Source organism: Amblyomma maculatum, chromosome 7, assembly GCF_055883805.1.
Source record: "Amblyomma maculatum isolate TAMU_Amacu chromosome 7, ASM5588380v1, whole genome shotgun sequence".
NCBI classification, from domain to species: Eukaryota; Metazoa; Arthropoda; class Arachnida; order Ixodida; family Ixodidae; genus Amblyomma; species Amblyomma maculatum.
In genome coordinates, this window is record NC_139350.1 from 34,550,111 (window position 1) to 34,798,425 (window position 248,315).

The 248,315-nt window shown below is 45.3% G+C and overlaps 1 protein-coding gene, 2 long non-coding RNA genes and 1 pseudogene across 3 annotated transcripts; 1 reads left to right on the forward strand and 3 right to left on the reverse strand.

The window, feature by feature from the left end:
* Positions 1 to 20,414: 20,414 nt before the first annotated feature.
* LOC146182955 (condensin-2 complex subunit G2-like) lies at positions 20,415 to 165,979 on the reverse strand. Its single transcript, XM_084608985.1, has 21 exons — positions 165,702 to 165,979; positions 163,942 to 164,076; positions 161,980 to 162,079; positions 156,703 to 156,857; positions 146,355 to 146,516; positions 138,430 to 138,524; positions 134,277 to 134,352; positions 122,921 to 123,004; positions 115,016 to 115,108; positions 107,801 to 107,923; positions 101,395 to 101,490; positions 101,224 to 101,307; positions 90,945 to 91,317; positions 82,356 to 82,594; positions 77,099 to 77,173; positions 69,747 to 69,989; positions 58,162 to 58,344; positions 44,472 to 44,591; positions 36,972 to 37,103; positions 28,565 to 28,664; positions 20,415 to 25,445 (listed from the first exon to the last, which is right to left on the reverse strand). Exons 1-21 carry the CDS (start codon positions 165,750 to 165,752, stop codon positions 24,628 to 24,630), a joined length of 3,537 nt encoding a protein of 1,178 aa, XP_084465111.1. The 5' UTR covers positions 165,753 to 165,979; the 3' UTR covers positions 20,415 to 24,627.
* On the forward strand, positions 128,584 to 130,594 carry LOC146182956 (uncharacterized; annotated as a pseudogene).
* A 43,622-nt stretch (positions 165,980 to 209,601) lies between the features above and the next one.
* Positions 209,602 to 211,525, reverse strand: LOC146182957 (uncharacterized). Its single transcript, XR_014708698.1, has 2 exons — positions 210,313 to 211,525; positions 209,602 to 210,162 (listed from the first exon to the last, which is right to left on the reverse strand). It is a non-coding gene; the product is annotated as an uncharacterized LOC146182957 (long non-coding RNA).
* A 16,001-nt stretch (positions 211,526 to 227,526) lies between these two features.
* LOC146182958 (uncharacterized) lies at positions 227,527 to 229,450 on the reverse strand. Its single transcript, XR_014708699.1, has 2 exons — positions 228,238 to 229,450; positions 227,527 to 228,087 (listed from the first exon to the last, which is right to left on the reverse strand). It is a non-coding gene; the product is annotated as an uncharacterized LOC146182958 (long non-coding RNA).
* Between the last annotated feature and the right edge of the window lie 18,865 nt (positions 229,451 to 248,315).

Sequence of the window (248,315 nt, forward strand, 5' to 3'; positions counted from 1 at the left end):
ACTCGCCACCCCCTTCCTCCCGCAGCAACCTCCATGGTCGATGCTCAGTGCTCGGATCCCATCACCACCCACGAGCTTCTTCGGGCCCTCAACCGGTCCAAGAAAAAGACGGCTCCAGGTGCAGATGGGATCACCCTCCAAATGCTGCGCAACCTAGACACACCAGAAAAGGCCCGCCTCCTGCAGGTGTTCAACGGGATCTGGGAAAGCGGCATCCTTCCCGAGAGTTGGACTATGGCCATCGTGGTCCCCATCCTCAAGGGGAAGAAGCCCCCCCCAGCAGCTCTCGTCCTACCGCCCCGTGTCCCTGACATCTGCAGCCTGCAAGGCCATGGAGTCCATGGTCCTGGAGCGCCTCTCTTGGATCGCACGGGTGAAGAACTTTCTCCCTGAAAGCCAGTCCGGGTTCCGGAGACACAGGTGCACAGCGGACTCTATCGCGGACGTGGTGTCCACCCTGGAAGAGGCACAGTACATGGGCGACGTCGCCTTTCTTGCCCTTCTGGACGTTGAGTCTGCCTTTGACCACCTACCACACCAGGCCATCCAACAGGCTCTGGATGACCTGGGAGTCACAGGTAACCTGCGGCGTTTCATCACAGCCTTTCTTTCCAATCGTATCCTGCAGGTCCGGGTTGGACAGACCCTGAGCTCGCCTCGCCCCATCAACGCCGGAGTGCCCCAGGGGTCTGTTCTCAGCCCCTTCCTGTTCAACCTGGTTCTGGCCGGTCTCCCGAGCGCCATCAAACATGGTCGGGACCACAGAGTGCTGACCTCGATCTACGCTGACGACGTGGCGCTCTGGGTCCGGGCCCCAAGGAGGAGGATGATCTCTGCTAGGAAAGCCCTTCAACGAGCCCTCGACTCCGTGCAGCAGTTCCTTCGCGACAGGGGGCTCAAGCTCTCTGCCGCAAAGTCGGAGGCCCTCATGGTGCACCCTTTGGGAGCACGAGCGGCAGCCCATGCAACCACCCTGATGATCGACGGCACCAGCCTGCCCTGGAGACGCCAGGTCAAGTACCTGGGGCTGGTGATCGATCACCGCCTCACATGGATCCCTGCAGACAAGGCCTACCTGGGTCATCTGAACCGGGTTGGCCGAGCAGCCCAACGTCTTCTTGCAGGGGGCAACGGCTGCTCCACATCATGGGCAATCCGGCTGTTTGAGGCGGCCGCCACCTCTTCCATACTTTATGCCCTCCCTTTTGTTTCCCTCAGGCCCACCAGAGTAAACATCCTGGACGGAGCGCGCAGGAAATGGATCCGACGCCTGCTGGGAGCAACACAGTGCTCTAGGATTGCGGCAACACTGGCGGAAGCCGGTGTCTACCCCCTGACCCTGCAGCTCCTCCAGAGAGGCCTCACTCACGTGGACCGCCTTCACCATGCCCCTGATGGAGCTTCCCTCCTGGCACGGCTGTGCAGCGCCCCCCATTCACGGATGGGACAACTGACGGCTGTATACAAGGACTTCATCGGAGATGCCCCAGGGTATTGCATCCTCCCTCCTCCACCAACACGTCCTCCTTTACAGGTCACCCTTGACCTGGAGGGGGTAAGCAAGCACCGCTCCCCAGTTGCTGCCCTGGGCCAGGCTGCCGCAGCCCTGATAGAAGAGTGCAAAGGGAGCACCCTCCTCTTCACAGACGGCTCGGTCCTGCCTTCCACGGGCCAGGCTGCAGCGGCTATGACGGCCCCACAGGTGGGGGTGTCCAGCTCTGGCAGGCTCTCCTTTCCAGGTAGCTCTACTGCAGCCGAGCTGGCGGGCCTCCACCTTGCAGCGGAGTTCCTGGAGACTGGTCAGCCCCCAGGCTTCTACACCATCCTGTGCGACTCGAGGCCGGCACTGCAGCTCCTGCGCAAGCCGTCCTGCTTCCAGCTATCGGCTTGCCATCTACGAGCGCGCCTCCAGGCCCTGGAGGATGCCGGCTTCGTCATCTTGCTGCACTGGATCCCGGGCCATGCGGGCATCCAGGGCAACGATGAGGCCGATGCACTTGCCAAAGCGGCCCACACCGACCAGGTAAGTATGACTAATCATGTATCTGCCTTTGACTTTTCCAGGCTCCCCCTCATGAAGGCCTTGAGGGCCCTGCACCCCGATCGGCGGATCGCCGAGGGGAGGACATTCCACCGCCTGTCCGACAAGCTCGCCCGCAGGGAGCCAGCTCTCCTCCTACGCCTCCGCACCGGAGGTTCCTGGACGCCCACGGAGCTGTATGTCCGTGGCCGGGCCCCCTCCCCAGCATGCCCCTCCTGCGGTGATGCAGTAACGCTGGGGCACCTCCTCTGTGTGTGCCCGGCACACGCCCACCACCGTCGCAAGATGGAGGCAGGCTACCGGGCCCTCGGACTTTCTGCTGCCACCGAGGACCACCTGCTCTTCCCGGCCAGGAGCCCCCTGGCAGCCCACCGGCTCCTGCTGGCCTTCCTGGAGGAGTCCGGCCTGGCTGCACGACTGTAGTCCACCACCGGGCCTGCTGACCTGCTGGCCACAGCGCTGGCGACGGAGCCGATGACAAGGACGACGACGAGAGCGACTCCACGATGATGATCCCCCCCTCCCCTCCCAACATCCCATCTCCCCTTCCCCCCGGACACCAAGAGTGCCGCCGCGCATTAAGGCCGGCATAACCCGTGTCCGGTATCCTCCCCCCCCCCCCCCCCGAGAATAACCCAGACCCCAACCAACCAACCCTTCAGAGGCGAGCAGGCCTGGCGGCACGGCCGGTCTCGGGGGAGAGCGCGCGCTAGAGAAGCGCTCTCTCCCTCGAGACCGGCCGTGGCTCGGGCACGCCGATTTTCATTGACGCCGCCAGATGGCGCCACTGCAACATCTACTAGTCGACTTTTCAATGCTTTCTTGCAATAGTGCGATATCGTACCGATGCTTTTGTGCGCCTATTCAGTAAAGGTAGTGATTTTTTCCCTCTGCCGACGTATGTGGACCTCCACCCATGATAGAAGGCGTTTCATTCGACATTATTCGGGTTTTCGCCGTTGCACTAGGGTGAAAGCGCTCTTATTTCGCTGGCGTCTGCTACAGCTCATGCGGGACGAGTTATCGCGCACTGTAAATCGTTATGGTACATTCATTTGTACGGGACGGGTATTTTTCTGAGCCCTGCAGAGCCCGCTTTATTACAGAGCCAACTCAACTGTCAGCAGCAGACTGGTAGCAGAGTGGCCAGGCATCGTGCGCACGTACGGGTTCTTGCATCTCTCCAACCACGCCGCAGTAACTCTCCTTTAGCCAATAATAATGATTATATTACACTGCGCTATTCGGTATCCACTGGTAACCAGGAATGCTCATTTTAGCTTGATATCTGCTTAGCGTTAGGAAATTTGCCAACTGGTAAAGTGAGGAGCAGCTTCAGGCTGTTACATTTTTTTTTTTTTTTTTGACAAAGTGGTCATGAAATAAAAAAGAAATCTTACGCTTTGAAACGACTCATCCAGCGATATTCTGTGGCGTCACCATTATTCTCTGTTCACAGCAACAATATCTGTTATAAATCATCGCTGTAAGCCAGGTGCTAATTAAAATCCTTTCATCATCTCATATGCATAACATATATGCCAAAAATACATACATGAGGAGGGCAGAGCAGTTTTGTTTAGGTACTTCACTAGGCTTCTCCACTGCTGTTTTATTTTATTTGAGTGCATGGGAGAAAAGCCATCAACAATGAGTTGTTTTGTGAAATTATTGACTACACAAACAGTCCTAACAATAAGTTGTTTTGTGAAATAATTGACTACACAAACAGTCCTAAGAGCATCAATCTGCTCATCTTCAGGTGCTTTGAAGCTTGACATTGCGCTGGTAATGCATTTTGTGAAAAAGTGCATGCGGATACTTAAGCAGTGATTTCAGCTGCACCAATTTGATTGGTGATAAGAGCACCCAAGTTAGCAGGTTTGCTTGGCCAGTAGCATATACTGAGTACAAGCTGCCTGCTTCAATTTTGACTGAAGCAGGTTGTGAACACATTCTCAAGGTCAGCCACAAACTGGTATCACTTGAAGGGTACAAAAGGCCTCTGTTGTCCTTAAAATTAGTAAAATTAGCCAAGTTTAATACATGTTACATCGTTTTCTTTTCAGAAAAAGATTAAAGCCTTTCTCACAGTTAGTTTGAGGTAGGATTCGAGGTAGGATAGAGAGACCACAATTGTATACAGCTGCCAGCCAACTGGCTTACCCCAGGCAATGTTTTATTTTGAAGTTAAGTAATTAGTGATTATTTTTTTAATTGACTAACTATTGCCTTTAGACAATAACTGGGTTTGCAGAATTTGAGAGCGCCTTCTAAAACCTCCATTCCATTTATTTCCGATAAAGAAAGCCTCATCGTTTTTCCAAGCTCTAAAGAAAGCCCGCGAAATACAAAAATTATCAGCCTGTATAGCGCTGAGACTGGGCTGTTGAGTCATTGAGTCACGGCCGCAGCTAATTTCTGTCCCTCAAACCATGCACGGTTGAGAGCACCACAATATTGCAGCGCATGAATGCGTCAGTCACGTGATTTTTTTTTATTTCGCGGGCTTTCTATAGAGGTGGGAAAAACTATGCACGTGAGGTTTTCTTTATCGGGAATAAATGAAATGGGGGTTTCAGAAGGTCCTCCCCAACTTTGCAAATCACACTTATTTGAACGCAATACTTAGTAAATTAGAATTGCAAAATGAAAAATTGCCTGCACCGTTTTTTTTTTTTTTTTTATCGATATTTATTGTCTTAGGGCATCAGTAGGGTATGATATGAAGGATGAATAAATGAGTAAATAAATGTGCTAGCTAGAGATCCAAGAATATACCATGACTACGCGGAATTGAATTTAATTTAATCTGAGCTATCTGTTTCATTGAGCCAGTGGTAGTATTCGAGATATCAGGCAAACAGTCGAAGCTTTCTTCCCCCGAAGTCTTCCTTTTGTTCAGACCTGGTGCGCCAGGTGGCTTTCAGCAAGTGGTTGCTCTGGCTTATCTTAAATGGTTTATTTTTAACCCTTGGCTGAAGTTAGCTTGGACACGCGGTATAAAATATGTCGGCTATCGTTTGGTGCCACAGGCTTAATAGCAAGAATTTGCACTGAGCACAACTCTCTGCAACATCAATATTGCCCACATCCAGCCTTGGCTTCACGGGTTTGACGGTAATATATGCCGGACAACCCGGCAAGAGTGTATAGGCACCGCATCAGGTGCCAGAGATGGCTTTTCACGCGGTATATCCTCACTTCTGCCGTTGATCATATATATGCGTAGTCACGCAGCAGAATGAGATGCGGCTTGAAATGATGCTCACACACTGCCAATGTTTCTGTGAGAGGCTTTTCCTGCCTTCAGAAGCTTCGTTTCCACTTTGTGCGATGTTTGTTGTCCCTCGGAGCAGCAAACAAAGGTGGCTGGAGCATCCGGATAGCCGCGCTTCGGCATCTCGGAGCAAAACAGTGCGAGTTGGTCTTTTTCCTGGCCATTTCGAACATCGCATGGTGCTTTTGAAGAGCTGAGATGTCTTAGTTGCTGTGATGGAAGGCAGAACTGAAAGTTCGAGGGCAAAATCGCAAGAATGTGCTGACTGCACGGCGCGCCAAGCCTTGACTTCCCTTTGCGGACGCGCACGCGGTCCTAGTAAACTAGGGTGCCTCGATGTAGCGCGCCGCCGTACAGAGTGGAGACACCGCCGTCGACGGCGCCATGTTGGGGCAAGCGTAGACACGGCGGGCTATGGAGCGTCGGCCCGATTTCTTGTTCAGCACGCTCTTGCGCTAGCAGGCTCAGCTGGTTAACGTTTTTACACACATACTCGCAATCCTGAGCGCTTTCTTGCTCGAAAAAAAGAAATGTGAAAGCAACTGCTGCTTGCTAGCATGCGACGTAGTTTTAAGAGGAAATGATCAAATTGCAGATGGTAACCTTTACTCGTTCGCCGTCTCGAATGCTCAAATGCGGTTATTTTGAAGACTGGACGGTTTTATAAAGCAATGCACTTTGTTCTGCCGGACATGAATGAGTTTATGAGGTGCATAGCATTCAGTTGCGTCTATTGCTATAGATAAACAACCATGTCTACGTTTCAGTCAGCCGTATATCGAAAATTATTTGTATTGCAGAAACCGTAGAAAGACACGGCAAAAAACGATGCGTAAATCAACCTTTGACACGCGTCGCACGCTGATGCACACGGCATTTTATTCCAAAACAATCCTCATCAAGACTTCGAAGCTGATTTTGGATGCACGCCTAGGAGACATCTTTTAATCAAGGTTGGCGCCAGCTACAGTTTTGCTGCCGTACCCATCATTTGATTTTTCTGGCTGACTTAGCCAACTCAAGTAAATGTGCAAGCGCATCGTCCCAAACCGCTCTAACAGTCTGCTGATCAGCTTTGGGTGTTCCGCGCCTTCAACCACTGGAATCGGAACGGTTTGTTCGATAAGGCATTTAACGGATTTTACTAGACTCTTCAAATTGCAGATGCCGTTTTATTCAGATAATTTTTTACACGCAATCCAACGATGTCGAGACAGCCGTTGACTTGAGGAGCCGCCGTCCATACACTGTGTTTGCCCTCGAACTGGCGCTGAAATGAGATAGGTGACGAAACAGTCATTTTGCGTATTTTGTAGTGTGCACGCAAATGAATGAAATAATAAAAACATTATGGAAGCAATGCGATATTTACATGTGCGATAGCACAATTTTTCTATGGATGCCAAGCAAGAGACAGCACCAATTCGGGTGACAAGCGGTCAAATTTAGCTTCACCTAAATTTGGCTTAACCTCAGACGAGTACTTGCCGGGACAACAGGGTGTGTACATCGCCTTGCGATGCGTAATTAATTACACAGGGAAGGAAAAGCTGCTTTCGGGATGAACTTTTGTACTGCGCAAGCACCTTGCTTCCTCACGACCGCTTTCACAAGATGCCGCTACACCTTCCAGCTCACGAGATCAGTTTCTTTGTGACTTGTCGAGCTGCCAATCATATACTTAAAACGACCTAATTTTCATGAGAACCCAACCTTTTATATTATTGCGAATCTCACAAACATCGCGAAAAACTGCTCCTGTCTATAATAATAAAAAAAAGCAGCTTCAGAGGACCTGTTATCTCTGTTTCACGAAATGTTGTACTAGCGATAAGCCCACTTGCCAAATTCCAGCGGGCCCACTCACGGGAAGTTTCTTTTTTTTTGCGACCAAAGTAATTGTTACAAACTGCGTTTCGCTTCTTACTCTGTCGCGAGGTGACATGCCATCCGTTGCTCTCCATTGTATTATTTCCCGAGAAGGGGAGAGTGAATGTAATATCTACCTTGTGTAATCTGTGTGAATCTGAAGCCTCGGTGGTTGACGTTAGCTTTCAAGATCAAGTGTAAAGGGGAGCGATCGAAAGGGCACAATGGTGCATTCCTTTGACAAATACCTGGCTCGACCTTCTCCGCATATTCTTGGTGCGGCTATGAACACAGAAAGGGAGATCCTCAACAACAGATATTATTGTGTGACACTACGCGAATGATACTAAGGTCGAGTGTCACTCACTGAAAATTACACTAAATTTTCCCGAGTGACTACAGCATAGCAGACGCAATTGTCCATATATTTAGCTTATAAGCCATCACGTACGCTGAAAATTCAAAATTTAGACTTAAAAAACACACCGCGCTACTCCAGATGCCAGGCAATGCGATGCTTCGACCTGCTTCAACGTTGAAGAAGGCAGACCAAAATCTGTTGCGCACAATGCTAGATTGGGAAGCCAAAAACAGCACTAAGCTCGTGCTTACAGCAGATGGGTGAAGCGGCGTGAGATAATGTCATTCCAAACAGGAGTGGGTAACTGCATTAGAAAAGTACAAAAATTACTTGTAAAACGCTTTCGTATAAACAGATACAGACCGCAAGAAAGACGACACGCGCACATACGCAGGCGCTTGTGTGTTTGTCATCTTTCTAGTGGTCTGTGTCTGCGCTAGACCTTTGTTACAAAATCGAAATGCACCTATTCGCTCAAGAGAAATTTTATGGATGCATAAAAGCAGCACAGGTATTGTTGCTTACCTCGCAGATCTTCGCGTTGCCATTCGCCGTCCAGTCTTCACGCTTCACTTTCGCTTCCCATACATTTCTCCGTCTCTTATCTCGTGGAAAACAAAATCGTCTGGCTCCTTTTTTTTTTTTTTTTTTGCTGAGCCAGCACAGAATGGAACCCAACAACCTGGCATGCTAGTTTGCATGGCTGAACACAGTACAATCGCCCAGCGCAGAACACAACCACTTCGAACACTCTGCAGCAACTGCACGAAGCGACTTGCCCCAAGATGGCGAGCGCGGAGAGTGCGGCGGCGCGGGGCATGCCAAAGGGTGTCACCACCCTGTACGGCGGCGCTGGTATCGAGGCACCCTATAGTAAACGTAACTGCAGCTCCACCAGCGGCGGTCAGTGGCGTGATTTATTTATAGGAAGGGAAAGGCGCGGTAACTGTCTCACTTGTTTTTTGTGGACACCGCAACCGCGCCGTAAGGGAAGGGAGGAAGGTGGGAGTGAAAGTGGAAATAGAGAAAGAGGAGCCGTAGTGGAGGGCTACGGAGTAATTTCGACCACCTGGGGATCTTTAACGTGCGCTGACATCGCACAGCACACGGACGCCACTTCGTTTCGCCTCCATCGAAGCGCAGCCGCCGAGGTCGGGTTCGAACCCGGATTCTCCGGCACAGTAGTCGGGCGTCTTACCACTGCACCACCCCGGCGGGGCTATGGTCAGTGGCGTCCGGCGTGCAAGAGCATGGCCGGTCTCGAGGGAGAGCGCGTTTCTCTCCTCTCTTACGGCCTCTCCAATGGGGTCTGTTTCCACCGCCCGCCGCGCCTCGGTGGGGTCGCCACCGCCCCACTGCTGCTAAAACCCCTCAATAGACTAAAAGTAGCGCCAACATGTGAAGTTTGTCGCCCGCCTCCTCTCCTGCGCTCTCCTTCGTCGTTCGACCCTCTCATTGGCCGAGCGCCGTCACGTGCGTGCGCGCGCTTTTTTTTTTGCTGGGCGTGCAGCTTCCTCCTTTCCAGCGGGGCGGGCGGCGCGCGCACGGCACATATCGCCGTGTGTTTTGCTGCCTCGCGGACTGCTACTAAATCGTTCCCGCTGGCTATTTATTTATTTTTTTTTTCAAGCATGTTGCGCTCTTCGGCCGGCGGCTGATAGAAGCACGGTGGTGAAGGCGAGGAGTTCAACCAACGCAGACATCGCGTACAAATGGTGTCACGCACTGACAGTTGAAAACGGAACCGTTTCAGCGCAAAATATAAAAAAAAGCTGCTACCACGCTTCTCAAGTTTCACGGTAGCTTACAATTCAGTCCAACCTGCAAAGAAACCACACAGACTGCAGCTTCCGCAGCCTAGTTAATTTTTTTTCAAGCATGTTGCGCACTTTTGTCAACGGCTGACGGACTCAAGGAGGTGAAGGCGAGTTAAATCGACGCCAAAATCGTGTACGTATGGTGACACACCATGGCAGCTGAACACGGCACCGTCTCAACGCCAAATATAAAAAAAAAATAACTGCTACCTCCCTCCCCAAGTTTACCGGTAGCTCACAAGTCAATCAAAGCTGCAAAGACTCCACACAGACTGCAGCTTCCGCCGCCTATAGTTAATTTGATCTACAGCTGAAGTTGAAAATACATGGAAGACAGCTGCTGCCACACTTCTAAAGTTTACCGGCAGCTCGCAGTCCAGTCAACGCTGCGAAGAAACCATACACAGACTGTTCCAAAATTGTTCCTGTCCGCCGCCTAGTTACAAATTTTACATGCCGCTGAGTGGCCAAATGTGACGAACTACGGACACACGGAGATGACGGCGAGTTGAACCAACGCCGAAATCGCGTATATGTGGTGTATGACACTCACAGCTGAAACTATTCTGGCGGGAAATCCTTGTCAACATTCGGTAATTATGTTTCAGCAGTGAGTAATATTTTAACCTGAACACATTGCGACAAAATGCAAAGCCCTGGTGAGACCCGGCGCACGGCCGCCTCGATCGGCGCGCGCGCGGCGCTGATCGAGACGGCTGTGAAGGGCGCCTGCTCCGGAGCGTGGCCTCCGCGATCGGCTCCGTTGCTCCGGCCGTCCCATTCGCACGGAAAGAGCGTAATGCGGTGTGACTGCTGCTCTCGCCGCGCGTGGCGCGCGCTCCCCATGGCTCGCATCCCCTGATGCGGACGGGCGCAGACGACGAAAACGCACTTATCGCAGGCTGTGTGCGACGCGCAAGAGAAAATTACCGCCCAGGAGTGCTGGTGAAAAACAAAGTAGCTTGCTGGTGCAATTAGGCAATTGCTTCTTGAATTCTGATGCTGACTTATAACTGGGGAAAGGCAAATCGTCATGAGAGCGTGCCTTTTGCAACATGCAGGCAATTTTCTTTGTGTAGCTGTTCAGGGTTTCAAAACACGAAATATTTTGCAGTTGAACAGAGCGGTTTATTTTAATTCTTAAATTCTTGTGCATATTAGCTTAGAACGAGAAATTACTTGCACTCGTATTCGGTTTAGACCCCTTGCATCGAACTGCTTGCGTAGAAGAAGGTCATCGGTAGTTTGCGTTGCGCAATCACTAGGCTGCTGCTTCTCATATCGTGCACCGTTAGGACTTGCTTCATCTCCTTCCAAGGATGAATGAATCAGGCTGCCTTCATGTACTAGAGAAAATGAGCAGGCAGAAGTTGATGAACGGCTTGTGCTTTCTTCGCGACCATAGGCTGACTCTGAATCTTCATCGCGGCTGCTCTATAAACTTGATGCCCTTTCTTGGTTTGGTGCGGAATTCTGCGACAATCGCTCTATCTTACGTCTTTTTTGTGGCTGTTGCGGCTGCATGTAGCTCGGGTAACCCGCGAACACGTTCGGAACAGCATCCCGTTTCAGACGGCGCACCTTTGTGGACCCCAAATTATAATCCGAGTCTAAAAAGTGATGGCTGCAGACGACACTGCTAGCAGACTTGTCATTTGGCCCAAAATCTTTTCTTGATATGGCTTTTAGCCATGCTTGCCTACGCTCATCATTTGAAGGAAATTCATGGAAACTTATTCCGTGGTTCTTTTTTCTATCGGAGCGACAGAAAGGGACACAGCAATACATTTATCTGAAAAATAAAGAAAGAGATAGGATTGCCGTGTGAAGCGGATGACAGAGAATCGATGCAGCTTTCGTCACACCGCAAATAATTTAATAGCGGGATCACATTAGCTGCGCGAAACCACTTTCACCTAGAGGGAGCACATGCAACATAGCAAAACAAAGGCCACGAAAGTATTTTCGCTCAAACTACTCTACTCAAGTACAAAAAACAGAAGTCAGAACTTGTGACTAGCGTAGTGGCGTATAGCAATGCACGAGCGCTTATCGTAATTATATGTTCGAGCCAGAGAGAGCATAAATAAACGTCGCCTGAAAGGCACAAAAAGGCATGCGTAAGTTGTGTCATATAGCGTGGGAACTTTTGCAGCACACACACATATACACAAAAAAAATTCAGCACAATAGCATGCACACCGGACGACATTCTGCACGGTAAAAGCCTCGGTTGCCTCAATCACATTTTAAACGGCCACAAAAACTGCACGCAAAGGCGATCCTAAGTAGAAGTCGAAAGAAATTGACAACGCATTCACGGCTGTTCCGCGTGGAAACGTGCCAAAAAAACTGACGACGTGACTGAAATCGCAGGCAGTGCCGGCCACGCGCGCGCCGCTCGAGCCATGGGCTAAGGTCGCCACCTCGCGGCGTGTTACGGAGCTAGCGAAATTACAATTTTCCGCTGGGGCGCGCGCCGAATGGGACGGCCGGAGCAACGGCGCTGCGACGGAGCCGATCGCGGAGGCCACGTCCGGAGAGCGCGCGCGCGCACCCCGTAGGTAGAGCCACGGTCGAAATGCGAGAGGAGGAGCGGCGCCGCCAGAGGAGGAGAGAGGAGATGGCGCTACTTTTAGTTTATTGAGGGGTTTTAACTGCTGCTCCTCCGCTACAGCCGTTCACGCGCAAGGGAAACGCGCGCTAGTCGCGCACCCCGTAGGTAGAGCCACGGTCGAAATGCGAGAGGAGGAGCGGCGCCGCCGGAGGAGGAGAGAGGAGATGGCGCTACTTTTAGTTTATTGAGGGGTTTTAACTGCTGCTCCTCCGCTACAGCCGTTCACGCGCAAGGGAAACGCGCGCTCGCTCTTCGCTCCGCCCGCATCGGTTGCAACCGGCAGGTTCTGATATTTCACCCCTTATGGCTTATAGGAAGAAGCCGTAATCAGCGTCTGATTTATCGTGTATGAGCAATAAAATAGTCAATAATGCGAGAGCGCGCGCGCCTTTATCAGTGCTGTCGCGCACGGTCGAATGAGGTTTCGGGTGCACTTACATCAACACTTTTTGCTCCTAAATTTTTCACAAAACTATATGTACCATTTTATGCAGTGTGCCTTTGAAAGCTGTAAGCTGGTATAACGCGACCTGACGCTAGTGCATGGCAAACTGTTCGGTGGATATTCTGTCAACCGCTGCCGTTTTCGTTTAGAGCAAAAGAGGCACTGACGAAAATTCATAGCACGTCTCAGATTCAGAGTAAGGATCAAACATTTACGCATACAGTTAAAATTTCAGTTGTCTAGTGAAGTGGGCTGTTCTAGCTTCGTTTAAAACAAATCAGTGGGTTGAAAGACAGCAGATGTATACGTAGTCTCGCGAATGACGCACACGTAGACAGTCATAGTTTAATACAGTGATAAAAAAACGACATTTAATCAAGGAAATGGGCGTAAGCAGATATGCATAATTGAAAATTGCAGCAAGCAATAAAAAAAATGTCCTTCAAAGTTAACTCATTGCACTCATTCATCAAAACGGTACATGCGGCTAGAAAATTAAAGTCTCAAAATCTTTCTGGACAGTTTGTGCACATAAGGAGCTGGCCTTTCGTTCTTGTCTGTCACCTTCTTAGCATAATTGACAAGAAGTATTCTGAGAAATTTCTCACATATTAAAGAAGCGGACCTTATAGCATGGCTATTTTCAATGCCTTCCGGACAACTCAGCCAAGGTGAGTCCTCAAGTGCTGGCTGGATTAAGATTTGTAGGACTTCAAGGACATTTGTGTATGGTAGGTGCACGACAGCTTTTTCAAAAAGAGACACAACCTTGTCCAAGAGGGCTACAAACTCTGGTTTTGGATAATGCGGTCCTCTAGAATCTTGTCCTCGCAGAATAGTGTACATGGGGCTGCTTCTTTCGCTGGTTTCAAGAAGGATAGCACAAGCGTCACACCCGAAGTCACTGATTAACTTCACAATGTATCCAGCGACGTAAGCTAAACCAGAATACGTGACAGTGGGTATTGGGATGACAGGAGATACCATCACTTCTTTCAGTTCCTCGGTTACTGATTGCGGCAGAGCTGAAATGATTTCGTCGGTGTCGACACTAGGTGCCTAGGCGCGCAATACAGCGCGACATACAACTCCTATAGTCACATCTGAATAAATAGCACAGAGAAAAGCTTTTATATCCATTATTGAGGAGTGTCCCTTGAGTAACAGTGGCGCATGTGTAATAAGCAAAGCATTCTACCAAAATAATGGGGCAGCGATTGCTCTCTAAGGCAGGCATTACTGCACAGATAGTTACAAGGAACTATTAGTTCAAAAACATAGTAGAAAAAGAATGAAAATATTGCTAGGAATTAGTGCTTGAAATAGATTTCATGTTGTTTTCATGAAATAATCATGATATCATGTAAACATTTCGTTAAACCAACGTTTATTTGCAAAATTAAAATAATGTTTATAATACAACATAAAACATTTGCTGGTCTATAAATTATAGCAAAATTGAAAACAAAACTTAAAAGCGTTTACTCTGACGTTATACTAATGATTTATGTCATGTAAGCATTGTACCTTACATTACATTTTTATAAAATTATTTTCATCTTCGGTGTTACCTCGATGGCTTCTCATCTAGCGCTGAAAGACGGTTTTGCCATTGTTGCTGTTATGTTTGCCTTGAAGAAGCTTCGATGTGATCACTGCTCATTCACTTTTTTATTCATCTTCTTGTACAAGCTTGGGAAAAAATTAAGATTAAAATGAACAAAATTAGATACCATGCCGCAATACATGTCATATGCTTGTCGAGCGTTTGCTGAGCGACAGTGTTTTTTAATATAAAGACTCCATTCACGTGCGTAGCACGCTGACAAGATGCCGCTGCAGCATCTACCTTCTGTAATTTTTCATTTAGGGGCTGCACTCACCACGAAACCCGCGGGCGACAGCGCGAAACCAGGCAAAAGCCACCCGCCGCCACTGAAGCAGATGCGGAGCGAACAGTGAGCAGGTGGCGCCCCTTGCGGCGGCGGAGAGCATGACTCAAGGAGAAAAGTTCCCATTGTTCACGCGGCGATTAAGAAGGCCGTAAGAAAGAGCGCGCGCTCTCTCCCTCGAGAGCGGCCCTGGCAAGAGGCGCCCATTTTCCTTCCGTTCGCGCTAGTTCGCGCCACTAGAAAGCGCTCGGTTTCCAGCGGAGCGGAGAGGAACTACAAAACCTACGCGCATCCGCGCCCGCGCTGCGCGCGGCTGTCTGCGGAGTCTGCGCAGCCCGCTCGCTCGGGAGCGCGTGCTACAGGCAGCCGCACGTGCACGCGGAGCGGGAGAAGGAGAGTGAGGACGAGGGGGGATGGTCGTGCGTCTGTGAACGCAAAGCCGGCGCTCTTTGCCAGTGGTGTTCCTTATTTTTGCTTTTTTCTGTGCCCCGGCTGACATAGAGGCTGGCTGGAGGCACGCTTTTTATCGGTGCTTTCGAAAGTGAGAAATTATAACTAATTGATCGCTGCGGATATTGTTTTCAAAAAGCGCTTGTTGGCAGGCTCAGACAAAAAAAAACATGATCGCGAATTTAGTACTAGAAGGCAGAGGCAAGCGACAGGTATTTTGAAGGACTTGAGGCGGCACCTCTTGATGTCTCTTCCATGCTGTTCAGAGAATGAAGGGTCCAGCCTTCTTGTTGAGTATTGATACGCGTATACACAGCGACGAGTGCTCCGGGCGCTGGTTGGGGAGCTTCCTTTCCATCTGTGACTGCTGACTTGAAAGGGGCCCATTCAACTCTTTGGGGACAGACGTTTTAGGCGATGCTGCCGGCGCCGTAGTGCCTGTTTTCGGCGCGTTTAGGACGCGTTCCCTACGAAGGCACAAAGCATGCCGCCTTACGCTTTGGTTCCTGCTGACAGCAGTCAGGGGAAGTTCGCTGCTGTGGCGCTGCCATCCGAAATCAATGACTTACCTACCTTTAACGATGAGAGGTTTCTTAACGACCTGGATCACTGACGAGAAGCCGAGGCATGCCATTTTTTCGGCAGTTTCCTCTCTCCGCGAGACGCAGAGCTAGGAAATGCCTGACGACCTTTCATGCAGACGGGGACATCTCTTCAAGTAAACCTTTGTCATCTTAATTCCACAGCTCCGCTGTGCAATTCCTAGTTCAGTTATCTCCTCTAGCGAATGCGCAGTTTTGAGCTCCCGAAGCAGGATCGCGTATGAGGATAGAACGATTGACGTATGTGTTTTCCCTTTATAAGCGCCGAGTGATGGCATTAATGACATATATCTGTTTCTTGAGGCCGACTTAGTTCCGCGATGGCTGCTGCGGCACCGCCAGTTACAAACAGAGGTGCGAGATACCTAAAAAAGAAACTGACAACCATCGTTTAAACACGAAAGAGAGAAGAGAGAAAAACACTTTCACGAGTCACTTTTTCATTCTTTTTTTTTTCTTGCCCCCTTTGTTAGAGCGCGACGGCGGCCAGCCAGAATGCGACCGGAGGAGGAGAGAAACAACCGAGCGCGCGCGCGCAAACACGTGCTGGAAAGCAGCGCGGAGCAGACGACAGCATGCTTTTCTATGCGGCGGGGAGCAGACGACGCGGCCGCACTGCGCGGAGGTTTTGACGGGATCTCCATGGAGGGCGCTGACGCACAGAGCGGCGCAACGCCCCCTGGCCCAGGTTTTCTCCCCTATGCGGCGGGGAGCAGACGACGCGGCCGCTCTGCGCGGAGGTTTTGACGGGGTCTCCATGGAGGGCGCTGACGCACAGAGCGGCGCAGCGCCCCCTGGCCCAGGTTTTCTCCCCTATAGCAAAAAAAAAAAAAAAATAGTGAATGAGCAGTGATCACATCGAAGCTTCTTCAAGGCTAACATTACAGCAAATTGTCTGCAACAGCAAAACAGTCTCAGTGTTAGATTCGTAACCATCTATATATAGCACCGAAGATGAAACGAATTTCATAAAAATGTAATATAAGTTGCATAATGCTTACATGATATAAAGTTTTAATATAACAGTCAAGGCAAAGACTGTAAGATTGGGTTTTCAATGTTATTATCATTTATATATTAGCAAATGTGTTGTATTTAAACATTATTTTATTTTGCAAATAAATGCTGTTTTAATGAAATTTTACATGATATTATGCTTATTATGAAAGCATCTTGGAACAAAATCAGGGCAGTTTTCGTCGATGCCGAAGAAATCATTTCTGGCCGGCCACAATCAGTAACCGAGGAAAAGAAGGAATTGTCGTGGCATCTCATGTCATCTCATCACTGTCACATATTCTTGTTTAGCTTACGCCGATGGATACATTGATAAGTTAATCAGTGATCTCGGCTGTGACGCTGCGCTCTTTCTTGAAACTAGCGAAAAAAGCAGCCCCATGTGCACTCTTCTACGAGGACAAGAATTTTAGTGGACTGCATTATCCGAAACCAGAGTTTGTTGCCCTATTGGCCAAGGTTTCATTAAAAAAAAGAGAAAAAAAACTCGTCTCTACCACACACAAATGCTCTCGAAGTACTTCAAATCTTAATTCAAGCAGCGCAGTTGAGAATTCGCCATTGCTGAGTTGTCCTGAAGGAATTAACAACAGCCAATAAGGTCCGCTTCTTTGATATCTCAAAAATTTATCAGAATCCTTCTTGTCAGTTATGCCAAGAAAGTGACCGACAGGAATTGCAGGCCACCTCCCTATATGAACAAACCAGCCAGGAAGATTGAGACTGAATTTTTTAGCCGCAGGTCACGTTTTGATGAATATGTAGTACAATGCATAATTTTGAAGGACATTTTTTTATTGCGTGCCGCTCTTTTCAATTAGGCATAACCGTTCACGCCCATTTCCTTGATTAAAAGTAGTCGCAAGACTACATATACATATTCTGTCTTTCAACCGACTGATTTGTTTTGAACGAAGCTAGAACAGCTCACTCCACTAGACAACTGCAATTTTAACTATATGCGTAAATTTTGTTCCTTACTCTGAATCTGAGACACGCCATGAATTTTCGCCGGTGCCTCTTTTGCTCTAAACTAAAACAGAAGCGGTTGACAGAATCTCCAGCCAACAGTTTGCCATGCACTCACGTCACGTCACGCTACACTTGCTTACAGCTTTCGAAAGAGCACTGCATAGCCTGATAATTTATTTCTGTACGAAAGTTGGGGGCAAAAAATGTTGAAGTGTACCAGCTTCATTCGACCGCGCTCGGCCGAATTGACGAAGGCGCGCGCGCGCGTGAGCGGTGTTGACTATTTTATTCCTCGTACACGATAAATCTTAGACGGTGATTACGGCGTCTTTGTACAAACCATAAGGGGTGAAATGTCAGGACCTGCCGGTTACAACTGAGGCGGGCGGAACGAAGAGCGAGCGCGCGTTTCCCTTGCGCGTGAACGGCGGTAGTAGAGGCGCAGCAGTGGGGCGGTGGCGACCCCACCGAGGCGCGGCGGGTGGTGGAAACAGGCCCCATTGGAGAGGCTGTAAGAGAATAGAAGCGCGCTCTCCCTCGAGACCGGCCGTGGTTCGGCAATGGGTACAGAGGTACAGTCGACATTAGAAATAAATCGGGGCCATTGGACGATTAGCACTAGGTACCCACGGCAAAACTGGAAAAACCACAAATGAGGCGGTACAGGGAGATATGGGCTGGGCATCTTTGGAAGTACGGGAAGCTCAGAGTAAAATATTATATGAGGAACGCCTGAGGAAATTGGACAGTAACAGATGGGCAGCTAAAGCGTTGACTCACAATGGAGGAAAAGAACTAGGAAACTAACTAGTAAGTATGCTAGTCACAAGGACGGAAAAATAAAGAGCGTTAAGCAACAGGTGAAAAACACAGAAGGTAAAAATTGGATAAATTCGATGGAAAAGAGTGTGGAATAATAGCGAAAGCGGAAAAGGCAGATCAGGAAGGAAGCTTTTTGTTAACTCAAGAGGCAGTGCCCTAGTTTTTGAAGCTAGATCAGGGTGCCTTAGAACACGCAGCTACAAAAAGAAATTTAACAATGAAGATGACGCATGTGCTGTATGTGGTACCTCCAGTGAAACAATTGACCCTATTATACTCGAATGTAATGGTATCCATCCGGAAGTTGATGCAGGCGCAGTCACTGTTCCTGAAGCTCTGGGGTTTAGAGATGCCAGTGGCCGGGTGAATAAACCGGCGGTGGAAGCTAGCAAAAAGCGACTGGAAGATTGGTGGCTCAAAAGCAGAAAAGTGACATAATGTAATATAAAAAGAAAAATTCAGTGAATAGAATGATGGTTTAGTTAACCAATCTAAAGCAATAAGATACAGGGAGAAAAATGAGCATGATAGCTACTGCTACCACTCCATTTCAAAGGAGGCACTCCTATATTCCATGCATCCGTCCGGGAAGAGGGGAAGGGGGGCAATTTCGACTACCTGGGGTTATGTTACGTCGCACTACACACCACATGGCCGTGCAGAGTTTCGCTTCCATCAAAACGTGTCCAGTAATGAATCCGAGTCTCTGGGTTCAGTAGCCGAGCAACCTAACCAGTGACCCACTGCAGCAGGGCACATCACAAAATTCACACGCACTACGCTGGTGCACCGACAATTCATTCCTACCAATGAAAGCAGAGCAAGCGCTATATTTCACGTGAAGAGCGCTGAGAGGACAGCGGACAAGAAACGGGCCCGACTGCGACAAACCCAGAGCGCTTGTGCGCTGGCGTTAACCATGAACCATCACATGAAAAATCGAGGCAAACAAAATTACGGCTAAGCGGTGGGCGGATCCTGGTAAACAGGTATTCTTCCCGCCCCGCCGGGGTGGCGCAGTGGTTACGGCGCTCGACTACTTTGCCCAAGGAAGCGGGATCGAATCCCGGCCTCGGCGGCTGCGTTTCGTTGGAGGCGAAACGGAGTGGCGTCCGTGTGCTGTGTGATGTCAGTGCACGTTAAAGACCCCCAGGTGGTTGAAATTTCCGGAGTCCTTCACCACGGCGTCCCGAGTCGCTTTGGGACGTTAAACACCACAAACCAACCTACGATTCTTCCCAATTTGCTACCAGCACGTCTACGAGTAGAGTAGTAACGTCCACTGAGAAATATATGTTTAGAGAGCACATTATTGCAAACTAGCGCCAAGAGTTCTGCTGCGCTATTTTGGCAAGACTATCCGTGCAGTTCTAAGAGGAATTTTAAAGAAACTGAAAGCATTGACGAACAGTGAACTGACCCATCTCATCGACTGCCCAATGCAAACAACCCTTACGGTCAGAAGGATAATTTTTTTTTTATTATAACTCAAATAATAAACCTCGTTCTTAGTTCCTTAATTGGGTTACGTTTTTATTTACAGGCAGCAGTTTGACTCGTTGCACTGTGATCATCCCATTTTTACCTTCGTGTCTTCTTCAAAAAGCTTCAATGGAGAACTGTACAGCCTCACACATGGAGACAGTTTGAGACTGCGGTAGCCTTTGATCGTGCAGTAATACGCCCTCAATGTTCCTGACAGGGAACTAACACCTCAAAGCCTCAAAGCAACCGCCACATGCTAGTGGTGCATCCGTTTGGCCAAGCTGTGCCCTTTTTTTTTTTTGTCTTAACTTTGGTAATGAGCAGTTAGTGTTTTATGCCACTAGGCCCTTAACTGGACAAACGAGTGCACCACTAGCACTTACAAAGTTGGACACAACTTTCTGGTACTAAAGGTGACCCAAAAAGCACAAGTCATGCAGTGCCAGAAAAGCACAGCCAGTGCGCAGGAGCGCCTTCAAGCTTTTTTATTTAGTTGCTAGATGGCGCGACCACTTTTGTGAAACTACGCTGCAGGGTGCATATAAGCTTTAGATCCCTTCTTTGGGAAAAGATGAATAGAGCCCCCACACTTTTCAAAGCACCCAGTTCTCCGTACATTTCCCCTTCACACGGTCTGCTATGAGAATGCCCATGAAAGGAATGCGCCTTGAAGACATACCATACATATTTGGTCGAATCCACTCGCTCTAGTAGAGCTGCCCAAACTTTGACCAGAAACACCAATTGTTTTGAACACTGCAGAATAACATCATTTTATTAAAATTATTGGCGATAACAATATGATCAGCAATTTGTGCAGTACATACCTTGCACACACACAGCAAAAACAAAATGCTGGATTCAAACATTAGCAAAGAATGAAATTACTGAGAGGAAAACGTAATCAGAACTTAGTAGCAAAGGTCCTCTCCACATACGGTAAAAACTAAACAGTGAATATGAAAAAACGCACACAATTACTTCTTAGGCACATGTGTAATAACATCCTGCAGATGGATGGGAAGACTGATGAGGCGGAGAAGAGAATCAACTTGAGGAAACTTTTAACTTGACAATTTGCAAAAGATCACTCACATCATAACACATGTGTAATAACATTCTGAAGATGATGGATGGCTAAGTTGACAGCGCAGAGAAGAGATATTTAACTTTAGGAAGCACTGCTGGCAGTGCAAGTCGCAAGTCTTTTCCTAAGAACTCCTACGGGGGTGTACGAGCAGGGCTTGGGGATGCTGATGGAAAAGGTGTGCTCCCACCAGTGGCCAAGTCCAGTTTAAAAGTGGGGCTTGAACTAATGCTGAATTCCCCAACGAAGAGCAGGAACTTTGGTTTGTCTTCCACATCATCTGCTACAGAATGCAGATGCAAGGAATGCACCCCGAGGATAATACACCACTCAAATTAGTCGAAGCTGCTTACTCTAGCGGAGCAGTCCGAATTCTGACCAGAGTATTTAAAACCACACTTTGAACACAAAAGAACAAAAACACCAAGTTAATTAAAATTACTGGTGACAAAAACATGGATCAGCGATTTGTGCAGCATACATCCTGTCCACACACACAGCAAAAATAAAAAGCTGACTTCCAAATTCGCAAACAAAATTATTGAGAGGAAAACGTGGTCAGAAATGAGTGGAAAACGTCCTCTGAGCACACACAGAGCAAAAATAAAACAGTGAACACAAAAACTAACACAAAATTACATCTTAGGCACATGTGTAATATCCTGTAGATGGTGGATGGGAAAACTGATGAGGCAGGGAAGAAAATAAACTCAAGGAAATGAACTTGACAATTTGCAAAAAATCACTCATATCATAGGTAAATGCGTAATGACATTCTGCTGATGGATGGTGTTGGCAGTGCAGAAAAGAGAGATATTTACCTTTAGCAAGCAGTGCTGGCAGTGCAAATTGCAAGTCTTTTTCGAAACACTCCTACTAGGTGTATGAGCAGGGCTCAGGCACGCTGATGCAGGAGGTGTGTTCCCACCAGTGGATGCTTCTGATTTAAATGTGGGGCTTGAACTAATACCGAATTCCCAAAAAGGGAGCAGGAACTTTGGTGTATCTTCCACATCATCAGCTACAGAATGTAGATGGAAGGAATGCGCCCCAAAGGTAATACACCACCCAAATTAGTCGAATCTACTCACTCTAGCGGAGCAGTCCAAGCTTCTACCTGAATTTCTAAAACCACGTTTTGAACACTACAAAATAAAAAAACACCATGTTAATTAAAATTAATGGCGATAAAGCACGACCAGTGTTTCGTGCGGCCTATATCCTGTTCACACACAGAGCAAAAATAAAAGGCTGACTATAAAAATTCGCGAACAAAATTATTGAGAGGAAAATTATTGGTGACATGATCAGCATCTGTGCAGCATATATCCTCTCCACATACACAGCAAAAATAAAAAGCTAGCTTCAAAAATTCGCAAACAAAATTGAGAGGAAAATTATAGCCAATAAAAACATAATCAGCTATTTGTGCAGCATATATCCTGTCCACACACACAGCAAAAATAAAAAGCTGACTAAAAAAATTTGCAAACAATAAAATTATTAAGAAGAAAATTGTTGGCAATAAAAACTGAGCGTTTTGTGCAGCATATGCCCTGTCCACACACATAGCTAAAATAAAAAGCTGACTTCAAAAACTCGCAAAAAAAGTTGAGAGCAAAATTATTCGATAAAAACATCAGAGATTTGTGCAGCATATATCCTGTCTACACACATAGCACAAATAAAAAGCTGACTTCAAACATTTGCAAACAATAAAATTAAGAGGAAAATTGTTGGCGATAAAAACATGAGCGTTTTGTGCAGCATATGTCCTGTCCACACATAGCTAAAATAAAAGGCTGACTTCAAAAACTCGCAAAAAAAAAATTGAGAGCAAAATTTTTCGAGATAAAAATATCAGCGATTTGTGCAGCATATATCCTGTCCACACACATAGCAAAAATAAAAAGCTGACTTCAAACATTTGCAAACAATAAAGTTAAGAGGAAAATTGTTGGCGATAAAAACACGAGCGTTTTGTGCAGCATATGTCCTGTCCACACATAGCTAAAATAAAAGGCTGACTTCAAAAACTCGCAAAAAAAAAATTGAGAGCAAAATTTTTCGAGATAAAAATATCAGCGATTTGTGCAGCATATATCCTGTCCACACACATAGCAAAAATAAAAAGCTGACTTCAAACATTTGCAAACAATAAAGTTAAGAGGAAAATTGTTGGCGATAAAAACACGAGCGTTTTGTGCAGCATATGTCCTGTCCACACATAGCTAAAATAAAAGGCTGACTTCAAAAACTCGCAAAAAAAAAATTGAGAGCAAAATTTTTCGAGATAAAAATATCAGCGATTTGTGCAGCATATATCCTGTCCACACACATAGCAAAAATAAAAAGCTGACTTCAAACATTTGCAAACAATAAAGTTAAGAGGAAAATTGTTGGCGATAAAAACACGAGCGTTTTGTGCAGCATATGTCCTGTCCACACATAGCTAAAATAAAAGGCTGACTTCAAAAACTCGCAAAAAAAAAATTGAGAGCAAAATTTTTCGAGATAAAAATATCAGCGATTTGTGCAGCATATATCCTGTCCACACACATAGCAAAAATAAAAAGCTGACTTCAAACATTTGCAAACAATAAAGTTAAGAGGAAAATTGTTGGCGATAAAAACACGAGCGTTTTGTGCAGCATATGTCCTGTCCACACATAGCTAAAATAAAAGGCTGACTTCAAAAACTCGCAAAAAAAAATTGAGAGCAAAATTTTTCGAGATAAAAATATCAGCGATTTGTGCAGCATATATCCTGTCCACACACATAGCAAAAATAAAAAGCTGACTTCAAACATTTGCAAACAATAAAGTTAAGAGGAAAATTGTTGGCGATAAAAACACGAGCGTTTTGTGCAGCATATGTCCTGTCCACACATAGCTAAAATAAAAGGCTGACTTCAAAAACTCGCAAAAAAAAAATTGAGAGCAAAATTTTTCGAGATAAAAATATCAGCGATTTGTGCAGCATATATCCTGTCCACACACATAGCAAAAATAAAAAGCTGACTTCAAACATTTGCAAACAATAAAGTTAAGAGGAAAATTGTTGGCGATAAAAACACGAGCGTTTTGTGCAGCATATGTCCTGTCCACACATAGCTAAAATAAAAGGCTGACTTCAAAAACTCGCAAAAAAAAAAATTGAGAGCAAAATTTTTCGAGATAAAAATATCAGCGATTTGTGCAGCATATATCCTGTCCACACACATAGCAAAAATAAAAAGCTGACTTCAAACATTTGCAAACAATAAAGTTAAGAGGAAAATTGTTGGCGATAAAAACACGAGCGTTTTGTGCAGCATATGCCCTGTCCACACATAGCTAAAATAAAAGGCTGACTTCAAAAACTCGCAAAAAGAAACAGAGCAAAATTTTTCGAGATAAATATCTGCGATTTGTGCAGCATATATCCTGTCCAAACACATAGCAAAAAAAAATAGCCGACTTCAAACATTTGCAAACAATAAAATTAATAGGAAAATTGTTGGCGATAAAAACATGATGAGCTTTTGGGCAGCTTATGCCCTGTCCACACACAGCAAAAAAAAAAAAAAACTGACCTCCAAAATTGCCAGACAAAATTATTGACAGGAAAATGTGATCAGAAATGAGCAGCAAATGTCCTCTGTACACACACAGAGTAAAAACGAAACTGTGATCATGAAAATTCACACATAATTACTGACATCTTAGGCATCTTCATCGTATATGGGAAAACTGATGGGGCAGGGAAGAAAATCAACTCGAGGCAACGTTTAACTTGACAATTTGCAAAACATCACTCACATCATGGGTAAATGTGTAACAACATTCTGCAGATGGTGGATGGCAAAGTTGACAGGGCAGAGAAGAGATTTAACCTGAGGATGCACTGCTCGACGGAAGTTGCAAGTCTTTTTTTGAAGCACTCCTACGAGGTGTACGAGCAGGGCTTGGGGATGCTGATGCAACATGTGTGCTCCCCCATGCGGCCGAGTAGAGTTTAAACGTGGGGCTTGAACCAACGCTGGACTGACTAACAGGCAGCAGGAACTTTGGTGCATCTTCCACGTCATCATCGGTTAGATGAAGTCTGGAAGTGTCTGTTGAACAAATGCTGGATTCACTACCAAGGTGCAGGCGGGATGATGCATCTGCTGTGTCACCAGCGGTTGTGCCCAGATTAGAAGCGCCCCTTGGCTTGCGGCGAAGGCGCGGGACCTTTGACGCCCGAGTAGAAGCACGCTTTGCACGAATGAGGGATGCCCGTTCAGGACGCAGGTGGTACTTCAATGCAATTTCTGCTTCGTCAGGAGTAGCTGTGCCTATCTTAGAGAGGCGCGTTGAAGGAATAGGTGATGCTTGGTCAGGACTCATGAGGCACTTAGATGCAGCTCTGACCAATATAGAAGCGCGCTTTGAAGGAATGGGGGATTCCTGATCATGACACAGAGGGCGCTTGGATCCAGATGCAACTGCTCTGTCCTCAGCAGTGGCTGCATCCACTCTGCGAGTGTCAGTAGAAGCAACGCCTGATCTACGACCAGAGCGCTTGGTATTAGGCACTGCAAAGATGACCTTGTTAAGTAGAGCAGTAATGATGGAAGCTTGCTTCTCATTCCTGGCGAAGATCGGCATGAATTTCGTCACAACGGGAGGTATGCCATCAACAGCTGTCTTCAATTGGCCCTCTTCTGCAGTGCCAAAAAAAGAAAACTAGCATTAAGTACTAGCAAATCTGCATGCATTTGTTACCTCACACAACTTGTAACACACAGCCCTAAGCCACCACATTATGTGACAGGCCACCTGACATTACACAAAGGCCCAAATTAATCAAGCCATGCCTGCGTGGCCTAGGAGCAGCGTGGCAGCCCCTGCCAGTTATGTTATCTCATGACCTCATAGAATATGCCAATCAATCAGTGCCAAGCCATATCACCCGAGTACTACCATGCTCGCGGTTTTTCCCTCACAAAGCTAACAGCGCAGATTTTTCTGCAGAATGGCGCCTTTATTAGCACCGTTTTCAAATGAAGAAAATTTATTTGAAAAACCCCAATGCTATTAGGTGTTGATTTTACCATTGTGTACCCCAAGGAGCACTGAAGAGAAAATACAGCTCACTTGTATCAACGGAATACACGCTCCTCAGCACAAAAACACAGCAGAATCTCTGCAATATAAATCTCTTGGGGTCACAAAAAGTTTGCGTCAGCAAAAAATTCATCAAAATTAACAAAAATTAGTATACAAATAAATGCATGAGAAAGGCATTCATGCAGATGTGTTTACTGCTGAGATTCATTTACAAGCACACAGTCACAGCTCGCAGAGTGCACAACACGACAATGGGGACATCGCCTATGAACTGATGTTTACTGTTATCAGGGCACAATCCAACAGTTTTGTGATAGCAAAGGATCCTGGCCAACTGAGAGAGATCAAGCAGACATGCTCAACACCCATCCTTAAGAACTCGCAGGTTGCAAGTGCGTAATGTGTATGTCTAAGGGTTAGCTGCGGTGTGAGAGGAGCTAGGCATTTTTCATCTTAAGCTCACCAAACTGCTGTCGACCTGAAGGTCCCGCTTTCTCCATAGCACTTCAGTGTAAAGTATGTTTTACAGTGTTCTGGTTCAAGCTACTACAATCCTTTCTGATGCTCAAGAGCACAGCAAGCACGCCATTGGCACCAGCGTTCCTGTTAAAAGGACTATGAAATGCCTAAAATGAGGCAAAGCAATTGACAAAGTTAATCCTTCGAACAGCTACACAGTAGAGGGGAGTCGGCAAGGCTCTCCTGACAGGGAAAGACGAAGACATTATAACTGTAGCCACAGACTCAGTGGAGTACATTCGAAAAACACATGCCGAATTATAAAATACTTTCTTGAAAGCAGTCCACAACGAACCCTAATTTTTGCCTACCGAATGGGGCAAATCGAATCATTTTGTGAATTTAATGCGATAAAACCTGAATTTCCAAGTGTTCACAAAAAACCCAATTTCTCCCCTATTATCAAGTCGAAAAATAACGCCAAATTTTTTATCCCCGGATTTGAAAAAATATAAAGCCCAAAACGAATTACCCTATTTATAAAGCCTGTTTGTCAGTGTGGAGAAAAGATGTTTACAGCAGCTGAACTGTGCAGATGGTTCTCGGTTCCTAAGAAAGGCCTTTTCCTCAACTTGCCTCTTGGAAATCAAGGTATATATGTCACAAGTACAGCAATTATAATAGCGAATGTATGTCACTGCAAGCCATAACAGCCACACATCCAATAGTTGCAAAAGCCATCTGTTCATGTTGCCACGCGACCCCTTTGGGTGCGTGCAAGCAAAGCCAATGTCGTTGCGCACATGGTTCTGATTCACCAATTTCGCATCTTTCTGCTGGTGGCTATTGCCTTTCAAGCCCAGTGTCTGTTATTGTAGACATCGCAGATGCATCCTGTGCTTGGGTGTGGGCTTCTTCCCGAACTGCACATTTGCCAAACAGATGAGACAGCCAGAAATTGGCCAACAAAACGTCAACCGATGACGTGCCCATGGTGCCCATGGGATGGCACGGTCCCTGACCCCTTTCCTTAATATTTTTCTGCTGGCTTGAAACGTATCAGTTGAGGAGAGAGAGGAAGAGCATCTCTAATTGCCAAAACCTCTGATGCTAATGAAGTTAGCTCAAAAAATTTTGCGGCAGAGTGAGTATCATTAATTACAAGCTGTCACACTAGCTGCAAGAAAATGTGCAGCCTCTGTGCTAAGCATTCACATGCGCATTCTTGCAACATCTCTAATTGCCGATACCTCTGATGCTAATGAAGTTAGCTCAAAAAATTTTGCGGCGGAGTGAGTATCATTAATTACAAGCTGTCACACTAGCTGCAAGAAAATGTGCAGCCTCTGTGCTAAGCATTCACATGCGCATTCTTGCAACATCTCTAATTGCCGATACCTCTGATGCTAATGAAGTTAGCTCAAAAAATTTTGCGGCAGAGTGAGTATCATTAATTACAAGCTGTCACACTAGCTGCAAGAAAATGTGCAGCCTCTGTGCTAAGCATTCACATGCGCATTCTTGCAACATCTCTAATTGCCGATACCTCTGATGCTAATGAAGTTAGCTCAAAAAATTTTGCGGCGGAGTGAGTATCATTAATTACAAGCTGTCACACTAGCTGCAAGAAAATGTGCAGCCTCTGTGCTAAGCATTCACATGCGCATTCTTGCAACATCTCTAATTGCCGATACCTCTGATGCTAATGAAGTTAGCTCAAAACATTTTGCGGCGGAGTGAGTATCATTAATTACAAGCTGTCACACTAGCTGCAAGAAAATGTGCAGCCTCTGTGCTAAGCATTCACATGCGCATTCTTGCAACATCTCTAATTGCCGATACCTCTGATGCTAATGAAGTTAGCTCAAAAAATTTTGCGGCAGAGTGAGTATCATTAATTACAAGCTGTCACACTAGCTGCAAGAAAATGTGCAGCCTCTGTGCTAAGCATTCACATGCGCATTCTTGCAGCATCTCTAATTGCCGATACCTCTGATGCTAATGAAGTTAGCTCAAAAAATTTTGCGGCAGAGTGAGTATCATTAATTACAAGCTGTCACACTAGCTGCAAGAAAATGTGCAGCCTCTGTGCTAAGCATTCACATGTGTGAACATTATTACCCTGCTTCCCCGCTCACTTTTGTTTCTTTTCTGCTTTGGAAACAAAAAATCTACCGTATTGTACTTTCAGTCACACCAAAACGAAAACATATTACTAATGAAGAAAAAGGTTCAAGAAAAAACAAGCCCTTACTTGTCTGTTTGCACAGGACCAAGAAGTTCAGGAGCTTTTCCACAAACTTGAAGCCGGCCCATGTCGTCATCACCACACCACGAGCCACCTTCAGGTACATCTGGAAGATGAAGGCAGCAAGCCGATTGAAGACACGTGGGGATAAGACAGTTTAAGGCAAAAGCCTTTACTAGCTCATCAGTGGCGTGCATCCGATGAGACAGATCCAAATCCAAACCAATACAATCCACAAGACTAGTCAGAGCAAAATCCAGTTCATAACCAAACAGTCGACAATCCAATCTGGAAGCCAATCCAGCATAGTCAAATTCAAGAAAATTCAGGAAATTCATTAACTTTTAAATTAACCTTTAAGAAAAAAATGGCCTTCCACTGGGTATCTAATTCCTACCCGTCCTAGCACCAGCCGAGCTACTAACTACACCACGCCGAGCAAGAGAGAAACGCATCTCTTCTCCTTATCTAGCTTTCCTGTAGTCTCTATGACAACAGCTTGACACCCTTCTCCAGGAGGGAACATGGCCGGCTGCAGCCGTGTGTCAAACACCGCCACACGTCATCTGCTGGCAGCTCTGAAGACGAAGTGGCACAACACGCACACACCATTGACACTGAGTGGAGGTTTTGACCTCGAATCCACACAGAGGAAGCCACTCTCCTGCCGCGTTGGGTTCTGTCAAATAAACGCTACAGTAGAACTAGCGCAAAGATTTTCACCTTTCCACTCTTGAGGAGTCGTTCTATCTACAATTTTCTGATCGATATTTATATTTTACTGACTTATTTTCTTATCTCTGCTAACTGTTCCTAGCTTGTTTCTTTTGCTGTTACAGTAAAAGCTCACTAATCCGAACTTCATGGGACCGGGAAAAGAGTGAATTATCCGACGTCGGAATTATCGAATGGCCTCGAAAAAACTGACAACCATTGGCATTACAGTAAATTTACCTATTTACTAACATGACAAACCCACTCACATAATGAACCCACCTACCCCCAATTTTGTCTAAGAATTCAGGGGGGGGGGGGGGGGGGGGGGGGGAACAGGAGGCGCCAGCCCTTACGCATCCCTCCGTTTTGCGCCATCACGGTCCACATCATACTTCTTAGCAGTGCGCCAAGATGCGGCGCAGCGATAACATCATAGTGTGTTAACTTTTTCATGCTAGCTCAAGCAAGTGGGGGAAGCGAACTTGGCACAGTGCCAGAGCTTGTCCGGCTGTGCAAGCCTCGTTTTCAGTATGTTCGCTTTATATTGCCGCGGGCGAGTGGGGCGTGCGCTGTCTACTGCCACTCAATCACGGCCGCCCTTTCATAGGTGTTTGCTGGGACCACACAGAGAGTACTTATCTGCATTTTCAAAGTAACAGGGCTCGAACTAATGAGTATTTAGTTGCAAGTTTTGGAGGTTCCACAGAAGAAAGAGCAGGCAGCCACCGCCGTGGCCGTCGGCCACTGCGACTGTCATGGTGCCATTTAGACTCTACCCACTCTACCGTGGCTTTACCTGGTTTCATCTGTCCTAATTTGGACGTGCGCAGCCTTTAACTATACCGCTCTTTCATGGAGGTGTGTTTTTGGCCACTAGCTGTGTACCAAGCCACCTAGACGCGGCAGCGCATAGTTCGAATGATCCGTAGCGGAACCGATTCACGCTCGAATTAATGGGCTTTTTTGTCAAAGATCTCAATGAAGCTTGGCTGGATTAAGTATTGTAGTTCGAATTATCCGAACATTCAAATTACCGAGGTACGAATTAATAAGCTTTCACTGTATGTCACAGCTCCTGGCCCATGCGGGACAAAATTTTCCCAAGCCTGAAACTGCATTAGAGCATAACGGTCTAACGGACACCAAGCAGATGAAAGGGAAGGTGGCTCGGTGGCTCCTACCGTCAGTGACATCCAGACAAATTGGTGCATAAAAGACCCACGCACAATACACACACCAATTTCACACCAAACTAAGATGAACTGTTTTCAGAAAGTCCACTGTCACAGAAATCTTCCCACAGAAGCCCTCCTTCAAAACTGCGTGGCGCATTAGGCCTCCTACAAATTCAATAAATGGGCTGCGCCGAGACTTCTGGCCCATGTGTAGTAGTAGTGTAGTGTCTGCAATCCAATTGCAGAACATAGCTGAAAACCACCTTTCCAGATGCCTAGGTGCAGGCACTGCAGACTCATCCAAAAAAAAATGCAGCAGTGTTCGACACTGTGCCGATGCTTTTAGCGGCTACAATTATCTTTCTATTAAGAGCAACCTAATACCACTTTCACATTCTCAACATTGTACTTCACAATGAACAGTCTTTGCGAAAATAGCATAATGAATTGGCTAGACAGAGCCCCCTATCGCTGGAAGCTTGATAGCGGTGATACAGGAAGCGGTGATACAGTGTAGTCCCCCCCCCAGTTATAACAATATAACTATATATCACTTACAATGATCAAATTCTTGGTATTTATCAGCTTTTCCATTGTCACCATGTAAAAATAAACCATATATAACGATTGATTATTGGCGAAATATTGTTACAACGATACTTTTCTGGGCACCCGGAAGATGTTTACCACGGTAATTTGTCGTAATTTTTGATAAACAATAAAATATGAAGAGAATGTCACAAAAACGTCATTAGTGCCGCAAGCGGACCAGCGTGGCTAAATCTGCCAGGGTGTATTGCATGCGGTTAAGAACTGAGCACTATCGTCATCACAATTGATGCCTATACCATAGCGTATTGCCATTACCTGATTGTGGGTCCGTGGCTGATGGCACCGATCAATAGGACGATGGCTTTCGAGGTGAAGCAGATTCATCAGAATTTCTGGCAGGGTTTCAAGGTTTACACTATGATTTTAACATTGGGGCTGGAGACATCCTGCAGTTATTCCAGTTGCTGATTGGTTTTGTGCCCGCAAAAGAACTGCCGCCAGCAATGCTCGTAGCGACTATCAAGTTTCAGCTGCCACTCAAGCGAGAGACAATTTAAGATTTTTTAAGCACACTTACGTCATATCATGCTTATTTATGTACCCTGTAATAAAGTATTCAGTGCTCTTTACGATGATTCGTGTTTTTCAATCTGATTCACTGATCACTGGTAACTAGGCAAGCCATCATGCATAGCAATATGTGGACGCGCTCACTGTTAGCTGAAATCCGCGCAAAAACAACGTTTTTTTCCAAGGCGCGTAGGTCGTTTTCTACACACGCGATCGCAGCCATCTTGGTCTCATTGGAAAGGGCGGCTTTTCTTTTCACATTTCCCACCACAAGTACCTCCGCCGGCTTACTGGTGACTTTGAAATCAGAGCATAAAAAAAGTCCTAACGCGCGGTTCTGTTCGTCGAGCTAGCACACGCGATTGAAAAGCACGCTGTGATTGGCCGTGCAAAGTTCCCGTCGTCTGCTCCTCCGCAGGCGACGCGTCTCTCCTTCTTCAGTCGTAGGGTTGTGACGAGTGCGGCATGATGTCAGAAGCAATGCCAAAGTTTGCCACGAGTCACAAGTTTGGCAAAAAGAAGAAACGATCGGCCTACACTTCAAGAAGCGCTCAGCTCCTTCGGACGACGTCGAGAATAGTCCGCCACCACCACAAGTGATGCCAAGGCCGTGGACAGTACCGAAGTGGACTTAGGCCTAACCGGATCGCCGACGAGTGAATGCATTCTGGACAGAAGCCGCATTCGGCGCAACACCGAAATATTGCAGCATACGGAGTTGTTACAGAAAGAAATGGAAACCCAAGAAAAGCTACAAGTTCTTTCGTCAACACCGGCCACCAAGCGAAAGATGGATTTTTTCACTCACGCTGACGATGTTGCAGCCGCGCCATCGGACATCGAGACGGGCTTCGTTGTCAGTTTGAACTCAATGAACGCGTTGATGTCGTTTGTGAAGTGCAAGGTATACGGCGGTAGGGAAAGGTGAACGTGAATATGGCCTCGCCATAAAGATTATCGAGTGCGCGTGCTGCGGTGATGTTGCGTCGGCGTGAAGCTCGCCCCGTGTGAACGGAAAAGAGAAGTGCAACCCGTTCGTTGTGAACGGGCCTTGCTGCGCGCGCGATGCAAGCCACCGGGAATCGACAAATGGCTCTCAATGACGTTTTTGCGACCATGAACATTTCGCACCGTGGCCTCCACAACAAAACTTGGCAAAGGTACGTGAAGAAGCTGGCGCCCGCGGCAGCTCTTGCTGCCGAGAAGCAAACATCTCTGTGCAGGCAATCGGTCAGGGATCTATATGACAAGTTGCAGGTTGCGAATCCCGGAAACATTGCTGTGTCATATGACAATTCCTGGATGACGAGTGGCCACTCGTCCCATATCGGCATCGGCACGGTCATCGAACTGTTTACAGGACTGGTTCTCGATTACGTGGTCCTGAGTAATTTTTGCGCTGGTTGCGAGTGTGCCCCAAGCGAAGATGACCTGGCATACAAGGCTTGGAAGGAGACCCATGCATGCCAGAAAAACACCACCAAGAAGGCTGGTGAAATGGAAGCTGAAGCTGCTCTCACCCTCTTCCAGAGATCACTGCAACGGCACAACCTAAGATACACCACCCTACTCTCAGATGGTGACAGCCGCACTTTCTTGCACTGCAGGATGCCCAGGTGTATGGGTACATTTCAGTTGAGAAAGATGGCTGTATCAACCATTTACAGAAACGGATGGGCACAAGCTTGTGAAACCTCATCACAAAACATAAGGGCCCTGGTTTGGACAGCCTTGGTGGTAAAAGCAAATTGTCCATAGACCTAGTGGCAAAGTTGACAAGCTACTATGGCTGGGCCCAGAAGAGTGATGTGCAAGGAATGAAGAGGGCATTGATGGCCACTTATCGCCACATAACATCAAATGACTTAGTGTCAGACCACGGCTATTGACCGCCAGGACCGAACTCATGGTGCAGGCAAAATGCAGCAAGAGCTACATTTTGCCCCCTAAACACCGCCACAGTAGAATCTCGATGATACGATTACGGCTGGTACGAATTTCGGGATGATACGAATTTTAAGAATGCTTTGAACGGACTACATTGTATAGAATTCGGGATGATACGAAGAGTTTCTGAACCCGCCGCGGTTGATACGAACGTGCAAACCAGTCGCGCATGCGAGCGGGCCGGCGTGGCTGGCCTCAAGAGGGTAACATAACCAACGCGGCCGCCGCTAACTCCTCTCCACCCCCCCCGCTGCGAATGATATGAACGAATGTTGTACAAACGCACAAAGCCACCGAGCAGCTCAGCGCAAGAGCTCACAGGGGGAGAGGGTATCCACCACGGCCGCTCCAACCCCCCTCACCCCACTAGCCACCCTATCCCCACCTCCCTTTCGTAGCAAACCGACGAGCACTAGACAAGGACGGCCAAGGCGAGGCACGTGCCCAGTCGTGTGAGTCACTCATTCGCTGGCAGCTCATTGGTCTATCAAGAAGTTGTCTCTCTGGCTGTTCCCAGGAGGCCTGTGATGCTGGCTGCCGCTGCAGTAGTTCTCCGTTTCTTTCTGTCGTTCACTGTGACGTGAACTGTCCAAACGTTAGAAAGACGCAAGTGTTCGCTGCTGCCGAAATGTCGCGGAAGCATAAAGCCCTTTCTTTTAAGGAAAAGCTTGAAGTACTGAAGAGGGTTGACGAAAACCCTAAGAAGAAGCGTATCGACTTAGCAAAAGAGCTAGGGTTGGCACCGTCGACACTCTGCACCATTGTTGGGCAGAGAGATGTCATCTTGAAGAATGTGCAGCACTTCGGTGCGAATGTGAAGCAGGCTAAAACAGCGACCCATGTCAAGCTGGAAGAGGTTTTGCTGACTTGGTTCCGCGAAGTGACAGCGGCCAGCGTCAACGTGGACGGCAAGGTGCTACGTGAAAAAGCCGACACCGTCGCGCTTTCGCTTGGAATTGAAAATTTCCAAGCGTCTGGGGGATGGCTGCACCGGTTTAAGGAGTGGAAGGCAAGAAAGTGGACCAGTCAGCTGTAGATGAGTGGCTGAACACGCTGCCGGCGCTGATTTTGGAGTACGCCCCACGCGACATATTTAATGCCGACGAGGCGGGCCTCTTTTTCAACCTTCAACCGGAAAAAAGCTTGTGCGTAAAAGGCCAGGCAAGCCAGGGCGGCCAGAAAAGCAAGGAGAGAGTAACAGTACTCTTTTGCTGCAACTCGGATGGATCCGAGAAACTCCAGCTTACCGTCATCGGTAAGTCGAAGAAACCGAGGTGTTTCCATCGGCGGAGCGTTTGCCTGTCTTCTACAAAGGTAACCGAAAGGTGTGGATGAGTGGAGATTTTTTCCATGAGTTCTTGACAAGCCTTGATCGGAAAATGCCATCAAGAAACCGGAAAAGTTTGCTTTTCGTGGACCAGTGCTCTGCACACCCAAAGGAAATGACATTCACTAACGTGAAAGTCAGGTTCCTGCCGGCGAACACTATCAGCCATCTTCAGCCACTGGACGCTGGGATAATTAGAAATGTGAAACATCATTTCAAAGGACTTCTAGTGAGGCGTCCGCTGGCGAAAATTGACCATAAAGAAGCAAACTTGCGGATCAGTCTCTTAGATGCTTTGCACTTTCTAGCCATGTCGTGGGATAGTGTAACTTCAGGCACAATCTCGAACTGTTTCAGAAAGTGCGGATTTGCCATCGGACTTGATGCGGCTTCGGCAGGAGATTGTCAAGAGCCAGATGAAGACCTCACGATTGATGGCTGGGACAATCTGGAAACTGAAGCTTCGGCTCAGGACTTCGTTACCGTGGACGACAACGCCGCAACTCGTGGGCTGAGTGAGGTCTATTGAAGACTTGGTCAACGAAGTGAATGATTGCGAAAGTGAGCCTGACAGCGATGGTGACGCTGACGACGAGTGTGAACAGCCGCCGTCAACGGCAGATACTCTTCACGCTTTGGACGTTCTACGCCGCACCGTAAGTGCCGGCAGCGTGAGCGACGAAACCGCGGCACGGTTTTATGCCTTTCAGGCGGAGCTTGTCCGCGACATCAACAGCAAAAAAGTGCAGACAAGCATTACGGACTTTTTCGGCCGCAAGTAGCTCGCCATAATAAAGTTTAATTCATTTTCAATTCATTCCCATGTGGAAGTTGACTTGTTTTGGATCATACGAATTCGGGATTATACGAATATTTTGCGTGCTCCCTTGGAATTCGTATCATCGAGATTCCACTACAATCTGCCTCAGCGCGTATGTGAGGCCTTGTTGCCCATTTAGGAGCGCCTGTCTGATGAAAGGCTTCTTGAGCGGTGCCAACGGGGCAGCACTCAAAACACCAATGAATGTCTCCACTCCCTGATATGGTCACTGGAACGAAAAGAACAGCATGCCTCACTGTTCACGGTGCAAGCTGCTGTGGCTGAGGCTGTTATGAGATTTAATGCTGGTTGTCAAAACTCCTCTGCAGCAATATTGAAAGAGCTGCACCTCAACCATGGGACACCAAGCATGAAGCGCATGGCAGAGAAAGACCACTGCCGAGCAGTGGCATCTGCAAACAAGTGCAAGACCACTGCGGACATGCAGCACACTTTCAAAAAACGCCATTTGGGTGGCCATAGTCAGTGACTACATCCCTGGTGCCTTCTAGTCACTTACATCGGAAAATATTAAAACATTTTCTCTACATTTTTGATTAAAAGAGAGCCAATCTCTTTTTTCTCAAAACACCGATTCTTGACTTCTTGCTTATGTCAAGAAGCGATATCTCTGCCTTCAATGGAGGTAGAACCATAATTTTTGTTGTGGCATGTAGCTAAAAGTGCAAAGTATACAATGTTAGGAGTAGATTTTGCAATTTACGTTTAAAAAATTTTTTCATTTTGCTCTAGGTCAGACAGTAGGGCACCCACATTTGAATGATGGACTTTGAAATGCTATAACATTGTTAATATTTGTTTTATCAAAAAAGTGCTCCTAACATTGTATACACTATGCTTTCTAGTACCTAGCAAGGTGTCAATATGAATTTTTTTTAGTGTGGTTACTTTCTCATTGTTTGTGCAAATTGTGAACAATTATTTTCATCTATCTTTTGAACTAATTGGCCAATTGGAAAAATAGTTAGATATTTGAAATCAGTACAAGAAACTGAATCAGAATACCGGGTTTTATCAAATTTGGTCAACAATTGAAAAAGTAACTTTAAGAGCCATGTCCCCCCTTAAGCAGTACTATGACCCTCTTTATCATTCAGAATAAATACATGAGATGGGTAAAGCTGAGATATGTCAGTTGGGGCTCATCATAAGGAAATGTTTCTCCAACCATGAATACACACCGACACGGAGTCCTCAAGGCAATGGCAATCCATGCACAAGGTAAAAAATGCCATAAATCAGTAAAAAAAAATGTTCTCCTTAGAAACAATCAAATGGGCCTACCTTCACAATTTCGATGTAGATATCTCGACAGTTCTTTTCCCTTTTATTCTGCAGCTTTGGCAACAGGTTGTCTTGAATCCACTGCATCTGGCATTCGATTGTTGCTGTTGCCACAAACTTCTCCTTTGTCACCTACACATGGTTGGGGTAAACAGCATTACAGAAACAGCATACAAACCAGGCAAGAGAGTTATTTAACAATGCCAAGTAGGTGCTAACGGCAATACCATGACTAACTACACCTGTCAATGCTCTTAACCAAAAGAGGTTCAAATTTCAGGGCAAAACTCTGATGCCCCCACTTATCTGTAAAAGGTACCTCAGGCCCCACAACGGCAATTAGAACACTTGACTTTTGAACCAAGGATACGGCAGCCAAAGGCACCCATATACTGTGTGGTGTCAGTGCAGATTGAAAAACCCCAGACAGCAGAAATCCTCACAGCCCTACAGTAAGGCATCCCTCAAAGCCCGAGTCACTTCGGGACATTAAACCTTCCAGGACTGAACCAATTCAAAAGGTACCTTGGATACAAGCCCACAAATAAATAGGCTCATGCAAATATTTGATAAATTCAGAAAAATTAGTCAAATACAGTAGCATCATGTTCAATCAATATGAATTTCGGGACGATACAAATTCATGAATTCCCCGGCTAGAGTGCACGGTGTGCAATACGCAGAATGGACCATTTGCAGAAATCTGTAGGTCACCTTCTCTGAAAGGCTCGTTTTCCTACGAAAAGGTCTCGTTCCAGAGACTCCACTCTCGCATTCTTTTTGAAACTAAAAGAGGCAGACGTCTTTCAATGGTGCATTCATGCTGGCGATTCGTGTAAGTGAGACAGGGAGGGAGCCTGATGAATGGGCCGAAACCAGTCACGCTGGAGCAGCAAGGCGCTGGACAAGTCCACCCACTTCATCCTCTTTTTACATAAGAAGGGGTGGTTTCAACCACTGTACTCTTTCGATGTGTCTTCCCGAGTCATCTTGAAGTCAGCTGCACATTACAGAGTTTACTTAGAAAAGGAAATTTGCCTCTGTTCGCTTCTTCAAATAATGCGAGTGTGGCGTCTGGGAACGAGACCGTTTGGTTGAAAAACAAGCCTTGCAGAGAAGATGACTTACAGATTTCTGCCAATGGTCTACTTTGGATGTCCTGCATACTCTCCCATAGCACTATGGATGATACAAACACGCCACTAACCCATAACCTTGAGCACTACCCATAGGGACCGGACAGCTGAACGGGTAGCGCCGCCTCTCGGCGCATCGCTCAATCGCTGGCATGCGCCGGCCCGGTGTATTGCCAGCGCATTGGAGCGTGCTGTGTCGTTGGTTTGTGTGGAAATTGGAAATCCTAAGGTTTAGATGATGTTGCACGTGAATATATCCTCAAGAGAGCAGAAAGTTGGGCTAGTTGTGTGAATATGTCCACTGAAACGAAGTCTGGCCAAACAAGGCTGGCAAAACGTGGTGCGTTGTTGGCTGCACTGGCGGCTATGCAAACTCGTCAGATTTTTTTAAGTAGATTCATTACTACGGGTTTCCACACGAGCATGAGTGGCGGGTGACCTAAGCATGGTTCTTTGAAAAGCAGAGGCACGTATCTACGTATTTGGTTACTGTGTAGTCATAGAAAATTCCGAATTTTTAAAATCCCGGTTGCTATCTGATGCTTTGTGCCTTCTGTTCCCCAGGAGTGATGGCACGAGAGTCTCGGATCAAAGCCGCACTCCATCTGTAGCCACTTTATTGACAACTGGAAATCGAAGTAACCTAACAGCGCATGTTGCAACGCTAGCATTTCCCCGCTGTGTACAAAAAACCCCAACACAGAAAACGAAAAGGCAGCTCCACCATCGTCGTTCGGGCTGCGTTACGATCTTCAGTGATGGGCAGAGACAATGTTTGTACAGCTACTTTCGCTGACATAGTTATAGACAATTTACTTCTTTCTCTTAACAGGAAGAGCAGATAGGAGACATGAACAATTCCTATTACCGTGACCTTGTCCTTTTTCCTCTCTTCGTTTGTCAACCAATGAAAATGTGCTAAGAGCGCTGCGTTGATACTCTTCGAATTTGTTAACATTTGTTTGTGGCATGTCCATTTCACCTAATAAAATCACATTTCACAGCTCAATCAATACCGCATGGTCAGAAAATCTGCTATCGGCTTCATATAAAAGTCGAACAAGAAAAAAATACAATTTAATTTGTGAAACAAGCATAAACGTAGCATTTTTTTTTTTTTAATTTCGAAGGCCGTACAGCAATTTATTTTTTTTCGCATTCACGTTGCACCTGACACGGGTTTACGTATTTTCTGGCCGGCCTAAATACACGTGTTTCTCATTGGCGCTTTAGTGAACATGAGATTTCCTGATTGTGGCGTAGTAAGACGACCGTTCTACCTCTCTCACAAATTGCTTCTACGGCCAATGTAAACAGATTCAGCGGCTGTCCGGCAAGCTGCAGTGACAAAGTTGTAAAAGGAATGGCTTTCAGTTATCCGGAATCCTTTACGTGCAAATAGAAAACTACATGCATGGTTGTGTCCCCTCACACTCATCAGGTATCGAGGTCAGGTATCAGCCCCGCAAGTTCATGGTACGCTGAGAAAGTAGAACACCTTAGCGAACGAGCAATCAGAGAGATTCCTTTAACAATAGAACACCCTCTTAGTCATCAGTGGCTTACCTTACAGCACATCACTGCGTTTTTTGTTCTTTTTTCGATTGTATTTAACATTTTGACAGTATTGGACTATTGCCTTCAAATGCTCAAGGCAGCTGCTGCGGTCAATCGCATTGAACTTCCTGCGCTGAGAGAACGCCTAAATGAGCAAAAGCCAAATACTACAAGATCTCTCTATCATAGCAGGCGTCCGAAAAAATAGGGTCGCTGATAGCAGGAAATTTAATTTTTTTTTCTTTTCACAACCTCCGCAGCATGTCGAGAGAAAGGTATTTATAGTATAATATTCTCTAAGTCAATTATATGTAGCAGCTAATACATGATTAAATTAAATAAAAACGCATTAAGTATAAAAAATAAGGATCGTTTACGCTCTTCAACTTCCGGGCCGATGGCTAGCGCATGCAGGAAGGAGGAGGACAATGTCATGAACTAATAGAAAAATCATTTGAACCTTTTGAAGGGCTTACACAGTGAAAGCTTGTAAATTCGATCCCCGTTAATTTGGCACATTGGTTAATTCCACGTGCACGCGAGGTCCCTCCAATTATACATAGGAGTCTATGGGGCAAAGATCTCGTTAATTCGACCAATTTTGCCGTGCGTCGGTTAATTCGACGTAGCCCCGTAGCCCGCCATTTCGCATTTCACTGTGGAAGGGGTAAAAAAAAAAACAGAAAAACAGCCAAGAGCGGCGCTAGCGCGACGCTGAACAAAAAATAAAAATAGAAAGGCAGCATACGCCATCCATACTGTTACTGTCATCAGCAGAGCGATGCAAGGGGAGCGAGGTCAGCCGAAAGTTCGTTCTTTCCTAGCCCTATCTTCGCGCAGTGGAGTCGTTGCGTTTAGCCTCAGCGTGTGTCGTCGCCACGTGCTTTTTGCATCCATGGTCACGCTTAGCCTACGTGTTTACTGTGCTGCGTGTGTGTACAGCGTGCTGTGCCTGCGCATCTTGACGCTACCTTCGCGCAGTGGAGTCGTCGAGTTTTGTCATGCAGAGAAATTGCCATGTGAGACAGCCGACGCAAAAGCAGAGGACGACAGCTGTTTTGACAATGTCTTGCCTTCTGTGTGGCGTGCTGATTACATCGCCATCGATGATGGCGTCGCAGTCGCCGGACAGCTGACTGAGGACGACATAATTCAGGAAGTAACAAGTGCCGGCAACGACAATTCATCAGAAGATGATTGTGAACAGCTGCCCCAGCCGCCGAAGCGCACGATTAAAGAAGCCGCAGATGCGCTGTCCGTGCTGGAGGACTTCTGCGAACGGACTGCCGATGGTGCGCGTGCCACGAAACATCCGGCAGCGATTAGCGCTATTTTCGCCGGTCAAATTCGTCCGAAAAAAAAAAAATGGTGATAACTAACTTCTTTACGAAATAAAGGTATGTTATCCAGTGGCTCATTTAGTCTTTTTTTTTTTTTGTCCATTCAATAAGTCGACAGCCGGATAATTCGACAATTCGACGATAGAGAACGTAAAAAATTGCCAGCAATTTAATTCATACAGTTTCTTCAAATAAGAAGAGCTTGACCGTATTTTTTTTTTAACTTTGCAGAGTGCGCTGTCAACTTGTTTTATTCTGCTTGATTAACAGATGCTTGAGGCACCAAGCAGTCAAGGTCATTCACAGCTAATGCATGCATGAAGGTCCACAAGAATACCCATTTTGTTATTCTGTATTTATAAAAGAGGTATACAAGTGAAAATGCCAACTCCGTGTGCCATAAATGCCATTCTTATTTTGATTGATCAATATGTGTGGTACATTTTGTGCGTTTAGGTTATGTACGACTAGTTCCATACGAAAATTCAAATATTCTGGAAAATGACATTGCATGACTTTGTAGGGATTCTAACGCCGTTTACTCGCTTTCTACAGCCTGTTGCGAGATTCATTTTTAAGCTCGGGTTAAGCTCGTTAACATCGCATTTAGCAGCTCGGTGTGACCGCTCAAGGTGACTGACTGCAGCGTTTGTGTCCTTTATGCACGAACAGATGCTAGGGCAGTACGCATTCTGACAACAGCTTCTCCACATTAGACTTAAGCTAGATCCCACACACCACCACACGAAATATTATATATATTCCGTGCTTAAATTTTATTGAGAACACAAGACTTGCACGAGCAGCAGCCGTTTGTTCTTGCGCTATTCGTCACGCAGCCGAACAGCAACCACCAGTATCAACGGCCACAAACGAACTGATGAAGTTTCAATGGAGAAGTGCGCAGCGCACGCATGCTGCAAAGGTCCGTCGGCACAGGTCTACCTGTCGCACTCCACGCACGTTGCTCTTCCATCATTTCTCTCCGGCCAGAAGAACAGTTCCATATTTTTTTCTCATGCCTCGCGGAGCATATAACTGCGCCACAGCTGAATATCGTGAACTGTGCTCGAAAACACAGCAACCGCCGCACATACAATGCTGACGGCCCGCACTTTTGCCTACACCCCGGAAGTCACTGCTGTCGCCAGCGCCGCAGCATCTCCACTGACGTCACGGGCGTGTCTATACTACGAGCCCATGGCACTGTCCCAGTCTTTCAGAACAACGCAAGCTCCGCATGAGATAGCTAATGACCACTGTCTATGTACAGTGGCTGTTTGGCCATCTGTCATGGAGCATCCAAGGATGCCAAGCAGCACGCCCACTTCTTATGCTCAGCCAGCATCCATGTGGCCTGCGCCCTACACTTCAGTCCGAGGCTCTAGAATGAGCAAATACCATTCTGGCCCAGGGAGCACCTTGAGTCCCAGAGAAAGAGCGTTTTAAGGGGAGATGCTACTCGAAAACATTTTTTTCTTAATATTGATGCTAGGTGAATGAAAATTGCACATACGTATAGAGATTGATCTCCTCTTTCTAAATATGCTTTTAGTTTTAAAATAGCTTAATGCCTTCATATTCTAAATGCCATGCATAAGTGAAAAACAATGCATGTTAGTGCAGCTGCTTTAAACAGCAGCAAGCATGGTAGGGCAGAGCCAACTAGCTCTTTTTTGTCCCCAACACTCCACTGAGTGCAAATAAGCAACATAGCAACCTTCCCTTGGCATGCAATGTCTTGAGACAATTTTATATCTGGTGCCTTGTTTTTAGTGGCTAGAACCAGATAATTTTTTTAATTTGCAAAAATACTGCTGATTGCATTTAAACCTAGATACTTGCATTCTACACATCCTAAAGATCATGCAAGCCAAATTTGGTGTTTATTGAACTAAAATAACGACATAAAATATTGTGCACAAAATACATATTCGGCCAAAAAAAAGAATTTGAGAAAAATGCGATTTAAAGATACAAAAGCTGTTTATTGCTGTTGTAGCAGCACTGTCTGCATGAAAATTGCGCACAATGCAGGCCAGGGTATCATGATACAGTGCACAGTTTTAGAATTCACCAGCATCATATGTTGCTCCCACAGTGACATTGTGAGCAGCATTCTCAAGACGTGCTTTCTTCGCTAGTTAGCAATGCTAAGACCTTGCTTCTGTCAGCCACTGCTTTGTAACCACAAGGTGCACTTTTTTTGTTATGGCATTAAACTCCTTATGGTGCACTTGTTTCGGCAAACCAAGAATCACACAAAATCGGGCAAGTTGATTGTATCCAGCACCAATAACGCGCGCCGCAACCACTGCATTGACGTTCACGGAGAAAATCTCCTTCGAGCTGGCTGAAGGGCGTCATCCACCGGAGCTGCACACCGCGACGAGCACGACTACGACACAACGGACGTGGCACACGCTACACTGCTACAACGCAGCTATAGAAACGACGAGAGTCCTTTTCGCTTCTTGGCCAGCTCGCGAACGGAAAGTTAGCACCGTCCGCGCTCCTGACAAGCTAGCTGCTCCGCTCGCCAGTGCGTTCGCGGCACCGATCTCGCCGATAAAGGCACTCGCTGTACTAGGTCTCCTCAACGCTCGAAGTTCTCGAAGATCCTTATCTTCTTATCCAATGCACTGACGAAATCGCCTAAGCTGTCGCTGACACTTCAGTGCCTAGCCGGCTCCGAGCCGTCAAAAGCGTTGCCTCCGCCGAGGTTAGGCCTAGCTGCCGCGGACGTCTCCACTGCACGCTGTTTCACGTTGCCGGTGACTTCCCTTGAACGCGTGGTTTGACCGGTACTCTCGACACCGAAAATCACGTTTTTCTCGGCTTCTATCGCAACGAAGAGCACGAAGATGCGCGAAATTTTGAAAACACGCCGAGAAAAAACTAGCGGGCAAGCGTGACAGCGAGCTGCGCGTCACATGAAGAGCAGACGAGCTATGGCCGCTTCCCACGCTGGCAGCCAATGGCGTGGTCGAAATCTCACCACGTGATTTAAATGGCCAGTGAAAATGCTAGGTTTGGGCTGGCAACTTTTTTTTTTTATTACTTGCTGGGGGTTTGTGAAGCGGCAAAGCCAGCTTTAGGGAGAAAAAGCGTGGGCCTGCAGCCTTGCAAAATTCCAGTGGCATGCGACGCAGCGATTTGACGCGTCACGCGCTTGAACATGGGTCATATCTGCCCCTTCTCTAGCCACCTTGAGTGATTTAACAGACTTTTTAAATAATTTCGAAGGGTCAGTGTTGCTATAACAGTTAAAATCACAAAAGTGACTTTTTTTACTGAAAATCGCCGTTTTTCGACCCGCGTCTCCCCTTAAGCGCAGGATACTGACATCATCATAAGCTTCAAGTGAGGGCTTTTTTCAAAATGCTGCGCTTTAAAGCTCGAGCATGCTTTATATTTATGCACTAAGTGGAGAAGCTGGAAGCTTAGAAAGGTTTGAAACAACGTACCGGATGCTTCTGGCCGTGCAGGACGTAGGTAAGCAGGAGGAACAGGTCATAGGCTGCCATCATCGTTCCTTCAATCTGCACATGGCCTTTCGAGGTGAGGAGCAAGTCTCGCAGAGTGTCCTAGAAAAGCACAGCATTGAAACAGAAGTCATTAGAGTAGTATGCCAACACAGTGTCTTTTTCAAGACATGAACAACTTTTGGTACACCCTAACATGCAGACTTCAGGCTTCTACCCATCAAAAGGCACTAGTGAATACGCTCGAGGATGGTTTGCACGCAAGGTAAACACTTAAGACAGTAAAAGACTCAACAGTTGTCAGCGTAGCTGAATGGGTACAAAACCGGATGCGAAATAATTCAGAGATAGACTGTCCGGATCCCACCGGCAACATGCGTTTTTCTTTTTTCTTTCTAATAAATTATATCTATGATTACAACATTATTTTACATTGATCCCCCCAGAAAAACCCTCTGCTTCCCTCGGTGTCGGTACTTGTTAGCTCCCTTCACAAGCACTTCATAACGAGTGCCCCACTTTTCCTTTGTTTGACGATTATTCCTCATAATAAGCAGTGTAACAGAGCTGACAATGGCCCATAATGAAGCACGGCTGCCATGTTTCTAGCCTGTGTTTTGTTTTGATCAGGAAAGAGTATCTGAGCAAGTATGTTACCTCAAAATGGAGAAATGGAGTACAGGATAAAATTTGGTATTACACAGTGCTGCAATGGGCCATGTAGTGCAATAACGTGGAGGATATACTATCAGGGTGTCTAGCAAAACACTATTTTCAAAATCCCGGACTTTTCCAGGTTTTCCCTGATTATTTCGGGTCGAATTCCCCGAAGAGTGCAGAGGCTAAAAATGTAGCTGCTGATGATAATGACCATAGGCGAATAATTCCCAACAGAAAGCTATTTAGTTATTAATCGTATTCTACAGTTTACATTAGTAAAAGGCTGTTATTAGTTAATGGCGGGTGAAAACATCGCAAATTTACTAAAAATTAAAAGCGCACTGATGCGCGCCAGCAGAGCCTTTTGAGTTGCGAAATTTCCTATAGGCCCCATGTATAAAAAATGGCGGTTTTGATTGGCCAAAATTGGGGTGTGTATAAGAGAGGAGAGGAACCCTAGGTCGCGGCAGGTATCGGGGAATATCTTAGCGAAAATTCTTAAAGATAACTTAAGCCGTAGAGTTAATTAAGGGAACACGCGAGTCTTAAAATCGTCGAAAATGATCAAACATCGCTTATGAGAAAAACTTACTTTCAGAACATTTATCCTTTCAAGCATCTGCACTCTAATTATTAATGCTGAATTCAGTCAGGAAATGCGACAAACCGTGCTTTCAAAACGCCACGGCAGCCACAAAATGCCGCGCCATTTCGGCTTCCAATGCCTTCCAACATGGCTTTGCTCTCGTCCCAGGCGAAGCATTGCGCAGTCGCAAACGCTTTCGTTCCGCACCCACCGTTTTGTGTTTGGGGAATCCGCCTTCCTGCGCTTATCCAAACCGCTTGGTGCGGAATCACTGGGCTGCTTGGGAGCCATCCGACTCATTCACTCGATAGCAACGACACGTCACAGCGCGTACTCGCTCCGCCTGCTGGTGCAGGTGACATCACTGATGCTGTGCAAAGCTGCACATGCGCTTCGACGACGCCACCCGTTGCTGAGGAGCTAGGAGGGTGTGCGGGGGAGGGTCACAGCTGGCACTGTTCCAGCCTTTGGATGTAACAGACGGTCACCGCGAGTATGAGCGCTTAAAGGCTTTAGTCTTAAGAAGAAAAAATAGTGTCACCAAGCTGTGAAAGTGTAGCCCAGCAAGCTTTTACTGCAAGTATGACATGCACCGGCCAGCCTAGTTGCTATTTGTGACAAGAACTGAGCTTGCTACACAGGCGGTCAGAAGTAAGCGGTTATTGAATCTCGGCAACACAGGGCTTCTATGTGCGAGGAGTGGTGCATAGAGCAGGTGCGTAGTGTAGTGCCTTTGGGACCTTCCAGAGACCTCTGAGCTTTTGGATGAGCTTTCCTTGCTGTCAGAAGGTACTGCTTCGTGCAGAACCCAGCATATTTTCCACCCCGCCAGCAATTAGTCTCCGTTAGCTTTACAAGTAGTGAGTGAGAGAACATGAAGGCACGCACCAGACCTTCGGATGCTACTCATCAAACTGTTTAGCGCGAACTCCATAAACGAAATCTCGCTTTCTAAAATGCTCACAACACATATGAGAAGAACTGCAGGAATCTGACTATTTCCTTCTTAATTTACTAAGCTTTCCAGAGCTTATTTTTTTACAAGGGAGCTTACATCATGTTCTGTCACTCACGTCTGGCATTGATGTACAGAATAGTAAAGGAATGACAGCTTGACGGCATTGCTGTACAGAATGACGGAATGACATGGGTCTTGGAGCTATTTTTGTTATTTTTTGGCAAATTGCAATACAAATTCACACACTTCCTAAATTATGAAATAATGGGTCATTAAAAACTTCAAATTACAGCATGGTTAGATAGCCAGAAGAGCAAAGAATGAAATGTTTGGAGCAGTTTCCAGATATGTTAATTAGCACTCATTTTGCAGCCTTATTAATTTCAGTATACAAAGCGTGTGTACAAAGTGGGATAAACTCATCAAAATAATTTTAATTTTCAAAAACAAAACATCTGCTTCCAACGTTTCACACAGCATATATTCAGCTTCCCACTGCAAAAAGAATTTCAACTCTACGTGCATTGGGTGCAGAGATATTGAGGCCGCAAAACTGCAATGGTCGACGATGCATGTTTTGAGGAAAGGGGAAAAAAATTATTAATTAGAGATTTCCTGGTGCAATGCACACATTTACAATTTACAATGGCTAGAAACCTTCAGGGATGTAGTCTCTTTGCTTTCCAACGTCCAAGTGTTGCGTCTGTCATTTTAATTTGCAGTTGTAGCATGTTCAGTTGTCACTTTTTCGGCTGCGCCAGTTGCATGCAGGCAGAAACGATGTCCTTTCCTCAATGACTGTTTTGACAAAGTGTAATTTATTGTTTGTTTCATTGTTCTATGAAGCCTGCCATTTTTCTGTTTTTCCTTAATGAGTTTCATGACATCTCTATGTGGTATGTTTGAGAGTTTTGTTTCAACGTTACGGGCTGCTGCAGCACATGTGTCAGCTCTCTCGTTACCGCGGATTCCAACATGGCTTGGCACCCAGCAAAATTTTATTGACTGCCCCTTTGTTTCTGCATCACTGTGTACAATGTCTCCAATTAAAGGTTCCGTAGCAGTTCTATGATGCAGTGCTGTGATTACGCTCAAGAAATCTGTATAAATGATGCTTTTGCCAATGCGTTTCTTTAAGGAGGGACACTGCTTTCTGCAGCCGAGATTCTGTCTAAATGTCCGATTTTTTTTTTTTCTTAATTTTCGCGGTCCTGAGACGTTTCCGCAACTATCTCCAAATTTTGGTTGAAAAATACCACCTATTTTGCACATCACAGCATTACAAAGTTGCGAATCTGAACACTTAACTCCTTAAATTGAGGTCAAAACACGCCGAGTTTTGATCGGCAGCAGATAGAAAAATACGCTCTCCACCATCATCATTTTGGTCATTAGAAATACCGTGATTCAGGCTATTCCCATGTCACGATTGGCATCTGTGAGCGGACACCCAAAGTGGAAAACGAAGGGACAAAATTGCGCGCTACTATTGGGCTCCGAAAGCATGCGACCCAAATGGCCACTTTTGGTTGGCTGCCGAGGTCTACTGCTTGCGGCCTGGTGCCATTTTAAAAGGTCGCATAGTTAGGGCTAGCTAGTTTAAACGTTAAAGTAAGAGCGTTTAAATAACTTACCATATATACTCGCATAATAGGCGCACTTTTTTTTTTTTTTTTCAGAAAAATCGGCTCAAAGTTAGGGGTGCGCCTATTAAGCGGGGTAAAATTTCCGCACATTTTTCGACTCGCATTCTCGCACTTTAAATTTAGCATATGTCAAGAACATGGCTACTCTCACATAAATGCCGATAAACCTAGCATAAAAATGAAAAAGAAAGCTACTTACGTTTCAATAAACAGACGAGAGACGTCGAGTGCACGCACACGAAAAATTTATTTACATGCATGCACTAATGCTCCACTCATCAGATTCGGATTCCGATTCGGAGTCCAAGAGCACACACTCATCACTGAACGGGGTACTCGCTTTCTTTGTCCGAATTCCACAGCATCTCATCTTCGCTCGCATCTAGTGCGTTGGAGATCCCCGTCTTCTTGAAGCTTTTTCTGATGACATCATCAGAGATCTCTCTCCAGGCTTCCACTATCTAATCGCACATTTCCACAGGTGGCCTCTTAATTTTGCCACCTGGAGTTAGCTGATGCTGCCCTCCAGCCATCCAGTTAGTGTACAGCCTTCGAACGTTGTCCTTAAAAGGTTTATTTAAGGACACGTCCAAAGGCTGCAGTACAGATGTGAGGCCGCCCGGAATCACGACAATATCCGTGCGCAGCTCTTTCAGCTTCGCTTTAACACTTTCCACGAGGTGTCCGCGAAAACTGTCCAGAACGAGCATGGCCGGATACAACAGGCCACCTGGCCGCCGGCCCCATACAGTCTTTATCCAGTCTAGCATCAAATTTTCATTCATCCAGCCTTTCTCCTGGACCCTAATGTGTATATCTCGATGGAGAGTTCCCTTAGGAAGCGTCTTCCTTTTAAAAATGACGTACGGCGGCAATTTGTGCCCATCCGCTGTCACCGCTAGCATAACAGTACATCTTTGCTTCTCCGCGCCAGATGTTCTAATGAGCACACTTCGTGCACCTTTGTCCTCCACTGTGGTGTTTCTTGGCATGTCGAAACAAAGGGGCGTCTGATCTGCATTCCCGATCTGCGACAAAATAGTTTTTTGCTGTCTGAGCCGGATCACAAAACGGTGAAAATCCACCACCTTGTCCTCGTATGCCGAGGGCAAGCGCTGGCACAATGTTGTCCTCCTCCTCAGGGTTAGCCCATGGCGTCGCATGAAGCACATTGTCCACTCGGAACTTGCCTTAGTCTTTAGCTTCGATGCCCTGCGCTCGGGCAATTCTACGCACCTCCGTCTGCACTATTTCGAGGGACACAGCACAACAGTCTTGTCGGAGACGCCGTATGTGCTGAACCAATTCCTCCTCCACTTGCGGATACTTTTCGGACTTCGCACCGCAGAAGGCCCGTCAAGACTTGTTGGTAGCTTTAAGTTTTTCCTGTTGACTTCTATAGTAGCGAACGCTGGTTTCTCCGACACTGAAATGTCTGCTTGCAGCACAGTTTCAGTGCTCCACTGCGTACTGCACAGCTTTCAGTTTGAATCCAGCCGTGTAGCCCCTGTACTTCCCCATTGTAGCACACACAACAAGCCTAACCGCACGCTGCTTGCAAAATGGCGAAACGTGGCCCCTTAGAAGAATGGATAGATGGTAATGGGTCTACCCTTTGTGTCAGATGGCAGCTTGCGCCACCTAGCACCTTGCCTAAAATGCGCATCGATGGCGATGACGATGCCGCTTGTGTCGCGTCGCCTCTGACCAATGTCACTCGTAGCATTGCGTCCGATTTTCCCCGAGAAAAACAAATGGACAAGACATTTCTCCTCCTCCTCCTCTCCTGGAATTCATTTCCCCGAGTCTCCCAGCTTTCAGAGCTGCCACAGAGAAGGTAGCATAAAGCGTAAATTCTCCGTGTGGCAGCTAGGGGGGTATCGGTAGTTGACAAAAGCACGTTTTTCGCGCTTGGCCGTCACAACCGATACTACCGTGCATGGAGCAAACAAAAAACTTTGTTTCCTTCCTCCAAGCTGTCGTACTTCGCCGTCATCGTCATGAGTGTTCCTTGCCTAAACTTCCGGGCTCATTCACAGTAGGTTTCAGATGCGGCATCTCGCGCTGTGGAATGTAATTGCGGTTTTTTTTTTCACCTTAGTTTAAGGTAGGCGCGTCGGCTTTCAATCGTGTAAATACGGCATTCATCTCAGTGCCAAGTTCGGGGTGCGCCTATTATGCGCGGAAATAAAAAATTGATATTTCACACCCAAACTGGGGGAGCGCCTATTATGCGAGTGAGCCTATTATGCGAGTAAATACAGTAAAATACCAAGAAAGGTAGAGATAAGATGTGCGCCGGTGACGCGGCATCCTGTTATCTGCAATCAGTGACGAAGCACCGATGCTTCGCGATGGGCCGATTAGGACATAGCCAGTGGCGCTCTGTAGGACAGATAGGAGTGAGAGCCTATTCCTGTCATGTACAAGCATCGCAATTGTGGCAATGCAGAAGAAAAAGTGATACCTGAGCGGTGTTCATGGCCGCGAAAGATCGAGCACTCTGAAAAGTTAGTGGCGCGGCGGCAGCGGCAATTGCGAACCATCGTCACGCGCGGCACTCGGAATCGCAAACGTTGTCGGAATAAATTTCCTTCAGAGTTGCAGGGGCAATTATCTCGACAGGAAATGGTGCATGCACACCAAAAACCAGTTAAAACTCATTTTATCGAGTTGCTGTTAGCCTCGGTAATCCAAAAATATGTCAAAAACATTTTTCACCGATTTCTCAAGATTGAATTTTGGACACAGCCACCAGTTTGGAGGAGCGATATCTCGGCTTCTATAGCAGCTACCACTCTAATTCCTTTTTTTTTTTTGCCACGAAGATAAAATCGCAAGTTCTCCAGTAATACTGCTTTTTAACCATTGTTTGTTTGCCAAAATTATCAAAATAAATTATCTGTCCCAGTTACCAAAATGAGCTGTTTGTTTTTGCAAGTTTGACAAGCCACAACTTTCTTCCAAATCATCCTAGAATGCTCATTTATGCCTTACTGCAGTCCTTCGTGATTCCACATTATTTAAGGATCAAACTCTTCTCCTCAAGACCTGATGTTTACTAACCATGCTTCCTCCAAACAAAAGATCAATCTTCTCTAATATATTTAAATCCACCTGTATTTGGTAAAAACAGTTTACAGTTTTGGAATGAGCATGAGAAAATGCACAAGTGGTGTAGATATGGTGCAAATTCGGCCATAAATAAGAACAAAATGGTTCTAAGAGGGTTGTCCCCCCTTAATATTTCTTCTACAGCCATGAAAATGCCATGGCATTATTCAGCTGTGAAAACCGATGAATACTTGGGCAACCGTACTATTTTCTCCCATTTCTCTTTCATTACAGCACATCCAGTGTAAAGTGCTGTCTTTGAACCATCTGTATAGAATACTGTGAAATCTTGTATCTTTCATTCAGTGCGAAGAACTCTTGTACTGTGTGTTTATGCGGTGTTTGTTTCTTATGAAAGTGGGTTAATGTGAAGTCGCACATAGAGGGGAAATGGTACCAGGGTAGCAGTGGGCTTGGTCTCTGGGCAATATTTGGAAGTGAATCCACTATATTTAATTCCTGGCATGCCTGTTCAAAACGGAGGATTAGTGGTCTGATTGCTCGGGGTTTGTTAAAGAGAGTTCTAGAGGGGCAGCTTGTGACTATTGAGTAACATCAATGTTTCGGTAGGGACCTTATATTCAGTACATATGCGCATGCAAGCATTGTTCTCCTGTCTGCGAGGGGCGGCTCATTTGTTTCAATATAAAGGCTATTTATCGGAGATGTTCAATACGCACCAGTAGAGAGGCTTAATTCTATGTTGTGTACTGGATCTAAACGCTTCCGATACAAGGGTCTCGCTGAACCGTAGACTATGCTTCCATAATCTAAGGTAGAGCATACCACAGACCAATAGGTATGTAAAAGGCATGTCCTGTCGGGCCCCCAGTGTTTTTTTGACAGTACTTTCAGTATGTTTAAGAGGGGACACTGGTCTTTCGGACCAAAAAATCGCGAAAAAATCACTTTTCAGAAAATGTGATTTGTGAAATCAATAGCTCTTTATCTACCTATCTGCCAAAGTTTTTCATCTCTAGGGTCGGTATTTTAGTCACAATGCCAATTTATACAATCGATGTCGCCCAAATTTGGTCCGAAAACGATCCCTGAAACAACCATTTTCCACGAGGTGTAGCTTCCATTTTGTGCGCGGCACCATAGGCATCTTGGTCTCATTCAAAAGAGCCGCCTTTCGTCTTCAAATTGCCGCCTCTGCTGTTTACATTCGCCCATTGGTCGCATAAAAAATTGCAAAAAAAAAATGTGGCATTTGCAATCCCATTAGCTTTCGGGGTGCACGTGACGATAAGGCGTCACCGCATTGGTGGAGCTGGCTGACAGCGTCTGCTCGGCGCGCCCGAGCCGCAGGGAGACGGCGGAAATGTGAAGCCGGCCGTGCTTGGTTCTGAACCGTGAGGTGCGTTCACAGCAAGAATTCATGAAAAAAGTGAAAAAAATAGTTGATTAATCATCTCAAGTGATCCTGCCCCGGCCGTGCGCGCTCAGGCCGACGAAAGTCGTGCGCCGAACGATCGTGTGTACGAGCTTGAAGTAGGCCTAGTGCGTTCCCCAGCACGGGAGACTGCTACTGCCCACCGCGACAGTGATATCACAGGCCGCAGATGAGCAGAAAGATAAGCTCAAAACAGAAAAAGCTTGAACTCGTGCCAACTCCAGCAACGAAGCGATAGACGGATTGTTTTTGTGATGATGACGGCAGCCCGGCGGACAGTCCGCTTGGCGAGGCAGAGTTCATAATAGTCAGATCTAAACAGTTTGCAGAGATTGGCAAAGCGTAAAACATACAGCGGCGATATTGGCATTTAAAAATGTGAACGGGGATAAGAAATTGCCATTATTCTCCAATGCGTAAACTGCAGGACCCGTCGTCTTCGTAGAGCTCGCCGCGCGTTTGCGCCGATCAGACCTTGTTCATAGTCCTTAGTGAATGCACTTGCGTCCAAGTGCAATGCAGAGCACTGGGAAGCAGCAAACAGCTCCAAATTATATTTCTTTTCCGAAATAAACATTCCTCACCGCGGTCTTGATGTGAGGACGTAGCAAAACGACGTAAGTAAAAAAAGAAAAAAAAAAAGTCGCTGCCTGCATGTGACTCGCGCAGCCGAAAAAGTGTCAACTGAATGTGCTGCAACTGCAAATCAAAATGGAAGAGCCAACATTTGGACGTTGGAAAGCAAAGAGACTACATTCCTGGAGGTGTACAGTTGAATCCCGCTATAACGAAATTCACGGTGCACGAAAAAAAATTCGTTCTCGCGGAACTTCGTTATCGCAAAAATTTGACGTGAAACGCAGAAAGAATTGCCCAAGCAGCAGCAAAGGCGTTTAATGCCAAAAATCTGTAAGCTTGGTTTGCTTACGCTTCACGGCGAGCAACGCCGTCACGCGATTTTCGCACTCGGTCAGCAAACCCATTGCAACATCGTCGTCTCGGACAGCAACGAAATTCCTGATGACATCAAAAGCGTCCATCACCTGTACGGCGGTTGCCGCAGCCGGCGCTTCCTGTACGTCGTCGTCTTCTTCATCGGAAGAGTCCTTATCATTCCGGGCAGCTTTTATGATCTGCTCATCACTCACATCTTTGTGAACAACAACACAAGCGTCAGCGCCGATGTATTCGTCGAGCTCGAGATTAGGCGGCACGGTTCCTATTTCTCCCAGCGTTTTCCAGGCGGCCGCGATCCCCGGAGCCGGTGACGCCTCTTCGTCGTCGTCTGTAACGCCTGGTGTTAGGCCAGCAGAGTGTACGGGTCGACCTTCGGCAAATCCGGCGTGCCTGAAACAGTTCACAATTACTGAGCGCCCCAGTGTGCTCCAGGCAGCAGACGTAATCTGCAGTGCCACGTACAAGTCCACCTTCGTGTCTCGGCCGGTTTCAGTGTTAAAAAGCAGCTGCTGAATTAACCTCCCGCGGTAAGCGCGCTGCAGGCTAAGAATCACGCCCTGATCGAGAGGCTGTAAGACAGACGTGCAATTGGGAGGGAAAAACCTCAGCTCCGTGTTAGTGAGCTTGACTTCGTCGGAGTGATGCGCTGAACAATTGTCCAAAAGCAAGCAAACTTTACCGCCCTGCCGCTTCATGTCACGGTCGAATGCCATCATCCACTCGGTGAAAATAGCGCGGGTCATCCATGACTTGTTGTTCGCCTTGTACTGCACAGGTAGGCTACGAGTTCCCTTAAAACAGCGCGGCTTGGCACTTTTGCCTATGACTAACGGCGGACGCTTGTCCGAGCCATCCATGTTCGTGCAAAGCAGCACTGTGATGCGTTTTTTGCTGTGTTTGCCGCCGTGACAGCGCTGCCCCTTGAAGTCGAGCGTCCTAGCCGGCAACATCTCGTAGAATAGCCCGGTCTCGTCGGCGTTGTAAATGTCTGCAGGCGCGAAGTTGCTTAAAATTCCGGCCATGTTACTCGCCTTCCAAGCAGCTGCTCCGTCCGCGTCTGCTGACATTGACTCGCCGCACAACACTTTTCCAACGATGTTATGGCGGGCCTTGAAACGGTTTAGCCAGCCAATGCTGGCTTTAAAATCATCAATGCCAAGTAGGCATGCATAGTTCAAGGCTTTCTGCTGGACGATGCTTCCGGACAGGGGGACGTTGCTGGCTCGTGCTTCCACAAACCACGCATGCACTGCTTTGTCCAACTCTTCATGGAGGGGCCGCGTCACCTTTTTGTGCTTCGAGGATGTGCCTGAAGCAAGTGCCATTCTCACGCTGTCCTTATTGCCTAGAATCGTTGACAGCGAACTTGCAGGAATTCCGAAGTCTTCAGCAATTGCCGCTTTCTTCCTTCCGCTTTCTGCTTGGGCGATTATTTGAGCTTTTTGCTCAAGGGAAAGAGTTTTGCGTTTTTTCACTTGCGTTGCCATCGTGTCCTGCGGATGAAAACTCGTCGTTGTCGAAGAGAAAGGCAGCGAGTGAACAACGCGACCACGACACAAAGCCAAAATGGCGGAACTGCAATCACGTGATTTCATGCTTAATGTGGCTTTGGATTTGACTTGGACTTCTCGCCAATAAAACTAGTTTCGGTTTCGATTTTGAACGCGAAAATTTCGTTGAAGCGGAAACGCTCTGCAAAAATGGTTCGTTGTGCAGAGAAATTTAGGCCATTAATTCTTATAGGATACTCGCGGGGAATAAAAATTATTCGTTGTCGCGGAAATTTCGTTGTGGCGGTATTCGTTGTGGCGGGATTCAACTGTATAGCCATTTTAAAATGTAAATGTGTGCATTGCACCAGTGAATGTCTGTTAAATATACCTCTGCTTCTTTTTTGCTCTTTTCTCAAAACATGCATTGTCGACCCCTGCACTACTGCAGATAGAGTAATAATTTCTTTTTCAGCATGAAGCCAAATATGTGGAGCACACAATGTTGCAAGTAGATTTTTTAATTTCTTGTTCAAAATTTTTAAAATGGCTTTTTTTTTTGTGATCATTATATGCAATATTTTGAACTTTGAACATTGTTATGCAATAAAACAAGAAATAATTGCTCAATCAGAAAACTGCTTGCAACATTGTGTTCCTTCTTTCTAGTGTCCAGCAATGTGTTCATCTGAAGTTTCTCTTCAGACGTCATTTTGCAATTGTTCTTGTAAGAATTAGACTAATTGGTGTAATTATCTCCTGAAATAATTGGATCACAAAATGAAAATAATTACAGTTTTGAAATCTGCACAAAAAACTGCACAAAGAACTACACAAACCCACCAAGTGCATCAATTTTGATTGGTAAATAAGGAAAATAGTTTTAAGACCAGTGTCCCCCCATTAAAAACTGAGATGCTTTTTTTTTTAGGGTGTTTATGTGGGGTAAAAATGTTAACTTTTTATCAAAGGTAATGCCCAAAATGTATGTTTATTTTTTACAGGAAGTAGGGTTTTCAAGTGTAGGTTTGGGGCAGTAGGCAAGCCTCGTTTGAGCGAGAACAGGACAGCTACTGATTTTTGTGGAGAGAACTGGAAACCATTTTTATGGCACATGATGTATGTACAATCAGCGATGCAGCCATACGCTCGGCCTTCTCAAGCAATCGACCACTCAGGTCGCCAGGATGATCACGCGTGTGTCGCAGAAGAGGAGCGGTATGCGAGAGGGGGATACCCTGCGCCTGGTTCAGTTCCTGGTACTCAGTCGCGTAGGCTACGCCCTCCCGTATTTCAACCTCAACAAAGGAGAAGTGGAAAGTGCAGATATCATCATCCGCAAAGCTTACAAGACAGCCCTGCACCTACCAATGAACACCTCTAACGCAAAACTACTAGCTCTTGGCGTTCACAACACCTTCGAAGAGATCAAAGAAGCCCAACTGGTCACGCAGATAGCCAGGCTCCAGCAGACTCCTACGGGGCGCTCGCTTCTTAGGTGACTGGGGCTAGGTGCAACTGCGGAAATCGAGAATCATACTGCGAGCATACCGGACGCAATTCGTCAGACGCTAAAGGTTAGCTCCCCTCCCCAGAACATGGACCCCAATTTGCACGTGGCCCGTAGAGCAGCCCGGGGGAAGTATGTACAACTAAATTTAGCTACAAGATCCACAACGGTATACACGGACGCGGCTCCGTATACAGGAAGCTCACATAATAGTGCAGTGGCGGTAGCTATTGATTCCAACCTAAAGGAACTAGCTAGCGCCTCAGTTAGGGAATGCACGGTAACCGAAAGGGAGGAGCTGGCCGTTGCTCTTGCGGTGGTAGCCGGGTATCGAAGCAATACGTCCCTTACCATTCTTACAGATTCTAGAGAAGCGTGCCGTAACTACATGAATGGCCGCATAGGTCGCGCCGCGCTCAGGCTCCTCCAGAGCGCGACCCCATCAAAAGTCAAACACAACATCTACAGGGTGCCAGGACACACCGACATAGCAGGGAACGAACGCGCCGATCAGGTAGCTCGAGGGTACACGAGCCGAGCTTCCTCCCAATCGGACGATCTACCCGAGCGAGTCGGCCCTACGTACTCAGACATTCTGAACTACTATAAGGGGGTACGGATCCGCTATCTGCCGCCTCATCGGGATCTAAAACAACAAGAGGCCGTGTACTGGCGAAGACTGCAGACAGGAACATTCCCTAACCTGCATACCTTAAGCAAACTTTACCCGTCACAATATCGAGACACCTGCCCATGGTGTGGTAGCAAACCTTCGCTATACCACATCACGTAGCAATGTAAAAATAACGACAGCTTTCGCAAAGACCCGAGTGCGGAACAGTGGGAGAGCCGGCTCTCCAGCGGCGATTTGGATTGCCAACTAGTTCTAATCCAGCACGCCCAGCGAGCAGCGAAGCTCAGTGGAGCCCTGGAATAGGGGCACCGACCCTGTGAGAAGACTGAAGATGGAACTCTTCTGCTACTAGCACAAGACCCTCCTAGAGAAACTAACATATTTCCTATCCTATCCAGTCTTTAGGCATCCCCAAGTCTAAGGTCACAAGCCTGCAGAACTGTAACCTGTATGCTCTCAAGTCTCAACTATTTCTGAGCACTTCAAATTGTGAAACTTGTCGTGCACTACTGAATGAATACAAAGTTGTAACTCTGCTATGAGCACATGTCAGGTCAGCCTAGCAAATTGTCTAACATGCATGCCAATGCATGGAACAACATCCGCAGAATGGCACAGATAAATACAGGGTGCACATCATAGAGGTAGTCCCACTCAGTCTGGGAAATGCAGTGAAACTGAGGAGCGAACCAAACGTGGAGAGAGAGAGTAGACCACTTGCCGCAATGGACAGGAGTGCACTCCATGTGTTGAAAAGGGGAACCAGGTGACCGTTGAGCACTATCATCTGCAGCTGTGGAGACTCGAGCAGGAACCGCAACACCTGCAGCGCCAGCTCTGTATTGCAGGTGTTCGGCTGAACACAGAAGCGCACCCGTCGGCCCTTGACTGGAGTCTGTGTCCTCTGCAGAGTGGCACAACCCACACGCACACATGAGCAAGTGGTGCGTCAACTCTTTCCTTACCGCAGGAAAAACAGGCCACTTCAGGGTGCAGTGCATAACATTTTTTTTCTTTATCACAGCCCAGCATAAAGTAGCCAATCCTCTTTGTACCGACAAAAAACAGCAATTCCTAAAGGAAAAAAAATCCTATATTTGCCAACCCTGCAAACCTCACACAAAAATTCACAAAAATATTAGACACAACAGTCAAAAACTAGAATAAAGAAAACTATACAAGTTTTGTGTGTTCCTATGCCACACACTAGCACAAAAAAAGTTGCAGAACCTTTTCTGCTGAACCTTTTGATGAGTAAACAAAATATCAGTTTCTCGCGTGCACAGCTTTGGCTTACTCAATAGTGCATTGCCACGGTATACCATCATGCAGAAAACTGCCCTCTACACTGCAAGTGGCACGGAATTGTGCACAAAACGCTCTGTAGTACTTTCAAAGTGGCTTGGAATAGCAGAAACGAAAGCTACCAAATCTACAGATGGCCACCTTTTGACAGTTCAGGCTGAGCGCAGCAATCATCTCTGTTAGCAGTAAAATGAGATGAATGGATGCCTTTTATCACAAAGCATCACACACGCCCACAGGGTCCAGTGTTTAACTTGCGAAATATCGAGAACACTACTATTGCTGAGCAAGGTCACAGCAAGACGAGGACACTGCCTTGGGCATAGCTCACGTTTTCAATTCATCTGTGTAGAAAGGGTCCGTGCAAAGTCAAAAAAACACTATGTGGGTGACAAAAAAAGAATCAATTCTTAAACTGACATACAACTCTTTCGCAGCATACTTGATGGCATCACTTGTACAGAACGCAGGCATTCCGTGCCATCATTCAAATGCAACGATTTGAACAGGCGTGGTAAGAATTAAGCTGACATCATTCAGCCTGTGAATTGCTGCACTCACTATCCAGAGGCCCTCACCCACCAAGAGCACACAGTGACCACTGATGTGCATAGCAGCATGCTTTGAGAAATGAGGGTCACCAAGTGAGTGCGATGTCTGCTCAATAAAACCTGGACCAGCACAAATTTCACTGTACTATGGCATAATCACCCTCCAATCACCCCACCCAACTCTTCCCTTTACCAGTAGCAGGCCAGGGTCTCTGCTGCCAGCCACCCTCCACTTTCATCAAAGCACTTGCTATCTCTGGTGTGACCTGGTGTTCAACAAGTTTGCTTTATTTGAAACAGGCCGGCGCCATCCACAAACCCAAAAAAATCCAATGACACCATGATAACAACAAACACCCTTTGAAGCAAATATTGCTATAACCCGCTAACACAATCTTGGCTGACCACATGGTTTTGTTAATGGATGGATGATATGAAGTTTCTACTCTCGCAAAAAACATCATGATACTTTTTTTCACATAATGGAGGGCTTCCTCCTTTTCACTTTGGAGGAGGGCTTCCTCCAAAGTGATGTCAGCTCTTCTTGAAGAAAGCAGGTTCGTTACGCGATAGATAGATAGATTTATTGAAAGAAAAAGGCAGAGAGGTTGGCCCGAATAATTCAAATCTGGCCTGCTACTCTGCACTGGGGAAGGGGAAGGAGAGAAGAAAGAAGGTCATGATGGGTGACGATGTGAAAGAAGGCATATGAAATATATATACAGACACAGCAGCTTGCTTTACAAGCGCGAATCAAGTCCGCTGGCGCTCAAATAACGGCAAAGAGCACGCACTGCCTGGACGCCCTTCCCCTTGTCCTGCCAAGCGCCCAGCAGCAGTTCCTCCGACAGAGGTCTCTTGTCCAAATGCTTCAAGGAAGCAGCTAGCACATTTCTTTCGTTCACATACGCTGGGCACACCAATAATACATGGTCCACAGTCTCTGGGATGCCACAAGTTGAACATTCCGGTGAGTCCATCTGTCCAATTAAATGTAAGTACTTGCACGTGAAAGCCACGTTTAAACGAAGTCTATGTATCAAGCATGCCTGATGACGCGGAATATCACGCGGAACATTAAATTTAAATGTTCGATCGAGCTGTCTTAGACGGATGTGTCGGGCGTCTGGTTGTGCCCAGTAAGCTGCTGTAGCAATATTCATACAACTCTTTAGAAGACACGTCGTATCCGCTCTTGAAAAAGGCAAAGCTGTTTGGAAGCCAATGATGAGTGCGCTTTTCGCTTCAACATCGGCCTGCTCATTCCCATGGAGGCCGCAGTGGGCAGGGATCCATTGAAACATTATCATGTGGCCTTGCAGCTGGGCAGATGTGATGAGCTCCATAATGTTTAGTGCCAGGGACTGATAGGCAGTGTGGCGTAAGAAGTTTTCCAAAATTTGTAATGCAGTCTTCGAGTCCGTGAATATACACCATTTTTGAGGTGGTTCCCCACATATGTAGCGAATAGATTCCCGAATAGCTATAAGTTCAGCAGCGGTTGATGTAGAGGTATGTCCCAAAGGAAATGCAGAGTCGTTTTCTGAGCTGGTATGACTACAGCTGCAGCGGATGCCTGTGCTGACACAGATCCATCGGTGTATACGTGAATATAATTGGGATATTCTGACCAGATGTGTGCCAGAGTAAGTTGTTTGAGTCCACTAATTGGTACCATTGATTTCTTTAGTATTCCGGGAACACGATATGGGAGGGCATATCCTGTAGGTATTTACGACTGATGGCAGCGGAGTGCACTTGTAAAACTGCAGTCCGGCCTCTCATTCAGAATCTTGCTGAGTGGGTGAAAACGGTGTCTTGTAAGTGCTCGTAAATATACACGAAGTGGTTCGTGTGACAAGTATATGGACATTGGGCGAGCATGTGCCTCTTCAACTGTGCCTTTGTTAGAGGTGCATCTGGGCAGTCCAAGGCATATTTTCAGTGCCTGCGCTTGCACGCTCTCTAAAGTCCGCAAGCAGGAAATGCTCATACTAGAGAGTACTGGGAGACTGTACCGGATGTAGCCAACAAACAGAGCCTCGTAAAGCCGTATTAAGGAGCGCTCAGTTAGACCCCATTTAATGTCAGCTATGTAACGAAGTACATGGCAAAAATTAATTAGCATTTTCTTCACCATAGCAATATGTTTCGACCAATATAGTCTGTGGTCAATAATTACTCTCAAGAACCTTTGCCTGGAGACTTATGGTATTACGACTCCATGAAGGGTAATCGGGTAGCAGCTGACACATTTTCCCGTAAACGCGATCACTGCACACTTTTCTGCCGCTAAAAATAAACCTTGACGCCGTAAGTACATCAATGCTGATGACACAGCTCGTTGCAGTCTTGCACGTAGTTGTGGGCGCGTCGAACCAGAGGCCCAGATGCAGATGTCATCAGCATATGCACTTATGTGGATGTTAGTTGGCAGTTCACTCACCAGGCCAATTAGCGCAACGTTAAATAAAGTTGGGCTGAGAACTCCTCCCTGTGGAACTCCACGACTGATCTGAAAGCGGGTAGTATCTCCTTCAGGCGTAGCCATGTAAACAGAGCGGCCGCTGAGATAGCTTACAATCCACAAGTACAGCCGGCCACCAACTCCCACGTCGTCAAGTCCATCAAGAATAGCTTCATGGAGGACGTTGTCGTAAGAGTAAACACAGTAACCAAGCCAGTGAGAAAGGAAACGCGAGATCAAGTGAAATTAGACAACACCCTGGGTAATGGTCGTAGAGCTTGGCCTGCAATAAACATTATCAATGCATTCTCTTTGTAAGCCACATTCAGTGACGCTACCATGCCACTATACAAGGTCACCGAGCATAAGCCCCAGAAACAAAAGGCAGGGCATGCCTTTTCGTCAAGTGGAAACAATGAGGCACAAAAACTGCCACACCCAAGCAAAGCTGTACCTTGAATGCTTAGAATCCCAGGTGGGACCCCTTCTATGATGGCAAAGAATGGCAGCACTCATTTGCAAGTAATGCAGAAGAATAAAATTTTCATCCTTGGCAGAATTCCAAATACAGGTCATTAAAGGGAAGCTGCACCGGTTTTAGAATTTGATGCGCTTCAGAGCGTCGAATCTGCAGGGTTTGTATGTGAAGTACACAAATTATTTTGGCTTCAGCTTTTGAAATAATGACGTAATCATCGATTAAAGTTGCTACCGCGTTCAGGCTTCTCCGCAGTGCACAGCGCTGGAGGGGGGATGTCAGTAGCAGACGACAGGAGTACGACAGGCGGTAGTGACGTCAAGGACGGCGTCTACCTCTCTTCCGCTTCTATTGCCCGAGCAGGCCATGCATCACCTGTCGCTTGCAGGCTACGCAGTGCACCTTTTTCTTGTCTCACGCTTGTTTTTTTAAATTACCGCAAGCTTTTTCAGTGCATCTTGCACCGTTCTTCACGAAAAGAACGACCATGCCCTGGTTCTACGCCGCCTATGGCTGCATGAACACTGGCGGCCGAGAGGATGTCGCGTTTCATAAATTCCCAAAGGAGCGCAACCTATCGGCGCAGTGGGTTGCCGCGGTCAAGAGGAAGGATTTCAAGCCTACAAAATCGTTGGTGATCTGCTCAGATCATTTTCGCGACAGTGGCTATCACCAAAGCTTGTCGTTGATGCGATCTTTTGGGATACCGATCAAATCTGCGCGATTGAAAACCGGTGCTGTGCCTTCTGTCTTTGCACACAAGAGCACCTCTCCGCCGCCAAGAGCTGCTTTTGCAAAAAGAAGAAAACTCGAAGAGGCCCAATACATCATATTGCTCTTCTGTTCTGTTTACGTTTTTGTTCTTTGGGGCGGATGGGTGGCCGGGCAGATGAAGGCACAGGTGAAAGTAAAACTATTCAGTATTGGCGCCCGCTGACGCGGCTGGAAAACTGTGAGAAGTAATGTCAGAGAGTGGGACTTTTTTTTTTTTTTTTTAAGAGCAGGGAGTGGGTAATTAGTGGAATGTGAGGAGTGCCATACCTTCTCCACGCGCTCATGCATAGCCAGGAACCCCAACGCCGCACCCAGTGCACAAAGTGCGCGCCGTGCTTTGTAACTTGAACCGGGAGAACGCGAACGACCGCGCTAGCCACGCGCGTCGGACTGGGGCGCGTTATATATTTCTGTCAGTGGAACAAGGACACACGCTGGACTTGCAACTGAATTTTTCTCCGAAGAGGATGCGTTTATGCATTTTTTATCTTCCTTGGTTGCACCTGGATAAAGATAAAAAAATGCGTATAAACTCGTTCTTTCCGGAGTAAAATTCAGTCGCAAGTCTAGTGTGTGTCTTGTCCCCCTGCCTTCTGTGTTCATCTTTCTTTTGAGCTACCCACTGTCAGACTCATTTCAACAACTATTCCAATTAAGAAAAGAAATCGGGGCAGCTTGATGTCTGTGGTCGAAGTCGCGATGTTAAGCGCAGCTAAATGAAATGCGCTAAATTCGCGACATGGCAGCGCGTGACTGCCGATAGCTGTCCTAGCGTTTCGGTATTTTTACAGGTGTTCTAAATGGGATTACGCGCGCGCAGCAAGGCAGCGGCCTGGCTTCTCGTCGATACCGCGCTCTCGCGTTAATTTGCTAAATCCCGCCAGAATAAAATTATGCGTACTCGAGGTTGCGGGAGCTGAGAGTATGACTTTTGCTGCTCTTGCTGACATATAAATGACTAAATTCACGCAACAAAACTGGGGCGACGGCTCGTCTGGATGAGTTCATTTGTTTACAATCGGCACATCAAGCGCATTGATGTGACACTGCTGCGTTCGAGTCAGGCAGGATATTTAGGGCACGAGTAACTGAGATATGTTCAATTGAGAGCGGATCACAGGCTCATACAGGAGTGCAGCACAGCGGTACGTACCAGTGTGAATTTCCTATGCGGGAAAAGGTTAGCGCTGTCTCCTCACTCGTCATGTCGCCGCTGCCACCAGTGTCACCTTGTTCCAAAGCCGCCGCTGGTTCGAACAAGTACGGCTCAATATCATATTCCCCTGAGCAGCGTGATCGTTGCATGTTCAGCGGCATACATCCACAGAAAAGCACGTACGTGCATGTACAATCGCTTGGACCGCCGCTACCACTCAATGGCACGCCGTCATTGACGTCATGGCGCGCTTGACCAATCAGAGGCAAGAGCGCCACTTTCAAAACGCTCCACGGCGTTGGTGCACGTTTTTCTGATTAAAAAGTAGTTTGCGGCCACTTATGACAAAATTTAACTTCGTATTCGTGTTCAGGGGGTCGTAAACTATATATCTGTATTCCGAACTCTTTTTTTGTTAAAAGTGATGCAGCTGCCCTTTAATATGGCCACATCCCTACGAGGTGCACTACAGCTCCTCAAAGTCTGAAATACCATTCAAGTCTGAAAACCTGGCTGGCAACTGCAGGAATAAAACTGTCAGTTTTCTCAATCTTGAACAAACAAGCTGAGAATGTATCGACAAGACTACGCATACGCATGGACAACTTTCAGCACTGCACTTATCGAGTGCTGTGGGAATTGACCCTCCCTGTGCCCCCTCGCTGCAGACCTCGCTGCCCTTGCTCTCCTAGCCAACCTCAAAGCAGTGGCAGAGAAGCAGCTGCCATCTACGACACCACAAGAGCAACCCTCCTTTCCACCTTTGAGGAAAATCTTCCACTTCTTTCTCTCAAGACTACAAAGGCGCTGCTTTTGACCTCAACTATAATTTTTTTTTTTTTTTTAAATAATAGGTTCACAGGAAGGGAAAGGCGCAGTAAAATGAACCCCCACAAAACGGAACCTATTGTGGGGTTCCTCTGGAAGTCTACTTGAAAAGGCTAGCTCACGAAGAATAACACGATATCCTACCACAGACGCAGTGCTGCGAGGTCCGTGGAAGTCCACACAGAAAGTGGCTAGCAAGCAAACTACCCACTGAGGGATCCTGGTTAGTATGCAGAGCCAAGCCAGGTAGCAGAGGCCGTTCCGATACAGCTCAAGCAGTCATGGGCAGTATCGAAGACACATGTATGTTCGGCATAATTTTTGTGTATCGGTATTAGGTATTGCATACTGAAAATTGTGCTGAATACATACATGTATCGAAGACATGTATGTTCGGCTTAATTTTTGTGTATCGGTATTAGGTATTGCGTGCTGAAAATTAAAGTACCGGAGTATCTGCCCTGACAACCCATTTTTACTGTACCCTGCATTTTAAGGGGAGATGCTCCTCGAAAACATTTTTTTCTTAATATTGATGCTAGGTGAATGAAAATTGCACCACTTATAGAGATTGATCTCCTCTTTCTAAATATGCTTTTAGTTTTAAAATAGCTTAATGTTTTCATATTCTAAATGCCATGCATAAGTGAAAAACAATGCATGTTTGTGCAGCTGCTGTACACAGCAGCAAGCATGGTAGGGCAGAGCCAACTAGTTCTTCTTGTCCCCAACACTCCACTGAGTGCAAATAAGCAACATAGCAACATTCCCTTGGCATGCAATGTTTTGAGACAATTTTATATCTGGTGCCTTGTTTTTAGTGGCTAGCACCAGATAATTTTTTAAATTTGCATGCCCAAAAATACTGCTGATTGCATTTAAACCTAGATACTTGCATTCTACACATCCCAAAGATTATGCATGCCAAATTTGGTGTTGATTGAACTAAAATAACGACATAAAATATTGTGCACAAAACTCATATTCGGCCCAAAATACGAATTCGAGAAAAATGCGATTTAAAGATACAAAAGCTGTTTATTGCTGTTGTAGCAGCACTATCTGCATGAAAATTGCACACAATGCAGGCCAAGGTATTATGATACAGTGCACAGTTTTAGAATTCACCAGCATCATATGTTGCTCCCACAGTGACATTGTGAGCAGCATTCTCAAGGCGTGTTTTCTTGGCTATTTAGTGATGCTGAGAACTTGCTTCTGTCAGCCACTGCTTTGTAACCACAAGGTGCACATTTTTTGTTATGGCATTAAACTCCTTATGGTGCACTTGTTTCGGCAAACCAAGAACCACACAAAATCGGGAAAGTTGATTGTATCCAGCACCAATAACGAGCGCCGCAACCCCTGCATTGACGTTCACGGCAAAAATCTCCCTCGGGCTGGCTGAAGGGCGTCGTCCACCGGAGCTGCACACCGCGCACGACTACGACACAACGGACGTGGCACACGCTACACTGCTGCAACGCAGCTCTAGAAACGACGAGAGTCCTTTTCACTTCTTGGCCAACTCGCGAACGAAAAGTTAGCAGCGTCCGCGCTCCCGACATGCTGCTCGCTCGCCAGTGCGTTCGCGGCACCGATCTCGCCGATAAAGGCACTCGCCGTACTAGGTCTCCTCAACGCTCGAAGATCCTTATCTTCTTATCCAATGCACTGGCGAAATCGTCTAAGCTGTCACTGAAACTTCAGTGCCCAGCCGGCTTCGAGCTGTCAAAAGTGTCGCCTCCGCCGAGGTTAGGCCTAGCTTCCGCGGACGTCTCCACTGCTGCACGCCGTTTCACTTTGCCGGTGACTTCCCTTGAACGCGTGGTTTGATCGGTACTTTCGACACCGAAGGTCACGTTTCTTCTCGGATTCTATCGCAGCGACGAGCACGAAGATGCATGAAATTTGAAAACACGCCGAAAGAAAACTAGCGGGCAAGCGTGACAGCGAGCTACGCGTCGCATGAAGAGCAGACGAGCTATGGCCGCTTCCCACACTGACAGCCAATGGCGTGGTCGAAATCGCACCACGTGATTTAAATGGCCAGTGAAAATGTTAGGTTTGGGCGGCGAAACTTTTTTTTTTTTATTACTTGCTGGGGGTTTGTGAAGCGGCAAAGCCAGCTTTAGGGAGAAAAAGCGTAGGCCTGCCGCCTTGCAAAATTTCAGTGGCGTGCGACGCCGCAATTTGACGCGTCACGCGCTTGAACATGGGTCGTATCTGCCCCTTCTTTAGCCACCTTGCGTGCTTTAACAGACTTTTTAAATGATTTCGCGACTGTTTTCGGCTCTGATTTTTTTATATATTAAAGAGGAAGGATCAGTGTTGCTGAAACAGTCAAAATCACAAAAGTGACTTTTTTACTGAAAATCGCCGTTTTTCGACCCGCGTCTCCCCTTAACGATACAGCTGAGTCCTGCCACAACGAATACCGCGACAACGAAGAATTTTTTATTCCCAGTCAGTATCCCATAGGAATTAATGCTCTAAATTTTTCTGAATGAACCATTTTTGCGGCGCATTTCCGCTTTAACAAAATTTTCGCAAGCAAAATAGAAACCAAAGCAACTTTTACTGGCTAGACTGAAGTCCAAGTCAAACCTAAAGCCACAGTTTTTTTTTTTTTTTTTTTTTTTTATGTCTATACGCTCTTGACTTACGTACGTCCGTAAGATCAGTGCAGATTGATATGATCGCAAGAGCAGGAAAGAACCGTGCTCAGCGGCTGCCGCTGTGGCGAACTAAACAAAAAAGAAAATGGCACTTGTCGTGGTGACCAATGGGACGTGCGAAACGCGGGGCGACAAAAGTGATGCACCGAAAACTAATGTAATTTCACCCGTCAGACAGTAATTAGAAGTTGTTTAGTACACAATAGCCTCAAGTTTAGTTTCTACACCCAAGGGGTGTATGGCACAGTAACGTAAGCATCATTGACAGAAGTTTTAGTGAGCCATCCAACCGCTTCATCAAAAATATTCAAAACTGTGGCGCCACCTAGTGACAAACGCTAAAAGAATATCATAGGTGATGCGAAAGGAGGCTGGTTTTTGCTGATGTGGAGAGAGTGCAGATTATAATACAGTCAAATCTCGATATAATGAATTCCGCGGGACCGCGAAAAATCATTCGCTATTTTGAAATATTGTTGTAATGAAAAATCTGCGATTATAAGCCAGTGGTCAAACCTAGGTATGAAAATGACGTACCTTGGCAGTAGGCACGTGTGTAGACAAGCAAAACCTCAAGTGAAAAGGTTGCACTAACTCCAAAGCTGATTTATTTGAAGAAATTCATTATTTTCTTCTGCCGCGTGCAGCAAACACGACCGCGCACTAAATTACACCACTACAGCACATACACCTTCCGCTTTTCGGAACACCTCATCGCGTGCGTGATTGCACCGAGCGATGAAAGTACAGACTTTGTCCATGTGCAAAAAAGAAATAAAAAACACATCGGAGTTTTTTATGACTCCATCTTCAATGCTCCCTGAACTTTGAAAATCTTGTCTCGGTCTTTTATAATGATCGCGGCAGTCGACGGGGCAATGCTAGCTGTCTGTAGAGGCCGAATCGCTTTTTCCCTGCGTTAATTTCTTGCAGTGAAAGCAGCTGCGTTCATATCTTCTTGGCACTTCGCTGGCTAATATCATCGCCAATCTCGCACAAACTTTGCAATAAGATAATCAGCGGCAAAAAAAAAAATAAATAAATAAAATACCATCCCGCACGCGCGAACGCACGAACGACCGAGTCGCGTACGGCACACAACACAGGAAGAAAAAAAACGCAGGCAGCTAGGCCTGCTGGCTACTGTGTAATAAACCATAGCTTCATGGTGGCGCTAGGAGCTGGTCCTAGATGTCCTGATGATGATAGCTACAGCCCACGGACCAAACACACAGAAACGGCGGTTTCTGTTTCGTTTCACGCGAGAGTTGCAAGCTGCGGTGCTGTTAATTTTAGCCAAATTCGTAATACTGATGTTCCAAAATTATCGAACAAGAAATAAAATACGTTCGTTATTCTGAAATATATGCTATTTTGAAATTTGCAATTCTGAAATAGTTTTACATTGAAAACATGGCAAATCTGCCGGGGATTCTTAAAAAATTCGTTAATTTGAAAAGTTCGTTAATGTGGTGTTCGTAGTAACGAGATTTCACTGTAAAACAATGCGAGCACTGTTCAAAGTATAGAGGACAGACACTGCGAACTTACGAAAACCAGTGACATTTTCCTAAGATGTGGTCACGTGGGTTACTACAGCAAAAATTGCAGCTTTGCTGCAAGAGGTGACACCAGTCGTTTTCATGCACTTTCAGTGCCAAATTAAAATTATAAACGTTTCTTTCTTGGATATTGCAGCACTGGATCTATAGCATACGAGGCAAGATTTTTTTCCTTTCCACCATAATCCAGCTACATATTTTGGTCAGTGTTCTGTCCCTTTATTACAAGAACTTTTGTTTTAAACCAGTGTCTCCACTTAATTCTCAGCCATATATATCCTGCCTGCCTTGCGTGAGGTCAAATTGCAAAAGTACACCTTTTCTTAGCGACTAAACTGCCACTCGCAGAAAGACGTCTCTTGCTTCATTTGATCTGAGAGTGATTGTCTTAATCATTCATTAAATGACATACTGCGACAGACGTGAAAAGGGCAAATCGGGAGGGTTGGCAGACATAGCAGTAATTCGGTGATAACTAGTGCAAGTTTCCTAAAGTGTTCCACTCGCCTTTAGCCTCTCCACAGACTCTGACACCATTCCGAGAACGTCAGCTGCACGATTCATGTTGCACAAAAAGAGTGTGCAGGCCTTGCCCTCCATGCCTAGTTCTCGAGGATTGTTGCCGAGCTCTCCTGGCCCATCAGCCAGGATATCTCGCAAGATCGAAAGGCAGCGCATTGCCAGGTTGACGACCTCGTCTGGAGGCAGCAAGCACGCTGCACTCAGCACAGAAATCCGTATGCCCAGGTTCTGCACAAGGGAAGAGAAACAACAAGTCTCTTTTCACTAAATCCACACAAGGTGCACACTGAAATCGAGATGCAATGTCTCAAGAAAATGAAATGATATTGGCATTGTGCCACAGGCGCTTCTTCCTCAACAGCCCCATACTACATTAAGAGAGTTAACTGCTGAGCTAGTTGGTAGATACAATAACAGGATATTTAGCGCAGCACACACAGACACACACAAGAAAGAGAACACCCCGGCCGCCTACTACAACCGTTTATTCAGAGGAAAGCAGCCGACATTTACAGCCTTCTCGGCCAACACACGTACATGCAAGAGGAAAACAGCGAGAAAGAGTGCTTTCCCAAGAATGAACAGTTGTAAGCACCCACGGTCTCCTCCTTCTGTGTGGTCTGTGTCATGCTAAATATTCTGTTATGCCTACACTACATATTCGTCAAAACAAAACTAAAACTGAAATGTCTCCGGCACAAGCGTTATTTCCAGACACCCTGCCCACATGGCAAGCCATGGCTGAAGCTGGAAAATGCGACAGCAGCTGTGAGCCCACTTTCCACAAAGCTTGATGATGATGATGATGATGATGAACTGATTTTTTTCTGGCGCAAGGGCATCTATGGCCAAAGAGCGCCAAACACAAGGTGAAATGCCATCTCCGGTTGATGTGATAGCTTTGGCGATTATGATGATGATGTGCTAAAAGCTATGGTGTATAGGGCCTAAAAGTTCGTTTGCAGTGTATGATCTCTAAAAACAGTGGTGTATAGAGCCTAAAACGTTCCGAGATGTATAGTGGTCTGAGTAAAATATTAAAAGAAGAAATGTAAATGTTAAAACGCTAGTTATCTAAGTAAGAGGGACGGGTTGAAGCCCACGTCGATAAAAAATTTGACATATAAAAAGCCTACCTTTGAAAAATATTTAAGAACTCTTTCGGGTGAGAACATTGGGTCATCGCCGAGAAATATGCACGGATGTTTTGGTACATGTTTTCTGTGTATTTCGGGAAAATGATGTCGCCTTTGTTTTACTTTCCACAAAGCTTGTCAACAAAATCCAGAGCGTGAAAAAAAGAATAAAGAAGTAGGAAGGAGAAAAAAGAAGAAAAAGTTTTGCGCATCTCGAAAGCCAGTGCTATCCAGCAGGTATTCCAGCACTTTCCCACCTGGTGCTGATACAGACTGCCTCAACGCTTCATGCGCGCACCCCCCAAAATGAGCTGCTGCTGAAGATTAAGTTCCCATCGCCAGTTATGAAGTACATACACAGCCAAAGAGTTCCAGCACCTTGAAACCACACTCAAGTTCCGAGATATCTTGCACAATGTACTTACTTCTAAGGAAAAATCAAACAATTCATGTGCTAACTTGGTTTACAAAGGCACACTACCGTTAAGTTCCAGACTCGCTTCAGCCAAAATGGTTCTAGAACCCAAACATGAGATGGTTATAAACCAACCACGTCTTGTTTCCCCTGCACTATCCTGCAGTTTCTTTGAGTGGCCGCTAGCTGCGTTTGTCTGATGCTGCCGTCGTGCTCACATCCAGATGAAAGAGAAAATAGACAATGGATACTTATGAAATAGTGACCTTAAATTATGTCCCATAATTACATCAGCAAAAGTTGCTTTCATTAACAATTATATAGCCCATTTGTGGCCGCAAGATTTGCATACAAGAAACCACTGCTTTTCTCATGACCACACTTCTATTTATTATCTGCAGCAAAAGCTTACGAGATGAGTGTTTTGAAAAAAAAATATATATATATATATATATATATATATATATATATATATATATATATATATATATATATATATATATATATAAGGCGCTGTTTCACTAGATAATAAGTTCGCAACCAATTTATTAGGCACAGTTGTCTTCAAATGAGGCATGTTCTTTCGTACTTTCATATTCCTCAGGTGACTGCATTAAAATATTTTTTTTTTTCCAAGGCGGCATCTCATAAATTTTTGGTGCAAGGAATATAGTCTCCTTGGTGCCCAAAGACTGTCGTTGTTGCACTGGTATTAAAGGTCCACAGAAACGGGCACCAAGAAGCCACTGATAAATGTGTTCAGTGTGTAAAACGAATCCTTTTGAGCATTAACCCAAAGTATAACGCCTTGGAACAAAGCCAGCGATTTATTATTGATTTTAAAAAACAGCGTATTTTGAAATTCGCGGGCAGAGAGGTTGTCGCTTGGCGGTGTCGCATGGAACTATTTTCTTAAACCGTGACGTCACGGGTGAGTTGACTGGCAAGGCTTGCTAGAAGCTGCCATTCGCTGCGGCCCACTGCAGCCATGACGTCACGGAGACACTTCCGGTAGCTGCAAAAGTCGTCTGCTCGTGCGCTGCGCGAGCTTTTCAGGCGCTCAAGCACCGCACAATGGCAGCACCTCCTCGACCGCCGTAAACACTGCCGCTGTGGCCCCTCCTCCCGCATACCGTACGCGAACGACACAGCGGATCGTTAGCACCGATGTCAGAAATAAAGCGTGCTAAAATTTGTTGGCATTTGGAATACTGAGCTGAATATCAAGTATGAAGCCCTCGTGAGGATCGCTGACCAGCAGCAAATTGCTGGTAAGAGCGATAGCCGTGATACAAGCAAGTTTCCGCTCCAGCCAGCTGCCGCTGGTGCATTTCGGCTTATCCGATCTGCTCGTACTAGCTCTGCGATTAATGCTTCGTCAGAGTTAATCCTATGATTATTTTACTATGGCAGGATAGAATTCACAATAAGGCAGTTTCATAAGTAGACAATTTACGACAGAGTTGATCAGTTCCAAAGTGCCGACCGCCGCAGCTTCGAAGCGAAACGATTTGGGCCTAGTGACAACTAGGAACGGTCACGCACGACGCCGTCGTTCGCTGCGCTCGAGCGCCCCACCCCAGCAGATGAAGTGTCACGTACCTCAGCCTGCTTGCGGCGTCCCGTGCTGCAAGCGTTGCAAACTCGTGTACTTTCATTACAGTGAAGGCCGCGCATTTGTTGACGTTCTGCTCCGCAACAAGCCATTCAAACGATACTGCAGGCAGGACAAGGCTTCAGTACGCAGTCGCTGCGCTGTCGGACGTAATCGAAGACGTCGGGCGGCACAGTAGACATCGCATATTCTATACATCGATCTTTGAACATGATACAGTGGGCAAATGAATAACTTTGTGAAGCAGACCCACTCGTACGTTTCGCGCATTCGGGCGCCGACGAGCAGCCTCCGTCAACAGAAGCCGCTATAACCTCGGCTAACGACGCAAACCGAGGTCGCCAAGCTCAGTTTGCAATAACCGCGGTTAGTGGTGTAACCATGGTTTGGTCCGCCGTGTAACATGGGCTAACCACGGTTCCGTGTAACCGCGGTTACGCTGCGCGAACTGGCAAACTCCTCAGTGTGCGAGCGAGGACGGGTTGACACCAGAGACCAGAGTACACCAGCGAGCGAGCGCGCTGCAACCGGAAGTTTGTCGAAGTGACGTATTTCTGGGCGGAGCTTTGAACTTGCTTGTATTCCTAATATTTTTATGACTCCCTTCGGCGTACGAGTTGAGAGGGAAACTTGGAAGGGTCATTTTTAATCGCCGATATATCTGGTGTTGCAGAAGCTAGATCGAAAATTTTTGTGGGAGAATGATGGGTGGTTCAATATCTATAAGTGTTATAGCATTGTTTACCCTTCTTGGTGACCCATTTCTGTGGACCTTTAATTTTCTTCACTCAAGTTCCGAGATGTCTTGCGCAATGTACTTACTTCCAAGGAAAAATCTAACAATTCATGTGTTACCTTGGTTTACAAAGGCACACTACCTTTAAGAGTTCCAGACTCGCTTCAGTCAAAATGGTTCTAGAACCCAAACATGAGCTGGGGCCGTATTACGGACCGCTCTATAATTGAGAGCGCTCTAAAACGCCCGCTCCTATTGGTCGCCGTCGCCATCTTGAAAAGTTGCGTCACGGGATGCTGCGATTGCGTCGCGGAGGCGAAAAAACAGATGACGTCGCGCACCTAATTATGCCCGTAGTTTTAGACTATTTTTGTAGAGCGCGATGAGACGGTCTAAAACGTTTTAGAGCGAGTTATAGAGCGAAAATGGCGGCGGCGTCCGCGGTGGAGTGGTGTGAGTGGTGGCTGCGGCGCTGAAGCGGCAACGCCGGCGCGAGCAACGACGAAGGGCTGTGTGTGAGAATGCGTTCTACTTGTTCGGCGAGTTGTTCCGATGCCTATTTCGACTTGAAAATGTGAAAGCGGAATGGTGGTGCGACGAATGCGCCGATGAACTGTGATGAAGCTTGCAGTCGACCGCTCTGACGGTGCGGCTGTCATGCGTGCTTCGATCTTTTTTTTTTTTTTTTGCCTCCGGAGGATTTCGTCTCCACAGGTAGTCGGCCTCTCATAACTGACGGTGAGCAAGTGCGTGCGTCAAATGGCTGAACTCAACTACTGCAAAGTTGGCGCTGAAGGGTGGTTGGGCTCCGCAGTGCGCCCAAAGCAAAAGGCGGAGGCGAAGGTGACATACAGTGCAAAACGAATGAAAACGAGCGAGGTTGGTAGTGTACGCTTGCTTTTCCCCGTGCTCGTTCTAACTGAAGCATTTGTGTGTGAGACGTTCGTGTGGACATAAAAGTTTATTTTGCCTGTGCTCCGCGATCGATCTTTCTTTTGTTTCTGTTTCCTAAAGAAAAATAAAGCCCCGATTACACTGCTTTCGATATGATTTCTCCGCGCATTTAGGACCATCACACTACCTTGACATCAGACGATGCGCAAAAGCCGGCACTAGCCGTGGAATCAGCTGTTTTACTGAAAATCGCCATTTTTACGGTTTGTTTACCTCTGCCAGCGCGACCTCGCGGCAAAAGAAGCTACCCACGAGAGCGTTTAATTGCAAAACTGTAGCTGCTTTTTGATTTGTTTGATGAAATTGAACTTTAAATGCGGCTTCTTGAAAATATAAAACTTTAGTTAATTTATTCACACGCTATATCTATAAAAAAGTTAGCAAACGGCTCCTTGACGTGCGAATAAACCTGTTGCCGTGAAAATAAGCGGCCCGGGGCGGCACCCTGGCGATCATTGGTTGATTCCGATTTTCGTCACGCGTCGTCATTTTGACGTCACGCTCTATAACTTTAGAGCGAGAACCGTAATTCGGCCCCTGGTTATAAACCAACCACGTCTAGTTTCCCCTGCACTATCCTGCAGTTTCTTTGAGTGGCCGCTAGCTGCGTTTGTCTGATGCTGCCGTCATGCTCACATCCAGTTGAAAGAGAAAATGGACAATTGATAATTATGAAATAGTGACCTTAAATTATGTCCCATAATTACATCAGCAAAAGTTGCATTCATTAACAATTATATAGCCCATTTGTCACCGCAAGATTTGCTTACTTCAAGAAATCACTGCTTTTCTCATGACCATATTTCTATTTATTATCGGCAGCACAAGCTTACGAGATGCATGTTTTGAAAAAAATATACATAAAGCGCTGTTTCACTAGATAATAAGTTGGCAGCCAATTTATTAGGCATCGTTGTCTTCAAGTGGGGCATGTTCTTTCATACTTTCATACTTCTCCAGGTGACTGCATCGAAATATGTTTGTTTTTTTCCAAGGCGGCATCTCTTAAATTTTTGGTGCAAGTAATGTCATCTCCTTGGTGCCAAAAGACTGCCGTTGTTGCACTGGTATTAAGTTTTTCTTGTCTCTTCTCTATAAACACAAAGTTCAATCTCACATTAAAGGCTGCAAAGGTGAAACACTTTCGGTCGGGGCTTGAAATTCAGAGGCTGCTCATCTTCGCCCAATTGAAAAAGTTGCAATTAGAACAGCGTACAGCAACACGCGTGCCTATCACCGCATCTTTTATCTTCTGTTATTTATCTCCTTTTGGTTGTTATTTTATTTTGAATTCGAACAGAAGTAAAAAAAAAAAAAAGACTTGCTAGCTGTGGAACCTCTCAGCAAATAAACTCCAGCCGGCAGAAAATGAAAACATCAGGGAAAGGAATGAAAAAAGGGGGGCGAAAAGAAGGAAGAACAGAAATTGGTTACTTAAAAAGTGTAGAAAATATAAATAAAGCTGTAGAGGTAGCGCATCGCTACCATCACCTAACCAGCATAGACAGTTTGCTCCTAATTCAAGACACTTTGTGTGCATAAGACTATGTAATGCGTGCGCTTTTTTTTCGTATAATGCCCAGTCGTCACCAGGCTTTCAAAGCATCCCCACATACCAGAGAGGAGGAGCGGCGCTGTGCGCTCCGGTTCGAGGCTATTTTCCTCCTCACCACGAAACCGGTCTATAAGCAAACTAACAGTGACGGCGACCAGGCATAGTTGATGGGTTTCTTGCAATCTACCACGGCTATGACTCTCGTGGCAATGATGACAAGCTCGAGATCACACGTGCACAACATGGCATAGAACATGCCATTCTGCATCATCGAAAATGGCTCACTTTAATAGAAACTGTTTTACAAATCAGCTTTCCATGCTGAAGATTTGAAGTAACATGTTTAAAAAACAGGCGGACATTGATGACATTGTTACAGTGAGTGCGACTGGGCTATCACCTGAACAACGCCCTGATCTTTTTTCACGGACTTACACTGGGCATGTAGGACGTGTGGCGATGCTGTGAAAAGGCCCGAAGAATTTAGCAGGACAACAATATTGCACCACTTGGGCCTCCTGAAAGCGATTCGTTTCTTGCAAACATTTGCCCCTTTTTTGAGAGAGCGCTGGGAGCAGTGCGAAGCAGATTTACAAAATGCACACATTACATACTGCAAAGCTGGAAAGCGAAATGGAATGGGGCTGGATTTAGTCTGTCATCTTCGTCACTCATTGGGAAAACCAACCTGAACTGCGTGCCTGGACGTCATCTAAGCCTCTTTGCATGCGCCGCGGATGTTGATTACTGGAATCTTTTTTTAACGGCTTGGCCCAATTTCATTAAAGGACGCGAATTTGTAGTAGAATGTTGCAGGCTTAATGCAATGGCGCAATTGGCACAGCATTCCCACCATTACATTTGGACTACACTTTCAGCAAGGCTGTTGATTTCCCGCAGAGAAATGAAAAAAAGCAAACACTCACATCATTCATCTGGAACAGCTCAGTCATGGTCTTCTTCATGACAAGCACAAGCATTTTCCAGTCAGTCTTCAGCTCCTTCAAACAACAAGCAAAAAGGAGGAGGGGAGGAAGAGAGTAAATGCAAACCATCAAATCGTCAGACAGCAAAGGCAAGACGCTTTCTGTGGCCATCAACATAAAGCTTCCCTTCAAGGTATACTGAACAAATATCCAATAATATTGAGAAAGCACCACAATTGCATTCTTAAGACACGATTACATTAGTACAGACACACAATTCAGGTTAGTTTTGAGCAGATGACTATATTTTTTTACATTTTCTGAACGGCGGCCAGGTCAGAGGTGGCGTGCACCCGAATGTGAGCCACCAGATGTGACGGCACATTTACCCTCAGCGACATAATGGCCCCGCGGGCCCGCCACCGCCGCCCTAGCACCAGAGTTGGTTGTCCGGCTACGCGCAGTGTCTGTTCCCTCACTTTGCGCCGTGCACAATGTTGCGGAGTGTGGAATGCAGTAAACGAGAGAGGTCGAGGGGGACACGTACGGAGGGCACATATTGCAGGAGGGAAGGATGAGTTGTGTGTAGCGTGGTTTAAAGCTGCGCGCCAAGTCTGCTGTACCGTAGGAACACAAGCAGCAGTTTTAGGGAGTGTTGCACTTAATTAAAGAAAAAAAAAACATCCGTCTGTACGTAGGCTTCGCGAGTGCCACGGAGGAATGGAAAAATGAGCGGGTGCAATCGCTTGCAATGGGGGTGGATAGGGATGCATGAGGGAGGCAGGTAAAAGGGACGTGATATCCGGTTTTGCCAGAGCTTTCACAGGAGGCCGCTAGGTGGGGCAATTTGAGAAATATTCATTAAAATACTTGCTTTTTCACTCATTTCTGTTCGTAAAGTGTGTTGTTTTGATCACTCTCAATGCAACAGCTACCATCTGCACTAGAAATCTCTGCAGTAATTTTTTTGTTCACTATTCCCATTGGCCAATCTGATGATCAAAAATTTCAAGTTTTTTTTTTTTTTTTTTATACAACCGTATTTACTCGCATAACGCTCTCACTCTCATCTCGCACCCCCAACATTGGGCGTCAAAACTTGGAACTTTTTTCCCTCTCACAATAATCACACCACTAATATTACCACCGCGAGAGTAGTCTGATCACAAACGCCATCTTTGGAGTGCTACTGAACTTAGCTGGCCTCGTTGTGCACACCCGCTACCAGGCGATGATAGCGTGCTCGGGTAGATCATCATCATCGGTTATGCTCGTCTTTTTTTTTTTTACCTCCATGACGCTCGTAGTAGTTGCCATTTTGCAAGGTGTCTCCGCGTCTCGTCATTGTTCCTTCGTTCCGTCCGTGTTGCTTGCTTTGTTCCACCATCTACAGTGTTCTTGATGTCGCATCGCGGCGGGGCGGTACGCAAGTTATACAGCTGCTTTTAAATTGAAAGCTTTGGAGTACGGGCTACAGCGTGGCAACCGCATTGCCAGCATGCACTTCGACGTCAACGAGTTCTGATAGTCCACTACTGGAGAACGCGATTGCAGTGTCGACACAAACTCTGATCAAGTCTCTGATCAAGTGTCTGATCAAGAGTAGAACTGTATGGTCTGCTGTGAGCATTATACCACGGAACGCGGGGAAGTGCATTAGCAACTTGTGCTTTTGGCGACCCTGTACATTTAAAACAAGGGTAAGTTCTGCTTGAAAGTAATGTTTTGGTTATATTTACAATAACTGACTTAAAAATCCCGATTTGCACCTATTTAAATTTGCTTTTAGCGCTCCAGAATATTCGCTCAAAAATTTTCCCCGAATAATTATCGCACCCCCAACATAGCATTCCACGAAAAAAAGTGCGAGCATTATGAGAGTAAATACGGTACTTGTGCCAGACGGGGGGAGGGCATGGCAGTATTGATATAGTTCTAATCTAAACATCCTAAAAGTACACACAAGCAACGGCAGGCATAAACTGAAGGTGGCATAGCCACGACAAGGCTCTTTTCAGGCCTTCTGTTATGCCGAGGCAAACTGTACCCAATAGCTTTGAATAAGGAATGAAGAAAGGAAGACATTTTTTTTCCCCCTAGTTTGGTCAAGTGCTTCTCTTTGCACACACTGCCGGAAAGGCTCTCCCCTTCACAAAAGACAACGTCCCTTTTCACAAAACACCCTGTCGAGTTTTGAAGATGAGTCATCGTGGTCAAGCAATGCGCTGAAACTGCGTCAAATTCAAATATTTACGGTGTACTATTCTAAAATTCCAAATACAATCTAACCCGGATATATAACGAACTCGAGGGGGATCACAAAATTGTTTGATACAAAGAAATCGTCTTAAGACGTCGCTTATGGTCGTGAAAAATGATGCCGTATTTGTCGCATAATCAACCCCCTTGCATAATGAACCCACCCTCCACTTTTTTCTCTAAGAATATAAGAAAAAAAATGTATTAAAGCAGGTTCACATGCAAGCGATTGAAAGAACTCGGCGAAGAGCAGCAGTGATAGAGCGAAAAATTTCCCTCTCGTTCCTTCACCCACATGGCTTGCAAATGTCCCGTTCCTGGTGCGCGGCAAATGATCCCCGCAGATGCGCGCGTCTTTGGGGAAAGGGCTCAACGCTCCTCTAGACCAGTCGTCACCATTCCCTCTCATTCCTTTCGAGCATGGCTTGAAAACATCACGCGGCAAACAGCCGAGGGTGATGCAATCATTTTTGGGGAAGGTACATCTAAGCACATAGTATCTGTCTCACTTCTTGGTGGACACTGGCGCAAGCAATGGCAGACAATTGAGGGCACATTATGTCGTTGGTTCAAATCCCCATCACAAACTAGACTTCAATTTGAAATGAACGCTGCACAAAATATGGGTGCGTGATAAACTTCATACAAAATCATGTGCATACTTTTTCTGGCACATTTGGAACAATGCCACGTTTTTCCCAGATAATTATGGGGTATGGCAAGGGCTCTTCGGCACAATGCGCCCAGTACGCCCTCACGCAACGAGTATGATCAGTAGCTATGCTCATTTGGTAGCTGGCACACTGCCCTTTGCAACTTGTCACAGAAAACCAGCCAACTTGAGTTGGCGTAGTGGCATACGCTACCTGCCAAATGTGCCAGCATGGTACACCCAGAAATCATTCAAGGAGTCAACAGACCCCGGAAACAAATTACCATCTGACATTCATGAAAAACAAACAACACTACTGCTTACTTTTACTACAGGAGCCAGATAAACAGTTCAAAAATGGAAGTAGTTTATCGTAGGAAAAATACTGCACTGCAAAAGGGATTCTCGCAATTAACCTTTACTCTAACTCCATACAATTATTGAAGGAAAGAAGCCAACAGTCGGCGAGGCCAAGGAAAGCGTTGTGGATGGTACTTTGTCTTTCTTTTTTTTAATATTTACTTGGATAATCACAGAAATTAGTAATGTAATCTGTTTAGGGGAAAGATAATTGAACACAAAGTAGAAGAAAAAACAATGTGCCGATGGTGGGAACCGAACCCACGACCTCCGAATATCGCGTCCGGTGCTCTTCCAACTGAGCTACATCGGCCGCTGTCCCCCCTGCTACTTGCTTGGGTATTTATGTTGTCTGTATACGAACCTTGAGAGTGTTCACCAGCACAGCCCTCAACCATAGCGGCGGACGTGGAACGCCCTTTGTTACCGCCAGCGTCACGTACAACGTGATCAAGAGCGAGGGAGAAAGCTGTGCTAGAACCCTCTTACGCTACCTATAGCTTTAAGACTGCCAGAACAGAGACCCCCCGTAAGCTACAAGCAGATCAATTAAGGAGAAATGAGGATGCTCGTTATAATACATGAAGGAAAGAAGCCAACAGTCTGCAAGCCAAGGGAAGCGTTGGGGATGGTACTTCGTCTTTTTTTTTTTTTTAGGCTGAGGGCAGCGCTGGTGAACACTCTCAAGGTTCGTACACAGACAACATAAATACCCAAGCAAGTAGCAGGGGGGGACAGCGGCCGATGTAGCTCAGTTGGAAGAGCACCGGACGCGATATTCGGAGGTTGTGGGTTCGGTTCCAACCATCGGCATGTTGTTTTTCTTCTACTTTGTGTTTGATTATCTTTCACCTAAACAGATTACATTACTAATTTCTGATTATCCAAGTAAACATTAAAAAAAAAAAAGACAAAGTACCATCCCCAACGCTTTCCTTGGCCTCGCCGACTGTTGACTTCTTTCCTTCATGTATTATAACGAGCCCCCTCATTTCCCCGTAATTGATCTGCTTCCATACAATTATTGTTATCTGTAAAAAAATTTCTGAATACTTTGCTTGTCCAGCTCCAACAAGTGCATTTATAGGTGAAGAAGAAATGCTAAACATTTTGTGGAATACTGCACTACTTGATATACAGAGACAAATGGAAGACGACGTCCATTTGTCTCTGTATATCAAGTAGCGCAGTATTCCACAGAATGATCAACCAACTGGCCCCCGTGTTTGCATTATTGGCTAAACATTTCCCTCCTTTATAGGCTGCGGCAGCTCTGCATCTAGACAAAATGAGCACTGACGAGACGGAAGTGTCGGCTGTAAGCGAAACTACTGGTGCAGCCGCTGACATACCGAGACACAATCACAAGTGACAATTGAATACAGTTATGCACTGGTGTTTTTAATAGCAGCACGGGGACAAACGAACAATGCATTGCAGCAAAAATAAAAAAATAAAAAAACAGAATAAGTTTTGCACAATTCCTCCAGTTTCTTTCCCTAAATCAAACTCTGCCCTTTCTTCAGCGTTGCCATGGATGTTTACACCTTAAAATTACTCATTCGAAAGTCGCTTCACAGCACGGTAGGTGCATGTGAAGCTAAAGCAAGTGTTACGCTTCAAATTGATGCACCAGATCCGTGTAGCAACAATTGTATACACACCGAGATGCCAATGCAATAGCGAACATGAAAGTTAGAATATTCTGAGATACTTTTGTAAACTCTGATGCTTATTAAAGATGCGGGACATTGGTGACCACCTAACAGCCACCCAAAAGATTAAATACACTTAAAGGGCAATACTTTATTGTCGATGGCCCCCCCTTTATTTATTATTCATATTATTCATCAAAGAATCAAGGGTAGAAAGAGAGAAAGAAGATGGTTACATAGTATGAAAGAGCACTGAATAAGACACCTAGACATCAAGCTAGCTAAGGTCACTGTAGTTTGATGCTGAGTGATGCTGGCTTGCGAAACTTACGTCAGAAGTCAGCTCCTTTCGTAGTGAGAGCGAGTTGTACGTGATGGCCACCATTTCTATCAGTACGTGCATCGAGTGCTGATCCATGATGGTTCTGGTCCTGGGCATTTCTATGCCATCCAGTTCGCAGCTGCTGCTGCTCTCGTCTGGAGCCATATTCTCCTTGGTGGGCGCACCACGCTTTCGAAGGAGGTAGCAGTTCTGGCGCATCCCATGGCAGACAAACACCAAGAACTTAACTGAAAGAGAGCGCAATGCAAACAGTAAATTTCTCACGCCGCTAAGTTGAGGCCCATGCTAATAAAAATAATATGCCTACCCACTTAAAAAATATTCAGGTGCCAAGGAAATATCACTGTTATAACTGGATTGGGCCAGAAAAAGAAAAACACGATAAACTGCAGCGCATTTAACGACAGGAAAGTGGCTAAGAGGGATGTGGGTCTTGAAATAATTTTCTTTATTATTTCTCCAATCTGAATAAAACCTTCAAGTCTCGATCAGTTTTTCATGCTGACTTGAAATCTGTACTTGGATTTTTGATAGCTACATTAGTTCCAAGGACTGCAGTAGATTTAAAAATAATCAAAGGGTACTTCTTACGAGGATTTTGGCAATTTCGCCTTGCCAAACATAAAACATAGATGCATAGACTAAATGCCAAACACATGCTCTAGGGGGTAATGCTATTTTATGAATTTGAAAGCAACTTATACAGTTGAATCCCGCCACAACGAATACCGCCACAACGAAATTTCCGCGACAACGAATAATTTTTTATTCCCCGCGAGTATCCTATAAGAATTAATGGCCTAAATTTCTCTGCACAACGAACCATTTTTGCAGAGCGTTTCCGCTTCAACGAAATTTTCGCGTTCAAAATCGAAACCGAAACTAGTTTTATTGGCGAGAAGTCCAAGTCAAATCCAAAGCCACATTAAGCATGAAATCACGTGATTGCAGTTCCGCCATTTTGGCTTTGTGTCGTGGTCGCGTTGTTCACTCGCTGCCTTTCTCTTCGACAACGACGAATTTTCATCCGCAGGACACGATGGCAACGCAAGTGAAAAAACGCAAAACTCTTTCCCTTGAGCAAAAAGCTCAAATAATCGCCCAAGCAGAAAGCGGAAGGAAGAAAGCGGCAATTGCTGAAGACTTCGGAATTCCTGCAAGTTCGCTGTCAACGATTCTAGGCAATAAGGACAGCGTGAGAATGGCACTTGCTTCAGGCACATCCTCGAAGCACAAAAAGGTGACGCGGCCCCTCCATGAAGAGTTGGACAAAGCAGTGCATGCGTGGTTTGTGGAAGCACGAGCCAGCAACGTCCCCCTGTCCGGAAGCATCGTCCAGCAGAAAGCCTTGAACTATGCATGCCTACTTGGCATTGATGATTTTAAAGCCAGCATTGGCTGGCTAAACCGTTTCAAGGCCCGCCATAACATCGTTGGAAAAGTGTTGTGCGGCGAGTCAATGTCAGCAGACGTGGACGGAGCAGCTGCTTGGAAGGCGAGTAACATGGCCGGAATTTTAAGCAACTACGCGCCTGCAGACATTTACAACGCCGACGAGACCGGGCTATTCTACGAGATGTTGCCGGCTAGGACGCTCGACTTCAAGGGGCAGCGCTGTCACGGCGGCAAACACAGCAAAAAACGCATCACAGTGCTGCTTTGCACAAACATGGATGGCTCGGACAAGCGTCCGCCGTTAGTCATAGGCAAAAGTGCCAAGCCGCGCTGTTTTAAGGGAACTCGTAGCCTACCTGTGCAGTACAAGGCGAACAACAAGTCATGGATGACCCGCGCTATTTTCACCGAGTGGATGATGGCATTCGACCGCGACATGAAGCGGCAGGGCCGTAAAGTTTGCTTGCTTTTGGACAATTGTTCAGCGCATCACTCCGACGAAGTCAAGCTCACTAACACGGAGCTGAGGTTTTTCCCTCCCAATTGCACGTCTGTCTTACAGCCTCTCGATCAGGGCGTGATTCTTAGCCTGAAGCGCGCTTACCGCGGGAGGTTAATTCAGCGGCTGCTTTTTAACACTGAAACCGGCCGAGACACGAAGGTGGACTTGTACGTGGCACTGCAGATTATGTCTGCTGCCTGGAGCACACTGGGGCGCTCAGTAATTGTGAACTGTTTCAGGCACGCCGGATTTGCCGAAGGTCGACCCGTACACTCTGCTGGCCTAACACAAGGCGTTACAGACGACGACGAAGAGGCGTCACCAGCTCCGGGGATCGCGGCCGCCTGGAAAACGCTGGGAGAAATAGGAACCGTGCCGCCTAATCTCGAGCTCGACGAATACATCGGCGCTGACGCTTGTGTTGTTGTTCACGAAGATGTGAGTGATGAGCAGATCATAAAAGCTGCCCGGAATAAGGACTCTTCCGATGAAGAAGACGACGACGTACAGGAAGCGCCGGCTGCGGCAACCGCCGTACAGGTGATGGACGCTTTTGATGTCATCAGGAATTTCGTTGCTGTCCGAGACGACGATGTTGCAATGAGTTTGCTGACCGAGTGCAAAAATCGCGTGACGGCGTTGCTCGCCGTGAAGCGTAAGCAAACCAAGCTTACAGATTTTTGGCATTAAACGCCTTTGCTGCTGCTTGGGCAATTCTTTCTGCGTTTCACGTCAAATTTTTGCGATAACGAAGTTCCGCGAGAACGAATTTTTTTTCGTGCACCGTGAATTTCGTTATAGCGGGATTCAACTGTATAAGGCAATGGAAATGGACGAACTCTTACTACATACACTTTTCTCTAATTAGCTCTCATTACCATGCTGATTTGCAAATAGTACAATTGCATCAGTGCAATATGAATAGCATCACCCCCTAGATCTTTTTGGTACGATTACAATGATACCTAATTTGTCAGTGTCCCTTAGACAACAGAAAAAAGCCCCGCAAGGCTGAGTGCAGTGCCCAAAAACACCGAAATGAGAAAAACACATTTGAAGTTTCAGACAACTAACTTTTTCTAGAATACAGCTACAGCAATGTGAATGACATCAGTGCGTATCTTCAAGAGATGTGTGACAGTGCCATCCCTCAAAATTGCAAAAGCTTGTCATAAAGCTAGGTACTACACCTAGAATCAGCGTGAGAAAATACATTTATTCCTTCACATGCCTGTTCCAGTGCTCTGCAAGGCAAATAAATACTTATATTTATGCAATAACATGGTATCACCACATTAATAAACTTTCACAAGGTTTACGGCCAAAACACAGTGGCATATATTTCTCAAATTGACCTAATAAAATGGTGACTGTCCCAAAATGAAACTTCGCTGTGCAGCAGACGCAGAGGCGCACGCAGAGTCCTTTGCTGGAGCAATAACTTCTATTTGCACTCTATTGCGTATTGCTACGCGAAATTTCTTGTTCGCCACACTTATCATGCACTCTGCGAAAAAAACAAAAACAAAAAAAGAACGAGATTGTTAAGTCTCAGCTGAGGAACACTGACAACGGCGCGCTGTCAGGAGTCCTTGTCAGAAGTGATGCGATCAAAAGCCTGCGAATGGCGGCGGCGATGGAGTTCATCAGTATCAACTGAACAGTTCAGTACAACATATTCATACTGTCCTGAAAGTGTGTGGAAGCGCTCTGTGACCATTCAATGCCGCTGTACACGCCGCATTGGACGCAGCATGCCACCCTGGCAGTGTGCCGTCGTCGGCTCCCATGGCGCTTTAAAAGTCAGTTTTATTGTATTTCTCGATCAAATTCAGCGTCAATATTTTTAGGAAAGGTGCTTGAAGGTACAAACATTCCAAAAATGCGTTTTTCTCAAAATTAATTTTTTGTCCATTTTTTACTATTCTAAGACCCGCGCATCCCCCCTCAGGTTGACTTTCTTTAGCAAGAAAATTTTGTTCAAATCTCTTGGCAGAGAATGTGCACACATCTGATCGAACGAACCTATAGCAAAATAAAGTCCCAGCGGACACTATCACAAGCCTGTTGGAGCGAATGAAATGGTACGAGTGTGTTGCCATCTGCGCCAGTGACAGCTGCAATGATGCAATGATTGCCTTGCCACGGAGACCATTTTTCACGACTGCATCGTTGAGGTGCAAGAATTCAAATCCTGACATGATGCCATTACAGTGAAAGCTCATTGATTTGAACCTCGATAATTCGAACTAGACTACTTGGTCCGGTCAAGCTCTATAGAGATCTGTGTATAAAAGAGCCTGTTAATTTGAACGCGAGTCGGTTCCGCTATGGATAATTCGAACTACGCGCCGCCGCGTTGAAGCGGCTTGGCGTGCAGCACGCGAAAGAAAAAAAAACTCTGCAAAAGAGCGACATAGCATGTCCAAAACAGGGACAAGATGAAACCAGGTAAAACAATGCAAGAGTGGATAAAGCCTAAATGACGCCATAACCTGCGCGGCAGCCGGTGGTGCTGGAGGATAGGGTTTGGTGGCCTCGACAACGGTTGCCTGCTCTCTCTTCAGCGCAACCTCAGAGACTCGCAATACTTGTTAATTCGAGCCCTGTTAAGGGGGGAGGCAGCTCTTTCGGACGAAAAAATTGCGAAAAAATCGATTTTTCAGAAATAAAATTTTCGAAATCTGCAACTGTTTTACTACCAGTCTGTGAATTTTCTAACCTCTAGAGTCAATATTTACACTGTAAAATGAGTAGAAAAACATATATCCGCGCTCGCTTTGAGGAAATTTTCGCGCAAGGACAGTTCTTTTTCCGCGGCACGCTATCGTCGTCTACTGAAGCGATCGGCGCCATCTTGGTCTCATTTGAAAGAGCTGCTTTTCGTTTCAATTTCGCGCCATTGCTGTTCTTTTGCGCGTATTGGATGAGGGAGAAATTGCCGGCAAAGACCAGCCGAAACACGCGACGCTATTCGCTAGGCAGTGCACGTGACTGAAGCCCGCTATCCTATTGGTTGACGCGCCCCGCGTCGTCTGCTGGGAGCGTCAGCGACGCACAAGCGGTAGCCATCTTGCCAAAGTGCGTTCGTCGGAGTGGAGCGGCGTGCAACGATGTCGACGTCGGCTCCGAAATTCCGTGTTTCTCACAAGTACGGGAACAAGCGAAAAAAATCGCTGATTAGCAACATGAAGAGAGCCGTGGACACCCCGAGAGCTGTGGAAACCTCGACCGCCCTGGATATGCCTCCGCCAGCGGATCGGGAAGTGCCGACCCGGATAGGCCTTACGGCAGCGCCGACTGCGGAAACCTCTTCGGACAGCGGTCGCGTTCGTCGCGATACTCCGATGCTAGAAACTTGTGACATAAAAGAAAGGGACAGGAAGGCCCAAGAGAAGATTCAACAGATGGCAGCAGCTGCAGCAACGGAGCGCAAGACTGAGATCATCGACAGAATTGACGCCACGATCGCCCCTCTTAGCGACACAACCTTCACGATTGTAAGCTTGAAGTTAGTGAACGAAATGCTGGCGTCTGTGAAGTGCAAAGTGTGCGACGGCGACGTAAACATCGACAAATCCGAAAGGGAATACGGCCTTGCCGCCAAACTGAATCTGGTGTGCACGAACTGTGGAGACATTTCATCGCGATGGAGCTCGCCGCGCGTGAAGACCGACCAGACAGTGAGTCCGTTCGTGGTTAACATTCTCGCCGCGCGTGCGATGCAGTCGACCGGAAATCAACGTGCGGCGCTGAATGATATATTTTCGACAATGAATATATCGCACCGCGGTCTGCACGCAAGAACTTGGCAAAAGTATGTCAAGACGAAGTTGACGCCAGCAGTGGATCGCGCAGCCCATAAGTTGACTTCCGACTGTGCGCGAGCAGTTCAGGAAGTTTACGCAGAGCTAAATATTGGGCATCCACGCAACATCGCGGTCTCATTCGACGGTTCCTGGATGACACGTGGACACTCCTCGCACGTTGGCATCGGAACTGTCATTGAACTGTTCACGGGACTTGTTCTCGACTTCGTTGTGCTGAGCAACTTCTGCGCCGCGTGTGAACGGGGCCCGAAAGAAGACGACCCCACATACCCAGCCTGGAAGCAGAGCCATATCTGCCAAAAAAATACGAGCAAAAAGGCTGGTGAAATGGAGGTTGAGGCTGCCCTGATCCTATTCCAGCGGTCACTACAGCAGCATAACCTCCGTTATACCACAATGCTCTCGGACGGGGACAGCCGCACGTTCCCTGCTTTGAAAGAAGCGGAAGTGTACGGTTACATTGATATTCAGAAAGAAGATTGCGTAAATCACGTGCAAAAACGCATGGGCACTGCGCTGCGCAATCTGGTCACCAGGCAGAAGGGTCCTGCTGGAGAATCATTTGGTGGAAGAGGCAAACTCACCCAAGATTTGATCACCAGAATGAGCTCCTATTATTCATGGGCGCTCAAATCACACATAGGTGATGTGGAGGCCACTCACAAAGCTGTGATGGCTACCTACCATCATGTGACATCGAACGACTCTACTTACAACCACAGCCTATGTCCAACAGGGCCTGATTCTTGGTGCCGGCAAAATGCGGCAGAGGCTAGAGGTGAAGCTATGCCACATCACCGATACAATTTGCCATCCTATGTCTGCAGTGCCTTACTGCCTATATACGAAAGGCTTTCAGACAGGAGGCTGCTGGAACGCTGCCAACGAGGCAAGACTCAAAACAACAATGAGAGTTTGCATGCAATGATATGGGCACTTGCCCGAAAGGAACGGCATGCTTCTCTCTTCACCGTTCAGGCTGCTGTGGCTGAAGCTGTGATGAAATTCAATGCCGGTAGTGAAAGGACTGCTGCTCGTATACTGCAAGAGCTCAGCCTAATGCCTAGCCCCCAGACACGCAAGCGGATGCACGAGAAAGATGATCAACGGAAAACTGCATCTATACAGAAGCGCAAGTCGGCGGAAACTCTGAGCGCACACTGAGAAAGCGCCATTTCAATGACTGTAGTCAGACTGACTATATCCCAGGGGGGTATTAAGCACCCGGCAATACCAATATGTGAATAAATTTGATGCATTTTTCCATAAACAGCACTTTCTTTGTTTTTGTTGTTTTTCTCAAAATGAAAATTTTGGACACTCAGCAGATCCCAAACTAGCATATCTCGACATCTATGGCAGATAGAACCATAATTCTTTTTTTAGCACGTAGCTAGTTGTGTAGGCTATGCAATGTTGGAAGCATAATTTTTAATTATGTTTCAGAATTTTTTTTAAATGCTCTAGTTCTTGATTGCATGTTAGGCACGATTTGTACCTTGAGTTTCAGTGTCTTTTAAAATCTCTTATAATAATAAAAGGAAAAAACTGCTTCCAACATTGCATCCCTCTTTCTTTCTAGAATCTAACCATGTGCCATTTGTAACCCTTTATAAGGTCCTTTTTCCCCCATTGTTCATGGTAATTATAAGGAGCTAATTAAGTGTATCCTGAGAACTAGTTAACATATCTTAAAAGCAATCACATTTTTGAAATCGGCTCGAAAAAATAGTAAAGGGTGTGCATTTTGATTAAGTTTGGTGCAGAAACAAAAAAAATTTCTCTAAGAGTAGCCTCCCCCCTTAATTCGGAAATACCGATAAGCACTGCCGGTGTGGTTACAGAAAACACCCATGATTTCGGGCGGGTGCTACGAGTTAAAGAAAAATTTTTTCTCTTTTTTTTTTTTTCTGCAAGAGTCGTCCATTTTTCCACCCATCGGTTGTCAACGAAAGTATGAAAGCACGCGGGTCAACCCAGATTACGACGCCGGCTTTCAGCATCGTTTGCTTTAAACAGACTTTCTCAGATATCTAGCGTGGCAATAGACAGCCCCCGCCCCCAATCACCTGTGGCATGATAGCTGGCACTCTGCCGAGCTTGCCCCCCCCCCCCTGCAAGAGCCAACATCAAAAGGTAAACACATTAAGATGTTATCACTGCGCAGTGTCTTGGCGCACTGCCAAGAAATACAATGTCCAAATTCTTAAAGAGGTAGAGACACCATATTACAAGATTGTGCAAAGCTTGTCACATACTTCCTTTGTGTTTGAAAACCATCACAGTCAAGTGCTAGACTCAAGGGAAGCGCAGAAAATATTTTAATTCCTTTTTAAAGTTTGCGGAAATGCTCGCTCTTGCATTCCAGACCTATCGCTAGCGCATTGACTATGACGTACGCTTACTGAAAAAACGTAATCAAGTATTTGTGACGTCACTGCACAGTTTTCTGACATAAGAGACGATGCTGCTGGTCAGCTTGTTTCGGCTGTTCTTTAGCACCCGTAGCGTTCTAACAGTTCACTAAGTTTTCTTCGAACACCTGTGTATATAAGGGGTGCATCTTATACAAGGATACGTCCTCTACACCGGAACGTATGGTAATGCACTTTATAAATCCACAATGCTGAAAATGCAGGTGCCAGAGTACTGGAAGCAATTGTTAGCAATGAACTACCATTCTGGACCACTGACCTTGGCAGTGACCTTTTGCTTTGCCTGCAAACTTGGTCTAATGAAAACCATACTCATTGCGTTCCTTCCACACCAGTAGATATTTACAGGGCAACTGTATTAACCTATAAGATTTGTAGAGTCAGAGGGAAAAAAAGCAGTAAAGACAGTGCTCACCAATGGGCAGCAGAGGCGTAATGTCTGTCAGGCAGCTGTAGAAAGTATGGAAAGCTGCAGGGTTGATCGAGTACAGCAGCAAGCAGCGTTGCACGTTCTGCTGATGCGGAGCCTCAGGGTTGAAGTAGCTGTTTCGCAACACTGTGGCCACTTTCTGGGACAGCTCCGGCTTGTCTAGAGCCATCAGTGGCAACAATTCGTGCGGGTCTGCCACATCCCAGAACTTGAAGCCTCGAATCTGACGTGCGCTCAACAGGAGGGAGGCATAGGCCACTTGAACAAGGTAGGTGTCCTTCAAGGAATCTTTATTCCTTATAATGAGAGCCTTCAGCAGGTTGTGAGTTACTGGATTGCGGACCATGTATTCAAGACCCTGGAAGAGAGGAGCATTTATATCAATCTATCAGTCACATGCACACATGTGGACAATCGTCGGTGTAAAACTCAAGAGCCATAGTGCTCACAAGGCAAGCAAAAAAGCATTGCCAAGTCAACCCTTGAAGGATCAGTGAACTATTCCTGAAGAATTCTGATATTAAAAAATTTAAATCTATGATGGCAAAATGTAGAACTTTTTTTTTTCCACTAGCATTTAAAATGGTGAGAAATTGCCAATTAAGGGGACATGGGTCTTAGAACTATTCTTGTTATTTTTGGCAAATTGTAATAAACATTTACAGTCTTACTGAATTTTTCATGCTGATTTCAAGTATGCAATCCTTTTTCCTGTAGCCCAATTAGTCTGCAAGATAATTAATAATACACTTCCTTTGTTTAAGGCCTAAATTCTGAAATAATGGGTTGTTAAAACCTTGGAATTGCAGCATGTTTAGGTACCCAGAAGAGTAAAGAATGAAATGTTGGGAGCAGTTTCCAGATATGTTAATTAGCACTCATTTTGCAGCCTTATTTATTTCAGTATACAAAGCGTGTGTACCAAATAGGAATAAACTCATCAAAATATAATTAATTTTAACTTTCAAAAACAAAAAATCTGCTTCCAACATTTCACACAGCATACATTCAGCTTCCCATTGCAAAAAGAATTTCAGCTCTACGTGCATTGGGTGCCGAGATATTGAGGCCACAAAACTGCCAGTGGTCGACAATGCATGTTTTGAGAAAAGAGAAAAAAAAGAAACTGGGGATTATTGAACAGACATTTCCTGGTGCAATGCACACATTTACAATTTAAAATGGCTAGAAACCTTCAGGGATGTACAGTCGAAACCCGCGATAGCGAAATCTCGAAGATACGAAATTCTCGCCGCAACGAAATATTTCCGAGATCCCGGCAAATGCCCATAGGGGCCAATGTATTTCGTATCTCTCGGTAACGAAACATTTTTGTACCGCAATCCCACGATAACGAAATTTGCTGCAGCGTCGGTCCGCATACTGTCTCCCATATTATGAATAACAGCGTCAAAAAAGCACTCAAATTGAGCAAACTCCAACATTTCACACAGCATACATTCAGCTTCCCATTGCAAAAAGAATTTCAGCTCTACGTGCATTGGGTGCCGAGATATTGAGGCCACAAAACTGCCAGTGGTCGACAATGCATGTTTTGAGAAAAGAGAAAAAAAAGAAACTGGGGATTATTGAACAGACATTTCCTGGTGCAATGCACACATTTACAATTTAAAATGGCTAGAAACCTTCAGGGATGTACAGTCGAAACCCGCGATAGCGAAATCTCGAAAATACGAAATTCTCGCCGCAACGAAATATTTCCGAGATCCCGGCAAATGCCCATAGGGGCCAATGTACTTCGTATCTCTCGGTAACGAAACATTTTTGTACCGCAATCCCACGATAACGAAATTTGCTGCAGCGTCGGTCCGCATACTGTCTCCCATATTATGAATAACAGCGTCAAAAAAGCACTCAAATTGAGCAAACTGCAATAGCGCGCTTGCGTGGCTACAGCGAGAGCATTGGCGCCTGGCAACCTTGCAGCCGGAACAACTTTAAAAACTTTAGCCACCTTGAGCCGGTGCTAGCCACCATACCGGCGCAGCGCGTGTCCTCTGTGATCGGTTCCGCGTGGTTGTTTATCTCGGAGGCTATGTTCAGGGAAGGCAGCCTCGCAGCGACACCATCAGGGGGCGACACTAGATCATCAGCGCTGCACTTTTAGGCCTGCGAGCGGTGCACATGTGTTCGTTGTGTGTGGTGGCGGTGTGTATGAGCAGCAGTCCGCACGTTTGCGTTTGAGATGTCTCCGCCAGCCAAAAAACGAAGATTTTTGTCTCTGCAAGAGAAGGCTGCCATCATTGCTCAAGCAGAAAAAGGCAGGAAAAAAATGGATATCGCCGACGAGTACGGGATTGCGTGCAGCTCACTGTCGACAATTTTGAAAAGCAAGGCAGCCATTCTCGGTGCGCTTGAGAATGGTGCTCGAGCACAGCATAAAACAGTGACGGCTGCGGTGCTCCCGGACGTTGACAAGGCGGTTTTTGCCTGGTTCTGTGAACAGCGCGCAAACAAAGTGCCTCTGTCTGGCAAACTGCTGCAACAGAAGGCTCTGGACTTTGCCTGCATGCTCGGGCATGACCAATTCAGAGCAAGCGCTGGCTGGCTGGGCCGCTTTAAAGCCCGTCACGATATTGTGGCCAAGGTGATTTCGGGCGAAGCAGCAGGAGTGGACCCGGTGGCAACATCGTCGTCGGTGGCAAACTAAGCTGACTGACTTTTGGCAATGAATTTTCTTTTTGCGGGCTGTTTTCTATCTTTTCTGTCTCATTTTCGCGGCAACGAAATTCTCGCGAAAGCGAATTTTTTTGCTGTCCCCGGCGATTTCGTTATTGCGGGTTTCGACTGTAGTTTTTGCTTTCCAATGTCCAAGTGTCACCCTATTTTGATTTGCAGTTGCAGCACGTTCAGTTGTCACTTTTTCGGCTGCACGAATCACAGGCAGGCCGCAACTTTTTTTTTCACGTAAGTTGTTTTGCCACGTTCTCGCATCAAGACCGCAGTGAGGAACATTCATTGCTGGAAAAAAAATGACATTTGGAGCTGTTTGCTGCTTCCCAGTATTCTGCATTGCACGGGAAGCAAGCACATTCACTAAAGACTATAAACGCTCAGCGAACTCTACGACGGAGACGTTTCCCCGCAGTTTACGCACTGGAGAATAAGTTTGACGATTTCTTACTCACAATTTCCTTTTTCAACGCAAATTCTTTACACTTCGTCAGTAAAAAACTATTCAAGGAAATGCAAATGCTAAAGTGAAAACAAAATTTGAAGCTGTTTGGCTTTATTTGGGGGGTTTTAACGTGCCAAAGCGACTCTCGCTACGAGAGACACCACAGAGAAGGCCTCTGGAAATATCGACACCTAGGGTTCTTGTAACGTACACTGACATTGCACAGGATATAGGTGCCTTGCTTTTCCCTTCCTTCGAAAAGTGGCCAGGACTGGATACTGCATCCTTGAACAGTCGAGCTCCCTAACCACTGCACCACCAAGGCAGGGCAGCTTCAAGCTGTGACTTATGAAGCACTTGCTGTTTCTCCCACCTTTTTCACCCTTCGACACATTATGCACGCAACTGAGTGCAAACCAAATTTGCAGCTTTCTTCTGGAAGTACTATAAGGAACCTTAGATCCTCATGCGGCTAGGTCTTACTGCACCAATGTGACCTCTGGAGCTCATTATTTTGGCAAGGTGACATCACACACTGCCTTCAAACCCCTGATGTAGACAGTGCTCACCGTTCCCATTAAAGGAAAGCCCTTCCTTTAACTTGCCAGAAGATGTGCCATCGAGATTCTCTTTGCCCTTTTGCCAGTGACTACTGACTACACTAAAAGTGCATAAGGTGCTACCACCCAAGGAGGCGGACCACTGGCACTGCAGAAGCAATAAACAACTTGCCTCGCAAGCCTAAAATTCCCCCAGAAGCTTCAGACAGCATGTGGGTTACTCTTGTGATAAGGCTCCAAAGGGGGGTAGATGCGAAAGTCATCTTCTAGCCCCAGCATGCCAGCCTTAACGGTCAGAGATGTGACGCCCAACCAACGATGCGAGAAGTCGCCACTGCGGCGAGTTCGGGCCAGAGGGAACAAACACGAGCCGTGCACTCCAAGCAGGCATTACTCTGCCCGAGTACACGGCAAAACAGCACTCGAGAAACAACCGCCATAGCAAGCGACGATTCAGGTGACGGCAGCGGTCTTCTCGGCAGATAGTTTGAACAGTGCGTGTGCACAATCAACCCCCTGAAAGACCCGAGACAGAATCATGGGAGGTGCGCTCATCTCTGACTGTTGAGAGGAAAGAGGGAAAGCCACGTGAATAATCAAGAGGGTTCTGGGCGGCGTTGGGGGAAACTGACCCTGGCAACGTTTAATGCTAGAACCCTAGCTAGTGAAGCTAGTTTAGCAGTGCAGTTAGAGGAACTAGAGGGCATGAAATGGGATGTCATAGGGCTTAGTGAGGCTAGGAGGCCGAATGAGGCATATACTGTACTGAAGGATGGGCATGTACTGTGTTACCGAGGCTTAACAGAGAGGCGACAACTAGGAGTAGGTTTCCTTGTCAATAAGTATATGCGGGTAATATAAATGAATTCTATAGTATTAATGAGAGGGTGGCAGTCATCGTAATTAGGCTTAATAAGCGGTATAAACTGAAGGTGTACAGGCCTATGCACCTACATGTAGTTATGGTGACCAGGCAGCTGAAAGCTTCTACGAAGATGTAATTCGGCGATGCGAAAAGTAAAGACGCAGTATACTGTACTAATGGGCGACTTCAATGCCAAGGTAGGGAAAAAACAGGCAGGAGACAAGGCAGTAGGTGACTATGGCATTGGTTCTAGGAATAGCAGGGGGGAGTTACTAGTTGAGTTTGCAGAGCGCAATAACTTACGAATCATGAATACCTTCTTCAGCAAACGGAAGAACCGGAAATGGACATGGAAAAGTCCTAACGGAGAGACTAAAAATGAAATAGACTTCATAATGTGTTCAACCCCCGCCATTATGCAAGATGTAGAGGTAATCGGGAAAGTGCGATGCAGTGACCACAGGATGGTGAGGTCCCGAATTAGCCTAAATCTGAAGAAGGAACGCAACAGATTAGTAAGAAAGAAATCCATCAACGAATTAGCGGTGAGGGCGAGGGCAGAAGAGTTCAGGATCTCGCTACAGAATAGGTATTCAGGTCTAACTGAGGATGGCGACATTACCCTAGAGGCAAGGAACAATAATTTCAGAGATATCATTACTGAGTGCGCGGTAGAAGTAGGCGGTCGGATAGTTAGAGAGGATACCGGTAAACTGTCTAAGGAGACGAAAGATTTGCTTAAGAAACGCCAGAGTATGAAAGCTTCCAATCCAACAGACCAGATCGAATTGGCCGAGATATCACAGCTAATCAATAAGCGCAAGGTGGCCGATATAAGGAAGTATAACATGGAGAAAATTGAGCATGCTGTAAAGAACGGGGGAAGCCTTAAAGCGGTAAAGAAAAAATTCGGCATAGGCAAAAAGCAGATGTATGCGATAAGGGACAAGGCGGGCAACGTCACCACTAATATGGAAAAGATAGTCAAAGTAGCCGAGGAATTCTATACAGATCTCTACAGTAGCCAAAGTAGTCAGGACCGTAATGAGATTGGCGGCAGGGAAAAACAGTCAGACATTCCACCAGTGACGAAGGACGAGGTCAAGAAAGCACTAGAAACTATGAAAAGGGGGAAATCAGCTGGAGAGGATCAGACAACTACAGATTTGCTGAAGGACGGGGGGGATATCGTGCTAGAAAAACTGGCCACCCTGTATACGCAGTGCCTGGTGTCATCGACGGTACCGGAACCATGGAAGAATGCAAACATTATCCTCATTCACAAGGAAGGGGACTCTAAGGACCTTAAAAATTACAGACCAATCAGCTTACTGTCTATAATGTATAAGGTATTTACCAAGGTAATCGCTAATAGAATCAGGACAACCTTAGACTGCAATCAAGCAAAGGATCAAGCAAGGTTTCGGAAACGGTACTCTACCATCGATCATATCCATACCATCAATCAGGTGATAGAAAAATGCTCGGAATATAACCAGCCCTTATACATAGCATTCATTGATTACGAAAAAGCATTTGACTCAGTTGAAACCTCGGCGGTGATGCAGGCATTGCGAAATCAGGGGGTAGACGAGCCGTACGTGAAAGTGCTGGAAGATATATATAGTGGCTGCACAGCAACCATAGTTCTGCATAAAGAAAGTAACAAAATTCCCATAAAGAAAGGTGTTAGGCAAGGAGACAAAATCTCCCCAGTACTATTCACAGCTTGTTTAGAGGAAGTATTCAGATACTTGGAATGGGAGCAGTTAAATCTGTAGATAGGTGTTTCCCTAGGAATCTGAGAAGCCACAGAGACCACCACCTGAGGCCAAAGGGTTCCTCAGTTAATTATGCCACATTAAGGATTGTAGCAACCTGTACTGAATGCACTCTGCACTTGAAGCTATGAGCTGTGCTAGAATGAACTGCAATTGTGCTTTCTGCATAGGGTTATGGGCCAAAAGAAGAGTTACACAAGCTTAAATCTGTAGATGGATGTTTCCCTAGGAATCTGAGAAGCCACAGAGACCACACCTGAGGCCAAAGGGTTCCTCAGTTAATTATGCCACATTAAGGATTGTAGCAACCTGCACTGAATGCACTCTGCACTTGAAGCTATGAGCTGTGCTAGAATGAACTGCAATTGTGCTTTCTGCATAGGGTTATGGGCCAAAAAAAGAGCTACACAAGTTAAGCTTAAATCTTTTGAATAATGCCACCAAGCACAGAAACCGTACTCGAGGGTAAGTTTGCTTTATTTAGAAGGTGAGTCGTACTCGAAGAATGTGGCTCTTATAAAGCGGGTTGGTAGAAATTTTGCAGTGATATGAATTCCCTGGCCAGAGTGCACTGTGTGTACTACTGTGCGTATGCACAGAACTCAACGTTTCCAATGCTCCCGCATGCCACAGCGGATAATAAGACTCAAGACCCAACCACAGCCTCAAGCCCAATGTGCTGGCTGCATACTGCCAACTCTGCCATCGCTAGTTGTACTGTACACACCACAAGTAGTGAGCAGCAGCCGCGTGCCCTTAAAGACATCTCCTCAGCTGTAAACAGATCAGTTAAAATGCATTTCCCCTGCTTCTGCTAACCAAATTTTGGACTGATAAAAGTTTAAATGGCAAATTTTTGTGGCCCCGTGTGATTCGTACTGCCTAGACCCCGCTGTATTCCATCAGCTTTCTCTCTGACCTGTTTGCGCCCCTTCAGATTCATTCCCTCATATTTCACCCGGCATGAAGATCGCACAACCTAAATTTTATGGAATTTTACAAAAAAAAAAAAAAAGAAACAAGTACACGCACTCCCAGCACCGCTCTTAAGAGAAGCCAAAACAGGTGGCATTGCAAAAATGTGCCAACCAAAGCCAGAGCTAGGGGGCCAACAGTGACTCCTACTTAGTGTGCAACAAACTCACTACAAAGGCCCACCTCCCATCAGTGAAATTGGTTACATTGCACACACTGCAAGCATTGCTGTATAACTAGGGCTGTGCAAACAACTAAATATGTCTCATTCAATTTGTATATATTCGAAAACTGTCGAATTCACCGCAGTTTCACCGCACTGCCAGGGTGTCTAGCAAACCACTATTTTCCAAATCCTCGACTCTTCCAGGTTTTCCCTGATTATTTCAGATTGAATTCCCTGACGAATGAAGAGGCTAATGTAGCTGCTGATGATAATGAGCATAGGCAAATAATTCCCAACAGAAAGCTATTTAATTATTATCACATTCTGCAGTTTACAATAGTAAAAGGCTGTTATGGCGGGTAAAACGTCGCAAGTTTACTGAAAATTAAAAGTGCACTGATGCGAGCCTCATGAGCACAAGTTAAGCAAGAGTTAATTTGAACGTGATTTCTGGTCCCTTGAAGGTCAAATTAACTTTACTGTACTCAGCAGCGATACGACAGCTACACACCCAGTTTCATGCAGGTTCACCGTGTACAATAAACCAGTGCACGGAACCCTGTATAAAATTCATACCAATTTTTTCAGTACAGTATACACTTCTTTGCAGTGCATTCTCAGCTATGATATGTGTGAAATAATATGTGCATTCTCAACTCAGGGGTGGAAGCAGGATTGAGCATTTTGGAGCAGCTCAGCATGTAAAGATATATAACACAGGCCGACCGTAGCAAAATTTGGAAAAGACTAGCAGAGCAAACTTATGCTTGCTGGCGCACTTCACAACTGAACATGCAGTCTGACCTAAAGCGTTTACCTATTTTGACTTGACAGATTCGAATGTCGAGTCTACCACTTCAATGCGCGCTCAAGCAGTACCACTAATTTAGAGATGACATTTCTGCTCCCTATCTTGTCCATATCTACTTTATTTCCCTTATTTAGAATACACCTCAAAGCCCCCAGAGATATGGGGTATCACATGATCCCTTTCGATTCTATGCCTGGGCTGATAAAATTCCCGAGCACATGAATATTTCGCCTGCAAAAAAGGCGCCTTCAGACCACAATAATGCGCCTAGACAAGATTGGCGCCAATGACGGTCCTTTGCTTTTTGCCAACTGTGGGATCAGAGACGACTGCAGCACAACCTCGATCGTCTTGTCCATTTGTAAATATGGTGGAGGTCTGCAGGAGTGAAAGCAGGCTCGGACATTTTGGAGCAGCTTTGGGATACAGAGAGATGGCTTTGAGGTGTAGCCATTCCATTCTACAGCTTTTTTATTTCACTGCCTCCTGCCAATAGTTCATCATTCTTTGCTAGAGCAATACTGGGCCTCATGTTTAATATTTTGGCGATAACTTTCGTATGCCTTTCCAACAATCTTGAGAAGCCGCCTAGTGATTCACAGCTTTAATGTACCAACCCATAACGCTTCAAGTATGGTTTTGTCTGCCATAGGCCTGGCAAGCTTGTCACTGCAAAGAGGCTCGATGGTGAAGCACCTGATTGTTTTCACGGCAGAACCATTAGAATAACTCGCGCAGTTTTTGCAGTCGGGACAAGTTTTCTTCCTAATAGCTCACAGTAGTTTGAGCTACCTGCTTCACTTGCTGATCTCCCTTCTCTCCGCCGGTGATTCAATGGCTGAGAGGGGGGATGCTACGTCACATGCACAGTGCATTTTTTTTCCCCCGCAATTATCGCCAATCGCCAGCGGCTCATACTAAATTTACTTGCAAACAAATATTTATTACGCTCTAAGCTTCCTTCCTTTGCAAAAATTTCATTTGTATTAAGCCCAGTGCAAGATGTGATATCTTTGCCACTGGTGCAATGACAATGTTCCCATATTCTGCTAAATTTGATGGCAGAACATCAAAACAGCCAATTTGGAGCAGTTTTGGAGCAATATTGCATTTTGGAGCAGGATGGAACAGGGAAAGCAGTTAGGAGCAGAATGGAGCAATTGGAGCAGTACTTTCACCCCTGTCAACTATGAGACGAGCAATGTTTGCTATTCCTTATTTTCCTTTTTTGTTTTTCTTTTTTCAGTGATCAGTTATTTGATGTTCAATTTTCAAATGCATTTTTTCCCCATGTTCATATTCACGATTTTCAATATTCACACATGCCTAAGTATAACGAATAAATAATGTGTCGCAATGAAGTTCAAGAAAAACTGGCTTGATTTCAATGCATTCTGAAAGAAAAGCCAAGCACCTAGAAAACAAACATTAAAAAGCAGCTAGAACCATTTGTCATGCAACCAGAATAAACTTTGAAAGAGTCAAACACAGCACTCTCTGAGCAGCACATTAGGCTTTAACAAGTAAAAACAAAAATTACTTCCAGTACCCTTTAAAATAGTAAAGGACAATTATTTAGCCCAACTGTACCCACACACCTCCACACTCCGAAGTGGAAGGCAACATTAGCAAAAAAAATTTCATCGCCACTTTTCGAGGCATCCTAAGTAGCGATCTTGCAATTTTCCCAGTGCAGTATTAGATCTAAAACAATATGCCTTGGATATGAATTTTTCTTTTTGCGAGTAACCTTGCATGATTTCGACAGCAGGTGCACATTAAACGCAAGTACAGCATTTTTATCAATGGCAAATCTTTATCTAGAACCTCACAAATTCCGACTCGTATAATTTAAGAGTTGTGGTTTAATTGAACTCGCACATTTCATGCCTGTCTGCACAGCACGTTAAGAATAGTGACAAACTGCACACAAGTGGAACAAATCATAAGCCTCTTTAAGTCCTCACTTTGTTGACTTGAACTCTTGACTGGAGAGAATTCATGTCCTCGGCATTCTTGGAGATCAGAGTGTACGCAAGCTGCCTTCGGTGCTATGAAAGGATAAAACACCACACTGAGGATTACGAGGCACACTGAGGCACACTGCAGCAACAATGACCAAACAAGGCACTACTTACGTAGAGAGGAAAGAGCTCAAAGAAATCAGTCATCCCCCTGAGCACACCCTTCACTGCCAGCACTCTCACCTCGGGGCAGGGATCCTGCAGAAGGTTCTGCACCAGAACAAGGACACACTTCAACCAGTTGCAAAACAAAAGCGCACTGCAAAAACGGCCAGTGTGGTGGCCAGGGAAAGTCTAGCACACTGAAGCTGGACTACATATAATGGCAGCTCTCTTAAAACAAGGGCAGCGTTTCGGTTTCTGACCTATACATTCCCAAGGCAGTCTCAGACAAGCTGAATCCCCCCCCTCATCGCCTGGGCAACCGCGTTAAGAGGCCCACTCCATGGAGAACACAGCTCCGTTCTTGCGCATGTCAAAAGACTTGGGTTGGTCACGAGCATCGCACGGAATAAAACTGATTACTGTAGCACTGTAACATGACTTAAAGTCATTTGACATGCAAGAACAAATTGTAGCACTGAAAAAAAGAAATACAACTGGGCTCAATGGCTGGAAATCAAACCTGTCACCCTTGCCTGGGCCACAGGTATGATTGAAAAAGAAAGGCCTTGGGCATCGTGTTGTAAATAAATATGAAAGAAAAAAAAAAAAGTTTCCATGTCTGCAAAGTGAGAAGCAAGGGACCCACGGCCACTAGACTCCGTATTTCTACCATGCCATACCCTTCAAAGAGCATTCAGGAAAATTTCATTTTCACTTCAATTTTGTTTGGAGAGTTTCCATGAGCAAATACATTGTCAGACGACAACACAATTACAAAGTAAACTCACAGGAATGAAAACGTGTTTACTGTTCGCTTTTTAGAGACTCAACCTCATCACATTACACTGGCCTAAGGAAACACAGTAGACTCCTGCTAAGATGAACTAAGTTAAGATGAATTCTCCAGAGTCAGAGCATCTGTTGGTATCCCAGAGCTCAATGATTAAGAAACCAAAGTGTCTACCAGCACTTTGGTTAAGAGGTGAATGTGAGGATCAGAGCCAACTTTTTTATTTTCCAACTTACAGCGACGAAAGTTGGCGCTGTGGCTGAAACAGCATCAAACAATAGACCTTTTTCCAGTAGCGCACCCCTCTTGCAGCCGCCAGGCAAAGTAAATTTGACGAGACGGGTTACTGAGAATTTGTGCAGAAATTCGTTCCTAGTACCAGGGTGGGCATATTTTTCATGCAGAAGTTGAGTGCACGGCTGGTCATGCATAGTCTGTGCAGAAACGCTCGAGTCATCTGTGAACATACCTTGATACACTAACCCCCCTCCCCCAACCCATGTTAAACCATGACAATGACAACAGGAAGCTGGCGAACCTGGCCCTGTCTTCCCTGTTGAGGCAATCTGGGGGAGGTTGGGACATTATAATGCGTCCATTCCGAAGGCCTAGAAGATGCTAGCACTGCACGCAATTATTGTGCAGCAGTTCATCCCGTCGATGAAGCGAGGGGTATCATTTCCTGGAAAAGCACGTGCAACGAAGTCCTCCTCCTATTTCCACGTGGCATCAAGGCGAAAATGGCTTCGCTCATGCGCAGTAGTGCTACTGGAGAAAGGTCCACTGGACAAAGTTTCACAATGATAGCTTCAGCAGTTCTTCTATCATTGCTTACATGTTTACACGCTGCTTGCTTGCGGAAAGCCTAGCATGAGAACAAAACAGGCTGCGGGTCTGTAAATGCTTTTAAAGGTCCACAGAAACGGTCACCAAGAAGCCACTGATAAACGTGTTCAGTGTGTAGAATGAATCCTTTTGAGCATTAACCCAAAGTATAACGCCTTGGAACAAAGCCAGCGATTTATTATTATTTTTAAAAACAGCGTTTTTTGAAATTCATGGGCAGAGAGCTTGTCACTTGGCGGTGCCGCATGGAACTATTTCCTTAAACCATGGGTGAGTCACGGATGAGTTGACTGGCAAGCCTGGCAAGGCTTGCTAGACAGCTGCCATTCGCTACGGCCCACTGCAGCCATGACATCATGGACACACTTCCGGTAGCTGTGAAAGTCGTCTGCTCGTGGGCTGCTCGAACTCTGTGCAGGCTGTTGTTACACAGCTCGCCGCCCTAATCGGTTAGGCGGCCAATGCCCATGAAGTAAAACAGCCGAAGCGACGCAGTGATAGGCGAAACGAAGCTGCACTTACAAATATCTTATTTATATAACGTGGTTTCAGGAGTACCAGAGTGTCGTCCGACGAGGGGTCAACAGCACGGTCAAGCACCACATGATGGCAGCACCTCCTCGACCGCCGTAAACACCGCCGCTGTGGCCCCTCCTCCCGCATACCGTACGCGAACGACACGGCGGATCGTCAGCACCGATGTCCGAAATAAAGAGTGCTAAAGTTTGTTGGCATTTGAAATACTGAGCTGAATATCAAGTATGAAGCCCTTGTGAGGATCGCTGACCAGCAGCAAATCGCTGGTAAGAGCGATAGCCGTGATACAAGCAAGTTTCCGCTCCAGCCAGCTGCCGCTGGTGCATTTCGGCTCATCCGATCTGCTCGTACTAGCTCTACGATTAAAGCGTCGCCAGAGTTAATCCTATGTTACTATTGCAGGATAGGATTCACAATAAGGCAGTTTCATATGTAGACGATTTACGACAGCGTTATCAGTTCAGAAGCGCCAACCGTCTCGGCTTCCAAGCGAAACAATTTAGGCCTACGACGACTAGGGAAGATCATGCACAACGCCGTCGTTCGCCGCACTCGCACGCCCCACCCCTGCGGTAAAGTGTAACATACCTCAGCCTGCTCGCAGCATCCCATGATGCAAATGTTGCAAACTCGTGTACTTTCATAGCTAAGGCAGCGCATTTTTTGACGTTCTGCAACAAGCCGTTCAAACGATACTGCAGGCAAGACAAGGCTTCAGTACGCAGTCTCTGCGCTGTTGGCCGTAATCAGACTTCGGGCGGCGGCATATTCTATACATCGATCTTTAAACGTGATACAATGGGCAAATATATTCTACAGTCGAACCCAGATATATCGAATTCGAAGGGGATCGCGAAATAGTTCGATATATCAATAATTCGATATACAAAAATCTGCTTGTGACGGCACTTACGATGCCAAAAAACGATACCGCATGTGTCGCGTAATCAATCCACTCGCATAACGAACCCACCCTCCACTTTTTCACCCGAGAATTTGAAAAAAAAAAAATAAAAATATGCATTAAGACCAGCTCGCTCACATGCAAGCGATTGAGCGATCTCAGCGACGAGCGGCAGCGACAGAGCGAAAAATTTCAAACTTGTTGGAACTGCGTCCCCCTTGCCTCTCGAGCCACCACGACAGCTCAATAAAAGGTTTCTGTGTTGCTGCGGCAGAAATCGCGAGCGTTTTCGCTTGCATGTGGATGGCGCGCGTCACTCCCGTTTCGGTCGTCGCATCCACAGCTCATTTCTTGGCAGCGTGCCGCGGCAGGGCGCGTTTATCTTTTTATAGCTTCTCCGGTGGGGGGCAGCGACTTGGCAGAGTGCCCGTGATGGCTTGATTGCACAAGCCTGGTTCGATTTATCACGCCGCGCTTGGGGCGGGCGTCATGATCGCAGCAGCAGACCGCGTGCTTCCGTTGATTCATACATGCAAAGATAAATGGCTCCCGCCAAAAAAAAAAAAAGCCTGCCGCTTCTTACCATCCGCAGCCGCCATATCTTACGCTACGTCGCACGTACAGCACAACGATAAGAAAGGATAACTCTCGCAAAAAAAAAGAAAGAAAAATGGAGAGCTGCCGCTTCTTAACGTCCGCAGGCGCCATAGCCATGTCAGCCGCCGCGCGCAGAGGGTTCGCAACACATGCTGGAGAAAGCGTCCGACGTCTGTCTGAAAACGGGCTGAGCTGGCTTGGCGCATGCGTAGCACGTGCTGAAGGAGAGAGATAGCTCGGCAAAAGAATGGGCACACCCACGCACATGGCTTGCAAACGTCATGTGTTGGCGCGCGGGAAACAATACCTGCAGATGCGCGCGCCTTTGGGGAATGGGAGCGGCGCTGTCCAGAACTGTCCCCTCTCATTCCTTCCGCGCGTGGCTTGAAAACATCACGCGGCAAACGGCCAAGCGTGATGCGATCGTCTTTGGGGAAGGCACACTTTCCAGTGCGTGGTGCGGAGTTCGATATATCGAACGACCGGTGAAATTGAGTTCGATATATGACGCGGATTTTCTATACTTTTACATGGGATTTTCAAGGGGATATTCTGCGAGTTCGACATAATCAAAATTCGATATATCCGGGTTCAATATAACCGGGTTCGACTTATACATCGAACTTTAAACGTGATACAGCGGGCAAATGAATAACTTTGTGAAGCAGACCCACTCGTACGTTTCGCGCACTCTGGCGCCGACAGGTAGCCTCCGTCAACAGACGCAGCCATAACCTCGATTAACAACGAAAACCACGGTTAGTGGTGTAACCATGGTTTGGTCAGCTGTGTAATATGGGCTAACCACAGGTTCGCGTAACCGCGGTTACACTAACCGTCGCTGCACTAACTGGCGAACTCCTCAGGCACCTCAAGCGTGTGCGAGCGAGGACGGGCTGACGCGAGTACGCCAGTGAGTGAGCGCGCGGCAACCAGAAGTTCGTCGAAGTGACGTATTTCCGGGCAGAGCTTTGAACTTTCTTGTATTCTTTATTTTTCATGACTCCCTTCGGTGTACGAGTTGAGAAGGAAAATTGGAAGGGTCATTTTTAATCGCCGATATCACTGGTGTTGCAGAAGCTAGATCGAAAATTTTTGCGGGAGAATGATGGGTGGTTCAATATCTATCAGTGTTATGGCGTTGTTTACCCTTCTTGGTGACCCATTTATGTGGACCTTTAATATTTACTGAGAAGCAGCGTCTAAATGATGAATATTGATGATGCTCTTAATTTTGTAAATTTTTTTTTTGTTTTTAGAGGGCACAGTATACGCTTTCTAATGTCTGGGCAGCATCATAGTCTAATAGTGGCAAAAATGCAGGCCAAATATAAATGTGGGAATCTCGATACAAAGCACTTACCAACAATCACAACAAGTCTAATCCATGCACCCATCGCTACGCTATGCTTTCCATGAGCAAGGCAATAAGCTCAACTTCTGAGACAACATGCTCAAAAGTTCTAAGCTAACATGACACACTCCATTTACTGATTTTGAGCACTTACAATTTGTTTTTGTGCGAAATATTTCAGTATGACATAGAGAGCCGGACAGTCAAACAAGGATATTGCAAATTTTTCAGAAAAGTCAGTGCAAAAAAAGAAAAAGACGAGACGACAATGGCAGGCGCTGACACTGTCGCCCGTCCTTGTCTAGTCTTTGTCCTCGGCTATTTTGTGCTGCTTTGTCTGAAAAATATACCAACACGCCCAACTCGCCGCATTAATCATACTGCGAATTATTGGCTGCACCAACTACTCTTTAATGTGTTCAGCAAACTCATGTAATTTTAACTTTATTCATAGAATGTTTTGAACGTTGTGGTGAAGTGGATATAGCACACTGCCAGTGCTAAGCGACAATCAGTCAGATCACAAGTGGAAGGCTTGTCTGCAGTACGCAAATGACTTGTGGCAGCGCGTTGAGCATTTGCACAAAGGTTAGTGCCTTTTGCAGTGGCCATATCTCGCATTCCCCAACGGCGCCACACAGCAGCATGAGTGATTGTCAGCAGTCAGCACGAGTCGGCGCCCTTGGAACACTTCTACAGCACAAAGGAAGCTGTGGCGTGGATGGTTGCAGCCATGTAGTCATGCATTCATGCCCCCCCCCCCCCCCCCCCTTCCCGGAGGAAGTGGAAACTGGGATAGCTTTCGCCGTGATGTGTGCCGCTGTCTCCACCACACGCCTGCAATATGAAAAAGCCACCGGCACTGGCACTTGGCTTCCTGTCCGACAAAGTAGCTGCGGGTTAGCAGTGCTGACAGGGCCCTCTGGCCCTTCTTATTGCGGTCTCTGAAATCTCTACCAGCATCATCTGAAATGTCGACAGAACTTCGGGAAAGCTCTTCCTATCTAAATTGCGCTGCTTTTGCATGCGCTTCTTACGAAATTTCATGTTATGAACTCTGGCTACATCGAAGTATTTTATGATTTTGAAAAAATTTGTTTCCTATTAGGATGTTTGACTACAGACTCTGGAAAAGCTTAGTTCTTCCAAAATCACCTTTTCCGATGATTCTTTGATCTCCCTTCGCCGTCAAGAGGAACGTTCGCAGCAACCGCAAATCATGGCGCACGCAACACAGTCAGGGAAAAAAAAGATACGCGACATGCTCTTGCACAAGGAAGGACAAGATCTCTTCCACAAGGTGGCTTGCACGCATCGCGGCACAGAAAACAGCATGAAAGCCACCTTTCGGGGGGACGCGCCCCCTGCTTCTTTTCAAGAAACTCACGTTCATCAACTCGAAGTGAGTCACCAATTCGTCCCGCTGCAGGGCAGGACGACTGCTCTCCACTAGAGGGAATGCGTCAAAAAATACTCTGGTCGCATTCCGGCGTACGAAGACATTTGGAGCCTGCATCAAGAAAATAAAAGAAAAAAACGAACTGAATGCAGAAAAAAGGCAAAAAATGAAGTATGTGCAAACCCTCGAAAGGTGGTGCACAAGGTGTAGCCGTAAGTTGCCAAAAATGCCACCTTAAACACGTGAGAGGCATGCGCAATGCAATTTGCCACTTTCAATTTCCCCACTCTGTTCAGACGTTCCCTGACAGGGTGTCTAGCAAATCACTATTTTCAAAACCCCCGACTTTTCCAGGTTTTCCCTGATTATTTCAGGTCGAATTCCCCGACGAGTGAAGAGGCTAAAAAATGTAGCTGCTGATGATAATGAGCATAGACAAATAATTCCCAGCAAAAAGCTATTTATTATTCATATTCTGCAGTTTACAATACTGAAAGGTTGTTATTAGTGTTAATGGCGGGTAAAAACGTTGCAAGTTTACTGAAAATTAAAAGCACACTGATGTCAGCTTCAGCAAAGCTCTTTGATACTACCAGTTGTGAAATTTCCTATAGGCCCCATGTATTTAAAAAAATATATATAAAAAAAACAGCGGTTATGATTGGCCAAAATTCGAGTGTATATAGGGTGCCTCGAAGACAGGCACCCTAGGTCACGGCCGGCCGTGCCTAGGTGTATAATAGTACCGTTGAAAGTCTAGCTAGTTGGTCAGACGACATGATGCACCACGCAGCAGAGTAGGCAACAACACACAGGAGAGAGACAATACACAGGAGTGGCACACAATACACACATACACATAAGCAAGGACAATGCTGCATTGTCCTTGTTTATGTGTATATGTGTATTGTGTGCCTCTCCTGTGTGTCGCCGCCCACTCTGCTGCGTGGTGCATCATGTATAATAGTGGAGGCGCCTGCGGCCATTAAAGGAAAGTGCGTCTAATTTGCGAACTTTCAGATTGCTGATAAATGCCCAATCAGATGGAAATTGAAATTAGCTGAAAACTTGCAGTAGCGAAAATTCTCAAAGATAACAGCCATAGAGTTAACGGGAGACAAAAATGTTCAAAAATCAATTCTGAGACAAACTCATTTTCGGAACTTTTATCATTTCGAGCACCTGCACTCAAATTATTAACGCTGAATTCGGTCTGGAAATGTGATACAACCTGCAAAGTGCCCAAAAACACCGAAATGAGAAACGCATTTGGAGTTTCAGACAACTGTAATTTGTCTAGAACGCAGCTACAACAATGTGAATGGCATCAGTGTGTAGCTCTGCTCTTCAAAAGAAAGTCCATACTAAATATGTGACAGCACCATCGCGCCAATATTGGAAAAGCTTGTCAAAAGCCATGTACTACCCCTAAAACCAGCGTGAGAAAGGTTTGGCTTGCGGCGTTCAACGTCCTAAAGGGACTCAGGCTATGAGAGACACCGTAGTGAAGAACTCCGAAAATTTGACCACCTGGCGACATCGCACAGGAGCCTAGCTTTTCGCCCCCACCGAAAAGCGACCGCCGAGGCAGGAATTCATTCCCGCATCCTTGGGAACAGTAGGCGAGCACCATAACCACTGCGCCACACCAGCAGGTAAGGAGTAAGAAACATTTTTCCCTTCCCATATCTGTTCCAGTGCCCTACGAGGTAAAGGATTACTTAAAATCGTGCAATAACATAGTATCATCACATTAATGAACTTTCACAAGGACCAACACACATTGGCATATAGTTCTCAAATTGACCTAATAAATTGGTCACTGTCCTAAATTTTGCTGTGCAGCAGATGCAGTCATTTTCTGGCGAAAAAGCTTTATTCGCTCTACATTGTGTTCTGCGGTGCGAAATTTCTCTTTCGCCGCACTTATTACACACCCTGCGGGGGAAAAAAAAAAAAAAAACTTGATCGCGAAATTTGTGGTTGAGGAACTCTGACAATTTCGCGCTGTCCATATCACTTGTCAGAAGTGTGATGCAATGAAAAAGCTGCAAACGGCAGCATCGATGGAGTTGATCAGTATCAACTGAGCAGTACAACATATTCATGCTGGCTTGAATGTGTCTCGAAGCGCTCGGTGACTATTCTGTGCTGCCGGACATGCCACATCGGACACAACATGCGACCCTGACAGTGCACCGTTGTTCTTCAGCGGCGTATTCCCAGGACGCTCTCTCTCTTTTTTTTATATGCTCTTGACTCTCGTACGTCCAAAAGATAGTGCCGACTGCGAGAGCGCCTGATATGATCGCAAGAGCACGAAAGAAACGTGCACAGCGGCTGCCGCAGTGCCAAACTAAACAAAAAAGAATATGGCGCCAATCATAGTGACCAATCGGAAGAGCGAGACGCAGAGCTCTCCTCGCGAGTGTGCGCGCCAGCCAATCAGCAGCTGAGAACGGCTTTCGGAAAACCTATGATGTTTCTTTTCCTTCATGGGCAATCATTCTGCTTGAGTGGTGCCATTTTGACATGCCGCTAAATGTGCACAAAGAAACAAGCTTCAAAACAAGCTCAAGGTGGCGGTGATCGGCCAGCAGCTGTGCCCGCAATGCGCGCGGGAATTTTGAATTTTGCTCCTTCTGGGCCATTTCGTGGCTCCAATCGAGTTTTAAAAGCAAGTTTTATTGCAGTTCTTGATCAAATTCTGCGTTTTAAAGACCAGTGCTTGAAGGTACAAACATTCTGAAAATGTGTCTCCAAATCAATTTTTTTGTCCATTTTTTTACTATTCTAAGACTCTCATCCCCCTTTAATGAAACACTTTTTCTGTACCAGTTACATGGCATAAACAAAATATTCCCACCTCAACCTCAGATAAGCACAGATAATGCATTATCTGGTTGCTATCAGTGCCATTTCTGCGCTCTTTGCTACCATAGGCCCAGTTAAAGAAATGAAAGGAAAAAAAAAAACACTAAGTTGGTCTCATTTGTGCTAGTTAGAAAAAAGCAGTCAAAAATCAGCAATCTCCTCCCTTATCCTATACAACCATCTTTCTCAGTGCCACTTTTGCCAAAAGAAGTGAAAAAATTACAATATATTTAAAATTATAATTCCAAAATGAGACACTCACTAGCTCATCCCAACAAGAACAATTTCTCTCACACTAAATATGCAAAAATATGACACTGGTTTGGCGTCGTATATGAGGTTTAACATATCAAAGTAACTCAGGCGATACGTATATGATTTAATGTCCCAAAGTACTCGGGATATGAGGGACAGCACTGACCACCTGAGGTTCTCCAACGTGCACCGACATCGCACAGCACAAGAGCGCTTTTACTTTTTGCCTCCATCGAAAAGCGGCCACCGCAACCAGCATCAGATCTGCGTTCTTGGGTTTAGCAGTCCAGTGTCCTAACCACTGAACCTCGGGTGTAAGGGAAAAAAACGACATTGAAATCTCGGTTGTTTTAATGGCATGAGCATAAAGCAAACAAGTCATCAAGATCAGCAGAGTGGTTTAAAAGTTACCCTACCTAGCCCTACCCCCCCCCCCCCCCCCCACCTCTTAATTTCCTCAACACGGTTATTCCCATCGAAAGACTGCTGATGGTAAAATAAATTCTAATTTTCCCCCTTTCAAAGTCCTCCTGAACAATCTAGAGCCACCCAGTCAGTAGCAGAGAGACTAATATCTCAGATCTGCTTCTTTTCTGCTTCACCTTTGTACCGCGCAATTGAATTTCTCCCCATCCCCTCCCCTCCTCGCAGCTGGGTCAAGTGACATGCGTGCATTGTTTACATCATGATGGCAAAACAGTGTGCAGCTGCTCCGTGTAACACTGTTTCTTCCAAGTCTAATATGTCTAAGGATAAGTTTTCGGGCGAAGATAGGAGCAGTGACAGGGAATATAACTTCAGTTCATCATGTTTCAGCCAGGACAGCGAAGCAGCATCAAACGAAACCCAGGACAACCAACAGAATCTGCTAACAAGTTTTGCTTTCTTCTCCAAAAGATTTCGTAACTGCCACGCGCCGACCTAAAAATATCCTATGTGTTATAAAGGTCACCCAGTTCTCGGGAAGTATCGTCTTAGGGTGCCACCTTTCAGGAGCTGTCACTTGCCAATGGTCGCACAGATGTGCTTTGCGCCACGCTACCACCGGATGCCAACCTCTGCATTGCTTTGCCTGCTAGCACAATCTTCATTATCTCAAAATCTCAAAAACATTTTTGCAGCTTTTTCATGAAAAAAAATGTTTCCCAGCTTCATGAGCAAATATGTTGGGTGAGACTAGTACATTAGGAAGAAAATTTCCTACTCTAAATTTTAATATTAGACACTTTAGTATGAAGCATGTTCTGGCAACTGCAAAAAAAGATGCACCACACAAAAACTACCAGTGTTAATGGCACATGGGTAGGTTTCTCTACAAAAGCGAGCCTTGAAATTCAGTTTTATAAACCTAATGCAAAATTACTGCCATATATCGGACCTTCAGCAAACCATGCCTCATGAAGCCATGCTAAAGGGTTGAGTGAGTCGACCAGGATGCTGCGGCTGCTGCTCGTTACACTAGCAGCGTCTTTTGTGCTGTCGTTTTCGTGCTGTATGCTCGCATTCAGTCATCCAGAGCAAGAAAAAAAAAAGGATGGACTTGTAGACGCTGCCTACATTACAGTTTTACTTTGTAAAGCAGTTCTGCATGCTGCTTTAACTTCTTGCGAACAGGAACGGCAGTGTAGTTACAGAGGACAAAATTCTCGTTGCTGCTTCTAATTTCCCTCTATGCTCCAGCGAATTCCTTAATACACTGCTCAAATATGCATCCATGAATGAGTTTGATATTGCTTCCGGGCGTAAAACACGTCTGCGATGTGAATACACTGTGTCGGCCGCCGTTGGAGGCTTTCGAGTCCAACGCGGGCCAGTTTCAACACGTTACTGCGCCTTGCCGCTCTGCTTCGATCGCTCGCATTCCGTGGAACACGTACGCTAAGAAGCTTTATTTTTGTTTTCTTAAATAAATTTTGCACAGACTGTCTCCGGTACCAGATCGAAACAGTGGGCTCCTTTGCTTAAAAGGTCCTTTCCCTGGACCAGGGTCCCCCCTTTAAGGGGGGACCCTGGTCTTAAGACAATATTTTTTATTTACTGGTAGATTTTAATGAAAGTTACACCATTTATGCAGCTTTTCGTGCTTATTTCAAATATGCACAATAATTTTATGTAAGCCATTTAGTTCTGAAGATATTGAGCACTTTATGCTCTTTGTTTGGAGGTGAGCTGTCAGTCAAACTACAGGAGTTATGAAAATTGACGTATCAAACAAATCAATTTAGAACACACAGAGAATGCAAAAATAAAGTTTGAATGTTATGGTTCCATTTTAACCAAAGGTACAGCTTGTCAAAGTTCAGAGACCAAAAAGCCACTTTGACACTCCAAAAAACATGTAATTTTTTAAAACTTTCCTCATTAAATACCACAAATTCATTTATATTTTTGCACTGTACATTAGTTTACCTTTCTGGTGCAAAAGGAATTATAGCAATATCATAAGTAGAACCAGAGATATCGCACCTCCAAACATGTACAGTCCTAAATATATTGATTTTGAGGAATTGATGAAAAACGTGAAAAAACGTCTCGGCACTGTCTCACAGGGCGATCTATCCTGGCGTTGAAAGCTGCACTCTCTCATCTGCACCATCACGATTCCTTACGCGACAGGTCATGTCGCTTCTCGCTGTCGCACTGAGCATGACCGGCTTTGCTACACCGTTATCAGGCCATCGCGGACTCGTCGCCGACGCTCTTCGTCATTGATTCCAGATAACCAGATGCGGCGATGCAGCGTCCCCGGCGCGTTTACCTTCTCTCACTACTTTTTTTTTAGGCTAATAATGAAGCGTGAATATTAATATTGCGCATTTCGCGTTGTGGTTACGATGAGGGAATGGCGCTAGGCCGACTAGGCCTAAAGGAGAGACCTTTTCAAAATGGCGCCAGAACGCGAGCAGTCGATGCCGCCAGCCAACCAAAGCTCGCCATTTTGCTCACGTGCGGTGGGATTCCAACAGCGAGGCGTGTTTCACGCGATTTTGCTCTTTTGTTTTTCGCTTCGGTGGGCTCGCTCATGGTCACCAACAGAGATATAAAAATGGCCTGAATCGCGATCTTCCGAACGACACCAAGATTATGCCCGCGGATCGCATATTTCTTGTACTGCGGGAGATCGAAATTCGGCACAATTTGACCTCAGTTTGAAGGGCCACACGCGCAGATTCTCGTCTTTGGAACGCTGTAACGCTTTGGAACGCTGTGTAAAGATCTCACAATCATGAAAACGAGAAGATTGAAGATCCAATTTTCTGACAGATTTTCGGCTGCTGAGACCCGGGTCCCCCCTTAACTTGCGCCGACATCGCACAGCACACATCCCCAGGTGGTCGAAATTACTCCATAGCCCTCCAATACGACCCCCTTTTCTCTCAACTTTCTTTACCAAGCATCCACAGTTTTTATGCACGAAAGCATAGCGCCGTGCTAGCCGTAAACATGGCACTGAAATAACAGTAGACACGAAACGTCTTTAACATGCCACCGATACATACTACCGATACAGAAATGCTACTACGGGAGTTGGCTGAAAAGGAGCGAAGAAATGAAAGGCTGAAAGCTCAACGAGCGTCCGAGACACCCGAACAACGAGAAGAACGCCTCGCTAAATGGCGCAGCAAAACAGTCTGAAACGCCTGAAGCATAGCCATAAGTTAAACCATTAGCATGTCCATAAGTTAAACCATAAGCATAACCATAGCCTAAATCATAAAGCATAACCATAGGCTAAATCATAAAGCATAACCATAAGCTAAACCATAAGCATCACCCAAGCTTTTCGCTTGGAGATGTTCAGGCTTAACCTTAGCTAAGCCCCAGCCAATTTTTTTTCCAAAGGCCTAGCTCACTGCGTTCGAAAGCAGAAGAAATCATTTGCAACAAGCGTTACCTGCTCCAGCAGGAAGCGGCTATTTTCTCTTTTTTTTTCACTTCAAGCTAAGGGGGTTTGGCTTGACCTATATACGGTTTATACAGTAGTGTTCACTCTCCTAACCCCAACATACCCAACGGTTGTACACCTCAAGTTCCACCAAACTACTGTCATCCTCGTGTAGGAAGGTTTCTCACCTTGAGGGACCGCCACAAAATGGGCAAGTAGCATCTGCAGAGCATGACAGCAATGCCTCTCTCCTTCCTTGCGGCGTGCAGCACTTTTAGGAACTGCAAACAAAAAAATAATTTCTGGCCAAAAAGAATGTATACAGAAGCTCACATAGACTCCCACAGAATCACCAGAAATCCAAGGATGGATACAAGGGGCAAGAATGACACTGTATCGACACATATCGTCGAGTGACATTCTATCTCCCATGAACTGAATGAGTTCGTCGGCCTTCGTGCTGTATATTACACTAGATGCCCTTTGTCGCATTTCATTCAGTGTTACACAGAAGAAACCACCAGGTGTTAATATTACAGCGGAAACTCGTCATTTCGAACCTTGACAATTTGAATTAACAGATATTCAAACTGCACTATCTGGTCTGGCCATGCTCCAGAGAAGTATTTATGTAAAAAGGCCGGCGAACGCAAGTCAGTTCCACAACAATAATTTGAATAATGTGCTGCTATGTCAGGGTGTTCTGGCACCGGTCACATGCTCAAAGAAACGCCTCCATGTTAGGTTGGCATAGTTAAGGGGGGACGAGGTCTTAAAACTAACTGTTATTTATGGGTAGAACCTCGTGAAGCTTTGCATACATATGTGTTTTTACCTCCCGATTCCAAAAATGTCATCATAATTGAGCTGGTGGTTTTAGATCAAAAGTTATTCTACTAAGTCTACAGTGCAATTAGATAATTTCTTACGCACCATTAATGAACTTTCTCATTCCATTTTGTTGCTTTTACTTACATGAAGTGACAGCCAGAGAGCTCCCATACCCAATGGCATTCTTCGTTTTTATTTCTAAAGACATGTCATCCTGATATACTGTTGAGAGTAAAAGGTTGCAGTATATGACACTGAAATTTGTTAAGCTAATTGCAAATTGCTATTTATGCACGATCTAAACAAAAAAAGTAAGAATGTCATCGGTACCTCATTCCTTTCCGAAGAAAATGGTAACAATGTTAATTTTGTGAACCAAAAAGAAATTATCAAAACCCTGTGTAAGGCTGAGGAAACTGACCAAAAATATGAAATTGAGAAAACTGCATTTGAAGTTTTACCACATAAGATACAGCAGACACCTGAAATGTGATATTTGCCACCAAAAATCGCATTCTTCCCATTTCTGAAACTTTCTTTGGATTCTGAATACATCAACTAAAACTGAAGATATCGAGGACAATCCAATTCCAAGACAGCATATGCCACTGGGAATTCGATATTGTAACGAAATTCGGCATCTATATGTATTTCTTCCTGCTCTTTTCAAAAAATTAATTTGTTTCACTATATCTCAGTTCTCATAATATGGTAACAAAACTGATGCCTAATTAAGTAATTTCTTATGAACCATTAAGACACTTTCCCTCAATATTATTTGTTTCAGATTAAAATTTAGCTGTAGCCAAAGATCTGCCATGTAGAGCTATGCTATTTATATTGTCACTGAGGTACGTCATCATATAAAAATGTCCAATTATACCGATGCCCCATAATTTTAAAATATAATTAGCTGACATTACTGTCCCCAGAATTGGATATATTCAATTTAGCAAGATAAAAATAGCATAGCTCCACAGTTCAATTCTTCCTAAATTCAACGGTATAATACTTATTAAAATTGTGCCACAAGAACATAAGGAGAAGTCCCATAAGGCTATTCATGTTGGCATAAAATATGAAGTTGAGAAAACTGCATTTCAAGTTTTGCAGAAAATTTTGGGAGGAATCTTCAACTACAGATTTTATTTCAGTGTTCCCTATCTGTCCCCCTGCAAAACAAAATAAAAAGTGTCTTGTTCCACCAAAGGAAACATTTTTTTAAAAATGTTGAAAATGTGTACATGATGAAATTACCAAAAAGTTTCAGTAAGTTATGGGCGGACTTTTTTTTAGCCAAAGAGAGCACAGGGCTAGGGTGTCCAACTCAAAAGACAGTATTGTGAACCCTGAAAACGGTTGCTTGGGGGGGAACTAGCGGTCTGGAGCCAAGGAGGCCCGAGCCCCATCATAGGTGGCGTCCGTTGCGACGCTGGAGCATTTGACCGCTCGCGTCTTCGCGATCTCGCCACAGGTTGTTTAACCAACTCTGTACCAGCGGCATCAACATGAGGTGCAACGTGATACGGGATGCAATTCGCGCGGCAATTTGTACCCGCGGTGTCGACATCGGGGAGCGTGGTTGATGTTCGTTGCAACAGGTCTGGCACTAACGCATGTCCCGATGGCATGTGGCCGGCCCCTTCTGGTTTTTGTTCAATGCCTGTTTCCTATGGCTTCCAAAGGCTCGTTGCGCACACGGTTACAATGACTGTTTTCCAGCATCTCAATCACAAGAAAAAATTTGGCACAGAGCGGTGCGTCGAGAAACACTAGCGCAAACACAGACATGCATGAAGCAACTAAATGCTCATTAATTCAACTTTTGCACGAATAATTATATGCCAACTCTTACTGATAATACAGGTAATTAAGTCTTACAGTCGGAACGGTCCCAGCCAACACCCATGTAAAGCTGGGGTGTCAAATGGGCGCTAAGAATCTTGTGGCGGTAAGGCCGCAGACAACTGGCACCGTAAGCGATCACCAAAACAGCCCTCCTCAAGCCTGCACTGCATGCTGCGGAGTGGACTGTGCCCCTCTGACATGCGCACAATGACAAGCTGGACAAAACATGAATGGCCTCATCTCCGGTAATAGGCCAACTACTTAGTTTCAACTTCGCTTTCCCGAGCTTTGCGTGCCAGCCTGCGGAGACTGCAGCTGTCAGCCAGCTAGCCGACTGCGCGTTTTCCAAGCTTCCATCCCCATGATTTTTCCACTGTTCTCAGAATGTGCTCTCCTCTCATCAAGTGACTTTTAGTGCATCGTGCGGTAAAGCTCGAACACAGCTTGCTCATTAGGGGCCTCCGCACTAAACATGTCACACCGTGAAGGATGCCAGGGAGGCCCTCACCACTTTTTAGCAGTTCTGCTTCGACGCTCCCAGCAGTGTGCACGCAACAGAGCACTGATGGGAATGCAAAAAACAGTCACTGCTGCACTGTTCTCTTTTTGCCTTGGTTAACGTTTGGCCGAAAATGTCAGTCGATATCACATCAGCGCCACAAAATGCATTGAACAGGTGGAAAACGTGGGACTTAAAATATAGCACCATCTCGAAGATAGGATCATAGTTGATACATACTCCTGATATATGAATTTGTAAAATCCTTTCGCCCGAATGCACTGTGCATAAAGTGCAGAATTTTGGAAGGTCTGGTGCCTTGCATCACCGCGGATTGCATGAATGTCCAAGTGCTGCATCTGGACCCCCCAAACACCGGCACTAGCCCTAGGCACATGCAATTATCAGTGATTGGGTATGCACTGCGAGCAGTGAGCAGTGGTGGTGCGTGGCCATATCTGAATTGCCTCAGCCACAAACAGATCCATGCTATCTACACATGCTTCTGCATATGGACCATGTTCATTTTGGAATAACGGGTGACACGAATGTTTTTCGTGACACCACGAGATATTTTTTTTGTTCCAAACGTGGTGGAGGCAGAGACCAGGAAAGCTGCATTGCAATGCCATCTACCAACAGCTACCCAAGATCAACACAATCTTGGCGGTACTTCATTAAATCGACATAAACGTGTCACTCTCCCTGACGATGTCGCTAGACGGAGTTCCACCAGAGCTCTACCACCAGCTGCGTATTGTATACCACCTTTGCTCCCGACTGAACCTTAATTTGAACAAATCGGGAGAGCAGCTTGGCTGCTCTGCTCTGTAAAATTCGGGAGCCTGTTCAAGCGGTTATGAAGCTTTTTAATTGTTGAGATACTACAGTAAAACACTCAATTTGGCCAAATGCTACAGCGAAGCCTCATCAATATGTACCTGCTTACCAAGTAATTGCGGTTAAAAAGTAGTTGTGAAGATTCCCCTGCTCAGCCGCTATTGAAACCCATGTATTGGTTGACCGCTTAAGGGGGGACCCGGGTCTTTGCAGCCGAAAATCGGTCAGAAAATCGGATTTTCAATCTTCCCGTTTTTGCAATTCTGAGATCTTTCCGCAGCTATCTCCGAAGCTTCGCTGAAAAATATAGCCTAATTTGTGCGTTACAGCGTTCCAAAGACCAGAATCGCGCCGAATTTCGATCTCCCGCAGTTCGAGAAATACGCGATCCGCTGGCATAATCTTGGTGTCATTTGAAAGATCGCGATTCAGGCCATTCCTATATCTCGGTTGGTGACCATGAGCGAGCCCACCGAAGCGGAAAACAAAGGAACAAAGTCACGTGAAACACGCCCCGCTATTGGACTCCCCCCGCACGTGAGCAAAATGGCGAGCTTTGGTTGGCTGGCAGCGTCGACTGCTCGCGTTCCAGCGCCATTTTGAAAAGGTCTCTCCTTTAGGCCTAGTCGGCCTAGCACCGTTTCCTCCTCGTAACCATAACGCGAAATGCGCAATATTAAGATTCACGCTTCGTTATTAGCCTAAAAAAGAAGTAGCGAGAGGAGATAAACGCGCCGGGGACGCTGCATCGCTGCAGCTGGTTATCTGCAATCAATGACGAAGCGCCGACAACCAGTCCGCGATGGCCTGATAACGGCGTAGCATAGTCGGTCGTGCTCAGTGCGACAGCGAAAAGCGGCACGATCTGCCGCGTATGGAATCGTGATGGTGCAGACAAGCAAGTGCAGCTTTTAACGCCGGGATATATCGCCCTGTGAGGCAGTGCCGCGACCAGCCACCGTGGCAGTCGCGAAGCAGCGTCCCGCGACACGTGGAACATAGAGAAGATTGCGCGGAATCCCAAATCTTGTCGAAATAAACTTTCTTCTGAATGCTACGCGGTGCAAGACGAGCAACAGTCGCTTATCATTAGTTGCAGGCCGACTGCGTTTACAGCATCAACGTGAGAATGGCGATCGCGCGCCAGAACTTGGCACCAACTTTTGAGGAGGTCACGATGCAAACGCACTCGTCTTGGTGGCGGCCTCCGGACCGTGCGTTCCGTTCGCCGGAAATTTCATTCTTTGAGGCCGAATTATATCGATGGTAAATGATGCATTGACATCATAAGCTAGTCAGAACCCACTTTAATGAGTTACTGTTAGCTTTGGTGCTTCAAAAATTTGTCAACACGTTTGTCATCAATTTCTCAAAATCAAATATTGAGGATGGTACATGTTTGGAGGTACGATATCTCTGGTTCTACTTATGGTATTGCTATAATTCCTTTTGCACCAGAAAGGTAAACTCATGTACAGTGCAAAAATATAAATGAATTTGTGGTATCTAATCAGGAAAGTTAAAAAATTACATGTTTTCTGGAGTGTCAAGGTGGCTTTTTGTTCTCTGAACTTTGACAAGCTGTAACTTTGGTTAAAATGGAACCAGGACATTCAATCTCGATTTTTGCATTCTCTGTGTGTTCTAAATTGATTTGATAAGTCAGTTTTCATTATAACGCCTGTAGTTTTACTGACAGCTCACCTCCAAACAAAGCACATAAAGTGCTCAATATCTTCAGAACTAAATGGCTTACATAAAATTATTGTGCATATTTGAAATCAGCACAAAAAGCTACATAAATGGTGCAACTTTCATCAAAATCTACCAGTAAATAAAAAATATTGCCTTAAGACCAGGGTCCCCCCTTAAGGCGTAGTGGCTCGAGAAGTGCCTACCTGTTAATACGCATTTTTCGTTGCAGTTAGGCTGACGCCGTGCTGCGACGCAAAACGTATTCACCTTTCCAAAAAGCGAATGTGCAGACTCCCGGAGGTACAAATATATAGTGTACTAGAAAGTACGCAGATATTTTGACCATGTTCCAACAAACACTGTTCGCCGCGATGATGTCCATTTCAATAGGCAGCCCGGGAATCGTCGGCTGCTTCGATATTGTTGGCAGCCCTATTGCAGTAACCATCACAGTAACCCAGCCCGCCCACGTGACTACGCACTATGCATGCAGTTGCAACGTAGCCCACCTTCCTTCCTTTCTTTGTGGATGTGGTGCGCAACAGGTGATTGTATCGTCTGTATTGAGATGTGGTGCTTTGCGAAGCGGTTGTTGCGCGAGTGTGTGTGTGAACGGGCAGCACTGTGCCCCTCCCCAAATCGATGAGGATATCTAGAATGAGGACAGCGGCAATGACTTGGAAAGAGCAGATTCCGGTCCTACTGTGACGGAAGCCGCTCAGGCATTAGAGAGTTTTATAATAGGGGGGCCCAAGCTTTGGGGCTCTTAAAGAGCTCGCGGCTTCAAAATGCGCATGCACAGAATGTAAGGCACGCTTGGGGCTTTATGTCAACGCTGGGGCGGCCCCTATTTTTCGAAAATAGCGTTCGCCCCAAGCCGCCGTTGGATCACTTGGGTTACGGCAACATGGCGGCGTCCGGCCAAGTGGCGGCCGCTCGCCTCGGCACACATTCATTGTTACCGCTCCACGGTGTCACGCGTTCACAGTAAACGAAAGGCCAACAAAGCTTATGCTATGTCTCATGATGCCCGCACCACCAAATTTTAGCAATAAAACACCCCATATTTTCTGATTGCTTCTGGATTTACCAAACTGCTAGGCTTGCGAGCGGAAGGTTCAAATGAGGTTTCCCGATTCAGCCTGGATTGACTATTAGCTCATTTTGTCTTGTCTGATGAGAACGGTTTTGGCAGTTCTAATATATTTTTTATAATGATAGCACTTTCTGATGAAAGAAATAGCGTTGCTGGCTTTTATATATTTAAATGCGTTTTCATGGTTTGCTGTCGGGCACTGCAATCGACGAACGCAAGCGTGGCTTCGCTGCGTCGGGAAAACCCCTATTCTAAAGCTCGTCGCTCTGCTAGCACGTTGCGCCGCGGCACGCTATTTTCTTGGAGGCCCCAAGCCTTGGGTACCCCTATTCTAAAACTCCCCATTAACTGTTATGACCGCGTTCGCTGAGAAGATGGGACAAGCTTGTCGCGGTCTCGCTGATTTTGAGCCCAACTGAATGACAGAATTCTGGTCGGCAAGACGGGAATAAAGTGCACGTACGTGTATTCACGGGAAATTTACAGTGCTTGGTTTTTCTTCACTTTTGGAGGGTGAGCAATGGAATTTGTTGTAATCGGTAAAGGCATACTGCCGGATAGTATGTACTTTTGCTGCGTCCCCGCCAACTAAGTATGTATACCCAGGGTTTTACTGTAATTCAAAAATTTGATTATGCACGACACATTCTGAGCCAATTCCCATGAATTGGTTAATTCCAAGGGCAGTTGTGTCAAATTGTGACAAGAAATTGCAAAAGCCAACTCCAATTTCAACCTAGACTGAAACTGCCTCCTGCCAAATGGAATCTTACAATGTCTCTGAGCTATGCAGTGGTAGGAAGCATACCGGCATCATGCAATAGCTGAAGCCAGGGTTAAGCAATGGCTATGACAATGAAACCACAAAGTGCCAATGAACCCATTATGACTACAGTGGGGCCAACTGCTGGTCCCAGTGACTTTACTAGACAGCAACTTTACTGCAGATAAGAAACTAATGATATGAAAAGGTGCTATGCTCACCCAGCCTGGAATAATAAATAGGGTCAATGGAGAAACTACAGCAACAGTCATGCAGTGGATCACAGAAAAACGGAATGCCCGGCTCATTTAGGCAAAGCGCCTGTAACTTTACGGTCAGCCTTTGGGGCTCGCAAGCATTCAGCCACAGGCCATTTTCTCAACAAAAAAGTCTGTGTTACAATGCAAACTTAGTCATCAGCTGGACACACTGTAGTTAAATGAAGGGCAAAAAAACATTTTGTGGCATACTCTCTAAAGTTGCCATGAACAATTTCATAAAGTAAAAGTTAAAAAGAGCACCTTGAACAACTTCTCATGATGCATGATGGTAAGTTCCCCAAACACGGTCCAGTGCATGAATTCCTGCAAGTTGCGTTCCAGAATCTGCAATGACACAGTGGCATGAAAAGCTTGAGCCAAACAAAGAAGGCACCATCGTCACACACAAAACGACAATCAACCACAATTATGCAGTTCTGCAGCAAACATTGCTGAAGCCACTCCTGACATCGGGCCATCCAATTACCCAATGAAATGTGCTTTACTCCCCCCATGATAGCATGCAATGGGTGGCCGAGAGCTTCGAAAACAAAAGGGGAGCTTCTGCAGCTCAGATGGGCACAGCACTACAATACATGAAACACACTGAGCACACGATCAAGTAATAGTTTGCAGTTGTGATAAAAGTGGTTTGAACAGTATGGCGTGAAGTGGCTGGTTGAGGCACAGCCTCACAAAGTAGCTGGTGTTGTGAAAACATGCACAAAAGAGAAGCTACGGAGCACTTGAATCCATCTGCTTTTTACCCCCTTTTTACCCCGTTTTCCAGCATTCACAAATGCCTCAATGTATGGGAGCTATCTTATTTCACCTCCATTACAGTATGCCCATCGCGACTGTTCAAACCCCATCTGGAATGTCACTAGGCCAATAATCTTGACCACCAGTTTGACTGCCAAAGCAGGTTCTGGAGCGTACCTATGTTCTGCATTCTGATAGCAGAAATCATTTTGGAGCCCTAATATCTGCATTTTGGAGCACATTCAGATCGACTATAAATTAGCAAATTTTGTCAGGGGGGACGGACGCTTAAAGGGACAACTTTTGATCTGTTGAACGAAATTTTGACAAACCTTTCAGGGATGCCTTATCTTCCTCATAGTGCCCCGCTATAGTAAACTCAGATATACAGTTGAATCCCGCCACAACGAATACCGCCACAACGAAATTTCCGCGACAACGAATAATTTTTTATTCCCCGCGAGTATCCTATAAGAATTAATGGCCTAAATTTCTCTGCACAACGAACCATTTTTGCAGAGCGTTTCCGCTTCAACGAAATTTTCGCGTTCAAAATCGAAACCGAAACTAGTTTTATTGGCGAGAAGTCCAAGTCAAATCCAAAGCCACATTAAGCATGAAATCACGTGATTGCAGTTCCGCCATTTTGGCTTTGTGTCGTGGTCGCGTTGTTCACTCGCTGCCTTTCTCTTCGACAACGACGAGTTTTCATCCGCAGGACACGATGGCAACGCAAGTGAAAAAACGCAAAACTCTTTCCCTTGAGCAAAAAGCTCAAATAATTGCCCAAGCAGAAAGCGGAAGGAAGAAAGCGGCAATTGCTGAAGACTTCGGAATTCCTGCAAGTTCGCTGTCAACGATTCTAGGCAATAAGGACAGCGTGAGAATGGCACTTGCTTCAGGCACATCCTCGAAGCACAAAAAGGTGACGCGGCCCCTCCATGAAGAGTTGGACAAAGCAGTGCATGCGTGGTTTGTGGAAGCACGAGCCAGCAACGTCCCCCTGTCCGGAAGCATCGTCCAGCAGAAAGCCTTGAACTATGCATGCCTACTTGGCATTGATGATTTTAAAGCCAGCATTGGCTGGCTAAACCGTTTCAAGGCCCGCCATAACATCGTTGGAAAAGTGTTGTGCGGCGAGTCAATGTCAGCAGACGTGGACGGAGCAGCTGCTTGGAAGGCGAGTAACATGGCCGGAATTTTAAGCAACTTCGCGCCTGCAGACATTTACAACGCCGACGAGACCGGGCTATTCTACGAGATGTTGCCGGCTAGGACGCTCGACTTCAAGGGGCAGCGCTGTCACAGCGGCAAACACAGCAAAAAACGCATCACAGTGCTGCTTTGCACAAACATGGATGGCTCGGACAAGCGTCCGCCGTTAGTCATAGGCAAAAGTGCCAAGCCGCGCTGTTTTAAGGGAACTCGTAGCCTACCTGTGCAGTACAAGGCGAACAACAAGTCATGGATGACCCGCGCTATTTTCACCGAGTGGATGATGGCATTCGACCGCGACATGAAGCGGCAGGGCCGTAAAGTTTGCTTGCTTTTGGACAATTGTTCAGCGCATCACTCCGACGAAGTCAAGCTCACTAACACGGAGCTGAGGTTTTTCCCTCCCAATTGCCCGTCTGTCTTACAGCCTCTCGATCAGGGCGTGATTCTTAGCCTGAAGCGCGCTTACCGCGGGAGGTTAATTCAGCGGCTGCTTTTTAACACTGAAACCGGCCGAGACACGAAGGTGGACTTGTACGTGGCACTGCAGATTATGTCTGCTGCCTGGAGCACACTGGGGCGCTCAGTAATTGTGAACTGTTTCAGGCACGCCGGATTTGCCGAAGGTCGACCCGTACACTCTGCTGGCCTAACACCAGGCGTTACAGACGACGACGAAGAGGCGTCACCGGCTCCGGGGATCGCGGCCGCCTGGAAAACGCTGAGAGAAATAGGAACCGTGCCGCCTAATCTCGAGCTCGACGAATACATCGGCGCTGACGCTTGTGTTGTTGTTCACGAAGATGTGAGTGATGAGCAGATCATAAAAGCTGCCCGGAATGATAAGGACTCTTCCGATGAAGAAGACGACGACGTACAGGAAGCGCCGGCTGCGGCAACCGCCGTACAGGTGATGGACGCTTTTGATGTCATCAGGAATTTCGTTGCTGTCCGAGACGACGATGTTGCAATGGGTTTGCTGACCGAGTGCGAAAATCGCGTGACGGCGTTGCTCGCCGTGAAGCGTAAGCAAACCAAGCTTACAGATTTTTGGCATTAAACGCCTTTGCTGCTGCTTGGGCAATTCTTTCTGCGTTTCACGTCAAATTTTTGCGATAACGAAGTTCCGCGAGAACGAATTTTTTTTCGTGCACCGTGAATTTCGTTATAGCGGGATTCAACTGTAGTAAAAACTCCGATATAATAAAAGTTGAACTTCAGACCTAGTTCATCTTCCATAGATGACTGTGTATTTTCCCCCCTTTATAGTAAAGACATTTTTGGTAAAAATCGATTATAGTAAAGTGCGCCTGGCTGCGGCGACGACTTCTCACAAAATGAAATTGTCGCACGCACACTAGCTAGGATCGTGAGGCAAATAAAAAAAAAAATTACTTCTGATGGCTTTACCGTCACGCTTAGCAGCACTCAGGAGAAACCAACTTTGCGTAGGCCTTGAAGCCGTGAGGGAAAGCATGCAGTACGCAGGAAAAAATGTAAAGCTGTCTGTAAACAAGGAAATAACGCGGCACAGTCCGTTCAGAAAGAGAAAGTAAAAGTGCAGTGAGAAATAGGGAAGAAACGGCCAATCATTTGCAGCACTGCGCAGCGCAAAGCACGAAGGAGTGATGGAAAGCAGTGGAGGAGTGGCGTGTGCGGTTTTGTAGCGCTTAACTGCCACGTGCATTTCTCAGCTCTGGCAAGGCAAACAGTGGAAGATCACTCTGTGTTCATGCAAAGCTTTGGTTTTCACATGAAATCTAACTGTTATATTAACAGCCATTTTGCCCTCATGCTTAAAAGGTGTAAACAAAAATCTTATAACTGAAGAAATGGCACGCACTGACAAAAGAGATGGAAGGCATTTTAGTTTTTTGTTCCCATTAAGCAACAAAATGTGTTCAGTAAGTAGGCATTTAATTACCAGACAGCATCTTCAGGACCATATGTCATCACCAACAACTGATATGGTAAATGCCCTGATATAGTAAAGATTTTTGCCGGTCCCAATGACTTTACTATAAAGGGGTTCTAGTATTAGAATATATTCTAAATTTCATCACCTTAACTAGAAAAAAGTTGTAGCTGTCAAAATGAGTAATCAAGTGTCAGCGTAGGAAAACTATCATTTGAAACGTCATGAAGATGTACTAACCATTTTTGGCTTAGGTAACTTCTGAAAGTTCACTGTGCAGAATAAGGCCAATTGCAGGTTAGTTATGACATTTTTGTAATAATCTGAGCACTTTAAAAAGGAACTTAATTTTTTCTGTTGACAAATATGTGACTACATGTCATCTTTTTTTAATTATGAAATAATTAGGAATCTAAAAAGTACTTTATCTTGTTCCCAACAAAGCTTTAGTTCAGAAAACACCCTGAAAGCATCATTTGGCAAAAGTGTTGGGAAATTGTAGTTTTCCTAATGGTTATGTTCTTGCAAAAATACAAACGGAGAAAAATGAGTTCAATGTTTCAGAACATGCTATTCAAATTTAGGGCCTAAATAAATCAAAGTGGCTTGGCGCATACGTTGGGTTGCCCTTTTCAACAAGACGCTGCTCCATGGCGATTTCTTCGATTTGCCTCTCGTTTTCAGGTTTACAGCTGTCCAGCACCCTTGTTTGCGCTTCGAGATACTTTTTTGCTTGCTTGCTCAGGACCTCTTTGTCAAGGCTCCATATTTTCTCTATATTCAGTTTCACTGAGAAATTCACGGACACTTATGTTCGAGTTGCAGCACCAAGCGATGCCACCAAAGCATGAGGCACGTCTTAGCTGGAGAGAATGCAAGTGCTAGTAGATCTCCTTAAGGAGGGACACTGGCTTCGAAAGCCGAAAAATCGCGAAAAAGTCGATTTTTCAAAAAGTACATATCTCAGCTATATGTATTATAAACTACCTTTCTGTAATTATGAACGCCTAATTCATCATGAGATTATGACTAGCAGCTTACCGGTATCGCTACGCCTAATTCATCATGAGATTATGACTAGCAGCTTACCGGTATCGCTCAAGAGGAAAGTATACAACAGTTGCATCTTGCCTGTACTCACCTACGGGGCTGAAACGTGGAGGCTAACCAAGAGAGTTCTACTTAAGTTGAGGACAACCCAGAGGGCCATGGAACGAAAAATGGTAGGGGTAACATTAAGAGATAGAAAGCGTGCAGAGTGGGTCAGAGAAATAACTCAAGTTACCGACATTCTAGTAGAAATTAAGAAGAAGAAATGGACACGGGCAGGACATGTAGTGCGAAGAGAGGATAACCGATGGTCGCTGAGGGTAACAAACTGGATTCCAAGGGAAGGAAAGCGTAGCAGGGGGCGGCAGAAAGTTAGGTGGGCGGATGAGATTAAGAAGTTCGCAGGGGTCAAGTGGATGCAGCTAGCACAGAACCGGGTTAAGTGGAGAAATATGGGAGAGGCCTTCGCCCTGCAGTGGGAATAATCAGGCTGATGATGATGATGAATTCATCATGGAAGTACCCAAACTTCACGTGCACGCCATTTCCATGCCGCTGAACCGAGCGCCGCCATCTTGGTCTTGTTTTGCTTGTGAATGCTTGCCCTTTGCCATGCTGCCTTCGCCTCCGGCGTCCGCGGCGTGGTAGAGGCGTGGCTCACTTGTGATTGGGGGCCTCGCAGGGGATGTTGTGTTTCCCGCGTCTCCGATCTGGGCCGTGATTGGACGAAGCATGCGCTCCTTGAGAATGCGGGGGATTGTGCGCCTGCTTTTGGCTGCTGCACGCGCTGAAGCGTTGGTCCCTCCCTGCTGCGTCGTCCGCTCCGGCTGCCTGCTGAGCTGGCGTTCTTTGCACGTTCGCTTGAACCGCTTCGCGTTTCCCCATTTTTGAGATCGCCGTCATCATCCCTTGTTAGGGATTCTCATGGCGTGTTTTTTGAACTGTTTTGTGCACCTCGTGGATCGTTGCACGGTCAGTCACTATGCGCCTTACGAAGTTCAAGACACTGCATGCATTCGGTACACGACGTCTTGCTATGAATGCAGTCAGCATGACGAAGTTGACGAAGCGTGTTATCAACAGTCACGGAGACTCTTCTAGCAGTGCTGCCTCTGGTACACCACTACAAGACGACTGCATTGCCACTTCCAGCGGCGTATTTTCCGCATCATCAACGCAAGCAGACGACATTTCAAGTGTGGCTGCTGTCCCGACCGCATCAACCTCGGCGATCCCGGTGTCCCGCATCGCGTCTGTCGCCGTGAGTGATAGCACGTCCATCGTACGCGTAAAAACTCGCCTCCTGACTCCCGAAGACGTCGAGGCAGCGGAGGCACAGTGTGCCACTGTGAAAGACAGACTCGGTGCCACGGCCGCGACACTAAGAAAATTTCAAGCGATGTCGCCCGATCCCACACCTGCTACTGCTACTGCAGAAGATAAGGTATTTTGCCTTGTGGAAATGTGTGTGCTTGTCAATTTGCTTGCCAGCACTTTGTGCTAGCGTTGCCTTGCAACTGGACTGTCTGTTCGACTAGACACCCAGCTTGGGCAAACTACAAAGCTTGAACTCATATGCCCACATTGTGGGATTGTTGCAAGTTCATGGAGTTCACCGCGCCAGAATGAAGGAAAGGCTTTCGACGTCAATATCCAGGCCATTATGGCTATGAAGCAAATTGGAAAAGAAAGGTTTTCTTCTGGGTCCCTGAAGAAAACATTCAAGGACCCAGAGACTCAGTGCATAGAGGACTTCTATTCTGAATCAGCAGCTGCTGTGAAGACCTACAAGGAAATGGACCCAGGATTTACTAGAGACGTTACTGTAGTCTACGATGGCGCCTGGCATAAGCGTGGGCACACGTCCCACATTGGAGTTAGGGCAGCGATCGAGCACCACACAGGCCTGATCTTGGATGCTGTTGTCCTGTCGAACCAGTGCCTTGGGTGTCAGACCCTGAAGACACCAAGTACTCAAGCTGGCGTAAGCAGCACATCTGCCAAAAAAACACAGATGCTAAGTCTGGGAGGATGGAGATAGAGGCAGCCCTGATCCTTTTCACGCGTTCACTCGCGAAGCATAACATTCGTTCCTACTCTGCCCTCGTAAAAGAGAATGTTTATGGGCTAGCCCCTGTTGTGAAGAGGAATGCCTCAATCATTTGCAAGAAAGGATGGGAAGAGCACTGCGCAACCTAGTGCAAAGGAGTGAAGTGTCGTTGGGAGGGAAAGGCAGGCTGACAAAAGCTCTCATCGACAAGCCGACTGACTATTATCGCTGGGCCTTGAGAAATAATTCCAATGATGTGGCTGCAATGCAGCGTGCAGTGATGGCTTCCTACCACCACATCACATCGACCGATGCGGAGCCTCATCATAACCTCTACTTAGAGGGTGCAGACTCGTGGTGCTGTCACAACGCTGCTGAGGGAAGTGGCTTGCCACAACCAAGGCACAGGCACACCCTGCCAGGCTATGTTGCCGAGGCTCTGCTTCCTGTTTATCAGCGCCTCTCGGAGCCTTCTCTCCTTCAGCCGTGCCAGGGGGCAAAGACCCAAAATGCTTCAGAATCGTTTCACTCTGTTCTGTGGTCACTGATGCCCAAGGAACAACATGCCTCACTGATTGCTGTGGAGACAGCACTGCATGATGCAGTGATAAGGTTTAATGCTGGCAGCCAAAGGGCAACCAAAGAAATTTCTGTCCGTAGGGCTCACACCTGGCCACCTAGCCATACAGCGAGCTGCCCCGCGCATGGAAAGACTGAGAAGAGAGATAAAACAATGACTGAGAGGCGGCAAAGAAAGAAAGTCCCCAAAGACACTGCAAACTATCTGCGGGGGCATTTTAAACCCGAAAATGGAGTTTTAAACTTCAAGGGCCGTTTTCTCAGAGTGAATTTATTTCCTGGTGTGGCTGCTTATTCCAGCAGTATCTCTGAAAGTGCTAATCGGATTCCCTCCAGATTTTTTAAGGGGGGACGCAGGCTTTGAAAGTCGAAAAATGGCGAAAAAGTCGGCTTTTCAAAAAGTACATATCTCGGCTGTATATGTTATAAACTACCTTTCCTATAATTATAAACGCCTAATTCATCCTGGAACTGCTTTAAATTAAATATACAACTGGGCACGGCAGCCCCAGAGTCGCGAGCGAACGGCAAAAGTACCCAAACTTCGCGCGCGCGCCATTTCTCTGCCGCTGAACCGAGCGCCGCCATCTTAGTCTTGTTTTGTTTGTGAATGCTTGCCCTTTTCCATATTGCCTTCGCCGGCGGCGTCCGCGGCGTAGCAGAAGCATGGCTCGCTTGTGATTGGGGGCCTCACAGGGATTGTTGAGCTTCCCGCGTCTCGAATTCGGGCTGTGATTGGACAAAGCGCGCGCTCCGTGAGAATGCGGGGGATCGCGCGACTGCTATTGGCTGCTGCGAGCGCTGACGCGGTGGCCCCTTCCCGGCGCTTCGTCTGCTCCGGCTGCCTACTGAGCTGGCGTTCTTTGTGCGTTCGCTGAATCGCTTCACGTTTCACCATTTTGAGATCGCCGTGATCATCGCTCGTTACGAATTCTGGTGGCGTGTTTTGAACGGTTATGTGCACTTTGTGGATTATTGCATGGTCGGCCACGATGCACGCTAAGAAGTTCAAAACACTGCATACGTCGTCGTTCTGTGAATGCCGTCCGAATCGCGAAGTTAACGAAAAGCGTTGCCAACGGGCGCAGAGACGCTTCTATTAGTGCTGCTTCTGCTACATCACTACTGGACTGACTGTGCTGCCACTTCCAACTGCGTATCTTTCGCGTCAACGTAAGGAGCCGGCGTTTGAAGCGTGCCTGCAGTACAGACCATATCAACCTCGGCGATCTCGGCCTCCCGTATCGCGTCTGTCATCGCAAGCGATAACGCGTCGTCAGCATCGTCCGCTGTTCGCATGAAAATGCACTTTCCGAGGGAATCGGGGAGGTGGAGGCACAACGTGCTGCAGTGAAAAACAACTTTAGACTTGAAAATGCTGTTTAAACTTCAAGGGCCATTTTCTCAATGAATTTTTTTCATGGTATGGTTGCTTATTCCCGCAGTATTTCTGGAACCGCTTATCAGATTCCCACCTGGTTTTTTTTATTGTGTGCCTGAATAAATTTCAGAGGGCAAGACAAGCTCGTTTTTTCAAATTATTGAGTCTGGAATTTATAATAAACAATCAAAATTAGGCTAATGCAAGTCCAATTAGTTGCACTAACCTCAATGCACTGCTAAAATTTTTTGGCAGGTAAATTGAAAAAAAGGACTGTCTTGCCCTGTGGTACCTATTCAGGAACCTCCATAATAAATTTCATAGTGCCAACACATTTTGCAAGTTCTCCAGGCATGATACAACGAACCCATGTGCGCAGCTCCATGAAACTTTACAGTTATTCAAATAGCTGTGCCATAAGTCTACCCTGAAAATTGCATTCAATTATCTCAAGAAACAAAAAAGTTGGTATTCAAAGGTAGCCTCCCCTCTTAAGGAGGGACATGGCTCTTAAAACTATTTTTCCTAATTTTTGTCTAAATTTGAAAAAACCTGTAATTCTGATTCAGTTTCTTGCACTGATTTCAAATATATAACTTTTTCCAATTGACCAATTAGTTAAAAAGTTAAATGAAATTGTTCATAAATTGCAGAAACGATCAAAAAATAACCGCATTATAAAACATTCACATGGACACTTTGCTTGGTACTAGAAAGCATAATGAATACAATGTTAGGAGCACTTTTTTGATATAACAAATACAGTTGAACCCGGATATGTTGAACCCAGATATATCGAACCCGGATATATTGAATTTCGGTTATATCGAACTCACGGAATATCCCCTTGAAAATCCCATGTAAAAGTATAGAAAAGCCGCGTCATATATCGAACTCAATTTCACCGGTCGTTCGATATATCGAAATCCGCACTACGCACTGGAAAGTGTGCCTTTCCCAAAGACCATCGCATCACCCTCGGCCGTTTGCCGTGTGACGTTTTCAAGCCGCGCGCGGAAGTAATGAGAGGGGACAGTTCGGCTAGGGCAGCGCCGCGCCCATTCCCTAAAGGCACGCGCATTTGCGGTTATCGTTTCCCGCGCACCAACACGTGACATTTGCAAGCCATGTGCGTGAATGAACCAGAGAGAACCGGTGGGAACGAGCGGGGAAAAACGCGACAGAGCGAAGCGCAAGGGTGTGCCCATTCTTTTGCCGAGCTATCTCTCTCCCTTCTCTTTCCCGGCCTTTGTTCGCAGTAGCACGCGCTACGCATGCGCCAAGCCAGCTCAGCCCGTTTTCAGACAGAACGTCGGACGCTTTCCCCAGCGTGTGTTGCGAACCCTCTGCGCGCAGCGCCTGATGTGGCTATGGCGCCTGCGGAAGTTAACAAGCAGTAGATCTTTTTTCTTTTTTTTTTCCGAGAGTAGTCTATTTTTTTCGTTGTGCTGTAGGCGCGGCGTAGCGTAATATATGGCGTTACGAAGCGGCATTTTTTTTTTTTTTTTTTTTGCGGGAGTCATTTATTCTTCATGTATGAATTAACGAAAACACGCAGTCAGCTGCGATCATGACACCGGCTTTTAGCATTTTTCGCTTCAAACAGCATTTGCAGCTACTGTACCACGCTTTCCAATATTTTATGGCAGTGGACTACGCCCGCCCCAAGCGCGTGATAAATCGAACCAGGCTTGTGCAATCAAGCCATCACGGGCAGTCTGCCAAGTTCGCTCCCCCCCCCCCCTCGCAGGAGCTATAAAAAGATAAACACACACTGCGACGTTATCGCTGCACAGCATCTTGGCACGCTGCCAAGAAGTGAGCTGTGGATGAGACGACCCAAACGGAGTGCCACATGCAAGCGAAAACGCTGGAGATTTCTGCCGCGGCGAATCACAAACCTTGTTTCGAGCTGCTGCGGTGGCTCGATGGTGGCTGGACGCAGTTCCAACAAGTTGGAAATTTTTCGCTCTGCTGCTGCGGCTCCTCGCTGAGATCGCTTAATCGCTTGCATGTGAGCGAGCTGGTCTTAACTCTTTTTTTTTTTTTTCAAAATTCTCGAGCGCAAAAGTGAAGGGTGGGTTCATTATGCGAGTGAGTTGATTACGCGACAAATGCGGTATCGTTTTTTCGCATCGTAAGTGCTGTCCCAAGCCGATTTCTGTATATCGAATTATCGATATATCGAACTATTTCGCGATCCCCTTCGAGTTCGATATATCCGGGTTCGACTGTATTAGCGAAGTTAGAGCAGTTCAAAGTTCACTGTTCCAAATGTGGGTGCCCTCCTGTCTGATTTAGAGCAAAATTGGAAACTTTGAACTGCTATAACATCGCTAATATTTGTCATTTTAAAAAAGTGCTCCTAAAATTGTGTTCGTTATGCCTTCTAGCAATGCGTCCGTGTTAACGTTTTGCAGTGCGGCTATTTTTTAATTGTTTCTGCAAATTATGAACTAATTTCATTATCTCTTGAACTAATTGGCCAATTGGAAAACTAGTTACATATTTGAAATCAGTACAAGAAACTGAATCAGAATACCGGGTTTTATCAAATTTGGTCAACAATTGAAAAAGTAACTTTAAGAGCCATGTCCCCCCTTAAATTAAGTCACATGGCAACACTTAACATACAAAAAAAAGAAAAGGAATGAGAACACCTCACCTCTGTCTGTACTGGATTGTCAGACACTTCTTTCCATGCAGCTAAGTAGACGTGAGCAAACTGCTGTACAGAATCACTGAAACAAAAAAAATATATTATGCAAACAATATGCTGGTTCCAACTGCTTGCAGAAATGCAACTCTCATTAGCCACTTTTGGAAAGAAGAGGAATCCTGAGGAGGCGACAATCACAAGCACTACATACAAATGCTTTACAGGTCCAAAGAACATGCACATGTACAAGGCTTGAACAAGCTACAAAAAAGAAGGCAACTGATTGTATTAGATTTCATCTCAAAAATTACTAACTCCACTGGTTATCGATTGCAATTACAGTAAACCCTCGTTAACACAAACTCGCATATCTCGAAAAATCGGTGTAAAGTCGAAAATTCTCCACGCCGCGTCTTCAGCTTCCATAGGTGCTATGTATTAGCTCCCATTTATCTTAAAGCATTTTTCGGGCGTAATGCAGATATCTCGAAATTTTGACCGGAAAAACCGAAGGCAAAGGTCGTTACCGAAAGATGATAGGGGCTCCGAGCGAGCATTTTGTTCCTATACCAAGTGTTGAACATGGTAACGTTCGAAGAGCGAATACAAAATTTCCGCGGACGAAGCCGTTTCTCGCCTTGGGAGAAGACACACGAGCGCCGCTCGCACGCGGGGGACTGACGAGTCTTATCGGGCTGTCTGTTCAGCCAGTTCAGCGTGGTTCGATCAGTTGCCCTTCGCACGTACATAGCGGCAAGAGCAATTCAGTGATTGTGTGGTTCTGTTTCGTTGCACTATGTGCACGAAGCGTTGATTGATTTTTTTGTGTATGTTGTGTTTGAAACGCTTGCTCCACAACAAAGCTGAATGCAGCGGCAGTGCGATGCGTTCAGCAGCTAGAGGACGCTTTTGTCGGACCGAACGCCAAAGCAAAGCAGGGAAGCATTACCCAGTTCTGACTTCGAAAATAATAAAATTCAGTTTTTCCTGAGAATTCTTTTACGTTTATTACAAAAGCTCCCCTTGTGCAGTGGAGAGTCGATGCGCGCGACAGGCCAAGGGCCACCAACGCATTTTCGCTCATCGCTGTTACGCTCAGGTTCTAGGTTTTTAGAAAATTTCTCGTCTCACCCAGAAGCAGCTCGCGAGGCAGCCAAGCGCAGAAGGCTTAGGGCAACTCAATTTCCGTCCTGGCTTTTTTTTTTTTTTTTGCGAGCGAAGTTTGTTTTTCTAGTCTGGTTTGAGCGAAGAACCTGCAGACGCTCACTTCGTCCGATCCATGCATATATGACAATTCAGTAAAAGCTTGGTAGGGTAATAAAGGAAAATAAAAGGGCTAGTGTGGATAGATATTAATTTCAGGAGAAAACCCTTGCTAATCCAAGTATGCATCTGTAGCAGCACACAGCTGTGCTGCAACTTTTTTTTTTTTAAACACGTTGCATATGCATTTTAAGCTGTCTAGTGTTACAAACGGGATATAGGGTAACTGTACTCTTCATGACCGTACGACGACGGGGCAGTAACAAAGCAATGCCAAAAACGTGCCTCTGTCGCAGAGTCCTGTAGCTCCGTGCAGTGTGCACCAGCGGCAATGACAGGCGTTGGCGGCAGCGGCGGCGCGCGACGGATCGCCAGGGGTTGTCGCCAGAAATTTCGGCAGTTTGCTCAACTCGAAACTCCGCTTATCTCGAATGTCTTCCCGGATTTTACAACTTTGAGTTAACGAGGGTTTACTGCACATTATTCTCATCCACCCTTTATTAGCATAGCACAGCTGTACCAGTCATCATCACTTGTTTTTCAGAAAAACAAATGTTAGATTACTAGATATTGCTACGAAGATGACGAAGCGACAGTGGCGCAGGGCGGAGCGCTCGCGCCAGGCCCGCAGGCCATTAAAGCATATTTCATCGTCATGTCATAGCATCGTTCTGTTTCTGTTGTGTCGCCGTGTTCCATCACTTGTCATGCCACCACGTAACATTTGGTTGGAGCTGCGATTCATCCCCATCCTCGCCTTGCACCGTCTGAGCCAACTGTACGCCGGGTCCATCTGCCGAAAGCCCGTGGAAATCACCGCCCAGCTCTGCCCCAGCCCTTTTTGCTCAGACCCGACCAGCCGCTGTCCCCAGCCTCGTTGCCCCAGCCCTTTTTGCTCAGACCCGACCAGCCGCTGTCCCCAGCCTCGTCCCCAGCCCTGACCACAACACACGACGACCAGGAAGAGCCCAAAGCCGACCCTACTGGCCCCACGATGAAGCGACCTCACGACCACTCGAGCGAAGACAGCACCCCCACCCAAGCCGTTCGGCGTGTCCGTGAGCCTTGGCCTTCGGCAAATGGTGAAGATTGGACTTGACACTCTGGTGCAAGCATTCTTCCCATCTTCGCATTCATTGTGGTGTCCAGCGTTTCTCAATGTCCCAATCCTGTGTCTGTGTTCATCGTCACGTCATGCATTGAATTTCTAGCAATCGATCGGGACGATCGTTCAGTGGCCCCGGGTAATGCTATGAGGATGACGATGTAGGCAGTGGCGCAGGGCGGAGTGCTCGCGCTAGGCCCGCTGGCCATTAAAGCATATTTCATCATCATGTCATCACGTCGTTCTGTTTCTATTGTGTCGCCGTGCTGCATCGCTTGTCATGCCACCACGTAACAATATTATTGGAGAAAAAAAAATGTGGGTAATTAGAACGCTACATCACAAAAAAGAAATGAAGTAAAAAATCCAGGAAACTTATAAGTAATCAATTACTTATAACACCTACTTTACAAGCCTGATCTCTCTCACACACACTCTTAGCCGCACACACGTGCAGTAGTACAAGGATTGAAAGGCAGCTTTAACAGCCATTCTGAAGAAGGTTCAAGCAGAGAAAGTCACATTCCTCATGCAGCTCCCACCCCATGAATGGCAGACATGACTGGTGAAACGAAATGTGACAGCTTGCAAAACAAACGAGAAATGATAGTTCATGCTACAATGGGCCCTATCTCTTCAACATCCCCACGCAATGCCTTGGGCGGAGCACCCAAGCACAGCTTTCTCAACGAGGCATGGCCGACTTACTCCTCACAAATCAGTTCAGTGGCATACAGCCCTTTGATAGGCTCATCGATGCTGACACGTGCTGAGTTGACCCATCGACACTGAGCAAAGTAATTTCGGCAGTAATGTTTTCTTCTCAGCATGTAAACAATGCTAGACTTATTTGGCCTCTTAACTTTGGCAGTTACTAAATATCCAGAAGCATGCTTTTTTGAAACATGTGGAAACGAGATTGCTTCTCTCACTCCTCAACACATGACAAAGCTGCGAAGAGTGTCTAAACCTTACACTCCAGCCTATTTCGCCCAGAGCGTAACCCTTGCAGGGTATCTTGACAAATAAACAGAGATGTTATTGGCATGAAGTCCCTTGGCTTACTACCAAGGTCAATGCAGCAGACCGACAATGATGGTGTGTCATCACGAGGAACACACCGTGAAAATTTAAAAAAAAAGGTAGACTGTCATTGAAAAAGTGTGTGTGTGTGTGTGTGTGGGGGGGGGGGGGGGGGGAAGAGGCATCATTAAACAAAAGAGGGCCAATTGCCCCAGCCAGCGCACAAAAAGTTTCAGCCACAAGTATTACCATTACTGCTACCACTTTTCCACTGCATCACGGAGCAAAGGTCAACACCATGAGAGTTCATCGTACATTTTTGCGATTGTACCCTGTTATTCAAACCCACGTGCAACATGATCGTACTTGTCATATGAGAATGCATTACCTCTACAGAGCATTAGCCAGGAATAAAGAATAATAATAAAAATGTGTTATGCTCAAAAGCGTAGTAAGCGGTGGCATGTCAACAAGATTTAACCGAGCCTTTAATGGAGCACAACACAAAAATATTAAACCCAAGCAAAAAATTTTTGTTCAGGGAGCCTGCTACCTTCATTGGACAATCTGTGATCACCGTATCCTAATTAACACTTCTAATTATGCCATCAAATCGATAGTTATGGGCCCACAAAAATCCTTCGAATTACACTGCATGTCAAATGAACAGAGTTCTAATCGTCAAGGGTTGACAGTACATGAGGTAAACAGATAAAAGAAATTAAAAACCACGCAAGTGACATTAGACATGCAGCAGCTTATACCCACTTTGTCAAAAATGGAATGGCCTTATCCATTTCCTCCCGGATCAAACGGGTAAGGAGCTTGTCAACCGTGAGCAAAAAGGTGACAAACTTCCGTCCCTAGAAAAAGAAAATACAAGGTTAGAAATTGTCTGCCACAGCAAAAATGTCAAAATACAGTCGAACCCGGTTATATCGAAGTTTGGTTATATCGAACTCACGGAATATCCCCTTGAAAATCCCATGTAAAAGTATAGGAAAGCCACGTCACATATCGAACTTAATTTCATTAGTCGTTTGATATATCGAACTCCGCATGACGCACTAGAAAGTGCGCCTTCCCCAAAGACGATCGCATCACCCTTGGCCGTTTGCCGCGCGACATTTTCAAGCCACGCGCGGAAGGAATGAGAGGGGACAGTTCGGCGACGGCTGGTCTGGGCAGCGCCGCACCCATTCCCCAAAGGCGCGCATCTGCAGTTATCGTTTCCAGCGCACCAACACATGTTTGCAAACCATGCGCGTGGGTGTGCCCATCCTTTTGCTGAGCTATCTCTCTCCTTCAGCACGCACTACGCATGCGCCAAGCCAGCTCAGCCCGTTTTCAGACAAGCGTCGTACACTTTCTCCAGCGTGTGTTGCGAACCCTCTGCGCGCGGCGGCTGATGAGACTATGGCGCCTGCGGACGTTAAAAAGCGGCAGCTTTTTTTTTTTTTTTTGAGAGTCATCCTTTCTTATCATTGTGCTGTTCGAACGTTAAGAAGCGGCAGGATTTTTTTTTTTCGGGAGTCGTTTATCCTTGCATGTATGGATCAACGAAAGCATGCGGTCAGCTGCTGTGATCATGATGCCCGCCCCAAGCGCGGCGTGATAAATCGAACCAGGCTTGTGTAATCAAGCCATCATGGGCACTCTGCCAAGTTCGCTCCCCGCCACAGCAGGAGCTATCAAAAGATAAACACACCATGACGTTATCGCATCATCTTGGCATGCTGCCAAGAAATAGGCTGTGAACAAGACCACCAAAACGGAGTGACGCGCGCCATCGACATGCAAGCGAAAACCGCGATTTCTGCTGCGGCGACACAGAAACCTTGTTTTGAGCTGCCGCGAAGACTCGAGCAGCGAGAGGAACGCAGTTCCAACAAGTTTGAAATTTTTCACTCTGTCGCTGCCGCTCGTCGCTGAGATTGCTCAATCACTTGCATGTGAGCGAGCTGGCCTTAACTCATTTTTTTTTTTTTTAATTCTCGGTGCAAAAGTGGAGGGCGGGTTCATGATGAAAGTGGGTTGATTACGCGACAAATACAGTATCGTTTTTTCACATCGTAAGTGCCGTCACAAGCCGATTTCTGTATATCGAATTATCGATATATCGAACTATTTCGCGATCCCTTCGAATTCAATATACCCGGGTTCGACTGTAACTGTCAGAATCAAACACCAATGAGCACAACTAACTACTAATGACTATGGAGTTAATGGGGGGACGAGGGTCCTGAGTTTGAGGCTAAACACGGCGGCATACTAAAATGACCTAATAAATTGGCTAGCGTTCCAGAATGAAACTTTGCTACATTGCTGTACTGCGCATGCAGGGTCCCTTGCTGGAGCTAAAGCTCGAACTTCTACACCCCTTGAGCGCAGCGACGCGATTTCTCAAGCCCCAATCTACTTTAAAAAATAACTTTAAAAAACGAAACCGTCCTCAGAATTTGCGGCTTCTGAAGAGACGCGCTAAAAAAGCAACGAAATGGTCGCGTCAGTGGGGACCATAGCTAGGCCAAGAACACGCCGCTTAGGATGCGACGTGCGACCCTGGCAGCGCGCTGCTGTACTCTTTCTTCGACACGCACTCGCTAGGCGCTTTCGTTTTTAATACACTATCGATACGGCTACGTCCACCGAGCTGTGTCTAAAGACCAGCACCGGCCGCGGGAACGATTGATACGATAGCGAAAGCTCATCATAAACGAGCGAAGTAGCAACCGCGATGGCGAACGTTAAAAAAAAAAAAAGCCAAGTCGGTCGCGTTGGCCAATGGAAAAAAACGAGACGAGGGGCTCGCTTCGCAAGCGCGCGCTCCAGCCAATCAGCGGACTAGAAGCAGCTTTCGGATAACCCGCGACGGGGGTCGTTCTCATTGAGCGATGTCATTTGGAGATGCCACAAAATGCGCACAAAGAAATAAGCTTCAAAACAAGTCTAAGATAGCGGAGGCTAGCCGGCTGCTTCACCCACGGCACGAGCGGGAAGTTTGAACAATTTTCACCCCTTTTTGGCCTTTTCGAGGCCCCCATGGCGTTTTAAAAGTTGATTTTACCGTATTTCTCGACCGAATTCAGTGTTGATATTTTGAAGGCTAGTGTTCAAAAGGTACAAACATTCCGAAAATGAGTTTTTCTCAAAATCAATTCTTCGCCCATTTCTGACCAATTTAAAACCCGCGTCCCCCCTTAATACACTTTATATCATGAATACAGTTAAACCACTATGTACCGAGCCTCCATAGCGAATTCCTCACTCAATATTGCTAAGTGTTTGGATGTTTTGCTACACTAGTATGGCTCATGTAGGTTAAAAAAAAAACATCCCTATAATCTCGCGTTTAACACTGACAAACTCTACAGCTGGTCTGTAACCAGCTGCAAAATGTCTGAATCTTGCGTCTCAGTTTTTCTTGAATTTCAATCCCCACAGAACCGTCCAGAGCCCCTAACACTGTTTGCACTGCACAGAAGTCCACCTGCTCAGCTATCTGCAGCATGCAAGCCTGAAAGCATTGCAAGCGAACCACTGCGTGCTGGAGCAAGTAACACTTGTTGTAAATGCTTTTTCAGCGATTTCGAGAGCAGTGAGCTGGCCCCTTGGAAGAACTTTGCAAGCAGCAATGGCAAGCAAGCCCTGCCAAACTGTAAAATGCTTTGGATTCAGGCATGTCACACTCCGTCTGCGAAAATCACAGACTGATTTGAGCCTTTATTATCTACCTTTAGTACAGTCGAACCTGGATATATCGAGCCAGGATCATTTGAATTTTGGTTATATCGAACTCACGAAGTATCCCCGTGAAAACCGCATGTGAAAGTATAGGAAATCTGTGTCGTATATCGAACTCCGATTTCACTGGAAGGTGCACCTACCGCAAAGACGATCGCATCACCCTCGGCGACGTGTTCAAGCCACGCGCGGAAGGAATGAGAGGGAACAGTTTTGCGCTGCGCCCTTTCCCCAAAAGCGCACACATCTGCGGTGATCCGTTTTCTGTGCGCCAGCACATGACGTTTGAAGGAACAAGAGGGAATCGATGCGGAAATGGCCGCAACAGAGCAGATACAGCCGCAGTGTTCGAGAGAGGGGAAACAACATGATAAAGCAAAACACAAGTGTGCCTATTCCTTCTCTCCTTCCTCTTTCTTTCCCGGTCTTCATTCTCAGCAGTGTATGCGCCGACAAGCCAGCTCGGCCCGTGGCAGACAGAACATCGGACGCTTTCTCCAGTGTGTGTTGTAAGCCCTCTGTGCGCAGCAGGTGATGGGCGATGCATGTCTTGTGTCGTGCTGAACATCCGGTGTAGCATAAGCTATGGCGGCTGAGAGCGTTATGAAGGGGCAGATTTTTTTTTTTTTTGCGAATCGTCCATCCTTACATCTATGAATCAACAACAACACACTGTCAGCAGCGATCATATGACACCAGCTTTTTACATTGTTCGCCTCAAACAGCATTTGCAGGTAACACACTTTGCAATGATTTTGTGGCAGTGGACTAGCCCGCCCCAAGCGCGGCGTGATAAAATTGAGCCAGGCTTGTGCACTCAAGCCATCACGGGCACTCTGCCAAGTACACTCCCCGCCACCGCAGTAGCTGTCAAAAGTATAGTCAAAAGTATAGTCAAAAGTATAGTCAAAAGGTAAACACGCCGTGACATTATCGGTGCACAGCATCTCGGCACTCTTCCAATAATGAGCTGTGGATGCAACGGCCGGCCGAAACGGGAGGGATGCACCACCGACACTATTTTTTTTTTTTTTTAAATCCTCGGAGCAAAAGTGAAGGGCGGGTACATTATGCGAGTGGATTAATTAAGCGACAAATACGGTATCATTTTTCACGATCGCAAGCGGCGTCTCAAGCAGATTTCTGTATATCGAATTATCAATATATCTATTTCGCGATCCCCTTCGAGTTCGATATATCCGGGTTTGACTGTATTACAAGCACACCAAAAGATAATGTACGCGCAGCATCACTGCAAAAGAACTAAGTCGTGGTGACTGATGATTGGCATAGTCTGCTAAAAGCAAACGATGGAGTTAGCTTACAAGGTCACATGACCATCATGCTGCATCCTGTCAGAGCGGAAGCCGAGACCTATCACAGCAAGTATCCAGCGACAGGAAAATTGAATAGCTCCATCATGCCGCGACTGGTGCGGGCGCCGTCCACTGCCACAAAATCCCTGCAAAGTGTGATGGCAGCAAATGCCTTTTGAAGTAAATGGTGCTAAAAAGCCGGCGTCATGATCACAGCTGACCACATGCTTTTCTTGATTAATGATGGATGAAAAAAAAAAGGTATGTGTGTGTGTGTGTGTGGGGGGGGGAATGAGGGGGAATACGCCTAGCATATTCTCGCTAAGAAATTTTTTGCCTGGGCCAGAGGGGCCAGATTCTTTGTGGGGTTCAGTTAATTTAAAAAACTGGTTATATCCAATATATAATTTTTTTTTCCAGTTGCAATAATTGCGAATTAATGAGGTTTTACTGTACCTTCCCATGGCAATGAAGCTACGAGTCATTTCTTCAGCTAGCCAGGCACCAGGGAGACGTTCCCTCATCGACTGCAACATCTGTTACACAATGACTCTAGCATTTTCTATTTATTAGATTATTTACCATCTCCCACAGCCTTTGATGGTCATCATGAACATGGATTTCAGCCTGAAGTTAATCCGTTTTCACTTTCTTCAGGTCTGAATTCAATTTGTTGTTGAACTTTCTGAAAGTGGCCAGCAGCTGCAGATACAGTTGAATCCCGCTATAACGAAATTCACGGTGCACGAAAAAAAATTCGTTCTCGCGGAACTTCGTTATCGCAAAAATTTGACGTGAAACGCAGAAAGAATTGCCCAAGCAGCAGCAAAGGCGTTTAATGCCAAAAATCTGTAAGCTTGGTTTGCTTACGCTTCACGGCGAGCAACGCCGTCACGCGATTTTCGCACTCGGTCAGCAAACCCATTGCAACATCGTCGTCTCGGACAGCAACGAAATTCCTGATGACATCAAAAGCGTCCATCACCTGTACGGCGGTTGCCGCAGCCGGCGCTTCCTGTACGTCGTCGTCTTCTTCATCGGAAGAGTCCTTATCATTCCGGGCAGCTTTTATGATCTGCTCATCACTCACATCTTCGTGAACAACAACACAAGCGTCAGCGCCGATGTATTCGTCGAGCTCGAGATTAGGCGGCACGGTTCCTATTTCTCCCAGCGTTTTCCAGGCGGCCGCGATCCCCGGAGCCGGTGACGCCTCTTCGTCGTCGTCTGTAACGCCTGGTGTTAGGCCAGCAGAGTGTACAGGTCGACCTTCGGCAAATCCGGCGTGCCTGAAACAGTTCACAATTACTGAGCGCCCCAGTGTGCTCCAGGCAGCAGACGTAATCTGCAGTGCCACGTACAAGTCCACCTTCGTGTCTCGGCCGGTTTCAGTGTTAAAAAGCAGCCGCTGAATTAACCTCCCGCGGTAAGCGCGCTTCAGGTTAAGAATCACGCCCTGATCGAGAGGCTGTAAGACAGACGTGCAATTGGGAGGGAAAAACCTCAGCTCCGTGTTAGTGAGCTTGACTTCGTCGAAGTGATGCGCTGAACAATTGTCCAAAAGCAAGCAAACTTTACGGCCCTGCCGCTTCATGTCGCGGTCGAATGCCATCATCCACTCGGTGAAAATAGCGCGGGTCATCCATGACTTGTTGTTCGCCTTGCACTGCACAGGTAGGCTACGAGTTCCCTTAAAACAGCGCGGCTTGGCACTTTTGCCTATGACTAACGGCGGACGCTTGTCCGAGCCATCCATGTTTGTGCAAAGCAGCACTGTGATGCGTTTTTTGCTGTGTTTGCCGCCGTGACAGCGCTGCCCCTTGAAGCCGAGCGTCCTAGCCGGCAACATCTCGTAGAATAGCCCGGTCTCGTCGGCGTTGTAAATGTCTGCAGGCGCGTAGTTGCTTAAAATTCCGGCCATGTTACTCGCCTTCCAAGCAGCTGCTCCGTCCACGTCTGCTGACATTGACTCGCCGCACAACACTTTTCCAACGATGTTATGGCGGGCCTTGAAACGGTTTAGCCAGCCAATGCTGGCTTTAAAATCATCAATGCCAAGTAGGCATGCATAGTTCAAGGCTTTCTGCTGGACGATGCTTCCGGACAGGGGGACGTTGCTGGCTCGTGCTTCCACAAACCACGCATGCACTGCTTTGTCCAACTCTTCATGGAGGGGCCGCGTCACCTTTTTGTGCTTCGAGGATGTGCCTGAAGCAAGTGCCATTCTCACGCTGTCCTTATTGCCTAGAATCGTTGACAGCGAACTTGCAGGAATTCCGAAGTCTTCAGCAATTGCCGCTTTCTTCCTTCCGCTTTCTGCTTGGGCGATTATTTGAGCTTTTTGCTCAAGGGAAAGAGTTTTGCGTTTTTTCACTTGCGTTGCCATCGTGTCCTGCGGATGAAAACTCGTCGTTGTCGAAGAGAAAGGCAGCGAGTGAACAACGCGACCACGACACAAAGCCAAAATGGCGGAACTGCAATCACGTGATTTCATGCTTAATGTGGCTTTGGATTTGACTTGGACTTCTCGCCAATAAAACTAGTTTCGGTTTCGATTTTGAACGCGAAAATTTCGTTGAAGCGGAAACGCTCTGCAAAAATGGTTCGTTGTGCAGAGAAATTTAGGCCATTAATTCTTATAGGATACTCGCGGGGAATAAAAAATTATTCGTTGTCGCGGAAATTTCGTTGTGGCGGTATTCGTTGTGGCGGGATTCAACTGTAGAGTTTTTTTAGAGAAGCCTGAAGCTTCTTATTTTTCCTTTCTTACTCATTCACACAATTCCATGGTGATCCAAAGTTTTCACATCCTTTTTCTACTTCACTTTACACTCACACAAAGGAAAAACTGCACCACAGCACTGTAAAAAAGTCTGTTGAGAAATATTTCAAAGATAGTTGTGGCATTTTACTCCTTGCATACGTCATTCCAAATTTTTATTTTTTTTTTCAATTAGGCTACAAATAATGAAATCAGGTTTCGGTCATCAGTTATGCGATGCCACGTCTTTTCATTGTTAAATACATTTCTGCTAGTTAGAGGTAATCCCAAGCAGAATACTGGCAGGTGAATACAGAGATGGCATTATACAACACCTGCATCAATATTGCATCAATAGCATTCAGTGACTCGTTGGGATACAAGCATACAGGTGAACAAGGTCACAAAATTCATTTACATGCAAGCTGTCCAATATTGTGCCAATACTGACATCTCCAAAAATAATAATATTCAGTGATGGATCCAACCAAGCCAAGCGCACTTTCAAACAATCGCAGAATTGAGGCACTTGCCAGATGGTAGTCGATACAGTAGAACCTCTTTACAGTGAGCATGTCTTTGCAGAAAACATCGCACATCTGTTGTTCATTTTTTCCTGCTCTGTCAGCTACTAAGAGGCCCTTCCTCCTCTCATAATGTAGCAGCTGCATTTAGTCACCAACAGTGCCAGAAGCCTAGACAAAATGGAAATTTAACCTGCAATGACCCTTCACGAAGATAAACTGCTGAGCATTCTCAAACAACTGGTTAACCAGAGTAGGTCAATTTTATATCTATTTCCAGACGCCCCTTTTCGAGCATTCAATCTTTACACTTTCCACAGTTTCCAAGAAGGTTGAGGTCAGCATCACCTTGGGACTCAAAAGGTAGGCAGGCGAGGCGGCACACTTGGCAAGTTTCAGATTGAGGGCCATGCGTACGGCACCATCCAGCTTCACGGTATACAGGTCACCTTCCGAAGCCAGGCCATCCTTCATGTTGAAGACAGTTGCAATCATTCTCTCTGTTTTTGCCTGGAACAACCAGTGCGATAAAACAAAGGAAAAATTTACAGTGAGCAACAGCATCTACATCACCAGACCAAAATGACACACGTGCACTCAAATCAAATCTCATTAAAAGCCACACTGCTATCTGGCGGCAAAAAAATATAACTAGCGGCTACAAGAGCATCGAGATTGGCCTTTCATGCCGATTCTTAATTCCCATCAGCAACACAGATGAGGCATACCAACCAACAGCCGAGCACATGCTACCATTCACGCAAGTGTTTGTTTTGCAGTCCTGATTCTCTATCAGTATGTAAAAGTGCTCGCTACTTGAAGCTTCCATGACTGAACACAGGTGAGAAAAGAAGTCAAAAAGTAAAAGAACAAGTTAGGCTGCACAGCAGTTGAACTCACAACAGGCCACTTGTAGCAGCTTTTGCAGCAGAAGAAAATGCAATTTGCAGCAGATATTCCAAGTTTTGAGGCAAGAAAAAGGTCAAAAGTTAGGTCATGGTCAGTCAAAGGCTAAGCTATACCGGCCTTAATTACCTGCGCGAAGCCATGTTGCAGTTGCGACGTCCAGAGACGGCCAATCAGAGTGGCAGCACACAATATTCAATAGCATTCAATTCTCATCGCACCCTTCCATGTGGAAGGAGCTGACCGAGATGGCCGCTTACTCCAATTCAACCATGCCATCTGCTCTTGTAAGGGCACACAACACGCTGACTATGCAGGGCTTGTCACCTGCCAATCAGGATGGCGTCACTCAAGCAGAACAACCGCACCCGCAGATTTACTTCCGAATCCATTTCCAGACCACTGATTGGCTGGAGCAAGCACTCGCGAGGAGTCTCTCTCGCTTCCCAGTGGCCAGGATGACCAGCACCGTTCATTTTTGCTTTTTTTTTTTCATCCACACAAATTGCAATTTGCAATAAGTTTAGCCAGTTGCACTCTCATATACTGCTACCTTTTATGGTTGACATGGTTTGACAGGATGACAAGCCTTTAGAGAAAAATTTATGTCATTGGGTACAGGACCTGTCAGGCTATCAATTCCTGTAATTAAAAGCAACAAAATGCAATTAAAATTCACTAAAGCTGCACAAAAAATTCCCTAATTATGCTTTGGACCCTATAACCCAACTTTGATCTAAGAACACCAGCTTCATTGTAAAAGCATGTTTGTGATTTGCAGAGAGAAGCCCATGTGTGCGCCCAATTTCATGCAATTTCAATCATAAGTTTGTTTTACGACCCTTATGTGGTTCGTTTTCAACCCAGGCACAAAGCGTGCTCACTGGGAAAAGCAAGCCATTTTGAGTGCTTGCTAGGCCACGATGACTTCCATGCCAGCAGCGGGTGGCTGCACAGATTTAAAGGGTCCACGAACAGCTATCGGCTAAATCTAGAAAACATGCACAAGCAATAAGTATCCATCCTCTTTGCAACGCAAAATTTTTAGTCTAACTTTATTAGCACCGAACATATGGGCAATCGAAAATGACGCTCCTCTTTTCCCCCTCAACTCAACACATTGCTGGCGTGCAAGAACAAAAAATGAATGATAACAAGTGATGGCGCCCCACCACGCCTCGTCCCGGCCGCGCAACGTGGAAGCATTCCATTGAGTGGCAACACCCAGAAAGCCCAGTCAACATCAACGGGACGAGGGCGTGCAGGGAGGTGTCTCCCTAATCGACTGCAAAAGGGTCACTAGAAATTATTTTTATATTACAAGCTTCATGCAGGGTTTCTAAATTTGGCTCAAATACTCGCAAAGGCCAGCTCTATGGATTTCTGGCATAAATGTATTGCCGCAAATAGCGTTTCGCGGGACCTCTAATGATTGCCTCTGCCTTCACACAGGGGAAAACTGTTAAGTTTCTTTCTTGTCCCCAGCATCACTGTGGCATGCAAGCATCTATGGTGCATCCAGCATCTATGTGTGCATGGTCACATGGTGCTTTTACTTATGCTGCTCAATCTGCCAGTCAGTGCAACCAACTCCACATGCGTGTGCTTCTGCATTCTAAACATCATTTGGCACGTGCGGTTGTTGTGTTTCCATGTGTTTGTACCTTTCATAACTGGCTCTCAGAGACCAGCTTAAACTGTCACAAACAATGATACAAAATGACAGCACCACTATAAATGGTTTATCTCAACACAGATAACATTATAAAGCTGACGGTGCCACAGTAGTACACTGTTATATCCGATACATTGTTTGTTCTAACTCGGTTTGACTGTACCACTATATTTGGTAGCAACAGGAAATGCAAAACCAGGGGTGCAAGAGGTGAAATAGGATTTGTAGCAATTTTTGGAGCAGCAAAATCCATATTTGGAGCAGCTCACAAGAAGAAAAAAAACTACGCTTTGCAGCACAAATCCAAATCTTGGAGCCGTTGAACAGGGAACAAACCTTACTTTCGGCACAAAGAAGGAAAAGGTTACCAAACCGCATGAATAAGATCCAGAGGAAATCTAGCAAGGGCCACCCATCTGCGGCGCTGACATATTTCCTTTTGGAATCCAGCGTGTACCTATTCTTGTAAATAAGCTTTTTGTACCACAAGGCATGGTATCACACTAAAAAAATTGAAAAGAATGTGATCCATAAAACTGAGAAGGTTAATTTTTTTAAACTTAGGGTCAAAAAAATACAAAGAACTAGAAAATATGCATTTCGTTTTTTGTTTTTCTTCTACCGTGGTTTAACAATCTCAATCACAGGATCTTGCTCGCAGGACTTCCAAAACTATGTTTTAATGTCTGCGGAATCCACAGCTGGTGATGTGCAACGGCAGCTCTAAAAGAGCTCAATTTGAAGCCGTAACTATGATCAGCCCATGCCCAAAAAGCCCTGAAACGAACGCAGTAAAAAAAAAAAAAAGAAATGTTGATTCAAAAGCAAATAGGCGAGCAAGTCGTTAGGAGAGAAAACTGTTGAGCGAGCGTGTCTTCGACCCGTGATTTATGCTTTCTAGAGACTGGCAATGACTCGCCATATTAGGTTATACATTGCGTACACAGCACAGACGTTATAGTATTTCAATGTTCCAGCATCTGTAAATGTTAACTTTTGGCAGTCTTGGGCTCCACAGCTGCGTTATGAAATTCAAAATCTAAGGTGTGCGTGTCCCCCCCCCCCCCTCAAAAAAAAAAAAAAAAAAAAAAAAACCTCCTCCACCTCAAAATATATTATCACAAACACAGAAGCCGTAACTGATGCCCCTTCTACACTATCTGAAAGTGAGTCTCGACGAGGCAGCACAAAAACCCTGCTGTACATGAATGGCCCAATAATTACATGAAAAACCTCCAAGAACCGCATATTAAAACTAGATATATCCATTAGAAGCATGCGGTGCTTAAAACACAGCGTATAAGTATTGCTCCAAATCACAAGCACCACCACCACGGCCCTTTTCGCAGTGTGACGCAATAGATGCCGTGCGATCATTACGAACGGCCCCATCGCTTTATGGGGATGCTTTACCGCACGGAGCGTAACCCGTGCAGTGAAGCATCCTCAAACCGCAACGGTTCAGCCTACTCGGACGAGCGGAAGAAGCACGTGGATGCAAGAGAAAAACTGAGTAGGTAGGCATTAGAATGGCGTGACGCCATTTTAAAATAAAATAAGAGGCCAGTGACGCGCGCTGCAGTGTCTGAAAAGTCGCAAGTCGCAACTGGTCATATCACGGCCGCAGAAAGTTGTCCCTCAGTATGGCCAATTTTTGCGGCTAGTCTGGGCATTTTGGCGCAATGTGGCGCAAATTTAACGGACTTCGTGCTTATGGCGCAGCAGTATGCAGCTGTTGCACCCCTGCAAAACAGGACTGGTAAGCAACAAAAATGCAAACTCTCCTTTGGAGGGCCTTTAGGGATAACTTGAACAAATGCGGCTAAAAAACACATTTAGCGAACTTTCTTTATGTTGCCCCACATATTTTGAAATTTCAGGTTTCACAGAAAGAAGTGTACTAACAAAATCTAAAAAAAAAAAATAAGTCAATTTTCCCCACAGCAAGGAAAAAGTTAGGGTGAACAACTTTGCAAGCCATGGCAACCCTGCACCCATGGGGCACTGTCAGGTAACAAAATACCATAAAAACCCGCGTATATTACGAGTGCGCATATAATAAGAGGCGTTATTTTGGGATAGCAAAAACAGGAAAAACAGTTTTTATCCGCGTATGATGTGAGCAAGGAAAGATCAAGAAAATTTATTTGCACTACATTTCACAGTTGCCCCGCGAATCATATGCACTCCGTGCTTATGCGTCCCAATGCAACCCCGCACCAGACGTCGAATAGTGCCACGGACCTTCATGTGCCGGTACTGGTTCGCTCCTCTTCTCGCACCGCCACACTTGATCAGACATGCACGTTGAGGAGAAGAGCAGCAATCGTGGAAGTCACGTGGTCTTCTGACTTCCTAGAACCAGCAGGCCCACTTCCAGTTCAGACACGCCTGCCATCATGCGCCGCATTCACACCTGTTCGTGCCTTGCACTGCTGTTCCCAGGTTCAGGGTTTTCACAATCGTCTTCCGGTAAGTATCATCTGCCGGCAGTCCCTTGTCTGAGACATCTTTCTATAAAACTCTTTTTTGGTACCTCTAAACGCGTTTGGTATCCCGCATTTCTCGGAAACCCGACTGATGCGCTCCTCAGGAATACCGGTCACACATCCGCAAATGGCTCTAGGGTGCGGCCAGCATGGCTGGATCAAGAGACCAGTGAGAAAGTCATGCAACACGCCGAGTGATCCTTTCGTCATTCCTACACCATGCGAGGTGCGATCGACTTTCTGGTTGCGTGTGCGTCGTGAGCACTGTGGTCGCAAGGTCAGCATGGTGAAACTGAAGTTATCAAAACAGTCGGCAGACACCACCGCTAGATAGCGCCTCCTCTGGCTGGAAACCTGATGCTGATAGCACTGATTTATAACCAGGCCGGAACTGCTATTTTAGGCTGAAATTTGTCTGGATCCGCATATAATATGAGGCGGAAGTCTGACTCGATAAAGCCGGGAAAAAAAAAACTTATTGCATGTGGGCTTTTATGGTATGTAGCACGCTTCTGCACAAGGAAGCAAACCCTCCACAAAATGTCCTGTTCCCCTCCACAGGGAACTGCAGCAAAAAAAAAGCTGCCTTGCCGGACACACATTCTTGTGGGGGAGCTATCTCTCTGATGTGAAAAGGGCACTATCAGCCCACGCTGGCAGAAATCTGAGGGAGGGGGCAGTAGAATGCTGGGTAGGCCAATGACATTAGGAAGTTTACAGGGTTAAGGCCAGTTCACACTTGCAACTCGCAGCGGTTGCGCGACCGTTTTGGTCGAAAAGCGACAGTCACAAATGGTCGCATCGGTCGAAAAGCGACTGCCGTGGGCCGTTTGGGCACTGCTCGACTTCCAGTCGTGCGACTGCTGATCGCAAACCGTTAAACCAAACAGCAGCTCAGCTGATGTGAACGTAAGTTAGCTTTACTCAATGTGATGAACAGTCAAGGTAGGCACTATGTGGAAAGCAACCCGCAAGTCGCATTCGCTAGTGTGAACATTGGTTGCTCTCTGGTCGCATTAGACTGCCGGTCGCGCGTCCTACGCGAGTCGCAAGTGTGAATAGACCTTTAATGTGGCCACTATTGGAACAAGACAGGTTCATTTGGAAAGATAAGGAAGCAGGCTTTGCACTGCAGTGAGCACAGTAAAGTTGATGATGACATTCCCTTCTAGCACACAATCACCAACTTTCCCTCAACTGCTTTGGCAACATCCTCTCTGCGAGACAGCTCCCCAGAGCCCATGCAGCAGCAACAGCAATCAGCATGCAACCCACAAAATCAGTAAGCAAAGGCAGATGGAGGTGGAAATGTTAGTGATGATGCCCCTTCCAGGCAAGTGCCAGTAAGGCGATATGTGCACATGCTCCAAGGGCAGTTTGCTCTCACATCATCAACTGCTGACTTGAAAAGCAATTAGAGCACCATGCCTGTGGAACCAATTTGTGTAAAAAATCTAAAAATCTGCAGCTGTTTTTATACCAGGCTGAGAGTTTTCTAACCTCCAGAGTCAATAGTTGCGTTCTAAAATGAGTATAAAACTTGAATCCGCGCTCATTCTGAGGAAATTTTTGCGCAAGAACAGTGCTTTTTCTGCGGCACGCTATTGTCGTTCCACTGCAGCGATTGGCACCATCTTGGTCTCATTTGAAAGAGCCGCTTTTCTTTTCATTTTCGTGCCGTTGCTGTTCTTTTCAGCTTATTGAACAAGAGAGAAAATGCCGCCAAAAAGCAGCCGAAACAGGTGATGCTATTCGCTAAGCGTGCTATATGATAGGCTGACGCGCCCACGTCGTCTGCTGCCAGCGTCACTGGCGCACAAGCGGTCACCATCTCAACAAAGTGCGTTCGTCGGAGTGTCCTGCAACGATGTCAGAGCCGGCGCCAAAGTTCCGTGTTATGCACAATTTTAAAAAAAGCAGGAAAATAAAACAAAGAAGAGAGCCGTGGAAACCTCGACTGCCGTGGATATGCCTTCGCCAGTGAATCTGGAAGTGCCGACGGGGCTAGGCCTAACAGCGGCGCCGGCCGCGGAAACCTCTTTGGACAGTGGTCAGAGAAGAAAGAGAGGAAAGCCCAAGAGAAGATTCAGCAGATGACAGTAACTGCTGCAACGGAGCACAAGGCAGAAATCTTCGGCAGAATTGATGACGCCACAACCACACCGCTTAGTGACACAACCTTCACTGTTGCTTGCAGTCAGTGAACGAGATGCTGGCATCTGTAAAATGCAAAGTGTGAAACGCCGACGTAAGCATTGACAAATCCGAAAGTGAATACGGCCTTGCCACGAAGCTGAATCTGGTGTGTAGGAACTGTGGCAACATTTCATCACGATGGAGCTCGCCAAGCATGAAAAACGACCAGAGAGTGAGCCCGTTCGTGGTGAACACCCTTGCTGCGCGGGTGTTGCAGTCAACTGGAAATCAATGTTTATATTTTCGACAACAAATATATCGCACCGCGGCCTGCACCCAAGGACTTGGCAGAAGTATGTTAATACAAAGTTGACACCGGCGGTGGATCGCGCGGCCCATTAGCTGACTTCAACTGTGTGCGAGCAGTTCATGAAGTTTACACGAAGCTAAATATTGGAAACCTCGATGACATGTGGGCACTCTTCACACGTTGGCATTGAGACCGTCATCAAATTGTTCATGGGACTTGTCCTCGACTTTGCAGTGCTGAGCAATTTTTGCACCGCATGTGAATGGGGCTCGAAAGAGGACGACCTGACATACCCAGCCTGGAAGCAGAATCACACCTGCCAAAAAAACACGAACAGGGCTGGCAAAATGGAGGTTGAGGCCGCCCTAATCCTATTCCAGCAGTCACTGCAGCAAAACAACCTGCATTATACCACAATGCTCTCGGACAGGAACAGTCTTACGTTCCCCGCTTTGAAAGAAGCGTATGGATATATTGACATCCAAAAGGAAGATTGCATAAACCATGTACAAAAATGCAAGAACCAACATGAGCTCATGGACCTTAAATCACACATAGGTGATGTGGAGGCCACACACAAAGCTGTGATGGCCACCTACCATCATGTGACGTCCAATGACTATATACAGCCACAGCCTATATCCAACAGGCCCCGATTCTTGGTGCCGGCAGAATGTGGCAGAGGCCAGAGGCAAAGCAATGCCACACCACAGGTACAATCTGCCTCTCTATGTCTGCAAGGCTTAACTGCCTACAATGAAATGCTTTCAGCCCTTGAACACTGCCAACAAGGGAAGACTCAAAACAGTAACAAGAGCTTGCATTCAATGATATGGGCACTTGCCCGAAAGCAACCACATGCTTCTCACTTCACTGTTCAGGCTGCTGTGGCTAAAGCAGTAATGAAATTCAACGCAGGGAGCAAGAGGACTGCTTCTCGTATACTCAGCCCCCAGTCAAACAAGCGGATGCAACAAAAGGATGAACACAGGAAAACTGCATCCATACAGAAGGAAAATCTGCAGAAAATATGCAGTGCACACTGAAAAAGTGCCATTTCAATTACTCTAGTCAGACTGACTACATCCCAAGGGGTTATTAAGCATCTGTAACGCCAGTATGAGAGTAAATTTGATGTACTTTGGCATAAACAGAGCTTTGTTTGTTTTTTTCTGAAAATGAAAATTTTGAACAGTCAGCAGATCCCAAACTAACCTACCTCGAAATCTATGGCAGATAGAACCGCAATTCTTTTTTCAGCGCATACAGTCGAACCTCGTTATAACGAACACGGATACAGCGAATTATCGAATATAACGAAGTAAAAGCAAAGTTTGGTTGGCTGTGCTTTATTTCTATGGGAGTTCTATCTGTATAACGAAATGAAAAACTGAAAATTTGACACTAAATCGGTTATAACGAAGCATACTTCGTATTCACACGACTCAAAATCCGCAAAGAAGCAAAAAAAAAAAATTTTTCAAAACGCTAAATTTCGGTTTTATCAATCGCCTCCACCTAAAATGTGTTTCAATCACCCGCGCTTTCGCACGCCACACCATCTAGGGACCACGAATGAATCTAGCATCAACGGCTGCCTGGCATGTGACCGGCACGTGATCGAATCACCGCCCGCGTCGCCTCCACCTAAAATGTGTTTAAATCACCCGCGCTTTCGCACGCCACGCCATCTAGGGACCGCGAGTGAATCTAGCATCAACGGCTGCCTGGCATGTGACCTGCACGTGATCGAACCACCGCCCGCGTGCCCCTGCCCCTACTTTTTGCCGACCCACGTGTGTGCTCACTTTCCTCGAGATCGTGCCATCGTCTTGCAGCATGGCGGGGCCAAAACGCAAAGCAGTTTCTCTTGAAACAGATAAAAATATTCAGGGCGGTCGACAGCGGTGAAGGTGAAGCGGACAATTTCGACGAGATGACATGACGTCAACTGGAGGTTCCAAATGTTACGTTCGAGGACTTTACTGCTGCCGATGACAACTTGGCTGTGGCGCCCGAATTGACCGACCAAGAAATTGTCGATCAGCTGCTTCCTACAGATGATGCTACAAGCAGCGATGAGAGTGAAGAAGAAGGCGAAGAGCGAGCTCTCAGCAGCACCGAGGCCGCCGATATGGCGAGGAAATTGAGAAGGTACCTTGAGAACCTACCTGTGGCCAAATAAGCTGACATTGGGAAAGCGCTGCACAGTGTCGATTTCGTTGAGAAATTTATTCTATCGAATAGTGTGAAGTGCCACCAAATGAAGATTACGTCGTTTTTTAAATAAGTTCTGCGTGGCCTAAATCCCGATTTGTGTGCTCATTTTTGCTTGGCAGTGCAAAATGAAAGGTAAGGTTTCGCGTGCTTATACCACGCTTTAAAGAAAAAAAGATGCTTTTTTTTCAGCTCTGTGCTTTTCATTTTAGGGTAGCCTTTACTTGGGTTTATGAACAGAATTTTTTTTTGTAGGAATTTGTGTGTACTTTTACAACGAATATCGGATATAACAAACGAATTTCCGCGCAAAATGAGACTTCTTTAACGAGGTTTGACTGTAGCTACTTATGTAGGCCATGCAATGTTGGAGGTAGAATTTTTAATTAGGTATCAGAATTTTTCTTAAATGCTCTAGTTCTTGATTGCATGTTAGGCACAATTTGCACCTAGAGTTTCATGTCCTGAAATCCCTTGTAGTGACAAAATGAAAACTGTTCATAACATTGCATCTTTTTCTTTCTAGAATCGAACCATGCTTGTAACCCTTTATAGTGCCTTTTTTTTTTTCATTGTTCCTAGTAATTATAGGGTAGTAGTTAAGCCTTTCCGGAGAACTAAGCAACCGATCTTAAAAGGAATCAGATTTTTGAAATCAGCACGAAAAACTAGGCAAGAGAGTGCATTTTGATTAAATTTGGTACAGAAAACAAATTTTTTCTAAAAGTAGCCTCCCCCCTTAAGGAGTTCCACACTTGAAGTTCCATGCATACTGGCAGACCTGGACATCAAGAGGGGCACACACTCCCCGGGGCTTAGCCAAAGCTACCTTAGACCAGCAAATATCTCAGCTGGACATACGCTTCAGGATGGCCACCCTCGGCAAAAGAAATAAACCTTATACACGGCAGCATGCAGTATCAGCCAAATGTTGACAGTACCAGATAGATGCACAAGGTTTACCTTGGAGTGATTCTGGAGCGACCCCTGGACGAGTCTTGAGAAAGTCTCCGCCCAGACCACCTTCCACCCACGCAACTTCTTGACACACCAGAGAGTGCAGAGGTCATAGATCGCGTTGAACACCTCTCCTCCTTGCACCAGAAAGGATAATGAACCTGCGTGGCAAATGCTCAAATGTTACACCACATGCAGTGGACGGACCACTCATTGTTACCTAGCAATGCATATCTGCGTAACGCAGTCACCTTGACAGTATGTTAAACACTTTCAAGCATTTATAATTTTGCCAAGATCTCTGGAACAGCACTACAGCGTTAACAAAAGCAATATCATGCTGATGTCATCAGTCAACCTGGAAGGATAAAGCATTGAAAGTGCTCAAGTTGGGGTAGAAAGGCTTATGCAGTATAATGCTTGCAGTTTATGCCATAATTTTGTTCTCTTTCTCCATGCACACCACATGAGAAGAACCAGCAGCTAGCTTTGCTGCCACCTTGAAACTACCACCAAGGCAACGTAGCATGACTGCAGACACAAGCTAGCTGTGTGTGCCAGGTACCGCAGCAGTAGAAAGACTCCCAAATGACATGATCAGATCACTTATTATTTACTCGGCATAATTTCAATAAAAGTAGGAGAATACAGCAGGTCACAATTAAATTAACAAAACAATTAAAATCGAACAAAAAAATAGTCATGCATACAGGCAGGATGGCAAAAAAAGAAAAGCATGACAGCTGACTCAATTTCAAGTAAAAAGACCAAAACTATGTTCGCATTACACTACGTTCACCGGAAGCTCACAAGTGCAGGAAAAATGCATAATCCAGCCAGGTACAAAGACTCGAGAAGACAATAAAGCGTGGTCTTTCAAGGCCTTGCTATTGCGGCCACTAAATTGAATACCCACCTTCACGTCAGCAAATCGAGGCCTTCCTACAACAGCTGAACTCCCTTCCTCGCCTCTCTGGCTTGCATACACCACTCTATCCACTGCACTGCTCCCTCTGCCCAACCAGGTAACTCCCCATACACCAGTCAATCTTTCCAGATGATGGAACACTCGACGAGAGGCTGTTGCTCTGCTCCTTATTCTCAGTCATTCTCTTGACTTCCCAAGGCCACCTTAACTCCACATCTCCCACCCCAGGGTGGATTCCCTCTCTGCTCTAGCAATCTGGGTAATTCTAGTTGGTGGACACTCTAAAGGAGCCCACACCTTGTGGGGTTACCAACTGGTTTCCACCAGGACTGCATTCATGGCATCTGTCTAGATCATTCTTTTATGACCTTAATAACCGTAAACCTTTAGGTGCTTGCAAGGTGGCCCACATTTACCCTAATATGAACTGGCGGATGGGCCCCGATATACGGAACACTTGGGGCAGTGATCGCAGCACTATCTCCATTCATCATCATCAGCCTGACTATACCCACTACCGGGTGAAGGCCTGGCCTCTCCCATATTTCTCCACTTAACTTCTCATGATAAGCTATCTCCATTACGCCTTTGCAGTTATGGAAAACATGCCACAGCATGTGCTTTATGTCATGGGACCCTGTAAATGCAGGCAACCGTTTGTCATCAACCCCCTCTAACACTTTACCCATGCTTTCGGCTGCTCTCTCGAGTCACGATTTGCACTACTCTAAATCAGGACAATCCAAACAGGGCCACACGCTTGTTTAATCTCTGGGCTCTTTGTTGCCAGGTGGATCATTAAACTTCATGACACCTCAGCTCTTTATCTAGCTGCCGCCTGTCCTCTACACAGAGCAACCAACATCTCTGGCGGGTGTCTCAAGTTATGGAGTGCCCTTCTGAATTACTCATTACAAAAGAGAGCATTTGTCTCACTCTACACGTGGATGAAAATTGATTTGCACAGCTGGCAGCGATCCTGTATTTTCCACATCACAACTGTACCCTACACCTCCTCCTCCCAACATATCACTTTCACATCCCTCTAACAAGGTTACTACGGAACTTCCTGCAGCCAAGTCAGTTTGGCAATGCCTGCTGCTGTGGCTGGCAACAGACTTCCAAAAATAGTTTCTCCCATCAAACAAAATTTACTCAAACAAAATGTTCTACATTAAAAGCTAAGACACTGACATATATAATGAGCCACCTCAAGTGTTTATCTGGAGAGCATTGATTCCCAATACAGGTCTGTATATCTAAGCACACAGCAACCTGGGAAAGCACAAAAAATTATTTCGGCTGAAATGCTATCAAGGTTAATCCTATAACGCCCCATGTCTTGCTATTATGACCCAAGAAATTGGAAAAATTATGTTGTCCCATTCAAGAAGTCACATGAAACAAAGCAAGTGAAATATTCTAAAATCATGTTTCAGTTCATTCTGTTTCACATGAATCAAAATTCTTTTCTTAGAGCAACATTTGTCTTGCAGAAACTTGAAATAGCACTTACATCAGAAAGAAAATTTTGCCGGGAAAAATACTTCATTGAAAATTTTGCCTTTAACACCATCAAGGATGGAAGCAGGCTCGAGCATTTTGGAGCAGCTTTGGGAGCAGTAGTAAAGCCATTTTGGAGCAACAAAACGAAAGTTTTGGAGCACGTTTCTAAGGTCAAATGCCTTTGATAATTGCAGTTTTCTTTTTCTGAAATACAAAATCTCCAATCTCAGTCCTTTTTATGCAATTTCAATGCCTTCTCAACTTCGCACTCATCTCTGACAAGAGAAAGGGCCAAAGCATGTAGATATATAACACAGGCCGACCTCAGCAAAATTTGGAAAAGACTGCATTTCTTAGCTGAACATCCAGCCTGACATAATGTGTTTGCGTACTTTGACATGATAGATTCAAATGCAGAGTCTACCACTTCGATGCGCTCTAGCAGCGATATAATTTGAAGTTCAAATTAAGACACTAGACACCCAAATATGCTATCGAAATTAATAAACGGCACTTGGCGACACTGTCGCCGCATATCCAGCAGCAAAAAAAAATGAATTATTGCAGAGATATTGCGATAAGAAATTGCGTTTTTTTTTTTTTTGTTCCCGCCAGTCCCGGCACAGAATACTTCGCAAGTGCATGCGGAGTCATGATCTTCATTCGATACGCACTAAGGATAGGCGCATCTGCTGCTCAGAGCTCGTATTTCAGCCGGAGCATAACCGAAACTGAAGTGGTAGCAATGTGTTAGCCGAGAGATTAGTGGCATCTACCGACAAGTGGACGAAATGAGTATATTTTTATATTTGCCTTGCAACATTTACGTTGTCTTTTTGCCGTCGTTTACGTGTGATAAAAGCATGTTATGATATTCGAGAGAAAACCTACTACCGCATTCAAACGGTCAACATAATTTGCATTTGTCAGCCTCTGGGATCCCTTGAGCGTCACGTGATTTGCAGTTACGAGCCTCGGCCGTTCCGGCTGTGGCAGCGATACCTGCATTCCTGTTCTTCCTCTTTACTACCTTATAACAGCTCTGTTTTCAGTGAAAGTGGCTTTTTTGTAACCAGGAACTGGCATTTTATCGATGCAAGCCCACTTCAGTTTTCTCTTTAGTGTCCCTTTAATGGGCATGACATTTCCACTTCCTATCTTGTGCATATCTATTTTATTTTATTTATTTAGAATACACCTCAAAGCCCCCAGAGATATGGGGTATTACATGATCCCTTTTGATTCTATGCCTGGGCTGATAAATCCCTGAGCACATGGATATTTCGTCTGCCAAAAAGGTGCCTTCAGATCACAATAGCGTGCCTTGACAAGCTTGGCGCCAGTGCCGCTCCCGTGCTTTTTGCCTACCGTGGGATGGCAGATGACTGCAGCACAACCTCGATCGTCTTGTTTGTAAATGGCGGAGGTCTACGGGGTACAAGCAGGCTCGGGCACTTTGGAGCAGCTTCGTGGTAAATAGATGGCACTGAAGGTCAATCCTACAGCTTCACTTCACTGCCTCCTGCCAACAATTCCATTATTCTTTGCTTTAGCGGTGCTGGGGCTCAGTTAAAATTTTGGCGATAGACCTCATATGCCTTTCCAATACTCTTGAGAAGCTTTCTAGTGATTGACAGCTTTGGCATACCAACCCATAGAGCTTCAAGTATGGTTTTTGTCTGCCGTAGGCGTGGCAAGCTTGTCACTGACAGAGGCCCGATGGTGAAGCACCTGCTTGTCTTCAGAGTAGAACCATTAGAATAACTCGCGCGGTTTTTGCAGTCAAACAAGTTTTCTTCCTAACAGCGCACAGTAGTTCACGCTACTTGCTTTGCCAGCTGATCTCTCTTTTCTCCACCGGTGATTCAAAAGGCTGAGAGGAGGTGCTATGTCATGCACAGTGCATATTTTTTTTTTTGCAATTATCTCCAATCGCCATTGGCTCATACTAAATTTAATAGCAAACAAATATTTATTATGCTCCATGCTTCCTTCCCTTGCAAAAATTTCATTTGTATTAAGCCCAGTGCAAGATGTGATATCTTTGCCACTGGTGCAATGACATTGTTCCCGTGTCCTGCTAAATTTGATGGCAGAACATCAAAACAGCCAGTTTGGAGCAGTTTTGGAGCAATATTGCATTTTGGAGCAGGATGGAGTAGGGAAAGCAGTTTAGAGCAGAATGGACCACTTCGAGCATCCTCCCCTGAAGCATTACCAATTTTTTCTGACAAATTGGCAGTGGTCGCTTTTGAGATGTCGGGCCACATGGCATGACCAAATAAAACCACTCAAACCTGCAGCCACATGCAAGTCGCATACAGGAATCCAATGGCCCAATTATTGCCTTCAATAAGAAAAACACGAAGAAAATATAATTCAATCCATAACCGCTAAAGGGCAATGTTCGTGTATGGGCCTAATGCACTCATGTGCATTAGGCCCTACACACAACTGCAGCAGCTATGAAAATGGCAATGAGAAAGTAGCATAATCTGAAGTGGGAACATAATACAAGCAGATGTGATCACAACCTGCACGAATGACCATCAAAATGTCAATTATGAAACGGAAATTAACTGCTCACAATGCACTGCCTATTGGGTGCAAGCAAAAGCAATAAATTATCCCAAAAGACAAAAATAACAGACATCGGAGTCTAGCTACTTTAACAAGAGTCATTAAAAGTAACTAATAAGAGTGCAAAACAAAAAACATTCACGCAACAAGTTTTTCAACAGACAGCCTTACCGAGTTATTAGTTGGCTGTTTCTTCTGGTGCCATTTCAAATAGCACACATTAAACGAGACAGCCACAAACTGAACTACTTAGCCATGACAAGTCTTACCATAGAAGAGATGGATGACATCAGCCGCAGTACTCCCATTTTCGATATCGGCATTTGCAGCTGCTTGACAAAGTGCGATGTATGGCAGCCACTCTTTCTCCTGAATAAGACACAAGCAGAGGGGAAGGATAAAAACTGTGAGCGGCTTAACTCAGCTAGGCCAGGATATACAAAGAGAAGGCAGTATTAGTCGTGGATGAGACCGAATCGTTTCTGTAGCTCTTGTCACACCTACGCCGCCTTGCGTTGTCCCTTCGCAAGTCTCTCGTCTCGCTCTTCAGGAGTTCCCATCGCTTGTTTAGCTCTTTCAGCTTCATTTTTCATATGTTCTCAAGTTCATAAATTCACCATTTTCAATCAAGTGCATTAGCTCTTTGACTGTCAAATTATTCCGAAAATCATTCACCCCAGTGTCAAATTTTTTTTACACGGTAGTGCTCAGCGCAGTACCCGAAGAGCAAAACCGCCGCAAGACGGAATGCAGCCGCAGTGCCCATACAGCAACAATAGCCAAAGGGTCATTATTTTAAGTTTTCTCCAATTCTTTCAAATTCAGAATTTTTATAAATTTTTAACTTTTTAAAGAACTCTGGATTTCTGGTTTCTGCAAGCTCTGAATCTATTCCTTCATGCAGACTCGAGCATTTTGGAGCAACTTAGGAGCAATAGAATGAAGAGTTTTGGAGAATGTATTTAGAGTCAAACACTTCATAATTGCAACTTTCCATTTCTAAAATAAAAAATATCCAACTTGATTCCATTCATTCAACGTTCAATGCTGGCTTAATGTGCATCTCTGACAAGACAAGACAAGCAGCCACAGCATGTAATGATACCCAAATAACATAACTGACATTAGCAACAATTTGGAACAGACTAACAGCAAATAGAATAGTTGCTTCGACACTTTATTTGAGCGACAATGTCAAATCATCTATAGCTCTTTATGCATGTGTGGTGCGTGTTGCAGTAGATGGAGCCATCCCCCCAGCAAGTGCTGTGTATGCATGAGTGTGTAGTTACATTAAGACAGGCGGAGCCACCAGCTAACTGTTATTCGAGGGAGGACTCTCCAAGAACAATGGTATGTACGGCCAGACGCCGGTCAATGTCACCACTGTTAATTAAAGCTCTAATGTTACTCGAAACTAACCATCCACCGTCTACCAAGATAAAGTACACCAAACTAGTCCTTTTGCACATTACACTAGGTTTAGCCACGTTAAACCTTTGCATTTTTGTTATTACTCTGCTCTCAAAAAACTCGCTCTCAATTAAAACTGTCCCAACCTCCCCATACTGAAATTCCAAGTCAAATTGAGGTTTAGTTTACCTCACAAGTTTTAATGTCCCAAAGCGACACCAGCTGTAAGGAATGCCACACTGCTGTGCTCCTGACATTTCGACCCCCTGGGGCATGTGCGCTGAGAATGCACGCTAAGTGAACACCTTGCATTTTACCTCCATCAAAATTCTGCAGCTGCTATTAAACCAACGTGCCTAACCACTGAGCCACTGCAATAGGGTCCAAATTAAATTCAGATCATTTAGAAGCATTACTTTGTGCCACATAAAATAAGCTTATGCAAGCAGTGCACAAACAATCCGCAGGTGCTAGCACAAAAAAAGTACACAGCCTGCGACTAGCTTTGGTTTGGAATCAAAGCTTGGAAAATGCTTGACAACTCGTGGACATTCAAAAATATGCAGCACTCACAAAGAACAGTGACCACAAACTTGAAATGCTAACCACCTCAGGGAGACCTGTGCAGATTCAATAGGTGCACATGTAGGTGAAGGATACAATCACCAAGAAGAGCAAAAACTGTACACAGCACTAAAGGGCGGTACCGGCCAACACAAAGCTGGTCCCGAAGACAATTGAGTCTGAAGCCCTTTTTTAGCTAAGATGTGCTAGCAAATTGGAAGCACATAACTTGCTTCAAAAGCTGGTCAACTTACCGACGTCTCCCCTGCAGCAAGCTTTAGCAGAGATTGTTTCAGGAACTGAAACACCGCTCTCAAAAGCTGCAGCTGGTCGTCAGGGGACAATGCCTTCACATTTTGTTGCAGCTCTGCTTTTGCTGCAGCGCTTTTCTGCATAAATAACAAATAAAACATGCGACTGGCTCACACATAGTTGCAATGGTCATGGCGCAATGTGGTTACCTATGTCAACCTAGCAACATATGCAGGACATTTTTAAACATTTAGACCAACGGCAGTCATTGCATGTATGCTTCACAGTGCTATAAAACAGTGTAAAATAAAACAGCAACACTCCAACTGCATCAATGCACTCCTATTAAGACTTAAAACCTTCAAGAAAACAAACACTACTGCACACCCAAATTTATGGCCATGCCCAATTTTCAGCAGAACGCACGCATTTCGCTGTACAAGTGGTCAAGCTCGCACTGTGCACGGCCGCCCGCTCTTAAGGGGAACACGGGAGCGCGTGGACGCTCTCTTCAGAGCGCCATTGCGTTTGACCTGGCGGCGCATAGATGCCCATTAGCAGGCTGCGCACTACTTTCATCAAACCAATATCCCCCTAAGGGTGGACGACCGTCTACATATAAGCGGCCAGGATCTGTGCGGGTGTCCTGAACAAAAAAAAAAAAAAAATGGAAACATGGCGACGAACAAATCGCACGTGCATCTGAAAGAAACTATGCAGAACGACAGGATGTGGACTCAGAAAAGCGTTTCTTGAGCCTGCTTCCCATAAATCTGGGCCGTTTCTTCTAAGCTGCCCAATACGCCAAGCCCTACCGCCGTTGCACACACCGAAAATCGCCGCTTGCTCCTCTGATTACCGAAGGCCTGCCCTTGATGCGTAAATGCGCGCAAAAAGTGTCCGTACATGATTGTCAGCACTTGCTCACACGTGTGTTAGAACAATTAAAGTTTAGTTCAATTGACATCACACGGTAAAGCTAACAAAACAAATAACTTAGGCTCATAGTTTGGCTTGACAGATCCGGGCATATGAACAAAGTTTCGACCAACTCGCACGTGCATCTGAAAGAAACTATGCAGAACGACGGGATGTGGACTCTGAAAAGAGTTTCTTGAGCCTGCTTCCCGTAAATCTGAACCGTTTCTTCTATGCTGCCCAATGCGCCAAGCCCTACCGCCGTTGCACACACCGAAAATCACCGCTTGCTCCTCGGATTACAAAAGGCCTACCCTTGATGCGTGAATGCGCGCAAAAAGTGTCCGTACATGATTGTCAGCACTTGCTCACACGTGCGTTAGAACAATTAAGGTTTAGTTCAGTAGAATTCGCACGGTAAAGCTAACAAAACAAATAACTTGGGCTCATAGTTTGACTTGACAGATTCGGGTGTCTATCTGAACAAAGTTTCGTCTTCCTCCACAAGTGGTGCCTATACGTACGAAACAAACATTCACCCATCAAACCAACTCACTAAGTACAGGTAGCAAGCTCAACAAAACAGACTGCAATGACATAAAACAAAAACTCTTCACTACAAACTTAGTAGGGAAAGTTTGGTGCCACAATAGTTTGAAGACGCGCTAAGACAATGGCGCCTGTTTTGCCTGCCATATTATATTCCAGCTTGACTTCAACCGCGTTTACAAGCCACTTCGTCTCTTAGAGCTGCAACCAGGCATTTTATTGCTATTAGTATACGGTTTCCTTGACTGACCTCCAAATTCAAATGATTCCAAATTCAAACAGAATGGTTACTTACGTGACGCGCTGCCGCTAACAACCGTTCTAAGGTAGCAGCTATCGACTCCATTTGAAATATTTCCTCCTCTCAACTAAACCTACTAAAATGTTTACGCTGAAAGCCTCATTCCTTAATGTCCCTTGTCAAAGTACAAGCCGTAAAAGCACTACATTAGTTTTGGCGCCAGCACGGAGCACACGATGTCAGCCACAGCCAGAGCTGAAAACCTAACAACCAACCATGCAACCCTCAGCTGAAGTTCTGAACGGTCGCGCGTGCGCGCGTCGTTGGCGTCGCGCTGCCAGAGCATTTTTCCAATTGGACTGACGTCACAAGACGTCACGGAGTAGAATGATGATAGTAAAATAAAGGCCTTTTTTAATTATTTTTTCATTGATGCTAGATAAAAATTATTCCGGTGCCGGCGGTATTGCGACGAAAACGTTATTAATGTATTTGACAGCTATTTGCATTCATTTTTATTCATGTTTGCATGTATGACTTGGCTTGGCTTCGTTATTTTCGAATTTGGGTTGGAGTTTAGAGAGAGAGCTAACTTTTATTGCCAAAAGAGTGATCAAGTTTTCAAATATATAACCTCTTTTGGTTGAAGGATAGTTGGAGGTTAATTTTTTTGCTGTTGTTGTTAATGGCGTCGTGTTGTCACATGGAGGAAGTTTTTTTCTTCCTCCACGTGTAAACGGCTCTGTTCGGTACGATTTTTGCGCTGCACATTTCGTGCCTCAGCGCTCATCTTGCATGTTTCTTCACGGATTTTAAGGCAAAAGCTTCATGCATGCATGGAAATTGAGAGAGTGTTCTAAAGCTCACATGCGGACTCTCTGAAACAAAGCTAAGGGCAAATCAAATTTACTTTCTGCTTCACAACAAAAGAGTGGGTTTGAAATTTGAGTGGTGGAGTGGTGTTTTGGGATCGCGCGCTTGTGTTTTCACGAAGCAAAAATCCTCTCGTCGTGTATGTGGTCTTTGCTTTCGTTTTGAAGGTTGTGTGTAATCATCGTATGTGATCGCTTGGTTCATTGTGGATGGTCGTTTGTATGCTCTTGTACTGTACAGTTGTCAGCACGTCTTGAACGGGCCGTTTTGGCTGTATTTCCGCCATGGCGCGACCACATAGATTACAGTGCCATAGATTACAATGCCTGTTGCTTCAGCGCTGCGCCGGTGTAGTAAAGTCACGATCGCTAGCGATCGTCGGTGAAGGCGCTGCAGGCCGCGAAAACAAAGTTGTCCTCATGAAAACGGCGCATACCTACAAGGGGCCACGACCAGGCAGTGGTACTGTGACTGTTTTTACTCAAATGCGCAAATGCTTACGATAGCCAGCAATGCCATATGCGGTTCCGAAAATTGTGCATTTTCTGAAAATTGCAACATGCAAAAATGTTCCGAGACATGTTATCTCTAAAATGTGTCCGATGTTTTCGCGGCCTGCGGCGCCTTCGGGGATCGTTGTCGATCGCGGCTGAGAGATGATTGATGATTTCAAACCAGGCGTTATCGATCGATATGCGTTGCGCGTGCTGCGTGCAGCCAAAAGCGGCTCGTTCGAGCGCTCTAGACGTGCTGACGACTGTGCAATGTGCCTGTGCCTACGAAGGCGCTTGAGGTGGCCACTTTTCTCGTATTGTATGAAAGGAGGCTTCAATTTCACATAATTTACCGAGGTGTGCGCTTTCGCATAGTTCACTGTACAGTAGTCCTCGAGAGTGTGTCAAAAATCCTTTAGCACATATGAGATCACCCCTTCTGCATTCCCTGATTTACGCAGAGGATAGGCCTTTTGTGCACAATATATCTTGCAAATAACTTTAAAAAATGTCCAGAAGGTACAGAGCCCTTGATCTTCTGCATTGACAAAGATCATGGTTGACAAACAACATTCTCTATACTAATGGAAACTGTGACAGTGTTCTGCTGGAATATTTATGTAACTGGATCACACTAGGTAACCGGAGCACCACGCACCAGCCTTTAATGGCACATTGCCTTGCCTGTGAGTTTGAGCCACTATTTCAAGAAATTAAGATACTGGGTGATAACATTGACACACTGGCTTGTCTTCTGAACTTTCAATATTCTTCCTGTGTGCAGTGCTTCAGCCAAGAAATAAATCAATTGCAGCGTGTGTCCCTGTTTTCTAGTTTGTGTGGCTGAATTACATATTCTTCCTTCAGATCTAGACCAACTTAATAATCTCCTGTAAGTAAAGCATATAAACAAAACCAGTGTTCCCCTTCACTTTGCCATGAGAATCTCTCGTAGCCTGAGTCACTTTGGGATGTTAAGCCCTATAAACAAAACGGTGATCACTTTGCCACCAAGTGTTGCGAAAACTCGAGCCAAGTTCTTCGTGGTTGACTACAAGGAAAAGCTTAATCCATTGTATAATAAATTCTGTGTCGGTGTTACTTGCTATTGGAATGAGGTCTTCAGTGTGCACATGTCCGGCTGTGACGCCTTTGTACACTTCTGGACAACTGTAAACGGGGCATCCTCGAGATGATGTCACTCTTTTGATGCCTCATCTTTCCCTCTACGTCAGTGAATCCCATGTCATACATAAAGCGTGAGCAAATGTCCTCGACATTCCAGCATATCTCTTCCTCTATCACTTCCATCTAAATCTGTCTTGTCCACCCATCCCTCTCTTTACGCCAACCTGCACCCTGCTTTTCCTTTGTACCGTCGCCATTGTTACCGATTATTCTCATTGTTGCTTGGTGTGCCTAGCTGTAGTCCTCCACGCCGGAGTACCAGCTGGCCCTGGGTCCAACAACCTGCTGACCTCTTTGGCACTTACTTTTGTAGCCAAATAAAATGCATTACTACTACTTCTACTAGGTGTGTTGTAGTTAAAGAACTGAGGTCAGGTACTGCTGAGGTCAGCATAACTAGTACTATTGCAACTTGCAAAGCACAATTAGACCTTCAACCTGTTCGGTTTCGTTTGTTTTCTTAGTTCATAACTTTATGTTAAATAGTTGTAATGCAGCCCAGAATGGACACATTTAATAATGGTCTGAAACCATAATGTTTCAAACCAATGGTATAAACGCATTTTAGAAAAGAAAAAAGCCTTCAGGTTTAGGTATTTTTTTCAACATTCTGTTTCAGTCCTTGGTGTTCCAAGTTTTAAAAAAAGTTTGGTATTGTCAGAACAGTCAAAGTGAGTATATTAAATTTGGGCAAAATTATGCTTTAATCTTACGCTCTAAAATTGTCCAGTATTCTTGCTGAACTTTGGGGGTGGCATTAAAATTCCAACATGTTTATAACATTTTAAATGCCTCTTCAGTTTCTTCTTTGGCTTCATGTTCTAGTTATTAATATGCAACCAATCTTTTTTCGTGTGGTAGATTAATCTCTACATTTAAGCAAGCGCCCCCATTTTAATATCGTTTTTGATGACTTGGTACTGACCTATTTTCATTAATCTCTACATTTAAGCAAGCGCCCCCATTTTAATATCGTTTTTGATGACTTGGTACTGATCTATTTTCATCGTAAATTTTTGCCTCAAAATCAAGACGCTTATATATATATATACGCTCAAAAGAGAGGGGGAGGGGAGGGGGGTGCAGCAGTTAGATATTTGAAAGGTCGGGGGGTGGGGGAGACAGATTTTGTGTAAAGGCTCGAAAAGGCGCGCATTAGAGGAGTCACTGAATGTGATCTCCTCGTAGAACGAATTATTCTGCGGTGAGGAGCGCTTCAAAAAACACATTCCTTAGTTTATGCTAGAGACTCAACGCCATTTTAACTTTAGACCGGGCCTGTGTGCGTGCGTGTACCTTCGAAAGACCAGCATTAACCCGATACCCGTCGGAAACCCTTGCGCGGGAGCGTAACACCAGTCGGCGGCTGCGCCGCCGCATCGCCTCTTGTTTATGTGCACCTCTCTCTCCTTTCCCACGCTAGGACCGCTGGTAGCATCTCTCCAGCAGTGTTGTATTTTGTCTTGTTCGTTTATCCCCTGTACCTTTCTCGCTCCTCAGCCCAGTCACACATGCGCCTCACACTTTGAAAACGCCGAAAGGCACGGAATGTCTGTTGCTCAGGGGATGGCAAGTCTGATCACTACGTACTAAGAATAGAAAAAAAAAAAAAAAAAGAAAAGGAGGAAAACGGTACCTGTGTTATTTGCACCTGTGGTGCTCGGTACTTGACGAAGTCAATGCTGCGCTTCTGTATTTGCAGACAAAAGGACTATCCCTTGACGTAGTAGTAGCCAAGTTGGAGACCCTAAAGCTTTTTCTCGAAAAGGAACGCGGTCGCCTAGTGGAAAATGCTGTTGAGCAGGCGCTCATAACATGCAATTAACTTTGAATTGCAGTTGAGAGGCGTGTCAGGTTAAGGAAGATGATGGCAGGTGAAAAAGCCAGAGATTCGGGACTTCCGTTGCAGGAAGAAAATAAGAGGGCGATGCTGGAGTGCATTGATAGATTTGCACAAGATCCAAACGTGATTCAAGATGTGGCAACTCTGTTTGGACCTGTTGAAGCAAACCTTCTTTATTCAACTGAGGAAAAGATCAAAGTTTCTATTCCAAAACTTACCGAATTATATGACGGACTGTCTGACATCCTTATCGAAATTCCTAGGATGAGGAGACACCTCAAAGCAGCCGGCATCGCCCTCAAAGTCGCCAACAGTTGGGCAGCATTGGACTTCTTGACATTCATTACGGAGTGGGATTTTGTAGACTCAATTCCCACTCTGTCATTAGGGCTGTAGCTATTTCTCACGGTATGTGTGTCTGTGGCATCGTGTGAGAGATGTTTTTCTTAGCTGAAACTAATAAAAAACTTTCTGAGATCTACAATGGGTCAGTTTAGGCTATCACATCTGTCATTATTATGTATTGAAAGAGCTGGCAAAAAGCACCGATTTTGATCAAGTGATCAGCAGCTTCGCAGTCCTGGAAGTCATGCAGGTAATCCCAATTTTTATTTCAGTTTCTATTTTTCTTTGCACTCCGTGAATATCTGCTTTCAATATAACCGGGTTTTTTTTTGTTTTTTTTTTGTTACAACTTCCATGAATAAAAGTGGTTTTTAAGTACTCAAACATTATGTAACAGTAGAACCTCGGTAATACGAATCTCACGGGGTCGCGAAAGAATTCCTGTCACCCGAACATTGGTATCATCAAAACGAAAGAGAATAAGTTTGCAGAATCATGGGAAAGGCAGTTGCGCAGAGCTGTTTACGTCCGAGAAGGGTTATTACGGTCGCGCGGTCACAGCCCGCCACTCGCGGCGCACACAGCGCGACAGGCAATCGCAACGTTGGCGTCGTGCAGAGAAGCGCGCTCTTCTCGAGACCGGCAGTATGCGTACGTACATGCAGCGCGGCTGGCGATCGCGTAGTGCCCAAGGTTGCGGTCGCAGTTCGCGCGTCCGAGTTCGTAGTTTGACTAAAGGTAATAGCACACAGGAAGACACACTCAAGAGCAGAAGACACAGGACACGCGCTCGTAGTGGTGCGGGAGTGACCGGAACATGCGAAATTTTCCATATTGTACACAATGCACTCCGGCCGGGGAATTTCGCGAATTAGTATCATCCCAAAATTTGTATCAACCAGATTCGTATAACCGAAATTTTACTATATCGGTCATTTCTTGACTTGCACAATTTGCGTGAATGTCCGCGTTTAAAATAACCGTTCCAGTTCCAGTTGTCCTTGAGTTACAGATTTGCCACTAAGACGTCGAATTACCTTGTATAGCCCAAAGTAACGGCAAAGTAGCTTCTCGGAGAGTCCTCGACGGCGTACTGGTGTCCACACCCATGTAAGATCGCCAGGCTGATAGTTCTCACTTGTCTTTCCTATGCATTTTCCTGCGCTCGTGTTAACGTGCATAGTCTGGCATTGTTCGTTCACCATTCCTTTGCTCTGAGCCATTATTACCGTCATAAGTGCAGTTGTTTATTGCACGTTGGAAACTTATTCTTACGCTGAATTCGTGCAGCGAGCGTAATAAGCACTAACCCAAGGAGGACACAAGAAGGCGCTTCTATACGGGTTATCACGTTTTCTTCGCTGATTCTTTTTGATAGTCTCTAATTATGTATGCGAAGTTGCATAGCTACTCGTTATAGTCATTGTAGCATTTACCACTTCACGTCCTCGTTATATTTGTGAGCATACGGCTATAGTGATCCACACGCGTAATGTTTACACATTGCGTAGTTTGGAGGCCACTCTGTTCTTATGGTCTGATACTGGGCAATCACCTACCTTAATCCTCTTACTCAGTGAATTTTCTCGCACTGACACGTTCTAATGTTTGTGCCCGTTTTGGATATATGTGCGTTTGATGTGATGTTTTACTGAACTATCAGTCGTGGCGCATCATCACTGCGTAAAGTATTAAAGCGAAAAAAAAAAAAAATGCCGCTCGCACTGCGTGATTGGGTGCAAAGCGAACTTTCAACGCAAACCCTGAGCGCAGAGGAGGTAGAAAGGAAGTTGCGATTCGGTGCTTAAATCGCGAAGACAGAGGGCGGGACGGGGGGGGGGGGGGGGGGGGGGGGGGCGGTCAGCGCAGTGCCTCTGCACCGGGTGCGGGTGACCCTAGCGACGCCACTGGTCAGGACAACTTTATAATATCCCAGTCTTGTGATCATCGGCTTGGAGAAAACACGAGGAGGTGTGGCCCAGCCCCTGCAGCTCACTCGAGAGTGAGGGCTAGACCGCATAGTATGCCACATTCGAAAAAGCGCCCCTGCGCTAAAAAATATAAATAAAACATCAACAGCAGACCTTGCAATGGTGTAAGATAGAGACCGAGACTGGGTAACAAAAAAGGAAAAACACAGAAGCGAAAGGGGGGGGGGGGGGGGGAGAGAGAGAGAGAGAGAGAGAAACGATTTCTGGGTGCAGCCACCACCACGAAGTCAGGCTAGGGCGTCAGCGGGCGACCCGTATCAGGTGTCCGTATGCGCGCTCTCGGAGAGGTGCAGAAGCGACAACCGAATGCCGCTGGTTAGGCGCCGCAACGGCCCCTGGCAACACCGCCATCTGTGAGCTTTCTCTGCATTCTTTCTCTTAGTTTTGCGCAAACTTGCTTCTAGACCGTGGGGCGCCCTTCCTCCCATAAACATCAGAGGGGTATTTCAAACTGCCGTGGCACCGCTTTTTCCACAGAAACCGGCGACCACCGTGGTTAAAAAGAAAAAAAAAAAGTGCTAGCAGTGCTCCGCAAGCAAGACAATTGAGAAGGGAAGAGGAGAGAGAAGCACGGACATGTGACAAGAAAACATGGCGCTAAACGAGTTAAATGTTACAGTATTTGAAAAGGCTTGGCTTAGGAACAATGCCTTGAGACAGTCATGGTGTCATTATTTTCATCTTTGGCACATGTTGATAAGGGTGAAAAGAACTTGTGAGATGTTCAAAGGCTTATGCGCAAAAAAAAAAAAAAATGTGCAAGGACAGGAAGGAAAAGTCGTAAGTAAATCAAGGTACTGAATGTTACATATACATCAAACACATAAGTATGGTGCTGACAAGGTTTGCGGCTGCGGAGCCGTAGCGTGGTCTCTGTGTGTCTTTAGATGATTTCATGATGACTAGTGTTTTGCTGAGAGCAACGTGGATGTTCATCTGGTGATGGCTGAAAGAAGTTACCAAAAATAATAATAATAGTAAAATAATAAATAAAGACCCGCCTGGCTTCCATGTATAGTGTGAACGCAGGGCTGAATTCTGTAAGCACAACGCTTAGCGTGATGATTTGTAGGACTCCCTAACTTACTTCCTTTAAACAGGAAAGTCTCCAAGGAGTAGCGTTGATGCCATGGATGAAAGTGTCAAACTTATGAAGTATGATTCTCTCTGTAATGTGTGTTAGGGAATCCGGAAGAAGAATGACCCGAATATGTTCGAAACTGTGCAGTGGCAGATCTGGAAAGGGCAAATCGGGTAAGGATGAAGCTTTGTGATTGTTAAAGCGAAATGATGTCTTTGTCTGACCGATGTCTGCCCACAAACCTCACAGAGCAGTTTATAAATAACATTGCTTGAGTCGCTGTCGAGGTATGTGAAACATGAACGTCTCGGACTTTGCCACTAATTTGGTGTCCGATATGTCCGACAGATTTTGCAGCGAGTTTTGCCGCATGGATGACACCCAATTCGACCAACAGTCCTTTTGGTCTTGGCATTAACAAGTAGGTCTCTCAAGTTCCTGTCCCGCCGATAGACAACCCGTGGTGGCTCCTTGAATATTGATGACAGCCGAGTGCTCTGTCTAATTACTGTGTTAAAATGACGGCTTAGTATGTTGTTCCCCCCGAGAGCTTCGAGGAATAGGCAAGAATTAGGTTTGTTTTCGTACTACCGTCGTGTTTCATTGATTTCTCTTCTAGGATAGAGGCCCGGTCAAGGTTGCGGGCGCGCTCAATCACGTCATCGACTATCTCTTCCGGGTATTTTTGTCGTGACAGTGCGGTTCTGAGGGTTTGAGTATGGTGATCGAATTCCTCTTTGGAGCATATCCTTCGGTACCTGTGCGCCTGGGAGTGCGGTATACTTGTTTTGCAGTGTGTCTATCCGTGGGCTTTTTGTATGGGGTAGTCGTGAGGGAGTTACCGGTTACTGATATATCCACGTCGAGAAAGTTAATCCTTGAATCAGAAATGCTGTGGGTAAATGTGATTGAAGGATGCCGGGAATTACAGGGAACAGAGAGAATCATACTTCATTCATAAGTTTGACAATTTCATCCATAGCATTACTCCTGGGAGACTTTCCTGCTTAATGGGAGGAACTTAGGAAGTCCTACCCGCTATAGACCATCAGAGCGCGCGAACGCTATAGCATTGTTCTTAAAAATTCAGCCCTTCGTTCACACTACATTGGAGCCATCCGGGTCTTTATTATTTTTTTTTACCCTTATTACTTTTGTAACGTCTTCAAGCCATCACCAGATTAACATCCACGTTACCCCAGCAAAACAGTACTCATCCTTCATTCATCTCCTTCATTCAGACCCCGCTACGGCTCCGCGGGCCGCGAATCTTGTTAGTACCAAACTTTTACATTCAGTACCTTGATTTAGCAAAACTTTTTTTTTTCTTACTATCGTTTATCTTTACTTTTTTTCTTACGCATACGCTTTTGAACATCTCACTAGTTATTTTCACCTTTATCAACATGTGACAAACAATGACACCATGGCTGTCTCAAGGCATTGCTCCTAAGCCGAGCCTTGCGCCATGTTTTCTTTAGTCGCGTCTCCGTCCTTCTCTCTCCTCTTCCCTTCTTATTTGTCTTGCTTGTGGAGCACCGCTAGCACCATGTTCTTCTTCCTCTTCTTCTTCTTTTTTTTTTTTCGTGGGTCGTCGGTTTTTGTGGAAAAAGCGGTGCCACGGCAGTTTGAAATGCCACTCTGATGTTTATGGGAGGAAGGCCGCCGCACGGTCTGGAAGCAAGTTTGCGTAAAACCAAAAGGAATGCAGAGAAAGCTCACAGATGGCGGTGTTGCCAGCGGCCGTTGCGGCGCAGTGGCATTCGGTTGTCGCTTCTGCACCTCTCCGAGAGCGCGCGTCCGGACACCTGATACGGGCCGGCCGCTCACGCCTGGCTTCGTGGTTGTGGCTGCATCGAGAGCGGCGCTCATCGTTTCTCTCTCTCTCTCTCTCTCTCTCTCTCTCTCTCTCTCTCTCTCTCTCTCTATCTATCTATCTATCTATCTATCTATCTATCTATCTATCTATCTATCTATCTATCTATCTATCTATCTATCTATCTATCTATCTATCTATCTCCCCCCCCCCCTTTTTTTTTTCTGTTTCCCACCCTCCCGCTTTTGTGTTTCTTCCTTTTTTCTTTTTTTTTTTTTTTTTTTTTTTACCCAGTCTCCGTCTCGTTCTTGTACCATTGCAAGGTCCGCTGTTGATGTTTTCCTTTATTTCTATTTTTTAGCGCAGGGGCGCCTTTTCCAATGTGGCATACTATGCGGTCTAGCCCTCACTCTCGAGTGAGCTGCGGGGGCTGGGCCACACCCACACCTCCTCGTGTTTTCTCCAAGCTGATGGTAGCCTTGTATATATGAGTTGCCCTAACGAAGGGAATACCATTCCCGAAACTGTCGACAAAATAAACTGAAAACGAACCACTTCACTATCCGTCATAACTACACCTTGACCGATCCCCCATGTTAAAAGGCCAAAACGAAGCAACTGCTTTAAGCTTTAAGTGGCGCTAGTGTGCATAACAAATAAAAGGTCAATTGTCATTAATTATCAACCAGCGCCCGTTTTATTTTTTACCATACCTGATGCATACCACCGAGAGAATTGAAGAAGGCGGCTTGCAGAAACAAAATCCTGGGAGCCAACCCGTGCACCTGCATCTCAATTTTGCAGGACCATCAGTCACAGCACAGTGTCTAATTTTCCGCGCTTTCAGTAGCTCGCGCTCGCGTTACAGCAGCGGTTGAACTGTAGCAACAATTAGAGGTGTGCGCCTAGACGCCGGCGCGCCGCCGCCCTACATGTGCTGAGGCCGCGGCGCAACATGTTCTCCCTGCGTCGCCCCTACCGACGGAAACCGATCGGCGTGCCGTCCCACAATATGTAATCACCATTTCAGAAAATAAACGTTTTTTTTTTTCACTCACTGCCGCCACCGCCGCCGTTTTCTTTCGGCGTGGTTCGCGTCGCGAGGGGGGTGCGGTCCATACCCGGTGCAACACTCAGGGGGGGTGCAGCAGTTAGATGGGAGAAGGGGTGGGGGCGAAATAAATTTTGTGTAAAGACACGAAAAGGCACGCATTGGTGGAGTCACGGAATGACAAGCGAATTGTTCTGTTGTGAGGAGCGCTTGAAAACACATCACTTAGTTTATGCTAGAGACACCACGCCATTTCAACGTTCGACCGGGCCTATGTACGTGCGTGTACCCTGGAGAGACAATGCATTAACCCGATACCCATCGGGAACCCCTCGGCGGCTGCGCGGGAGCGTCAGTCGACACCCGTCTCGACGGCTGCGCCGCCGCATCGCCTCTTGTTGTTTACGCGCACCTCACCCTCTTTTCCCAAGCTAGGGCCGCTGGCAGCATCTCTCCAGCAGCCTTTTGTATTTTGTCTTGTTCATTTATCTCCTGTACCTTTCTCGCTCCTCGGTCCAGTCACACATCCGCCTCAGGCTTTCAAAACGCCGAAAGGCACGGAATTTCTGTTGCTCAGTGGATGGCAAGTCTGATCACTACGCGCTGACTAGGACAAAAAAAAAAATATATATATGAGGAGGAGGGCACATGTGTTATTTGCACCTGTGGTGTTTAGTTTTTGACTACGTCAATGCTGCGCAACTGTACTTGCAGACAAAGGACTATCCCTTGACAAAGTAGTAGCAAAGTTGGAGGCTTTTTCTCGAAAAGGAATACGGTCGCCTAGTGGAAAATGCTGTTAAGCAGGCGCTCATAAAATGCAATTAACTTTGAATTGCAGTTGAGAGGCGTGTCAGGTTAAGGAAGAGGATGGCAGGTGAACAAGCCAGAGATTCGGGACTTTCGTTGCAGGAAGATAATAAGAGGGAGATGCTGGAATGCATTGATAAATTTTATGCCGAGCTCTGCACAATATCCAGAAGCGATTAGAGATGTGTGTTTGGACCTGTTGAAGCAAACCTTCTTTATTCAACTGAGGAAGAGATCAAAGTTTCTATTCCGAAACTTACCGAATTCTATGACGGACTGTCTGACATCCTTATCGAAATTCCTAGGATGAGGAGGCACCTCAAAGCAGCCGGCATCGCCCTCGAAGTCGCCAACAGTTGGGCAGCATTGGACTTCTTGACATTCACTACGGAGTGGGATTTTGTGCACTGAATTCCCAAACTGTCATTAGGGCTGTAGCTATTTCTCACGGTATGTGTGTCTGTGGCATCGTGTGAGAGATGTTTTTCTTAGCTGAAAATAATAAAAAAACTTTTTGAGATCTACAATGAGTCAGTTTAGGCTATCACATCTGGCATTATTATCGATTGAAAGTGAGCTGGCAAAAAGCACCGATTTTAATCAAGTGATCAGCAGATTCGCAGTCCTGGAAGTCATGCAGGTAAGCCAAATTTTTACTTGAGTTTCTATTTTTCTTTGCACTCCGTGAATATCTGCTTTCAATATAACCGTCTTTTTTTTTTTTTTTTTTTTTTTTGTTACAACTTCCATGAATAGGAATGGTTTTTAAGTGCTCAAACATCGCGAAAGAATTCCTGTCACCCGAACATTGGTATCATCAAAACGAAAGAGAATAAGTTTGTAGAATCATGTGAAAGGCAGTTGCGCAGAGCTGTTTACGTCCGAGAAGGGTTATTACGGTCGCGCGGTCACAGCCCGCCACTCGCGGCGCACACAGCGCTAGGGGCAATCGCAACGTTGGCGTCGTGCAGAGAAGCGCGCTCTTCTCGAGACCGGTCGTATGCGTACGTAGTACGTACATACAGCGCGGTTGGCGATCGCGTAGTGCCCAAGGTTGCGGTCGCAGTTCGCGCGTCCGAGTTCGTAAAGGCGCGGGAGAGTGACCGGAACATCCGAAATTTTGCACATTGTACACAATGCATTCTGTCCGGGGAAAGTTTCGGGAATTAGTATCATCCCGAAATTCGTATCAAACGGATTCGTATATCACCAAAATTTTACTTATACAGGTCAGTTCTTGATTGTACTTTCGCCTTGCACTCTTTGCGTGAATGTCCGCTTTTAAAATAACCGTGATAATTTTATTATAGTTTACATGAAGAAAACTGGCCTAAATTGTTTAAAATTTTTGTATATCGGTCGGTTCTTGATTGTTTAACTAATGCGTTCGAAGGATAAATGTAAGTCTTTTAAATTTTGTATATGCAGCAGACATAATTATTTGCTCCTTGTGACTTTTGCAAGTGTCGTACTTTCTGGTATATCCATAGAAGGTCCTGATAGACGTCTTGTCTGTTTCATGACCTTAGTTATTTGCTGTGCGTTCAAGTTGTCCTCGAATTATAGATTTCCCTCTCTAGTTCTCACTTGTCTTTCCTATGCATTTTCCTGCGCTCGTGTTAACGTGCATAGTCTGGCATTGTTCGTTCACCATTCCTTTGCTCTGAGCCATTATTACCGTCATAAGTGCAGTTGTTTATTGCACGTTGGAAACTTATTCTTACGCTGAATTCGTGCAGCGAGCGTAATAAGCACTAACCCAAGGAGGACACAAGAAGTCGAATCTATACGGGTTATTAAGTTTTCTTCGCTGATTCTTTTTGATAGTCTCTAATTATGTATGCGAAGTTGCATTGCTACTCGTTGTAGTCATTGTAGCATTTACCACTTCACGTCCTAGTTATATTTGTGCGCATACGGCTACAGTGATCCACACCCGTAATGTTTACACATTGCGTAGTTCGGAGGTCATTCTGTTCTTATGGTCTGATACTGGACAATCACCTACCTTAAGCCTCTTGCTCAGTGAATTTTCTCGCAACTTACACGTGCTAATATTTCTGCCTTTTTCGGATATATGTGCTTTTGATGTGATGTTTTACTGAATTATCAGTCGTGGGGCACGATCACTCCGTATAAGTGTTAAAAAGAAAATAATGCCACTCGCACTGCGTGATTGGATGCAAAGAGAACTTCAACGCAAACCATGAGCACAGGGGCGGATTAGGGATCAGGGCCCGGGCCCGGTTCAAAAAGAAATTAAGAGGGCCCCTATTGTAATGTAATGACTACAATGAATAGGCATTACTCATCATGTTAACGAAACGACCAATATGTCAAAACGGCTTGAAATGACCGCAGTTGATATTGGGAATGAATAAAATGACTAGGCAGAGACTCATCATGACTGCTAATGACTACGAAACGACCAATATGTCAAATGACGACTTGTAAAGACCGCAACTGACTGGAATGAGTAAATGTGCTTAGCTGTGAGTGGTAATGACTACAATGACCTGGCATGGCTCATAATGACAACGAAACGACCAATAGCCAAACGACGACTTGAAATGACCGCAACTAGATGTAAATTTCGATAAGAGGCAAATATGATAGGATAGGAAGGGAAGAGTATCTCCATTCTGCTATTAAGAGATATCTAAGAGGCCCTCTAATTTTTTTTTTTTTTTTCAGTACATCCAGCTAAGTTTATATTTTGGGTGCGTTACCTTCTTCAATTTCATTCTCAGGCTTAGAACCATGTAATGTCGTAACAAGAAACAAAACACAAAAGCAACAAAAGTCAACGACGGGACTCCGACGAAACGTTTTTAGAGGGCACGAGGGGGTCAAGCTTTGCCGTTTTTTTTTTATTTCATTTTCATATCTTTAATTATATTTGATGTCTACCTAATTTTGTACTTTGTCACTCATTGCCTAGCAGAAGCTCCTCCACGGCTCTCATTGGAGTGAGACATTTTGAAATTCGAAATAAATCCAAAAGATGACTTTTAAAGACAAACACAGAGTTTGGCCCTCAGTGTTTATATCATGGCTTTTGCTCCTTTCTGGGTGGAGGAGCCCAGTAATGCATCCATTACTTGGGCGTCATCTTTGTTGTAATATGATCGGGAAAGATACCCGTGGAGGACTTCGCCACATGACAACGAGGTGCGCAAATGAAGAAGGGCAAGTTTAAGGAGAAGCAGCAAGCTTGAAGGATTATGTTGTACATTTACAAAGGCCTAGGGAATACGCCCGAGCGCGTAAGAGAACGAGAAGACTAAAATAAAAAATACGAATCGCGCTCAAACCTGCCAGTTGGCGGTCAACATTTGAGGGTTCCCGGTACCTATGGCTAGGGAGTTAAACTGCTTGACTACTGCACTGTTAGCGGCAAGCCTCTTCATTGTCTCCACCCACCTCACGAGGCCCAAATAGCACACATGAAAACAAGAAAAAGTATTGATGCCTTACATTCGCGACAAGCCCCATCGCTGTTCTAGTACAGGCGATATCCGGGCCTAAAGGGCTCTCGTTGCGGCGAGTTCGATGCGGCGAGTGTCCCACCAGCGAATTCTTCAGCTCGGAAAGAAGAGATGTTTTCGCCTACCCCCTGCCTCGTCCAGCCGATCAAAGGCAACGGCCGATGTCTTCCCCGTTGCTGCCGCCACCCGCTCACTGTCTGGAGAGCAGTATTAGTCGGTTGGAAAGGCTCGTCTTCCATCTTGTCTGAGAACGGAGCCGAGTGAACGTGTGGAATGCCATGCTCCTGCGTCGATCGGGTTGAACGGATTGAGCCTCGTGTTACTGATGCGCGAACGTGTGTGCGTTTGTGCAGTAATTCATTTATGCCATTTCCACAGCTTTGCTCACGGAAGATTAATAAGTGCAGGTGTCGCATCCTTGGTTCGCGTGCAGTGACCAACACATTGACATTATATGCTGTCTCAGCAAAAAAATACTAGAAGGCGTATCTTGAAATGTGGTTAACAAAGATGTATTAAGCACAAATAATTGAAAACGCGGATACCATTTTTTTCTTGATCTTGGTTGTGGCTGTCAATTTCACCCTTTAGTTATGAAGCTTGTACACATTGAACCAACTGGGAAATATATAAAGCCAGAATGATTAGTACATAACATATTAATCCACGAATATATTGTTCTCCCAAGTATGCAAAACACTGCTGTGTTTGCCCTATGGTAAAAACACACTGTAAGGTTGGCGCCAATCATTTGCCTCTTTCCATTTTAACCGGCATCGTACTAACCACCGAAATAGCGGCTCTCTATCGCTCTCCTCTCTACTTCTCCACCCTATCCCCTTTTCCCTCCCGCCGGCCGCAGCTCGAGTGCTTCAGTTTTTTAGATAGTAGTTGCCGCGGCCGGCAATACTCTTTTCCTTCTTTTTGATTATTAAAAAAAAAAAAAAAATCAACCACTACCACCACCACGAGGGCGCCGGGGTCTTCCGGATGGCGCTGGTCGTTTCCCTGTTCTTTTTGTCAACCAAAGTGAACGAGAGGGTCGCGTTTCCGCCCGGTCGCAGATTGCGGGAAGAAAGCATCCTCCGTGGCCGAGTGCGGATCGCCCACACGTCCGAGGCGGGGAGAAAGGAAGGAAACGTTCGCGCTTCGCGGCTTTCTTCAAAGAGTTCAGCTGGGCGCGCTTGCAGTTAGCGAAGCCATCTTCGACGGGGCAGGTGCCCCGCGGCGTGGATGGACAATGCCCGGTGTCGGCGCGCCCATTTGTTGGCCACATCTGGAAACGTGTAGCGGCACCTTGCCTGCTTCGAGGGGGTGTCGCTGTCCCTGTTGCGGGTGGGCGTTCGTCGCCGCGTTTACAAGCTGTGTACGGCGCCGAGGCCGGGGCTTTTAGGGAGAGAGCAAAAACACAAGTTGTGAACCTGCCTGGTTTGACGAGACGCCTCCTGGTCGCGGCTTGGAAACAATTAAACTTCGTGTTTTTTTTTCTTTTTTTTTTTTTTTTTTTTTGCGCGGTGAGAGAGCGCGGGACGCGGGATACTCTGCGCCATCGCAGGGAGAGGGATTTTGGTCTCGACCGCAGCCAGGCACGCGGATCGTGCTCTCGATTAGCCGTGGAGTGGGTTCACGGGGCGGCCGGTGAGACATTACGCTGAGTTGTATATAGTCATTGTAAATAGTCTTCTGCATATATAAAGTCCATATACCAGTGTTCGACAAGAGTCCCCTGTCTTTGCTGCAAGTATCTTCCTACTGTCTCAGTACTTCGTTGGAAGAAAGAAGAACGGAGGAACAACCACTCTGTGCAGAGAAATAGAAAAAGAACCACACCTTACTCACACACCAGCTACACTAATGACCAGTGAATTGAACGCAGGGCCAGGAAATGAGGCACTTAAAAGGCATCGCAATGAATATTAAATAATAAAGCGTGCGCTTAAAAAAGAGCACACACGCGAGCAATACGCACGTGGGTTATGAAAGTGTGCGCACGGCATGTTTTAGTTCCCTCGATCTTGCTCATGAACTGTGGTTTTGGAGAACAGTATTTTTTTAGTTGGCACAACCAGTGGTGTACCAGAATATGTGCGTGCGTGTGTGTGTGTGTGTGTGTGTGTGTGTGTGTGTGTGTGTGTGTGTGTGTGTGTGTGTGTGTGTGTGTGTGTGTGTGTGTGTGTGTGTGTGTGTGTGTGTGTGTGTGTGTGTGTGTGTGTGTGTGTGTGTGTGTGTGTGTGTGTGTGTGTGTGTTGGGGGGGGGGGTTATAAGCCGCAGGTCGAGGAAAACAAAAACAGGGAAAGGCCCAAAGGAAAATAAGAGGGGATGGAGCAATCAGAAGGTTTCAGAATAACGACACCTCCCTGGCTCCTCCATGGACGCACCAAAATAGCTTTCCTAGCAAGCTCAATTGAACGTGCAGTATATTTATAATGATCTAGAAATAAGGTACTTGTCAAAAGCACATAAGCGGTTGGAAAGTGCATAAAAAACGGGAGTAAATAGAGTAAATAGATGCCTATCGACCAACTCTGGCGCCTATCAATTGAGTGCCTATCAACTCTCGAGCGACCGGCGCGAACTTTACTTTTTTTTTTTCTTTGTTTTGTGAATAGTGCACATAGCCCCCCCCCCCCCCCCCCCCCCCCCCCCCCCCACACACACACACACACCAATTCTTGCTATCACACACATTAGTGTACATCTCGCAAGATCCTTGATTATCAGACATTGCCAATTTTCCTTCCTTTTTTATAAGTTAGGTTAGCAAATCGCTGGGCAGTGGGTCATGTGTATCGGCGCACCTGGAGGACGTCGTCTTCAGGTTTTTTTTTTTCTTTTGTTTTTCTAGACGGCTCCACGCGTTGCCCCCACCCCGATTCTCCGGCAGTTCCAGAGGATCGTTGGGCGGGAATGTATAAGCCGTCCGGCAGGAAAGACTGGCAGGTGCGCGCTCTGCGACGGGGCCGGGCCGGTACGTGTCGCTCTCCCCGCGCATTGTCCGCGTGGAGAGGTATATCGCCCTTTTCGGAGATGTTGCACTCGGACGGTTGTGCCAGCCGAGTTCAGGCGGCGTCTGTACTGTACTGCGAGCACGGCTGGGGGGATGAACGTACCTTTGTTGTTTTATTGTTGTTTGAAAGGTTGGGTCTCTCTGGAGTTGATTGAATGCATAGGTATCTGAAACCTATGACTCAGTTTCCCTGTGAGACAGGAATTCGTGCACAATGGCGACAGAACCTGACTCGGGGATAATAGTTAGGTGCAGTGCATGCATCTACTACAGTCCACGCTGCTTCGGATGCCGTTCTCGTCGCACAGGTCATTGTGAGAGAACAGCTTTTCGGGCATTCTTAATGCGGGAATAAAGGGGGGAGCACCGTAACCCTGGGGGGGGGGGGGGGGGGGAGGAAAGAAGATTTAGAATAGGAAACCCTAACCGGACAGGGTAATAGTGGGGCGGCAATGCGCACGCGCGGAATGCTGCGAAGAATGGGCGAGGGGTGCGAGAATTACCCTACCCGCCAGGCGATGTACCAGCGGTAGCTGTACCTAATTAAAATTAAGATATAGAGAGAAAAATGAGCATAATAGCTACTGCTACCACCCCGTTTCAAAGGGGACCAGTTAAATATCAGGTTCCTCTTTTCTTGTTGTTTTCTTCAAATTTCTCTCATCTCCCGATTGCAGAATACACAATTTATTTACAATATATACACATTGCAGCACAACTTCACTTCTGCCAGGGTGCGGCCTCTCGTCACGGCACCCGAAACGAGTCTCTCCTTTTTTGCCGCGTCGCTCGGACGCTTCAAAGTCGTCCTCTCCCTCGAATTCCTCCTCGCCAGGCTCCTGGGGAATCCTCACTTCCCCCGTCGTTTCGCCGCGGCTGTGGCTGGTGAAGACGCCTTCCACCCCAGTTACAAATGTTGACCGCCTGCGCCCGTCGAATTCTCAGAAGCCGACTCGCTGGCTCGGCGGGGATGGTTGCAGGCAGATCGGATGTCTTCGGGAGTGACGCTCTTCTTCTGCTGGTCGTCCGTGCGGCGCCAGCTCGCAGGCCGCCTGACAAGTTGGGACAGTACAGAGGGAGGAGGCGTCTGCCACGGCCGCTTCGTTTGCTTACAAACACACACAAACGCCAGCAAAATACACACACATTGCAGTCTTTCCATTCGTTGGCTTTTTCTTTTTTCTTTTTTTCTGTCCACGATCAGGGCGCGCACTTAACAGGACCCATCCACCCATCCATCCATTACCCTAAAGTAAGTCTATGCCGCCATTATGAAGAAATTTCTGCCGCACAGGGAACACTTCTCACCAATCGATGGTTAGGGAAAGGAAAATAGTTTCCGGCAGCTAATCAGACATTTTTTTAGTGGCCGCTCGCGCGCAGTCATTTGTAGACAGTACTCGGACACTTGCCTGCGAGCGACGCGAACTCGTCCTTTTTTTTTTGTTTTTTGTAATTTGTGAATAATGTACAAAGCTCTCCCTGTCCTTTCTTGATATCGCTCCCCTCTGTACTTCCCCTCGCTATCCTCAAAGCTGTCACTTATAGCCTTCCAATGTGTTGCTGTGGATAAAAAAATAAAACTGCATTTTGCTTTCTTTCCGCCAAGGTGCATTTGGCTCTTTTCGAAACAAAAAAGAAACCTCTTAATTGGTTTCAAGATAGCTTCTATTCATTGCAGCGGACAGTGCCGCTAAGATTAGACAAAAACCTTGAGCTTTGCTATTTTGTTTTTTATCCCGTTGCACTCTCTCTAAAAAAAAAAAAAAAGAAAAGCGTGTTGAACTTTGACACGCCGGGTAGTAGCCGTATGACATGTTCACGTGTCTTCTGTTACAGTGTTCACACGCCATGGACCGCCGCTACTTATATGCACTTAGTCGGTTAACAACCACCAGCTGCTGTTTTCGATATAGAAAAAAATGTTGTCAAAATCAAAGGCTTTGCTGTTTCTTAAGCATAGAAATTATTTGTACAACGCTCGAAGAAAGAATGGGGAAGAAAAGGCCATTTTCCTCCTTTTCGCATAACCCAGTTGCGCCCTTCACAAAAAGAAAGAAGAGGAAGGAAACGTCCACAAGCTCGTCGCCAAGACACCCCCTAAAAACCATTAACTTCTGTGGGGGGCGGTAGGGCGCTGACCCCTGCTTTCCGGCTTTTTCGACTGCCGGCAAGAAGGGTGGGGTGAGAGGGGATTGTGAGCAGGGGGAGCCGACACACGGGGAAACACACGCGTGGCACTTACTTCACGGGATTTCGGCACTGCGGGGAGATGGCCCATTGCCTCCGACACGCGGAAACCGCCACACGGGGAAGCGTGCTACACCCCTATCCTCTGTCTCTATCCCCTTTTCTTTCCCGCCGGGCGCAGCGCAGCTCAGGTGCTTCAGATTTTAGGTAACAGTTGCCGCGGCCGGCAACACTCTTTTGCTTCCTTTGATTATTCAATAAAATAACCACTACCACCAGGTCCAAAGCAAACATGCAAGCAGCACTGCAGTCACTGCGTTCTGAACATCCGCCTTCCCTTACGTTTCCTCTTCCGCATACGGGACAGACGCATGCCGCGAGAACAATCGCTCAAGGTTCTTTATAAAATAGCCTGTGAAGTTCGCTGAACTTTCTGATGCGCCATTCGTTCTCTCTCGCAAAGTGTACGACGCGAGGTAGCTGCTTCGAGATGTCAGTGTGCACCCAGTCACGGCGTTACCAAATTGGTGGAACCACGGACGCATGAAGGAGGCTCGTTCCATCCCCGTCTTGCCACAGATGTCTTTCCCGCGCATATCTGTACAGTATTGACAGTGTTTGAATGCATGCAGTTGTCATTTCTGTTGGCTGTAAGCGCGTTTTGTGTCCTCTCGTTTCCCTATGTGCTCGTCATTCGCTCATGGTCATGTACACAGCTTATTGTGAGGAGGCAGGTATATGCGTGGGCTGGCCGGTACGCGTTGCGGCGCCAAAGGGTCGTTTGAGCTTCGGGGGCCCAAAAGAGAGCGCTTGACCCCTCAACGACAGCTTTTTTTTTGTCTTTATTTTTTTTTTTATAAAGAACCTTAAGCGATTGTTCTCGCGGCATGCGTCTGTCCCGTATGCACGTGTGCGGAAGAGGAAACGTAAGGGAAGGCGGATGTTCAGAACGCAGTGACTACAGTGCTGCTTGCATGTTTGCTTTGGACCTGGTGGTAGTGGTTATTTTATTGAATAATCAAAGGAAGCAAAAGAGTGCTGCCGGCCGCGGCAACTGTTACCTAAAATCTGAAGCACCTGAGCTGCGCTGCGCCCGGCGGGAAAGAAAAGGGGATAGAGACAGAGGATAGCGAGGGGAAGTACAGAGGGGAGCGATATCAAGAAAGGACAGGGAGAGCTTTGTACATTATTCACAAATTACAAAAAAAAAAAAAGGACGAGTTCGCGTCGCTCGCAGGCAAGTGTCCGAGTACTGTCCATGTGGGCTTCGTGTCGGTCGAACTTTCGAGCACGAACTCCTCACTGGCTGATGAATCAGCGTCCCATTCTCTACTCACCGCCACTTCCAAAATGGCCTCGTCACTGAGCAAAGTAGCCGCTAAGTAGCTGCTTGAGATTCTTCTGAGGCGAGGAAACAGCCGAGCTGTCCATACTAGTCCCTCACGGCTTGGATTGACTGAGATGGCTTTTGCCCCTTGCATTCACATATTGCTTGCTTCGCGCCTACGTTCAGCTCTGTTCCTTCGCGTTTAACCTTTCTGCCTTTCCATTCTTCTGATTCTCTCTTTTTTGCCTTGTACTGTTTCCGTAAGGAAACGACGGAGTCAAATTGGCAAGCTGCTATGCAGAGAGCTATCGAACATCCTATCTTCTTGGCGCCGTTTCTATGTGCTCCAATAAAACAAATACTGCAAGCTGAAGTACAGTTTAGAACGACGGCTAGCCGACTGCGAATAGCTCAGACCTTGTCAAGGCCGTATCGTTGACTCAAGGCGAAGCCGACATGCGGACCGCCTGAGGGGCAAAATGAGGCAGTTCGGCAGCGCGACAGGGACGAAAACCAGGAGCATGAGAGGGAAGCGCGCGTCCAGGACGGGACGCCCGGTCTCGGTTGCGTGCTCGTACGTCGCCTTTCTTTTGCCGCCCTACTTTATGAGTGTGTCTTAACTCTCACCGAAAAGCGTTAACGGCTTCATGGACACATACTGTGCTTTGGGAAAGAAAACTTCAGTTCCCGCCTCCACTGTAGGCACTTGTGTTTCTTCCTGTCATTTCTTTCTTACGCTTTTACCGGCCTCTCTGTTCACGTTCAGCAGAATTTATTGCAACCACATATATTGCTGTTTTCCCGACTGCGATGGCACTGCCGCTGTACCCAGAAATCTCCTGGTTCCCTCCTTTCGGGGTCTTTCTTACGCCGACCCTCGGTTTGCTGTGTACGTTCTTCTCCGCTGTTGCGCTCCCCCCCCCCCCCCCCCCCCTCCTTCCCCCCACTAAAACGGCCACATGCCCGCTTTGGTTTTTTCCAACCTCACAGGAGTCGTTAAGGCATCCGGCCGTATCGGCTGTCGCGTAGGTTCGCGGGCGGCGTGCCCTTGCGTTCGGAGTCCTCTGCTTTTTTCAAACACTGTCCATATATTACCGAGACAAAAATACATGGGCCCAAGTGGGCCGTGTGCATTCTTCCCCTGTCCATTGTCCAGAGAGAGAGTTTCCATATTAACGAGGCATAAATACACTGAAAACGTATCATCCCCAGAAAAACTGTTCATAATTCGAGCCGTCCATATTAACGGGGCACGACTGTATTATATTATATATATATATACCTATATCGGTTCTGGCAGTCTTGAAGCCATAGGTAGCGTAAGAGGGTTCTGGACAGCTTTCGCCCTCGATCTTGATCACGTTCTACGTGACGCTGGCGGTAACAAAGGACGTTCCACGTCCACCGCTATGGTTGAGGGTGGCGCTGGTGAACACTCTCAAGGTTCGCATACAGACAACATACATACCCAAGAAAGTAGCAGGGGGGGACAGCCGCCGATGTAGCTCAGCTGGAAGAGCAGCGGACGCGATATTTGGAGGTCGTGGGTTCGGTTCTCACCACCGGCACGTTATTTTTCCTTCTACTTTGTGTTTATTTATCTTTCCCCTAAACACATTACATTACTAATTTATGTGATTGTCAAGTAAAAATTAAAAAAACAAAACAAAAACAAAGTACAGTCCCCAATGCTTTCCTTGGTCTCGCCGACTGTTGGCTTCTTCCTTTATATATATATATATATATAGTATGTATGTATGTATGTATGTATGTATGTATGTATGTATGTATGTATGTATGTATGTATGTATGTATGTATGTATGTATGTATGTATGTATGTATGTATGTATGTATGTATGTATGTCTCTTTTTTTTTGCTGAGGCAGCATATAATGTCAACGTGTTGGTCACTGCACGTGAACCAAGGATGCCACACCTGCACTTATTAATCTTCCGTGAGCAAAGCTGTGGAAATGGCATAAATGAATTACTGCACAAACGCACACACGCTCGCGCATCAGTAACACGGGACTGTTACGAGGCTCAATCCGTTCAATCCGATCGACGCAGGAGCATGGCATTCCACACGTTCACTCGGCTCCATTCTAAGACAAGATGGAAGACGAGCCTTTCCAACCGACTAATACTATGCTCTCCAGACAGTGAGCGGGTGGCGGCGGCAACGGGGAAGACATCGGCCGTTGCCTTTGATCGGCTGGACGAGGCGGGGGGTAGGCGAAAACATCTCTTCTTTCCGAGCTGAAGAATTCGCTGGTGGGACACTCGCCGCATCGAACTCGCCGCAACGAGAGCCCTTTAGGCCCGGATATCGCCTGTACTAAAACAGCGATGGGGCTTGTCGCGAATGTAAGGCATCAATACTTTTTCTTGTTTTCATGTGTGCTATTTGGGCCTCGTGAGGTGGGTGGAGACAATGAAAAGGCTTGCCGCTAACAGTGCAGTAGTCAAGCAGTTTAACTCCCTAGCCATAGGTACCGGGAACCCTCAAATGTTGACCGCCAACTGGCAGGTTCGAGCGCGATTCGTATTTTTTATTTTAGTCTTCTCGTTCTCTTACGCGCTCGGGCGTATTCCCTAAGCCTTTGTAAATGTGCAACATAATCCTTCAAGCTTGCTGCTTCTCCTTAAACTTGCCCTTCTTCATTTGCGCACCTCGTTGTCATGTGGCGAAGTCCTCCACGGGTATCTTTCCCGATCATATTACAACAAAGATGACGCCCAAGTAATGGATGCATTACTGGGCTCCTCCACCCAGAAAGCAGCAAAAGCCATGATATAAACACTGAGGGCCAAATTAAGGTATGGTACACTCGTACGCTTAAGGCAGGAGTATAAAACGACCTTCAGCGTCTCTGTGTTTGTCTTTGAAAGTCATCTTTTGGATTTATTTCGAATTTCAAAATGTATCTTTCCCGATCATATCACAACAAAGATGACGCCCAAGTAATGGATGCATTACTGGGCTCCTCCACCCAGAAAGGAGCAAAAGCCACGAAATACTGAGGGCCAAATTAAGGTATGGTACACTCGTACTCTTAAGGCAGGAGTATAAAACGACCTTCAGCGTCTCTGTGTTTGTCTTTGAAAGTCATCTTTTGGATTTATTTCGAATTTCAAAATGTCTCACTCCAATCAGAGTCGTGGAGGAGCTTCTGCTAGGCAGTGAGTGACAAAGTACAAAATTAGGTAGACATCAAGTATAATTAAAGATATGAAAATGAAATAAAAAAAAACGGCAAAGCTTGACCCCCTCGTGCCCTCTAAAAACGTTTCGTCGCAGTACCGTCGTTGACTTTTGTTGCTTTTTTGTTTTGTTTCTTGTTACGACATTACATGGTTCTAAACCTGAGAATGAAATTGAAGAAGGTAACGCACCCAAAATATAAACGCAGCTGGATGTACTGAAAAAAAAAAAATAGAGGGCCTCCTAGATATTTCTTAATATGAGAATGGAGATACTCTGCCCTTCCTATCCTATCATATTTGCCTGTTATCGAAATTTACAGCTAGTTGCGGTCATTTCAAGTCGTCGTTTGCCTATTGGTCGTTTCGTTGTCATTATGAGCCATGCCCAGTCATTGTAGTCATTACCACTCACAGCTAAGCACATTTACTCATTCCAGTCAGTTGGGGTCTTTACAAGTCGTCATTTGACATAGTGGTCGTTTCGTAGTCATTAGCAGTCATGATGAGTCTCTGCCTAGTCATTTTATTCATTCCCAATCAGCTGCGGTCATTTCAAGCCGTTTTGACATCTTGGTCGTTTCGTTAACATGATGAGTAATGCCTATTCATTGTAGTCATTACAACTCATTGCTGACACTCTTATTCATTTCCAATCAGTTTCGGTCATTACCGGGTGTAGTTCGACATGTTAACCATTACAACTGATCTTTAGTCATTATTATTAGTCATTAACATTATTCATTAACCCTATCGATATCTATAACTTTTATTCATTCCCCATCACCATCAATCGTTTTCATTCTTCGCCTCACATTAGCGCACAGATTTTCGCTCCATGAGCATGTAGGGCGCTGTGCGATCCCCGGAGAAAGGGCGAGACAACGGAGACTCTGTCCTTTCTTCCTATCGCTCCCCTCTTCTCCCTATCCCCTTTTCTTTTCTGCCGGCCGCAACTCAGGTGCTTCAGATTTTCTCGACAGCAGTTGCCGCGGCCGGCAACACTCTTTTCCTTCTTTTTGATTATTTAATAATAACAAACCGAGAGCGGAGTGAGGGAGAGAGAGAAGAAGGGCGGTCATGGGGTAGCCCGGTCGCACACAGCTGAACCGCTTTGCATCGGGCGAGGGTCGAAATTCCTCCTCCCTGGAGAGTCGGCTTCGCTGCAGCTTCCACAGTGCTTGCGCGCGGTGCACACGACTGTCCGGCGCCGGTCGTCACACTGCCCAATATTCTAGAATACTTCAGCCACCATACTAAAGTGCTCTAGAATATTCCTTGAGTGCATGGAGGGGGCAGGCTTGGATGGATGGATGGATGAAATATAGAAGCGTCCCCTTTGAAAACGGGCTAGTAGCAGTGGCTATCATGTTTATTTTTCTCCCTATATCTTCCTCTAGGCTTCTTCCATGCTTCAGTGCTTCCTGGAGAACAGTGCCTGCAGCGTCGCGCCTATCTCCATAGCACCGTTCTCCATAGTATTGAATTTGGCTATCTGTTTTGCTGAGTGGTGGCGCTAGCATTACGCCGGAAACCAATACATGCGTTACGCGCACGCGAAACATATACAGGCGCGCTTTCGCATTCGTAGCCTAGCCCTTTTTTGATTTTCTGTTTGTATTAAACACCTTCAAGACCATTAAAATTTGCGGAAGTTGCCTGCATGCGTCTGCTCCACATGTGCGAGGAGCGTCTGCTAGCATGGCCTCCATATCTCGGAGGCCATGCTGCTAGAGAATAACTTCGCAACGTAGCCGCGGGCCGGAGCCAGAATTACAACCTATTGCATGGAGGAAGGAAGTTGTTTCCTTCCTCCATACCCTGATTTATTTATAGGAAGGGAAAGGGCGCGGTAACTGTCTCACTTGTTTTCTGTGGACACCGCAACCGCGCCGTAAGGAAAGGGAGGAAGGTGGGAGTGAATGTGGAAAGAGGAGCCGTAGTGGAGGCCTACGGAGTAATTCCGACCACCTGGGGATCTTTAACGTGCGCTGACATCGCACAGCACACGGACGCCTCTTCGTTTCGCCTCCATCGAAACGCAGCCGCCGAGGTCGGGTTCGAACCCGGGTACTCCGGCACAGTGGTCGGGCGTCTTACCACTGCACCACCCCGGCGGGGCCGCGTATTGACAAACCATATCCCGTAGGAGCACTCGAGCAGACGACGCTCTGACGCGCAAGCACGTGACACGACGTCACTTCCTTTAAGTTGTTTTTTGCTTGTTTCTATCTTTTTATGCTAAAGGAAGATGGCGGCGCACACGCACGCGCCGTTGCTTCGCCGACGCTGGCGTTGGGGCGTTGGTTAACCAGACAAACGTCTACCATGGCTTAGTGGTAGTGCCTGTGGCTTAAGGGGTGCTGCGGCCGCAGTTTTGAGGCTTTATAAATGCAGTGGCCCAAGCCGTGCCATTTGGATGCTGGATACTGTGATGTTTGCAGTTCGAAACAAGTGTCTTGGCCGTCATCTCGAAGTCTGGTGTTTGACTCTGACAGCAAGCGATTTTGTGAAGCCACGACTGCTGAACTTTTGCTGCCTAAACATGCTGGATGCCGACTGTGCTGGTGCTGGATGTGCAAGTGTGTCGATTCCAAGAAAGCTGCGCAGCGCCGTTGGCGCTCGCCTTGGAGCCACTAATCGTTGAAAGTGCCTTGGTTAGTAGCACTGCAATATTTAGATAAGCACCGCTGGAATATGGGGGGTAAAAAGGGGGGAAAAAAGAGAGGAAAAAAAAAACGTGGTTAAGTGGTGTATTTGTGCAACATTTGCTGTGATGCTGCATCGCTGCTCGGGGGTCTTCGCTAAGGATGCTAAAGCTGCTGGCCTACCCAAGGGCAAATGTAGACTACTACAGATGCTAAATTACACCTCAAAGGCCGTCTCTCATTTTATGCTACCTTGTGAGCAGCTGTTTTCACTCAGGATTTTTTTATCCAGTTTCCGGCATTTAAATACGGAAATGTTTCTATATGGCAACATGCTGGAACAGCGAAGCCAGTTTTCTGAAATTAGCGGTAATAATCCTTGAAATGAAAACATGCTCTCGTTTTGTGAACGCACGCATGATTACGGCGCCCTGGTCATAGCGGCAACCGCCCTTTTCTGAAGCCCATAATCTGGCGACGTCAAACTATTGATTCTGAAAGTAGTGGGATATTAGGTGAACTCGATAACCAAGTACTCGCGCTTCTGTGGCTAAAAACAGCGCTGACACAAGACAAAGCAGAGGTTACACGACGCTGTTTCGTCTGCTTCGTCTCGTGTTAGGGCTGTTTTTAGCCACAGATCATGCACCAACCAGCCAGAATTTCCACCCTCTTAAAGTACTCACGCTTGTTTGAGAGCACTGCGTTGAATAGGCATTTGTTGAGCGCAACAGCTAACTTAACTGCACCTGTTAAGCAGAGGCAGTGGCATAGCATGCTGTGTAATTTGTTTTTTGTAACTCTTTATGTATGTGATTGGTATTCTGCTCAAGTGTCATGGCAAGAAGAAACAACAGTGTTTATTTTTGAAGTTGTGGGCACCCCATAACATGCTTACGCAGAATGGTGCCGTTCAATATTGAGTCAGATAAATAAGTGCTGGTTTTCACAACAACTGTTTATTCCTTGTATACATCTCAAAGTGACCTTGGCTAACTTGAATTCCAAACTATCTTACAGCCACTTCAAAAGCTTCTGAATTAGGTGACATGTTGTACATGCACCATTATGCCTACCAATCTTTTTGAAGAAGGAATCATTGCTACAAAATTAAAGGATTAAGCTCACAAATTATAGCAACACTTGAAGAGGGGAGAACCAGAGTATTTTGACGTCACTCCCTTATGGTTTGCACACTGGTCAGCTAGCAATCCAACATTTCAAAGAAACGCTTGTTAATGTCATCATCATGTGCCACAAGTGTGTTTATAGTAAATTAGGTACTACAAGGACTTGTGGCTATAGTAAATTAGGTACTACAAGGCTACCCCGATGAAAGTCGTCTAGGAAATAGTATGAAACAACCAGTTTTAGGCATTTAAATTTGAGGAACCTGAGTTCGATCCCAGCCATAGTGACCATGTTTTGATAGAGAAAAATGTAAGGCACCCATTTACTGTGTGATATCAGTGCATGTTAAAAAAAAATCATTGGTCAAAAATGAGCCGGAGACCTACACTACAGAATCCTGCAAAGCCTAAGTCAATTTGGGACACTATACTAAACAAAACTGAAATACGCTGCTTCTAAATTTAGGTGAAACAATGCCTTTGCTGTTTAGTAAATGCATGGCAAGCAATACATTGTAAACCATTTATGCAGAAGCAGTTTGTTTTACTGGCAAATGCCTTCAACTTTTTGGCAGGAAAAAGTGGCAGATGTGACTTCAGTTCCACAAATGACACTGGGCAGCCATGCAGCCATCAAAAAACCTACTTTGAATTGCAAATAGCCACATTTGTGTTTGCAAGGAGGCCCAAAGCACAGTGAATAAGCAAGATAGCGATGAAAATAATTCAACAAAAAGAAAGATGGAGAGTTCAGCCAGCAGCAATATGACCCTAGCGTGCTGCTCCACACTAGAGAAGGGAGAAAAGGGAAATAAAAGGAGAATGAGTATACAAATGGTTGATGACAATGTTGTAGTGCAGTGAATTGGTTCGAGTTATAGAGAAGACCACGCACACAGTAGATTGCACTTGTCTCGCATAGTCGACATATAACACATGAAGTGCATATTCTCCACATGCACCAGTTGTCATTGCACACACTTTCACTCTCATATTCTGGTCCAAATGCATACACAGGCTCGCCACGCACTGATTCTGAAAAAGCTCAAACTAGACAGAAACATTATTGATCGCACTGTAAGCAGCTGTATAGCATGCGAAGCACAGCACTAACAATTTGTGGTGTGTCACATATGGAATGGTTTGACTGTTAAATTGGCAGGGTACCATGCCATCAACTAATGTCTAAAAGCTGAGATGATGGCTTTGGTTGGAAGTAATCTAAGCCCTTGGTGATGCAAGTACACAAACAATCCAAATGCATTGTTCTTGATTGCTGCTTTCCAAATTGTTGATATTTAGATTAAAGTAGTGTGGTGCTGTATGTTTTTCTGAAAAAAATCTTGCTGTGCAGCTAACTTCATTGCAACATCTGATTGAAGCTGGAACACCTGCAGCAGTACCACACAGCAAGACAAAAGTGTCCACGCAGATTGCAGAACTTTTGTAGACATGGAAAATAATAAAGTATGATTCACACTTATGAAACCTTTGCCCTTGTCTTCATTTTGATAGTGCGGCCCTAGGCAGCTGCTGCACCAAGATTTTCATAGGTCAACAGGCCCACCAGAACCAATGCACCCAACCGACCTTCTGCAGGGAGACCCAGCCGCTACCGATTCCAGTGGCTATGGGGAATGTGTTTATAAACCAGTACTACTGGAACTAGTAGGATCCCCTCAAGAAACCAGTAGGAAATTTTTGCCTTGGATAAACAATTATCTTCTTTGGCACTTTTCAGCAATTGCTCTGATCCCTAAAAAGATGTTGGCTACATATCTACAGAATATCATTTAATATCTCATCAAGAGATGTGTGGGCATATGTGGGTATTCGGTACATGTCCACTTTCTACTCTCTTCAACGTGGACATTATAATGTATACTATAATGATATATTATTAACATTTGCCGCAGATATTCACTAGATGTTCACTCAGTATAAGTTCTTTGGCTAAGACTTTTTTTTTTCTGTAAACTGATTTTACGAACGTTTACAAGGGAAAGTTATCAGATTGACGGCATGTGACTAGCACTTTGTGTCATCATTTCTACAATTAGTCATTTAGCTTCGAGGTGATGACTTCCTTCAAAAGTCTCTTCTCTCGCGCTTGCCAGCTAACTGCATTGGTCTGCATGGAAACTATCGCCTAATATACGCGATGCGCAAAACGCCGACAGCGCCACCTGTCGCCAAAGCCGCAAAGCGTAGGCGGGCTCGGTCGGGCGCTGTTCATGTCAGCGTCTATGCGCGCGCGTCGTGTTTTCATCTTTGGTCCCGGTTTAACAGATATAACGCCGCTGTCAAACTTTAGCAATATCCGGGAAGAATTGCTGCGTAGTTGCTTTTTCGAACACACATAAAACCTTGCCAGGAACACGTTTGTATAAGTTTCCAGTGATGCTTCACGAGAAGGACGGGGGACGTGAATCGCAGCTGTTCGACGCAGAAAGCAAGCAATCGCACTGAATGACATTTTTTCACGTTAATGTCATTTTTTCGACGCGCTGCTACACGACCAAAACTGATGCCATTTCCAAATTATGGTAACTGTGATTAATATGCAAATATTGGAGTGCCTTCAATATGTTGCGAAGATGACGGCGCTGTAAACGAAAGCAGCCTTTAAATTGACAGTCATGTCTTGCATACCTTGTAACCAAACTCTTGATTAGGACTATCAATTACGAAGTTAGCGGCTTTGTCGGCGGCGTTTGTTTACGAAAGGGTACGGAAGATACGCAAGTCTGCGCTCGACTGCGAAACGCGTACGAGTTTCAACAACCTACACTTTCCGCAGTAAAGCAAGTGTCAAGAGCAACACGTAAAATAGTCAGTATCTAGTGTACTGTCCGACGGCACTTTTATAGAACCTTCGAGTATCGCCCTACGGCGCAGCATACTAGAGCCCCGTTGATTCCCGTACGTTTTCGCCAGATCGTTCGCTTGGCGTATTAAGGCCCGTCGAAAAATGCTCGAACTTAGCCTCATCAAGAAAGCATACGGAATTCATAACGCTTGCCACATCGAATGCCGCGTGATTACCGCAACGACGCTGCCCGCGAAGGCGGCCGACGACGGCGTTCTGGCAGTGTGCTAGGTCATAGTCGTTGTTAAAAGCCGTAGCTGGAAGTGCTTTAGAAATAGTAAATTTCCTATTCATAAAACTGCCTTACTATCAGTTCAATTGTCTCACAAATTGTGTTACAGTAAGCTGAAGGTGTAACTTCGGCGACGCCTTAGCAGCGGAGCTAGAGAACGAAATCGGATGGGCTGCGTCACACCAGCAGCAGCCGCTAAAAGCAGAAATTTGCTTGTATTGCTGTTAACACTTCTAAAATCTCGTTACATAACGGCGATCTTCAGTAAAGATTTTTTTTTCTTCCTCAAATTAAGCGCGTATTATTTAAGATGAACAGAGCATGCTTTTCTGAAGGTGGCGCCAGAAATCCGCCGTGTCGGCGACTCGGCGCCTACGGACCGCGGTAGCAGGAGCGACCTGCTCCGCCTGCGCAGAGTGCAGTGGCTACGGGTTGGCTGGCAGCGATGGGTGCCGTTTTTTTTTTTTTTACGATGCTATTTAGCATAGTTCACATAGATGACTAGCTGCAAAATGATAGGAGCACAGTAGCATTTAATGCCGGTGGCACTTTTGTAATTTATTTTGGGTGTATCTTTTCACCGAGTCTCTGGTGTCGATATAGCACATTTTCTTGTTGATCGCATTCGAATGAGTACCTCAAACTCACTCGATAACTAATGTCGTTGTCACCAAATTTCATTATATTTTCTCATGTAGCAGCAAACATATGTCATTTTGAACGAGCGTCATTCGATGGAAAAGGCATTAAATTCGCCGTGTGGCAGGCCTGAGTGATAACTATGTTTTCAGTGTTTCTTGCTTGTCATTGCACCTTCCGTGAACACTTCTTGTTTAAACTTGGTCGCCTCCTCTAGCTGGGAAGATACAATACGCATTAAATTTGTGAAACACTTAGCCAGACGCTCTTTAGCGGCATTGACATCGCGCAGAACACGGTTGCATTTTGTGTTTCGCCTCCACCTAAACGCGGTGGGCGCGGTCGACTTCGGTCGCGATAACTCGATCCTGCTCAGTAGCCTGAGCCACTGCAGCGGTTTATTGAAGAGATATTTGCCAATATGGGTTTTGAAATTGGTCATGCAATGACTTTGATGACCAGAGTCAGTGTAATTTTCCGGTTGCCTGGCAAGATTACGAAAACATAACATGTCGCTGCACTTGCTATTCAGATTGAACTCTTGCTACAGGAACCCAATATGCGCTATTTTCTGATGCTGAGAATGCTGGTTTGCAAGCTCACTGGCTTTTCCTGCGGTCGCACCGGTACGAAACCGCTCGCAGTTTCGACGACGCTGCCTAGTTTACTGTAGCAATATATTGCATGTAAACGAAGCAAGAGTGTGCCATTAAGCAAATAAAGAACATTGGTTCATAGGTCGAGGAATGAACTAATTAGCGTCGCGCTGTGATGAAAGCGGGGCACTCAAAATTACCTCCACTTCGTACGCAATCTTGTTGGCGCTCGTATGCAACATACATTTGATGCATATGGAGGCGACGTAGTTCCAGACGGCCGTGATATCGAACACATGTCCACTATTATCAAGTGCGATCCCTTTGCGCACACTGTCACCGCTGAAGTGCCCGCGAGACGCGCACAAGCGGCAGATCGCACGCGCGCACCACGGCCACTTTGCCGCATGAGGCCCGCCTCGGGTTCCGACGGCCGCCGCTACGCGGCTTTCAGTGGCGCCCCTATAGGCGTTGCGCATGGCGTATATTGCGCTCGTGTACTTTCGACTCCAGTATAAGTGAGAAATATAGCTCCACTTTTTGTTAAATTGACTGAAATTCAACCCAGATATAGCACTAGCCGAGTATAAATTATTTGACAATGATTAAAAATATACTGCTATGAGCAATACTGGCTGATCGGCAAAGTACGTATCTTTCTCCATCCTTTTGAACCTTTTGCACAATCCAAGACTTGTTGGTTTCGACGCTGTAGGCTTCCAGCCATTCGTTGACGGCTGCCTCGTTTGTCAGGTTCGCGCGATACACTGATCCGAGCCCTTTTGACGCGAGCTCATCTTTTACGAGCTCGAGCGGCTCTGGGAGCTCGTCCATCATCTCTAGTTATCCGCAATTGACACACAAGTTCGCCAAGCACAAAATCACCCTGGTTAGCGCAGCGCGCAACGGATGAGCAAAGTGCACGTGCGTACAACCCAGAAGCACCGGACGAAATGCGTGGAGCTATGCGGATGGGGAGAAGTGCAAACTTCGGGGTGTAGCCGAGCCGAGCGACGATTCCAGAAAATACCAGAACAAGAACAGCCGCGCAAGTGACCACTGGACTGAAATTTACGTAACACGTGACCGGTAACCGACAGACGTTTACAGAACACCAGAGCAAAAAACTCGCGCAGTGGTCACTGGACCGAAATTAACGTGATCGCGTGACCGAACTTTTAGCCGACGGCAATTCGCGTTATTTTCACGTGAACTTCAACCGACAGCCGTGCGCAAATACGGGCGCTGCGCGAAAACGACACCGAAACATGAGTACCTTTGACAAACATTAGCGGGAAAAAAACGTAAATGCGAGCCCTGCATGAAACGAAACTGAAACCATGAGTAGTCTCGTCACAAGGCGCTAGGGAGAAACAGCGTCGCTGCTACTCGCGGAAGTGACGTTGTGTCACGTGCTTGCGCGTCAGAGCGTCGTCTGCTCGAGTGCTCCTACGGGATATGGTTTGTCAATACGCGGCGGGGCCCTCCATACCCTATTGGGAAAGAGTGGCAGTAGAGGGAGAGGGTGTGGCGGGAGGCAAAACCGCCAACGCTGCAGGCACGGATAACTCAAGGAGGCACTAGTTACTTGCGTGCATGGAGGAAGGAAAAAAAAAAGCGCGCATGCTTGGATCAAAGTTACTTGAACGCTTGGATAATGCTTGGATATTAGCGCGTTTATTTTCTTCCATGCTTTGCATTGGGCTACAGTATTAAAATTAGTTATACACGCAAAATTAATGCATATGTGTTTTTCTTAAACCTGCACAAGCTCACGGGGAAGCAGAGTTATGGTAGCTAGCCACCATACCCTTTACCTGCTCGAGGGAGATGATCGGAACTCCTTACGGTAGGAACTTCCTTTTCTAAAGGAGTGCCATGTGACATGGCGCGTATCTCCATTGAGATTACTACCTTGGTTAAAGGGAGTTAATAGGAGTTCAGCCATGCCCGTGTGACAGAATGGAGTAGCTTTCTAGCACAGACTAGCACTAGGCGCCACATTTTTTTTTTGCTTTAGGTCATTAAATATCCTCCTTACAAATTCAGATTGCAATGATTCTTGAAAAGCAGTGCAATTTATGTGCACCACGCAGTGAAAAGTGTCATTAATGCAACCCTCTCCAGCATAGAAACATTTTCGCAAATTTTGAGTTCTCCCTTGTACGAGATAGCTCAAGCCACAGGACTGCTACAGTCTGCTTAGGCATGTTTGTCTGGTCTCTAGCAGAGGAACTCCACTATCTGGCACCTGCACCATTTCACAAGCAATCAAGGTGGCATTCACACTGCAATAAAGGGAAACTGAAAATGACACTGCCATTTCTGTCAATGCTAGAGAAGAGATAACCCAGAAAAAATATTAGAATCAAGCCATTTGCTACATATATTTATTCACCACTATTTACACATTGCGCCCCATCCACAAAACCTCAACTGGTCCACATCTTTGGTTATATACCACGACTCCTACGGAATAAAAGCAAAGCTTGGCACGCATTTTCACAAGTTCTGACAACAGACTAAACTCGCAGCAAAGTGATGCAATGTTGAGAGTATTCAAATGGTTAACAGCATTAAGCCATTAAACAGTGCTAGGCACAACACTTCACTGAGCGCATGGAGTGATGTGCTGCACGTAAGTGTTTCTAGGACATATCTTGGGAGCACTTGCATGTGGCAACTGCAATATATATATTTGCGGATTACAGAAAATGCCACATGTTCTGAGGTCAAGCACATTTAGATGTCAAGGTGCTGGTATGTTATATTGCAATATGGCATCTGGGGTTAATTGCCCAAAAGTGACACGGGCTGTGAGGGGCGCTATAATGCTGGGCTTCTGAATAATTTCGAGCACCGATACTGCACAGAACAAAGGTACCTTGCATTTTGCTGCTCTCGAAACGTGGACATTCCAATGTGCACGATGACCAAACATATCTTACTATTACGACCTGCTTGTAATTTGTAAAATACACCGAAATGAAAGCTTCTCCAGCATCCTACAGACCCTCAACCAAGGGCAATATCACAGCAAACTTCAATCACTCCAGTTCTATCCAACATGGCACAGTTACAGAAAGTTCAAATTAGCCTGCATTGAAAACTGTTATGATGAAATGCTGTACACTGGCAGTGAACACCTTCAGGTTGGAAACTGTACAGAAAATTTTGTTTACGTTGCTCTTACATGTGCCACTGTAAAGACACTGCGAAAATTTGATTTTTAGCTGTGCACTAAATCTGCAGTCTACACTTGTCAGCATCAAGTTAGCTGTTTGGGGAAATCTCCTTACAAATAAAGGCAGCAGTCTCGCAGAACGAGCTCCAACACAACCAATGGCTTTTTTGTTTAGGCAGGGACTGAGTTAAAAAAAAATCAGTGCAAATGAATGCATACACAACTGGGGTTTTGCAGCCAACATTACAAAAGTTGGGTTTCGAAACTGTGCTGCATTAAAATAGTCCCCCAGGACAAGTTTAACGGTGTATTCCAGTCAGCGATCCGGAACAAGTTTTCTTGCTCGGCAAAATGGAAGAGAGTATTTCAATGGGGAATTTGGATCTACATCCTCAGGTTGCAATGGACACCTTGCTCCTTTGCGAATTCAGACAGCTGCTGTGGAGTGCTGATTGGAAATGATGTCATAATATCCTGTGGGTGCCCCAAGGTCATATAATAGGGCATTCTGATGGCCATGATGATGAACCAGGAAAAGGTAGGCCGAGACAACTCAACTTCCTTTGAACAGGCTTCACACAATAAATACTGTAGACTCACATTAGTTAAAACTTAGAAGAGGGCAGCTATTTTTATCTGAATTAAAAAAGATAATTTAACACCAACTATGATTTCCTTGATAGGTGCCCATGCATGCAAAGAGCATTTTGGAATCTTTCCTATAAGCATACATAGGTCAAATAATTGGCACATTAAATAAAAGCAAAAGGCACCAATTTGTTTACATGATGCATTTATGACTACAAATATTTTAAAAGGCAAATCAGAGCGAGTCCAGAAGTATGCCACGAAATTTGTAACTCAGAACCATAGTTTCCATGCTAGTAGTTTCGAACTTTGAAAGAGCTAGGGCGGAAACTGTTATGCTAGAGGGAACGAGTATTGAGGTTAAAGTGCATGATGTCTGCAACAATAAAACCAGAATAGATAAAACCACCTAATGGAGCCTGACTACGTTTCGAGGAGGACCCTATCATTATTCCGTTAAGTTGGCTTTTCTACATCTTGTGCTGCCCAAATAAAGCGTTGCTGAAGGGGAAAAAAAAAGAGAAAAAAAAATGCACATAGTGCTAAAATTGTATGTTACTGCTCCACAGATAAATGTTATGCTACTAGGGGAACTATGCCAACATATTTTGCTGCATAAATCAAACTAATTATGACCATAACATAAAGTTTCAAGAAATTGCTCTTAACATCTATGAAAAGGGTCCCCATCACAAAAATTGGAAGTTATAACTACCAAATTAGTATCCTGACAAACTCGCTTATTTCTCTCGATCACAATTAATGAATGGAATATGTCGCTGAATGAAGTATTTGCCAGTCAGAGCTTCTAGGCTGCCTTAAAAAAATGTTGTGTCCACTTCGTGTTTACAGTTTTTGCAGTTAGTTGTGCAATCCAAAGATACTTGTATCTGTATGTGCCACTAGAGCTGTTAGTGCTTTATTTTTTGTTTACTACATTGCTATGCTGTTGATTTATGTGCGTTTGATGTAGTTCACCCCCTTAAAATAACATACCCCGGGGCACTCCAGGTATATTGAATAAATAAAATGCAACCAGCATCTCCTATTGGCGATGTGGTTGAAGAAAAAGTTATTGCTGATGTACAATTACAGTACCTGCACTACAGTGCTCAATTTTAATTATCGTCTTTATGATGCAAAAGACATTAAAACACGTGGATGACCACACGGTATCCACTTTAAGTTGGTCAAGAAACGGGCGATGGCGAGCACGGACACCTGCTTCTGAGCATGCGTGGCAGTGGTCGTTTGTCAAAAGCTCCGTCACTGATTTTCTGCATGCACACTGCCGGGAGTGCTGAACTGCTCCAAAAGGGTAAGGGCTTCTTTTGCAGCACAACACGGTAGAGTGTAGCCTCTCACAAGTGATGGCATTTCCGATGATTTTACCATGCAAACGGCCAACAGCTGGTAATGGGTTAGAATGCATACCAAGCATGTGTATGTCACTGAAAGGAATGCACATTGGAGACAGGACAGCAAGACACTTGTAAAAAAAAAAGAAAAGGTAAACAAAAGACCAGCAGCATGCCAATTGGCGTCTGAAATGGCTTGATTTCAGCATGCACTGCTGGTAGCCATAGTTTCACTGTCCTCGTTACAAGTCAAACCCTTTAAGCTAGCTTTCCTTTTTCTGCCCCATGGGCGATTAGTGCATCATTAAGATACAGCTGATATATACTTTGTTCCTTTCCTGAAGGATAAACTGCTATTCATCACCTGAGAGTGCCTGTCAAATGCACCTCCCATTCTACTCTCCTAGCAATTTCACTCTTGTGGTCTTAATCTGCAGTGACCTTAATAGAAACTATGAAAAGGGGGAAAACAGCTGGAGAGAATCAGACAACTATATATTTGTTGAAGGATGGGGAGGATATAATGTTAGAAAAACTGGCCACCCTGTGTACGCAGTGCCTGGTGTCATCGACGGTACCGGAACCATGGAAGAAGGCGAACATTATCCTTATTCATAAGAAAGGGGACGCTAAGGACCTTAAAAATTACAGACCAGTCAGCTTGCTGTCTGTTACGTATAAGGTATTTACTAATGTAATGCCATTAAGGCTATGCGCAAATGCCATTGAGGCTATGATTCAAGCCAACTAGCCCGACAACAACTCTTGTTGAGGTATTTACTAAGATTATCGCTAACAGAATCAGTAAAACCTTAGACTGCAATCATATCCATACCATCAACCAGGTGATAGAAAAATGCTCGGAATATAACCAGATCTTATACATAGCATACGAAAAAGCATTTCACTCAGTACAAACCTCGGCGGTGACGCAGGCATTGCGAAATCAGGGGGCAGACGAGCCATACGTGAAAGTGCTGGAAGATATATATAGTCGCTGCACAGCAACCATAGTTCTGCATAAAGAAAGTAACAAAATTCCAATAAAGAAAGGTGTTAGGCAAGCAGACACGATCTCCCCAGTACTATTCACAGCTTGCTTAGAGGAAGTATTCAGAGGCTTGGAATGGGAGAAGTTAGGGATAAGGGTAGATGGAGAATACCTCAATAATCTGCGATTAGCTGATGACATTGGCTTGCTAAGTAACTCAGGAGATGAAGTGCAGGGAATGATTGGTGACCTAGACAGGAAAAGCAGAAATATAGGCTTAAAAATCAATATGTAGAAGACTAAGGCAATGTTCAACAGCCTCGAGAAGGAACAGCAGTTTACGTTAGGTAGCGAAGCACTGGAAGTAGTAGGCGAATATGTCTACTGAGGACAGGTAGTAACCGCAGATCCAGACCATGAAAAGGAAATGACAAGAAGAATAAGATTGGGATGGAGCGCATTTGGCAAGCGCTCGCAGATTATGACTAGCAGCTTACCGGTATCGCTCGAGAGGAAAGTATACAACAGTTGCATCTTACCAGTACTCACCTATAGGGCTGAAACATGGAGGCTAACCGAGAGGGTTCTACTAAACTTGAGGACAACGCAGAGGGCTATGGAACGAAAAATGGTAGGTGTAACATTAAGAGATAGGAAGCGTGAAGAGTGGGTAAGAGAAATAACTAAAGGTACTGACAATCTAGTGGAAATCAAGAAGAAGAAATGAGCATGGGCAGGACATGTGCGAAGAGAGGATAACCGATGGTCGCTTAGGGTAACAAAGTGGATTCCAAGGGAAGGAAAGCGAAGCAGGAGGCGGCAGAACGTTAGGTGGGCTGATGAGGTTCAAAAGTTCGCAGGGGTCAAGTGGATGCAGCTAGCACAGAACCGGGTTAATTGGAGTTATATGGGAGAGGCCTTGGCCCTGCAGTGGGTATAGTCAGGCTGATGATGATGAAGAGGCTTCAAGGCCACACAATGAACTTGTGAAGAACAGCTCTTTAGATCTTTTTCAAGTTGGACAGTTCTCCTGGCTGCTTAGCACTTTCTCTACTTGGTGACGCTCTAGAAACAAGGTGCGATGCTTGGAAAACTGTAGACACTATTGCAAGGTTTAACTGCACAATACAACTCTTTTCTTTTTTTGCGAGAGTCGTCCATTCTTGCATCTATGAAAAAATTAAAGCATGCGGTCAGCTGCGATCATGACACCGCCTTTTAGCATTGTTCGCCTCAAACGTCATTTGCATCTATCACGCTTTCCAATAATTTTGTGGCAGTGGACTAGCCCGCCCCAAGCGCGGCGTGATAAATTGAACCAGGCTTGTGCACTCAAGAGGATGGTCGCTGAGGGTAACAAACTGGATTCCAAGGGAAGGAAAGCGTAGCAGGGGGCGGCAGAAAGTTAGGTGGGCGGATGAGAGTAAGAAGTTCGCAGGGGTCAAGTGGATGCAGCTAGCACAGAACCGGGTTAAGTGGAGAAATATGGGAGATGCCTTCGCCCTGCAGTGGGTATAATCAGGCTGATGATGATGATGATGATGTGCACTCAAGCCATCACGGGCACTCCAAGTACGCTCTCTGCCACCGCAGTAGCTGTCAAAAGTATAGTAAAAAAAGGTAAACACGCCGTGACGTTATCGCTGCGCAGCAGCTTGACGCGCTTCTAATATGAGCTGTGGATGCAACGGCCGAAACGGAGGGACACGCTTCATTATTATTTTTTTCAAATTCTCGGGAGCAAAAGTGGAGTGTGGGCTCACAATGCGAGTGGGTTGATTACGCGACAAATACAGTATCATTTTTCACAATCGCAGGCGGTGTCTCAAGCAGATTTCTGTATATGGAATTATTGATTTATGAAACTATTTCATGGTCCCCTTCGAGTTCGGTATATTCGGGTTCCACTAAAAATATTCTCTCTGTGATATCATGGGCACTCCTTAAAATGGTACTGTGCATATTAGTTGCTGAGGACTAAGTTTAGAACACACGAGGTAGAAGCGCTTGATGTAACTACATGTTTCATGCCCCCCCCCCCCCATTCCGACCTGAATGAGGATTTCATTCTTATGCCAATCATATGCAGTGTGTGTTTGGTATGTAGTCAAACCCACTTTTAATGGACGCAATTATAATGAACATTTGATGTTATGAAGTATGGGTAGATCTACCACCAAAATATGTATTTGGCATATGGCATTGCATCTCAAATATAATGAACAACTGTGACTGCACTACTGTAGATACTGTGAATTTGCCGCTACCGTCAAAAAAGGCATGCTTCACACTCCAGCACGAAGATCGAATAGAATGTTTTAGCTTTAAGACCAATTGCCATATGCTTATGTGCCAGCTTGGTTAAGGCACCTAGAGTGGAACAAGTGTGGTAAGCGGAAACCCTGCTAGCGTTGACACAAACTATTGTGCGTGACGGTGATCAATTTCTGGAAGAGACGTGAGAAGCTTTCAGTAACATACAAGAGATATGCCTTGGTGGCCAACGTGGTGATGTTGCTTGCATGAAGTGCCCAATCGATCACAGCACTCTCCGTTATTATAGTGTAGACGGACCCAGATGTGCACACCAATCAATGAAGACTGTGGTCAGACAGTATAGAGAATGGTTTTCATTTGGAGTACTAATTCTCACCTGATTTGTAGGTTTAAGTGGCTGTACTTTTAGGCAAAATTGATCAGTTACCTAGTAGCTGCGGTAACTGATCAATTTATTTGGAGCCTAATGCATGGCTATAGCCCTTTTCACAAAGCTGATGCATACTGGATGTTCTGCATAGACGGGTACTGTGGTAGGGAAGCTTTGCTTGTCACTGCGTCCTTGCAACTTTGTCAAGGATCGAGGGCAAGGTTGCCTACAACTGGTTCTTGTGAACACCTCAATCACTTGCCACGTTTCTAGAGGAGCTTGTCCTCTGAAAGTGCCTGGACTAGGACCTAACAGCTCAGAAGAGCTTGGAAAGTGGCTTGATAGTGTCAGCTTTTTGAAAAAAAGTTTGCGTTGTACACAGTGTTTAAAGGTGTTCCGAAACTATGTTTTATGCAGTAGCCAGAGAAGTCCATTTATTCGCAGCTAACAAAAGCAATCCATTTGACATTCGTCTTCGTAATAAGTGGGCTTGACTATGCTATGTTCACAGTTGTACAGCACTGCTAATAGTGCTTATTTAGAATGTAGGGGCGGTACTGTTATTCTAACCTGGCCAGATTCGGGCTGCATTTCAGAATTTCATTCACTTATTTTTCGTTAATAGGGGCTGCCATATTTGTTACAGTATTTGATTGTTTTAAATGTTAAAAAGCCCTCTTTAATTTGTGTCTTGTTTCCTTCCTCTTCAGTTCATGCGATGTCCAAATTTTTCCACCTACCTGAATCTATGGTCTGGAGCGTCGCAAATGCAACAATGTGGAGAGTGCATTGAAGAAAGCAAGTAAAGTGTTAAGAAAAGGAAGTATGTTTCACTTCTCATGCTGTGATAAAAAAAAAGTTGTGCTTCCAAGATTCTAGCATGCACTTGTTTATTCTGAAAAATGTAACTATTATATTCATTTCAGGATCAAATAAAACACGAAATGCCCCATTGTGGTTGCCATTACAGGTTGGTGGCTTTGCCATAGTCTGCATTTCAAATAGTGATTTTCAAACATTGCAGTTTCCAAATCCAGCTCAGTTGTTTTCACTTTTGTTTCATCATCATTCATAACATTGTTAGGAAGGAACAAACCATCTGGTTTCTAGAGCTAGTGCTTGTTGCAGTATATGATTGCTAATTTGAATCTTAAAAAGCCTTTTTTTGTCTTATTTTTTTTCTTTTCAGTCCACGTTGCATCCAAAGTTTGGAACCTATCCAGATCTGCTGTCGACTTTTTACTTGCTTTCGTTTAGCACGAGATCAGTGTTTTGTTACTCTTTATACTGGTGTATTGTAGCATTGCTTCTAACTGCATAAATAGATTGGCACAGCTGTATTTCCTTTCCATGAACTGTATTCTGATTATTGATGTGTGGTATGGTATGGCAATAATTGTTGTTTGCTGCGAGTACTGCCAAGGGGGCATAGCCACGTCAAGCTCTTTCAGGCCCTTTTTATGCGTCATGAGGCAAATTGTTTGGTTTGTTTAACATCCAAAAGCAACCCAGACTGAAAGATGCCATAGTGGAGGGCTCTGGAAATTTCGACCACCTGGGGTTCTTTAACGTGCACCGACATCACTTTCCATCTCCATCGAAAAGTTGCCGCTGCGGTCGGGATTCAATCCCGTATTCTTGGGCAAGGAAGTCGAGCGCCCTAACCACTTTACCATCGTGGCGGAACATTGCACGCAAATGCCTCAAATAAAGATATAAAGGAAGTTGTGTCACATATATTCAGACTGGGTGGGTAAAATACAGGGATGGAAATAAAGGTAAGTCAGTCCAAGTAATATTGACTTTTGAAAACTGTCAACCAAGGGACATGAAAAAGGGTCACGACAATGGACACAATTAAAGTGTTTGTCGATATTGCCCTTGATTTATGTTTCTCGATAGCCAGTTCGCAAAATAGCGAGGCATATTCTAAGCGTTTTCCAGCTATATTTTTGGTGCATTTAAGTAAGGCATCAAAAGCATACTGAATCATATTTTTTATGTATCTTTAGTGTATTTCGAGGATGGTAGGAATTTGTACTTTTAATATATTAGTATATTTTTCTTTCGGAAAATACAGTAGCAACACACATTCAGTGCATTTTTCATCTATTCTCAGTGCATTCCGAGAATGGCAGAAAGTTATACCTTTAATATATTATTATATTTTTTTGGTTTGGAAAATATAGTGGCAATATATTTGTAATGCTATTAAAATATGAGAGCATCCTATTTTTTATGTATTTTTAATGTATTCCAAGGATACTTTTTGCCAGCATGAAAAATATGTCACGAGTACATTAGTAATGCCTTAAAAGTATACATTGTCAGTCTATTGGTGGAAGATTTTGTGAACCCGGCATAACAAGCAGAAAACCCATCTTTTATATGTTAGAAATATACTGTACAGGCAAAAAGCATAGTTTTAACACATTTGTAAAAATATGCAGTGTTGAACTCTTGGTATATTTATAACGAATTTATTTAGCATTTAAGAACTAGGACAAAAAATACGAAATCATTATGAAATAAATCACAACAGCTGTCTTTGGCGACCTCCAAGAAAGTCTCCCAACGGGACACTGCAAGGGAGTGCGAACGCAGGCTGCTTGAGCATGTCGAAACTCGCAGCTGCCGTAGTCCACAAAGAGAGCACTCCAGGAGCCTCCCGTGTACTCGAGAACCATAGAGCGGTAAAGAGTCTTTCGTGAAACGGGCCAGGTAGACATTAACGCGCGACGGGTCGAGTGGGGTTGCACAATGCTCTTGAATTATATGTCCGAGTTAGGCATGGGGTCCCTGGCCGCGAGGTGCACGAACTTGCGGTTCATGTTCCCGGCGTGGTCTACGTAGATCCTGCAGGGCACGCCAAGTTTCACGGTCGGGTAGCAGAAATCCAGCGGCGTTTCGGGTACGGCCACCCCTGCGTCCGAAAGGCAAAGCTTCAGCCAATGGAACTCAGACGCAAGGCGAGTTATCTTGGTCTTATGAAAACCTACTGCTCCTGACCCACTCCCGCCAATTAACAAACGGTCTATGCTCTTAATTAGTTCGGCGCTTCGCTCCTGTTTACCTTCTGGAGCCTAGACGAGGCGCAGAATGACCCCATGCATTGTGCTGCTGAGACGATTGAGAAGAGCTCTTGATGCCCCAGTAGGTAGAGGCCACATCTCGTAGAAGCCAGGATGGAGAGAAGGGAGTTCAGCAGCAATGGAGTTGTTGCCGTCGTATTCGCGCCGCAACGACATTGTGACTGAATAGAAATGTTTCTCTCGGGTATTGTCATTATGTGAAACAGCCTTATGAAAAAGCTTCCCACATCCGCCTTGGGGTCAATGGCGGTCGTGGTCCCTTTAGCCAATAGGCACTGTTCGTAACAACGTTAACGTTGGTATGCATATAAAATAATCAAGGTAAAAACATGTAAAATATCTTTATCTGCGTTCTTTTAAACAGCTTGAATTAAATTTAAAATAGAAATAATTTCTTCATTCATGCGAAAGGAATGCGCTGTCACGTTTTGTAGCAGAGTTCATGGAGGAAGGATTTGTCCGTTCTGCTGGCCACAATGTTCTTGCAAATATCTTGCGTTACTTCAGCTATGCTACAGTGCTCTAGAATCTTGGGCAGTGTGTCGTCCGCGCCAGGGAACAATAGAGGAGCGAGGTCGCCGCCGCGATGAAAGCGCGCGTGACACCCAGGGGGCGCTGCCAGTAACAGGTGTGCCAAGGGGTGCGGTGCGCCGCTGCCGAGCCGAGCTCCATTCGCTTGCATGCAAAGATGAGCGCAGACCGTCTTCGCGTGTTGATTTGAGGAATTCGTATTTCGTTGTTCTGCATGTTTTTCGCCGTTTGTAGCGCTTTCTTGGTGTGTTGTTGAAACTTCATCTGTGCTCTCCACTTGGAACATCTAAGCAATGCGTGCACGACGACGGAAAGACGACGCGACACAAGGGACAGTGCCGGGCTGCAACAGCGGTTACAGCTTGTGCAAGGGAGTTCCTCTCTCTTCCGTGTATCCATCGACGCCGATCGCTGTGAGATTTGGTCACAGAACATCAAGAAAGCAGACAGAGTACTGAACGAAGCAAGCGTTGTGTGCGAGCGCTATTTTGAACAAGTTTTCATTCAGCGCACGTATAAAACAATCAACGGTGAACTAGAGTAGAGGACGGTCACATGCTTACTGATGACGCCGTTCCGACCATCTTTCCGGAAGCACCAAAACAAGTTTCAAAGTCGCTGCCAAAGAAAGTGAACAGACATTTCATGCAGCGAAGCGGAGACGGTGTTTACCTCATGAAGAGCAGCCGACATCTGACGGCGACAGTCCCGAGGAGCCCAACAGGGGGGATTTTGCCAAGAAAAACGAATGTGCCGTCTTTGCCAAAAGTAACCAGGCTCCGTGTTTTGCTTCTCACTTGTATTAAAAGCCAATGAGAATTTCCACTTTATCACAACTAGTTAAGAAGTGAGGACAGGTGCTCGCCTTTACATTCTTCTTATCTGGACGATTTATGGCTGTCCGCAGGAAGAAATGTTGAAAGAGTTTGAAATAGTGATTAAAACATGGCGCGCTGCTCCGTAGGACTGCCCAAGCGACCACGGCGTCTCCAGATTAACGTAATGAAATGGCAGGGATGAGTTTAAGCACTTGTAATAAGTAGCCCCTTTATTAAATATCGCACCATTTGCGTAGCGTGTCAAAATAGCTCCAATGAGAACTGCGCCCCTCCTCTGTACCCCCGCTATCCCCGCGGCTGCTATGCGCCGACCGGCGAACGTGGCACCCCTGTTGCACGTCGCGCCCTGCTCTCCGGCGCCGGTCGTCACACTGCCCAATATTCTAGAATACTTCAGCCACCATACTAAAGTGCTCTAGAATATTCCTTGAGTGCATGGAGGGGGCAGGCTTGGATGGATGGATGGATGAAATATAGAAGCGTCCCCTTTGAAAACGGGCTAGTAGCAGTGGCTATCATGTTTATTTTTCTCCCTATATCTTCCTCTAGGCTTCTTCCATGCTTCAGTGCTTCCTGGAGAACAGTGCCTGCAGCGTCGCGCCTATCTCCATAGCACCGTTCTCCATAGTATTGAATTTGGCTATCTGTTTTGCTGAGTGGTGGCGCTAGCATTACGCCGGAAACCAATACATGCGTTACGCGCACGCGAAACATATACAGGCGCGCTTTCGCATTCGTAGCCTAGCCCTTTTTTGATTTTCTGTTTGTATTAAACACCTTCAAGACCATTAAAATTTGCGGAAGTTGCCTGCATGCGTCTGCTCCACATGTGCGAGGAGCGTCTGCTAGCATGGCCTCCATATCTCGGAGGCCATGCTGCTAGAGAATAACTTCGCAACGTAGCCGCGGGCCGGAGCCAGAATTACAACCTATTGCATGGAGGAAGGAAGTTGTTTCCTTCCTCCATACCCTGATTTATTTATAGGAAGGGAAAGGGCGCGGTAACTGTCTCACTTGTTTTCTGTGGACACCGCAACCGCGCCGTAAGGAAAGGGAGGAAGGTGGGAGTGAATGTGGAAAGAGGAGCCGTAGTGGAGGCCTACGGAGTAATTCCGACCACCTGGGGATCTTTAACGTGCGCTGACATCGCACAGCACACGGACGCCTCTTGGTTTCGCCTCCATCGAAACGCAGCCGCCGAGGTCAGGTTCGAACCCGGGTACTCCGGCACAGTGGTCGGGCGTCTTACCACTGCACCACCCCGGCGGGGCCCTCGATACCCTATTGGGAAAGAGTGGCAGTAGAGGGAGAGGGTGTGGCGGGAGGCAAAACCGCCAACGCTGCAGGCACGGATAACTCAAGGAGGCACTAGTTACTTGCGTGCATGGAGGAAGGAAAAAAAAAAGCGCGCATGCTTGGATCAAAGTTACTTGAACGCTTGGATAAGGCTTGGATATTAGCGCGTTTATTTTCTTCCATGCTTTGCATTGGGCTACAGTATTAAAATTAGTTATACACGCAAAATTAATGCATATGTGTTTTTCTTAAACCTGCACAAGCTCACGGGGAAGCAGAGTTATGGTAGCTAGCCACCATACCCTTTACCTGCTCGAGGGAGATGATCGGAACTCCTTACGGTAGGAACTTCCTTTTCTAAAGGAGTGCCATGTGACATGGCGCGTATCTCCATTGAGATTACTACCTTGGTTAAAGGGAGTTAATAGGAGTTCAGCCATGCCCGTGTGACAGAATGGAGTAGCTTTCTAGCACAGACTAGCACTAGGCGCCACATTTTTTTTTTTTTGCTTTAGGTCATTAAATATCCTCCTTACAAATTCAGATTGCAATGATTCTTAAAAAGCAGTGCAATTTATGTGCACCACGCAGTGAAAAGTGTCATTAATGCAACCCTCTCGAGCATAGAAACATTTTCGCAAATTTTGAGTTCTCCCTTGTACGAGATAGCTCAAGCCACAGGACTGCTACAGTCTGCTTAGTCATGTTTGTCTGGTCTCTAGCAGAGGAACTCCACTATCTGGCACCTGCACCATTTCACAAGCAATCAAGGTGGCATTCACACTGCAATAAAGGGAAACTGAAAATGACACTGCCATTTTTGTCAATGCTAGAGAAGAGATAACCCAGAAAAAATATTAGAATCAAGCCATTTGCTGCATATATTTATTCACCACTATTTGCACATTGCGCCCCATCCACAAAACCTCAACTGGTTCACATCTTTGGTTATATACCACGACTCCTACGGAATAAAAGCAAAGCTTGGCACGCATTTTCACAAGTTCTGACAACAGACTAAACTCGCAGCAAAGTGATGCAATGTTGAGAGTATGCAAATGGTTAACAGCATTAAGCCATTAAACAGTGCTAGGTACAACACTTCACTGAGCGCATGGAGTGATGTGCTGCACGTAAGTGTTTCTAGGACATATCTTGGGAGCACTTGCATGTGGCAACTGCAATATATATATTTGCGGATTACAGAAAATGCCACATGTTCTGAGGTCAAGCACATTTAGATGTCAAGGTGCTGGTATGTTATATTGCAATATGGCATCTGGGGTTAATTGCCCAAAAGTGACACGGGCTGTGAGGGGCGCTATAATGCTGGGCTTCTGAATAATTTCGAGCACCGATACTGCACAGAACAAAGGTACCTTGCATTTTGCTGCTCTCGAAACGTGGACATTCCAATGTGCACGATGACCAAACATATCTTACTATTACGACCTGCTTGTAATTTGTAAAATACACCGAAATGAAAGCTTCTCCAGCATCCTACAGACCATCAACCAAGGGCAATATCACAGCAAACTTCAATCACTCCAGTTCTATCCAACATGGCACAGTTGCAGAAAGTTCAAATTAGCCTGCATTGAAAACTGTTATGATGAAATGCTGTACACTGGCAGTGAACACCTTCAGGTTGGAAACTGTACAGAAAATTTTGTTTACGTTGCTCTTACATGTGCCACTGTAAAGACACTGCGAAAATTTGATTTTTAGCTGTGCACTAAATCTGCAGTCTACACTTGTCAGCATCAAGTTAGCTGTTTGGGGAAATCTCCTTACAAATAAAGGCAGCAGTCTCGCAGAACGAGCTCCAACACAACCAATGGCTTTTTTGTTTAGGCAGGGACTGAGTTAAAAAAAATCAGTGCAAATGAATGCATACACAACTGGGGTTTTGCAGCCAACATTACAAAAGTTGGGTTTCGAAACTGTGCTGCATTAAAATAGTCCCCCAGGACAAGTTTAACGGTGTATTCCAGTCAGCGATCCGGAACAAGTTTTCTTGCTCGGCAAAATGGAAGAGAGTCTTTCAATGGGGAATTTGGATCTACATCCTCAGGTTGCAATGGACACCTTGCTCCTTTGCGAATTCAGACAGCTGCTGTGGAGTGCTGATTGGAAATGATGTCATAATATCCTGTGGGTGCCGCAAGGTCATATAATAGGGCATTCTGATGGCCATGATGATGAACCAGGAAAAGGTAGGCCGAGACAACTCAACTTCCTTTGAACAGGCTTCACACAATAAATACTGTAGACTCACATTAGTTAAAACTTAGAAGAGGGCAGCTATTTTTATCTGAATTAAAAAAGATAATTTAACACCAACTATGATTTCCTTGATAGGTGCCCATGCATGCAAAGAGCATTTTGGAATCTTTCCTATAAGCATACATAGGTCAAATAATTGGCACATTAAATAAAAGCAAAAGGCACCAATTTGTTTACATGATGCATTTATGACTACAAATATTTTAAAAGGCAAATCAGAGCGAGTCCAGAAGTATGCCACGAAATTTGTAACTCAGAACCATAGTTTCCATGCTAGTAGTTTCGAACTTTGAAAGAGCTAGGGCGGAAACTGTTATGCTAGAGGGAACGAGTATTGAGGTTAAAGTGCATGATGTCTGCAACAATAAAACCAGAATAGATAAAACCACCTAATGGAGCCTGACTACGTTTCGAGGAGGACCCTATCATTATTCCGTTAAGTTGGCTTTTCTACATCTTGTGCTGCCCAAATAAAGCGTTGCTGAAGGGGAAAAAAAAAGAGAAAAAAAATGCACATAGTGCTAAAATTGTATGTTACTGCTCCACAGATAAATGTTATGCTACTAGGGGAACTATGCCAACATATTTTGCTGCATAAATCAAACTAATTATGACCATAACATAAAGTTTCAAGAAATTGCTCTTAACATCTATGAAAAGGGTCCCCATCACAAAAATTGGAAGTTATAACTACCAAATTAGTATCCTGACAAACTCGCTTATTTCTCTCGATCACAATTAATGAATGGAATATGTCGCTGAATGAAGTATTTGCCAGTCAGAGCTTCTAGGCTGCCTTAAAAAAATGTTGTGTCCACTTCGTGTTTACAGTTTTTGCAGTTAGTTGTGCAATCCAAAGATACTTGTATCTGTATGTGCCACTAGAGCTGTTAGTGCTTTATTTTTTGTTTACTACATTGCTATGCTGTTGATTTATGTGCGTTTGATGTAGTTCACCCCCTTAAAATAACATACCCCGGGGCACTCCAGGTATATTGAATAAATAAAATGCAACCAGCATCTCCTATTGGCGATGTGGTTGAAGAAAAAGTTATTGCTGATGTACAATTACAGTACCTGCACTACAGTGCTCAATTTTAATTATCGTCTTTATGATGCAAAAGACATTAAAACACGTGGATGACCACACGGTATCCACTTTAAGTTGGTCAAGAAACGGGCGATGGCGAGCACGGACACCTGCTTCTGAGCATGCGTGGCAGTGGTCGTTTGTCAAAAGCTCCGTCACTGATTTTCTGCATGCACACTGCCGGGAGTGCTGAACTGCTCCAAAAGGGTAAGGGCTTCTTTTGCAGCACAACACGGTAGAGTGTAGCCTCTCACAAGTGATGGCATTTCCGATGATTTTACCATGCAAACGGCCAACAGCTGGGTTAGAATGCATACCAAGCATGTGTATGTCACTGAAAGGAATGCACATTGGAGACAGGACAGCAAGACACTTGTAAAAAAAAAAAAGAAAAGGTAAACAAAAGACCAGCAGCATGCCAATTGGCGTCTGAAATGGCTTGATTTCAGCATGCACTGCTGGTAGCCATAGTTTCACTGTCCTCGTTACAAGTCAAACCCTTTAAGCTAGCTTTCCTTTTTCTGCCCCATGGGCGATTAGTGCATCATTAAGATACAGCTGATATATACTTTGTTCCTTTCCTGAAGGATAAACTGCTATTCATCACCTGAGAGTGCCTGTCAAATGCACCTCCCATTCTACTCTCCTAGCAATTTCACTCTTGTGGTCTTAATCTGCAGTGACCTTAATAGAAACTATGAAAAGGGGGAAAACAGCTGGAGAGAATCAGACAACTATATATTTGTTGAAGGATGGGGAGGATATAATGTTAGAAAAACTGGCCACCCTGTGTACGCAGTGCCTGGTGTCATCGACGGTACCGGAACCATGGAAGAAGGCGAACATTATCCTTATTCATAAGAAAGGGGACGCTAAGGACCTTAAAAATTACAGACCAGTCAGCTTGCTGTCTGTTACGTATAAGGTATTTACTAATGTAATGCCATTAAGGCTATGCGCAAATGCCATTAAGGCTATGATTCAAGCCAACTAGCCCGACAACAACTCTTGTTGAGGTATTTACTAAGATTATCGCTAATAGAATCAGTAAAACCTTAGACTGCAATCATATCCATACCATCAACCAGGTGATAGAAAAATGCTCGGAATATAACCAGATCTTATACATAGCATACGAAAAAGCATTTCACTCAGTACAAACCTCGGCGGTGACGCAGGCATTGCGAAATCAGGGGGCAGACGAGCCATACGTGAAAGTGCTGGAAGATATATATAGTCGCTGCACAGCAACCATAGTTCTGCATAAAGAAAGTAACAAAATTCCAATAAAGAAAGGTGTTAGGCAAGCAGACACGATCTCCCCAGTACTATTCACAGCTTGCTTAGAGGAAGTATTCAGAGGCTTGGAATATGGGAGAAGTTAGGGATAAGGGTAGATGGAGAATACCTCAATAATCTGCGATTAGCTGATGACATTGGCTTGCTAAGTAACTCAGGAGATGAAGTGCAGGGAATGATTGGTGACCTAGACAGGAAAAGCAGAAATATAGGCTTAAAAATCAATATGTAGAAGACTAAGGCAATGTTCAACAGCCTCGAGAAGGAACAGCAGTTTACGTTAGGTAGCGAAGCACTGGAAGTAGTAGGCAAATATGTCTACTGAGGACAGGTAGTAACCGCAGATCCGGACCATGAAAAGGAAATGACACGAAGAATAAGATTGGGATAGAGCGCATTTGGCAAGCGCTCGCAGATTATGACTAGCAGCTTACCGGTATCGCTCGAGAGGAAAGTATACAACAGTTGCATCTTACCAGTACTCACCTATAGGGCTGAAACATGGAGGCTAACCGAGAGGGTTCTACTAAACTTGAGGACAACGCAGAGGGCTATGGAACGAAAAATGGTAGGTGTAACATTAAGAGATAGGAAGCGTGAAGAGTGGGTAAGAGAAATAACTAAAGGTACTGACAATCTAGTGGAAATCAAGAAGAAGAAATGAGCATGGGCAGGACATGTGCGAAGAGAGGATAACCGATGGTCGCTTAAGGTAACAAAGTGGATTCCAAGGGAAGGAAAGCGAAGCAGGAGGCGGCAGAACATTAGGTGGGCTGATGAGGTTCAAAAGTTCGCAGGGGTCAAGTGGATGCAGCTAGCACAGAACCGGGTTAATTGGAGATATATGGGAGAGGCCTTGGCCCTGCAGTGGGTATAGTCAGGCTGATGATGATGAACCCACTGAGCACAGAATATCTTGTAGCTGTCTTGATATGTCTATAATGGTCACCTCGTATAACGAAAAGCCTATTATTAATACACAAAAACATATCAATTTCATTTGTTTTCTTGCTTCAGGGCCAATAGACTCTTCCTATCTAGAACTGGGAAAAGAAAATAGAGTACTGAATCTTAACTTACTTTTAAGGCATATAGAATGTAGCCATGTTATAATATGGGTTCAGTGTATGCCTTCTGGCTGTCCTCAACAAAGCTGTGACTCCACGCAAACCTTTTGATAGCATATGGACTCCCGAAGTGAAGGTGTTTGGCATCAAAGGCGAAATGCCTTCATTTAATTTAATGCTCTTTTTCACATTGTGCTGTTGTGTCTGTGTTTGGTGCTCTTGTTATTTTGTGTCTGCGCGAATTTTCATGTAAACAAAACACTTACCCAACAGCTCAAGCGAGTGAGCTATGCATTCTTTTTTTTTTTTTTGCTCTGGGTGCATGCTCACTGTTTAAAATATTGCTTTCATTCTTCTAGGAAAAACTGGTGATGCATACATACATAGGTACCTACATATATACATGCATAGATACATACATAGGTAATGCATCCATACATAGATACATGATACATAGATTTATTTCTTCTCTACATATGTCGAATGAAACACTTGGCAAACTCAGAGACAGAAACCTTACCCAGCATAGAAAGTGACTCTCAATAAAAAAAAGGAATGTATAAATCAGGAAAATGGTGGTTCTCTTCAGGTTTGTCAGTTGGTGAAGACAAGGAAATGTTTTAGCCTTCGAGGTCATCAAGGAGTTATTAATATACATATATTATACTCAGCACTATTTTGTGCTGCTAGTGCGTGTCTTGGTTAAACATATTTCTATTGTGTACTCAGTACTCTTAACCTTATGTGACATATTTTGAGGTTAAATTCTTATCCTATAGTGGAATTTGTGCCAATGTTTTGTAGTCAATGATTTGCTTTATTAAACTTCACAAGAAATCTTTAAAGCATTGAACACCTTGCAGGTTGCCACCACCTCCACGGCTGCCTAGCAACTATCCTTTTCCTGTCTGTGCTGCAAACACAACTTAGCGATGAGGGCCACAGGACTGACATCTCACTGGGCAGTCGCGGGCTACTGACTGAATACACAGGTATGGTTTGACTGTGCCAACAGTGGGACTTTTTCCTTCTGTTTGGGAGCTCATATATCTAAATCGTGCTTTTGATTTTAATCCTGGCAGGTGTGACATGGAAAGCCAATGAAACTTAGTTTTGCCGATGTCACAAAAGAGTGGTTGGTGTTTGCCTTGTGACAAAGACCAAGTCCACATCTAAAGGCGCTGCGCAGCCACCATATGAACAGTGCCACAATAGCAAGCAGCTGGGATCAAGGCACCTTCTGTACTCATTTACAACTCAAGTTTGAAGCTTTGTAATTTTGCAAAGGTAGGCCTCCAACAGTTGACAGAGAGGAGCCTCCCAATCAACTGAGCCACAAAGGAATTCCCCCTTTCATGGCAGTAGGTGACAAAAAAGAGGCAGTGCAGCTGGTGTTCAGTACCGATAAAGAAAAAGCTGCCCAGCCTAGTTAGCTGTGGACAAGGGCTGGGGTGGTACCGGTGTTGAGAACGATCTGATTGGCAGAAAAGCCTCCTTTGAGGGATATTCGCCCCTTCATTCTTAATTTGTAACTGACTGCAGTGGATCTGATAGCCCCGGAAGTTTTTTTTTTTTTTTTTTTTTTTTTTCAATTTCTCTGCCCTCTAGGGGTTGTACAGGATAACAGATGCACAACCCATGCCAGCTCCCTCATTTTACAATGCTTTCATGCCAGAATGTTGGCAGTGGTATTCAGACCTTGTTTGGTTTTTTTTTCAATGCCTTTTCTCCATGCATAATAACAGGCTATTTAGCATAACACAGTCACACACAAGACAGAGGACACCATCAGCACTTACAACTGTTCAGCAAAAAGCAGCCGATATACATAGCCTACCCAGGTGATGCGCACAGGTACAAGGCAACATGGAAACAGCACCAATTTTGTCAAACTATGCATGAGAAATTTTTCTTCAGTCTCATAAGAAAAACCAATTTGCTGCTGACACAGCTGTAACCTGCTTTTTTATATGAAGAGCTTCTAGTGTTTCATGAGCCGTTACCCACAGTTTTCACAATTGGTGCAAACCCTACGGTGCAAGACAAGTCGCTCACCTTCATTGTTAATATCTTTTGCATGTTCCCTAAGTTGGCCATTGACGCAGAATCCTGCCTGTGCAAAATAAGATTTTTCTACATGACAGTAGAATTTTATAGACGGTGGTGCACTTAACGAAATGCTGGCCATGTCTCTTCTGACAGCCGACCCGTTTGCTTTCGTAGCTTATGTGATGGCTTAGCTGAGCAAGCTTTCAGGGAGCAGAGGATACCATCTATGCATTAAACAGGTTTGAGCTGTGTCAGCGACACTTCAGCTTTTCTTTGAGGCTGAACAGATATTTCTCATATCTGCTTTGATAAGATTGGTGCTGTTTTCCTGTTGCCTTGTACATGTGCACATCAGCAGTGAAAGCTATGCATCGACTGTTTTCCCCTAAATAAACAGTTGTAGTAAGTACACGTGGTGTCTTCTTTCTTGTGTGTGTCTGTGTTATGCTAAATACCTTTTTTATTTCTGAAAACCAACTATCTCAGCAGTTAACTTCCTTCTTTTTTATACCAGCAGAATGTGAAGAGCAGCACCGTGTGCAACACTGAATTTTATTCTCTCTTTTTTTTTTTTTTTTTTTTTTTGCTGTGCCTTCTATACTCCTCGCAAGCTGTTTGCTGCACTATAAGGGCAGTTTGTGCCATCATGGCTGGTTCATGCTGCCCTTATCTTTTGTAGTGCTGCAAACAGCTTTTGAGATGGAATATAGTGGTTGGTATGTACAGTGACAGGGATGCAAACCTTTTGCTCTTCCTTTTTTTTTTCTTATGGTGCCTTTCTTGTAGAGTGATGTATAACCCTTACCTGCTACCTTTTCCTTAGTGCTTTTTAGTTATGATAGTAGAATGTAACTATGACAGGCATGCAGCCATTGCACTTTTTTTTTCAGTGCATTCTAGTCATGCTAACAGGAACAGCAGCAGTGAAGCAGTCTTGGCTTCTTTTTTTGCAGTGTAGATTTTTTAATAGATTTGATGTCATGCCTAATGCTCAAGTGTTTATGCAGTTTCTACAAGATGTATGTTTGACCAGCATTCAGTTGGTGACATGCATGCACATATAGTATTATGAAATGGAACACTGGTGATGATGGTCCTTTGTGAAAGAACGTTTTTCTGTACACTGAAGCTTTTTCATTCGAATTTGTTGCTTTGTTTTATTTTGTACAAACGTTATGCAGATAGTTCGTTTAACCACTCAACCAGTTTTGTACACTTTTGCATACCTATCCCTGTTTATTTCTAGTCATTTCCTGTTCTTGTTTGGAGTATGGATGTTTTCATTGTTTTTGTAAACAGATCATTTTAAGCTTGGAGAGAACTGCATTATTATTTTGTCATTTTCATACCACTTGTGTCTAGTTTCTGTGCTTTCAACTTCGTAGTGCATTGTTGAAAAGAATCAAATATATGATTTACACATTTTGTTTCCTAGCGCCTTTTGCAGTTACTGCCGAATCTCCCAAAGAGCACCCAACCATGGCTGTCCACCGTGCAGTGTGGCATGTTTTGTAACAAAGAATGTGTACAGATCTCACTTACTGTTCACACTTTTAATGTCGGTGAGAATGAATGACAATGTGCATCATTCTTTACATGTCATGCGTTCATGAGTTGGCTCTTTCTGGTGTTTTCTTCCTTGGTACAATATTAGGCTTCAGAGAACCACATTTTTTCATTTGCATACTGTTGCTTGTGGCTTTCCTTGCTTTTAACGTCCATGAGATTGTTGAAGTTGCCTATTTGCAATGTATAATGTTGAGGAAATTAAAGAGTTTTGTAGTTTACTCATGTCATTTTCTAGCATTGCGTGCAGTTACTACCAAACTTTCCAAAGAGCACCTGATGGCCATTAACAGTGAAATGTGGCACGCTTTGTAATAAAAAACATACAGTTCTGATTACTAGACAACAGTTGTAGTGCGTGAGAATCAATGATTTACAATTGTACATCAATTTAGCTTGCATCATAACTGATTGTGTGAAAGAGCACTGTGGGTGTGTGACGGCAATGCAGCTTTAGTTGCAGTAGCATCTGACGAGACTATATTTTATGTCTGGCAGTGGTGTTGAAAACCTCTGCAAATACATAAGCATTTCAGACAGTTTTGCGAGAAATAGCAGGGAATAAATAATTTAGAGCATTGCAGGAGATTCCAGAGCTCATTTAAGACATTCAGAATCTATTTTAATGATTTCTAGATGATGACTTGCAAGACGTCTTGCAGCTTAAAAATGTGGGTGCATTAGCTGAGCTAGAAGGCAGCTACAAGATGTACCAGGACATATAAAAACGTCTTTCAAATCTTGTCAAAGCATCTTTTAAATGTCTATCAGCTGCCTTGGGTGCCACTTCAGATGTCTATAAGTTGACTTGTTTATCTTGGGCAAGATGCCTTATAGCTATCTGCTAGACTGACTTACGTTTAGTATGTTATTTGTCTTCCAGATTTCTAGGAGATATCTTGCAAGACGTCTTGTAGCCTAAAAAAGAGGGTGCATTAGCTGAGCTACAAGATCACTACAAGAAATATCAAGACATCTGGCAATGTCTTGCATATCTTGTCGAGACATATTATATATGTTTAGTAGCCATCTCAGAGGTCTACTGAAACATCTATCAGGCATCTTGCTTGTCTTGGCAAGACAGTTTATAGCCATCTCATAGATGGGTTGGTGTTTACTGGGAAGAGGCTTCAAGGCCACACAATGAACTTGTGAAGAACAGCTCTTTAGATCTTTTTCAAGTTGGACAGTTCTCCTGGCTGCTTAGCACTTTCTCTACTTGGTGACGCTCTAGAAACAAGGTGCGATGCTTGGAAAACTGTAGACACTATTGCAAGGTTTAACTGCACAATACAACTCTTTTCTTTTTTTGCGAGAGTCGTCCATTTTTGCATCTATGAAAAAATTAAAGCATGCGGTCAGCTGCGATCATGACACCGCCTTTTAGCATTGTTCGCCTCAAACGTCATTTGCATCTATCACGCTTTCCAATAATTTTGTGGCAGTGGACTAGCCCGCCCCAAGCGCGGCGTGATAAATTGAACCAGGCTTGTGCACTCAAGAGGATGGTCGCTGAGGGTAACAAACTGGATTCCAAGGGAAGGAAAGCGTAGCAGGGGGCGGCAGAAAGTTAGGTGGGCGGATGAGAGTAAGAAGTTCGCAGGGGTCAAGTGGATGCAGCTAGCACAGAACCGGGTTAAGTGGAGAAATATGGGAGATGCCTTCGCCCTGCAGTGGGTATAATCAGGCTGATGATGATGATGATGATGTGCACTCAAGCCATCACGGGCACTCCAAGTACACTCTCTGCCACCGCAGTAGCTGTCAAAAGTATAGTAAAAAAAGGTAAACACGCCGTGACGTTATCGCTGCGCAGCAGCTTGACGTGCTTCTAATATGAGCTGTGGATGCAACGGCCGAAACGGAGGGACACGCTTCATTATTATTTTTTTAAAATTCTCGGGAGCAAAAGTGGAGTGTGGGCTCACAATGCGAGTGGGTTGATTACGCGACAAATACAGTATCATTTTTCACAATCGCAGGCGGTGTCTCAAGCAGATTTCTGTATATGGAATTATTGATTTATGAAACTATTTCATGGTCCCCTTCGAGTTCGGTATATTCGGGTTCCACTAAAAATATTCTCTCTGTGATATCATGGGCACTCCTTAAAATGGTACTGTGCATATTAGTTGCTGAGGACTAAGTTTAGAACACACGAGGTAGAAGCGCTTGATGTAACTACATGTTTCATGCCCCCCCCCCCCCATTCCGACCTGAATGAGGATTTCATTCTTATGCCAATCATATGCAGTGTGTGCTTGGTATGTAGTCAAACCCACTTTTAATGGACGCAATTATAATGAACATTTGATGTTATGAAGTATGGGTAGATCTACCACCAAAATATGTATTTGGCATATGGCATTGCATCTCAAATATAATGAACAACTGTGACTGCACTACTGTAGATACTGTGAATTTGCCGCTACCGCCAAAAAAGGCATGCTTCACACTCCAGCACGAAGATCGAATAGAATGTTTTAGCTTTAAGACCAATTGCCATATGCTTATGTGCCAGCTTGGTTAAGGCACCTAGAGTGGAACAAGTGTGGTAAGCGGAAACCCTGCTAGCGTTGACACAAACTATTGTGCGTGACGGTGATCAATTTCTGGAAGAGACGTGAGAAGCTTTCAGTAACATACAAGAGATATGCCTTGGTGGCCAACGTGGTGATGTTGCTTGCATGAAGTGCCCAATCGATCACAGCACTCTCCGTTATTATAGTGTAGACGGACCCAGATGTGCACACCAATCAATGAAGACTGTGGTCAGACAGTATAGAGAATGGTTTTCATTTGGAGTACTAATTCTCACATGATTTGTAGGTTTAAGTGGCTGTACTTTTAGGCAAAATTGACCAGTTACCTAGTAGCTGCGGTAACTGATCAATTTATTTGGAGCCTAATGCATGGCTATAGCCCTTTTCACAAAGCTGATGCATACTGGATGTTCTGCATAGACGGGTACTGTGGTAGGGAAGCTTTGCTTGTCACTGCGTCCTTGCAACTTTGTCAAGGATCGAGGGCAAGGTTGCCTACAACTGGTTCTTGTGAACACCTCAATCACTTGCCACGTTTCTAGAGGAGCTTGTCCTCTGAAAGTGCCTGGACTAGGACCTAACAGCTCAGAAGAGCTTGGAAAGTGGCTTGATAGGGTCAGCTTTTTGAAAAAAGTTTGCGTTGTACACAGTGTTTAAAGGTGTTCCGAAACTATGTTTTATGCAGTAGCCAGAGAAGTCCATTTATTCGCAGCTAACAAAAGCAATCCATTTGACATTCGTCTTCGTAATAAGTGGGCTTGACTATGCTATGTTCACAGTTGTACAGCACTGCTAATAGTGCTTATTTAGAATGTAGGGGCGGTACTGTTATTCTAACCTGGCCAGATTCGGGCTGCATTTCAGAATTTCATTCACTTATTTTTCGTTAATAGGGGCTGCCATATTTGTTACAGTATTTGATTGTTTTAAATGTTAAAAAGCCCTCTTTAATTTGTGTCTTGTTTCCTTCCTCTTCAGTTCATGCGATGTCCAAATTTTTCCACCTACCTGAATCTATGGTCTGGAGCGTCGCAAATGCAACAATGTGGAGAGTGCATTGAAGAAAGCAAGTAAAGTGTTAAGAAAAGGAAGTATGTTTCACTTCTCATGCTGTGATAAAAAAAAAGTTGTGCTTCCAAGATTCTAGCATGCACTTGTTTATTCTGAAAAATGTAACTATTATATTCATTTCAGGATCAAATAAAACACGAAATGCCCCATTGTGGTTGCCATTACAGGTTGGTGGCTTTGCCATAGTCTGCATTTCAAATAGTGATTTTCAAACATTGCAGTTTCCAAATCCAGCTCAGTTGTTTTCACTTTTGTTTCATCATCATTCATAACATTGTTAGGAAGGAACAAACCATCTGGTTTCTAGAGCTAGTGCTTGTTGCATATATGATTGCTAATTTGAATCTTAAAAAGCCTTTTTTTGTCTTATTTTTTTTCTTTTCAGTCCACGTTGCATCCAAAGTTTGGAACCTATCCAGATCTGCTGTCGACTTTTTACTTGCTTTCGTTTAGCACGAGATCAGTGTTTTGTTACTCTTTATACTGGTGTATTGTAGCATTGCTTCTAACTGCATAAATAGATTGGCACAGCTGTATTTCCTTTCCATGAACTGTATTCTGATTATTGATGTGTGGTATGGTATGGCAATAATTGTTGTTTGCTGCGAGTACTGCCAAGGGGGCATAGCCACGTCAAGCTCTTTCAGGCCCTTTTTATGCGTCATGAGGCAAATTGTTTGGTTTGTTTAACATCCAAAAGCAACCCAGACTGAAAGATGCCATAGTGGAGGGCTCTGGAAATTTCGACCACCTGGGGTTCTTTAACGTGCACCGACATCACTTTCCATCTCCATCGAAAAGTTGCCGCTGCGGTCGGGATTCAATCCCGTATTCTTGGGCAAGGAAGTCGAGCGCCCTAACCACTTTACCATCGTGGCGGAACATTGCACGCAAATGCCTCAAATAAAGATATAAAGGAAGTTGTGTCACATATATTCAGACTGGGTGGGTAAAATACAGGGATGGAAATAAAGGTAAGTCAGTCCAAGTAATATTGACTTTTGAAAACTGTCAACCAAGGGACATGAAAAAGGGTCACGACAATGGACACAATTAAAGTGTTTGTCGATATTGCCCTTGATTTATGTTTCTCGATAGCCAGTTCGCAAAATAGCGAGGCATATTCTAAGCGTTTTCCAGCTATATTTTTGGTGCATTTAAGTAAGGCATCAAAAGCATACTGAATCATATTTTTTATGTATCTTTAGTGTATTTCGAGGATGGTAGGAATTTGTACTTTTAATATATTAGTATATTTTTCTTTCGGAAAATACAGTAGCAACACACATTCAGTGCATTTTTCATCTATTCTCAGTGCATTCCGAGAATGGCAGAAAGTTATACCTTTAATATATTATTATATTTTTTTGGTTTGGAAAATATAGTGGCAATATATTTGTAATGCTATTAAAATATGAGAGCATCCTATTTTTTATGTATTTTTAATGTATTCCAAGGATACTTTTTGCCAGCATGAAAAATATGTCACGAGTACATTAGTAATGCCTTAAAAGTATACATTGTCAGTCTATTGGTGGAAGATTTTGTGAACCCGGCATAACAAGCAGAAAACCCATCTTTTATATGTTAGAAATATACTGTACAGGCAAAAAGCATAGTTTTAACACATTTGTAAAAATATGCAGTGTTGAACTCTTGGTATATTTATAACGAATTTATTTAGCATTTAAGAACTAGGACAAAAAATACGAAATCATTATGAAATAAATCACAACAGCTGTCTTTGGCGACCTCCAAGAAAGTCTCCCAACGGGACACTGCAAGGGAGTGCGAACGCAGGCTGCTTGAGCATGTCGAAACTCGCAGCTGCCGTAGTCCACAAAGAGAGCACTCCAGGAGCCTCCCGTGTACTCGAGAACCATAGAGCGGTAAAGAGTCTTTCGTGAAACGGGCCAGGTAGACATTAACGCGCGACGGGTCGAGTGGGGTTGCACAATGCTCTTGAATTATATGTCCGAGTTAGGCATGGGGTCCCTGGCCGCGAGGTGCACGAACTTGCGGTTCATGTTCCCGGCGTGGTCTACGTAGATCCCGCAGGGCACGCCAAGTTTCACGGTCGGGTAGCAGAAATCCAGCGGCGTTTCGGGTACGGCCACCCCTGCGTCCGAAAGGCAAAGCTTCAGCCAATGGAACTCAGACGCAAGGCGAGTTATCTTGGTCTTATGAAAACCTACTGCTCCTGACCCACTCCCGCCAATTAACAAACGGTCTAAGCTCTTAATTAGTTCGGCGCTTCGCTCCTGTTTACCTTCTGGAGCCTAGACGAGGCGCAGAATGACCCCATGCATTGTGCTGCTGAGACGATTGAGAAGAGCTCTTGATGCCCCAGTAGGTAGAGGCCACATCTCGTAGAAGCCAGGATGGAGAGAAGGGAGTTCAGCAGCAATGGAGTTGTTGCCGTCGTATTCGCGCCGCAACGACATTGTGACTGAATAGAAATGTTTCTCTCGGGTATTGTCATTATGTGAAACAGCCTTATGAAAAAGCTTCCCACATCCGCCTTGGGGTCAATGGCGGTCGTGGTCCCTTTAGCCAATAGGCACTGTTCGTAACAACGTTAACGTTGGTATGCATATAAAATAATCAAGGTAAAAACATGTAAAATATCTTTATCTGCGTTCTTTTAAACAGCTTGAATTAAATTTAAAATAGAAATAATTTCTTCATTCATGCGAAAGGAATGCGCTGTCACGTTTTGTAGCAGAGTTCATGGAGGAAGGATTTGTCCGTTCTGCTGGCCACAATGTTCTTGCAAATATCTTGCGTTACTTCAGCTATGCTACAGTGCTCTAGAATCTTGGGCAGTGTGTCGTCCGCGCCAGGGAACAATAGAGGAGCGAGGTCGCCGCCGCGATGAAAGCGCGCGTGACACCCAGGGGGCGCTGCCAGTAACAGGTGTGCCAAGGGGTGCGGTGCGCCGCTGCCGAGCCGAGCTCCATTCGCTTGCATGCAAAGATGAGCGCAGACCGTCTTCGCGTGTTGATTTGAGGAATTCGTATTTCGTTGTTCTGCATGTTTTTCGCCGTTTGTAGCGCTTTCTTGGTGTGTTGTTGAAACTTCATCTGTGCTCTCCACTTGGAACATCTAAGCAATGCGTGCACGACGACGGAAAGACGACGCGACACAAGGGACAGTGCCGGGCTGCAACAGCGGTTACAGCTTGTGCAAGGGAGTTCCTCTCTCTTCCGTGTATCCATCGACGCCGATCGCTGTGAGATTTGGTCACAGAACATCAAGAAAGCAGACAGAGTACTGAACGAAGCAAGCGTTGTGTGCGAGCGCTATTTTGAACAAGTTTTCATTCAGCGCACGTATAAAACAATCAACGGTGAACTAGAGTAGAGGACGGTCACATGCTTACTGATGACGCCGTTCCGACCATCTTTCCGGAAGCACCAAAACAAGTTTCAAAGTCGCTGCCAAAGAAAGTGAACAGACATTTCATGCAGCGAAGCGGAGACGGTGTTTACCTCATGAAGAGCAGCCGACATCTGACGGCGACAGTCCCGAGGAGCCCAACAGGGGGGATTTTGCCAAGAAAAACGAATGTGCCGTCTTTGCCAAAAGTAACCAGGCTCCGTGTTTTGCTTCTCACTTGTATTAAAAGCCAATGAGAATTTCCACTTTATCACAACTAGTTAAGAAGTGAGGACAGGTGCTCGCCTTTACATTCTTCTTATCTGGACGATTTATGGCTGTCCGCAGGAAGAAATGTTGAAAGAGTTTGAAATAGCGATTAAAACATGGCGCGCTGCTCCGTAGGACTGCCCAAGCGACCACGGCGTCTCCAGATTAACGTAATGAAATGGCAGGGATGAGTTTAAGCACTTGTAATAAGTAGCCCCTTTATTAAATATCGCACCATTTGCGTAGCGTGTCAAAATAGCTCCAATGAGAACTGCGCCCCTCCTCTGTACCCCCGCTATCCCCGCGGCTGCTATGCGCCGACCGGCGAACGTGGCACCCCTGTTGCACGTCGCGCCCTGCTCTCCGGCGCCGGTCGTCACACTGCCCAATATTCTAGAATACTTCAGCCACCATACTAAAGTGCTCTAGAATATTCCTTGAGTGCATGGAGGGGGCAGGCTTGGATGGATGGATGGATGAAATATAGAAGCGTCCCCTTTGAAAACGGGCTAGTAGCAGTGGCTATCATGTTTATTTTTCTCCCTATATCTTCCTCTAGGCTTCTTCCATGCTTCAGTGCTTCCTGGAGAACAGTGCCTGCAGCGTCGCGCCTATCTCCATAGCACCGTTCTCCATAGTATTGAATTTGGCTATCTGTTTTGCTGAGTGGTGGCGCTAGCATTACGCCGGAAACCAATACATGCGTTACGCGCACGCGAAACATATACAGGCGCGCTTTCGCATTCGTAGCCTAGCCCTTTTTTAATTTTCTGTTTGTATTAAACACCTTCAAGACCATTAAAATTGCCTGCATGCGTCTGCTCCACATGTGCGAGGAGCGTCTGCTAGCATGGCCTCCATATCTCGGAGGCCATGCTGCTAGAGAATAACTTCGCAACGTAGCCGCGGGCCGGAGCCAGAATTACAACCTATTGCATGGAGGAAGGAAGTTGTTTCCTTCCTCCATACCCTGATTTATTTATAGGAAGGGAAAGGGCGCGGTAACTGTCTCACTTGTTTTCTGTGGACACCGCAACCGCGCCGTAAGGAAAGGGAGGAAGGTGGGAGTGAATGTGGAAAGAGGAGCCGTAGTGGAGGCCTACGGAGTAATTCCGACCACCTGGGGATCTTTAACGTGCGCTGACATCGCACAGCACACGGACGCCTCTTGGTTTCGCCTCCATCGAAACGCAGCCGCCGAGGTCAGGTTCGAACCCGGGTACTCCGGCACAGTGGTCGGGCGTCTTACCACTGCACCACCCCGGCGGGGCCCTCGATACCCTATTGGGAAAGAGTGGCAGTAGAGGGAGAGGGTGTGGCGGGAGGCAAAACCGCCAACGCTGCAGGCACGGATAACTCAAGGAGGCACTAGTTACTTGCGTGCATGGAGGAAGGAAAAAAAAAAGCGCGCATGCTTGGATCAAAGTTACTTGAACGCTTGGATAAGGCTTGGATATTAGCGCGTTTATTTTCTTCCATGCTTTGCATTGGGCTACAGTATTAAAATTAGTTATACACGCAAAATTAATGCATATGTGTTTTTCTTAAACCTGCACAAGCTCACGGGGAAGCAGAGTTATGGTAGCTAGCCACCATACCCTTTACCTGCTCGAGGGAGATGATCGGAACTCCTTACGGTAGGAACTTCCTTTTCTAAAGGAGTGCCATGTGACATGGCGCGTATCTCCATTGAGATTACTACCTTGGTTAAAGGGAGTTAATAGGAGTTCAGCCATGCCCGTGTGACAGAATGGAGTAGCTTTCTAGCACAGACTAGCACTAGGCGCCACATTTTTTTTTTTTGCTTTAGGTCATTAAATATCCTCCTTACAAATTCAGATTGCAATGATTCTTAAAAAGCAGTGCAATTTATGTGCACCACGCAGTGAAAAGTGTCATTAATGCAACCCTCTCGAGCATAGAAACATTTTCGCAAATTTTGAGTTCTCCCTTGTACGAGATAGCTCAAGCCACAGGACTGCTACAGTCTGCTTAGTCATGTTTGTCTGGTCTCTAGCAGAGGAACTCCACTATCTGGCACCTGCACCATTTCACAAGCAATCAAGGTGGCATTCACACTGCAATAAAGGGAAACTGAAAATGACACTGCCATTTTTGTCAATGCTAGAGAAGAGATAACCCAGAAAAAATATTAGAATCAAGCCATTTGCTGCATATATTTATTCACCACTATTTGCACATTGCGCCCCATCCACAAAACCTCAACTGGTTCACATCTTTGGTTATATACCACGACTCCTACGGAATAAAAGCAAAGCTTGGCACGCATTTTCACAAGTTCTGACAACAGACTAAACTCGCAGCAAAGTGATGCAATGTTGAGAGTATGCAAATGGTTAACAGCATTAAGCCATTAAACAGTGCTAGGTACAACACTTCACTGAGCGCATGGAGTGATGTGCTGCACGTAAGTGTTTCTAGGACATATCTTGGGAGCACTTGCATGTGGCAACTGCAATATATATATTTGCGGATTACAGAAAATGCCACATGTTCTGAGGTCAAGCACATTTAGATGTCAAGGTGCTGGTATGTTATATTGCAATATGGCATCTGGGGTTAATTGCCCAAAAGTGACACGGGCTGTGAGGGGCGCTATAATGCTGGGCTTCTGAATAATTTCGAGCACCGATACTGCACAGAACAAAGGTACCTTGCATTTTGCTGCTCTCGAAACGTGGACATTCCAATGTGCACGATGACCAAACATATCTTACTATTACGACCTGCTTGTAATTTGTAAAATACACCGAAATGAAAGCTTCTCCAGCATCCTACAGACCATCAACCAAGGGCAATATCACAGCAAACTTCAATCACTCCAGTTCTATCCAACATGGCACAGTTGCAGAAAGTTCAAATTAGCCTGCATTGAAAACTGTTATGATGAAATGCTGTACACTGGCAGTGAACACCTTCAGGTTGGAAACTGTACAGAAAATTTTGTTTACGTTGCTCTTACATGTGCCACTGTAAAGACACTGCGAAAATTTGATTTTTAGCTGTGCACTAAATCTGCAGTCTACACTTGTCAGCATCAAGTTAGCTGTTTGGGGAAATCTCCTTACAAATAAAGGCAGCAGTCTCGCAGAACGAGCTCCAACACAACCAATGGCTTTTTTGTTTAGGCAGGGACTGAGTTAAAAAAAATCAGTGCAAATGAATGCATACACAACTGGGGTTTTGCAGCCAACATTACAAAAGTTGGGTTTCGAAACTGTGCTGCATTAAAATAGTCCCCCAGGACAAGTTTAACGGTGTATTCCAGTCAGCGATCCGGAACAAGTTTTCTTGCTCGGCAAAATGGAAGAGAGTCTTTCAATGGGGAATTTGGATCTACATCCTCAGGTTGCAATGGACACCTTGCTCCTTTGCGAATTCAGACAGCTGCTGTGGAGTGCTGATTGGAAATGATGTCATAATATCCTGTGGGTGCCGCAAGGTCATATAATAGGGCATTCTGATGGCCATGATGATGAACCAGGAAAAGGTAGGCCGAGACAACTCAACTTCCTTTGAACAGGCTTCACACAATAAATACTGTAGACTCACATTAGTTAAAACTTAGAAGAGGGCAGCTATTTTTATCTGAATTAAAAAAGATAATTTAACACCAACTATGATTTCCTTGATAGGTGCCCATGCATGCAAAGAGCATTTTGGAATCTTTCCTATAAGCATACATAGGTCAAATAATTGGCACATTAAATAAAAGCAAAAGGCACCAATTTGTTTACATGATGCATTTATGACTACAAATATTTTAAAAGGCAAATCAGAGCGAGTCCAGAAGTATGCCACGAAATTTGTAACTCAGAACCATAGTTTCCATGCTAGTAGTTTCGAACTTTGAAAGAGCTAGGGCGGAAACTGTTATGCTAGAGGGAACGAGTATTGAGGTTAAAGTGCATGATGTCTGCAACAATAAAACCAGAATAGATAAAACCACCTAATGGAGCCTGACTACGTTTCGAGGAGGACCCTATCATTATTCCGTTAAGTTGGCTTTTCTACATCTTGTGCTGCCCAAATAAAGCGTTGCTGAAGGGGAAAAAAAAAGAGAAAAAAAATGCACATAGTGCTAAAATTGTATGTTACTGCTCCACAGATAAATGTTATGCTACTAGGGGAACTATGCCAACATATTTTGCTGCATAAATCAAACTAATTATGACCATAACATAAAGTTTCAAGAAATTGCTCTTAACATCTATGAAAAGGGTCCCCATCACAAAAATTGGAAGTTATAACTACCAAATTAGTATCCTGACAAACTCGCTTATTTCTCTCGATCACAATTAATGAATGGAATATGTCGCTGAATGAAGTATTTGCCAGTCAGAGCTTCTAGGCTGCCTTAAAAAAATGTTGTGTCCACTTCGTGTTTACAGTTTTTGCAGTTAGTTGTGCAATCCAAAGATACTTGTATCTGTATGTGCCACTAGAGCTGTTAGTGCTTTATTTTTTGTTTACTACATTGCTATGCTGTTGATTTATGTGCGTTTGATGTAGTTCACCCCCTTAAAATAACATACCCCGGGGCACTCCAGGTATATTGAATAAATAAAATGCAACCAGCATCTCCTATTGGCGATGTGGTTGAAGAAAAAGTTATTGCTGATGTACAATTACAGTACCTGCACTACAGTGCTCAATTTTAATTATCGTCTTTATGATGCAAAAGACATTAAAACACGTGGATGACCACACGGTATCCACTTTAAGTTGGTCAAGAAACGGGCGATGGCGAGCACGGACACCTGCTTCTGAGCATGCGTGGCAGTGGTCGTTTGTCAAAAGCTCCGTCACTGATTTTCTGCATGCACACTGCCGGGAGTGCTGAACTGCTCCAAAAGGGTAAGGGCTTCTTTTGCAGCACAACACGGTAGAGTGTAGCCTCTCACAAGTGATGGCATTTCCGATGATTTTACCATGCAAACGGCCAACAGCTGGGTTAGAATGCATACCAAGCATGTGTATGTCACTGAAAGGAATGCACATTGGAGACAGGACAGCAAGACACTTGTAAAAAAAAAAAAGAAAAGGTAAACAAAAGACCAGCAGCATGCCAATTGGCGTCTGAAATGGCTTGATTTCAGCATGCACTGCTGGTAGCCATAGTTTCACTGTCCTCGTTACAAGTCAAACCCTTTAAGCTAGCTTTCCTTTTTCTGCCCCATGGGCGATTAGTGCATCATTAAGATACAGCTGATATATACTTTGTTCCTTTCCTGAAGGATAAACTGCTATTCATCACCTGAGAGTGCCTGTCAAATGCACCTCCCATTCTACTCTCCTAGCAATTTCACTCTTGTGGTCTTAATCTGCAGTGACCTTAATAGAAACTATGAAAAGGGGGAAAACAGCTGGAGAGAATCAGACAACTATATATTTGTTGAAGGATGGGGAGGATATAATGTTAGAAAAACTGGCCACCCTGTGTACGCAGTGCCTGGTGTCATCGACGGTACCGGAACCATGGAAGAAGGCGAACATTATCCTTATTCATAAGAAAGGGGACGCTAAGGACCTTAAAAATTACAGACCAGTCAGCTTGCTGTCTGTTACGTATAAGGTATTTACTAATGTAATGCCATTAAGGCTATGCGCAAATGCCATTAAGGCTATGATTCAAGCCAACTAGCCCGACAACAACTCTTGTTGAGGTATTTACTAAGATTATCGCTAATAGAATCAGTAAAACCTTAGACTGCAATCATATCCATACCATCAACCAGGTGATAGAAAAATGCTCGGAATATAACCAGATCTTATACATAGCATACGAAAAAGCATTTCACTCAGTACAAACCTCGGCGGTGACGCAGGCATTGCGAAATCAGGGGGCAGACGAGCCATACGTGAAAGTGCTGGAAGATATATATAGTCGCTGCACAGCAACCATAGTTCTGCATAAAGAAAGTAACAAAATTCCAATAAAGAAAGGTGTTAGGCAAGCAGACACGATCTCCCCAGTACTATTCACAGCTTGCTTAGAGGAAGTATTCAGAGGCTTGGAATATGGGAGAAGTTAGGGATAAGGGTAGATGGAGAATACCTCAATAATCTGCGATTAGCTGATGACATTGGCTTGCTAAGTAACTCAGGAGATGAAGTGCAGGGAATGATTGGTGACCTAGACAGGAAAAGCAGAAATATAGGCTTAAAAATCAATATGTAGAAGACTAAGGCAATGTTCAACAGCCTCGAGAAGGAACAGCAGTTTACGTTAGGTAGCGAAGCACTGGAAGTAGTAGGCAAATATGTCTACTGAGGACAGGTAGTAACCGCAGATCCGGACCATGAAAAGGAAATGACACGAAGAATAAGATTGGGATAGAGCGCATTTGGCAAGCGCTCGCAGATTATGACTAGCAGCTTACCGGTATCGCTCGAGAGGAAAGTATACAACAGTTGCATCTTACCAGTACTCACCTATAGGGCTGAAACATGGAGGCTAACCGAGAGGGTTCTACTAAACTTGAGGACAACGCAGAGGGCTATGGAACGAAAAATGGTAGGTGTAACATTAAGAGATAGGAAGCGTGAAGAGTGGGTAAGAGAAATAACTAAAGGTACTGACAATCTAGTGGAAATCAAGAAGAAGAAATGAGCATGGGCAGGACATGTGCGAAGAGAGGATAACCGATGGTCGCTTAAGGTAACAAAGTGGATTCCAAGGGAAGGAAAGCGAAGCAGGAGGCGGCAGAACATTAGGTGGGCTGATGAGGTTCAAAAGTTCGCAGGGGTCAAGTGGATGCAGCTAGCACAGAACCGGGTTAATTGGAGATATATGGGAGAGGCCTTGGCCCTGCAGTGGGTATAGTCAGGCTGATGATGATGAACCCACTGAGCACAGAATATCTTGTAGCTGTCTTGATATGTCTATAATGGTCACCTCGTATAACGAAAAGCCTATTATTAATACACAAAAACATATCAATTTCATTTGTTTTCTTGCTTCAGGGCCAATAGACTCTTCCTATCTAGAACTGGGAAAAGAAAATAGAGTACTGAATCTTAACTTACTTTTAAGGCATATAGAATGTAGCCATGTTATAATATGGGTTCAGTGTATGCCTTCTGGCTGTCCTCAACAAAGCTGTGACTCCACGCAAACCTTTTGATAGCATATGGACTCCCGAAGTGAAGGTGTTTGGCATCAAAGGCGAAATGCCTTCATTTAATTTAATGCTCTTTTTCACATTGTGCTGTTGTGTCTGTGTTTGGTGCTCTTGTTATTTTGTGTCTGCGCGAATTTTCATGTAAACAAAACACTTACCCAACAGCTCAAGCGAGTGAGCTATGCATTCTTTTTTTTTTTTTTTGCTCTGGGTGCATGCTCACTGTTTAAAATATTGCTTTCATTCTTCTAGGAAAAACTGGTGATGCATACATACATAGGTACCTACATATATACATGCATAGATACATACATAGGTAATGCATCCATACATAGATACATGATACATAGATTTATTTCTTCTCTACATATGTCGAATGAAACACTTGGCAAACTCAGAGACAGAAACCTTACCCAGCATAGAAAGTGACTCTCAATAAAAAAAAGGAATGTATAAATCAGGAAAATGGTGGTTCTCTTCAGGTTTGTCAGTTGGTGAAGACAAGGAAATGTTTTAGCCTTCGAGGTCATCAAGGAGTTATTAATATACATATATTATACTCAGCACTATTTTGTGCTGCTAGTGCGTGTCTTGGTTAAACATATTTCTATTGTGTACTCAGTACTCTTAACCTTATGTGACATATTTTGAGGTTAAATTCTTATCCTATAGTGGAATTTGTGCCAATGTTTTGTAGTCAATGATTTGCTTTATTAAACTTCACAAGAAATCTTTAAAGCATTGAACACCTTGCAGGTTGCCACCACCTCCACGGCTGCCTAGCAACTATCCTTTTCCTGTCTGTGCTGCAAACACAACTTAGCGATGAGGGCCACAGGACTGACATCTCACTGGGCAGTCGCGGGCTACTGACTGAATACACAGGTATGGTTTGACTGTGCCAACAGTGGGACTTTTTCCTTCTGTTTGGGAGCTCATATATCTAAATCGTGCTTTTGATTTTAATCCTGGCAGGTGTGACATGGAAAGCCAATGAAACTTAGTTTTGCCGATGTCACAAAAGAGTGGTTGGTGTTTGCCTTGTGACAAAGACCAAGTCCACATCTAAAGGCGCTGCGCAGCCACCATATGAACAGTGCCACAATAGCAAGCAGCTGGGATCAAGGCACCTTCTGTACTCATTTACAACTCAAGTTTGAAGCTTTGTAATTTTGCAAAGGTAGGCCTCCAACAGTTGACAGAGAGGAGCCTCCCAATCAACTGAGCCACAAAGGAATTCCCCCTTTCATGGCAGTAGGTGACAAAAAAGAGGCAGTGCAGCTGGTGTTCAGTACCGATAAAGAAAAAGCTGCCCAGCCTAGTTAGCTGTGGACAAGGGCTGGGGTGGTATTGGTGTTGAGAACGATCTGATTGGCAGAAAAGCCTCCTTTGAGGGATATTCGCCCCTTCATTCTTAATTTGTAACTGACTGCAGTGGATCTGATAGCCCCGGAAGTTTTTTTTTTTTTTTTTTTCAATTTTCTCTGCCCTCTAGGGGTTGTACAGGATAACAGATGCACAACCCATGCCAGCTCCCTCATTTTACAATGCTTTCATGCCAGAATGTTGGCAGTGGTATTCAGACCTTGTTTGGTTTTTTTTTCAATGCCTTTTCTCCATGCATAATAACAGGCTATTTAGCATAACACAGTCGCACACAAGACAGAGGACACCATCAGCACTTACAACTGTTCAGCAAAAAGCAGCCGATATACATAGCCTACCCAGGTGATGCGCACAGGTACAAGGCAACAGGGAAACAGCACCAATTTTGTCAAACTATGCATGAGAAATTTTTCTTCAGTCTCATAAGAAAAACCAATTTGCTGCTGACACAGCTGTAACCTGCTTTTTTATATGAAGAGCTTCTAGTGTTTCATGAGCCATTACCCACAGTTTTCACAATTGGTGCGAACCCTACGGTGCAAGACAAGTCGCTCACCTTCATTGTTAATATCTTTTGCATGTTCCCTAAGTTGGCCATTGACGCAGAATCCTGCCTGTGCAAAATAAGATTTTTCTACATGACAGTAGAATTTTATAGACGGTGGTGCACTTAACGAAATGCTGGCCATGTCTCTTCTGACAGCCGACCCGTTTGCTTTCGTAGCTTATGTGATGGCTTAGCTGAGCAAGCTTTCAGGGAGCAGAGGATACCATCTATGCATTAAACAGGTTTGAGCTGTGTCAGCGACACTTCAGCTTTTCTTTGAGGCAGAACAGATATTTCTCATATCTGCTTTGATAAGATTGGTGCTGTTTTCCTGTTGCCTTGTACATGTGCACATCAGCAGTGAAAGCTATGCATCGACTGTTTTCCCCTAAATAAACAGTTGTAGTAAGTACACGTGGTGTCTTCTTTCTTGTGTGTGTCTGTGTTATGCTAAATACCTTTTTTATTTCTGAAAACCAACTATCTCAGCAGTTAACTTCCTTCTTTTTTATACCAGCAGAATGTGAAGAGCAGCACCGTGTGCAACACTGAATTTTATTCTCTCTTTTTTTTTTTTTTTTTGCTGTGCCTTCTGTACTCCTCGCAAGCTGTTTGCTGCACTATAAGGGCAGTTTGTGCCATCATGGCTGGTTCATGCTGCCCTTATCTTTTGTAGTGCTGCAAACAGCTTTTGAGATGGAATATAGTGGTTGGTATGTACAGTGACAGGGATGCAAACCTTTTGCTCTTCCTTTTTTTTTTCTTATGGTGCCTTTCTTGTAGAGTGATGTATAACCCTTACCTGCTACCTTTTCCTTAGTGCTTTTTAGTTATGATAGTAGAATGTAACTATGACAGGCATGCAGCCATTGCACTTTTTTTTTTTCAGTGCATTCTAGTCATGCTAACAGGAACAGCAGCAGTGAAGCAGTCTTCTTTTTTTCCAGTGTAGATTTTTTAATGGATTTGATGACATGCCTAATGCTCAAGTGTTTATGCAGTTTCTACAAGATGTATGTTTGACCAGCATTCAGTTGGTGACATGCATGCACATATAGTATTATGAAATGCAACACTGGTGATGATGGTCCTTTGTGAAAGAACCTTTTTCTGTACACTGAAGCTTTTTCATTCGAATTTGTTGCTTTGTTTTATTTTGTACAAACGTTATGCAGATAGTTCGTTCAACCACTCAACCAGTTTTGTACACTTTTGCATACCTATCCCTGTTTATTTCTAGTCATTTCCTGTTCTTGTTTGGAGTATGGATGTTTTCATTGTTTTTGTAAACAGATCATTTTAAGCTTGGAGAGAACTGCATTATTATTTTGTCATTTTCATACCACTTGTGTCTAGTTTCTGTGCTTTCAACTTCGTAGTGCATTGTTGAAAAGAATCAAATATATGATTTACACATTTTGTTTCCTAGCGCCTTTTGCAGTTACTGCCGAATCTCCCAAAGAGCACCCAACCATGGCTGTCCACCATGCAGTGTGGCATGTTTTGTAACAAAGAATGTGTACAGATCTCACTTACTGTTCACACTTTTAATGTCGGTGAGAATGAATGACAATGTGCATCATTCTTTACATATCATGCGTTCATGAGTTGGCTCTTTCTGGTGTTTTCTTCCTTGGTACAATATTAGGCTTCAGAGAACCACATTTTTTCATTTGCATACTGTTGCTTGTGGCTTTCCTTGCTTTTAACGTCCATGAGATTGTTGAAGTTGCCTATTTGGAATGTATAATGTTGAGGAAATTAAAGAGTTTTGTAGTTTACTCATGTGATTTTCTAGCATTGCGTGCAGTTACTACCAAACTTTCCAAAGAGCACCTGATGGCCATTAACAGTGAAATGTGGCACGCTTTGTAATAAAAAACATACAGTTCTGATTACTAGACAACAGTTGTAGTGCGTGAGAATCAATGATTTACAATTGTACATCAATTTAGCTTGCATCATAACTGATTGTGTGAAAGAGCACTGTGGGTGTGTGACGGCAATGCAGCTTTAGTTGCAGTAGCATCTGACGAGACTATATTTTATGTCTGGCAGTGGTGTTAAAAACCTCTGCAAATACATAAGCATTTCAGACAGTTTTGCGAGAAATAGCAGGGAATAAATAATTTAGAGCATTGCAGGAGATTCCAGAGCTCATTTAAGACATTCAGAATCTATTTTAATGATTTCTAGATGATGACTTGCAAGACGTCTTGCAGCTTAAAAATGTGGGTGCATTAGCTGAGCTAGAAGGCAGCTACAAGATGTACCAGGACATATAAAAACGTCTTTCAAATCTTGTCAAAGCATCTTTTAAATGTCTATCAGCTGTCTTGGGTGCCACTTCAGATGTCTATCAGTTGACTTGTTTATCTTGGGCAAGATGCCTTATAGCTATCTGCTAGACTGACTTACATTTAGTATGTTATTTGTCTTCCAGATTTCTAGGAGATATCTTGCAAGACGTCTTGTAGCCTAAAAAAGAGGGTGCATTAGCTGAGCTACAAGATCACTACAAGAAATATCAAGACATCTGGCAATGTCTTGCATATCTTGTCGAGACATATTATATATGTTTAGTAGCCATCTCAGAGGTCTACTGAGACATCTATCAGGCATCTTGCTTGTCTTGGCAACAGTTTATAGCCGTCTCATAGATGGGTTGGTGTTTACTGGGAAGAGGCTTCAAGGCCACACAATGAACTTGTGAAGAACAGCTCTTTAGATCTTTTTCAAGTTGGACAGTTCTCCTGGCTGCTTAGCACTTTCTCTACTTGGTGACGCTCTAGAAACAAGGTGCGATGCTTGGAAAACTGTAGACACTATTGCAAGGTTTAACTGCACAATACAACTCTTTTCTTTTTTTGCGAGAGTCGTCCATTCTTGCATCTATGAAAAAATTAAAGCATGCGGTCAGCTGCGATCATGACACCGCCTTTTAGCATTGTTCGCCTCAAACGTCATTTGCATCTATCACGCTTTCCAATAATTTTGTGGCAGTGGACTAGCCCGCCCCAAGCGCGGCGTGATAAATTGAACCAGGCTTGTGCACTCAAGAGGATGGTCGCTGAGGGTAACAAACTGGATTCCAAGGGAAGGAAAGCGTAGCAGGGGGCGGCAGAAAGTTAGGTGGGCGGATGAGAGTAAGAAGTTCGCAGGGGTCAAGTGGATGCAGCTAGCACAGAACCGGGTTAAGTGGAGAAATATGGGAGATGCCTTCGCCCTGCAGTGGGTATAATAAGGCTGATGATGATGATGATGATGTGCACTCAAGCCATCACGGGCACTCCAAGTACACTCTCTGCCACCGCAGTAGCTGTCAAAAGTATAGTAAAAAAAGGTAAACACGCCGTGACGTTATCGCTGCGCAGCAGCTTGACGCGCTTCTAATATGAGCTGTGGATGCAACGGCCGAAACGGAGGGACACGCTTCATTATTATTTTTTTCAAATTCTCGGGAGCAAAAGTGGAGTGTGGGCTCACAATGCGAGTGGGTTGATTACGCGACAAATACAGTATCATTTTTCACAATCGCAGGCGGTGTCTCAAGCAGATTTCTGTATATGGAATTATTGATTTATGAAACTATTTCATGGTCCCCTTCGAGTTCGGTATATTCGGGTTCCACTAAAAATATTCTCTCTGTGATATCATGGGCACTCCTTAAAATGGTACTGTGCATATTAGTTGCTGAGGACTAAGTTTAGAACACACGAGGTAGAAGCGCTTGATGTAACTACATGTTTCATGCCCCCCCCCCCCCCCCATTCCGACCTGAATGAGGATTTCATTCTTATGCCAATCATATGCAGTGTGTGCTTGGTATGTAGTCAAACCCACTTTTAATGGACGCAATTATAATGAACATTTGATGTTATGAAGTATGGGTAGATCTACCACCAAAATATGTATTTGGCATATGGCATTGCATCTCAAATATAATGAACAACTGTGACTGCACTACTGTAGATACTGTGAATTTGCCGCTACAGTCAAAAAAGGCATGCTTCACACTCCAGCACGAAGATCGAATAGAATGTTTTAGCTTTAAGACCAATTGCCATGTGCTTATGTGCCAGCTTGGTTAAGGCACCTAGAGTGGAACAAGTGTGGTAAGCGGAAACCCTGCTAGCGTTGACACAAACTATTGTGCGTGACGGTGATCAATTTCTGGAAGAGACGTGAGAAGCTTTCAGTAACATACAAGAGATATGCCTTGGTGGCCAACGTGGTGATGTTGCTTGCATGAAGTGCCCAATCGATCACAGCACTCTCCGTTATTATAGTGTAGACGGACCCAGATGTGCACACCAATCAATGAAGACTGTGGTCAGACAGTATAGAGAATGGTTTTCATTTGGAGTACTAATTCTCACCTGATTTGTAGGTTTAAGTGGCTGTACTTTTAGGCAAAATTGATCAGTTACGCTGCGGTAACTGATCAATTTATTTGGAGCCTAATGCATGGCTATAGCCCTTTTCACAAAGCTGATGCATACTGGATGTTCTGCATAGACGGGTACTGTGGTAGGGAAGCTTTGCTTGTCACTGCGTCCTTGCAACTTTGTCAAGGATCGAGGGCAAGGTTGCCTACAACTGGTTCTTGTGAACACCTCAATCACTTGCCACGTTTCTAGAGGAGCTTGTCCTCTGAAACAGCTCAGAAGAGCTTGGAAAGTGGCTTGATAGGGTCAGCTTTTTGAAAAAAAGTTTGCGTTGTACACAGTGTTTAAAGGTGTTCCGAAACTATGTTTTATGCAGTAGCCAGAGAAGTCCATTTATTCGCAGCTAACAAAAGCAATCCATTTGACATTCGTCTTCGTAATAAGTGGGCTTGACTATGCTATGTTCACAGTTGTACAGCACTGCTAATAGTGCTTATTTAGAATGTAGGGGCGGTACTGTTATTCTAACCTGGCCAGATTCGGGCTGCATTTCAGAATTTTATTCACTTATTTTTCGTTAATAGGAGCTGCCATATTTGTTACAGTATTTGATTGTTTTAAATGTTAAAAAGCCCTCTTTAATTTGTGTCTTGTTTCCTTCCTCTTCAGTTCATGCGATGTCCAAATTTTTCCACCTACCTGAATCTATGGTCTGGAGCGTCGCAAATGCAACAATGTGGAGAGTGCATTGAAGAAAGCAAGTAAAGTGTTAAGAAAAAGAAGTATGTTTCACTTCTCATGCTGTGATAAAAAAAAAGTTGTGCTTCCAAGATTCTAGCATGCACTTGTTTATTCTGAAAAATGTAACTATTATATTCATTTCAGGATCAAATAAAACACGAAATGCCCCATTGTGGTTGCCATTACAGGTTGGTGGCTTTGCCATAGTCTGCATTTCAAATAGTGATTTTCAAACATTGCAGTTTCCAAATCCAGCTCAGTTGTTTTCACTTTTGTTTCATCATCATTCATAACATTGTTAGGAAGGAACAAACCATCTGGTTTCTAGAGCTAGTGCTTGTTGCAGTATATGATTGCTAATTTGAATCTTAAAAAGCCTTTTTTTGTCTTATTTTTTTTCTTTTCAGTCCACGTTGCATCCAAAGTTTGGAACCTATCCAGATCTGCTGTCGACTTTTTACTTGCTTTCGTTTAGCACGAGATCAGTGTTTTGTTACTCTTTATACTGGTGTATTGTAGCATTGCTTCTAACTGCATAAATAGATTGGCACAGCTGTATTTCCTTTCCATGAACTGTATTCTGATTATTGATGTGTGGTATGGTATGGCAATAATTGTTGTTTGCTGCGAGTACTGCCAAGGGGGCATAGCCACGTCAAGCTCTTTCAGGCCCTTTTTATGCGTCATGAGGCAAATTGTTTGGTTTGTTTAACATCCAAAAGCAACCCAGACTGAAAGATAATAACATACCCCGGGGCACTCCAGGTATATTGAATAAATAAAATGCAACCAGCATCTCCTATTGGCGATGTGGTTGAAGAAAAAGTTATTGCTGATGTACAATTACAGTACCTGCACTACAGTGCTCAATTTTAATTATCGTCTTTATGATGCAAAAGACATTAAAACACGTGGATGACCACACGGTATCCACTTTAAGTTGGTCAAGAAACGGGCGATGGCGAGCACGGACACCTGCTTCTGAGCATGTGTGGCAGTGGTCGTTTGTCAAAAGCTCCGTCACTGATTTTCTGCATGCACACTGCCGGGAGTGCTGAACTGCTCCAAAAGGGTAAGGGCTTCTTTTGCAGCACAACACGGTAGAGTGTAGCCTCTCACAAGTGATGGCATTTCCGATGATTTTACCATGCAAACGGCCAACAGCTGGTAATGGGTTAGAATGCATACCAAGCATGTGTATGTCACTGAAAGGAATGCACATTGGAGACAGGACAGCAAGACACTTGTAAAAAAATAAAAGAAAAGGTAAACAAAAGACCAGCAGCATGCCAATTGGCGCCTGAAATGGCTCGATTTCAGCATGCACTGCTGGTAGCCATAGTTTCACTGTCCTCGTTACAAGTCAAACCCTTTAAGCTAGCTTTCCTTTTTCTGCCCCATGGGCGATTAGTGCATCATTAAGATACAGCTGATATATACTTTGTTCCTTTCCTGAAGGATAAACTGCTATTCATCACCTGAGAGTGCCTGTCAAATGCACCTCCCATTCTACTCTCCTAGCAATTTCACTCTTGTGGTCTTAATCTGCAGTGACCTTAAGTTGATGCCCGTTGTAAACTGCAGTTTGCACCCAAAACTGCTGAACATTAATTTAGACTTCTGCACATCAATGTTTTGAACCTCCATTCTGCTTTGCTCGTCTAGGTCATTGACCATGCCTTGCGATTCCTCCTCCAAGTTACTTAGCAATTACGGCAATATTATCAGCACATTGCAGATTAAAAAGGTATTCTCTATGAAGTTTTACCCCGATCTGTTCCAAAGCTGGACTGCTGAACAGCTCCGGCAAACATGCTTGTGAATAACACAACACTGCAGACATTGTTTCCCTACCCTTTATTGATTGGAATTTATTTCTTCTATGGAGCACCATATCGCAAACGCCCGACTGGTGGTATACTGCTGAGTAGGCTTTCCAAAAGCCAGCTAGTTTCTTTGGCCAACTGCAGCACGAAGACCATGCACTATCGAAAGTCTACCACGTATACATTCTCCAGTGCAAGGAGGAAAAGAGAAGTAGGTGCTGCAACTGAAGTGTACCTTTAAGAATCCCCGGAGACCAAAATTAGTCTAGAGCTTTCCACCATGGCACTATTTGCTCTCTCCATTCTTTCACTCGCTCCAGTTCATTTTCAGTGGCACAGTTGAGGTGCCCACTGAAAGTGTGGCAGTTGCTGCACCTTTTCATTGGTAGTGGTTTATTATTACTTTTTTTAATAATCAAAAAGGAGGAAAAGAGTATTGCCGGCCGCGGCAACTGCTATCTAAAAAACTGAAGCACTTGAGGCGGGAAGGAGAAGGGGATAGGGAGAGGATAGCGAGGGGAAGTATATAGGGAAGTGATAGGAAGAAAGGACAGGGGGAGCTTTGTACATTATTTACAAAGTACAGACAGTCAACGAGTTCGCATCGTTCGCACGCAAGTATATTGTAAACAATTGCAGTGGCAGCTCGCGCGCAGGCATTTGTGGACAGTGCTCGGACATCTTTTCATTCCCCATAACCAATTTTCATTTTTTACTCCAAGGCATCTATCTGCTGTGGTCTGTTAGCAAGAAAAGTGAGTATTACAAGAAAAATATTCACATGCAAGCAGTACAATCACAGATGCTACATTAGAGTACCTTGCAAAAGCTGACATTACAAGAAATTTTAAGGAAGTTTTAGGCACTGGTGCATGTATATGACAGGTAGTTTGCACACAACTAAACGGCTGCAAAATTGGGGTGCACAGCTAGTACGTTTTGTTAACGGAAACTAATACGAATAGTGCAGCTAAAAATCAAATCGAATATGAATCAAATATTTGTACTAATAACTGTTATTAAAGCAAATATTAGTACAGTTGAATATTGTTACCACAAACATGGATACAGCAAATTATCAGATAAAATGAAGTAAAAGCAAAGTTTGCTTGGCCCATGGTTTATTTCTATAGTGGAACGCAAAATGAACAATTTGTAACTGAATCAGCTATAATGAAGCAGTTTTCTTTGCGTCAGAACATACTGAAATCAATTTGAACACACACTATTTGATTTGGTTGCGTTATGGAAAAGCAGGACAAATGATTGACTACTTGAAAATTCTGGTTATTCGCACAGCCCTAGAACAAAGCATTAAGAAAATGTCTTAATAATTAAAACAAGGAATTTCACCCTGAGACATTTCACAGTACAATAATTTGCGTTGACCGCAGGACATCTTTTTCAGCCATAGCATACCATACTGTGCCCCTACTTGAAATTCTGTAGGTCGTACCATGTTTCATTTCTTGGAACTTGCATGCACCTGACCACAGAAAATACTGTAGACATGAAAGTATTTACGAGCAGATGGCACAATTAAAACAAAAAAATGCAACCAATTCGTTAAGAACTTCAGCGTCAAGATTTAGCAACACTCCACATCAGGATCCTTACAAAGCTGATTTTCAACAGATAGTACAGGTTGCAAGGCAACCATTCAAAGTCCCCCTTGACATAATACCGGCGACAGCGCAGATAGCAATACTTTAAAGGTTAGCTATAACCAGGACTCTCCCAGATAATTTTGAGAGGTGGACATTTCAGGACTGACGAGGAGAAAGGGGAGGGGGGGGGGGGGTTCAAGGATGCTTTACCGCATGGGGGACTCTGTGTGAAGCATTCTCAAACCGCAATTGTTCAGCACACTCAGAAGAGCGGAGGAAGCAGGTGGATCCAAAAGAAAAAACAAAACCATGAATAGTCATCAGAACTATGCAACGCTCTCCCAAAGTAAACCTAAAAGGCCAGTGAGACGTGCTACCGTGCCTGAAACAGCCTGACTGGCCACATCGCAGTCTCAGATTTGTCCTCTAGTATAGCAAGATTGAAACTCGAAAGGTGGGTGTGTAGTTGAAAGGTGGGCGACAAAACCACTGCCACCCACCGTGGGGAGAACTCTGGCTACAACATGCCGCATTTGCCACCCCAGAGCACCAACAAATAAGTTACGAGAGATGCTGCAGTCAACTGCAGCCAACAGTTGTGGCAAAGGTAGACACACTTCGCTCTGTCATTAGAAAGAAAAAAAAACAAAAACAAAAATAAACAATCTGGTTACTGATATGCGCATGGCCTCCTGCTTCTGTGTTCCTCTCTAGCAAAGATGAGGATTACAGCCTTAAAGCAGCATGTTCAGTGTAAAATGTCCATGTGTCTGCACTTGTCCCACCTTTTAACCATACATTCCAGTGTTGCTCCCTTGCGACAGAAATAAGTTGGCAGCAATGCGACAAATGCTGGCACAGACTGTGCGGATACTAAACATGCTTCGAGGCCACACATTGAACCTGTGAAGAACAGCTCTTTGGACCTTTTTCAAGTTGGACAGTTCTCCTGGCTGCTTAGCACTTTCTCTATTTGGCGACCATCTAGAAACAAGGTAGACACAACTGTAGACACAACTACTGCAATGTGTAACTGCACAATACAACTGGATCACATTT

Excerpts from the sequence above, each read along its gene's own strand:
- LOC146182955 (XM_084608985.1), bottom strand. The coding sequence starts at position 165,752 with ATGGAGTCGATAGCTGCTACCTTAGAACGGTTGTTAGCGGCAGCGCGT. Across the intron at positions 164,077-165,701 it reads TGTTAGCGGCAGCGCGTCAC|AAAAGCGCTGCAGCAAAAGC; the intron begins GTAAGTAACCAT and ends TTATTTATGCAG. Across the intron at positions 77,174-82,355 it reads GAAAGGAGCTGACTTCTGAC|GAGCTGAAGACTGACTGGAA; the intron begins GTAAGTTTCGCA and ends TGTTGTTTGAAG.